The sequence below is a fragment of the Dermochelys coriacea genome, chromosome 15 (assembly GCF_009764565.3).
Source record: "Dermochelys coriacea isolate rDerCor1 chromosome 15, rDerCor1.pri.v4, whole genome shotgun sequence".
Taxonomy (NCBI): domain Eukaryota; kingdom Metazoa; phylum Chordata; order Testudines; family Dermochelyidae; genus Dermochelys; species Dermochelys coriacea.
In genome coordinates, this window is record NC_050082.1 from 12,295,246 (window position 1) to 12,511,140 (window position 215,895).

Here is a 215,895-nt window from a genome sequence, read left to right on the forward strand (position 1 = left end):
TTTTCCAACAACTGTCTCAACATGGAATGGGTTGTGGGGAAGCTCACAGCTACTCCTGTCCAAACCTCTCCCAAAAGAAGACACTACAGGGAATGGTGCAGGAGCAACTGGCTAGGAAGGAGCTTACAGACTATAGGGAATTGTGTAAGAATGCTGAATATGGGGAGCTCACACACCATGCACAGTGGTAGCTGTTCCAATCCCAACCTCTAGGAGGCACTATAGAGAAGGTGCAGGTTCTGGGGGGAGCCAACATTAACTCATTCTAGTCACAAAGGCAGCTGGTCTGAGCGTTGGAAATACTTTCCTTGCTCATTCCAGCAGCAGTACTTTGGACTAAGAACTCTGGCAAGCTCAGTGTAATTTTAACTGAGATACAAACATATTCCTGACATGCTAATCTAGTCTCCATGAAAGTTCTTTCTCCCTTAATGAGTCTCTTTTCAAATGGCAGCTTTTCAATTTGCCTCTCTCAGAAACCATCTGTTTTATGAGAAAGGCAACCCTGCTGTGGTGATCCAGGGGGTGGGGAAGAAGTGAGAAGGACTCCAGAAGGCAATAGGTAATATTCTTTAGTTATACAAATCCTGTAGCATACACATCTTTCATTCAGTAAAGGGAATGAACAGAATCTTAAGGGCCTGACCTTGTGGGGTGCTGAGTACCCTGCACTCTCATTAACTACAGTGGAATTCTGAACAGGAGTAAAGGACTCCATGTGAAGATTCTTTTGCCACATCAGGACCTGGGTTAAGTGTGGTCTATGAATGGAATAAAGAACAGTGAGGACCTGCACTTTCCTCCATAACCCTACATAACTTTCCATGGACATACAGAGGCACCGCTGTGGTAGCAGTTGCAAATAACAAGCCTCTAAAACATCTTAAAAAATTGCAAGATAGTGATACAGTTTGCAAGGAAAATTACAAGGCCCCAGTACATCCCTATCAAGAACAAATCCACAGGATGGGGGAGACAGGAGGGAAATATCCAAAAGCAGATCCCCTCACATTTGTCCTGTCAAGTAGTTGTTGCTATGCAGAAAAGGTCTGCCCCAAATCTTGCCATTCACAGGGTATCTTAAGGAGGCCCATACCCTTGTACAGTGGCTCTGGTCCCCAGTGTCCCCCTTTCCACTCAGAAAGGGGGAGGATCCAACTGAGGAGGGTCCTCTCCATATGCTGATCTAGGGGAAACAACATATGGCTAAGATTTTAAACATCAACGTTTTAATTGTACAACCTACCAAAATGTGTCAGGCACCTGAACATTTTGCAAATGATCCTGTATAGGTCTGGAGTTAATATGCTGCAGGGCCTCACTTGTAGCCGAGGTGTGAAAAGGGGAATACAGGTTAGCAAAAGGAGATAAATGTGAAGTGGAAAAAATGGTGGATTTTCACTGTATATTTGCACTATTTGCATGGGCTAAGAAGGATAATACAATACCTGCAAAGAGAAGGGCTGCGGAATATGGTTTCTCCCTAAGTATGGGCAAAGACCTTCATAGGCTGGAAATAAAATGTAACAAAACAATCTCCTGTTATAATACTTCACATTCATGTGGCTCCTTTAAGGTAAGAATTGCAAAGTGCTTTACCTTCATTATTTAAGCCTCACAGTGCCCCTATCCAAGACTGCAGCAGAGCCAATATTAAAATCCACAAGTCATGACTCCCAACCTCCTGACGTAATCCCTATGCAAATTCCCCTATTAACTAATATCTTCTCCTGTTAGAGACTTGAACTCAGCAACTTAGGGACTCATTTGTCTGATCAGATGCTAAATCTTTACTAATGGAAACTTGTTTCAAAGTATAACAGCCTCAAGGCCCTCAGTTCAATCCCCATCACTGCACTGCATGTCTGACCTCCGGTGTACTGTCTACACTGGCGCTTTACAGCGCTGAAACTTGCTGCACTCAGGGGTGTGTTTTTTCACACCCCTGAGCGAGAAAGTTGCAACGTTGTAAAGTGCCAGTGTAGATAAGCACTAAGTGGCTTGGCAGTGTGTACACCTCAGGAATTACAGGGCAGAAAGCTGCTTTACTGCGCAGAAACTTGCCACTGCAGACAGGGCCTAACTGTAGCCTCTCAGGGCATATCTTCACTGGCTTGTTGCTATGCCCCTCGTGGAGGTGGTTTTTTTAGAGCACAGTATCTCCATGAGACTTTCTACACTACACAAGCCACATTGAAGCGCTGGAGCTGAATCATACACTCGCAAAATAAACTTTCAGGATTACCAAACTCCACCCAGGTAAGATTGGGTCACTAAAGATACAATTTGGATTCAATTCAGTGAGCTCAGGACTCATGTGACAGAACTGCCATGAATACACATCATCATTCTCCATGGGAAACATGAGTTAGGTAAGACCATCCTGCAAGTCTAAGCCTAATTCATTAAAAAACTGATTACAGGTAATATCTCACCCTCAGAGATATTTCAATAAACTTCTTTCACAGACTAGACTCCTTCCTAGTCTAGGCCCAATCCTTTCCCCTGGTTCAGTCCTTGTTAGTTCCAGCAGACATCTTAGGTGGAAACTAGGGGTTTTCTCATGGCTAGCTCCTCTTTGTTCTGTTCCACCCCCATTTAGAGCTTTGGCACAAGGCAGGAATCTTTTGTCTCTCTGGGTCCCCACCTCCGCTTCTAAATAGAAAAGTACCAGATTTAAGATGGATTCCAGTATCATATGACATGGTCACATGTCCTGTGAGACCTCATTCTTCATTACCCACAGGCTGGCCCACACATACACAGGAAGGCTTGCAGGTAAATAAACCCATTCACAACTAATTGTCCTAGTCAATGGGAGCCATCAAGATTCTAAGCCACCATTAATGGCCCACATTTTGCATAGTTACATAGGACCTCAGAGTTATACTTCATATTTCTAGTGTCAGATACAAGGATGATACATGCATACAAATAGGATGAACACACTCAGTAGATCAGTGGTCTCCAAAGTTTTTGGATCACGCACCCCCATGGTGCCGCCGAAGAAAGGAGAGGGGAAGATTTACCGCAGGTGTGCCACCGAAGAAAGGAGGAGGGAAGACCTGCTGCAGGCATGCAGAGCTGCCGCCGAAGAAAGAAAATGGTGGAGTGCCATCCGGCGGCGCTCCTCCCACTGCGCACCCCCTGGGATCCTCTGGCGCACCCCACTTTGGAGACCACTGCAGTAGATTATTAGTTTTGTAATTATATCTTACAAGAGACCTTTTTAGGGTGACCAGACAGCAAGCGTGAAAAATCAGGACAGGGGGTGGGGGGTAATAGGACCCTATATAAGAAAAAGCCCCAAATATCGAGACTATCCCTACAAAATCGGGACATCTGATCATCCTAGACCTTTTGCATTAAGTATATTCCAGTTACATGCAGCGCGGGGCCATATGAATCAAGGATGCTCGGGAGTGCAGTGCTTGCAATGCTAGGAGGTGATTGTGATTGGTGCAGATGATGCAATATGAAGGTTTAACAGAATTGTCTGTTGCTTTGCAGGGCTCTGTTTGCTTTCAATTACTAGAATAAAGATTGCTTTCAAACCAACACCATTCTTTTATTAAAAAACAACAACCGGAGGAAAAAGTCAAACAAAAAAACCCATCAGCAGTGAGGGGGATGGGAAGGTCCCAGGAGGAGGTGGGGTCCCGGCGCTGATGCACTGTCTACATTGGTGCTTTACAGCACTGAAACTTGCTGTGCTCAGGGGGGTGTCCATTCATTCTTTTACGTAGAGACTATCCAGTTTGGCCAATATACATGGCAGAGGGGCATTGCTGGCACATGATGGCATATATCACATTGGTAGATGCGCAGGTGAACGAGCCTCTGATACTGTGGCTGATGGGATTAGGCCCTATGATGGTATCCCCTGAATAGATATGTGGACAGAGTTGGCAACGGGCTTTGTTGCAAGGATAGGTTCCTGGGTTAGTGGTTCTGTTGTGTGGTGTGTGGTTGCTGGTGAGTATTTGCTTCAGATTGGGGGGGTGTCTGTAAGCTGGCCTGTCTCCCAAGATCTGTGAGAGTGATGGGTCGTCCTTCAGGATAGGTTGTAGATCCTTGATGATGCGTTGGAGAGGTTTTAGTTGGGGGCTGAAGGTGATGGCTAGTGGCGTTCTGTTGTTTTCTTTGTTGGGCCTGTCCTGTAGTAGGTGACTTCTGGGTACTCTTCTGGCTCTGTTAATCTGTTTCTTCACTTCAGCAGGTGGGTATTGTAGTTGTAGGAATGCATGATAGAGATCTTGTAGGTGTTTGTCTCTGTCTGAGGGGTTGGAGCAAATGAGGTTATATCGTAGAGCTTGGCTGTAGACAATGGATCGAGTGATATGATCTGGATGAAAGCTAGAGGCATGTAGGTAGGAATAGCGGTCAGTAGGTTTCTGATATAGGGTGGTGTTTATGTGACCATCGCTTATTAGCACCGTAGTGTCCAGGAAGTGGATCTCTTGTGTTGACTGGTCCAGGCTGAGGTTGATGGTGGGATGGAAATTGTTGAAATCATGGTGGAATTCCTCAAGAGCTTCTTTTCCATGGGTCCAGATGATGAAGATGTCATCAATGTAGCGCAAGTAGAGTAGGGGCATTAGGGGATGAGAGCTGAGGAAGCGTTGTTCTAAGTCAGCCATAAAAATGTTGGCATACTGTGGGGCCATGCAGGTACCCATCGCAGTGCCGCTGATTTGAAGGTATACATTGTCACCAAATGTGAAATAGTTATGGGTCAGGACAAAGTCACAAAGTTCAGCCACCAGGTTAGCCGTGACAGTATCGGGGATACAGTTCCTGACGGCTTGTAGTCCATCTTTGTGTGGAATGTTGGTGTAGAGGGCTTCTACATCCATAGTGGCTAGGATGGTGTTTTTAGGAAGATCACCAATGGACTATAGTTTCCTCAGGAAGTCAGTGGTGTCTCGAAGATAGCTGGGAGTGCTGGTAACGTAGGGCCTGAGGAGGGAGTCTACATAGCCAGACAATCCTGCTGTCAGGGTGCCAATGCCTGAGATGATGGGGCGTCCAGGATTTCCAGGTTTATGGATCTTGGGTAGCAGATAGAATACCCCAGGTCGGGGTTCTAGTGGTGTGTCTGTGCGGATTTGTTCTTGTGCTTTTTCAGGGAGTTTCTTGAGCAAATGCTGTAGTTTCTTTTGGTAACTCTCAGTGGGATCAGAGGGTAATGGCTTGTAGAAAGTGGTGTTGGAGAGCTGCCTAGTAGCCTCTTGTTCATACTCCGACCTATTCATGATGACGACAGCACCTCCTTTGTCAGTCTTTTTGATTATGATGTCAGAGTTGTTTCTGAGGCTGTGGATGGCACTGTGTTCTGCATGGCTGAGGTTATGGGGTAAGCGATGCTGCTTTTCCACAATTTCAGCTCGTGCACGTCGGCGGAAGCACTCTATGTAGAAATCCAGGCTGCTGTTTCGACCTTCAGGAGGAGTCCACCCAGAATCCTTCTTTTTGTAGTGTTGGTAGGAAGGTCTCTGTGGGTTAATATGTTGGTCAGAGGTGTGTTGGAAATATTCCTTGAGACGGAGACGTCGAAAATAGGATTCTAGGTCACGACAGAACTGTATCATGTTCGTGGGGGTGGAGGGGCAAAAGGAGAGGCCCCAAGTTGGACAGATTCTTCTGCTGGACTAAGAGTATAGTTGGATAGATTAACAATATTGCTGGGTGGGTTACAGGAACCATTGTTGTGGCGCCTTGTGGCATATAGTAGTTTAGATAGCTTAGTGTCCTTTTTCTTTTGTAGAGAAGCAAAGTGTGTGTTGTAAATGGCTTGTCTAGTTTTTGTAAAGTCCAGCCACGAGGAAGTTTGTGTGGAAGGTTGGTTCTTTATGAGAGTATCCAGTTTTGAGAGCTCATTCTTAATCTTTCCCTGTTTGCTGTAGAGGATGTTGATCAGGTGGTTCCGCAGTTTCCTCAGCTCTCGTCCCCTAATGCCCCTACTCTACTTGCGCTACATTGATGACATCTTCATCATCTGGACCCATGGAAAAGAAGCTCTTGAGGAATTCCACCATGATTTCAACAATTTCCATCCCACCATCAACCTCAGCCTGGACCAGTCAACACAAGAGATCCACTTCCTGGACACTACGGTGCTAATAAGCGATGGTCACATAAACACCACCCTATATCGGAAACCTACTGACCGCTATTCCTACCTACATGCCTCTAGCTTTCATCCAGATCATACCACTCGATCCATTGTCTACAGCCAAGCTCTACGATACAACCACATTTGCTCCAACCTCTCAGACAGAGACAAACACCTACAAGATCTCTATCATGCATTCCTACAACTACAATACCCACCTGCTGAAGTGAAGAAACAGATTGACAGAGCCAGAAGAGTACCCAGAAGTCACCTACTACAGGACAGGCCCAACAAAGAAAATAACAGAACGCCACTAGCCATCACCTTCAGCCCCCAACTAAAACCTCTCCAACGCATCATCAAGGATCTACAACCCATCCTGAAGGACGACCCATCACTCTCACAGATCTTGGGAGACAGGCCAGTCCTTGCTTACAGACACCCCCCAATCTGAAGCAAATACTCACCAGCAACCACACACCACACAACAGAACCACTAACCCAGGAACCTATCCTTGCAACAAAGCCCGTTGCCAACTCTGTCCACATATCTATTCAGGGGATATCATCATAGGGCCTAATCACATCAGCCACACTATCAGAGGCTCCTTCACCTGCGCATCTACCAATGTGATATATGCCATCATGTGCCAGCAATGCCCCTCTGCCATGGACATTGGCCAAACTGGACAGTCTCTACGTAAAAGAATGAATGGACACAAATCAGACATCAAGAATTATAACATTCAAAAACCAGTTGGAGAACACTTCAATCTCTCTAGTCACTCGATTACAGACCTAAGAGTGGCTATCCTTCAACAAAAAAGCTTCAAAAACAGACTCCAACGAGAGACTGCTGAATTGGAATTAATTTGCAAACTGGATACAATTAACTTAGGCTTGAATAGAGACTGGGAGTGGATGAGTCATTACACAAAGTAAAACTATTTCCCCATGGTATTTCTCCCCCCCACCCCACCCCCCACTGTTCCTCTGATATTCTTGTTAACTGCTGGAATTAGCCTACCTTGCTTGTCACCATGAAAGGTTTTCCTCATTCCCCCCCCTGCTGCTGGTGATGGCTTATCTTAAGTGATCACTCTCCTTACAGTGTGTATGATAAACCCATTGTTTCATGAAAAAAGAAAAGGAGTACTTGTGGCACCTTAGAGACTAACAAATTTATTAGAGCATAAGCTTTCGTGAGCTACAGCTCACTTCATCGAAAGCTTATGCTCTAATAAATTTGTTAGTCTCTAAGGTGCCACAAGTACTCCTTTTCTTTTTGCGAATACAGACTAACATGGCTGCTACTCTGAAACCATTGTTTCATGTTCTCTGTGTGTGTATATAAATCTCTCCTCTGTTTTTTCCACCAAATGTATCCGATGAAGTGAGCTGTAGCTCACGAAAGCTTATGCTCTAATAAATTTGTTAGTCTCTAAGGTGCCACAAGTACTCCTTTTCTTCTTTCTATGAGGATACTAAGACATGTATGCCCGTGACAATGGACACAGCTCAGTGTATGGCAGTACTTTCCATTCCCCCCTTGACTGGACAAAGATACTCCCTCTGAGATACATCTTTATACCCTGATACAAACAAGTTCCATACTGCCTCAGACATAGTTAATCATTGCCTCCTGACGTGGCTAGTTATTACCCATCGCCTTGTACATGTTGGTTTGATCAAAATATTTTTATTACATACTGTTATCCTGACCTTATCTTTCAGGAGGAGTCATTGTGTTCCTGTTATCCTTGGGGAATGTTTTTATACCATCCTTGATATCGGGACGTTTCGGTACCCCTTGATATCGGGATGCATACTCTTGTGTAAGTATTCTGTTCTTAGCATTTCTTAGGAATGTGTATTTCTGCAACATCAGCCCTGTTCTTGCCAGATTCTGTGAGCCTGCAAGCAGGCAGAGCCTGATGTTTGCTTACAGCCTGACTTTTGCTAACTTTGCTTTATATTAGTAAAGCTTGCCCACTACTTTAGCTGAGGCCTCATAACTGGCCTCTGACACAAGGGCTTATATCTCAGTCTCTCTTCCTACTACAGGCTGCTTTCCAGTTTGGGACTATGTAGCCAACTGATCTACATTTTATTATTTTTACTCCCTAGAGGCCCAAATATATTCCAACCGTGTTGTGCTAGGCACCATACAACCATACAGACCATTACATATTTCACTGTTAAAAAAAAAAAGGAGACCAAGAGTAAAAGAATGAGCAAATGAAGTAGGGCATTAACTTGGAAGCATCAAAACACAGTTGTTCTGGAACTTCTCCTGGGGCTGACTCCAAGCTAATTTATGGCCAGGGTCTGTAAGAGGAGTCCCAACGAAAAACTCTGGTGAGACAGCCAAACTATTGATCCTTTGTTCTCATTTGGATGAAATTCTCTCTTTTGCAGAGGATCAGTGTAAATCCTCAAAATAAGGCTTAAATGGGATTTAGCAGTGCATAGGCCCTGAGCTGCCCCACTGCACAGGGATGAGGTTCATTCATTTATTTTAAAATTATTGTATTTGTTGAAGATAACCAGGTGGTTTCTGGAATAACACCAACACTTTCCCTCTAATCTCAACAGCGCAGCCATACTCCAGATTAGATTAGTGGAACCTTGTAATTTCACCGTTAACTCTTTAATTGGATTTTGGAACGAATCCAGCAGGACATGTTTTCTTAAAGACAAAAACTCATTAGAACAATTATGGCAATGACTGAAAATTATGAAACCATAGAACAAAGAAGGGGCTTGTCTCCCACCCAGAAGTACCTACAGTGAACTTTATCTGAACTTTGCATTGGCTAAATTAGGTTCAAGAAGTACAGTAGTGAGCAAAACTATTGTACTTGGACTTTCAGAAAACCTTTGACAAGGTCTCTCACCAAAGGCTGTTAAGCAAAGTAGGCAGTCATGGGATAAGAGGGAAGGTCCTCTGATGGATCAATAACTGGTTAAAAGAGAGGAAACAAAGGGTAGGTATAAATGGTCAGTTTTCAGAATGGAGAGAGGTAAATAGGGGTGTCCCCCAGGGGTCTGTACTAGGACCAGTGCTGTTCAACATATTCATAAATGATCTGGAAAAAGGCGTAAACAGTGAGGTGGCAAAATTTGCAGATGATACAAAACTACTCAAGATAGTTAAGTCCAAAGCTGACTGCAAAGAGTTACAAAAGGGATCTCACAAAACTAGGTGACTGGGCAACAAAATGGCTGATGAAATTCAATGTTGATAAATGCAAAGTTATGCACATTGGAAAACATCCCAACTATACATATAAAATGATGGGGGTCTAAATTAGTCCATCAAGGGGACTCACTTTAGGCTTCCGGATCCCAGCCATCATGTCTCCTGGACAGAGAGACATGTTTCACTCCCTCCTGACCAGGGATTTTAAGGCTGCATAGTTCTCTGATTTACACTGATAATCCCAGCAACCCAGATTGCCTAAAAAGGCCAGCACCTGCATTTTGCCTTTTTGCAAGGGCTATGACTAGTGTATTGCCTGCAGTTATAAGTTATTACACAGCTCTTTCTAAGCAAGAACATTTGTTCTGAAAGTAAAAACCATTACAGAGAGAAAACAATAAAAGAACCTGCACACATGCTAAAAACCTTAGCAGAGATCATTGCCAACTCCAGTTTAGGGCTCTGGTAGGTATCAGTCCTTCAAAACCTACAACTGGGTTTTCCTCATAGTTACAAGTTCCTACCAGTCTTTAGATCAGGAACCAGAAAGAAGGCAGGGTAGATCAGCTGTTTCTTTATGCAACTCAGGCTTTAGAACTTGGTTCTGTAACAGTTAATCAGCAGGCAATCACCCCCTCCTCAGGGCGTAGCTTCAAAAGGCTAGTTTTTTTCATAACCAGAGTTGGGGAATTTGCATTAACTCCACCCTCACCCCCGGAAAGCCATTCTACAATAAGAGAACTTACTGTATGCACTACAGGAGTTCATCAGCCCCTCTCCCTGCACAGAGGCCTTTGACCCCTCTGTTTCCCAGCAGTATTTCCTTATTTACTTTGTCAAACAGGCACTGAGGAATGACTGGCTCAAATTCTGTCCTATTATCAACATCAAAGCATGTATCACAACATGTCCAAAGAACAATACAGTGGAAAACTGCATAGGAAATTACTTGTAATCACACTAAGTGCAATGATTATCACAGAAAATTAAGCTCTGGAATCTTTCTGGCCATGATTTTGGATGTTGTATTAATGTTCAGTTATTTACTCCTGAGGGCATTCTGCGCCAAAAAAAATATAAAAATTCTGTGCATAATACTTTAAAGTTATGCAAATTTCTGCAAATTTTATTTGTCCAATAAACGTGGACGCTCCAGCATGGCATTGGGACAGGTCATTGGCTGAAAAGAGGTGGGAGATCACCCTGCAGCTTCCCCCAGGACACGGACTCAACGGTGAGGCTGCACCCAACCCTGACACGGTGCAAGGACCACGCCTGCCCCAGAAACACCCCAGGGCCCTGCTCCTCCATGCCAGGTGCACCAGGCTCAGCAAGGTAGGATCCAAATGTGGAGAGGCTTAGTGTGGGAGGAATCCAGGTGTCGATTGAGAAGGTTCTGTTTGGGGCAGTCTGGGTGCGGGTGGCTCAGTGGGGATCCAGGTGTGGGGGGGATCTAGATGCACAGGGGCTTGTTGGGAGGTTCTGGGTTCAACAGTAATGGGACTCTGCAGAGGGGTCCAAGTGAAGGTGGTTGGGGCTCAGTGGTGGGGTCCAGATGCTAGAGGAGTGGGGTAGGATCCAGGTGCAACTGGTTGGGGCTCAGTACCATGGAGATCCAGGTGTGTGCAGCTCGTTGGGGTGGTCCAGATGCAGGAGGAATGGGGCTCATTGGGGGGGTTCTGGGTGCAGGGGGTGGGTGATACTTGGTGGGAGGGTCGGGGTTTGAGGAGGTCTGTCTGCATGGGGGTTAGGCGGATGGGGGGACCAGCTCCCTGTACAGTGATCCCTCCCCCGTAGCTGAGGAGCAACGGGTGCAGGAAGCACAGGGAGGATGGGGGGTGGAGTTTGCAGAGCTTCCTACAGCTGGGGAGGAATCTGGGGGTGGGTCTAACACGGTCCTGGATGCTGTGCAGGGGAAGAAGAAGTCCTGTCCTCCCCAGCCCAGTTAGGATTAGCAGCTGAGCCTGGCGCAGGGTAGAAGCCACCAGCTGGGTCTTCCCCACAGTGATTTACCTCTCTGCCGGCTGCCCTGCGCACCTGAAACATACTGCTGGGGAGAGTCGCATGATCGCTCTTGTGGCTTCCCTTTGCTTCCCTGTCAGAAAAGCATTTTTCTGCAGGGAAACAAAGAAATCTCCAGGGGACATAAATTCTGCAGATGTGCAGTGGGGCAGAATTCCCCCAAGAGTATCATTTACATGTTTTTCCCAATCAGACTGCTTTATTCATTATTAGTATCTGTAAAGTGCTGACACTGTGTTCAGCCCAGTACAAGGCATAGAAATAAAGACTGACCCTGCTCCAAACTGCTTAGCAATGGGAAGACAGCTTTATAATTTAGCAATCTTTCAGGGATTTACATGTGGCTTCAGTAATGGATAGACCTTATGTTGGCTTCCAGCAGAGGGATGGTGTCATGGGGTATATGTACCTCACGCTGCTGATTGACAGTCTCTTGAAAGATGGGAGGATAAAAAGGGTGGGAAGCAGAAGGGAAAGATGGCTAACAGAGGAGTACTTGTGGCACCTTAGAGACCAACAAATGTATTTGAGCATAAGCTTTCGTGAGCTACAGCTCACTTCATCGGATGCCTTTAAATTTCATGAAGTTGACAGATTTCCACTCTATACGGCTAAATTCAGTGCCTTGCATAATGACAGGTTTCAGAGTAGCAGCCGTGTTAGTCTGTATTCGCAAAAAGAAAAGGAGTACTTGTGGCACCTTAGAGACTAACAAATTTATTTGAGCATAAGCTTTTGTGAGCTACAGAGGAGTGAGCAGGCTGGAGAAAGGAGCTCCTGCCAGCACAGGACTGAATAGCCACAGCAGAGTCAATAGCCCAGACGGGGACTGACTGATTGACAGGCTGAAGAGCCTACCGAGATCCAGAGGAAGATAGAAGGGAGCTCAAGGCACTGTCAGAGTCAAAGAACCCTGATCCTACTTATCCAGCTTGAGGGGCCCTGAGCTGGAACCCAGTGGAGTGGGCGGCCCTGGGTTCCCTCCCAACCTCCTGATGGACTTGGGAGTGAAAAAAAAGGGTTTTCAGACTCCTCAGCACCAGGAATAGACTTGGTTTGTGTCTTTTCCAGGCCCAGGAATTAGCCAGATGTTCACTCAGAAAGCAACAGGGCCAGCGTTCCCTCTAATTTTTCCCATGTACGTGAGGAATGAATTTTGTTATGTGCACCAATATGGAGATGATGTGTGACACATTACCTTCATATTGGTGCACATAACAAAATTCATGTGGTGGGGGTGGGGCCGAGGGTGGGAGGGGGCTCAGGGCTGGGGTGCGGGGGGGAAGGGGGCAGAGAATGAGGGCTCTGGGATGGGGCTGGGGATGAGGAGCTCAGGGGTGGGCAGCAGGTTGGTGTGTGGGAGTGTGAGGGCTCTGACTGAAGGTGTGGGCTCTGGGGTGGGGCTGGGGATGAGGGGTTTGGTTGCAGGAGGGTGCTCCAGTGGGGAGAGAGAACTCTACCCAGCTCTCTCTCCCTGCAGCAGTACCTGGGCTGGGGGGAGAGGTGCCTCTTCTTGCAGTGGCATCTTTGGGGCTGGGGCCATGGGAAAGGCGTTCCTCCCCTAGCTGCGACAGGTCCAGGCTGGGGCTGGGTTTGGGTTTGGGCTGCCCCTCTCCAAACCCCAACTCAGCCCCAGACCTGCTGCGGCATGTTGTGGGCTGGGCTAGGTTGGGGCCGGGGAGGGACTCCTCTCCACTGGCCATGGCAGGTCCAGGGCTGGGGAGGGGCCAGAAGAAGGGTGCCCCTCCCACAACAGGTCTTGGCTGGGCAGGTTCCCTGAACGCCTGCGTGGCGCTAAATAGAGTGCTGCACGGCCATGTGGCCATGGAGCTTATAGGGAACTTAGAACAGGGCCTTCCCATATGGAATAAAGGGGCACTCACAGGAGCAAGAGCGGGTTTCAGGATGTAGAGCCTTCAGGAAACCCCTCTCTTTCTGTCACACTTGGAAAGCCAGACTGAAAAACTTGTGTATAGGCTTTGTGAAGTTTAGCTCACTGTGCTGTTCAGGGCTGATAATGATTTGCATGAAGGGACCAGCTGTATCTGCAAAAATTACACACTTTTGGTGTAATTCTAAAAACTCCCTAATGAGAGTTACTAGAATATAGAAGCAAAAGAGACATTTCTCCTTACATTCCATTTGATGGCAAGCTCAGCCTCACTCTGGTAACCCTGGTGAGTCTGATTGTTCTGGATAATGGAGCAAGGAGGGAATTTTTGAGATATTCCCCCAAAAGAGGATTTTCAAATGAGTAAATTCTTCCAGGAATTCACAGGTAAACGTGCTGCTGACTCACAGTGAGCTTAGGCCCAAAGTGCTTAGTCAGATTATCCTTCTAGCGAAGACAATGAGTCAGGACTAAGGCATGGGTCCAGCATTTGTTTCAAAATCTATTGTAGAGAAGATTTTATTGGGCACGAGCAACAGGTTCCAGGGAGAGGAGAAGGAGCCTTCAGAGATGCAAAGCCTACCCTTCCCTGCAGCCCATGCTGGGGCTTTGCAGCCTGGGCCTACACATGTAGGTCTGTACTGCAGCTGGGAGTGTGCCATGTGGACATACGTGCTAGCTTCACTGGAACCAGTGTGCTCAAAATAGCACTGTGTATGTTCTGGAAGCATGGACTACGACCATTGCTCAGAGCCAGGGGGTCAAGTGGTCTTGTGCTTGGATGGCTAGTCTGTGCCACTGCCCGCGTACAACATCCATGCTGCTATTTTTAGCATGCTAGCTTAAATGGAGCTAGCATGTGTCCAAATACCCAGGCTGGAGGCAAGCTCCCAGGTGCAGGGTGGACATACCCTAAGACTTTTCTTCCTGGTGTGGTTCATTCTGAGAAAGGGAAACTGGCAAAATCTACAATAGCAAAATGGAACCAGAATACCATTCCATTCAGGATTCCCAGCCCATTTCCTGATTGATACATTGGAGAGCCAAGTGACATCCATCCACCCTCTGGTTGAGGTGCGCACAACTAGAGGGTTTGTTCTCTTTTAAGAAAACAGTGTTATGGGTGTGAGGCAAGGTGGTTGGATCAATGGTTCTGGTTTTAGCCCACCTCTGCTTACAACTTCTTTGTTCATGGTACACCCGGATTCTCCACCCATGAGGTGCAGCTCAAACATAAACCAAGCAATCAGCACTACTGAGTTTAGAATAAAGCCATGCTGTGCAAATTGCCTTCCTTCCAAATATGAACTTCCACCTCTTCTCTCCCATCACTTTCTCCTTCCTCAATTCTCCCCCTTTACTTGTTAGGATGATCTTCTCTTTAAATGCTGAGCCAGATTCTTGAATGATGTAAATCAACAAGTTCCATTGAGAAAATCCACACAACCACCCAAATAGAGTGCAAACAGTATCTCCTCTGCTAGGGAAGAAAGATTAATTAAGTCTGCTAGGGACTTCACCATACAGGCCTAATTTGCCTGGAAATTATGATAGCTAGCCATCATCATTTAACTAGCTAGCTAGATCCTGTGTTTCTCAGAACTTTGGCGAACAGCTATCTGCACATCTCAGTACAAATAAGAGCAGAATAAGCTAATAATGGAAAGCTTGCTTCTTTCTTTCCAGCTATCAGGGAGTAATCACATTGCTGTTACTCTGTGTATTGGCCTACTATACGGGCCCTGGCAGAAAGCATGAAATAGCCTCAATCTTATCCAAGAATACAAGAAAACATTGCTTCCTTGACCAGATGGTCAAGGAAAATTAGGTCAGTTTTGGGTTTTGTTTTCTTGGCTTTTTCTCTTTCACTTGTGTTTTACTTTGAAAATCCCTACTGGTGCCGGATCTTCAAGAGAGTGGTTTATGCTTTCAATTTCTTGCACAATCTGCCTTTGGAATTTTGCCTTAACTACATGGTTAGTCATTTTCCCATAACAGCTCACTACTTAAAGAGTACGTCCTCTATCAGCTATTTCATAGACTTTGCTTTAAAGAGAAACTGATCTTGTGCCAGCATGCTTTCTGTCAAAGTTCCTTCCTCACTCTGAACTCTAGGGTATAAATGTGGGGGCCTGCATGAAAACCCCCTAAGCTTATTTTTACCAGCTTAGGTTAAAAGTTCCCCAAGGTACAAACTATTTTAATTTTTGCCCTTGGACTTTATTGCTGCCACCATTAAGCGTCTAACAAACATATAACAGGGAAAGAGCCCGCTTGGAAACGTCTTTCCCCCCAAAATCCTCCCAAACCCTACACCCCCTTTCCTGGGCAAGGCTTGATAAAAATCTTCACCAATTTGCATAGGTGAACACAGACCCAAACCCTTCGATCGTAAGAACAATGAAAAAGCAATCAGGTTCTTAAAAGAAGAATTTTAATTGAAGAAAAAAGTAAAAGAATCACCTCCGTAAAATCAGGATGGTAAATACCTTACAGGGTAATCAGATTCAAAACAGAGAATCCCTCTAGGCAAAACCTTAAGTTACAAAAAGACACAAAAACAGGAATATACATTCCATTCAGCACAGCTTATTTTATCAGCCATTTAAACAAAACAGAATCTAACGCATATCTAGCTAGATTACTTACTATGTTCTAAGACTCCATTCCTTTTCTGTTCCCGGCAAAAGCATCACACAGACAGAGAAAACCTTTGTTTCTCCCCCTCTCCAGCTTTGAAAGTATCTTGTCTCCTCATTGGTCATTTTGGTCAGGTGCCAGCGAGGTTATCCTAGCTTCTTAACTCTTTACAGGTGAAAGGGTTTTTCCTCTGGCCAGGAGGGATTTTAAAGGTGTTCAACCTTCCCTTTAGATTTATGACACCCCCCCAAATCACAGATAGGTTGAAACGCTGGCTGTGATTTCTTCCTGGAGCTCTAGGAGAAAACAGAGTTAATAAGACACATGCACCTCTAAATATACTACCAAGTATATAAAGACTAACAATATTTTCCACATCTCAAGGACGATTTTAACCAGTTGATTCTGGGAAACTTTTACAGGAGAGTGCATCAGCCACTTTGTTAGAAGCTCCTGAGATGTGTTGGATGTCGAAATTAAAATCTTGGAGAGCTAAACTCCACCAAATAAGTTTTTTGTTATTTCCCATGACGGTATGAAGCCACTGTAGCGCAGCATGGTTGGTTTGCAGGTGGAAACGCCGTCCCCAAACATATGGGTGTATCTTTTCCAGAGCATAGACAATGGCATAACATTCTTTTTCACTGATGGACCAGTTGCTTTCCCTTTCAGACAGCTTCTTGCTGAGAAACACTACAGGGTGGAATTCTTGCAGAAGTCCTTCCTGCATTAAAACTGCTCCCACACCACGCTTGGATGCATCTGTCGTTACTAGGAACGGTTTGTCAAAGTCTGGGGCCCTTAGTACAGGGTCAGACATGAGTATCGCTTTAAGCTGGTTAAAGGCCTTCTGACACTTTTCGGTCCACTGAACAGCATTTGGCAGTTTCTTTTTGGTTAGGTCTGTCAGTGGGGCAGTGATTTGGCTGTATTGCAGTACAAATTGCCTGTAATATCCAGCCAAGCCTAAGAAGGATTGGACCTGTTTCTTTGACTTTGGGACAGGCCACTTTTGGATAGCATCCACTTTGGCCTGTAGGTTCCTTGACCCACCTGGTTTCCAAGGTAAATCACTCTGTTTAGGCCTATTTGACACTTCTTAGCCTTAATAGTTAGTCCTGCCTCCCTTATGAGCTCGAAGACTTTTTGTAGATGTTCCAGGTGTTCTGCCCAGGAATCCAAAAATATGGCTACATCGTCAAGGTAGGCGATGGCATATTCTAATCCCGCTATGAGACCATCTACAAGTCTTTGGAAGGTGGTGGGTGCATTCCGCAGCCCGAAAGGGAGTACGTTAAATTCATACAGCCCGACCTGTGTGGTGAAGGCTGACTTTTCCTTGGCGGATTCATCTAGCGGTACCTGCCAGTACCCCTTGGTTAAGTCCAAGGTCGAGATGAACTGGGCCCATCCCAGTTTCTCTAATAGTTCATCTGTCTGTGGCATTGGATAATTGTCTGGGCGAGTTACAGCATTTAGCTTATGGTAGTCCATGCAAAAACGTATCTCCCCATCTGGTTTGGGAATTAGAACCACTGGAGATGCCCATGCATGGCCAGAGGGGCGGATTACCCCCATCTGTAGCATATCCTGGATCTCCTGTTCTATAGCAGTTTTAGCTTGAGGAGACACCCGGTAAGGTTGGACTTTAATTGGGTGAACATTATCTGTGTGAATGGAGTGGTATGCCCGTTCAGTTAGTTCTGGAGCGGCTGAGAACATCGGCGTGTAGCTAGTGCACAGCTCCTTGATCTGCTGTTGCTGCATACGCCCAAGGATCATGGAGAGGTTCACCTTTTCCACACCACCAGCACTTTTCCCTTCATAGTAGACACCTTCAGGCCACTCAGCGTCATCTCCTCCCTGGGCTGTAAACTGACAAACCTTTAATTCTCTGGAATAAAAGGGCTTTAGAGAATTAATATGGTACACCTTAGGCTTTTGGTTGGAGGTGGGGAATGCTATGAGATAATTAACAGCTCCCAGGCGCTCCTGGACCGTGAATGGCCCTTCCCACGACACTTCCATTTTATGGGCCTGGAGCGCCTTTAAGACCATGACCTGGTCTCCTTCTTGGAAGGAACGCTCTCTGGCACGTTTATCATACCAGGCTTTTTGCTCTTTTTGAGCATTCTGTAGGTTCTCTTTAGCAAGGGCTAAAGAGATTCGGAGGGTGTTTTGTAGGTTGGTTACAAAGTCCAGAATGTTAGCTCCTGGGGAAGGTGTAAACCCCTCCCATTGCTGCTTCACCAACTGTAATGGCCCCTTAATCTCGTGGCCATATACAAGTTCAAATGGTGAAAACCCTAAACTGGGATGTGGTACATCTCTGTAGGCAAAAAGCAATTGCTGCAACACTAGGTCCCAATCATTGGAGTGCTCATTTACAAATTTACGTATCATGGCCCCCAAAGTCCCATTAAATTTCTCCACCAGGCCATTTGTTTGATGATGGTAAGGGGTGGCAACCAAGTGATTTACCCCATGAGCTTCCCAAAGGCTTTCCATAGTTCCTGCCAGGAAATTAGTTCCTGCATCTGTGAGGATGTCGGAGGGCCAACCTACCCTGGCAAAAATGTCTACTAGTGCCTGGCACACACTTTTAGCCCTGGTGTTGCTTAGAGCTACTGCTTCCGGCCATTGGGTGGCAAAATCCATGAAAGTCAGTATGTACTGCTTTCCTCTGGGTGTCTTTTTCAGAAAAGGACCCAGAATATCCACAGCTACTCACTGAAATGGAACTTCAATGATGGGGAGTGGCTGGAGAGGGGCTTTGACTTGGTTTTGGGTTTTCCCACTCTTTGGCATACCTCACAAGACCGGACATAGGTAGAAACATCGTTGCCTATTCCCTCCCAGTGGAATGACCGCCCCAAACGGTCTTTGGTGCTGTTCACCCCAGCATGGCCACTAGGATGATTGTGGGCTAAGCTCAAGAGCTTGGCCCGGTACTTAGTTGGAACTACCAACTGTCTCTGAGGATGGCAGTCTTCCTGGTATCCACCAGAAAGAGTTTCCTTGTATAAAAGTTCTCTTTCTACAACAAACCTGGATCGATTAGAAGAGCTGAGAGGCGGTGGGTTGCTCCGTGCCACCATCCAAGCTCTCTGGAGGCTTTCATCTGCTTCCTCTTCGGTCTCGAACTGTTCCCTTGCTGCTGGAGACATCAGTTCCTCATTGGATTGTGGACCTAGACTTGGTCCCTCTGGAAGCAATGTAGGGGATGGGGCTGTTTCCGTTGACTTGAACCTTTCTCCGCTGGAGCACTATGTTGGTGTTCAGGCTCCAGCTAAGCCTCTGGTGTAGGGTTATCGGCTGCTGCTGGTTCAGGTTTGGTGGGGCCCTCTGGTGTTGGGGTTGCAAGTACTGGATTCAGTGCTGGCAATGGGTCTGGTGCTGGTTGTTCCGCCGGTTCCGGTTCTGGGACTGGCTCTGTCTGGGTCTCTGGGACTGGATCCACTACTGCTGTTGCAGACATTGGCCTGGGGTCCGGGTCCATCACCTCTGACCTGGTCCTGGTAGAAGTTTCCTCAGCAGAGCTAGGCGTAACGGCTTGTTTAGCCTGGCTGCTGGTGACCATTCCCATCCTCTTGCCTAGCTTCACGTGACTGGCCAACTCTTCCCCTAACAGCCTGGGGATGGGATAATCATCATAGACTGCAAAAGTCCACATTCCTGACCAGCCCTTGTACTGGACAGGCAACTTGACTGTAGGCAAATTGAAAGAGTTGGACTTGAAGGGTTGAATTGTCACTTGGATCTCTGCGTCGACTAAATTTGGGTCCACTAAGGAAGCATGGATAGCAGACACTTGTGCTCCGGTGTCCCTCCACACGGTGACCTTCCTCCCGCCCACACTCACAGTTTCCCTCTGCTCCGAGGGTATCTGGGAGGCATCTGGGCCTGAGGACCTCTGTGGTGATTCTGGTGCAATGAACTGTAATCTGTTGGGGTTCTTGGGGCAGTTGGCCTTTACACGCCCCGGCATGTTATATTTAAAGCATCGTCCAGCTGATGGGTCACTGCGGGGAGGTGGGTTGCTGGAGAACGTTATGGCAGGACAATAAGTTGTCTGGAGGGTTCCTTGGGGGGTAGTTGGAGCCTTGGGCTGCCCCTGGTAGTAGGGTGTGGTCTGAGGTTGTCCCTTCTGGTATCTGCTCCAACTGCGACCAGTTTTTTTCTTTTCTGCCACCTCCACCCATTTGGCTCCAATCTCCCCCACCTCAATTACAGTTTTTGGCTTCCCATCTAGGATGTATCTTTCTATTTCCTTAGGAACACCCTCTAAGAACTGCTCCATTGGCATTAGGAAGGGCAAATCTTCTGGAGATTTTACACTTGTTCCTGATATCCAGGCATCCCAGTGTTTCACAGTGTGGTAGACATGTCGGGTAAATGACACGTCTGGTTTCCACCTTAGGGCTCTGAACTGCCGACTGGAATGCTCGGGTGTTAGCCCCATTCTGACTCTCGCCTTGGTTTTAAACAGTTCATACTTGTTCATGTGTTCCTTAGGCATTTCAGCTGCCACCTCAGCTAAGGGTCCACTGAGCTGCGGCCTCTGCTCCACCATGTATTGGTCTGTAGAGATGCTGTACCCAAGGCAGGCCCTTTCGAAGTTCTCTAAGAAGGCCTCAGTATCGTCGCCTGCCTTGTAGGTGAGGAACTTCCTGGGATGTGAAGCGGTACCTGGAGAAGGATTGCTATTCTGCTGAGCCTTTGCCTTCTCCATCTCCATCTCCAGTGTATGCTTCATTTCTTTTTCCCTTGCCTCTATAGCTCTCCTGTGGGCAGCCTCCCTTTCCTCCTCAGCACGCTTCCATTCTTTTTCCTTTGTCTCCATAGCTCGCCTGTGGGCAGCCTCTTTGGCCATTTGTGCTTTGGGCTCTGTCATGTTTGCCTCTCTGTTTTTAACTAAACTTTACACCCAAGAGTTAGAAATAAAACAAACAAAAAAAACTTGGCTTGTAAAATTTTGCTGTGCTGTAACCGGATACCTATGTTCTCTGATAGTGATTGTCAGCCTATAGAAAAATCCTTAAAAAAAAAAATCCTAACATCTTTGTCTCCAGGCAAATAGGTAAAAAAAAAAACAAAACAAAACAAAAACTTCTTCAGGTCTGTGAAGACTTGTGAATTTCCCTGAAGGAGGTTAACTACCCTGCCTTTAGGTAGAGAAAACTCCAGCTCACAAAAGACAATTCCCTATTGTCTCTGCTCTGGCCCCTAAGCAGAAACAAAAAAAACCTCTAACTGCTTTCAGCTGAAAACCTGCTTTCCAGCAGTCCAAAGGAAAAAATATTTCCTTTTTAAAATCTGTGCTTCTTGTTAAAAAAAATCTCAAATTGATCTCAAAATTATTTCAAGTTAATCCCACCGCTCTACCACCATGTCAAGGTTTCTTCCCCACTCTGAACTCTATGGTACAGATGTGGGGACCTGCATGAAAACCTCCTAAGCTTACTTTTACCAGCTTAGGTTAAAACTTCCCCAAGGTACAAACTATTTTACCTTTTGCCCTTGGACTTTATTGCTGCCACCACCAAGCATCTAACAGATAAATAACAGGGAAAGAGCCCGCTTGGAAATGTCTTTCCCCCAAAAATCCTCCCAAACCCTACACCCCTTTTCCTGGGGAAGGCTTGATAAAAATCTTCACCAATTTGCATAGGTGAACACAGACCCAAACCCTTCGATCTTAAGAACAATGAAAAAGCAATCAGGTTCTTAAAAGAAGAATTTTAATTGAAGAAAAAAGTAAAAGAATCACCTCTGTAAAATCAGGATGGTAAATACCTTACAGAGTAATCAGATTCAAAACATAGAGAATCCCTCTAGGCAAAACCTTAAGTTACAAAAAAGACACAAAACAGAAATATACATTCCATTCAGCACAGCTTATTTTATCAGCCATTTAAACAAAACAGAATATAACACATATCTAGCTAGGTTACTTACTAAATTCTAAGACTCCATTCCTTTTCTGTTCTTGGCAAAAATAACACACAGAGAGAACCTTTGTTTCTCCCCCCCCTCCAGCTTTGAAAGTATCTTGTCTCCTCATTGGTCATTTTGGTCAGGTGCCAGCGAGGTTATCCTAGCTTCTTAACCCTTTACAGGTGAAAGGGTTTTTCCTCTGGCCAGGAGGGATTTTAAAGGTGTTTACCCTTCCCTTTATCTTTATGACACTCTCCTAGTCTGAATATGGGATGGGGGATAGGAACTCCTGAGTTAAATCTCAGCCCTGCTACTCACTCACTATATGGCCTTGACCAAGTCACTGACTTTTGCTCTGCCTCAGTTTTCCCATCTGTAAAATGGGAGTAGTAATAGTTGTCTGTCTTGAAGGAGTGTTGTGGGGAATCAATCAATTAATGTCTAAGGGTAGGTCTATCCTGGCAGAGTTACAGCACCGGAAGTTACAACACTGCTCAGAGAGCGCTAAAGTGAAACTGCTGTTGTGTGTTCACACTGTCAGCCGCCTGAGCAATAGTATGTTCACACTTGTGGCACTTGCAGCGGTATTTAGAGCGGTGCACTCTGGGCAGCTATGCCACAGAACATCTCTTCCTCTTCTGCTGCTAAGAGTTGTGAGAAGGTGGAGGGGGTTGTGAGGCATCCTGGGTCCTGCCCAATGCCCCGTGATTCATTGCTTCACATCCCAGGAATCCCTGTGCTTCCATCAGCATTTGGTGCTATTTTTCAACTGTTTGTGTATTGCACGCTCTGCCTCTTCGGTCTGTAGGAATGGATCCTGAATTGTTGACCAGTATGCTGCTCACTCTAACACATCACAAGTGGCAATGGAGTTATTCCTTAAACTACAAAGGCAAGAGGAGTGCGACATTGATCTCACCATGCGTACTAGCTATGACACGAGATTGCTTGTGGCATTCATGGAGGTGCTGACGACAGTGGAACGCCGCTTTTGGGCTCAAGAAACAAACACTGAATGGTGGGATCACATCTTTGTGCACATCTGGGATGATGAGCAGTGGCTGCAGAACTTTTGGATGAGGAAAGCCACGTTCATGGGACTGGGTGATGAGCTTGCCCCAGCCCTGCAGTGCAAGGACACGAGAATGAGAGCTGCCCTGCCATTGGAGAAGCATGTGGTGGTTGCACTGTGGAAGCTGGCTACTTCAGACTGCTACCGATCGTTCGCTAACCAGTTCGGACTATTGGGAAAGTCGACATTTTCCACAGACTATCTTCATTATGGAAGATATCTCACTGCTGAGGGTGAATAGGGAATCAAGGGAGGGCCTTCTCCAAGACTGTGGCTTCCGCCCTGGGCCCTATGTGGCTTGCCTGTGTGCAGCAATGGTCTCCCCTCCCCCAGTAATGGCAGAGTGGTGCGGGGAAGTTACTGTTAATGGGGCAAGAAACAAAGCAGCTCTACCAAAGAACCTGTGGCAGTGGATTGCCCAGTATCTCGATGAGAGTTTCCTGGAGATCTCTGAAGGAGATTCCCATGAAGTGAGGGAGTCAATCAACACCTGTTCCGCCGCTCAGACGAGGTATGTGGTGGTACACACATCATCCAGACACAAGCCTGCATTCTGCAACCCTCCTGCTCCCAACAACTCGCTTCAGCGATTCCCAGAATCAAAGCCGCTTACCAGAGGCCTCCTCTCCTGTTTGCGCTTTGCCAACATCTGACAGCTTTGACTGGCTAGCCTCCTCCAGGGTAGAGAAGAGCTCCTGGCTGCATGCATCTCTGACCTACACGTTGTCCTCTGCCTCTGGGTCCCCCTCCCGATCCTCGTCTAAGATTTCCTCCTCCTGGCTCGGTCCACTCTTGACTGGCACACGAGACACCAAAGTATCCACAGGGGCCTTTGCAGTGGAGGTGGGGTCACAGTCAAGTATCGTATCCAGCTCTTTGTAGAACCAGCAGCTCACGGGAGCAGCACTGGAGTGGCAGTTTGCCTCCCACGTCCTGTGGTAGGCATTCTGCAGCTCCTTCACTTTGACCCTGCACTGCAGTGTGTCCCAGTCGTGGCCCCTTTCTGTCATGCATTGTGAAATCTGTCCGTAGGTATCATAATTCCTACAGCTGGAGCGCAGCTGGGACTGGCAGCCTCCTCTCCCCAAATGCTGATGAGGTCCAGCAGCTCAGCATTTCTCCATGCAGGGGATCGCCTGGTGCGTGGAGCAGGCACCTGGCCACCTGGAAAGATGCGCTGAGATCACTGCATACATCACTGAGCAAACAGGAAGAGGACTTTCAAAATTCCCAAGGAATTCAAGGGGAGGGGCTCACGGTTGGTCACCTGCGGGCAGGGCAGTAAAGTTCAAACCGATGACCAAAAAGGCAAAAACAGGCATTGTGGGACACCTTCCGGAGGCCAATCGCAGTGCTGTAATCGACCAGGGTGTCTACACTGGCATCGCAGTGCTGTACCCCCGGCGCAGAAAGCTGCATGCCTCTCGTTGGGGTGGGTTTTTTACAGTGCTGTAACTAAGCAGTTTCTGTGCACTCAGTAGCTTGGCAGCGTGTACACCTTGGGAGTTAAAATGCAGAAAGCTGCTTTACTGCGCAGAAACTTGCCAGTGTAGACAAGGCCTAAGAAGTGCTAGATGCACGGTGAGCATTTTTCTAAGAGTGGCCAGGGTGAGATTTTGTGTGTTAATGAAGAATTATTCTTGCCCCGTTTTCTATACTGTAAGTTCTGTTTAAAGATTCAGGAATGTGCCTGCTTTCCCCACTATTCCCTGGGATGGCAGCTGCTGAATTTCTCTACAATGCTTTGGTGAAGCTCATAATGCACCAGTCACTTTCAATTTGAAGGAGAAGAAAATGCAGATGTGTCAATGTTAGCAGCAGACTCACTGGCTGCCACAAGTTTCAAATGTGAATAAACTGAATGCCCAGATCTTGCATTCGGATACTCAGATAAGTACTTAGGCAGGTGAACTGTGCTAATGGAATACAGAACTGCATTATTGCAAGATGATTATTAAAATACACACAGCCAACGACACTCAAGCAAGAACAATGTGCTCAGCATTACGTTAGAGACATAAAGGAGAAAGATTCTAATTACAGAGAGGATAAGGAAAACGGAAATGTTTTTGATAATCTTAAACAATACTGAATGCATCCAATGAAGTGAGGTGTAGCTCACGAAAGCTTATGCTCAGATAAATTTGTTAGTCTCTAAGGTGCCACAAGTACTCCTTTTCTTTAAACAATACAGTTCACTTACTGCCATTTCCCACAGATCTGAATTGTGACATGCCAGCTTGATAGGAAAACACAATACTGAGCATTGCTTCTGGTGGGCCATACCCACAGAACCCAATATTGGCCTTTCTTCAAGCTATTTAACAGCAGTTCTATCAGAAATAGGAGCTATACTTTATCCTTCAGTTTACTAACCAATCATTCACCACAACATGCCCTGGCTGGATTAGAACCAAGTAGGCAGCAAAATGCTCTAGAGCCAACTCCCTGAGCCATTCAGCCAGCCAAGGGGAAAGTTTGAAACCTGAATCCCTCCCTACTACTGGGAAAATAGCGGAAGAGTTCCATTAGCTCAGCCAGTACAGAAGAGATCAATCACACATGAGCGGGACCGCCATATCCCAAAAGCAACGTAGTGTACATATAGGTAAATTCATCACAGTGGGAGACCGGCCACTTGGGTTATTTGTACGAAGCTGGCATGATTAACTCACAGGTCTATATAGATTTTTGAAGGAGAGGAAACAGCAAGTTCTAGACTTCTGTTCTCCTTCACTCTTCAAAGTCAGATCCCTTGGGAGGATGGGCGGAGGGAACTATGTCAGTGCCTTTCCACCTCGGCACCCCATAAGGCTAAATATTACACTGGCTTGCTCCTTAAGTCATCACATTCGTTGTCAAGGAATAGGACATCCAGGCCCACTTTTCTTCCAGCACCAGCGTAAATCAGAAGTAACTCACCTGAAGTCACTGGAAGCACACTGTCGTACCACTGGTGCAAAAGTGAGATGAGAATCAGGCTTTGGGTCTGACACTCAGGAAAAATGAAATCAAAGGAAAGTCAGTGTAGAACCTCCTCCTAACTGTATGTGCCACTCAAAGCTGCTAAACTAATGCTATAGCATGGTCACCTTCAAGTTTCAAGCAGAAGCAGCTATTTAACTGCCCCAGGGTATCAGCTTGGGATAGTAGAACAGTGGTCACACCTGTGTCTATCCCAGTTGGGGCTCCCAATTAGAACCCTGTGTGGGCCTATTTTTTTAATCCCGCTCCCAGAATATCCACTCCCACCTGGTCCATGCAGTTTCACCCCTGCCCCCCAAGCCTACCCTTCCCCCCCCAAGGAGGCCTGGGAACGCCCCCCTCCCTCTTCAGAGGCCTGGGGCCAGCCCGCCCCTTGCCCGCGGGGGGGGCTGCATAGGACACCAAAATGTCTAGAGACAGCCCTGTAAACAATGCATGGAAATAATTAAAAAAATTTACCTCACAGCTGATCTACACTGCTTCAACTGGAGAATATTTGTCTTTTTTTCTCATGATCCTCTTTCAGTCTCCTCTACATAATAGATCCAACTATGTCAATATTTATTGTTCTTCTGAAGATGTTTACAATTTTCATTCCAGAATGCTGAGAAAAGCTTTCTGTTTTTTCAAAAGGACATGACATTGGATTGTTTTAAATCTTTTTTTTTTTTTAGGTATTGTTTAAAATCATAAAACAGCAAAATGACAATAAGAGCTTGTCTACATGAACATTAGTTTGCAGAAGCCTGCCCCTTGTCTGAGTAAACTCTGCTGGTGTACATTAACCATTCCTTAGGGTGCTTTGATCAAGTCCTCTTTGATTAGATCGGGATGGCCAACCTGTGGCTCTGGGGCCACATGCGGTTCTTCAGAAGTTAAGATGTGGCTCCTTATTTAGGTACCGACTCCGGGGCTGGAGCTACAGGCGCCAACTTTCCAATGTACAGGGGGGTGCTCACTGCACAATCCCTGGCTCTGCCACAGGCCCTGCCCCCACTCCACTCCTTCCTGCCCCCTCCCGAGCCTGGCCTCGCTCCTCCCCCTCCGCCCAAAAGCCTCCTGCACGCATGAAACAGCTGATCGGGAGATGCGGGGAGGGAGGGGGAGGTGCTGATTGGTGGGGCTGCCGGTAGGCAGGAGGCGCTTGGAGTGGGGCGTGGGGAGGAGTTGATCAGGGGCTGCTGACATATTACTGTGGCTCTTTGGCAATGTACATTGGTAAATTCTGGCTCCTTCTCAGCTCAGGTTGGCCACCCCTGGATTAAACCAAAGTGCTCTAATGAACTCTTGACATGGCTCAGCAGGATCCACACGGACAGAGGTGGCAGGCTAGTGCAGGACAGATTGACAACCCATTTTAAAACCAACTAAATGTTCACACAGGCAAGCCCTAACACACTTAAATAATTCACTTCTATCAATAGTTTATTATTGTTAATATTTCACCCTGAAAAGCGCTTTACCAGAGGCTACTCTGACTTGCTCCAGAGGATCAGCCACTGGATCTGGTGTGGGGGAAGGGAGTAAAACTGGCTTAAATCTACCCACCACTGGGACCTCGTCAGCTCCAAGCACTCCTTTCCTGGAGCGGAGCTGAAGATCTGGCCCTTGGTTGGTCATTTGCTCCGAGTTTCTTCTGCACTGGGTCACCTCAGACCTCCTTTAATCCAGTTCCGGGACATTTGAAGAGGCTCAGCTATGACTGGCTGGAGGGGGCAGCAGATCAATAGTGAGAAAAAAGGGGTGAGCCTCCACTTGAGAACTCCAGGACTAGCCACATTTACTGCCTCAGAGGACCTGAACCAAACACAGCACCTTCCCAATCTGAGTGGACTCAATGTGCTGTCAGCCTGTCATCCAGCCTGCTGCACCCCCTGCACTGTGCATAGTGAGTCCAGGGCAATAACCTCATCCCTGACAGAGGTCCTGTCAGCTCGCAACAACACAGGTCTCCACTAAAATCCTATAACCTTCTCCCTTCCAACACACCTCTCTGCAGCATGCCAATCCCTTGCTTCTCAGGGGGATGAACTGTGAGAAATCTGAATAAAAGTTCTAAAGGCACATATGGAACTAAGGGGACTGCTGTGAGAGCAGAGGTACTGTCTGTGCTATGAAGGGCCCTTTGCCCAGATAAACTGCAGAAGGGAACTTGCATTTTTTCTCAACTCTTTGTGGCTGCTCTCCAGAGCAACTCTTAGCAAAGACTAAGCCCCAGAGGAATTTAGGAATGCGGGAGGGGAGATTGGGAAAGGAAGCCTAAAAGAAAGACCACATTTTGATGAACTACTGACTGCTAAAAAAAATCCCCAAACTAGGTTTTATTTGAGTTTAATTATGATGACCAAGCACTTCAGCTGGTGTTTATTATGCAAAATTACTAACAAAACTGAAAGGATGCACATCAGGAGAAAACAAATCTAATTGCTAAGCAGTCTATGTACTTGGTCCTAAATCACTCATAGAGAAGGATGCTAAAGAAGAGAATTTTATGAATTGATTTAATAACCGCAGATGCCTTAGGCTGTGGATTGTCTTGGCCAGTAAATCCGTGTCAGACAGGTGATGTGAGCACACTGTGTTAGAAGAGCTGAGAACATTTATATACTGAATCATATCAAATCACAGTTTACAAATGGATTGATGAGTTCCATTTCCTATGACCTACCAGCATGTTGAAGGCAGATTCTGATCTCTTTAATACTGATGTAAATCCCAATTAACTCTGCTGAAGTCAAGACAGTTAATTCTCTGATGAAATGGGAATCAGAATCATGCCACTGTGTATGCATCTGTCTCATTAAAAGCACTCATTAAAAAGTGTTGGGGAATGTGATAGAGCATACTATCATTTGGCCTAGGCTGTACTAAGCAGCTACTGCACATGCAATGCAGCTTCCATTGATGTATCTTAAATGGAAGCAGACACTAAGGCCTTGTCTACACTGTCAAGAATTTTCACCAAAAGGCAGCTTTTAGTGATGAAACCGCAGAGGTGTACACACTGCAAAGTCACTTTTTGAGACAAAACTCCTCAGTTGCAGCACTGTAATAAAACCACCTTGAGGTAGGGTGACCAAATGTCCCGATTTTATAGGGACAGTCCCAATATTTGGGGTGCTGTCTTATATAGGTGCCAATTATCCCCCAGCCCCCGTCCTGATTTTTCACCCTTGCTATCTGGTCACCCTACCTTGATGAGAGTGAAAAGGCTTTTTGCGCAAAAGTTTTATCGCCATGGTGCCAGTGTATTGCTTGCTTTTCTCGCTGTAAGTGGCCTCCGGAGGTGTCCCACAAGGCCTGCTGTGACCACTCTGCTTATTGTTTTGAATTCAGCAGCCCTGCAGGATGCACCTCTCCCCTTTCAAAGCTCCGTTCTGACAGCCGGTGTGCTGTGCAGTGCTGCTCTGCTCCGGGAAACAGAGAGCCAATCATTACCTTGGAACACTCCTGCTGTCTCCCACACTATGAACACAGAGGCAGGCAGGCAGGGGTGGATATAAGTGTGTGTGTGTGTGTGTGTGTACTATCTGTCCCCGCCATACACACATGCTCCCTGTCACACACTCTCCCTCCCCCCGACTTCAGTCAAAAAGCAGCTGGCAATCTAGTAGGATGCCCATGGAACAATGGAATTGAGAAACCTTCATCATGTGATGCTCTACCTGCCCCATGAGGCATTGCAAACCCTTCCCAAAGCACCCTGCGGCCAGTTGCACAGTGGGATAGCTACCCACAGAGTGCTGTTCTCTTTGTCGTTGCAAGAGCTGCTAATGTGGATGTGCTCCAGCAACAAAAGGAGCACAGTGTGGACATGCAGCAGGGGTTTAATTAAAGCACTTTAATAAATGTGGTATAACTTTTGGCAAAAAAAACTTGGTCTAAACTTGTTTTGCATGTTGTTTAGCTCCCTGCAGCTTTCTTAGATTTATGGGTGTTCGACAGTATGCTATATAAAATGACTGAAGAGCTCAATAAATCTTCTACCAGGCAGGGGTCCATACAATTAACACTAGTGTCTCAGTTGGCTTGGCAGCAATAGGCCCCTTTGTTGGCATTCTCACCTTAGAGACCAAGGGCTGACTGGGCCATTGAGATGACACTCTATCTCTTCCTCTCTAGAAAGCTGTGCACATCAGGTCAAGGTTGGAGTATTTACATTAGCAGGACATTATGGGGAAGCTAGAGTTGTCACTTCCTGAGACACACCCATTACATGAATGAACAGGTTTTCACTTTGTAGGGTTATTACTCTGACATCTATGACCAGCACTAATATAACTTTAATATTTAAATACAAAAATCAAAAGAAATGGCAATGGACAAGTGGTGACCTGTGGGATGAACACGATGCTAGCTAGAATATCAGAAAGGGACACTCAGTGCAATCCTGTATCAGAAAGGGCACTGGGGTTAGATGGACAATTTGCAATTCTCCACTGCCTACCAAACTGAAGATCTCAAAGCACTTTACAAGGTACTTTCGAGGTGGTCTCCAATTTTGTGCCTTGGTTTGATTATGGAAGCAATTGTGTAGGCCTCTAGGATTGGGATTTTAAAGAGTGCTCAGCATTGGTCTAACTTGGCTCCCATAGAAAACAACGGCAAAACTGCTTTTGACTCCACTGGGAGCCGAGTTAGACCAATCCTGATGGCTTCTGAAAACCCCACCACTAAGGGCACGTCTTCACTGGCTTGTGTAGTCGTGACATAAAAAAAACACTTCCATGAGGGGCGCAGCTTTCAGCGCTGGTGCACTGTCTATACTGATACGTTACAGCACTGAAACTTGCAGCGCTTAGGGGGGTGTTTTTTCAAACCCCTGAGCAAGAAATTTGCAGCGCTGTAAAGTGCCAGTGTAGACAAGCCCTAAGTATCTACATCTGACTACACCCAAAAAACAATCAATCAGTCTACTAGGACCCGTCATTTGTCTCTGGAATCTAATAGCAGGTGTAAAATTGGAAGATGGTATGAGAGACGTTTGTAACCCTAGCGAATCAAGTATCACACCCTCTCTGTGGGTTAGGGATTGTACAGTTCTCTTCACCTACTACTGAAATGCATCCACCACTGGAGAATATCTGTTTAAAAGAACATAGCAACACTACACAATACAGGTCAGGAAACGAAGAAAAATACTGTGAGTAAATTTAGGTAGGAGATTTGAATTCACAATGGTAACTACCTGGGGAATTTTAGCTAGTCAGAAGGCACCCAACAGAACTGGAATCTGATCAGGACACTTGTTTATTAGCCCTACTCTTACAAAAAGTTGCCAGGAGCTCTTAAATGACCATATGTGGACAGGACCTGGAATGTATGCCTTATATAAAAGGCAGCACCTCCAGCTATACAGAACTTTCCATAATCATGCTGCAGTACTGGCTTCATACTGACAGTGAAAGAAGAGTGATCTCTGATGAGTTGAGTCAGCAGTCATTTTCTTACTAGAAATAAAGGAAATGTAATATAATATCCTGGGAATGGGCTAGAAGTGGGCAAGAAATTGCAAAGCTACAAATGGCTGAGTGGGGTGAAGCAATGCAAATGATTATGGTTAAGCAGTTGAGTAAAAGTCCGAAGAACTGAAGAAATAAGAGTATGAGTAAAATAAGCAGGTTAGCGATGTGAAACATATTACAAAGGCTACAAAGTGCAACAGATTTCTGGGAATTAGGGAGTAGTTGTCAAAAACAGGAAAGATTAGGGGTTTCAAAAACAATGAAGTTCAGTGGGGAAATTCTAAACCCCACAGGAACTCTGTGCAATATTGATTACAATTTAATGGCAGGGTCCAATATGAGGATGGAATTAACTTAATCTCTGTCTAGATATGATGGCAACATTGTGGGATTTGTGTTCTATCACCCTGCAGATTATTAACTTGTGCAGTACTAAGGGGAAAATTATCTATTCCTACCCAAATTTGGCCATGCTTTATCCTCTCTGCTAATGGGATTTGAGGGATACTCTATGACCTGGTCTGGACTGTGTTAGGAGCAACAGTAATGTGTCATCTGTAGCTTGGGTTGCCAACATTATATTTCAAAAATAAGGCGCTGTTTTCTTAGCACCCCTTTCCCCCAATATTATCATCATTATTAGGATTAATAATAATTTATAAGCAGTAATCACCTACATTCGCCAGGGCTATTTCTCGCTGCTTTTTTCAGCACTCAACAACTCCCGAACTTGTTGTACAGAGATGAAAAAATAAGAGACATCCCTTGTAAAAAGGGAGTGTTGGCAGCTCTATCTGTAGCAGAGCATTTTAATTCATAAGCCCCGGGGGTTAGTTGAGAAATCTTCCCTATGGCTATGGAGCTGAGAGCTCAAATAACCTCAGCAGAGTTGGTATCATCCTCCCGACCCATGTCTTCCCAAAAAATGTTCGGGGCAATAGCTGGTGGATCTGTGCAGAGGAAGATTCACAGGCTTCACCACGAACATAGCACTGCAGGCACTTGCCAGTGTTCAGGGGCCAGGGACATACCTTCTCTGGAGCGCAGCAGGCAGGGATCACTGTCCTCCCCACATTGTGCTGCCCAGTGCTTTGTAGCTAGAGTATGGTTGTCCCCTGCAGGGGAGACTTCAACAAGGGAGAAGGGGCTCCCGAAGCCTGGCCCTACATTTCTTGGCCTAGTCAAACTCATATTAATACTCTGCATTTCTCAAGCACCTTTTGTTCAAAGACCTCACATCACTCTACAACCATTAACTGGTCATCCAGACATGTCTCTGAGTGACTGTTGGCAGAACCCCATGTATTCCACAATTCTGTGGTCATGGAATTCACCTCTTTACACAGAAACATGCTCCAGAACACAGCTTTCACTGTAACAAAATTATGCTCCCAGCCTTCATGGCTGTGAAGAAAATCTTGAAAACATGAGTATGCAGTGTTATCTTCCTGAGTCTGCAGATAGCCTGAAATCATAACTCTGAGAGCTGCCCCATTTATCTTAATCGGTAGTTCAGTCTAAAACCTAAAGGTAACCCTCTGGGGCATACTGAAAACCAAATATATGGAGGCAGTGTAAAGAAACTGAACATCAAAATAAATGATATAGGGTATGCCGTGCTGATGATAGTGTGATCAGGTACCTGAAAACGCCACACGGCAGACTGCAAGAAATTGCACAGACAATTCCTAAAGCTGGTGGTTTATTCTATAATTAGATTCACCAATCCAATAACAAAAGAACTTCTGTGGTACTACACTGGTTAACTAGAAGCCAAACACATAATTTAGCATAGTTTAGTCCCCTTTAGGAATTCCAGCCCTTGGCTCCCACCCAATCTAATACAGTGAGAGGTTATTGAAAACCCATTTCACCATGTGTGAGGTTCTTTCTAATCGTAAAGGATCAGACACACATCCCAAGGGCAATATGAATCTCAGATTTTCCCAAATATCACACTGTCAGACAATCTTTAGTAAATTAACTAAAGAGTTAATAATAAAAGAAGACAGTTATAAATGGTCAATAGATCATATGTATACAAATGATTGCAAAGTCCTTATATCAGGTTTGTAGCAGTGATGGAATAGATGGCTAGCTTGTAAAGTCTCTCTGGTAACTTCTAAAAGACTGGAAGGTCTTCAGTCCATAGTTCAAGATGCTCCTTTTAGTTGTAAATCCACAGTCCAGAGAATTATAGCAGGAAAGAGGCAAAATGGAGGTGTTTCAGGTGTCTTTGTACATCCTCTGCCACATGCATGGAAACGTACTGTCCCAAATAAAGATCACAGCCCCTGTCTGTGGAAAGTTACCAGCCAAGATGGAGTCCAGGGTCACATGAGTATATTACATGCCTCTACTTGTTTTGCTGATTCACAGTGAGTGGTCAACGGCTCCTGGCATCCTCAGGAAGAGCTATCTGGCTAGGATGAGTTTCTTCAATGGCCCATTTTAGAGCTGGGCGTCCTTGATGGGCCATCAATACATAGCTGCCTAGCCCTAATGTAAATTCTATCCAGTGGGCGTCACTCAGGAACAAAACACAGGTTGAAGATACAAATGTACTATATAGCCAATACTCATAACTTTAGATCCAAAGATGATACATGGATAGATTGTAGCTTTTTCATTGACACCTTACAAGATACATTTTGTGAAAGATTTGTTGCAATGTGTAACAGTGATAATATCAATGATATAAAATGATCATCTTTAATCATAAAATGGTCAGCTTTACAGATAGTGTCCATTTTCAAATTCCATTCCATTCTCCATTTCCAAAATTGATCTGAAGTTGCTGAAGAATTTCCACCAAAAGCCGCAGATTCCATGGCCTTGCCACAGATTTTAGGTGCAGCTTACCACAGAGTACATAGGGCTTTGGACTGCAGAGAAATCTTATTATCCATATTAACAAAGCAGAGGCATAGCAAGATCTGAGTGACTTGCCCATGGTTGCATGGCAAGTCAATGGCAGACTCAAGAATAGAACCAAGGAGTCCAGACAGAACTGTTTGGGATAATACATTGATGTGAGTTTCCTAGGAGGTACTTGGGAGGAAACCCATTATCTAATGATTATCTGCTCCTGGAAACGCCAGATCAAAGACGCCTGAATGGTAAAGAAGGGACTAAATTTTCATGAGTAGGCTAGTTCTGAGCTGAGGGTGCTATGAATTTGTGACCACAGACAAGGCCCTTTTCTGGGATTTTGAAGGACTGCTCCAGTCAGAGCCCATGTTAAAGTTGGGGTGATCTCTGGTTAGCTTCATTTGCATGTGTGTAGGTTCTTTTATTGTTTTTAATATGTTTTCTCTGTAATGCTTTTACCTTAAGAATAAAATATGCTTGCTTTTAAAGAACTGTGTGGTAACTGTAGGCAGTTACACTGTTATTAGTCTCCAAAGAGACAAAAAAACAGGGTTACTTAGACACTCTTTTGCTGGGAATAACACAATGAAGCAGGGAACTGTTCAGTCTGGCAATACCCTGCTCAGAAAGGAGAAAGAAGCTTGTCTCCAACCAAGAAAGGCAACATCTAGGGAGCAAGAAGCTTGAGAGTGGATGACCTTGTTGTACCACTAAGGCCTTGTCTACGCTACAAAATTTTGTCACCAAAAGTTATGCGGCTTTAACTAAAGTGCTTTAATTAAACTACTGTTGCATGTCCACACTATGCTCCTTGTGTCAGCAGAGTGCATCCACACTAGCAGCTCTTGCATCGACAGAGAGCAGTGCACGGTGGGTAGCTATCTCACTGTGTAACTGGCTGCAGGGTTTGCAATGCCTCATGGGGCAAGTACAGCGGCACATGATGCAGGTTTCTCAATCCCATCGTTCCAGTATTCTAGTAAATTGTCAACCGCTTTTCAACTGAAGGGGGAGGAAGAGGGAAAGGAAAGTGGTGTGGGAACAGCAGGCTGACCGACCTATCCTGAGGCAGGGGAAGGGGACACCCCCTCCATCTCAGGCCCTGATTCTGCTCAGCACAGTAGTCTCTCCCAAAGCAACCCACTCTACCTATCTGCCTATGGTTCTGTGATTCCCTCCGAGTTCTCCCACAGCCTCCTCAGCTGCTGGGAGCGGCATCCTGAGGAGCTCTGTGAGCTCTCCCAGCGGAGAAATGTCAAAGTAGCACAGCAGTCCGTCCCTATCTGCTCCCTGCAGCAGCAGTCTGCCTGCTGCTGTGTTCCTAGTGCTGGGGAGAACAGCAGCATTCCACGCTAATGATTTGCTCTTTGTTCCCAGAACAGAGCAGCATGCTCAGCTGTCAAGATACTTCCAGGAGCTTTGAGAGGGTATGGCCTGGATGGTAGCAGAGATCAAAACAGTGAGCAGAACGGTCATGGTAGGCATTTTAGGATACTGGGGGAAGCCAGTTATGTCGAAGAACAAACAGCAGCTTTAAAAATTATATTAAGATGATGTTAAAATAAAAAGAAAATGGTACAGAGTTTAAGCATAGAAGTTTCTGCTTATCAGGGAATAACGTACAGATTATTAAAGGATGCGAAATTCAATTTAGGATTAGCTGGCGTAAGGAATACATAATCTGCAATATCCCCAATTCGGGGTTAAAGGTTAATGGGTCAAAGTTCAGACATTGAGATATGAGGGTATGTTGTTCATATAACGGTTATGTTCAGGTGTGGAGTATGAGTGGATACGATGATGAGGATGGATTTACCCTCATTTGGTGAGATTTAATGTTCAGTGAGTTTATGGTTCCAGTTCATATGGTCCAATGGAAAAAGTCTCTCTGTCCCTTTCTCGTAGTTGATGCACGATGTCTACACTGAGGCTTTGTCATAAAAAGCTTTATGCCTCTTGTCGAGGTGGTTTTGTTTTGCCACCAAAAGTAGCTTTGTCGTTTGTACACCTCCCCTGTTTTGTTGGCAAAAGCCAGCTTCTGCCAACAAAACTTTGTAATGTAGACAAGGCCTAAGACAGACAACTGGGCCAGATCCTCTGCTGACAGGCATGAGCAGAGTCAAGAAGAATGATACCCCCCAGGATATAAAACTGTACTTGTCACATTTTATATTATGTTAGGAAGATATACCTGTTAGTTATGTCAATTTTTGCCTTGCATAAAGTGTTTGGTTGGAGTCTTCAATTGTTAAAAGGCAAATGAGGAACAGGAGTTCAGTACCCCTCCTCATTGTAAAAGGATGTGAAGATATTCTAAGATATTGCAAAGAGAAGTGATGTGCAGGTACATCAGACAAACTAAGAGCCTCTTATTGTCCCTTGTGTCAGAATACACTCCTGTATTCATACCGTACACACTACTGTAATAATCTTTGTACAAAGTATGCCTTGTATCATTTAAAAACTAATAACTTGCTGACCAATAACATCATGGTGAAATATATGTAATATTATATGTAAAGTTATGAACATAACCTGAAATCATGACTGAAGTGTGTTTACCAGACAAGTCTGAAAGATGGGTAAACCTGTTTCTGAAAGACAAAAGACAAGTTGACACCTCTAGACAGGTGTCATCAAACATGATGGGCCATCACCTATCAAGTGGCCATTCTTTGACAAGGAAAGGGGTCAGGAATAAATAGCTCTGCATCTTAGCAAACAACAGCTAACACCTCTTCCCCATAAAACTTCATGTCTCCTTGCTTTCAGTTGTAAAGAACTTTATCTAGGGAGGGTCACACTCAGGAAAATGCATTTCAAAGATGATACTTTCTTTAATGACCATTTAAGTTTAAAGATTATCTTTAAGAATCATGTACATTTTAAAAAAACAGTATGATGCTATAACATTGGTATACCACAGATATCTCATCCATCCCCCACGGAAGCACTGTTATCTTACAATGCTAAGAAGTCTCACTGAAGGTGAGTTAAACGGCAGTGAAATTCATACTGAATGTTCACATACATAGTAATCAAGCACTGACTGTTCTGTGATACAGCCAAGAGCAATATTACTTCCAGATGTATTAGTTCTCACCCTTTGCCTTCAGCTTTGAAATTGTGTCTGCATTTCTGAACTGACCGAATTCACACAGGAAAGACCCCCCCAGGAGTCTCCAAAAAGCAATAGAAGAGAGGTGGCATGCAAGTGATCAGAAGTGTAATAGGGTCCAACACGTGGAATGCTATGTAAGTGTATATAATACTAAACCCTGTGGGCCAAATTCTCTGTTGTAAATGGCTGCACTAGTTTATTCCAGTGCAGAATTTTGTTCACTATGTGTGCCTGACTGGGAGTCACTGCAAGGAGTGAACTTACTGGCATGGGGGATAGTGCGACAAGCAGTGATGATATGCAGGTGCATTCAGAATCTGTAGGTGACACCCTATCAAAAGACTAGAGAACACAATAATGACTAGTGCATATGGGAAAGAGTACTGGTGTTTCTTTGAGAACTGACCTTCTTGAGTTTGCATTCACTCTGGAAACAAACTCACATACTCTCCAGGGAAAATAATCTCATAACAAAATTCAGTCTTTAGTAGCAATTGTTGCCAGAAGCTAGGAGTGGACAACGGGATGGTTCACTCGATGACTGCCTGTTCTGTTCATTCCCTCTGAAGCACTTGGCATTGGTTACTGTCGGAAGACAGGATACTGGGCTAGATGGACCATTGGTCTGGCCCAGTATGGCTGCTCTTATGTTCTTAAGGTACCCACCGTTAGTGGCATGCATCCACTGACTCTGGTGTGCATTTCTCTTGCAAACAGCTCTGCTCTTTTGTCTATGCTGCCACACAGTCTTATTAATTTAAACAAACAAACTATAATTTGGAGCCATCATGCTGTGCACATAGCTAACCTATGGAACATCAAGATCTCATCACGGTCATCCTCATGACGCCTCCCCTCATTTCCGCTATTGTTTTACAATCCCCGATTTGTACAATCCCTTCTTTCAATTCAGATTGTAGACTCTTCGAGACAGAGACCATGTCTCTTTTGAGATTCATACCTTTCAAGGCCACAAGGGACCATTATGATCATCTAGTTTGACTCTGCATAACACCGGCCAATAAGGCTCATCCAGAAACCTTTGCACCAAACCCACAGCTTCTGTTTGAGATACAGCATAATTTCTCAGAAAGATACCCAGTCTTGATTTAAAAAATGGAAAGTGATGGAGAATCCAACATGACCCCAAGTCCCTAGAAAAGTGAATGACAAAGATACTTAAAAATCATTTAATACAAGGAGTTTCAGGGATTTTGCCACAAATTCTCCAGAAAAATTCTACCCTGTTTGTCCAAAGTTTCAAACAATATGGCCATGATTCTCATTGAGGCCTTCGAGTTGTACTGCAACATAAAGTAATAATAATTGATAATAATAAAAATAAAAATAACTTGCCCCAATGAGTTAAAGATTGAGGGCAGGTCCTTAACTCTGTGATACCTGCTTTGCACTGGTCTCCTGGTACAAAACAGACTTAAATGTGGCAAATCTGACTGTAGAGAACTTCCCCTGTGTGGAGATTATCCCTGGGTGGTAATGAATTAGTGTAACTGGCTCTATGCCATCCTTTCCAGGCCACCAGCGAGTTCTTGGGAGAACGGGGATGTGGCATAGCATCCTTGCACTATGACGATCCTTTCTGCTGCAATGGCCCCATGGAACCATTGGCAGCTGGTTTAGTTTAAACCAGTAGAAGATTTTGCCCTGAGTAAGATCATCACTGTTCTAAAAAGGTTCCTTTGCTGGAGGAGTCTGAATACATTTCGAAACATGCTAGATTTGTAATCTCTCCGATTAGTAGATAGTTGGCTCCATGTCAAAAATGGACCCCCTAATTTCATTTTAACACAGTATGGATATCTAATATACAGTCTCATGCAGTCATAAAATGGACATGGATACAAGGTAAGTCTTGATTTTAGTTTTAAACTTTATATATAGGTTTGAGCATTTAAAAAACCCAAGAAACGAGGAAATAACAGATAATAATAAATATGATATATTCAAAACAGTGTAATGAAAACAGCATTAAGTACAAAGCTGCAAAATTCCTGCTGCTGTCATGGTGTAAGATACCAATTTTCTTGATCCATCCCCCATTATTTCTTAAGGGGGTGGGGGAAAAGGACACGCTTTCAAAAATAATTAAAATTAGAGATCAGATCAATCAGATGATAACTTTTAGGCCTCAGGTGATGCAACACATCTCCAGCCTATAACAGCAGATACTCTCATGCATGTTTTCTATCTCAAAGCTGAAGAAAAAAGAAAAGGAGTACTTGTGGCACCTTAGAGACTAACAAATTTAGTGCCACAAGTACTCCTTTTGGAGTTTGGTGCCACAAGTACTCCTATTCTTTTTTGCGAATACAGACTAACACGGCTGCTACTCTGAAAGCTGAAGCAGTGCAAGACTAAGACTCAAACCACAGTGATGCATGTTCAGGAGCGGCAGTTGACTTCAAAAGGCTATCAAAAAAGGGAGGCAGCATTAAATCAGCAGATTGTAGCTCACAAACATAAAACTCAAGGTGAGTGAGGCCTGACTACAATTTTCCAATTTGCGTCAAGTAAATTGCATCAAGTAATTTCCCTGTTGCTGATACTTGTTCCTAAAACACATATACTTACACCTGATATTTTACTCATAGCTTCATTGGAGACTGTATAGCTGTTTCCACAATATCCCTGGTAGAGGAAAGATTCTGGAGCCCTAAGAATCTGCTGTTTTTCCAAACACTCTCCTTTCCTCCCCCCACCCTTATGGATTCTTTCAGCTCATCATTACAGTGGTGCCAATTCTCATGATTTTATCATGAGTTCTGTGATATATAGTCTTTTTCTTAAAGTACCTGAAATCAGATGATTGTCAGAATCTCAGCTTTCATTTTAAAACAGGACATTTCTAGGCCTCATGGTGGCAGAGAAATGCCTGAAAATATGACCCGAGAGTACCCCCAAAGGCCCAGAAACCAAAAGACAAATAAAAAGCACCCAACATTTATTATTTTTGATAAATTTCATAATTTTGAAGCCAGTTTCATAATTTTTAAGTGTCTCATGATTTTATTAATCCCTAGGGTGGCAATACTGAATCAGGACTAGAGGGAGTATCTTCCTTTCAGCAAAAAGAAAAGGAGTACTTGTGGCACCTTAGAGACTAACAAATTTGAGATCAGCAGCAACTCTCCTACATCATCTAGTAGGGTGCCTACAGAGCAATGTAAGCCACTCCATGAAGCCAAGCGTGCTGTCCTTTTTTCCACTTTTAATAGACACAACAGGCTGATTCCGGTAACTGGAAGCCTGCTAGCCCCCTGCGTGAGGCTGTTTCCAGTTGCTGGAAGCCTGCCATCCCCCTACATGTGTGAACGCTGCCTCTCCCCACCATCCCCCGCACAGGGCTGGCATCTCTGCTTGCCTCCCCCCCCCACACGTGTTCCTCTGCACCGCAACCCGCTTTTTTGACAAAAATGGACATTTGTCAACAGATTAAGTCAGCAAGAGCAAACAGGACAAATGCCCTCTTTTAGAGGGGAAAACATCGTGACAGCCAGGACAGGGCTTAAAAAAGGGACTGTCCCAGCCAAAATGGTCACCCTACACCACAGTCAATGGGAATTTTGCCATTGACTTCAGTAAGCAAAGATCCCCATCCTATTCTACCCTGATGCTCATTAATTTATCTTTCATAGACTCTACAAATATGCTGGGATTAGAAGTTTCCCTTTCACACAGATTTTATGTGGTTTATAGAATGGATTCACAAGTGTTCAGGACTTTCCATCCTCCCCTCACAGGAAATGACCCAAGTATTTATTTTATTTTGAGTTGGCCCATCTTGGCAATCAGCATCTGAACACAGAATGATCTAAAAGCGAGTTTCTCTCATGAGTAATTGACCGAGAAGTCAGCAGCTGAGCTTCTAGAAGATGCAAGTGAGTTTGGCAGAGTGCCGTTAGTGGGAGAGGATGAACCCATTCTGCTTTACAGATAAGTGGTGTACACAGAAGGGATCTTTCCGAACAGACTTATTCGTGTTATCGGGCATCAGAAAATATAATCACAGCTCTTAAAAAACCCTTAACAACTGTCAGAGACAATTAAAAAGGTAAAAATAACATGAAATACCCTATTGGAGTCTACTCCCAGCTAAATGAATCCCACTTAGTCCATGTTAATGCTCTGATTTTATACCCTTCCTTTAGACATTTTTAAAAGTCTTTTGTTTTATTAAACAGCTGAGAGCTCTATTTACTCCATACTATTGGTGAAAGTAAGGTTATCAAAGCACCTGGAGGTTAAAACATCCCCAGGATGCACATGCCATAACGATGGATGTCTAGAATCACTGAAGAAAACCACACACTACAATGCTGTATGTTCAAAAGTTGCTTTTCAGATTCAGAGCGAGAACAATCTCAATCATAATTGCTGAATACGCTTCTGGCAAGGAATGATATGTTTATGGAACTGCCCCATCCATCATAGCGTGCCGTATTTTGCTGTCCATGAAACAAATTAAGTGAACCAAAAGCTCCACTGAACATGGGAACTGACTCTCTCTAACTGGTGATGTTGACTACAGACTCATTGGGCCTGATTCAGATTCCGCACTTTAAAGGCCTGAAACTGCCATGGGATCCATGCAGGCATAAGGATCTGCCCTGGCACTTTCATGGAACCCACTCAAGTCTGTTGGCAGAGGTGGATTATGGTTTCCTGGGGCCCTGGGCCAGAGCCAGTGGGGGGCTCCCTCCCCACCGTTTCTGTCTGCGGCCCTGCCCCCATTCCACACCTTCCGCCTGCAGCCTTGCCCACTGCCCCACCCCTTTCTGCCCCTTCCCTGCGGCCACTCCTGTTCCACCCAGGGTCCCACCATTCCACCTATCCACTGCAGCCGTGCAACCCCTCTTCTCCTTTCTCCCCTGCCCCCAACTTCAGTCCCAAGACCAGAGAAGCTGTGTCCCCATCTCTCGGCTTCTGCCAGGGATGGGGGTCACTGAGGGGGCTTCCCCCATTCCTTGGCTTCTGCCAGGGACAGAGTCGGGGGCTACCTGGCGGGAGGGAGTTCCCCAGTCCCTTGGCTTCTGCCAGGGATGTGGTCGGCGGCCATTTTGGGGGTGTTCCCTCGTCCCACGGCTTCTGTCAGGGATGGGGTCTAGAGCAGTGCTTCTCAAGCTAGCTGATGTGGGGGACCAGCAATTTTTTTTTCCAATGTGCGTGCAGACCGGCAGCTGATGGCTCGCAGACTGACACTAGTCCACGGACCACCACTTTGAGTAGCACTGGCCTAGAGGACCACTGGGATGGGGGCTTCCCCCATCCCTCAGCTTCTGGTGGGGATGGGGTCAGGGGCCGCTGGTGCTGGGGCGGGGGGAAGGGAGGGATTCCCCCGTTTCGCAGCTTCTGCCGGGGACGGGGGGCGCACTGGGGCTTCCCCTGCCTGGCACTGCTGCTGCAGAGTGGGGTTGGGGCACAAGGGCTTTCCCTGCCCAGGGCTCCAGGTTTCCATCTCCTGCAGTGGATTTTTTCCTGGGCCCCCCAATTGGCTGGGGGGCCCTGGGCATGGACTCCGTTGGCCCAGTGGCTAATCCGCCAGTGTCTGTGGGGCTCCATGTAGCCACAGGGTTCCCCTGAACAGATCCAATTAAAGGACTGCAGCCCAAATAAGGAAAAATGCCAGTTAAATTAACGGAGCTACCCTGAAAACTAGTCAACTGACATCAAAGTCAGGCCTATGAATGTCTGTCTGACAGAGTGCTGCACTGAGTCAATGCTTATCTTATTTAGGGCAACAGTCTCTTGTTTTGGAAATTTATACAATTCTGTGAGAAACCAGCAACCATCAGCTGGTGGTGTTATTTTCCCTTTTAGTTATCAGTCAATCAGGGAATGGAACAAGATGATTCTCTAGACTTGCTAAACTGGACAGCTAAAGTGAAGCTCTCCTGTCAATTATACCTGATAATGATGTATGAAATGCTCCTTTATATCGGTGAGGTTAAAAAAAACAAAAAACCTATATTTTAGTACAGCAAAAATCCGAGCAGGGCTTCAGGAACAAAATTCCATGTCAGAACCAGAGCCAAACTTGGATCCAGGCTTTGGGTTATCTCCTTGTCTGACATATTAAGGTCACTACATACAGTGCTGCCAATTCACACAATTTTATCATGACTGTTGCATAACTGGAATTTTTCTTAAAGCTTCAGGAGTCATGTGATTTATGTAAAAATCCCAGCTTTCCTTAAAATAGTCTTGGCCTCATGTTTCTGTACAAAAGCTTGAAAACAGGAATCCTAATGGCTCAAAGTCCAGAAAGCAAATAAAGGCCCAAAATATGTTATTTTCTAAGATCTCATTATTTTTAAGTCTGTTGTGATTTTGGGGAACACTTGTGTTTGGCAATACTGCAACCATGCTTTAACAACCAGTGTGTAGTTTAACATCCTAAGGCCATCTCTGTTGAAAGTTGACAAAAATATAATTTTTGTAAATTTGTTAGGAGAAATTAAGCATTTTAAAAAATGTTTTTAAAAAAATCCCAGCAGAAAAAAATAGTCTATTTCTTGCCCTTTTGTGTCTTCTTTAGGTTGCTTGGAACAGGGTTGCCATACTTAGAACAGTACCCATGCAGGGCTGTTCTGTTCATGTGTATACTCTGCTTTCTCACTACCCTCTGTGGCATAGGCATCTTAGCCCCTCCAAAAGACACGGTCTCAGATGCAGCACCACCTGATTGCTTTTAGATCATTTCATATTGCCTGTCACAAACCTGATGCGTTGAAGCAACTATTTTAGATCAGAGAATTTTTTTGTTTGTTTTATTAAAGGAGTTTCTAGCATTTGAAATGAGCTGGAATAATATTCCTTTAAAATGTTCCATTCTGCTGGAGAAGCTGACTGTGCGAATGGGGTCCAAGATGCAATTCTGCAGCTACTCCAGCAGATGCAGAATTGGGGTGCACAGACCCTGATTGTGAAGAACGGAATAGCCTCATATACTATAGAGCAGCGTTTCCCAAACTTGGGACGCCACTTGTTCAAGGAAATCTCCTGGCGGTCCGGTTTGTTTACCTGCTGCGTCCGCAGGTTCGGCCAATCACGGCTCCCACTGGCAGCAGTTTGCCGCTCCAGGCCAATGGGGGCTGCGGGAAGGGCGGCCGGCACATTCCTCAGCCTGCGCTGCTTCCTGCAGCCCCCACTGGCCGAGAACAGTGAACCGCGGCCAGTGGGAGCCACGATCAGCCAAACCTGCGGACGCAGCAGGTAAACAAACTGGCCCGGCCCGCCAAGGGCTTTCCCTGAACAAGCGGTGTCCAAATTTGGGAAACACTGCTATAGAGGAAGGCCTCTTGGAATATGAAGAATACCCTCATAAAACAGGCCCCACCCTGTGCAGAGGACTGGGCTCATTATCAACAACAATATTCTATAATGGAACATGAATTATATATCACCAACCATTCCCAAACACAGGATAAATACAATAGGCCAGATTCCGCCCTGTTATAATGTCACTGATGTCAGTGGAGTTACAACAGGGATGAATTTGACTGTCTTTAATTTTCAACATCAGTTAAAAAATAATCTTTCCAGTCCTTGATTTGTCCTCAACTGTGTCACCAGGACAAACCTGATGGGACTGATGAAGACACAAAGGTTTCTTCTAGCATAAAACAACTGCATTTATTCAGCCTGGATGGCAGCATCTGGGCCATTAATTCTGAGCCAAAACAGGAATCTCAGAGTTAGCTGCTTTTGGGACAGAGTCTGAATATAGCCCCCACTTACGTCAATAGCTGTTCGGCTACTGATTTTGATAGGAGCAGCATAGGGTCTAGTTACATTACCTAAATTCTTAAACCACTGCATTCCAGATATAATCCTAGAAACAGGCATTAATGAGTCTTATGCATGTTTTAAGATGAAGTGTGAGGAACTAACTGTTGTAAGTGCTACAGTGTTAACTAGCTCAGCACCTTAGAGAAATGGATAGAATGCTGGTGGGAAATAGTTGGCTACAGATCTAGGAAATCTGCAAATGAAACCTGGAAAACAGGGGTTTATCATGGAAATGCCTTCTCAACCTTAATTTTAATAATTTCTAGTGCTATACTTTCATATGGAGGTTCCCAAATTGCAGACTGTGTACCACAGATTGATGGATGGCACATGGAGCACATGCTGGTGGTCCAAGGAAAGATGACGGTCACTATCATGCTAGCTGCTACTCCTCATTTCCAGCTGCTAAACCCCATTCAAATACAGCAAGAAATACTTTCAATACTTTCCTAAATATTATTTTTCCATGTAAGCAATTGTCGTAGGTGCCACAGGAGCGTCATACAATTAGTTCTGGGAAGGGAAATGGTCCATGAGATTCATAGAATATCTGGGTTGGAAGGGACCTCAGGAGGTCATCTAGTCCAACCCCCTGCTCAAAGCAGGACCAATCCCCAGTTTTTGCCCCAGATCCCTAAATGGCCCCCTCAAGGATTGAACTCACAACCCTGGGTTTAGCAGGCGAATGCTCAAACCACTGAGCTATCCCTCCTCCCAAAGAACAGGGTGGATGCCCATCAGTCTACCTTTGTATTGAAAAATTGGTCCAGGCTAGGAAAAAGTTGGAGAAACCCATATCTAACAAACAATGGGCAGCTTAAAAGTGAATAGCAAGGAGCATGATGTATAGAACATAACATAACAATTTTTCCACAGTGCTGTCCTGGAAGAGATTTTAATCCCCCCCCCCCCCCCCAACATTTTAAATCTGTGTGAACCAGAGGGATAATATACTAACATTAGGGTACAGGACTAGGTAAATACATCCGTCTGCAATGGATTAACCCATATATTGGCTGTGGTTGGTGTGTTGTTCAGAAGAAAAACAGTTAAATACACTCTACATGCAAAACTTTCCTCTCAGATCCACATAGAAGATCCTCGTTCTGATTCTTTGCTTTCCTTTTCTATGTTAAACTTTGACTAACACACTTGGCAGATTGGTGAGTGTTAGGGAGAGTACAATACTGGATTCAGTATGAGCTGTCGAGCCCTATGGAGGAGACTTTTCGCTCTAAGCGAGAAATAGTTTCAATGAGCTAAGAATTCCCCTTTCTCCTGAGCTACTTTACTCTCGTTCCAGCAGTAATGCTCATTACATACCCATCGGGCCTCATTCCCATCAGTGACGAGCTGACTGAATATTCTCTGAACTCTTTCACCCGTCTTTGCTGTACTAACATCCAAACAATTCTCCAGCCAAAGAAATCTACTTGCCAGAGTTTGCCACTGTTTATGATATCCTCACCTTTACTTACCGGAACAGATGAAAATTTGATATCAGTTAAACTACCTTAACCTTCAGCTCCTTAAGCCATGCACAGCTTCTTTAAATGGGGAGTGTCACGACTATAGCACCAATCCTTGCATACCCAAAACTTCCAATTAGAAGTGGAAATGCAGAAGTAGACCGTAAGTGGTATCAAAGATTTTTTATAAAATATATTAACTAAAAAAAAAATCACTAAATATAATGCTGGAACGTGGCAGTGTGAGCTCCAGATTAAAGGAGGACAGTGATTCTCAAACCTATTTGATTGGGCTCCCTTTCTTTTTGTTCATAGTGGTTTACGCTCCTTCCCCGCCAAGTACATATACCACTATCCAGCAGCAGCACGGAAATGAGGGTGGCAATGTGAAAAGTGATATTCACCAATATCACTTCCCAGCAGACATAGCACCCCATTGCCACTCTTACCTCTGCACTGCTGCTGTCTCCATGGGGCTGACAGCCAGAGCTCTGCCATCTCCAGGTGAGGGACTGGGGGCAGAGGGGAATGAGAGCCCGAGTGGCAGGACTCCAGCTGTCCCTTTTATCCCTGCCTTCCAAGTGTGCACAGCATGGGTGGCGGGTATCTGAGGCTGTGCCTCCCCAAAAAGCCAGGTGGCCCTTGCCCATATTTTGCCCCCAGACCCTCTCCTGCTAGTTCTCCTGTCCCTGTGTTGTGGCCCCGGTTAGGGCTCAAGCTGGGGCCCTCCTGGAGCTCCAGGGCTGGGGCTATGCCGCCTGCCCTCCCAGCGCTTCAGGGCTCAGAAGGGGTGGGACTGGGGGCTAGCCTCCCCCAGATGGCAGTTCATGCGCCACCCATGGTGCACAGCCCTTCTGCTTGAGCTCCAGCCACCCAGGGCTGACAGCCAGAGCTCTTAAAAAATAAAAATAAAAACATAAAAAGGCACATACAACTCATGCCTCCCTTGACGCATTACCGTAGTTCCCTTGGGAGGCCCGCCCCATAGTTTGAGATCTGCTGAACTAGGACAATATGAATCTGCCTACATGATAAAATGTTGACTTGCCTTTGAAACTACGTCAGCATAGGGTTCATATCACTATCAGTTCATGTTGTGGATTTCTTTGCCTAATATGAGAGAGGGGTGAGGATTAAAACAGCAAACCAAGACAATCAAACAAAAATTCATCTTATCAAGATGGAATTCTAGCTGATAATGAACAGCTGAACCTCTACCTCAAACAGCCTGCCAGCTCAGGAGAATCCCTACCAAAAAAAATGCAGAGCTGTTTGTTGTTACCCTTGTTCAGAAAGAGCTGTAGTAGTGAATATGACAAAGGAATGGGAGTCAGGAGACCTAGCTCTGAGTGACATGGGGAAATTACTAACCTCTCAGTGCCTCAGTTTCCCCTTCTGTAAAAACTGAAATCATCCTTATCTTTGAGATTTCAAGAAAAAAAAAAACACTATATGGGCCTGATGCCAGTCCTATTGAAATCAATGGGAGTTTGGCCATTTACTTTAATGGGAGCAGGATCAGACCCTATAAATGCAAAGCCTCATTATAGATGCCTCTTTACTATTCCCTCCTCCACATATTTTATTAAAAACTGGTGATCTAACAAATTTCACACCATGAAGTTATATTACTAACTCAATTACAAAAGTGTTGACTGAGTCATTCCCAGAAGTCCCGTCAATTGTTGTTCTTTCACGTAGTCATCCAGACATGAATCATTTAGAACACAGCTTTCCTGCTTTTTTCTGTCTCCAATTAATCTTATAATCCACTGACAACAAAGCTAGACTAAGGTCATTTTCTTAATCTCCAGCATAGTACATCCATCACTGCCTAAACGCATTACAAAACTTGCAGCATAAACTAGCAAACATAGCAGAAATCAGTGTTTTCCCCAGGAACTGAAATTAGGGTGGGTGTTGGAATATTCGGGTGGGTGAGGGCCAACAAGAGTTGAGACTGTGAGGGCGAAGGTGGGCTGTATGGCACCATAGTAAAAACTGAAAAATGTTTCATGACCATTTTATTAAGATTTAACTCGTGTTTTAAAATCATCACAGAAATTAAAGTTGGCTACTCAAGCCTACTATGAAGCACTACATTGACATCCTTCTTGGTTTCCTGGTGTAATTTTAAACTCTTTGGTGTCTTCTTGCGTGTCTGGTACTGCCAGTCCTTCATGATATGTTCATGATCAGGCTGAAGGCGACTTCTTTCAGAACACAAAATTCTATTCAATGAGGAAAAAGAATGCTCAACTGTAGCTGTTGCGACTGGGAGCAGCAAGAGATGGATTCCTACTTCTTTCATCCCAGGAAACATAGTAAAAAGATTGGCTCGGACCACTAGTGATGATAAAGAAGTTGAAGTTAAATCTTCATTTGTTTGTCATATATTCCACTTTATGTTCAAAATTTTCTATTCTGTCCCGATCACATAGCAACCCCACTGCTGGTAGTGCCTCACTCCATTCAACTGTAGGTGTTTTATAAGACAAGCATCTGTAAAAGCTACGTGGATGTTGAGTAGAATCCAGAAATCGCTATTGCAGATTTGTAAGAATCAAGCCATTTTCAGCTGGCTTAACAAACGCTTCTTGTCCTCTTCACTTAAGGAGTCAATATAACCTTCATTAGTCAACTTCTGGACTGAAGTCTTTGCTTCTTCCAGTACATTTTCAATAGATATCTCTGATTGATCCAAGGGTAGCTTCTATTGCTGGACAAAGATCTACTACCGTTGTAGCAGATGCCTAGATGACATTGTTTAATGACCCAAGTGGTTTCAACAGTGGACTTACAAGAGAGAGAATGGTGATAGTCTTCTCTAAACTTAGTAAGAAAAGCTGTCCACCAGCCTCGCTACTTAGATCTGTCCTATCTTGGTGGATACTTTCCAAAGCCAGTAATAATGGTTGCAATAATTTTAAGACAACAGCCAAAAATCGCTCATGAGAAAGCCAGTGGGTTTTCCCAGGTTGGACTAATTTGAACTTCAATCCCAGTGTATCTTCTATTTATTTCCAAGACATTCAGTCCTTTTGGGCTCTTGCTGAAAAGAAGAGTATAAAAAGCCATTACATTTATGGCTTTTTAAAGTGTTTTGAAGATTCTGTATCTCCTACTAGCACTAGCTGGAGTAGATGGCCTCTGCAGTGTGTATAGGAGAGATTAGGGCTACATTTTTCTCTGAGGAAAGCTTGTACTCCACTATGTTTTTCAGATAAGTTTGTAGCTCCACCAAATGCACAAGCAGCCATCTGTCTGGGGTTCAGTTTACAAGCATTTAACTCTTCTAAGATGTCATAGATGCAGCTGATGTGTCTTCTATAACCTGAACATCTAGAATGCATCTACTGGCCTACCACGAACATCAAGATAACATACTTAATACTTGATGCCTATTTGTATTGGTCCATTCATCAGCCATTTATGCACATATTGTGAATATGGTGAGAGAGTTCTTCACTTTTTCAACTGCTAAGTCTTTCACTGTTGCACCACATGCTTCTAGAGAGTCAGCTGAGTTTTTTTCAGAAAGATAGCGAACATCTGCTGGTCTTGTTTGAAACCAGTGTCCAACTTCAGGATTAACAATGACAATGCACTTAACATTGGCCTCCACTTTATAGTGTGTGGTACCTCTTGCTTAAATAGAAAGTCTGATGCAACAGCCATGTTGGTTCACATAAACTGAGTTGTGCTTCCAGCATTTTTAACAGCCTCATTAAGTTCTTCTAAAATTGGCTTTGACAGTGACTGGATAATAAGTCTTTCTGCATGTTGATGCAGTCCAGAGACATGGTATTTTGCAGCCTTTTCATATAGGTTGTCAGTATTGGATAGCTGATCAGTCTGGCAAACCAAGCTCCCCCACTTTTACCATATAAATCCATGGTAAGCCCACATCTTGAATACTGCGTGCAGTTCTGGTCACCACATCTCAAAAAAGATATATTGGAATTGGAAAAGGTACAGAAAAGGGCAACAAAAATTATTAGGGGTATGGAACAGATTCCATATGAGGAGAGATTAAAAAGACTGGGACTTTTCAGCTTGGAAAAGAGACAACTAAGAGGGGATATGATAGAGGCTTATAAAATCTTGACTGATGTGGAGAAAATGAATAAGGAAGCGTCATTTACCCCTTCACTTAACACAAGAACTAGGAGTGACCCAATGAAATTCATAGGCAGCAAGTTTAAAAAAAACAAAAGGAAGTATTTCTTCACACAACGCACAGTCACCTGTGGAACTTTTTGCCAGGGATGTTGTGAAGGCCAAAATTATAACAGGGTTCAAAAAAGAACTAGATAAGTTCATGGAGGTTAGGTCCATCAATAGCTATTAGCCAGGATGGGCAGGGATGCAGCACCATGCTGCGAGTATCCCTGGCCTCTGTTTGCCAGAAGCTGGGAGTGAATAACGGGGTGGATCATTTAATGATTACCCGTTCTGTTCATTCCCTCTGAAGTAGCTGGAATAGTCACTGTCAGAAGACAGGAGGCTGGGCTAGATGGACCATTGGTCTGACCCAATATGGCATTCTTACATAAAAAATTATAATAATAAAAAAGTTTAGTACAGAAACTCCCCAAGACAATGACCTCTTGAGATAGCAATGATGTGAGATAACGACCTGGGCAAATAATGCATTTTAAAAATCTTGGCCTACTAGGAAACATATATTTATATAAGTTTCCCAGTCACAAATCTAGTATTCTGGAGCAAAGTCACTAAAACATATACTCTGGGAGCTTTCAGAGTAGCAGCCGTGTTAGTCTGTATTCGCAAAAAGAAAAGGAGTACTTGTGGCACCTTAGAGACTAACAAATTTATTTGAGCATAAGCTTTCGTGAGCTACAGCTCACTTCATCGGATGCATTTGGTGGAAAATACAGAGGGGAGATTGATATACACACAGAGAACATGAAACAATGGGTTTTATCATACACACTGTAAGGAGAGTGATCACTTAAGATGAGCCATCACCAGCAGCAGGGGGGGAGGGAGGAAAACCTTTCATGGTGACAAGCAAGGTAGGCTATTTCCAGCAGTTAACAAGAACATCTGAGGAGCAGTGGGGGGTGGGATGGGGGGGAGAAATACCATGGGGAAATAGTTTTACTTTGTGTAATGACTCATCCATTCCCAGTCTCTATTCAAGCCTAAATTAATTGTATCCAGTTTGCAAATTAATTCCAATTCAACAGTCTCTCGTTGGAGTCTGTTTTTGAAGTTTTTTTTGTTAAAGAATAGCCACCCTCAGGTCTGTAATCGAGTGACCGGAGAGATTGAAGTGTTCTCCAACTGGTTTTTTAAATGTTATAATTCTTGACGTCTGATTTGTGTCCATTTATTCTTTTACGTAGAGACTGTCCGGTTTGACCAATGTCCATGGCAGAGGGGCATTGCTGGCACATGATGGCATATATCACATTGGTAGATGCGCAGGTGAACGAGCCTCTGATAGTGTGGCTGATGTGATTAGGCCCTATGATGGTGTCCCCTGAATAGATATGTGGGCAGAGTTGGCAATGGGCTTTGTTGCAAGGATAGGTTCCTGGGTTAGTGGTTCTGTTGTGTGGTGTGTGGTTGCTGGTGAGTATTTGCTTCAGATTGGGGGGCTGTCTGTAAGCAAGGACTGGCCTGTCTCCCAAGATCTGTGAGAGTGATGGGTCGTCCTTCAGGATGGGTTGTAGATCCTTGATGATGCGTTGGAGGGGTTTTAGTTGGGGGCTGAAGGTGATGGCTAGTGGCGTTCTGTTATTTTCTTTGTTGGGTCTGTCCTGTAGTAGGTGACTTCTGGGTATTCTTCTGGCTCTGTCAATCTGTTTCTTCACTTCAGCAGGTGGGTATTGTAGTTGTAGGAATGCATGATAGAGATCTTGTAGGTGTTTGTCTCTGTCTGAGGGGTTGGAGCAAATGCGGTTATATCGTAGAGCTTGGCTGTAGACAATGGATCGTGTGGTATGATCTGGATGAAAGCTAAAGGCATGTAGGTAGGAATAGCGGTCAGTAGGTTTCCGATATAGGGTGGTGTTTATGTGACCATCGCTTATTAGCACTGTAGTGTCCAGGAAGTGGATCTCTTGTGTGGACTGGTCCAGGCTGAGGTTGATGGTGGGATGGAAATGGTTGAAATCCTGGTGGAATTCCTCAAGGGCTTCTTTTCCATGGGTCCAGATGATGAAGATGTCATCAATGTAGCGCAAGTAGAGTAGGGGCAATAGGGGACGAGAGCTGAGGAAGCGTTGTTCTAAGTCAGCCATAAAAATGTTGGCATACTGTGGGGCCATGCAGGTACCCATCGCAGTGCCGCTGATTTGAAGGTATACATTGTCACCAAATGTGAAATAGTTATGGGTCAGGACAAAGTCACAAAGTTCAGCCACCAGGTTAGCCGTGACATTATCGGGGATACTGTTCCTGACGGCTTGTAGTCCATCTTTGTGTGGAATGTTGATGTAGAGGGCTTCTACATCCATAGTGGCTAGGATGGTGTTTTTAGGAAGACTACCAATGGATTGTAGTTTCCTCAGGAAGTCAGTGGTGTCTCGAAGATAGCTGGGAGTGCTGCCAACGTAGGGCCTGAGGAGGGAGTCTACATAGTCAGACAATCCTGCTGTCAGGGTGCCAATGCCTGAGATGATGGGGCATCCAGGATTTCCAGGTTTATGGATCTTGGGTAGCAGATAGAATACCCCAGGTCTGAATTCTAGTGGTGTGTCTGTGCGGATTTGTTCTTGTGCTTTTTCAGGGAGTTTCTTGAGCAAATGCTGTAATTTCTTTTGGTAACTCTCAGTGGGATCAGAGGGTAATGGCTTGTAGAAAGTGTTGTTGGAGAGCTGCCTAGTAGCCTCTTGTTCATACTCCGACCTATTCATGATGACAACAGCACCTCCTTTGTCAGCCTTTTTGATTATGATGTCAGAGTTGTTTCTGAGGCTGTGGATGGCATTGTGTTCTGCATGGCTGAGGTTATGGGGCAAGTGATGCTGCTTTTCCACAATTTCAGCTCGTGCATGTCGGCGGAAGCACTCTATGTAGAAGTCCAGTCTGTTGTTTCGACCTTCAGGAGGAGTCCACCCAGAATCCTTCTTTTTGTAGTGTTGGTAGGAAGGTCTCTGTGGGTTAATATGTTGGTCAGAGGTGTGTTGGAAATATTCCTTGAGTCGGAGACGTCGAAAATAGGATTCTAGGTCTCCACAGAACTGTATCATGTTCGTGGGGGTGGAGGGGCAAAAGGAGAGGCCCCGAGATAGGACAGATTCTTCTGCTGGGTTAAGAGTATAGTTGGATAGATTAACAATATTGCTGGGTGGGTTACGGGAACCACTGTTGTGGCCCCTTGTGGCATGTAGTAGTTTAGATAGCTTAGTGTCCTTTTTCTTTTGTAGAGAAGCAAAGTGTGTGTTGTAAATGACTTGTCTAGTTTTTGTAAAGTCCAGCCACGAGGAAGTTTGTGTGGAAGGTTGGTTCTTTATGAGAGTATCCAGTTTTGAGAGCTCATTCTTAATTTTTCCCTGTTTGCTGTAGAGGATGTTGATCAGGTGGTTCCGCAGTTTCTTTGAGAGCATGTGGCACAAGCTGTCAGCATAGTCTGTGTGGTATGTAGATTGTAATGGATTTTTTTCCTTCAGTCCTTTTGGTATGATGTCCATCTGTTTGCATTTGGAGAGGAAGATGATGTCTGTCTGTATCTGTGTGAGTTTTTTCATGAAGTTGACAGATTTCCACTCTATACGGCTAAATTCAGTGCCTTGCATAATGACAGGTTTCAGAGTAGCAGCCGTGTTAGTCTGTATTCGCAAAAAGAAAAGGTGTACTTGCGGCACCTTAGAGACTAACAAATTTATTCGAGCATAAGTTTTCGTGAGCTACAGCTCACTTCATCGGATGCATTTGGTGGAAAATACAGAGGGGAGATTGATATACACGCACAGAGAACATGAAATAATGGGTTTTATCATACACACTGTAAGGAGAGTGATCACTTAAGATGAGCCATCCTTGCAACAAAGCCCGTTGCCAACTCTGCCCACCTATCTATTCAGGGGACACCATCATAGGGCCTAATCACATCAGCCACACTATCAGAGGCTCGTTCACCTGCGCATCTACCAATGTGATATATGCCATCATGTGCCAGCAATGCCCCTCTGCCATGGACATGGTCAAACTGGACAGTCTCTACGTAAAAGAATAAATGGACACAAATCAGACGTCAAGAATTATAACATTCAAAAACCAATTGGAGAACACTTCAATCTCTCCGGTCACTCGATTACAGACCTGAGGGTGGCTATTCTTCAACAAAAAAATTTCAAAAACAGACTCCAACGAGAGACTGTTGAATTGGAATTAATTTGCAAACTGGATACAATTAATTTAGGCTTGAATAGAGACTGGGAATGGATGAGTCATTACACAAAGTAAAACTATTTCCCTATGTTATTTCTCCCCCCCACCCCACCCCCCACTGTTCCTCAGATGTTCTTTTTAACTGCTGGAAATAAGTCTACCTTGCTTGTCACCATGAAAGGTTTTCCTCCCTCCCCCCCTGCTGCTGGTGATGGCTCATCTTAAGTCATCACTCTCCTTACAGTATGTATGATAAAACCCATTGTTTCATGTTCTCTGTGTGTGTATATCAATCTCCCCTCTGTATTTTCCACCAAATGAATCCGATGAAGTGAGCTGTAGCTCACGAAAGCTTATGCTCAAATAAATGTTAGTCTCTAAGGTGCCACAAGTACTCCTTCACTCTGGGAGCTGTTGTTTTTCATGCCACCGTTCACTCTACCGCTCCATCCCAATGGCCCTGAACTGCCACCTTCTGCTGCCACCTGCCACTGTGACCTCTGTGAGTCAATCTCTCAAGGTTCCACCGGCTCTCAGTGATTTCAGCTCTCAGTGGGGGAACCTCGCTGTTAGTACAGGCTGGACAGTCCCTTCCACAGAAACACTGTCCCACAGCAGGTCTAAGCATTTAGACCTGATTATCAGTGATTTCAGCTCCAGTGGCCACTTAACAAACCGAAAGACTCTCTATGGAGCCTAATCAGCTCTCTATCTCTAAACAGGAGAGAGGAGCAGGTCAAATAGTGCCTGTGACTCTTAGGCAGAGCCCACACCACCAAGCAAAACATCTGTATCCCACCCTCTCTCTCTTCACTAGGATCTGGCATCCAAACCTCCTGCTTAGCGAGTGCAGTTCAGTTGAGGATGACCAGGGCTTAATTTGCAATGAAACTGGTGCTGGGGCTCAAACAAGTTTGTTACTTTCATAACTGATGTGACAAGCCCAGAGGTCCCAGGGCTATGAACTGACAAGCCTAGAGGTGCTGGGGCTCGGCCCTGGCAAGCCCTAGTACAAATTAAGTACTGAGGAAGACCCCCTCATTCAGGCAGGCTAAGTACAGTTCTGCTGCCCTTTACTCATACAATAAGGATAACAACATTTCATGACCCCCGCAGTGATTTGTAACCCAACATCAGCCAAAATTGAACACTGGGGCAGCACAGCTCATCTGCTGGATACCTAGGCAGAGTAGGTGAGTTCATGTAAATACAGTCTGGTCCTGAAGCCTTTCCACCCACCACTGAGTCATCACTAGCTGTCAGGGGAGAGCTCAGTCAGACCTTGCTTACAAATCATAATTTGAAATTATCAGGTAGGCCAATATAGCCGAACCAAATATACTGACATTGTCATAAATAACATCTGTATGAGGAAGCTAGTCTTTGTTCATACTTTTCAAACCCATTATGCTTTCTCAGGTACAAGTATTTTCTCATACACTGTATATGCTTTTAAAGTGTGTATTAATGTTTCAATTTAAATTGGCAACACTGCATGCAACTGGCGGGGTGTTAGGGAAATTTGGGGGGAGCCCTAGGGAAATCCCCACTCCTCCAGATGAAACTATGAAGATACAGTAGAACCTCAGAGTTACGAACACCTTGGGAATAGAGGTTGTCCATAACACCGAGATGTTCATAACTCTGAACAAAACATTATGGTTGTTCTTTCAAAAGATTACAACTGAACATTGACTTAACACAGCTTTGAAACTTTACTATGCAGAAGAGAAATGCTGCTTTTAACCACCGTAATTTAAATGAAACAAGCACAGAAATAGTTTCCTCACCTTGGCAAAAAATGTTTAAACTTTTCCTTTTTTAAAGCAGTATACATTTAACACAATACTGTACTTGCTTTTATTTCATCCTTCCCTCCCTCCCCATCTCTTCTGCTGCCTGATTGTATACTTCTGGTTCCAAATGAGGTGTGCGATTGACTAGTCAGTTCATATCTCTGGTGTTCATAACTCCGGTGAAGTGAGCTGTAGCTCACGAAAGCTTATGCTCAAATAAATTTGTGAGTCTCTAAGATGCCACAAGTACTCCTTTCTTTTTGAGATTCTATTGTAGCTCTTTATCACCACCAAGAGAAAATACACCTTAAAGAAAGCTTCACACTCAACCACTAGTAATCTCCACTTTCAAATGCATTACTATGAAATGAAAAATATCCTTCTATCAATCTAGGAATTTTTATTTTTATATAATTGATTAGAAAATTCCATTTATTTGAAATGTGGCATGAACAATATATTCAATCACATGCTTGTCTATACCAAAGCAGCCTCTTATCATCCCAGACAGTTTGAGTGCTGTAGCTCACGAAAACTATGCCCTAATACATTTGTTAGTCTCTAAGGTGACACAAGTACTCCTTTACTTTTTTATGAAAATAACTGATGTTTCTGAATGAAATGTACAATGGAAACATAAGACGTAAAAAAGAAAGGAATAAGAAACCAACAGATTCACAGGTCTGCGTCAGACATGTGAAACTGTCCACAGAACATTGAAGATAAAAAAGAGTTCTACCTGGGGCTGTCAGAGGTTGGGAAACAGCCAGTACTTTACAGCTGCTACTTTCTTCAGTTATTCTATTTTGCTGCCTTTTCATTAGCTGTTGTTTTAGATGTGATTGGCCTTAGCCTCCAAGTATTTGAGAAAAATCTCCTGCTTAGATTAAAATTTTTACTAATCTATGATTTCAGCTACTACTGTTTTTTCTCACATTCACTTCCAGTTTTTGTACCCACCTTTAGTTTTTTCTCTGATGTATACCAATGTGGCTCTTGACTTCCACTAATGAGAGCAACTGTTTCCACACCATCAAATTAGAAACAATTTCTGCATTTATAAACATACCGGTGTAAGCAGCCTCTCCCTCATTCTGATTTTGTTTTCAGAGTCTCAGTGCACTGAAATAAGCTCAACTCTCAGGTTCATTTAGAATGAGTAGTTGAACTGCAGGGCTGGGGGAGAAGGGATGGATGGTTTTCACCTCCTGTTTTTAAAATGGTAGCAGTGGCAAATGGAAATCTGGCATAGTCACCTATACTACCATCTTTCCCCATGCCCAATTTGGTCACTGACAGCATTAGGCCATATTCAGGAGGATATGTTTCCTCCCCATTAAAAGAAGGGGTTTGCCCTGGTGTTGCTGACCAAAATATAACCTCTTCCCACACTGCTGTGGAGCGTGTTGTTTACCAGCTGGTGCCCTGCCTTCAGAGGTGACTACATTTCAGTGACCTTTGTGGCTAAAAAAGTCACAGAATGGAAAGGGCTAGAGAGACATCAAATGGTGTGATAATTATGGCCCTACTCCTGCAAACATTTATGCACGTATTAAGTAATTTTACACATGTGAGTAGTCCCATTAAACTCACTGGGACTACTCACTTGTGTAAAATTGCTTATAGGCATGAGTATTAGCAGGATCAGGGCCCATGTTACAATTACGTTTCATCTATACCTGTTTCTAAATTAGACTAATGAGATTTTAAATAAATATTGCATCAATTTTAATTTTAATCATAGATTCATAGAGTTTAAGGTCAGAAGGGACCATTAGATCATCTAGCCTGATCTCCTGTGTAACACAGGCCAGAGAATCTCTCCCAGTTATCCTTGCACTGAGCCAAGTGTTTTGTGTTTGATTAAAAGGGTATCTTCCAGAAAAGCACCTGCTACTTAGCCAGTTTTTAATTCATTTAACATGTTCTTTATTGCTATTATATTTTGCTAATTTTTAAATCAGAATATCATGTGGTACTTAGACACCTTACATAAGTCTTAAAAACTAACTACATAAATGTAATCTACTTATCAATCAAACTTGAGATCTCATCAAAGAATGAAATCAGGTTTGACTGACAAGACCTATCCTTCATAAAACTATGTTGATTAGCATTAATTACATTCTTATCCTTAAATCTGTATCAGTTGAATCCCATATTAACTTTTACATTATTTTGCCCAGAGTTTGTTAGGCTAACCTTACCTGTCATCCCAGTGCAGACCCAAGTCATCCCACTTGTCCTTTTTGAATACTGGCACAACATTAGCACTCTTCTAGTCTTCCAGAATTTTCCCAGTACTCCATAAAAAATTAACATAAGCAGGCCAAAGACCTCCTAAGCCAATTCTTTTAGGACTCTTGGATACAAATTAGGCAGGCTTGCTGACTCAAAAATGTTAATCCCTTTAAGGTGTTGCTTAACATCCTCCTGAGTTTCTAATGCACTGGGATGTACTCTATCATCCTCATGTGATATGAATGCACCATCTTGTTTCTTTCCAAATACAAAACAGAACTATTTATTGTGCACTTCTGTCTTTTCTTATCATTGTTAACAATCTTACCATCTCCATCTAATTATGGGCCTATATCATTGCTAGGATTAATTCTGTTCCTAATATACATTCAAAGCTCCTTTGTCTTTAGCCCTACCAGTCATATATTTTTTCCTGATACATTTAGCTTCCCTTATCAATTTTCTACACTTCATAACTTCTAATTTATATTGATTGGTACCTGTTTCTCCTTTTTTCCATATGTTAGATATTGCTGCCTTCACTTCACCACTGAACCAGGATGGGCTTTTAGCCAAATGGAACTTTGTCTTTTTAAGTCATCTCATATAAACCCTTCCTAAAGAACCCCCACTTTTCATTCACATTTTTCAGTTTTAATTTTTATATCAATTTCACTCATAATTTTCATCAAATTTGGAAAATTATCCCTTTTGAAGTGTGTGTGTGTGTGTGTATACATAAAAAACTGGTTGGGACTGTTCTCTGCTTGCCCATATTGAATATAATCAGGTCATGATCATTGATCCCTTTGCAATCATCAACTTTCGGTTCAGTGATTAATTCATCTTTATCCATCACAAGGAGTTCCACAATATAGTTACGTTAGGTTTGGGGCAATCTCTTTTGTGTTAGGAAACTTATCAATAATTTTTAGAACCTCTAATGATGTTTTACTACTGTCTCCATGAGTCCCTCCTGCAGATATCTTCCTGAAGTTACCCATAACAACAGTTTTTCTTTCCACACATTACAGATAGATGCTTAAGATGAAACTCATAGTTTCCTCTGGTGTGATTTGTAACAGACACCCCACCAATACCCCCTCTTGGGCTTTGTTAGTTAGCACATGAATGCACAGGCATCCAAGATCCAGTTGTTCTGAGTTATCAATAACTCTCTAAAACAGGTAATGGTGTCTTTCATGTAGCATACCTCCCACCTCTTTACCCTCTCTATCCTTCCTGACAGTTTACCACCAGTGATTTAACAGTCCAATCATGCAAATCATCTCACCAAGTTTCAAAAATGCATTATATCAAAATTTCTTCCATCAATGGGAATTCCCAATTTCTTTTGTTTAATACACAGAGTCCCAGCTTTGGTATATCAGCAATTTAAAAATGTCTTCTCTTCTCATTCATTGTCACATTGATTCAATTTGTTAATTATATGCTGAGTTTGAACCAAATCTGCTCCTTAGCCCCCTCCAGGCCCTGCTCCCTCCTCATCCCTGATGAGATTCCAGGGAGCCAGAGGAAAGGAAACGTCCTTAGAGTAGAAGCTATACAGACCAGATCTGATGGGAAAAACTCTACAAGTTCTGACCCCCATGGAGCCATCATACAGGTTTGCTGCAAGGCAGAATCTGCCCCTCCCGAATCCAGCACGGTCCCTGTGAAGTTCTTACTCTCCCGTCTGTTTGACCTTCCCCTCTCCTCATCCCAGAGGCAGGGTGTGTGCGGGGTACTCACTGGTAGCCAAATGGGAAAGAGGTGCCTCTCAATAGGGCCCATCAGCATCCCCAGGCTGTTGATCTTGATGGAGTCATCATCATGTTGATGGCATTAGATTCAAGGACAACCATGAATTTCTCCTCAAAGAGGATGCCCTCAAAGTTGATGTTGACTGCGCAGGAGATCAAACCTGTCTTCTTTGAAGATCTCTGCCTCAGCCAGCAATTAAATGCAAACTCTTCATTATGTGATAAAAAATTGGTGCTAATGCTAATTATGTCTCTGTAGAAGTGGTTTTATCAAAGTGCATTTGATTTCACACATTTAGCATCCCCCAGGTATTTAGGTTTGCTTGTTTTCATGAAAAATGAGCAGTTTTACAGACTGAAGGAGGAGAGATCTGGTGGCTGCCATTACAGTATGCCCACTCTTGTGATTTCATTGAGTCCTGAAGATAGATCAGAAATGGGAAAACTTTTTGGTCGGAGGGGCCACATCTGGGGAAGAGAAATGTATGGCGGGCCATGACTGCTCACAAAATTGGGGTTGGCGTGTGGGAGGGGGTGTGGGCCTCTGGGGTGGGGCCAGAAATGAGGAGTTCAGGGTGCAGGAGGGGGGCTCCGGCTGGGGGTGTGGGCTCTGGGGAATGAGGGGTTTTGGGTGCAGGAGGGTGCTCCAGGCTAGGACCGAGAGGTTCGGAGGGGGATCAGAGCTGGGGCAGGGGGTTAGGGCAAGGGCTCTGGCTGGGGTGTAGACTTTTGGGGTGGGGCTGGGGGTTTGGGGTGCAGGAGGGTGCTCTAGGATGGGATTGAGGGGGTCTGGAGGGCAGGAGGGGGATCAGGGCTGGGCACAAGGAGGAGGCTCAGGGGTGCAGGCTCCGGGCAGTGCTTACCTCAACCAGCTCCCGGAAGTAGCCGCACGTACCCTCTCCAGCTTCTATGCAGAGGCGCAACCAGGTGGTTCTGCACCCTGCCCAACTGCAGGCACAGCCCCTGCAGCTCCCATTGGCTTGGTTCCCAGCCAACGGAAGCTACAGGGTCAGAGGCAGTGTGCAGAGCGGAGCCCCCTGGCGGCCCCTACGCATAAGAGCTGGAGGAGCCCATGTCACTGTTTCTGGGAGCGGCATGGAGCAGACCCTGACCCTGCCCCCAGCTGGAAGCGCCGGAGCGGGCAAGTCCCAGACTTGGTCCCCAGCAGGAGCTCAAGGGCCAGATAAAAGCAGCCCAATGGGCGCTAGTTTGCCCACCCCCAAGATAGATAGTAATTTTTCTTAAAGCCTCCGTTCTGGAGTGAAGTGATTATGGAAGAATCTCAGCTTCCATTAAACAAACAAACATTGCTCCTAGTTCTCACCAGTATGAAGAGAAGAAGTTTAAACACATGATCCGAGTGTAACTAAAGGCCCCAAACACCAATAGCAAATAAAAACCTCCCAAGTCAGTTTTTAAACCCTCTTTAGATTTTGCAGCCTGGCTCCTGATTGTTGAGCACTAGTCTATCTCTGCAGGGAAGAGCGGCCCCCCAGTGCTGCGGGTGGGAGGCAGCACAGCCAGGGGGACCACAAGGGCCCTGCAGCTCTGTGGGGTTGCACAGGGCCCCCTCTGGGATGTGCCGTTCAGGGCCTGGTACCATGGGGCCCTAGGCTGCAGGCCCTACCCTGAGACAAATAACAACCATGGCTCCCTCCCGCGGGGAAGCCCTGGCCCGCTGGCTGCTCCGCTGCCTCCGCCTTCCCCGCTGGGGGCGCTCGGAGGCGCGGCCGGGGGCCCCGGCTCACACCCAGGGCGGCGCGGCAGGCCCTGAGGGCAGGGGAGCCCCCCGACGCAGGCTGCAGCCTCGCGCAGGGCGAGGCCAGGCCCGGGCATTTGCGCTGCCGGCGGCTTTCCCGCCAGCCGGGCGGGATGCGTCACTGCAACGCGCCGAGAGGGGATGACGTCTAACGACAGCGCCGGCCCGAGGGGAGGAGGAAGCGGCAGCGGATTGAAAATGGTCTGGGGCGCTAGAGCGCGGGACGGGGCAGCGGGGCGAGGTGAGGGGCCTCCCCTAGGCTGCAGGGCAGGAAGCTGGAGGTGGGGGAGGGTTCGTGCTCCCGCTCCCTGCTGATAGACGCCCCCTCTCTCTCGCCGGGGTCCGGCTCCCGGGAGAACGGGCTGGAGATTGGGGGCGGGGTTGGAGGGGGTCTGAGCCCCAAGGGGGAGGCTGTGAGCAGCGCCCCCAGTATCCAGCTCCCTGGAGGGGTCTCAGCCCTAGGGGGAGGCTGTAATCTGGGCCCCCAATATCCAGCTCCCTGGAGGGGTCTCAGCCCTAGGGGGAGGCTGTTATCTGGGCCCCCAATATCCAGCCCCCTGGAGGGGTCTCAGCCCTAGGGGGAGGCTGTTATCTGGGCCCCCAATATCCTGCTCCCGCAGGGGTCTCAGCCCTAGGGGGAGGCTGTAATCTGGGCCCCCAATATCCAGCCCCCTGGAGGGGTCTCAGTCTAGGGGGAGGCTGTAATCTGGGCCTCCAATATCCAGCCCCCTGGAGGGGTCTCAGTCTAGGGGGAGGCTGTAATCTGGGCCCCCAATATCCAGCCCCCTGGAGGGGTTTGAGCCCCAAGGGGGAGGCTGTAAGCAGGGCCCCCAATATCCAAGCCCCTGGATGGGGTCTCAGTCCTGGGGGGGAGGCTGTAAGCAGGCCCCCAATATGCATCACCCCTCTGAGACGGGGGGTCTCAGGCCCACCGCTCCCCGACAAACATAAAACCTTCCAAGATCCTGTCTGTCTTGGTCCCTTCAGCTGCTGGTGGTAATGTGCTTGTGTTCCCTGTGTCAGTAGCCACCATTTTAGGGGGAGCTATAGCATGAGCTATTTGCAGACAGTCTCACACTGGATAGTGTCTTCTTTCTCTTGCTGGACTGGTTGCTTCCATAAACACTCATGCAGTCCATGCATACAGGTTGTGTCCCCATAGATGGTTTTGTGCCCACTGCATTGGCTGCAGTCTAATTAAACAAGGCTCTTTTTTTGCGTCCTTCCCCCATCCCCCAAGTTATGTTTATTTGGAAAGAACTGTATTATTTCTATGCGAATGTGCAGTGTTATCAACTTTGGGGGAATACAGCGTAGTCACCTTTGTCAGGGATCTGCCTTGGTTTACTCCAGCTCACATAGCATAATAAACAAACATGTTGCCTGTTTTCATGCATAAACATGAAACATATCAGAAAGTGAGTTGTAGCAGTGTTATAACATGAGAATTTTAATATTCACTTAGATGTTTCTATCTCTTCTTTGCAGTGGTTTCCTGAGATCACACTTCCTTTGGGGTATTGTAGAGAGACAGTTAGGCTGTCCCTCACTTACAACAGCCTAGCTTCCTATTGGTAAGTGCCAGTACAGATAGCTATAGGCATTAGGAAAGTCTTGTGGGTGATACTGCTTTTGACTAATGAATTGCCAAATAATCATTTGAAAATTTAATCCTCCACATATTAATTCCTGACAATTTATCTATAAGCAGAAATGCATAGCATAAAATCTGAAAGCATTCTGTGGAAATGCACTGAGAAAGTTCCAGCTCCTCTTCTCAAATTCTCTAGTCTGTGTTGACCATTCTAAATGTCATGTTGTCTTATTTTCATAGAACTCAAATGGTCACAAATTGAGTACTTGCTCTTTAATTTAAAACTTGTAATGTAGATCCAAGTAGGTAAAAAAACCTGTATCTGAGATTTGTCTGAGTTAAAAAATACTTATGTTTAGAGTAAATCTTATGATGGAAACAATGACAGTACATTGCTTTTTACAAGAGCAATATTTAACACCGTAATTAGAGAATTCGCTGCCAAGATCTTTACAAGTGTTGCCCTTTTTACTTTCTCTTAAAGAAGTGATCTGATTTCAGTTTCTGTCCATACAGGCCAGTTTGAAGGCAGATTGTCATGAACAAAGCCTTTGCTCAGAGGTGCCATGATCTGGAGATAGTCATTGAAGATTTTCCTGCCAAGGTATAGCTACTTTTTCATGATGTAGTCTGAGCTATGCCTCAGGGGAGTTATAAAAATATTATTTAAAAATATATCTCTTTATTCCGGCTTTGTAAAGAGTTTTAAGATTCTTATGTGAAGTTTTATGAGTCAGTAGTTTCCCAAAAGTTCCTAACTTTTCCAGTAGTTACAAAACTCCAAATTTTTAATTGATCACATTCCTAATCATACTTTTTCATTCTCTACTGAAATGCCAAATATAAGAACACTAATATTTTAAGATGTGACCACATGACTGATTACTAACCACCTGAGTTGGAACATAGTAGTCTCGGGATAAAGAATGAGGTTTTCTACTACCGTAATTGCTCGAGATTGAAAGCTTTTATGGTAACAATATGGTGTGCAGATTGGCTTACCCCATCTCAAAAAGATACACTGGAATTGGAAAAGGTACAGAAATGGGCAACAAAAATTATTAGGGGTATGGAACAGCTTCCATATGAGGAGAGATTAATAAGACTGGGACTTTTCAGCTTGGAAAAGGGACCGACTTGGGGGGATATGTTAAAGATCTATAAAACTATGCTTGATGTGGAGAAAGTAAATAAGGAACTGTTATCTAGGGGTCACCAAATGAAATTAATAGTAGCAGGTTTAAAACAAATAAAAGGAAGTATTTCTTCACACAATGCACAGTCAATGTGTGGAATTCTTTGCCAGAGTGATATTGTGAAGGCCAAGACTGTAACAGGATTCATTAAAGAATTAGAGAAGTTCATGGAGGATACGTCTATCAGTGGCTATTAGCCAGGATGAGCAAGGATGCAAAACCATGCTCTGAAGTTTCCCTAGCCATCTGTTTGCCAGAAGCTGGGAATAGGCGACATGGGATGGATCACTTGATGATTACCTGTTCTGTTCATTCCCTCTGAAGCACCTGGCATTGACCACTATGGAAGACAGGATACTAGGCTAGATGGACCTTTGGTCTGAACCCATTATGGCCGTTCTTATGTTCTTATGTCCAGTCTGTAAAATGATGGGAATTAAGGAATTAGAAACAGGCAGGAGTCTAACTTCACATGGGGGGGGTGGGGAGGGGGATATATGTTTGCATTTAAATTTCTTTAAATTATTTCCACTGAATGTTCTGCACATGGAAGTATGTCTTGGAAATAACAAAAATTATGCATATATTGACTGTAGTTGGTGGGAAAATATTTCTTGCATTCAGATGTCTGAAATTAAGACTCTTCAGACAAAGAATCTACACCTGAACAGCAATCTTTCTTTTTAAAAATTGTATTACTCTATTATGACTCCCACTCCTTTTTCTGGTTGTTTTCCTGTAGGAACTGCATGCCAGCTTCCCATGGCTAGTGGAAAATATTTTTGGTAGTCTGGATGGCATTTCATGGGTTGGAATCTTCGCTGTTTGCATGGAAAGAGCGAATCCTACAGAGTATGCTATTGCCCTGGATTTCCTGGATCCCAGGTAAATGTGCTAACTTAGAGCAGTGGAAAATTCATGATGAAACTAATAAACTAGTATGATGTGTTTCCTCGTATGTAAACATTCATCTACAAAAGGGGCCCCCAAAAAAAAAGATGCTCACTGTTTTTCCTCATCATTGCTTACAGTGGCCCGATGATGAAGCTGGTTTACAGACTCCAAGCTGAGGAGTACAGATATGAATTCCCAGTCTCCTATCTTCCAGTAAGTAACTGTTAAAGGTTATGTAAGAGAAAATTATTCTGGTGTTGCACCTGTTGGAATGTCACTTACTCAGATACTCTGGGTTCAGGATAAGACCTGCCACTGTAGTATTTGAATTACTGTTTCATAGCATAGCAGGCTCTGGAGATGGGATTTCTAGATTGTTGATTGTTTCAGAGGGCTGTTAGAGACAGAGCATTCATTGTCTTGATGGATTTTATAAGAAGTTGTGCTGTTAGCTTGTGTTACTATCAGCAACTTTTGTGCTGTTCAACTAAGAAATTTCACTTCTCTTTTTTATTATTTGGCTGCCAAAATAGGCACTAGGCTATTTTTATCTTGATTACCAATAGATGGAGTTTAAAACTTCTCTTTCAAACTTGTTGGAAGGCATCCCCACCTCTAACAACATCTCATATCTCACAGACACTTCATTCCTGTAAGTTTAATGAAGATTAACTGTCCTGGTTATGGAACATAACACTTTATGGTTGTAGGAAAACAGGTTTTTCATGGAAGCTTCGTGAAATAACTTTTCCATTGCAACCAGATAGCCACAGTCTAGAACAAAGAACCAGTCATCTTTTTACAGTCCATACAAGAATACATCCTCAAAAACTCATTCACATATTCTTAGGGTTGTCTACACTACGAAATTAGGTCGAATTTATAGAAGTCGTTTTTGTAGAAAGCGTTTTTATTAACAGTCGAGTCTGTGTGTCTCCACACAAATGCTCTAAGTGCATGTAGTCCGGACTGTGTACACAAGTACCGAGGCACACAGTCGACTTCCGGAGCTTTGCACTGTGGGTAGCTATCCCCACAGTTTCCGCTGTCTCCACCAACCATTTGAATTCTGGGTAGAAATCCCAGGGCCTGATGGGCTAAACATTGTCCGCGGGTGGTTCTGGGTTACATATCGTCAGGCCCCCGTTCCCTCCCTACATAAAAGCAGGGCAGACAATCGTTTTGCGCCTTTTTCTTGAGTTATCTGTGCAGACGCCATACCACGGCAAGCATGGAGCCCGCTTAGCTAACCGTCACCGTATGCGGACATGGTACTCGCATTGCTACACAACAGCAGTTTATTGCCTTTTGCAGCAGACAATGCAGTATGACTGTAGCCGTTGTCGATGTAGTCCTGGTGCTCTTTTAAACGGGCGGCCTGGGCAAACAGGGAGTGACTCAGCCAGGGTCGTTTCCCTTGTTTCGTCTCATGGTGATTGAGTCCTACCGGCAGTGCAGTGTCTTTTAAATCTGCAGCTAGCAGAAGACGATGGCCAGTAGTCATACTGCACTGTCTTCTGCTGAGCACCCAGGAGGTGACGATGGCTAGCGGTCCTACTGCAGTCTGCTGCCAGCATGATGTATAAAGATAGATGAAGTGGCTCAAAACAAGAAATAGACCAGATTTGTTTTGTATTCATTTTCTCCTCCCTCCCTCTGTGAAATCAACGGCATGCTAAACCCAGTTTTGAGTTCTATCTTTGGAGGCGACCATTCAGTTTCTCGCAAGCACCCCCCTTTGTTGATTTTAATTCCCTGTAAGCCAACCCTGTAAGCCATGTCGTCAGTTGCCCCTCACTCCGTCGGGGCAACAGCAGACAATCGTTCCACGCCTTTTTTCTGTGCAGACACCATACCACAGCAGCATGGAGCCCGCTCAGATCACTTTGGCAATTAGGAGCACATTAACACCACAACGCATTATCCAGCAGTATTGCAGCACCAGAACCTGGCAAAGCGAAACTGGGTGAGTAGGCGACATCAGCATGGTGACGAGAGTGATGAGGACATGGACACAGACTTCTCTCAAAGCACGGGGTCCTGCCAATGTGGGCATCATGGTGCTAAGGGGCAGGGTTCATGCTGTGGAAAGCGATTCTGGACCTCGGGAAACAGCACAGACTGGTGGGACCGCATAGTGTAGGTCTGGGACGAATCCCAGTGGCTGCGAAACTTTCGCATGCGTAATGGCACTTTCATGGAACTTTGTGACTTGTTTTCCCCTGCCCTGATGCGCAAGAATACCAAGATGAGAGCAGCCCTCACAGTTGAGAAGCGAGTGGCAATAGCCCTGTGGAAGCTTACAACGCCAGACAGCTACCGGTCAGTCAGGAATCAATTTGGAGTGGGCAAATCTACTGTGGGGGCTGCTGTGATGTAAGTAGCCAACGCAATCAAAGATCTGCTGATATCAAGGGTAGTGACCCTGGGAAATTTGCAGGTCATAGTGGATGGCTTTGCTGCAATGGGATTCCCTAACTGGTGGAGCCATAGAGGGAACCCATATCCCTATCTTGGCACCGGAGCACCAAGCCAGCGAGTACATAAATCGCAGGGGGTACTTTTCAATAGTGCTGCAGCACTGGTGGATCACAAGGGACGTTTCACCAACATCAACGTGAGATGGCTGGAAACATACATGATGCTCGCATCTTCAGGAACTCTGTCTGTTTCAAAAGCTGCAGGAAGGGACTTTCTTCCCAGACCATAAAATAACCGTTGGGGATGTTGAAATGCCTATAGTTCTCCTTGGGGACCCAGCCTACCCCTTAATGCCATGGCTCATGAGCCATACATAGGCAGCCTGGAGAGTAGTCAGGAGCTGTTCAACTACAGGCTGAGCAAGTGCAGAATGGCAGTAGAATGTGCATTTGGACGTTTAAAAGCGCGCTGGGCGCAGTTTACTGACTCGGTTAGACATCAGCGAAACCAATATTCCCATTGTTATTACTGCTTGCTGTGCGTTCCACAATATCTGTGAGAGTAAGGGGGAGACATTTATGGCGGGGTGGGAGGTTGAGGCAAATCGCCTGGCTGCTGGTTACACACAGCCAGACACCAGGGCGGTTAGAAGAGCACAGGAAGGTGCGGTGCACATCAGAGAAGCTCTGAAAACCAGTTTCATGACTGGCCAGGCTACGGTGTGAAAGTTCTGTTTGTTTCTCCTTGATGAAACCCCCCCACCCCTTGGTTCACTCTACTTCCCTGTAAGCTAACCACCCTCCCCACCTGCCTTCGATTACCGCTTGCAGAGGCAATAAAGTCATTGTTGCTTCACATTCATGCATTCTTTATTAATTCATAACACAGATAGGGGGATAATTACCAAAGTAGCCCAGGAGGGGTGGTGGAGGAGAGAAGGACAAGGCCACACAGCACTTTAAGAGTTTAAAACTTATTGAATGCCAGCCTTCTGTTGCTTGGGCAATCCTCTGGGGTGGAGTGGCCGGAGGCCCCTCCACCGCATTCTTGGGAGTCTGGGTGAGGAGGCTATGGAACTTGGGGAGGAAGGCGGTTGATTACACAGGGGCTGTAGCGGTGGTCTGTGCTCCTGCTGCCTTTCCTGCAGCTTAACCATACGCTGGAGCATATTAGTTTGATCCTCCAGCAGCCTCAGCATTGAATCCTGCCTCCTCTCATCACGCTGCCACCACCTTTCAGCTTCAGCCCTCTCTTCAGCCCGCCACTTACTCTCTTCAGCCCGCCACCTCTCCTCCCGGTCATTTTGTGCTTTCCTGCACTCTGACATTGTGTGCCTCTATGCATTCGTCCGTGCTCTGTCAGTGTGGGAGGACAGCATGAGCTCAGAGAACATTTCATCGCGAGTGCGTTTTTTTCGCCTTCTAATCTTCGCTAGCCTCTGGGAAGGAAAAGATCCTGTGATCCTTGAAACACATGCAGCTGGTGGAGGAAAAAAAAGGGACAGTGGTATTTGAAAAGACACATTTTATAGAACAATGGGTACACTCTTTCACGGTAAACCTTGCTGTTAACATTACATACATAGCACATGTGCTTTCGTTACAAGGTCACATTTTGCCTCCCCCCACCGCGTGGCTAACAGCAGGGAACATTTCTGTTTAGCCATAGGCAAACAGCCCAGCAGGAACGGGCACCTCTGAATGTCCCCTTAAGAAAAGCACCCTATTTCAGCCAGGTGACCATGAATGATCTCACTCTCTTGATGATAATACAGAGAGATAAAGAACAGATGTTGTTTGAACTCCAGCAAACATACACTGCAATGCTTTGTTCTACAATGATTCCCGAGTACGTGCTACTGGCCTGGAGTGGTAAAGTGTCCTACCATGGTGGATGGAATATGGCTGCCCTCCCCAGAAACCTTTTGCAAAGGCTTTGGGAGTATATCCAGGAGAGCCACGAATGCCAGGGCAAATTAATCATTAAACATGCTTGCTTTTAAACCTTGTATAGTATTTTAAAAGGTACACTCACCAGAGGTCCCCTCTCCGCCTGGTGGGTCCGGGAGGAAGCCTTGGGTGGGTTCGGGGGGTACTGGCTTCAGGTCCAGGTTGAGAAACAGTTCCTGGCTGTCGGGAAAACCGGTTTCTCTGCTTGTTTGCTGTGAGCTATCTACAACCTCCTCATCATTATCTTCCTTATCCCCAAAACCTGCTTCCGTGTTGCCTCCATCTCCATTGAAGGAGTGAAACATCACTGCTGGGGTAGTGATGGCTGAACCCCCTAAAATGAAATGCAGCCCATCATCAAAGCGGCATGTTTGGGGCTCTGACCCAGAGCGGCCGTTCGCCTCTCTGGTTTTCTGGTAGGCTTGCCTCAGCTCCTTGAGTTTCACGCGGCACTGCTTCGGGTCCCTGTTATGGCCTCTGTCCTTCATGCCCTGGGAGATTTTGACAAAAGTTTTGGCATTTCGAAAACTGGAACTTAGTTCTGATAGCACGTATTCCTCTCCCCATACAGCGATCAGATCCCGTACCTCCTGTTCAGTCCATGCTGGAGCTCTTTTGCGATTCTGGGACTCCATCATGGTCACCTCTGCTGATGAGCTCTGCGTGGTCACCTGCAGCTTGCCACACTGGCCAAACAGGAAATTGAAATTCAAAAGTTTGCGGGTCTTTTCCTGTCTACCTGGTCAGTGCATCTGAGTTGAGAGTGCTGTCCAAAGCAGTCACAATGGAGCACTCTGGGATAGCTCCCGGAGGCCAATACCATCTAATTGCGTCCACAGTACCCCAAATTCGACCCAGAAAAACTGATTTCAGCGCTAATCCCCTTGTCAGGAGTGGAGTAAGGAAATCAATTTTAAGAGCCCTTTAAGTCAAAAAAAAGGGCTTCGTCATGTGGACGGGTGCAGGGTTACATCGATTTAACGCTGCTAAATTCGACCTCAACGCCTAGTGTAGACCAGGGCTTAGTAGTCTGGTAGGTATCTCATTACTCCCTCTCTTTTCAGGGCCCTGTGAAGGCTTCAATGCAAGAACGAGTCCTACCAGAATGCTCACTATACCACAACAAAGTCCAGTTCCCTCCATCTGGAGGTCTAGGTTCGAACTTGGCCCTCAGTATCCTTTTGACAATTGAAGGGTTTACATTTTTTAATTCCTTTTAATATTTTAAGTGACTAAAACTGAGAAATCAAGATCCATTTCTGCTGTTTGCTTACTGTACTTAGCTGTACAGTGATGTGCCTTAGTCCAATGCTGCTATGTTCAGATTGCAAACATGGTAGAGGAATGTTTAGACTTAAACTTGTAATCCATTGAAATCTTGAATGTTTGAAAACTTCTAGGATGATATTTTGGCCTCATTGAAGTTGATGGCAAAACTCCCATTGACTTCCTTGGGCCCAGGATTTCAGCCCTTATGTTTCATAAATATTTCTGGTTTGTTTGTCTGGCATGGAAAAAAAACCTAAACTACCTGACGGAATGTAATAAACACCTGGGAAGAGAGCAAGAGATCAAACCTGAACTTGCTGTTGAGCTCTAGAAAGTCTTCTAAAACTAGCACTGAAATACTGAAGATTTAAAAGGCCAATAAGTTCATATCATGTTTCCAATAAGCTGTACTTATTGTATCCTTGACTCTGTCTCTCCAGATCCTTTTGAATATTACATGTTTTACTTTGCAATAAGCCTTATCACACAGAGGGTAAGTAAATTTATCCTTTTTTCCCTTTAAAGTAGCATCATTCTGGCAAACCATTTCTTCACTGCACTTTGAAAGCTTCCATCTTCTCTAAATGCAAGAACCTAGTTAAACTGAATCTTGCACCTGTTGCCTTGTAAATACCATTTGATATGATGAAAACAGGCAGTGATTATACACATGTGTATATAATGGTACACATCTTCCTCTTCTCAGTGCTGCATTCCATTGTTGGTGGCTGAGGATGAATGAGGTATAGAAACTTCAGCTTTCTGTGCACTCTTACTTTATACCTGCTGAGCATGTTGATCATCTTTCGTACTTTGTTGTATAAACAATACATATGGCAGTCTTATATTATATTGCGCACCAAACTTCCCTTGTTTTTAGCAGTATCTAATGTTGCTGTCAGATGTGAAGTGTGATTCAATACACTGAATCATTGCAGAAGAGCTCATGAAAACGCAGATCTTTAAAGCTAGAATAGAATGCTATGAACATCCAGTTTGATTTCTTGCATAACACAGGCCATAGAATTTCATCCAGTAATTCCTGCATCAGACCCAGAATGAGATTTTTAAGGTCCTGAAATCCCTGTTCCCAGTGACTTATTGTAACAGCGTGTGTATTTGCTTATTGTATCTATATGCTGTGTGTATATATTCCAGAACTCTCCCACCACCCATCATGTCAGCCCTTCAAACAGCGCTTACTTCAGTCTGGTGGATACATACCTGAAATGGTTCCTTCCCACTGAAGGAAGCGTTCTTCCTCCACCTTCTTCCAATCCTGGCGGGGGCATCCCTTCACCTGCTCCTAGGTAATGACTTGGTAAATTTGCATTATCAGTGCTAGACTGCATGGGCAGTGCTCACAAAAACTGGCTTGCTTCAATGATGAGTTCTCGCCACAGATAATGTAAGAAAATGCCATCATTTTTATTTTGTGTGTATATGCATACATAAAATAAACATGATTGTTCCTGTATAGTAGTCTTACAATGGAGGATATAATACAGGGGTCACAAAAGCTGAGAAACTTTTCTCCTGAAAGTTTGCTGGCCTATAGTAGTGGAGCCAGAGATGAGTTATAAATGTGGTTTGTAGCTGTTGGATTTTTTTCATTCAATACCATTAATTATGGCTCCTGCTGTGACTAGTGTGGGACACACTCACCATCCACCCAGGAATGGCTTGTACCATTTAATGCATATGCGTGCAGTCAGGGAGAAATTGAATTGGTCTTGGCTGTAGCTGAAGGAACCTCTCACATTCTAACAATTTTGCTGACTCCAGACAATTTTGGCAAACAGTATCTTCTGTTTTAACTTTTTGATGTTGCCAGCTTCAGTCTCTGATGCTATAAACTTCCATGAAGTGAGCTGTAGCTCACGAAAGCTTATGCTCAAATAAATTTTAGTCTCTAAGGTGCCACAAGTACTCCTTTTCTTTCTAGTTAAGAATGTGTCAGTGTTTCCTTGCAAGCTATCAATTGTTGTGGGTTTCTTACTCGATCTGGTATACAAAGTCTGGTTAGAATTTTTTATTTTACTATCCAGTGTACAAAAGGGTTATCAAAGTTTAGGTGGCAGACTATGCATAACTATATATGTTGATTTTATTGAGCCACAAACTGAGAAGGACCCGAGGAAAGAGTTTCAACCTCTTACTAAAGTTTTTTGAACCTGTGTGTAGTTTTAACTTATGCTCTTCAATTAGCCTTGCAAAATGGACATGAAAATTTACCAGCACATGCACAAAATCTACAATGATTAATAGGGATAAAGCTGATATCTTACTCATCTGGGATGAGTGGGAATGTACAATTTTTGTAAGGCTAATTCTGAATTTGGTATTTTCATGTATTATTTTTATCAAAAATGTTTATTTACTCAAATATATATATTGTTGTGGCTTTTTTTAACAATGGCATTTTGAGTGACTCCCAAAAGCGCGCTCTCAGGCTTTCTTCAACCTTAAACTGGATTAATAAAGTCTGTTAAAGATTTAGCTGCCTAATGAAGGCCTAACCTCACAGTAAAATTGAATAGGAGACAGGCTAAATTAAATAGTGTACTGCAGAATGTAGTGTGCGGTTTGCATAGTGACATTTAAAATAATAAATGAAAATAGGCACGGGACATTTACTAATGCTGTGGCTTGTAATTGCAACCTCTTGCTTAATTTTTAAAATTCTAATTACTCAGCTTTATTTAGCACAAATTCTTATTCAGTTTCTTTGTCCTTGTGGTTACAATCTATGACCTCTGTCCCTGTACAGATGCCCATTGACTTCAGTATTTATATAAACTTCTCTTTAAAGATCCCCAGCAGTGCCTTTCACTTCTTATGGCATACATCACACTAGTCTACTGAAACGGCACATTGCCCATCAACCTTCAGTGAATGCTGATCCTGCTTCCCAAGAGATCTGGAGATCAGAAACAGTGCTTAAAGTGAGTCTGATTTATTTTCTTATATTTTTAAAGTTAGAATGGCTGAAAAAGATTATTTGCAGGTAAATCTCTTTTTTTTTCCTAACTAAAGATCAGCTTTCTTTTCCATTCCTCTCTACCTTGCAGTCTGTTAATGGAACTGAGCAGTGCAGCTGTTGTTTTCTATTAACATAATATAAAGGAACATAAGATAAAAAGGCACTGCTAAGTTGTTAAGCAACAGTTGTCACTCTTTGGATTTCAGGGGCCTGAGTCTCATCCAACTTACACCAGAATAAGTCACTCCTTATTTAGGGAGAGAAATATGAGGAACTAAGAATTTATTCAAAACCTGATATCTTGCCCCAGTGCTAAACTGAAATATTGATTGTACAGTGTAAGCTACCATAGTGTGTACGCAGGATGTTTATGGGAAAGGATGATCTTGTGGTTAAAACACAGGACTGGGAGTTGGGAGTTTGTAGGTTTATGCCTGGCTCTGCCAGAAATTTGCTGTGTGATTCTGGGCAAGACACTTAATCTCTGCACCTCGGTTTGGGGGATAATACCTATCTTACAGGTGGTTATGAGTATTAATTTACTAAGGTTCTGAGTTATTTGCATTTCTGTAATGAATTCTATCCAAAGTATTAACAACATTATAGGGAATTCATGCTAAATTAGACCTAAGTTTAGACAACAAGCAAACAAGAATCAATTTTTTAAAATAATTCCTAGAATTCAGAAGATAAGGATCTCATCTCTTCTCAAAAAATAAAATAAAAAAAGCTTTCAGTGTAGCTTTATTTTGTGGTATAGTGATCACAATAATGTCTCTCTTTCAAATACAGCTGCTCTTTGGTTGAGTGTAAGTGACGCGGTTCTTGTTCATTTCCTCCCCCTTGCTCCAGTCACCAGACAGGTAGTAGGAAAAAAAATTAAAATGCTTCCTTCCATTTCCACACCAAGGTCTTGTGTAGACTGTAAGTTCTTCCAACCAGGGACAATGTCTTTTTCTATATGGGGAAATTGCCTAACACATTTTGGGTGCTTTTGCAATCTAAATAATAAAGCAGCAGTGTTGGGGAGTCATCCACTGAAATCTGTGCCTGCATCTCACCCACATGCTTTGCTCACCACTCTCTCTCTCAATTAACAAATAATTGAATATTTCACTGGAATTGATGTATCTTGGCCTAAAGAAACTTAGCCTTATGTTAGGTTTTGCTTCAAGGCTCTTAGACTCTAAAGGATTAAACTGATCATTGGGGCTTTTATTCTTAAAGCAAGTTGGAAGGGAAATGAAAACAGATGGAAGAGTCAAAAAGGATAGGTTATTCTGCTAAGGTATTTGAATTCAGGGATGGATAAGTAATACTTACAGGAAATGTGTTGTGTGCCTGTAAGGTAGTTCACCTGCAGCCTTTTCCCATCTCCCTTGAGAGAGAGAGACACACACTTTCTTATTAAACAGACACGCCAGTTAATAAATTAAAGCCACTAAATTTGGATCACTGGTATTCCCAGAAAAAAGAACAGGAGTACTTGTGGCACCTTAGAGACTAACAAATTTATTTGAGCACATCTACCAATGTGATGTATGCCATCATGTGCCAGCAATGCACCTCTGCCATGTACATTGGCCAAACCGGACAGTCTCTACGTAAAAGAATAAATGGACACAAATCAGACGTCAAGAATTATAACATTCAAAAACCAGTCGGAGAACACTTCAGTCTCTCTGGTCACTTGATTACAGACCTAAAAGTCGCAATATTACAACAAAAAAACTTCAAAAACAGACTCCAATGAGAGACTGCTGAATTGGAATTAATTTGCAAACTGGACACCATTAAATTAGGCTTGAATAAAGACTGGGAGTGGATGTGTCATTACACAAAGTAAAACTATTTCCCCATATTTATTTTTCCCCCCTACTGTTCCTCACATGTTCTTGTCAACTGCTGGAAATGGCCCATCTTGATTATCACTACAAAAGGTTTTTTTTCTCTCCTGCTGGTAATAGCTCACCTTACCTGATCACTCTTATAACAGTGTGTATGGTAACACCCATTGTTTCATGTTCTCTGTGTATATAAAATCGTCCTACTGTATTTTCCACTGCATGCATCTGATGAAATGGGCTGTAGCCCATGAAAGCTTATGCTCAAATAAATTTGTTAGTCTCTAAGGTGCCACAAGTCCTCCTGTTCTTTTTGCGGATACAGGCTAACACTCAGGTGAGTGTTCTGCTGGGTGAGCTAAAGGAAGAACTCTTCTTTCAATGTTTCAGAACTGTTTACAATTCCTCTGACTTTATGATCTATATGGTAGCTGTAGCTTGTCTTACTACTTTTCTTGTATTTATACAATGTGTTTTGACTTGTATTGTATAATAGTCTCCTAAGAACAAATAGAGAGAGAGAGTGTTCAGTGATAATGCAAGTAATGGCAGAAACATAATGGGCCTTAAAAATATTGAGAAAAGAAAACATACACCTTGGTGGGGTGAAAAGTGCTCTTGCACCTGTGGAACCACATTGAAATACAGTAGATGGGTTTGCAGGTGTGTAACTGGGAGAAGTTTAGGCCTCATAACCACAACATGCAGTGTAACTATATAGACATGTGTGATTGCAGATATTGTGAAATAATTCTTAGGGATAGTATTATACTATGTGGATCACACTTATCTCACTAAATGTAATAATTTAGTAAAGGTGAACTTGGAAAAAATGAAGTCTGTAAAAACTGAAATGCCTCTAAGTACATGCTTTACATTATTTTACAAGTATAACTTGGTCTTTTGTTGAGTGATGTACAACAGGCTTCAATTTGGCCAGTCAGAGGCAGATTGTGGCTGGCTATTCCTGGATCTTCCCTCTTTTCCTCTAGCTGAGAAAACATTTGTTGTTTTGCAGGTTTTTGTTGAAATGTGGCTTCACCATTACTCACTGGAAATGTATCAGAAAATGCAGTCCCCTCATGTCAAGGTAATAGCCTGTGCTTCATTTGTGGGTTCTCTTGCTTGTTGGCTTCTTATCTTGGGGTGAACTGTTGTCACTTCCCATCTTATGGAGGACTTTTAAGTGGATGGTTACAAAGGAGTGTTCTTAAAAGCATACATCAGAGCTACTAAGCTGCAGTGATGAAAAGATGTGGTGAAGATACCTGTGTCATCCAGATTTGCCTTAGTTGCAATATCTAAATATATATAAAGTTGACATTGTAGAATGGTCATCATAATCAATGCTATTCATAGTAATTGGATCAGTAACTATTGGTAAGACTTCAGTACAAAATGCCCTGTTAAAATCCCACACAAAAATGTCAACATGGCCACACAAGAGACCTAAATTTGGTTTCTGCAACTGATAGCGTTACTGAGGAGTTAGTCATTTGAAGATTCAGTGGCATGCTTTTCAAGAGCAAAGATTTTAGCCTAAATCCAATTTCAATAGGTTTTCATAAACTGTCTTTATAGTTTTAATTGGTTAAGGAGTCTATATTTCCTGTCCCAGAAACTGGCATTGTTAAATGTGCGCTGCATTTCAGTGGTGGCTGAAGTGCTTTCTGTGTATATGTAACTTTGGGATCTCTTATAGGATCTTACTTAAATAAGATTATTACATTGATTACAAGCCATTTGTTCTAGCTGTTCAAGAATATAACTGATGTGTTTAAAGGGGAACCTGGTATCAGAAGAGTTGGAAGTGCTGAGATTTGAGGGAATTTGGAAAAATGCCCAGGGACTGATGATTTTTAGGATTCCCAATGGGGGAAGAAATGCAAAAGTTACAAAAGGCTTGTTAATGTGTGAAGGAGTAAGATGAGAGTTGCTTGACTGGGAAATTCTGATCCTTCATTTCATCAGGTTATAAAATAAATATTTTGTTAGGGAAGAATGTTGAAGATCTAATTATGGTGAGTTTGTCTGTTTTTATTCCAAAAAAATGATTTGAGCTCAAACTGCAAACTCTTAATAAAGATGGTAGGTCTCCACTCGGGAACCCCAGCAGCATGGCTATGCACTGATGATGGAAAGGCTTTGCTTTTAAGTACCTTTGTTCTCTGTCTGCATAGTCTTTGTGCATGCGGTTTTATGTTTAGGTAAAAAAAAAAATGCACCGCTTTAAACTTCTCTCCTCTGTTCACCCTCTGTAGCTGAGACACTATCTTCTAATATCATAGCAGTATCCAGGCCGATGACGACAACGACGATTTCTTAGTGCTCATCAAACAGTGTGACTTACGCTGTGGAAGTGCATGGGTAGCGCCTAAAGGAGTTTTGCCACCATAGACTCCCACCCAGATGCACTGATCAGGGGAGGATTGAGGCTGTGGCTGCCTGATGGTTTTCTACTTCTGTCCCTGATTATTTCCCAAGAAGTACGAGTCATGAGCCTGTAGACAAATGAAATCCTCCTGCTTTTGGGTAGGTTGCAGGATAGAAAATAAGGGCAGGGAAGTGGCATCTCAATCCAAAAAGGTACCCTCCTCCAGAACTCTGAGATGTAAGACTTTGGAAGGTGTGGAGACAGCACTATCTCTCAAGCAGTGAGTACTTAACTGACTAGAGTATTATCTGGATGAGTTTGAAAAAAACTAGTGAAGCTTATCAGTCATTCAGATGTGAGCAAGAAACTAGAACTTGCAAAAGTAAAGTGAATAATGACCACGTATCTTCCCCTGTTTCCATTTACCTTTCTGCCTGTGTGGAGCAGAGGGATGGTCAGTGCCATAGACGGTCTCAGAACTTGGGCCCATTCATGATTTTAAACGTGCTATTTTAAGTCTCTAGCTACAAACTCTCCTGTAAAGAGTGGGGATGGGATGGCGTTCCATAGAACTTGGTGCGTCTTCCCCCAGCAGAAAAACATGGGTTGTCTGGGAGTGCTATGCTGGGTCCCAGCTGTGTCATTTCCCATTGCCCCTCTGAATTGTCGGAAGAAACAGGCAGATCTTAAAAATGATTCATGTCACTAAGAAAACCTTTTACTTCAATAATAAAGGGGTGGGGCTGAGGTATGGGGAGGAGCCATTAGAGAGTTTGCTTCAAGAAGAATTACTTTCCTTTGTGATTACTCTGCTTGAAATTGCTCCCAAATGTGGAGTGAGCCTGAGGTTGACCCTGTTATCATGGTGGGTTTAATGATTCCCCACCATTAATTCAACTTGATTCAATTTCATATTTCTTCCTTTATGTTGTACTCTCCTTTCCTCTGTCTGTTTTGCAGCTGCTCACTGGGGGCCAGGTGTGCAGTATCTGTTTCCTTTTAGCTTCTGCTTTTGTCATGATTTGATTTATTTTAAGGGGCCAGTATCTAATAGGGTTCTGTGTAAAGCCTGTTGTACTTACATTGCCAGGGATTGCAGATCCCAGTAACAATTGCATGTGTGGCACTCTTCAGGTGTCTAGATCTTGCTGCAGCAAATGGGAGGGGAGTTAATTACCATAGCAGAAGATGGGCTCTGCTGTTGGGGAGCTTGCAGTGGCATTGCTACCACTCTCTTAACAGTGTCAAAGCAAAGCAGAATAAAATTGAATTGAAAATAGAGGAGAAAGGAACAGATAAACTTAGAGGAGGTGTGAGACGGAGAGTTAGTTTAGATGTCTGATATTGTTGATTTGGGTCTCTGTTTAGGTGTACATTTTGTTTTGATTTTTTTAATTTATTCCATTCATGTCAATGTGGCTTCAGTATCCTCTTCACCACTATATTGTTTAGTTTTAAAAAATGTTTCCTGTCCAAGGAGTGTGGTTGAGACTTGGGAAGATCTCGGCACTTGCCTAGAACTTTAATGGCCGTGTTTTTAGTTCAGCATGCCATCTCTACAACAAGCTTGTCTTTTTGTTTGGTTGGGCGTTCCCGTGCCCCCCCGCCCCCCAATAGTAGAGGACGTTCAGTCTTTGAGACCTATTAACTTTCCACAAATTTGAATTCCCATCAATAGTATTTGGCCTTTAACTAGAAAAACAAAGCATGGAGCATGCAGGCTCCTATCTGGTGATTGTCAATACTGTAGTTAATTGGAGAGGCTCACAGTGATGAAATCAACCCTTTCCCTTTTCCCCCCTCCATGTCCCTGGGGCAAGATATGTCCCCATACTGGCTCCTCTGATTCTCACTGGCACACCAGCAAGAATCCCAAACCTTGGTCTGCCAGTGCACTGCAAGCTAGGGGATAGCTTTACAGTAGCTTTCATAATATTAGTTTGGAAGTAAGTGTTTCCAGAAAAATTATTGGTTTTGCCCCACATCAAAGCATCCCATGTGTTAATCGTTATATTCAGCTATTCTGTCCTGCAGTTTAGCTTGTTTCAAGTGGAGAAGTTGGACTTAGTTTCATGAGCCTTAGATTTCCTCAACGTGTTTGGCGGAAGCTGTGTCTCTCTATGCTTGTCAGGTCATGAATACAAGCCTGCTGCTTCTGTAGCAGAGACAGAGACAACTTACTCAGAGCTTCCCCCCCGACCCACTAATGTTAACTGTGAACCCAACAACAATGTCCTGTCAATTACTTTCCCAACTTAATGAGGGTCAAGGTACCTGTGCAATCAAGCAACTGATTATCAAAAGGAGAAGAGGATACTGTGCCTGCAGCTGCTGTAATATGTTGTCATTGACTGTATTTGTGACTTCCATTTTTTCCCCCCACAACCCTTTCTCTGGATCATTCTCACTGTTTCTTGTTTTTGTTTTTTTTTTTCTCTTGCTCTTTTCTCTCCCTTTTTCCTTCCTTTTTGTTTCTGTTGTCTCTCAGCTGGAGGTTCTCCACTACCGACTCAGTATCTCCAGTACACACCACAGTAATCCTGCCCAATCCGGCTACCAGGCCCTCCACGCATACCAAGTATTGCCATCTTTTCATTTTGTTTCTTTTTCAAAAACCTTGTTTCATCATATAATCTGCAAAGTGTATTAATTGGCACTAGCAGAAAAGGCATCTGTACAGCAGGTTTGCAAGATGATTCAGAGATTAGTTCCACTGAAACAATATTTTGTAAAGCTAGGTGCAGCAGATACTGAGAGATGCTGATGAACACCTTGGAAAAGGATGTTAGATGAATAGCACATATTAGAAGGACCAATTGGGATCCCCATTTTAAGAGATGCATCTCTTTTAATGGATTTAAAGAGAGAAATTTGACACTGTGCTAATATCTCCTTGGCCCAACAACTTGCTTTGCTAATGACAGAATTCTGTCTGTCATGTACTGCTCCTTTAAATGAATCTCGCAGGGAAGAGGAGATCAGAGATTGTATGGCTGTACCCCTAATGAGAGAGGTAGGTAACATGTAAACAATCGTTCTACACTTCCAGTGAGAAACAGCTGACAGGATTAAATTAATATTGGCAGCCTGAGCTTGATTACCTAACTTCACAAAGGGATATGTGGGTTGCACATTTGCAGATTATTCAGGACATGTCTGCAAAGCCATTCCTGTTGGAACAGATTCCTGGGTTCATCCTCCATATTTCAGCCCTTTACTTACTTGGTGAGGCACAGAGTCCATAAAGCCAAGTTAATGTTGGAATGAATTCTCCATGCCTTAACCACTTAGTCCTCTGCTTTTGCATTGGCGGCATGAACACTTTTACTATTACTCAACATACAGCTTAAGAAGGAAAATAAGAATCTACTACCCGGTTCATTGTTTTATAGCCTTAAATCATCATGCCAATCCATAGTAGTGTTCTTAAACTTATGTGAAATATGTATTTTCTCCACCTTTGTGGGTGAGGGGAGGAATGATCGGGCGAACATTCCTGCAGATTAGGGCTGGAGGTCAAAAGCTTTTGGAAAGTGTGGGGAGAATAGAAGCTGCCTTTTAGCTTTAAAGAACAAAGCTTGTGGTGGTGCTAGTGATCCAGGTTATGAGGAAATTAGCTAGTCAAATAGCTTTTAAGTGACAGAGGATTTGTTAGTGTAAAAATGAACAATGGAGTTAAATGCAACCACACAAACAGTTGAAGACTCATATAAACAACATATGCTGTTTATGCATAATTATTATATGCATAATGCTTTCTTGGAGGTAGTCAATGGCCAAGATTTTCAAAAGTGACTAGTGATTTTGGGTGCCCAGTTTGAGGTTCCTTAAAGGGGCCTGAATGTTCAAAAAGTGGGTGCTCAGCAATTTGTGAAAATCAGACTATAAGGGTCTCAAGGTGGGCACTCAAAATCACTAGCCACTTTTGAAAATCTTGGTCTAAGTTCATAGCAACAGAAAGAGCCTACCCAAGAGGTCTTTGTTAGGTATTTTCTCCTTCAGACTTTATATAGACTAACTGACTCGCAGCCACCTCTCAACTGGTGTGACCCCTTTTGTAGCCTCACGTCCATGGTGATAGACACTGGCAGGAATACAAATGGAGTCTTCATTAATCCTAGTAATAGGGCCTTCCCTCCCTTGGGCCTGGTCTACACTGGGGTGGGGGGGGGGAATAGCGTAGCTGAAGTCGACGCATCTTAGATTGACTTAGAATCTCTTACTTCGCGTCATCGACGGCCACCGCTCCGCCGTCAACTCCGCTTCCGCCTCTCGCCCTGGTGGAGTTCCGGAGTCGACAGCAGAGCGATCGGGGATCGATTTATCGCGTCTACACTAGATCCGGCGGGTAGTGCAGACATGGCCTTAGAGAAGGCATAAATCCATTCAACTGCACTGCTGCAGTCAGAGGCCCTTCATCGCCTGCCAGCAGTCAGGAGTTGAGCCTTTTCCCAGAGGGAACCTAGCTATGTAAAAGTATTAAGAAAATTTTCAGAACTGTTTAAGCACATGAAAACTGTTAGCTGCTTCCCCACAGCCCTTACAAGTAGGAAGGGCTTTAAAGTGTCATCGCAGCACCGAGAATTGTTCTGAATTGCTCACACACAGTTAAACACAATTAAAAAATAAGTAGTTTCCTAAAAAACCAAAACAACCTGTCCCAAATAGTCAAACTATACAGCCCCAAAGTTTCACCTGAACACAGCTTCATTATAGCATCCAAGAATCTCCTTTCACAGCTGCTGATAACACATGCAGCTCAGTATAACCCTCCATCACACTTGTTTTTATTGCTGTGGTACTTGTGTTTGGCTATCCTTGATCTCCCACAAACAGCCCTCAGTGGTGGATTGAGATTAGTTTACTGTTTCTAAGGCAGGTTAGAACACCAGTAGAGCTGGTGTGTGCTCCTGGGCTCTGCAGAAGTGGGGAAGGGGTGCACTGAGACCTGACTCCCTTTTTCTCTCCCTATAGCATCTCCCCATTCCTCCATATGCTCACTCTTCTGGTATCAATACCAAACTGGCCCACTCTCACCCCTCCATGTTCTTTGCATGAAAACGATCTTCCCATCTCCCACACTTCCAGTAAAAAGACTGAATGACCACCCCTTCCAAAAAAAACCCAAAACCAACTTACACTGTTGTTAAGTGCAACAGGATCATTCAGGACATGAGCAACAGAAGCAAATATTACTCTTGCCATAACTTTTTTAGAATTTTTCTTTTTTAGGAGGCAGAAGAACACCCGCATAAGAAGGAAGGCTTAGTAGAGAGTGAGCTGAGAGCATAATAATGGTTCTGTTGTGTCACCAACAGCAGACACTTAATAATTAATAATTAATAAAATAATGGATATTCTTATTTTTTCCTTAGAGGAGGTAAGATACAGTAAAACTAAGTTCTGTTATTACTCTCTAGAGGGTTACTATACCTTGAAACAAAAAGATAGACTGTAAACCCCTTTCTCCTGTAATCACAGTGACTAAAAGAAGCCTTACAGGTATTAGATAAAACAACAAGGAGTCCTTGTTAGAGACTAACACATTTATTTGGGCATAAGCTTTCGTGGGCTAGAACCCACTCCATCAGATGCATGGAGTGGAAAATTTGTTAGTGATCTGTTGAAGGCAGAGCTGTGATGCAACTTGTTCTCTTGGGGAGATAATTTGTTCAAATTGGGTGGCACAAAACTAAACAGGTAGGGACACTCCTGTTCTGTTTAAATGTCTGATGTGAAAATATCTTTGTGCTGAGCTCCCTCATAGCGTGTTAACAAGCAAAACTTATCTTTCTGCCTATTGCTTTAAATCCAGGAGTCATTTAAACCCACAGAAGAGCATGTGTTAGTGATAAGACTGCTCGTGAAGCATCTACATGCTTTTGCCAACAGCCTGAAACCAGAGCCACTCTCGCCCTCAGCCCATTCCCATACAGCCAGCCCACTGGAGGAATTCAAGAGGTAGGTATACTGTCAAACTGCCTTTCAAGCATACAAAGCACTAATTAATACATACCTTGGCAGTTTTGCTTTTGTTGAGAGCTTGAAATTGCATTATTAGGAGGATGAGAGAGCCCACTTTTATACTCCTCATGCACTTCGGGCTGGAGTCCAGATCAGAATAAGGAAGAAGGAAGTAGTTGCTCCCAATCCACAATGTATCCACAATGGAAAATGCTTTGGCTTTTTTAGAAAAGGGGGAGGGGATCAGACTGCTTTAGAGGTGCTAGTATTTATTCTGAGAATAGAGGGAAGTTGAAGCAAGTTTAGAAGAGCAGTCAGACTGATGCAGAAATAATTTCTCTACATATCTCTGCAAAGGACATGTGCAGATCAGTAGAGGAAAAGTTGTGTTACTGAAACTGCACCAGAAAGAAATTTCAGCTGAGAACACTGGGCAGCTTTCTTAGAGGCACTTGGGTTGCATTTGGCCCTGGAATAGCAGGTTGTGTGCAGCACTATTAGAACTTTTCAGATATATTCAAATCATTGGCTCCTCCTTCAGCTGAGAAAGAAGCTATCAAAACTTATGTCTGTATTAAATGTTTGAGATATTACTTTATCATCTATTATTTGTTTATACATGTGTCTTTGTGTCTGAATCTCATTGCAGAGCTGTGATTCCTCGGTTTGTCCAGCAGAAGCTCTATATCTTCCTGCAGCATTGTTTTGGCCACTGGCCTCTGGATGCGTCTTTCAGAGCTGTATGTACCAGCCTTTATTTCTGCTGAGTCCATAAAAAATCAGAGTTAGTTAATAAAACACTGGGCCAGCTGCAGTGATAAAACTACTGTTTTTGTAGAACTGTTCCCTGTTCATGATTTTTTTCCTCAGGGGGAGGGAAATAAACATTTATTAAGACTAGAGTTAGAAATTAAGTATAGTCAAGGTATGGGAAGGGGAATTCTTAGATACTGGTGAAACTATGTGGTGGTGGTTCGTTTCTCTTTCCCTTTATGGATATGACCACTGGTTGAGAACAAGCTATTCTTACCACAGAGAATCTGCATGTTTATGGATAAATTTGTCCTATCTAATAATACACTATAATCTTGTTGTAACTAACCAGACTGGGAGAAGAAATATGACTTTAATTTCTTATATCAAGATGTTTTAAATATACATTCCTCCTCCTTGGGGGAAGTGACATGGCTGGGTCAGTTATGTTGTCATGTTTGGCAGATAGGACAGAATACACTGGGAAGCCTCTAGGGTGAAATCTTAACTCAACTGAAGTCAAGGTTGTCACGGACTTCAGTGGGGCCAAGATTTCCACCCCGTTGCCTAGTAGTTTCTTGTGAGAGTGCCCAATGACTATTGGAGAAGAAGGACTGTAAAAGCATTAACACAAAACACTATTCAGCCCATCCTCCATGTGTCTCACTAAACTATATGGTGCTTCAGTGAATGATATTAAATGTCAGAATAATAGCACAGTCCTCAACCATGATGACTACATTAACGTGGCCAACCAACAACGCTCCGACACCACCTGTTATAAAGAACTCAAAGAAGACCCCGCACCACAGTTTACCCAGGAATTTAAGGATACCATCAAATCCTTCCCCAACAACTCCCAAAAGAAACTCTACAAACTCATCACCCAAAAAACCACCCCAGGGACCTTCTGTGTGCTTCCCAAGATACACGAACAAGGGAGCCCAGGCAGACCCATCATATCTAGCCACAGCACTCTCATGGAAGGAATATTGGGACTTATAGAAACTATCCTCAAACCACTCACCAAGCAAAGGGCCAGATTCCTCCAAGACGAAACTGACCTCTTCCACAAACTCTGCAATATTAACAACCTCCCTCAGAACACCATCCTTGCCAGCAGGGATGTCACTTCACTATACACCAACATTCCTCACAATGACGGCATTGCTGCCTGCTTCAAATATTTACAAAACAATGGACAACCTGCAGATATCCAAACTAAACACATAGCTGAACTCATCCATTTCATCCTCGCCCATAATAATTTTACACTTCGTTCAAACCCAGAACAGCCAGGGGTACTAGGATGCTCCCCAATATGCCATCCTCTTCATGAGCCACCTTGAAGAATTTCTGGACAAATGCACCATGAAACCAGTGTATCTGAGATACATCGATAATATTTTCATCCTTCAGACATTCACTCCCTTATAGATTTTTCACCACAACTTCCCACGGATCACCATGCCTACCTTTATAGATGCAGCAACCATCTCAAACACACCAAGAAATCTATTATCTGCAGTCAGGCACTCACAGAATATGCTCTGAGGAGAAAGTCCAGGATATACACCTTAACACGCTCAAAACTGCCATACTAAATAACCACACTTCACCAGAGAAGTAGATCCCATCATAGAACAGACCACCCAAATACCTCGAGAGAACCTGTTTCAATACAGAAATAAACCCCCCTCCAACCGCATACCCATAGTTGTTTCCTACCATCCCACCCTGGAACCCATACGGGATATCATCAAACTACAACCCACGCTTGATGAGGACCTAATCCTGAAATAAATCTTTCCTGAACCCCCTCTCCTGGTCTTCAAACAACCCTCCCAACCTCTTGAAGCTCATCATTAGAAGCAAGCACCCCACAGACCAGGACACACCAACTCAAAGCAGCACCAGACTCTGCCACTGGTCGGTATAGTGGAGGACTTACATCGGCAGGAGCAATGCTGTAAATTTGCAGATACTTACAGTTAGGTCAACATAAATTGCCTTATGCTGACCTAACTCTGTAATGTAGACCTGGCCTAAGTACGTTTCCTGGACCTGAAGAAGAGCACTGTGTAAGCTTTAAAGCTTGTCTCTCTCACCAACAGAGGTTGGTCAGTAAAAGATAGTATCTCACCCACCTTGTCTCTAATATCCTGGGCCCAACACTGCATACTCCAATACTAGTACGTCAGCTTGATTGGTGGATGCATCTTCAATTCCATGGCAGCCACTTAAGCACTCCTTCATCTGACTGTTATTGTAGAGGGTGAGCTGCTTGTTCAGTAAAACCAGGCATTTCCTAAAATGTTTTGTTAATGGATTTTTACTAAGCATTTAGTTCTCTTCAGCTCTGATGCAAAGGCACATGATCTTTTTCTTCAGGGCTGAGACTTTTGCAAGATATTTTCATTCCTTAAGCCTTTTGTTGGCATTAAGAAAGTGGGTGTCGTTGTCCAAGGGACTTAGCAAAACGAACAAGCAAAATCTTCCTCCTTCAATTGAATTGATTTTTATGTTGTTGTGGTTTTGCTTCAGGTCCTGGAGATGTGGTTAAGCTACGTGCAGCCCTGGAGATATGCTCCTGAGAAACCACTTCAGAGTTCAGAGCCTCAGCCTCGCAGTGTATCAGAGAAATGGTAAACGTAGGGTTATTCCTGAGCAGAATCTGCAGGTCACTCCAATCCTGACTTCAGCAGATGGCATCTATTAACCGTTAGAATTTTGCATATGAAAATCTTGAAGGCAGAGTTTTAAATGTTGTTCCTTGTAAGCATCTAGGTCATGGATACTGAACTGTGGAATTGTGACCAAGCACCCTTTTCTTTATTGTGAGGTGGGGTCACAGAATGGAAAAGGTTGAGATCTACTTTCCTAGTTTACCCCATTCGGTTCCTCCTGACATGTTACTCTAAGTAGCTTGCTTCGTACAGCAGGTGCCAGACTGGCCTTCCTGCTGAGGAAGAACAAAGATGGCATATCTGTCACCCTGACATGGGTAAAAGTATTTCTTTGGCTTAAAGCTATATTGACAAGTCCCCCCACGTGGCTCCAATATTACAAACTACACTGCTCATTGCATTGTGCTATGTCCAAAATCCTGGGTCATAAGAACAGACATGCTGGGTCAGATCATGGTCCATCTAGCCCAGTATCCTGTCTTCTGACAGTGGCCAATGACAGGTACCCCAGAGGGAATGAACAGAACAGGCAGTCGTTGAGTGATCCTGTCGTCCACTCCCAGCTTCTGGCAATCAGTGGCTAGGGACATCCAGAGCATGGTTTTGCATCCCTGACCATCTTGGTTTATAGATTATCCTCCATGAATTTATCTAGTTCTTCTTTTTTTACCCGTTATAGTTTTGGCCTTTACAACATCCCCTGTCAACGAGTTCCACAAGCTGACTGTGTGTTTACTTCACCAACTGTTCTGAGGCACCTCCTCCTTCCCTAAGACCTGTAGTGGCACAATCCATTCAGCCGTGAGGGTGGGTTTCATGAAGAGGCAGCATCAGTTTCTCTGGTCCCTGGATACTTGTGCAGGAGGCAGTGAAGTCAGTGCTTTTGATAGAAACCACACTTCAGGCTTCAGCTTGCCTCTGAAGTCCTCCCATTGCACATCTATGCAACTAGATATCTGCCAGCACAAAGTCATAGATTGTTACTGGTACCTAAAAACGCTTGAGTAAAGAGGAACATTTTTTTGTCTGTGTGTGAAATGGAAAGGATGAGATCATTCCAGTTGATGGTCTAAAATATATTCTATGGGATTATTTATTTGGGAGAAGACTGAATATACTTACTCCTTATTTTAATAGCTGCATTCACAAATCCATTGTTACTTTGACAGGGCTCCCTTCATTCAAGAGAACTTACTGATGTATACCAAGCTATTTGTAGGCTTTCTGAACCGAGCTCTCCGCACCGATTTGGTCAGCGTTAAAAATGCCCTGATGGTGTTCCGAGTAGCCAAGGTCTTTGCTCAGCCCAACCTAGCTGAAATGATCCAGAAAGGTAACTGAATGCCATGTTGCCTCCTTGCAGTGTTCTGCCCTGGTCTGTCCCATAGCAACTTTTTTGCCTCAGAAGCATGCAGAAATATGAATTGGAGGATTCGGGTCTGCCTCATGTGACATTGAAGTTCAGAGACCTGATGTCTTTGCTTCTATTTACAGTATTGGTTTCATATATATGTTTTTCTTTTCTTTTCTTTTTTTTTTTCTAATTTCCATTTATCAGTCTCACTGATTCCTATTTGTTCTAACTAACATAAAAAGAACACGATGCTGGGTATTTTTAGTAAACAGAAACTCCTTGTGTTTTACAACCTCCTTATTGTTTATGGCGTTCGGTTATTAGTTAACTCAGAATTAAAACTTTGTAATGCCCTACAGAAATTTATATTTACTCAGACTTCAGCAAGATGGCTAGTCAGCAAGAACTTGCACTCCAAGTTCTAGATATCAATTCAAAGTGTCCTGAAAGCTGCCTGTTGAATGTACTGGGGTGCAGTGGGGGTGGGGATGGAGGCGCACAAGAGGGTTTAGGCAAGTAACAAAAATTTCAGGTGCTGGAACATGCTCAGCTGGGCAGGTATGGGGACCATAATATCCTTTCCAACAAGCAATCATGGCCTAGAAGTACTATATCTATATAGATTTAGATGCACCATTGTAATTGTGAAAGCTCTTTCTGCTGTATGAGTGAAGATTCAGTGAGAAACTTGAACTAATAACTAGGGCCCTGCCCTTTCTCTCCTCCCCCCAAATAACCTCACAGCCTTGTTATGAGTGATTAAAAAATTTTATTGCTAGATCCCCAAATCAGAAGGAAGGTGTAATCTAGTCTTCTCCACCCCACATCATCTTATACCAAATTCTAGGGGAGCAGTTATTCCTGGAGCCAGAACTTGTTATCCCTCACCGTCAACACCGAATTTTCATGACCCCCACTCTTGGTGGGAGCTTCTTGTCATCATGGCCTCCAGCAATCACGGATGCCTCATTTAAGGTGAAGAGTCATGTTTACTGCTTGGAAGGACAGGACTCCCAGTACAAGCAGATGTTTGGTCCAGAAGTCAGGAATTTGGTAAGCAATGACCTTGCTTACTTGCTGTGTAAGCCCCTTTATTGCTGTTGTGAGGGGTATGTCTCCATACTGAATATCTGCTCCATCACATACGGGGGGGAGAAATTTTAGCTCTTTAAAAGTAGGGGGTGAATCAGGAGTTGGTGATGGTTATAGAATCTGTTTGGAGGGTCCATAACAAGTATGAAAATAGAAATGCACAGACTGCTTTCCAGTCTTGAAGGGTGGGATGGACTGGGCTTGCAGCTTTGGAGCAGTCTGCTATGGGCATATACTTGTTTCATCTCTCAACAATGACTGTATGTGTATTTCTGATTCATAGTGTTAATAATCAATACCCAGCAGCAAGCCAGTTAAAAACGGTGTAGCAAAGGGAGAGGGTCTCTCCCTAAGCAGCAGGCTAGTGAACTGAAGGAAGATGCATCTCAAAGGAAATTGAGGGGCACTCGCATTCCTCTGAATGCCCCAGCTGCAGTGACTTCCTTTACTCTATTGGAGTTGGAGCACATAACTACTACCAGCACAAGTCCATGTCAGCTAAGGGAGTGAATGCGCTGATTCTGTTCTGACTGACACGTCACCAGGCAGACTTGTCTTCACATGCTGGTGCTTACTACTGACTTGTGTCCTTTATTCTATTCTTTATTTAGTCATCCTCCTGTCTTCTATTTTTCAGGTATTAAGATTGGCCCAGTTAATAGGCCAGGCCAAGCAAACAGCAAAATCCATATCAGACCACTCTGCAGAGACCATGGCTAGTCAGTCCTTCCTATCCTGGTTTAGGTTCAGCCCTTCTGACATGAATGGTTCCTATACAGGCAATGACCTAGATGAAATTGGGCAAGACAGCATCAAGAAAACAGATGAATATTTGGAGAAGGCACAGGAATACCTATGCCAGATCTTTCGGGTAGGTAACTTCCTTCCAAGTGCTGTCACTGGAAAGTAGCATGAATGGGAGTCAGGATTCCTGCAGTCTACTTCCAGCTTTCTCACGTACTTGCAGTGTGATCATTGGCAAGTCATGTAGGCCAAAATTTTCAAAAGTGGACACTCAGTTTGAGTACCTCAATTTTTGGTGCCCATCTTGAGACATTTTAGGATTTTTTTTTTTTTTTTCCAGGTGTGCTGAGTGTCTGTAAACCTCTTGACTATTGCTAAAGTTGCCGGTGCTGTTCACTTGAAAATATCAATCCCAGGCTAAGGTCCCTCTAAGCCGCATGGCTACGCAGCTGTGTATTAAGCCCCGCGCAGGGGCTCAGGGCTGCGGTGGGGAGAGGTCTCTCTCCCTCAGTGCAGACCTGCCTGGCCAAGGCCCACCAGAGCTGCCGGGGAAAGGAGCTCTTCCATCGGCCCGGCCCGGCCCAGCCCAGCTCAGCTCAGCTGCACCAGAGCTGCCGTGGCTGGGGAGAGGCACCTCTCCCCTGGCCCCAAGCTGCTGCGGTGAGAGAGGGCTGGGGGCAGCCTGCACGCCAAACCCCTCATCCCCGGCCCCATCCCAGAGCCTGCACCCCTTGCCAGAGCCCTCATCCCCCTACACCCCAACCCTCTGCCCTAGCCCTGAGACCCCTCCCACACCCCAAACCCCTCATCCCCGGCCCCACCCAAAGCCCTCCCACCCCCCCGCACCTCAGCCCCAAGCCCCCTGCCACACTCGGAACCCTTCAGCCCCACCCCCACCACATGAATTTTGTTATGTGCACCAATATGAGACACATCACCTTCATATTGGTGCACATAACAAAATTCATTCTGCACATGGACATAAAAAATTAAAGATAACACTGATCCCAAGCCATGTTAAACTAGGTACCAACAATAAGTAGCCACTTAGAATAAACCCATATTTTTCCTACTTACCAAGGGGCATTTTATGGCTTAATGTTTTTAAAGCACTTTGAGATTTTCTAATGTAAAATGTTGTAGAAATTCAAAAGTGATAAAGCTAATAGAAGATACTAGAAGATGGCTGCTCCTTTCATTAAGATGAAAGGAAGCAAAGAGATTTTACACAAGTTTGCTTGCACATGGCTGGGAGAAGACAGAGCTAAGCAACAGCTATGGGAAGACTAGGATGTACTGAGTGAATAATACTTCTGTCTGCCAGGGCTTGCCACCTTCTGAAAACAATTAAGAATTTAGTTGCCTTTTTTTTGTTTTTTTTTTTTTTAAAAGTTCTGTTGTAGACTGGTAAATGGATTGTTTTCAGTACCTGTTCTGTTGTCAGTCATTGGCTATGTGGTTCTCAGGGGCTGCACAGGAGCTGGTGAATGGGGAAATAGGTGGAACAGAAAAAGGTGGTAAAACTGAATAATTATGACGAAATTATGCTTTTTGACTAGTTGAATGAAGCCCAGCTGACCCAAATGATGATGAATTATGGAGCAGCTCAGGATGAGAATGGAAAGAAGCAATTTCCAGACTGCATTGAGAGTGAGGATGGATTAATTCTTACGCCTCTTGGCAGGTATCAGGTAAGAGAGAAAAGCTTCCAGCCCAATACTTCTAGAAAGCAGAGTGTATGCCTCTACAGCTAAAGAAATAGTTAGCTTGTCAGGGATGGGAGGAGAGATACCAGTTCAAATACAATTCAAATTTGAGCTATAAAGAATGTGATTTCCTTTCCTTTCCTAGATCATAAATGGCTTACGGCGGTTTGAGATAGAGTACCAAGGAGATACTGATCTTCAGCCCATTAGAAGTTATGAAAATGCCACTCTAGTGCGACTGTTGTTCCAGTTATCCTCAGCAATTAATCAAAGGGTAAGTGCAATGAGAAGTCTTCTTTCTTTTTTCCAGTTGCATATTCCTATTCTCCCTCTGACCTGTGTCAATGTACAACTTACACACTTGCTTTGTACTCTCACCATTAATCTGACTTTGGCATGAGTTTGCAAATATTCCATAGGGCTCTTCTTCCAGCCTAGAATCATGTTTTTTCCCTATTGCTCAAGAGTTGTAAATGTCACAACAGTCTCCCCAAATCAGAAACAGTACACTGAAATATATTGTTCATGGTAGATGAGGTAGAAGGAATATCCTTCACAGGATCATATTAGCATAATGAAAGAACACTCTGTTTCCCTAGTTGTCAAAATAAGCTGGAAAAGGGTTAATCCAACCAAGCCCTTTTATTCCTTCCTCCTTGCCTCTCACTCCTTTACGCTCTGTCTTGCAACCTGATGGTTAGTCCTTTCTCCACTATATCCTGACATAACATGTCATGCCATTCATATGTACTCAGAAGTGTGTACCACTATTGTTCCAGATTTCCTTCTGTTGGTTTAGCGCTTTGTACCACTAATAGTAAATGAGCAGAATTACTACAGTACAGATGTAAATTTGTGTCGGAACAATTCTAACTTTTGAAAGACATATGAATTTTGAGTTATAATTGCTATATCCGCTTTCTGGTCCCCTTAATGCAAACCAAAACGTAAAAGCAACAATTTTTCAGTGTGAACTTAAAATCCACATTTTAATTTTTGTTTACATTTTTCTTGTTCTGTTACTGACTTTGTTTTTCATACCTTAGTTTGCTGATCAAATGGAGATTCTCTGCTCCAGGGAAGACTTTATTGGCAGCTTGTGTCGCTATCGTCTTACCAACCCATTCCTTGCAGAGAAGGGCAGGCACAGCCCAGCACTGAAGCAAAGATCAGGATGTTCTCGGGGACCAAGGATCAGTCTGAGATTTCTGGCTAGCTACAGGACTCTTCTTTCTTTGTTCATGATATACTTCGTTGCATCTTGGTTCTGCATTGGACCACTGGCCTGCACATTCATTATTCTCCTTGGGTATCTTCTTTATGCAGTAGTAATGACTTTCTTCACTGAAAGGTGGAAACCTCATCAACACTAATTTTTCCCTTCAGTGTACACTGTAAAACAAACTTTTTAAGGATAAAAGTACAGTGGTTCGTGATTAAAGGGTTTCGGCAAAGGATCACTTCAAAACTTTTAAGTGTGTTTTTTGTATTAAAGTTGAGCCAGAGGGATGGGTTTGTGGTTGGAGAAGCCGCTGTAATCTGTGTAAATGCTCTTTTGATAAACTGTCTTTTCTATACAGTTTACTGAATGTGCGGGATGAGAGACACTGCTTGTGGTTTGGGGAACAACCTCCAATAGCTGTGAAGCTGAAATGAACAGCCTAAAGTAGCTATGGGAAACTACACACAAAATCAGCTCTAGATTTGGCAATCTATCCATATTGCAGCTTTTTACTTTTTCCACTTCATGTGGGAATTGGCCATTTGAGCTGCTTTCTGCAGGTTTTATATCATGTTGTTGGGGAGGGGGTTTTCAGTGTGACAAAGGCAATAGTAGCCACAAATCACGAGTTCTGGACACAAAGCTGAATCCCAAAAAATCAGTAGGACAAAAATGACATGATTAGCATAAACAAGTTTTTGGCTTAAATTACCAGAAAACTGGGGGAAATTGGTAATAATGGTTTGGCTCAGAAACAGGAGAGGGGAGTTGCATCTTGTTGCCAGTTACATATGATTGCTTTGATTTGCAAAAAATTGCATTATAAATATTTCAAAGTACCAGGAAAGGTAGAGGAGCTAGCAGTTGAAATCCCATAGCCTAGCACAGGGGCTAACTCTGCATTCCCTTTTCTGAACCAATACTTACTTGTTGTCTTCACTGGTCCCTGTCTTTTCAAAATGAGGAACTTTCCATGTTTCCTGATAACTGCATTTCCAACTTATGTTTACCAAATCCAGTGAACCTTTCACTCATCTTGTTCAATCAAATTTCTCTTTGTGGTACAAGGTTCTTCTTTTGAAATCGCATATGTAAATTAAAGTGCTTGCTTGATTTATTTTTAAAGCAAAGTCTCCTAGTGTGTTTTGTGTTAAACCTTCTTTTTGAGCAGGACTGCGTTGCAGTGTGCATAAGTGACATAGTGAGTACTGTATTATGCATCTATTTTTAGTAAGATTTTGTCAGTTTCTTTCTAGTACTGCCATTTGTTCTGGTAGATGGCATAAAGGAAGTATGTTCAGGCCTCTGATTTGTAGCCCTGGGTTCAATAATCTCTCAAGTTTCATTTTTTAACAAATGTGCTACCTTCCCAGCAACAAACTACTTTAGAAAACAGTCACCAACTAAACCAAAGTAAATTGAGCTTTGTTTAAACAGAAAATCTATTTAAACCGCTCTCCCCTGAAATATACTGCTGTCAGGTGCCGTTGTGGCACTTGTGGGGTAAAGGATTAAATACACCTTGCAGTAGTGAGATGTAAGATACCACATAATATCCTCTGGGCAGAGATTTGTCACTTTTCATTTCATTTGTAAAGGATTTTGCCCACCTACGAGCCTGTATAAATAACACTTGTCCATTGTCACATCCAAATCACAATGTCACATGATTGCTGGCTTCTGCACCATGTGACTTGGACTAATACAGTACTGGTGCAGATAGCTTTGTGTAGTAAGCACTGCGCTTTTACTGCTGAGCATGAAATTCACCAACACATCTTTAAAAAGGGTACGGAAGAGGCGAAGCTGTAGGGCAAAAGCAGAATAAGAAATGTAAACTTTCTTGCACCATAAGCTGACGTGGAAAAGCCTTTGGGAGGTCTGGTCCTTTTCCCTGTCAAGGCAGCATTGATCCCTATGCTGTCAAATACTGCCATTCTTAGCCAGGGAGGGCAGGGCAGTGATTCAATGGGCAGACAATAGTGAAGATTGGTTTCTAACCATCAGAGGAGTGAAGTCCCAGTGCCCCCCTCCCCCACCCAGTTGGAAGGCAGTCCTAGAACTAACTTGTTTTAAGACTGAGCTTGATAAGTTTATAAAGGAGATTGCCTCTAATGGCATAAGGCCATCCGCAACTGCTATTAGCAGATATCTCCTATGGCCATAGATGGGGGAGGACTCTGAGTTACTACAGAGAATTATTTCCTGGGTGTCTGGCTGGTGGCTCTTGTCCATATCATCAGATTCTAACTGATCATCATGCTTGAGGTTGGGAAGGAATTTCCCCCCAAGTCAGATTGGCAGAGAGCCTGGGGTTGTTTTTTTTTTTTTTTTAACCTTCCTTGGCAGGGTGGAGCGTGGGTCACATGCTGGTTTGAACTGGAGTCTCTATAACTTGGAAGTCATTAAATCAAGATTTGAGGACTTCAGTATCTCAGCCAGAGGTTATGGGACTGCTACAGGAATGGAGGATGGGTGAGGTTCTGTGGCTTGCAATGTGCAGGAGGTCAGACCAGCTGATCTTGCTGGTCCCCTGGGGCCTTCAGTCTATGCCTACAGGATGTTATATGAGTTATGGAGCATCAGTTCCCAAGCGCTGCGAGGACCTTCCCCTACCACTGCTACGGGGGGGGGGGGGGTCGCAGGGCCAGGTGCTGAGGATGGGTCTCCCTTCCTCTGCTAACGCAGGGCTCCTGCTCGCAGCCCCTGGCCTCCCTGCTCTGCAAGCCCCAGGCCCCGCTTGTCAGATAAGAGGCTCAGTCCGTCTAGACGCCTCGGGACGGGACCCGCGCCCAGCTGACGTCCCTGCCCATCCCCTCCCCCAACGGGCCGAGCCGGGGCTAGGCAGGAGGAGCCCAGCGCCGGCCTTGTCCCAGGTGGGCGATACCACCCTGCCACGGGGGCAGGGGGAGAGCCCCTCCACCCGCACCCCCCCTCGGACGAGACCATTCGGAGAGGGGCGGCGCCCGGTCCGGCGTTGTGGTGTGCTCCTGTCTCCATGGGAACGGTGACAGCGGGAGCCGGGCCTGAGGAGAGCGGAGCGGAAAGAGCCTCCCAGGCCGCGCGGAGAGGGTGGGGGGGGGGCTACGTCCACCAGCGGGCTTTGGGGGGAGGAGCTGGTGGGTTCGAACCTGGGGCTACGGGGGCAGGGCTGGCTGAGGTCGGGGGGGGGTCTGCGCCTTAGCGTGGGGGGAGAGAACGGGGGTGGCTGGGCCCAGGGTGTCTGTGGGGGGCTGAGAGGGGAGGGGGCTGAGCTGGGTGTGTGTGGTGCAAAGGGGCGGGGTCCAAGTTCCAGCCTGCTGGCTCTGTGCTGACTAAGCTCACATTTTTGTTCTCTCCCCCCCCCCGCCCCATTCTAGGTTGGCAGCTGTAAATTTGAGGGCCATGCGCAGAAACGGCTGGTGAGCGTGAGGAGGCTTTGGGTAGTGATACCTGCCCCATCCCCATTCCCCTGTGAGGGCAAGTTTAGAGCAGAGGCACACAGAGCCATAGTCCACTTCCTCCATCAGAGACAGTGAACACAAGCCCCAGTGTCAGAGCCAAGTCCAGAGGAGACACCCCCCAAACCCATGATGCCAGGGTCATAGTAAAGGTGCATTTGCATGGCAGGGGTACAAGGTACATACAGGGCCTGACCTCATAGAGACTGGAAACCTGACATTAAACATGGTCACTGACCCTTGTTCAATTTCAGTGGCATTTCCTCAGCTACTTTACTGAGAAGCTGTAGGCTGCCCACATAACCCTAGTCTGAAAACAACTTTTGTATCAGGACCTTTGGGGATGTACAATACCAGTTTGCCTCCGCTGGGGAACCTACCACAGTGGTCAAGAGTAGGAGTGGATAAATCAAGCCATCTTCAACTTGGCATCCAGAATAACCAGGGCCCCCAGCCTCACTCTCAGTCCCAGTCTGTTGAAGTCTGGAACAAAGACTCACATAAACTAGTCATGGACTTGGAGAGAAGCCTGAAGTTCCTGCAGCAGCAGCATGCTGAGACCCTAATGAAGCTTCATGAGGAAATTGAGTATCTCAAAAGGGAAAACAAAGGTGAGGTGACCTTTCCGTATACAACTTTGTGTAGATTCTAGAGGCACTAGCTGAGAGATTGGAGAGTTGTCATTGCAAGTCGAGAAATCTTTGATCTCTTTTTCCTCAACATGCTAAGTTGTGAATTAATTACAATGAATGTAGGTTTTGCTTCTGCATCCCCACATTTCTTCTTCTGTGTCATCTCTTTAAAGAGGTCCCTGATGCCCCTTGCTTAGGCCTACCATTCCTTGTGCTTTTCACAAGAGTTTTGTTTTGAAACTGTTAGATAATATTTCCCAACACTTAAACTATAATAGGGGATATAAGAAGGGAATTCTAATGATTTTGACTGTGAGGCTAACAAAAGCTCAAAGACAAATCTGGTCAGTTACTGACTCCAAAGGCTGAAAATGCATAGGGGACTGGATAACTTGGGGAAAGGTAATTAAATTAATCTTTCACACCTAGTAGGCCACCACTTCAGTTTACCGGGGGATGGATATATAGTAGTACATCTGAAATCAGCTGGTGTGATCTCAAGTTTAGTTTCTACTGGACAAGTGTTCACATTACAAAAATACCATTTAAATTAGCCTTCTTGTCATCCTTGAAAGAAGCTATTCACTGAATCTTTGTAGAGAGAATGTGCCCTCTGTCTTGATTGTTTCTCCAGGGTTGGGGTATATTGTCAATAAGAGATGTAGGCAAAAAGTGTTGGTATGACAGACTGGTTAATTTTGAGCACAGCTGGTTTACAAGAAATCCAAACATGAGAAAATTGACAAAACAGTTCAAAGCTTGTACCTGGACAACAAAAAATTACTTTACATTCATGGTAACATCAGTAAATTCTTTAGAGGTCAAAGTAGCTGGATCAGGGGTAGGCAAACTATGGCCCACAGGCCGCATCCAGCCCACCAGCTGTTTTAATCCGTCCCTCCAACTCCCGCTGGGGAATGGCATCTGAGACTTGCCCGCTCCGGTGGCTCCTGGGAGCAGTAGCATGTCCCCCCCTTTGGCTCTTACGCATAGGGCCAGCCAGGGGGCTCTGCTCTGCACACTGCCCCAGTCGCTGACCCTGCAGCTCCCATTGGCCGTGGTTTCCGGCCAATGGGAGCTATGGGGGTGGTGCCTATGGATGTGGCAGTGTGCTGCAGAGCTGCCTGGCTGCGCCTCCGCATTGGGGGACATGCTGCTGCTTCCAGGAGCTGCTTGAGGTAAGCAGCACGTGGAGCCTGCATCCCTGTGCCATCCCCAGTCCCCCCCAGCCCGAAGCACCCTCCTACATCCCAAGCCCTGCATCCCCAGCCAAGAGCCCCCTCCTGAACTCATTTCTGGCCCCACCCCAGAGCCCTTACCCCAACCCCAATTTCATGAGCATTCATGGCCTTCCATACAATTTCTATACTCAGATGTGGCCCTTGGGCCAAAAAGTTTGCCCATCCTTGAGCTAGATGTTTGGGCTAGTAATAAACCCTTGTTCATAGTGCAGAATACACAAACTAGTTTCATTCAGTGTGCCCTGAGTTATGCTATACTTCTGTCTGCATACTTGTCTTAAAACTACTGAAAAAATTTGTCATCTTTAACTCTACTTCCAATCTCTACCCCTTCCGAATATTATTTAAATAATATCCACTCTTAGGTTTCATATTACAGTTACTCCCTCATCTTTTGAGCCCATGTTTATTGTACATTTTTAATGAAAAAAATTTGTCTATCAGAAATGTTGAAAGCTGATGTGTGTGACATTCTCTAGGAGCAAGCTTAGCTTTACTCTACAATGAGAAAAGGGAAGTTAAGGGGGTATGGAGAGAGCTCAAACTAAAAATTGTGTTCTCGTTGGATTACAGAGCTTCATTATAAACTCATAATGAATCAGTCGCTGCAGCTAAAAGGTAGGCTATGCTTTTTACTGTTCTAGAAGTAGGATGATCTAGTAAGTGTCAGCCCCTGGAAGTCCCTTTTTCTCCCTTCATTAATTTTATTATTAATAAACATTTTGCCTTGGTGCTTTGTCCATTTTCCAATCCTGAGAGAGAATCGTGGAAGTGTCGCCTCCTCTCTGCAATGCAGAAATATTCTAGCTCTCTGGTGACTGAAGACTGTACCGTGAACACAATCTCGCTGCTTTCATGTCAGAATTCAGTTTTCATGGGTTTGTAGGGGAAAATGGAATAGCTAAGTGTGGCCTGAGTTTCATTATTCTGATTGAGATGCGAGTTGTCTGCCCTAAGCCAACACATAGGTTGGCATGATTGACAGGTTACAATCTGAGTGGGTTAGGTCAATGAGGAAGCATATTGGCGATGCCATGAGAATCTTAGACAATACTTGCCTGCACTATAATACTCCTCCATTCACACTATTCTACAGTTAAGGCCCTAAGAACCCCTCTGTATTAGATACTTTTGCCAGTATAGCAAGAGCAGTTGAATGTGATGGGGGGAGGGGGGCAATACCTTTATATAACAAAAGCCCTTCTATGGTTGCAGTGAAACTGGCAAACATTTTTTGGCAGCATAATTTATTTTGCTTGCCAAACATTTATAAGCTGTACTAGCTAAAGCACTGCGTGGCAGGCATAAGTTGCATCTGTACCAGGAGAGTTTGGACAGTATTGCTACATTGGCAAAGCTTTCACAAGTACAAACATTCATTGAATGTATCTTGAATAGTTTTTTCCCTTAAAGCTTTGGCTTCTGGAATGGTAACGATACATGATAATGTTGGTTTCATTAAAAAATGTTCTATGCTTGATAGCTCTAGAGAACAGCTTGTAAACACGATCCCTACAGGCTCAAAAACCAGAAGAGAAATAAAAAGCCCCAATTTATTATTTTGCAAAGTCTCATGATGTGTTAGGACTTGACTTACAACTTTAGAACGTTTGGAGGTTGGCAATACTGAATCTTTCACTGCAAATCTATATGCAGTCCATTAACTTTACTTATATTCGTCGAAGTTCAGATCCCTGTGGAGAGTTAAATATATTACTTTTATGCATCCATCATGCCAGACAACTGAAGGGATCTGTATCTCCACAACCTAGTATAAGAAAAGCCTCACCAGAGATGATGCATAATCAAATGTTCAACCTAAAATACACTATGCACTTGCACTATGGTCTGAAGGTTAATACTCACTCGGCAGATTGCTAGAGAAAGCAAGTTCTGCAGTGAGGAACCCTGCCCATAAAAATACCCTATCACACGTCCTCAACACTGCATATCTAGGATGTCAACGAATGTACCTTAGCTTACCTCAGTTACTGTGGTGGTTTGTAGAATGAAAGAAGCACTTGTGGAAATAGCTGGGTCCCAACGCATGTTGCACTTTATAGATTATTATTTATTTGATGTATGCAATCTGGTCAAGCCAAGCCACAGCATTCTTAACAATGTTCAAGGCACAAAGACCTCCAGGAAGTTGAGTAATTTTGCAGTCCTCAACAATGTGTGTCATGGTTTGTGGCTGCCCATATTGACATAGTGGACTCTCTCTAAAATGCCATAGGAAATTCTGCTGCAGCACAAATTCCATGTCTGGTACGAAACTGGTTGAGAAGGCTCCATTGCCTTCATGATAAATCAAACCCGGACTGGACATTGCTTGGGGTCTGAGACAAGATAATTATTTGTCACTTTCTCTGTGGATTACGAAACTTACCTCACATCCTCTACCTTAATCCTTCACCCAGTAAATGTATCCACAATGGGTGCAATGAGGGCAGACGACCATGTGGTGGATTAAACAAGTCTTTAGTTAATGGTAGATATGGTATATTACACAATTTCATCATGAGCTTTGCAACACTTTCCTCTCTGCAAAAACTGGGTGGAGCAATATTGCAGAGAACAGGTAATCATGGTAGAGGAGAAGATTTAAGTGTGCCTGAAATAATATGCATAGTAGAATTAAGTTGTACGTTGATCATCCTTGTATGAGACAAGTGAGCCCGTACTGGAGTGAAGTACTCCGCCGCTAAGTAACAGAGTACCAAGGCTGATGTGCATAATGTTTGGGCCTGGGCACCTCATGTTGTTCTGGCCAATTTTCCAAGCAGGTTGATGCACATTTTGACCTTAGTCACTGTCTTTGCAAGATCTTGATATACGAGAGTTCTATCCAATATGACACCTAGATAAATCAGGTGTGAATCATGCTTCATTTGCTGGCCATTGAGAACTATATTCAGCTGTCTGCCTGCTTGTGCATGATGTAAGTGGAAGAAACTTAACACAGTCTTACTTCTACTTGGTATCAGGTGCCACCAATGACAATAATTGGCCATAGCCGCCATATTTGCATTCAAAACACTTTCAAGTATGTCAAAGGAGTGTGACTGAGTGCCGAGGCATATGTTGTCTGCATAAACAAACTTACAAGATCTGGTATATGGTAGGTCATTCGAATGTAAGTTGAATAATGTTGGAGATAATACTGATCCTTGCGGGAAGCCATTCTTCTGGTGCCTCCAAGTACTTGTTCTATTACCAATATGCACATGGAAATGGTGATTTCTCAAAAACAGAGCCATTGCACATACAAACCAACTTGGCATAGTTTTGGACAATTTCACCAAAAGGCCAATGTGCAAACCGTATCATATGCCGTGGTCAGTTCAAGAAAAATTGAACAGTCTTCAGCTGATGTTGGAAGCCATTTTCAATTAACGTTGTAAGTGCCAGCACTTGATCACATATACTAGTACCACAGCAAAAAACAGCCTGCTCTGGTCCCAGCATGCCTTCCACTTATGCCTTCTTTGTGAAATCAGACACTCAAGCACCTTAAAACAGATGCTCAGAAGTGAAATTGGTCTGTGGCTTGAAGGCAAATGTGGATCTTTCCCAGGTTTCAGCAAGGCATGACCTTCACTTGGCACCAGATTCTAGGCAGTCTGGATTCTTGCAGAAGTCGGTTGAAAAACTGAACAAGCCATTCCTGAGCATGAGGACCCAGATGTTTTCATGAATTCAGGTGCGATCTATCATATGCAGGAGCTGAACCAGTTTTTAAATCTTTCAGCACTTTATCCAATTCCAGACTAGTGAATGGCTCCATCCTACTATCGGCAGGATAACTTCTTAGGAAATGTTGCCATTTGTCATGTATCTGGCATTTGACAACTGTCACTAGTAGCTTTGGCAACCTTCAACAGATGACTGGCAATCTGATTTGGAGTAACTGCTGGCCTGCTTTGTGTACATGGGCATTTGAGCCGCACCTAGTTAACAAATTAAACTCCAGCTCTTCTGGCTTGACCACGTAAAGTCAAGCACCACTGTCGCTTCCTCTCTGAGTCCAGTGAGCGGCATCCAATGATTCTGTAAGATGGTCTGCAATCTCCGGATCACCTGACTGCTCAAACTGCATCAGCAAGTCTGCACAATCCTCATTCTAACATGCAACGTACGCTGGTTAGAAGCCACGTGGAATTGTTGCACTTGCAGCTTTAAAAAGGACAACAGAAACAACAGTTTGCTTCTTCCTTGGAGATGGTTAATGGGATGGCTACGACGATCCATTCTAAGTACTCTGTAAAGGAGCCCCAATGTGCCTTCCGGAAGTTCCATCTAGGCTTTGATACACTCCTTATAGTTGGCAGATGGAGGACTCATTCCCATCTGAATCAAAGGAGGACAGAGTTGGCTATGTGCAAAATCATTAAGTACAGTACAAAGCCGCTGGCTAACGTGATTGGCAAACAATATGATCCAGCACAGATCTGGGCAGTAGTCTCTATTCCAGCATGTTGAATGGAAGGTACCATACTGCTTAGGGTCATGGACCAGTGCAAGATCATTATTTGTTGCCCACTCCAACAATTGTTCACCGTTTGGGTCTGCAGTTGCATAACCCCACTTGCTGCAATGAATATTAAAGTCGCCAACATACGCGGCCACAAGCTTAAGCCTTGGGAGAACATGTGGAGTCCATGTTTCATCCAGTGGCTTATACATTTGTAATTTGAAACCCACCAACTTTGTGTCACGAAAAGGTGAATATTCAACATGGACAATATCTGATATATCACTATGGGTGTACATGGCTCGACCATGTTTTGCATGAAGATGGTGACAACATTGAAACCAATTATCTTAAACCAATGTGCTTCATTCAGCATGATAGATTTTCTTGTAAACAAATAATGTCAGCTAGAACTTCCTTTGCCAGAACACCAATAAGTTCCTGCTTGGCAGCAGACAACCCTTCAACATTCATCTGGAGGACTTTAAATGCTGGACCTATGACTAGAAAATCATCATCCGGAACCTTTATAGATTAAAACATATTGAACTTCATTCAGAAGCAGATGGGGACTGGTGTATTTCACTGCACGTTAATATGCTTCTGCTGATTCATACGTAAGCAGATATGAAATCTCACATTCTGCCTTAGCCGAAGCTTCCAAGGTATGCCAAAGTAGTAGATAGAAGTTGTCCAGATGAGAGGGGACAAGAGACATGGATGATCATAGTGAGATCAGTTTTAGTAAAGAAAGGCTGCAGTCTCTAAGTTAACTGCAGAGAACTGAATGAGCCACCACTGCTACCTGGGAGTATAAGTGCAGTCAGGATCCCAGGAGTACCTTGCAATAGCCAACTACTGTGACCATGGGTGGACAAACTCCACCAATAAGCAGCAGTCAGTCTTCAGTGTTCCTAGTTGCTTAACCTTGCCCCTGAGCATCCCTCCCTTTTACAGATCAACCTTCAGTGATTTTATCCAGGTCTTTGTTATCACATTGTGTTTCATGTTGAGTGCAGAAAACACTCCCACTGGTTAAACCAAGCAGCTATTCTGGTGCTATGGGAAACAGATACATTGCAGGTTGCTCTCAGCAATCCTGCATGTAGAGAGCCTTGGCTCTGCAGACTATAAATAAATAGTTTACCTGTGTTTCCTGTTATAAACTGAGGATAATATAGCTTCTTCGCTGGTCAGTTCTATGATCATAACGTCCAATTCATCACTTATTCTTCTTTGCAGGTGATAATTTAACTCCCACCTTGTTTGACAAGTTGCATTCAAGGCAAGGTTCAGCAGGTAAAATAGCTTAAAACTGCAAGATTTAACTTTCGGGGTAGCAGGACTAGTAACTGCATATATTAGAGGAAGGGAAGATAAATTATTAAATGAAAATATCTAGGCCTAGATATAGAAACAGGCAACAATGTAAAAGTCTGAATACCTCTCAGATTTGTTTTAAATCTCTCTTCTTACAGCTCTTGATGATCAGGAGTCCTAGTATAACTGTTTTCCACTCATTTGGATCATGTGTGCTTGCACACACATTTATAATTTCTTTTACATTACGACTGAGTTGCTAAGGAATTGGGAGAGCAAAGCCTACGTTTGGGCTGCTTCTAATTTATGGCTGTTAGTGCTAACATAGTAAAATAGGATTTCTTGACACTGTGTTAAAAGATTAAAATAAGATAAACTACAATGAAGCTGTTCAATTGCTCACAAAATAAAGCCTAAGAGCATGGAATACTCTGAACTGCTGTGGAGATGAGGGTACTTAAAGCTTGTATTGCAAACTGTTAGGTCTCTGGCCTGGCCTTTGATGCATGCACACCCCTCCCCCTTCCCTCTCCCCTTCTATTTTGTCTAACAGCTGCTGTTGCAGTTTCTAGGTATTCACTGACAAACAGGCAGCAGATGGACCAGCCCAAAAAGCAAAAACTGAATACAGAAGAACAGGTGATCAGCATGGTACAAGGGGAATCAGAGCCTCCCTGTCCAAAGGTGGAGAAGCCACAAGAGGAGGTTTTTTCTAGGTATGAGCAAGCTATCAGAATACAGCAATTGTAGGCAGCTCATTTGAGAAGGTTTCTGGGTTGTAAGTGTGTGTTCTTTTTTGAGTCTTTGACCATGTGGATCCCACTGATGGTGCACATGCACCTCGCATATCTTAGAAATATAAGTAATGTAAAATACAAATTTGAGGTTTAAAAATAAATTACAGTGAGCAACTGATTCTAGCTGGGGTACTTAGGAATCTCTTTGGGGATAAAGTTTTCAATTGAGTTGTCATTGTGTATTGTAGTGTGCGTAGACAGAAGTGCTAATTAATTCAAAGGAAAAACTGGCGTAAAGTGTACTGCCCTGCACCATTCTAGACAGAGGACACAGAAAGTAGTTTAGCTATAGAGAAGGATGTGATCTTGTAGAGTTAAGACTCCTGGACCTGCCATGTTTCCTTCATTTCCCACTTATGAAATAAGTAGAATACCTGTCTTAATCAATGTTTGACAAATGTTTTGGCAAGGTAAATGCAATAAATATTTAGACATTTAATCCATTTCCCTTGTGATTCTTTTATTCCTTGTGATCTAGAGAGGACAGAGAAGTCTCTGATAAAATTACATCTCCAGTACTTTCACTGCCAAGCCAGGTTAGATCTGGGCACGCTCAGGTACCACCAGCCTCCTCCAACCCTTTCCTGGTAAATGTTCTCCCCTCCCACATCCGGAAACCACCTACACTAGAAGAGTGTGAGATTGTCATTCACCAGCTATGGAACATCAACCACATGCAGGCACAAGAGGTGAGGCTGTTGACCCCAGCTCAGTCTACTTTATTCACAGCTTTTAAGATACATTAAGTTTGTGGTGACAAAATAGGAAATAGATTTTCAGAGGTAAGCAGAAAGGTTATTTTCTCCTCTCTGTCCATCAGCTGATGTATTTGAAATCTTATCTGGAGGACATCCACAAGAACAAAAGGATTCCTGAAGACTATCTGCTAGCCAGCCAGATTGGGTAAGCTAAGCTGTTCTGAGTTATGGTTCAAGGCTAGGGTATTAGACAGATTGTAGTCAAGTTTGTTTGTTCCCTTTCTGCTTTGTATTGGGAGTGAATTTGCAGAATAGAGGCCATATGCAAGGTGCCTAGATAGAGGTCATTAGCGAACTTTGACTTTGTACGGCTTCCTTCCTCAACTTTCCCTTGTGATTTATCTTTGAGCCACCTCTACCCCTCTCAAACTTTCCAGAATGCAATCTGTTAATGTGAATTGAGAAGATTTAAAATGATATATGCCTTAATATACCTCTACACACAAGCGGCAAAATCCTGTATTATAACAAGACTACTGCACACAGTTGTTAACAGCACTAACCTAACAGGAGATAAGTGTCCATAAACTTAGGGTGCAGGTAGACAAGGTTGTCAGTTTGTTCTTTCAGAGCACTTACAATCATTTAAGATATCAGCCTAGGGGGAGTTGAGACACCTGGTTAACAGACTCTACTCAATCCAACTGAAAGTCAGACCCTTCCACGTATGGGCATTTCTGAAAGATTCAGAGAGACTATATGGTTTGAAGCCTTGTTTATTTTAAGGAATATGATTTTATTTATATTGTGATACTGTTTACAGACCCCATTTGGGTTTAGGGCTGTATTGTAGTAGGTGGTATATAAATACATTGTAAGCTCTTCAGGGCAAGAACTGTTGCTGTCTAGACAATGAACAAGAGAGCAAGGGGCAAGAGATTACAAGGGCAACAACAAAAAGTCATGGGTTACACAGATTTCCCTTACCTTTTACCCATCCCCCGTACTATTGCCACAACAGTTCTCCAGTTAAAACTCTAGAAGGAAAGTAGGTCTGTTGGAGTAGCATTTGGAGCAGCCAACTAACAAGGGGTGCAGAAGGTACTAAAAGATCATCTAGCCTATTCTGAATACCAGAGGCCATTAAACTTCACCATATTACCCCTATATTGAATCCAATAACCTTTTTGACTAAAACATGTCTTCCAGAAGGGCATCAACATATGGAGAATCTACCACTTCCCTTGGTAGTTGGTTCCAATGGTTAATCATCCTCACTGTTACAAAATTTGTCTGACTTCAGATTCCAGCCCTTGGTTCTTGTTATGCCTTTCTCTGCTAAATTGAAGAGCCCTTTAGTATCTGGTATTTTTTCTGTGTGAAGGTATTTATACACTGGCTCCTTCCTGCACTCCATCCTATTTCACGGACACCAGAACTATACATACTATGCCAGTATGTCTCATCAATGCCATCTACTCCCATTTATACATCCAAAGATTGCACTGTAACCATCTTCCACAGCATTGCACTAGGACCCCATGTTGAATTGCATGACCCCTAACTCCTTTTCAGAGTAATTGCTTTCTAGGATACAATCCCCATAGGTATGGCTTACATTCTTTGTTCCTAGGTGTATAACTATGCACTTGGCTGTGTTAAGATGCATTTTGATTGAATTATCACATAAGCTAGATCATTCTGTATGACTGCCTGTTCTCTAGGTTCAACATTCACATGCAGCAAGATTTATTACGTTGTTTTCAAATCCAAGTTACACAAGGCCAGCACAATCAATCAATGCTCTGCTACTATGCTACAGAGTGAAGTAGCCAAGGTATCATATCTGCAAATATTTTTTGATTTAGGAATCAAGAAGTTTCACGATTACCCAAAATGCTAAAAGGTACATCTAAGAAATGGTAAGTACTTCTACTTTCTTTAGAGATTAAGACACTTAATGAAAAAGCCATGCTAGTTACACCTGTAATGTAATCAGCTGTTGAGTCAAGCATGTGATACCTTTAGCAATTAAGTATTAATCATGAAGTTAAAAACAAGCCTATTACTGGTTTCCCCCCTCTCCCCATCTCTCACCTTCAACTTTATCATCAGCCCCAAGCCTCTCCCCACTTCTTAAGGTCATGATTGCCTAAAGATCAATCCATACGCCCTGCTCAGGAGATAGTCAGATTTCAGATGAGATCACTGCAGCTATCTAGGTTATTTTCAGTGCCCTACTATAGCCACAGAGGAAGCTGCACGAAGTGTTTTAATCACTAATTCTTTGAGGGTTGCTTTTGCATGTTCACACTACCAGCCTCTTTTCCACAGAGTTCTACACACAGGACCCAGGTAATAGGGACTGTATTACCTCCTGTGGCTTCTCTGTCAAACATCTGATGCTGATGTAGTCCCTTGGGACACTCACTTTTCTCCAAGGATCACAGAGCTCAGCAACATCCTATATATATGCTAAGTCGGAGGCAACAAAAACCTCTCTCAAGGAGGCAGGACATTGAAGTGTGGTTCCACTGTGAAAAATAGCCAGTCATCTTTACTCAGACCTTCCTTTTGTATTTTCAGAGTCAAGTCTGCTAATAACATTTTACTGCCATTAGCTGTGGTGGCTCTGCAGTGCTGAAGGAAGAATGGATTAAGATTTTCTGGCTCCCACCTCAGAATTATTTGCTAAGATCCAAATGCAAGGCCAAGTTCTATCCATAATGAAATTACACACATGTAACTTTTCCATTGCCACCGAGGAATCAGTCACACAGCAATGTGAATTTGATTGCAATGGGATTTAAAAGCAGTACTCTATTTTGTGAGGACTGCATAAAAGGAAAATAGGAAAGCAATACTCTGATCTTACCCAGTCATTTGAACAAGAAAAGACAAATCATTGGGTTAGACTATGATTATTGCCATCTTCAAAGGACAAACAAGTCATACAAGCCCTTTTAAGAAGACAAAAGCTCAGCCCAGGACTCATCCTGTGGATGGGCTTTCTCCATTCCTCTATGCCAAGATGCTGTCAAGATAACAGAGCCAATTAACAAAGTTCCCCACCTATGACCTAATAGGAGGAATAAAGATTCTAAACTCTCCCCCTTAATACATCTTTTCATGCAGATGCTGCAAACACAACACAAACACTATTTAAAAAACACAGGTGACAGATACAGCTATGTTTCTTTAAAAGTTGAAGTGAAATGTTTATTAAGTTTTTCTGCAAGTTAAACTGTAGGATCTCACTTCTTTCATGAAACAGGGAAGTTTGGTTTTTTGTACTAAAAAACCAGGTCCCTCCTTTAGCTGCTTATTAGCCCCCAAAAACAGGACTAGACTCTCCTATAACATGTGATGTCAGCTAGTCAAAGCAAAGGAAGAAACCCAGCTTCATGCACTCAGTGTTGCAGGAAAACAGAATCCTGGGTTTGGACAGGTAACAAGCCATTCACACTTAAAATAATAGCGCTTTTCATCTGTTGATCTCAAAGCATTTTACAAAAGTCAATATCAATACCTTCATTTTACAGATGGGGAAATATCTATCTGAAGGACTGTTATCAAAAAAGCTGCTATGCCTCCTAATGGTGACAGGGGTACTCACTAGCAGAAGGGCCCCACACACACTTCCATCCCATGAAACTGTACTGAAAGTCATCTCTTTTGTCACTACTAGAAAAATAATTTGTTAAGCACTCTGAAGGCTAGGGAGAGTTCTTACTACAGAAATTTAAATCAGTGGGACAGAGCACTGCATAGGTTAGTCCATCCATCATGTAGAATCACTGGGCTGACTAATGTGAAAGGTGACCCTAATCCGGTAGACCTTGGTAAAGAGAGTGATTTAAAATCATCACATTGCCAATCATTCCTCTCTCCAACTCTTATCTCCAGTTTGATTATAACTCCACTGCCAGCTGCTGAAAGGGCAGTTCTGCCAGCACTGAAGCAAACGCTGGGAAACAGTTTTGCCGAGAGACAGAAGAGAACTCAAGCTATTCAAAGAAGCCGTCTTCATCGGACTGTGCTTTAGTCTCGTTGTTCAGCAACTGCATTCCTGATCTCTTCTCCTTAAAAGTGTTCCAGTAGCTACAGCACTCCCAGTATATGTTTGAGTTTACATTGTAGTTTCAGCATAGATTGGTTTGCTGCTATTATCTCCACACTTCAAGTAAAAACTAATTATGAAATCACCGTGTCTTCTATTCCATTCCTTCAGTGGTTTCCCTTATTCTTTCAGGATGTATATTTGGTGAGTTAACTTATTGATGAAAGCCTGTAAGAGATTACTGTTTGGGAAATTGGATGCTTATCACTTTTAAGCATGTCAATGCAGTATCCCAAACACTTCTCTAGTCCGGCAGAGATTATTTGAAAGCCACATACATTTATTTTTATGCAGGTATGGGCTGAACAGGTTTACAGATAAAACTAGATCACTGCTAATCCATCAGTGGAAAGGCTGGAAGCCACATACTATATCATGTTACCTGGCAGGACAAGATTTCACAGCCCTGCACAGCTGCTAGATGGGAACTGAGCTGAATTTACAGTAGTCGTATCAGAATTACTTTTCTGATGCGGATACAGGGCCCACTGATCAGCAGCAGAAGGGCAGTTGAAACTATGGGGGGCTCAGATATTACTCTGTTCTAGGCTGCACACTTTTTACTCAGAATCTATAACATTCCATTGTTTCCTCTTTGCTATGGGCTAGTTTCCATTCAACTCACTGCAACATAATGGGTTGACTGCTGTGAAAACGAATGTTGCATGTACAGCAAGTATGCAAGATTCCCTATACCAGGCTGCTGATCTGCATCACAACCTTATCTGCACAGGAGCAGACCTACAATTGTCAACACCACAGTGATAGGCTCCTTAAAAATATCTAAAAAGGTGGGTGGGTGTGTGTGTGTGTTCGTTCAATTCTTGTCTTCTCACCTGACTGTGCAACAGGGAAACAAACTGAGATGTTGGCTTTTATGATATGAACATCTGTCCACTAGCTTATTTTACAAAAGCACCCGGACACCCATCTGATGGTATTAAGTTAGTAATGATCTGGGCTAGATCTAAATTAAAAAAAAAAACCTTTCACCTCTTTATAACATTTCCCTTAGCAATCTTTTGAACCTCTCCTCCAGCTGATAATGAACTTGGCTGCTATTCTGCAGCATGGGACAACTAATGCCATATGTGATTCTTCCTCCCTCACTTCTGGGTGCAGTGATTTCAGCTCCTGATAGGACATATGAAGCAAGCATCAGCCTTTGGTCACTGCAGAGCTGTTGCCCAAGGACTAACATTGGATTGATAGTAGGTTAGTTTCAAACACAGGAATAATAATAAATTTATTACGATAAAACAAACAGATAATGCATTAGTTCATGTACAAAATATTGATACCACTCGGCTGCCTCAATCAGTGCTTACTAAGTACCCACATTTTAAAACATCCTAAAACCGATGACACCACACAGATTTACAGAGGTCACAGCAATTTCTTGACACCACTGTAAGAGTCCAGCTACTTGTCAGGGACTGTTACACAATACTGGGGGATGGAGCAGGGTGTGATGGAAATACTTGAGACACTGAAATTCCCTTACACCCAGGAATTAAGAGTGAATGAACTACAAAGATAGGGCAGATTGAAATGTAATCACATTGTGCATGGAACCAGTTACTTATGGCAAGTGGCTTCATTTGCATTGCCTCACAACACAGCAGCTGATATCAGTCTTCTGATCCTAATTGAGATGACCAGTAATACTTTTACAGGTGGGTGTCCCTCAGGGCCTGAGGCACGCACGGTCAATTGTCAGTCTTAGACCTGAGCTGTGTTCAGTTTTTTTAAACAAACAGATGCAAGTGGGATATGCAAACGCTTCCCATGAGTTGCATCACTCCCCGAAGAAGCCAGAACCAAGAGAAATGCCAGGTAAGATGCAATTCCCCTGGTAAATATAAATGCAGATAAGTAGCTGCAGCCTGCTGGATTCATTTACAGTGCTGCTATGATTCAATCAATTGATTTTCCCTGCACAGACACTTGGAGCTCACAGGGAAATCAGTCAGCATGCACACTGAATACCCCTCCTTCAGATCATCCGACTTTCTAAGAGTGAGAAATGCATGGTCCGTGCTAACCAAAAACCGTTTATACAAAGTAGTGTTTAAAATAAGCTATAAAAATTTTCCTATGGTTGGTTTTCCTCCTAAACATAATTATTCAGATTAATTTGACGCATTAGGGATGCCCTAAAAAGGCCCCGATTTCTCCCCTTTCTCCAAATTAAATTACCAGACTCCTGCAACCATAGGGAAGTTTGTGAGCACATTCTAGCTGCAGCTAATTTATTCTTGGGGCAATATCAAGTCACACAACATACAGAGTGTGAGGAATACTGGCATCAGGCAAAGTCTGAAGCAAATTAGGACATTCTCCCCTCTCCTTTCTATACCATTCAGACTCCCTGATGGAAGTCTACAAATAATTTCTTCTCTAAGAAGACAATAAAAGCCCCTCCTAATACATCAGTCTCAAGAACCATATATACATGTTCTGTATATGTGAAAATGCTGGCAAAGTCCACAAAGGCAGAAGATAAAAGCATGAAATCTAAATCTAACACCAGGTTCCCTATTGAACCTGGCACCTAGAAACAAAACAGTATAAGGCTTTTTCTTCTGAAGTTCCCTCCCAAAATGCCTGTGATTCTTCCAGTGGCCATGGGAGAGGCCAGCAGTCGAGACCCAACTTCTTTGCTTCATGATTTCACAAGGGGAGGAAGTTATGCAGCAGAGAGGCAGGCCTGACGGATACTTTGTGCCCAGGTGTTTAAGAGTGCTGTGACTGAATGCTTGTCTGGAAGTTGCAGCAATTTTGATGTCATGTACTGATACACTGACTGCAAGAAGGGATTGGCTGCTGGAAAAGAAAAAGGAGACATCCCAGATAAACACGTGCACAACTGAATATCACGTATTGATCCCTCACTTTTTAAAGTGATGCCATCCTACTGTCCCCATACCATATTGTCGAGAGTTGTCTATCCACAGAGGACTCTGATCTGGATAGTCAGCTGGAACACTGAGTTGTAGTGGCGGGACATTTGGAAGGTTCTTGTCATCTAGAATTCAAACACATTTACTTTAACAAAAGATATTTTCCATCAGGACATCAAAGTAAGTTTTGTGTGGTGTTTTCCCTACGTCTATACATCACATACTGGAATGGACTGGGAGGGACTAGATCTAATCTTTGAAAGGAACCAAGACTATGAGTCTTCATTTCTGAAAAGCTCACTTTAAAAATGGCCTCTGCTTCCTGGAAGCTCAATCTGGAACTCGCAGCTCCACAACACACCCCACGCATCTCACCAGTCTCCATCTTTCATGAGGTGTATTTCATTTGAGTTTGGTTTCCTAAATATGAAATGTCTAGGCACTGTTCATACTACACATGTAAACCAGGACCAGAGCATTCCCATGTTTTGTCTGGTACACACTAAAATGAACCCACTTTACCTTTTCTTGTCCAAGGGCAAAACAAGTTCCCATGAAAATATACTCCATTCTTGCTTGGTTGAGAGAGAAGGGCAAAGACTTACACACACTTCCCCACTCACACCACCAGCTGTGACAACTGCTGGTGCAGCTGGGAAAACATTTTCAATACAATTAGACAGGTCCCATTCCTCAATGTCCCAATATCACATTTTAGGATGCTGAAAACTTTTGTCCTGACTACACTAGGCATTAAACCATTTTCTAACATCAGCAGAGCTTGAGCTAAGGGTGAAGAATTATCATCAGCAAGCTGCACCCATCAGTGCAAGAGGCAGAATTTTTCATCTGTGGAGCGGAAATCTAACAAGATCCAGTTGTACAATTAAATACTGTACTGTTTCACTCTTGGGATTCTTCCACAGTGGCAACAATTACCGACAAGTCCTATTTCTCACATCTCAAACAGCAAGTTTCTTGAAATACAAGGAAAGAGAAATGTAGTTATGTTTATAAATAGGCCACGTCATACTATCAGGAATTCAGATTACCTGGAGAGTTTGCTTGGATCCCAATTTAGGGAACCAATTAAATGCATACATGTAGCAACAAAAACCGCTAATATTTCAACTTAAAAAAGAGGCATTTTATTCAGAGACCAGCCTATAATGCTGCCTTCTTTTAGTATCAACATCATGATACTGGGGATGACACTTTCTAAAAAAAGCTGTAAATGGGTTAGCTATCTAGCTACTTGATCTGGGGGTACATCCTGAGGCTGCTCCTGAACCAAGCTCTGCAGGATAGCACATTATGCATTGCCACAACTGTGGCAAGCTAAAGAAAAACCATGATGAAATTATAGGCTGGCAAGATTTACAGCTGTACATATTCACAAGAAAATAAATCAACACCTCTTGAAAACACTCTTCATTTCTTCTTAGCTTACCTAGCTTGCATATGAGGTGGACTGTGCCATTATTACTGCAATGGGAGGGATCCAGATTCACCAGGAATTTAGGATTTAATCTTGCAACTTCCCCTTGTAATACATTTGGTATGGTCTGCCTTTCATCCTCTTCGTATTTACGCTTTCGAGGGGAAGCCATCTGGGCCCTGCATAAAATACATCCACAAAGGGACTCAGAGTGGGCATCATGTTATGCCAAGTCCACGTTTTTCAAACAAAGTTGATTTCTCAAGTACTTTACAGATGACAAGGAAGCACACACATATCCATCACTCCAGCCCATCCTTCCAACGTTTCAACCAAACAATTTCTCTTAAGACAACAGACAGCAGGGCAATGATACATACGTGATTGGAGGGCCATGTATCGCAGTCATAGCTGGCACAAAGGTACGGTAGAGGGAATGGTTGAAGACTGGTGAACGAATGTTTGCCAAGACAGCATCCAAAAGTGGCTGGCACAAGTACTGCTGTTTGGTAGGGGGCACTGGTGGAGGTGGTGGCGTGGGCTAAAGCACAAAGAAGCACATCTTATTTTATGTGCTGTCAGTCACAAATAGTCTGTACGAGAAACCTTGATTCATTATGCAAACTTGCACTACAGTATTTCCAATACATTTAAAAATCCCTTGCATTCCTCTAACCTCTGTTTTGTGCTACTCTAGAAACACTTCCTCAGTATCCCCGCGTATACTCTCAGTAAAGTAAATTCAAATTAACTAACTGAATTTGAAATGGATTGGTTAAATTGTATTAAACAGCTACATGGATACACTCATTCATAATTAAACTTTGAAAGTGAATTACGCTAAATGAAATTAAGACCACTTTAATTCTGAATGAGTGTCCATACAGGGGTTTAATGCAGTTTAACTAATCTATTTTGCATTCACACCTTTAAATAATTGGGATTAATTTTCCTGACTGTCCCCATGTAGACAAGCCCATAGTAAACAAAATTGACACTGTCAGTATCTTTCATGTAGAAATCCTGTCTTGGTGACATCTGCTAAAGACAAGAACAAGGATCCATTCCTAGGTGCTTGTACAAAGCATGAATACCTGAAAGTTCAGTAAGCAGAATAATTTTTAAGAGGTGTACACGAGGACATTCCTGCTGAATGGCCCAGTGTTTAACCAGTTTTCTGTTTACTTGCTCAGTCTAGCACTGTGAACACAAAGAGATGGGAAAATTCTGCCAAACTGGTGCCCTCTGTGGAATTCACTGCCAGCCTAACTCTCCAGTAAGATGAAAAGTAAACCCCATTGCTTACCACAGCCATGTCATTCTTGAGCTTCTCCAGAGCAATTTCACATTTCTGTAGAGTCTTCAGAGGGCATCTGAAAAGGAAGAGGAAAGAATTAGTTCAATTTGCTCTGCTGTCCAAGATGAGGACTTTGTGATATCTGAGCCTCCTGTCCACATTATTTCAGTGCTGATATGCTTGGATGCTGTTCAAAACAGGAACTGTAGCTCTGCCTCAGGGAACTTAAATTCTAAGTTGGATCACATGGTTCAAACCTAACATTCTGGCAAATAAAGGTCCAATCACACAGTGCTTAGATTTTTAAATAACTTACTTGGATCCTTGAATGGCTTTGCTGAAGGGCACATTAAGGAGGGACTTTAATGGAGAAAGAAAGGATGAATACCACAATGTTTAAATGAAATAGAGCTGATTGTTTTCAGCAAAATGAAGTTAACCCAGGTGGATTTCTCCAATCATTTCAATTAGCTCAAATAGACTGTATTACAGCAAAAGAAAACACATCTGACTTATCAGTTTACTGAATAGCTTTCTATGAAACTGTGTGCACAAAAGATCCCATACTGCGTCTTAGGGGACATCACATTGTAAAATCTTTTGGCAGGATTTTGCACAACTTCCTACGTAGAAGTTGCAACACAGAATGAATCAGCAAAAAAAGGGTTCTGAAATTTAAACTCCTTGCCCACCATGATTTCTCAACATAAAAAAGTTAGTGATACAACAACATTGAGGGTCTGCAAAAACAAGTAAATTCAGATTAGAGTTAAGAACTGTCTAGATACTACACGTTGCTGCAGGATGATAGACTAATGTCTGGGACACCACTACCCATTTGGGACTCCATGGTAGCCCCTATGTATTCTCTCATATTTCTGACAGTGGGTTTGGGAGGAAGAGAGTTCATTGGGGAGATGCTCGCACAAGCTAAACAGAAAAGGATGTTACCGTTTTGAAGGATCAGTCAGGATATCCAAGAGGCTCTTCATCTTACTCAGGTCCTTCTTCCTATCTGAAATAAAATAAGAAGGACTAGTGAGAAATGCATTCACTGCAGGCAGAGCTTCCAGCTCTGCAGTCATTACCACAAAAAACAGACTGGGAAAACTGAAAACTTGACCCATCTAAGGAGAAAGTAGTAAAGACCTGTGATTCTCCATCTTTTCATGAGGAAGAGTCTGTATCCAAAAAAGTTTAGATATAGTAAAGAAAAAGAGAGGTCCTGAAAGAAAGGGATTTGGAGATGAAAATGTTGTCATGCTTCAGAGTTAAGTCTTTGCAACCATGAGCAAGGAAAACAATAGACATAGGCTTAGTCTGCCAGAACCCCTAAAAGGGCAGTACACAGCCATCTCCACCAAAGGCTGACAGGGAGAACTGTACAGTAAAATACGAGGGGCCACACCTTCATTTTTATCAATCTTATTGATCATCCTCCGAAGTGGCTCGATGTACTTTGACAGCTGCTTGAGTTTCTCCAGGTACTGCTGCTCTTCAGACTGGCTGGAGCTCGCTGGACTCATGACCGAGTTTGGATTTCCTGCACCAGGCAAAAAGGTGAAGATTATATATCACATGTCAGAAGGGGTCAGGCAAAGCAGGACATTGGCTTATGAACTGTTGCTAGCGATTTCCAGCTGCATGAAACCCCAGAGTCAACAGACCTTTACATCCCCTTCTGGTTACCATTCCGGTTTTGTGAGAAAATTATGAAAACCCTCATGTAATTCAATGACAAAAAAAAGATGAGATCAGACAATTCCAAAACTCGAATATTCTCCTTGCCACACATGTAGCGCAGATAGCAAGTCCACCACTGAAATACTACTCACTGGTAGAGCTCCGTAGAGCCATAACTATGCAGCCTCAGATTTATCTCTGTATGTTTTGGTTACTAAGATGCATCACTGGATCATGCTCCACAGTATAGTTCTTACTGATGACCATATGAGTTACCTGGAGTGTTTAAAGGACCTGGAGATGGGACACTAAAGTTCTGTGGTGTTCGTGCAGCTGCTGGGCTCTGGGATGGTTGAGGAGATGGACTGGGGAGGAAGCTGCTGGGAGATGGGGCTGGGCCGGAGCTGAAGAATGGAAATGAAAGTCAATTCAATGCTAATATGAAGACAAAGTGGCCTGTAAGAAGCTAGCAGAAGAAATGGTTAGTCTGAGCAGGTATGTTTTACTGAGTGCTGCTGCAGCATTCTGAAAACTCCACTGATGGCTACTGTCTTTGAGTGTGTATTCCACCCAGCTGCACTGGAGTGGGATTTACAAAAGTGCTCGACATTGACCTAGCTCTGCTCCCAGTGAAGTTCGTGGTAAAAAACACCACTCTTGCAAGGTAAAAATTCAGAATCCCTGCCAGAAAGGTTTGATTACAGCATTCAGTAAAGATTCCAAAGCTAACACCACTGAATTTTGACTTAGTGGGAGAGACTCACTCTAGCAAGACTGAAGTTTGTTAGTAGGTCTTTAACTCCAGAGGTCTCTGAATAACTCCTCCATCAACCCAGAAGCATGATGGGGCCTTTCTCTGGAGACCAAGCAGAAGCCTTGGATTTAGGGGCCATGGCCTTCTGCTTCTGACATCCCATTCAATCCTTTAACTCACCTTCCATTAAGCCACAATAGTTAGGGGCGTATCTGTATGTGGCTAAACACAGAGTAGCCTCAGAGAAGGTGAATGGGGAGGGGATAGCAACATGAGCATGACTCCTCCAGGTTCCTATGACATGACAGCCCAAGAGCTGTGCTACTGAAGGTCCCAATCCATGCAATGTCAACCTCAGGGCATCACAAGGGTTGGACTCCCACTTGAAAGTGCACCGGATAGGCACCTACGACAACTTTGTTTTAACTTCCATTCATGTTCATCACCATCTGGTGAGAGCATCTGTGGCTGCCACTCACCTCAGGTGGTCACATTCTGGCTCACCTGACATTCGAGTTTGGCTGAGAAGTTGGCTGCCCTGGTTGAGGTGATGGCTGTGGCTGAGGAGGTGGTGGCATTGACTGGGGTGTCTGTGCTTGCTGGACAGGTGAGGGAGATGACATCATGGTAATGCTGCTCTGGCTGACCTGAAATGGGAAAGAATACATTAAACAAAGAAGAGAGCTGATAATGGGAACCTATGTAAAAAGGCTTTGGCTATGGTGAGAAGAGCATCCTCTGGACTCTATAAGAAACAGAAAATGTTAGTTTCCTAAACTCCTCCATAAAGAGAGCACTGCCAGTACCTCGCATTTCTTTCTTGAGGTACTCAGGGGAAATGTTTCACACCAAGATTTAACTAACAGTTAAAACTCAAAAAATGAGCATTATTTTGGAGTCAGTTATTGAGTTCCTCCTTCTTAGATTACAATAGCAAGTGTTTCATCTGAACTATCATTTCCTTTATTATAACTACAGTAAACAAAGTCATGGAGGACTGGCGTGAGAATTTATGACCACGGTGAAAAAACCCTTCCTTATTTTTGCTTTCAATTTATATTCTCCAAACCCTTTTCTTATTTTTTGGCTACTGCATCCAAATCACTTTTCTTTAGGAGGAGGGGGAAGGAAAGGACAATGTATGGCGAGTGAAATATAAGACTCTTGATATTCAAATTGGAAAGCCTGGGGGAGCCAGAAAAGTTTTCAAGTGGTTGGGATGGGGTGAGGAAAGGGGAGGTTATTTTGGTTTTAGAGATGGGATGGGGTTGCATAAACCCAAAGGACAGAAAGCTCAAGCTGGGGAGAGTCTTCTAAGAAGCCACAATGAAAAATTAAAATCTACAACCCTTGGCAGGAGAAATTCTGTGCACAATAAAGTTTATTCTTCAACTTGCGATCAAAGAGAAAATTAAGGGATGCGGATTGAAATAAAAAAATGTATTCCTATAATTTTGTGGTGTTAACTCAGATAAACAAAGGTGATTTGAGCTAATCTACAAGACAGCACATCATGACATCACAGTATCCCATGAATTTACCATGAGTCTTCTAATGGGATCTTGGTAATAAGCCAACTCAATTTCTACCATGTGGAAAGCAAAGAGCACAAAAATTCCTTTCCAAACACTCCAGGTGCTTTATAGATTTGCTCCTTTCCCTCACTAATTCAGAGCCAGCCCACTATTGTCACAGGCTATAATGAACGCAGCAAACATAGGAAGCATGGCATGATCTACCGTATGCACATAGAGGGTCACAAGGTATCCTTGGCCTGGAACAACACATCTTAAGGGTACAGGAAGAATTAAACTGGCTATCCTCTACATTCTCTTCTACCTCTTATGCTGCTTACAATGAGCCATAACGTGCAGGTTACTATAATCCTATATGTGGTGTTCCAGTGAGTTGGATTTTAGTAGAATGCCCCCCTCAGCCAGCAGACAGGGCACAGCAAGGGAAAAAACAAAAGCAAAACTGAAGGGACCGAGATTCTAGGCAAGAAAAAGAAATGAACCCAAATGATCTAGCTAGATGGAAATCCAGGGCCTCTTTGAACCAACAGACACTCTAGTTCAGGGGTTCTCAAACAGGGTTGGGACCCCTCAGGGGGTTGTGACCCCGCTTTGCTTCCAGCATTTATAATGGTGTTAAATATATTTAAAAGTTTTTTTTAATTGATGGGGGGGGGGGAATACTCAGAGGCTTGCTATGTGAAAGGGGTCACCAATACAAAAGTTTGAGAATCACTGCTCTAGTTGATCATCCACTATGGCACAGCTTAAGGATCATGGCAATGTAACATGTTATGGTCTCATTTCTACTTTTAGTAACATCATTCCTTTCCCACCCATTCCCCCATGACTTTAATACATGGTTTAAAGACTTCTCTTTCCAGATGCTTTTCTCCATAATAAGCTGTGCTTGCTGGTTTTCATGGGAGGGGAATATTTGCCAGTCACTCTCTTCCCAGCAGCTGAAGAACGATGCTTGGAATTAAATGGCGTAATTCTGCCTCCCATGGAGCTTTTGTGCCCTGAGAACTCAAGTGGAGGAAGAACAAAAACATTTCAGAGAGTTCCCCCTGCTTTAACTCCTACTCTGCCCCAATGCACAGGTCCTCTCTTCTTGGCAAGTATCCCTTCAGAGCACATCAAATAGCGTGAGCTGCTGAAGAGCAAAGGACTGCATCTGCAGTGCTCCTAGCTCAGGACCAGACCCTCATCTCCAATGTATGGGATCCTTCTCTTTAAAAGATTGAATACGCACTGTACAGTGCCCCTACTACACAACGGCAAACTAAATTAATGCTTATATCCTGTTTCCTTTCACAGCACTACCCATTCCCACAAGGTATGAGCAGTGATGAGTTACCAGAAGCTGAAGAACCAGTTCCTTCAGTCGCTCCGGGTCTTTGGCGGTACTGAGCCACTGAAGTGCCGCCGAAGGCCCGGTGCAAGTGAAGGACCCGCCGCCGAAGGCTCGGAGTGCTGCCGGGTGAGTAAAAATTCACAAGGGAGCCTCCACAGCCGAGAGCTCAGGCGGGATGTGAGCTGGAGTTTGCCCACCCCTTTAACAACCGGTTCTAAACCGGCTTCAAAATTTAACAACCGGTTTGTGTGCACCGGTGTGACCCGGCTCCAGCTCACCACGGGGTATGAGCATCCACAGAGCACGTTCCCTCTTTTAAAACCAGCTTGCACCCCCTGCTGGAGTCAAGTGGGACACTGCAGTCAGCTGCTTGACACTCAGTGTGGTTATGACAGTTTCATATATTCCAAGGCCGTCTTCTAGTCTGACCTCCTGTATAACAAGCTCCTGCCTCCTCTTTGGCAGCAACCCCTCTGCTGAGAGTAGAGTACTAGGAGATGCAGATCAGGCTTGTGCTGAGCACTGACCTCTTCAGTCCATTCCCACCAAAGTTTTAGTTATTGCACTACTTCCTTTCCCAAGGCTGCTTTGGTGCTTCAGGAATCCTCCCCTAAAAGAGGCCATCTTATATATTTGTACTCTTCTGACTCCTACGCGGCACTATTCCCAGGGAGTAGAATTAGATTACACAATAAACAAAACCTCAGTTTCCAGGATATGATCTTTACAACTAACTCAGACTAGCTCTGTGAAGTCCAGCTCAATTGGACTTTAGGTTTTGACAGTTTGCACCCAGCAAGATTCCAGCAAATCCAAGCTACCCGTTGTTGCACATAATCCTGCCATGTTCTTTATGGGAATCTCACCAAGTAGTAAAAACACTTTTGGCCTAAAGGAAAACTCTAGCAATCAGTTACCTAACAATACTTATATTTTTTTAATGCTTAAGTCAGTGAACAAAACCCTGTGTACCCTGTAGCAAGCTGGATTCAAGTTTGTCACCAAGCGCCCCTGCTTTGGTGGCAAGACTGAAAATTCTGCAGAAACAATAAGCTTAACAAACAGGTTTTCATATTTGCAGTTGGATCTGTATCCATTCTATTAATTTGATATTACATTCAGTTTTACTTTATTCCTAGATTTCCAGTGTACTCAAAACTTTTGTACCAACATTTCATAAGGGCATTGTAGCAGTCAAGGCTACTGGAGATTGTAGCAGATCAGAAGGGGAAGCTGGAGATTTTGACACCAAAGAATATGTAGCAGACAATCTGGGATTAGTACACTGGCTCTTATTTTAGCAGAAACACTTGGCTAAACATTATTAAAATAGAAAAGAACTATTTAAGCTGACATTTAAATTACCATCAGTAGGCTTCAGAGTCAACATATGAGGTAAATAGGGAAGCTCACATCTCTTGGTTATTGTTTTAGACTTCACGAGACCCCACTGACATTCAGTTCGTGCTTCATGGCACTTCAGTCACAAGGGCTAGAAGCCTAACTTTTTTTAGATTAAAGTTTAAAAAAAACTGAGCTCAGTTCTGAATTTGGTGACAAGTTCAATAGCCATGAAATTGTTGAGTCCTAAGCCCTATCAGCAATTAACAGTGCAGCTGCATTCTGAGCAAGATCCAGAAGCTACTCTGCAAAGAGACAATCAAGTCTTGTGGTGACAGGGAAACATGCTGCTCTTCTGTCATGCAGGATAAATCGAAAGCACAGCCTGGACAACCAATATTTTTATACCAAGTCCACATTTGGTCCTTTCTTGGAAAAGGTGTTTCAAATATGACACCAAGTTTCTTAACTTTAGCACTATCTCCAAATTAGTCTTTCAATTATTGAGATCAAGTAGATAGACTTACGCAGACTACCAATAACCAGCTACAGCCCTAAGTAGGGCTGTCAAGCGATTAAAAAAATTAATCACGATTAATCGTGCTATTAAACAATAGAATACTATATTTAAATATTTTGGGATGTTTTCTACATTTTCAAATATATTGATTTCAATTACAACACAGAATACAAAGTGTACAGTGCTCACTTTATTTTTTATTACAAATATTTGCACTGTAAAAAACAAAAATAGCATTTTTCAATTCACCTAATACAAGTACTTAGTGCAATCTCTCTGTCATGAAAGTTCAACTTACAAATGTAGAACTATGTACAAACAACTAACTGCATTCAAAAATAAAACAATGTAAAACTTTAGCGCCTACAAGTCCACCAGTCTTATTTCAGCCAATTGCTCAGACAAACAAAGTTTGGTTACAATTTGCAGGAGATAATGCTGCCCGCTTCTTATTTACAATATCACCTGAAAGTGAGAACAGGCATTCTCAGGGCACTATTGTAGCTGATGTTGCAAGATATTTACATGCCAGATGAGCTAAAGATTCGTATGTCCCTTAATGCTTCAACCACCATTCCAGAGGATATGCATTGATGATGGTTTCTGCTCAGTAACGATCCAAAGCAGAATGGACTGAAGCATGTTCATTTTCATCATCTGAGTCAGAGGCCACCAGCAGAAGGCTGATTTTCTTTTTTTGTGGTTCGGGTTCTGTAGTTTCCGCATCTGAGTGTTGCTCTTTTAAGACTTCTGAAAGCATGCGACATACCTTATGCCTCTCAGATTTTGGACGGCACTTCAGATTCTTGAACCTTGGGTCGAGTGCTGTAGCTATCTTTAGAAATCTCACATTGGTACCTTCTTTGCATTTGTCAAATCTGCTGTCAGAATGTTCTTAAAACAAACAAGTGTTGGGTCATCATCCAAGACTGCTATAACATGAACTATATGGCAGAATGCGGGTAAAACAGAACAGGAGACATAAAATTCTCCCCCCAAGGAGTTCAGTCACAAATTTAATTAACACTTTTTTTTTTTAATTTTAAACAAGTATCAGCATTAGTGGACTTGTAGGCTCTGAAATTTTAGATTGTTTTGTTTTTGAGTGCAGTTATTTAACAAAAAAAATCTACATTTATAAGTTACACTTTCACAATAAAGAGATTGTACTAAAGTTCTTGTTTGAGATGAACTGAAAAATACTATTTTTTGTTTATCATTGTTTATCACAGTGCAAATATTTGTAATCAAAATTATATAAAGTAAGCAGTGTACACTTTGTATTCTGTGTTGTAATCAAAATCAATATATTTGAAAATGCAGAAAAACAGCCAAAAATATTTAACACATTTCAATTGGTATTCTATTGTTTAAAAGTGTGATTATTTGCCATTAATTTTTTAAATCGTGATTAATTTTTTGAGTTAATCGCATGCGTTAACTGCGATGAATCAACAGCCCTAGCCATAAGCTATTTTCTACTGCTGCTCTACCCAGCAGGAACAGGTCTGAAGACAGGATAATGGCGACATATCCAACAAACAACATTATTCAAACATTTCTCTAGGGTACAGACCAAAACCACAGCCTCCACGGGTCAAGCAGAACTATATATTTCTCTGCAATCTGAATTGAATTTTGGGGGATTGGTTTTTACTCAAAAATCCACACTGTGGGTCTTGAGCTACCCAAACACCTGCCCAAGTCAATTTAGTTTTTAAAACATTCTTCTCATCCCCTGCTAACTGATGGTCCATTCATCCCAATACATTTTCCAGGAGCTATTTTCATTCCAACTGGTGCCACATGTGCACATTCCCCTCTTTCACTGGCCTACAATTCCCCAGTTGTCCAATACTACAGGACATAATTTTAATGAAATTGACTCTTACAATCTGCACCTAATTCATTTGATGTCAAGAGTTCAGGCTTCCCAGCAACCACTGGTACAATAGTAGTAAGAGGTCAATATACAGAACAGGCAGCTGGACTGACAGACTACGGCTCTCTCTCTCTCTCTCACTGTGGTGGCCTCACTTTAATGGATGGATGAGAGACTCAGGGCTAGCAGTGTAGCGTCGCCTACGGAAATTCTTCTTTGTCTCAAGTAATTCCAACGACAGAACAATTAACAGGATTAAAAGAATTTTCCAGTTCCAACCAGAAAAATGTAATTGAATAAATATGCCAGAGCCTGTGGTGTATTTCTGGCCACTGCCTCTTTCTGTTGCACATGCCACCTTAGCCAACACCTTACTTTAACACTAAGTGTATCTACTAAGTGTGACCCTTCAGCAGCAATAAATAAACGATGCAAAGGACTCAGGATTTATGATCTCAGATACTTCCAGAGCTCCAAGGCCTGCTAGCAAAGGAAACTCAAAATATAATACTGGGAGGATGGCAGAAGTCTTTTGTCATCTACTAACAGGAGAAAGCAATATGGAAACTGGAGCTGCTGGGCAGGTATGAGCTGTGAAGGTGACAGCGTGAACATATGAGACATGCAGCTCACGAGGCCCAGGGAGTCCCTCATTATACATGCAAAGCCAATCAAGCACTGGGATGAGCAGCAGGAAGAGTTGATCTCCACTTCAGTGTCTCTGCATGAGAGAGTTTTAAATCAAGAGATTCACCCAGAGCTGAGCATTACAGAACAGTAGTGCATGAGGATTTCATAACCAATTCATAGAGCTGAGGAGGGACTTTGTTACTGTGGCAATGCTAATAAGTAGATGAGCACCAAACTCCTTTCCTGCTTCCTTCTAGTTTTCCCTGTTCATTCCTGAGATGGCAAATACTGCGCAAGTGAAATACAAATGCAAGAAAAGCTAGTGCTGGGCCTGTACTGTTATGGCAGGTATAATAGACTGACACTTAGAGATCAGAAGGGACCAAAGAACCTCACCCACCCACTCCTGTAATAGACCCAGAACCTGCGGCATATTCTGATCCAACACATTTCCAAATGTGGAATAGGGCCCTGTCAACCTTTTCACTGAGGCAGGTCCACAGTGAAAGTGCATCTATGCTGACTCCTGCTTCAAATTTTTGAAAGGACAGGCAGAACATGGACTATTTCCTGAGTGAAAGAGGGGTAGGAAGTGCATCAGAAATCCAGAACTGTAATTTGGGTGCATAATCATGTGCTGTTTTATTTTATTCAAAGATTGTTTGTAATTTGCAGCTTTACTAGGAGCTTAAAGTAGTAACATTTTTTTCTTCAGTTCAGGGACATTTTAATTAGCTCCATATCTCCTGCACCACGTCCTAATCATCAACTGAAACAGAAATTAGCCAAGTTTATTGCTCATGAAAGAAGGACTAACACTAGCTAGAGCAATGCATAGCATGGGGAGGTGTCAGGCAAGCTTCCCAACACAACTCAGCCAATGCCTTGCACTCCTGGCCCATGACACTTCATATATGAGTCCTGGGGCCTCTCCTGAGCAAAGACAAGCCATGCAGTGGTTTTGTGATATGTGCAAAGACTAAGCAGAGACCAGAAAATTCAATTCATTTGAAACCTGAACCAGATATGAACATGGAATTTTTAAACATTCAAATATTGTGAACTGTGTTACTTTTTCAAAGCTTTATTCAATATCTCAAGCTCTCAAAAGCTTCCATTTAAGGGAGAAGGGTACACTTTGGACAGTCCTGCTAAAAAAAAAGCCCAACACTATGACTGGCTAAGAGCAATTATCTGAACGTAGTATTTTGATGAAGATAAAAGTGAACTTCTTTTAATTTGATGAGAACTAAATATAACCCAAGTACTGAATGCCTTGTACAATTCCTGACACAATGCACTTCGACTCAGTAAATACCTGTGGCATTTGCTGTCCGCCCAAAGGAATGGAGCTTGGAGGCGTGGCAGATACAGCGGTGGTAGGCGGGAACCGTGGTCTTATTTGCATCCCACCTCTGGCCATAGTTGCGGTGATCATCTTTGAGGACAGAGGGACAACAGACAAAAGTAATCGCAAAACAAGAAATGCAGTGCACTGGCAGGATGAGAAGCACATGCAACCTCCGGGATGAGACTCAAGTGAACTTTTTTCCAGATAAGCCTAATAAGCTAGTTTATGGATCCAACCCCTTGCTTCATATACTCTATATCTCCATTTGTAGAGGGCATCTAGTGAACTCTAAATATTGTGTGGGGTAATATCTAGATTCAAGTATATGGGAAAAGGCCAATTATATAGAAGTATAATTTGGTTGAAAGGGTTTCCCAAATTTTGCCTGACATCTTGAATTTCTAATTTAATATTGGAATTAATGGCTCTAAGACTTATCAAGAATGCTTTATACAAGCTTCTTCAATCATATATTGTCACAAGTTTTGGTTTCTGATGTCCTCTACCATGCTATGGATTCATCTGAGGATTTGAAACCTACAGCAATATTTGTACATTGTATCTTTCCACATTAATGGAATTGACAGACATTTCAACAGTAACTGCTGATAAGAATCCTCCAATGAAGCCAGTGATTTAGTGAACAAGACTTCAGAACCAACCAATCTATGGCAGTATGACTCCAAAAAAGAGACTTCCAACAGAAAGGACTTCTAGGGTTTAGATAAAATACTCCCTCCTTCCTCCTGCAATCCCCAGAATAGGTGAAACGTATGGTCAAAACGAAAGCTTGAGTTCCCTTTGGGTGAACACCCATCCCTTCTGTTAAATAAATAGCCCTCAGGGCCACTAACTTCAATTAAGTACTAACTTCAATAAAGTAGCCTTCCCTCAGGAATGTTCATCTCTTTATTTGGTTTCAGTTACAAGGACTCAGAAGAATCAGCTGGAATATAAACACTGCTTAGGACAGATTTCAGAGGTCAGTGGTAGAATGGATTTATTTTTAGAAGTAGTCTTAGGGGTGAGCTACTCCTGGTCCCAGAACATTCAAATCTCCTTGCAGGCTGCTGGGTCTAGAAACCAGTTTTTTTTTTTTTTTTTTTTTTTTTTTACAGTTTTTTTTTATATATATAATTGCTTTAAATGCTGTAATTACACAGAATGTGCTATCAATCAGAAGTCTGATACAACAAGTGAAAAATTAGCATATTGTGGCACATTCTGCTACTGGGATTCAGGGAATTTTGGCACATTTGTGCATATCAATGAGGAAGAGCTCTTTTTCATTGCTTTTCACTTCTATGACAGATAGAGAGCTCCAAGTCCCCTTTCTCTAATCAGCACACTACTAATTGCTGCTAGAAGGACCTAACTAATCCAGGTGAAAGAAGTCTCCTTTTATTTGAATGACTGTGGGCATTCTTGCTTAGTGTTCTGGGTCAATGGGTTGAAGCAGCCAGCAACATGTCTCTAGAGAGTCAGAGAATGCATGTGCTTACAATTGTTAAAATAAATAAAATTAAATTACAACACAGCAAGACTGAGAAAGGAAAGCAATAACTGATAAAAAACCAGCATCAAATTCAGCACAGCTGTTAGTTCACAACATCAGAGCAATGAGGTCTCTTTCCATCCAGGGAGTGAGGGATGTCAGAGACAGGATTTCGGAAGGTAAACAAATGAGAGAACTTCAGACACCACACACACATGCACATGTACAAACACAGCATGCAACAGCCATCACAAGCAAACAACCGAGCACTGGCACAAAGCACAGGTGGATGCTACAGAGTGCAGTGAAGAGCTACAGTGTCAACAGAATAGCTGGTGGAGCAACACAACCCTAACAAAAAGGAAAGTGCTGGCAGAATACATATCCCTCAAAGCCTAGTCCACCCATCTCACGAACTCACATGTGCACACATGAGGGTCCAGTAATGTACGTGAAAACCCATGGATGCCATGCGGAACCACATGTACCATCTTGGTCCTGTTTCTCATGCCATACCACCAAAGTGAGTGTATTAGATATCTCTTCCAGAGTCAATGAAATTAGATGCAGATTCACTGTTAAGGAGTCTGGCTAACCATGAAGCAACAGAACAAACTCTGATTCAAAGGCTTACAGCTGTTTGGTGGTTTGTTTTGGTTTAGTTTGTTTTTTTAAGCATGTGCTGCTGGAGAAGAAGGGAATGTGCCGTTAGAATTATACCAATTCCATGACCTTCGAATAAGGAATTTGCCCTTTGCTACCTTTCCAGGTGTTCAAAAAGTTCATTACAATATTTCCAGTGAGTAGGGTCCCCTGCCCCTTTGGTATGTGAGGGAGGGAAAGAAGTTCGAGAGACTACTGTTGCTTTGTGCAAGCAATTACAGGACATCAGCACCACATTTGCAAGACTTATTATATAAAAATGGGAAGACATTGCTGCTCCAGTGACCCTGCTCTGGGGCTTCTGGAGAAAAACCGATACTGGAGGCAAAACAAATTATGTTTGAGATACCCTCACTGTGAAAATCAGGACAAATTAGTTTGGGAGAAGGGAGAGAATCCATCCTAAGAGAAGAGGGGAATAAAGAAAGGATTCTTCTCCTAAGATATAAATCTCATGATTTGATAGTATCAGTCAGTCAGGATATAAGAACTTGAGTCTTAAAAAAAAAAAAAAAAAAAACAGATTTGCTCCAGATGAAGTCTGATTCCTTGGTTTGAGGATTCAGAATTCCCAAAATATCCAAGTTAGCATCACGTTGGGATTGCCAGGCCAGTTCCTTGGCTTTCAAAGAGCAACAAGCAAATCTGCATTCTAAGCATCTGGAATAAGTCAAAGTAGAACAGAATGGCTTAAATTTTAAACACAAGTTCAGATCATCATTCATCTTTGTGTGGTTTCCAGAGTGATCTTATGTAGGCTCTGGTCATTAGGACACTGCTTACTTCATTCATCTGCTCAATCTGAGCATAGTTACAGTCTCATAAAAGGTTGGTACATAAGCAGCAGAATGCTCGTATGTGAACAAAATCACTATGACAACTTCAGAGAAAAGTCAAATTCTTGCTTCCACACTTCATCCATGTTAGGATTTAGGAATTATTTTAGTTGTACCCAAAAACGCTGAACAGAGACTTAAATGAAAAGGACACAAACATACTAGTGCTCCTAGGTGCTATGATAATACAAATAATAATAATAGCAGCATTGATCCAGACTCCCAGACCATTTGACAACCACAGGACATAAAACTCATATATAATGAGGCAAGTGTTATGATAGGATATGCTTATAATAAAACTTCCTCAGAATAGAATCTAGAATTCAAGGAAGCTCTACAGAAAATTTTAAGGAAGTGGTGTTAATGGAATAAAAGTAATAGGAGGTAACATTTACTCTCCAAAAGAAGCTGTTCTTTATAAACCCGAGGAAATCCAATCAATGCTCTGATGTCCAGAACTGTATTGACATCGTACACTTCCATATTCTCAAAACTAAACATTTTACTATATAAAACACTATTACACAAAGTACAAGAAACATGTTTAGTTATTGGACAGAAGAGAATTAATTGAATTTTAATTGATTTACCTTGTATAAGTATGGACCTACATGGAGTTTAGTGAAAAAACCTGCCAGTGGGGTTTAGAAAGCTTTCAGCAGCCCTAATTTGTGACAGACACTGAGTTATACCTTAGTTTATCCCATATGGTAATGTAGCTGTGATGCAAAACCAGCTGTCAACCACCATCACCAGAAGCTTTCCAGATGCACTGTGGTATTAAGCAACCTGTATGGGGACATTCACTTAAAAGGGCAAGAAGTAGGATGCCCCCATATAAACACAACCCACTTGCTGGACAGCAACACTAAATTAATGACATGACAGCTGTCCTACTAGCCACCCTAACTCCCTGTAGCTCCCACCTGGAGATTATTCACAAAACATAACAAAAAGAATAGTTTTAAAAGCACATGTTTAAACTGTAATGAATGGGTTCTTGTCACTGCCACTGTACTTACCATTGCTCATCTTTCATCTGGTGTGAACATAATGTAAGAAATATAAAAGGCCCAGTATAGAAACAGAACGTAATGGCCTAGCAGAACTTCAGCATCAATAAGGGAAGTGGCTTATCTTGGGTTATCTTAGGCCACTATTTCTAGTACAGATCCTCAGGGATACAGGTGAGAAGAACCACCAATTGTTACAATTCACACTGTACACAAACTTTAAACACTGAAGGGGTGCAGAATGTCTAGGCCATTACTTTTTCACTGGAGGCAGCATGACACAGTGCACAGGGAGTCAGGAGAACTGGATTCTATTCCCAGCTGTGCCACTGACTGATCCTGGACAAGTCACTTCACCTATGTACCTCAGTTTCCCCACCTGAAAAACGTCCATAATTATACTTACCCGTGTTAGCAAAAGACTACGAATGAAAAGCACCAAGCATTATATGAGACCCTTAGGGAGGATTGGAAGCATGGTTCAACTCAAGCCCAAGTCTTCCCCATCTAGCCTTGGTGCTGGGCACATACGGGAGCATAGTCTGACGCTAGAGTGTACTGCTAGTTAAAAAAAACTGAACTGTGCACCGGACAACAAGCCTTCATCCAGCACTTCGTATGCGACTCATTTACATGCGCCATTTATCTTGAGAGTTAACATTCAAAACGAGAGCTATTTATATCTACTGTCCATTTTACTCAATGAGAGGGGAGAGGAAACGATGGAACAGAGAAAAGTGGGGGAGGGGGACACGTCAGTACCTCCACTAATACTTTTGTGTTTGGGAGATGGAAGGGAGATCGCATCTGAGTATAGACCAGCAGTCACCAGTTCATAGTAGAGAGAAGTTCATATGACAAGGCAGTCTCCTAAGAAAGTGTTATGGAAATAGAAGTGAAACACTCCAGGAACAGTTAGACCTATCGCATGACCACAGTAGACAGTCTTAATGTGCACTGCTAGGTCACTCCAGGCAGCAGTATCTGACCTACTAGGGACAAGCATGCACAAAGAAGGTGTCAATGAAATCCTGCCTCTGACTCACAGAAAAAGGGAAACAGTGCATAATCACCCATACCACCTTCGTAAGGACAACTGATGTCAAATCCCTCCTCAGAAAGCTACCAAAAATCCATCTCCATGCTCAGTTTTAGCATGCGCTTGCTGCAGGCCTGCACTAGTGACACTGGCTCCAGGGGCCCTTACCTGCCCTGAAGCTCCCATCTGAGCAGCCTGGGCCTGAGCTGCTTGGACTGCTGCCACTGCCTGCTGCTGCTGCTGCACCAGTTGAGCTCTTACCTTGAGTATTTAAAGAAAGAAGGGGGTAAGCAGGAGTAACGGATTACGGTGGATGTCACCTTTCCACAGCAGTTAGATCAACCATCTTCCTAACTCCTTCAGTTATGAGCAAACAAGACTGTCAGCTACGCATTTACACTGGGCTAGTGTATGACTCACTTCATGAACACGAGCAGCTGGCTTAGAATAAGCCTCCCCAATGCTACACATCTGACACTGACTTTTCTTTGTGGCATCTTCTCTACACTGGCGTTCACTCAACTGCCACTTGGACTTTGCCATGACAAACAATTAGCTTTGCTAATTTCCCTCAAGTACACAATATTAGATGCCTGCATGCAACAGCTGGTTAGAACTGTGCATCACTCTGCAACTGTTGCATAAGTGCGACACATGTAAGTTACTCCTAGCTTAGCTGCCAAGTCCCAACCTTCAACAAGGCCAAGAGTGAAGCACAGTAGAGCTCACAATTAAAACTTAGATCTCCTGCTTAGTAATGCACAGCACTCTCACTAAGCCCTCACCACTAGGTCAGTTTCCATAGCACTGAACAGTAAGTCAACAGTAAGAAAATCTGCACCATTAACAGCATTAGCTGACTCAGACTGAAGCAATACTAGGAGATCCACCATGAAGTACAAAAATCAAAATCACCCTGTCCTCAACCTATGAACTGTTCTCTTAAGAGAAGTTGCATCAAGTGACAATCATCCCTGGCTAGTTCAACCATAACAATACAGTCAGGGGCAGATTTGGCTATCATTGTTGCACCTTCCCCAACCCCCTTCAATGTAGTAGCAGAAGCAATGCCAAAGGGGTCTCATGCTGCAGTAGCACGAGAGGGCTGACGTGTATGCACATGTATCCAGGGCATTTAATTAAGTTTGCTCATATTCTAGTGAAATCAGCATTCATCAGACTGTAATGTTGTATCTATATAAAACAAGATCTCACTCATCTCCTTGTCCCACCAATAGCAACAAAGGAACTGAATCTCAAACACTACCTTCTCTATCCAGCATACCAAACAATTTCATAGACTAGCTACAAAACCTTGGGATTTTAGCAAAGAACTATGCTGTGCTGGCAAGCAATAAAGCAACACAAGTTAGTGGTTAGCATCGTTATGCAAGCACTAGGTTAACAGCTAACCTCTTAACACGTGACACTATTTCACATCTCTGCTATTAGCACTAACAAGGCTTATTTATCAGTGAGGACTTTCTATTTCCCTAGAGGCTCATGGAGTACACAACCGTTTGTTTTGGGTCTTTAACACACTTACCTGCATGGCTTTTAACTGCTGCTGGGTAAAAGGTACAGACATGACCTGACTAGGGAGCTGTCCTGAGATTGCCTGTCCCTGAGAGACCAGGGGCTGGGGCTGTGACTGTGGTGGAAGCTGAGACTGTTGGGCCTGAGCAACCTGCTGCTGCTGCTGCTGCATCTGTTGCATCTGCTGTTGCATGACTTGCTGAGACGGCGGCTGCTGTATCTGTTGCTGTGGTATCTGCTGCTGCTGCTGCTGCTGCTGCACCTGCATAGCCTGAGCTGCCTGCTGCTGTAACTGCATTTGAGCAATTCGCTGTAGTTGCTGCTGCTGCATCTAAAAGAGGAAAAGCCGGGATGCTAAAGTTTCCAGCAATGCAACAGTGTCTTTAGTATTAGAAAGAAAGCCAAGGGCCTGCAGGCAGCATACGAACTCATCATACTAAGTGAACGCATTTAGCCCAAATGAAAAATCCTACCCGTTAAGCCAGCCTCAGGCTTCAAACAACTCACCTGCATGCAGTTTATATTCTAATTTCCCTCTCCAGATGGGCACAAAGTCATCTGCTACCACTAACAGACAGTTTCAAGGTGAAGGTACCCAGCCCTCTAGCTTCTCTGGCATAAAAGATCACAACACACTTCTCCAAACTGTCATCAAGCTAATGTCAGCATCACCATTTACCTACACAAGAACAGGACAGCATCAACCGCTTCTACTTGCATACATCATCTTTAGGCATGCCTCATATTTCTGTACTGCAATATTTGTTTAAGTGACAAATGAGTAATTCACAAAACTGAGACAAAACAGCTACTATTTCTAGAGGAAACTCGGGGGAGGGAGGGAGGAGAGTAGGGTGCCCACTCCAATCCTCTCCTGCATCCCTGACCTCCTCCCAAGCAGACAAACATCATCCCGACTCTTAGACTCAAACAAGAGGAGCACAAAATTCATAGCTTCTTTCTTGCTAGGAAAGATCAGTCTTTTCTAGAATAGAGCACATTGCTGCCAACGAACTCTACCAGTCCAAGATGATGCCTTGCCCAGAAGCAGCAGCATGTTAATACCTTAGTGTGGAGAGCCGACACCTAATATTGCTAGGTAAGCCAGAGCTCTGGAACGGTTCAGTTTGACCAGTGGCTGATAACAGATTACCAATAAAGCGACAGCTTCGCTGTTCATTACCTGTTGCTGATTTTGCTGCTGCTGCTGCTGCATCTGCAGTTTGAGCATATGCTGCTGCTGCTGCTGCTGGGCTGCTTGCAGCTGCTGCTGCTGCTGCTGTTGCTGCTGCTGCTGCTGCGCAGCTGCTGCCGCCGCCGCCGCCGCCGCCTGCTGTTGGACCTGGAACTGCTGTTGCATGGCTGACTGCTGCGCCTGGAACTGTTGCTGCTGCTGCTGCTGCAAAGCAGCTTGTTGCTGCTGAAATTGCTGCTGCTGCTGCTGCTGCTGCTGCGCCATCTGTTGCAGCTGGAGCTGGGCTGAAAGTCAGAGTGCGTTGGTACAACATGACTGAACTGCAGACAGCTGTCCAACAGATAAGACGGGTGAGCTCAAACTACTTTGACCAGAAACTTAAGATCCCTTGGTGTCTTTTATAGCACACATCTGTGCTAGGAGCAATTGCATAAAAGCCATTATAACCTCCCATTTCCAGATATATTGCATTAATTAATTGCATTAACCCATTATAACCTCCCATTTCCAGATATACATTATACACATTTAAACCACATTTGTTATTCGTATTAACATGGCATTTCTCATCACTATTATGTCTAAGCCTCAACTCTTTGGCTGACTCTGCAATTTAATTAAACAGCTTAAGAACTGCAGGGAGGAGGAGAGTGGGCTCATTCATGCCCTGAGGGGAACAAGAAGAAACGGTCTCACACATTGTTCCACAAAGAAATCTTTGGTCAAAGGAGGAGCTGTTCGAATGGGCTCTGAAAGGAGCTTCATCCAGTAGCTATCTGTCAGAACAATGGAGGCCACAATATGAGGTGATATAAGGCAGGTAGAACCAAAACACTAAGGATGTTCAAGAACTAAAATATTTTGAGAGGAAGGAGTCTACTAGTCAGAATAGTCTTGCTCAGAATACGCCAACTCAGTCTCAAATGCAGTTGCAAATGAGTCCAAAACCAAGTAGCAAGTGGAAAGCCACAAATTTTAAGTATAGACAAGAACACAAGGTGGGCGAGGTAATATCTTTTATTGGACCAACTTCTGTAGGTGAGAGACAAGCTTTCAAATAGCTGAAGAGTTGGTCCAATAAAAGATATCACCTCACCCTCCTTGTCTCTCTAATATTCTGCAACCAACACAGCTATAAAACTGCATACAAGTATAGCGAGGACATTTATGGTGGGGGTAGAGGTATTTGAAGGCAAACCCTCCCTTCCCCTCCCCCCCGATTCAAATCTGTGTTTCCCATATCAGTGAGAAAGGGCGAGATGCACCATAATCCCCAATCCTCCTGGCAGGAGCAATAAAAACAGACCTAGGGAGTATTCTGTAACTATTTCTTCCTTTCAGCCTAGAAAATGGCTCTGCACTGGAACCCTAAACTGACTTAATTTCAGTGGATGGGAGCACAGTGAATACTTACTCTGTTGAGTAGCTGCAGAGACGCCAGACATACCATGGGGGGCCATCCCAGAGGTTCCAGGAGGCTGTTGCCCTGGAAGGCTCATCTGCTGGCCCATTGGCCCAAGTCCACTTATCCCACCCATTGGTGCTCCTTGAGCTCGCGAAGCCATGCCCATTCCAGCTGCTCCTGCTGGAGGGCCGCCTGTTAGATTCTGCAGTGCATTCATAGGATCTGCGAATACAACATCATTACTAAGAGAACAAGATGAAGACTTGTCCGCTGAAACAGTTCTCCATGCTGTGGAGCCACAAGAAAGTTTTGGCCTAGTGGACTCAACATAGGATTAAAAGTCCACTCTGAGTTCTACAATCACAATTCTACCACTGACTCAGTGGCTTTACATAAGTCTCTCTCCATTTTTCCACCTGTAAACTGGGGACAGCAGCTTTTGAGGATTATTTAGAAGTTTGTGAAATGCTTTAAATTAGGGTGACCAGACAGCAAGTGTGAAATATCGGGACAGGGAGTGGGGGGTAATAGGAGCCTATATAAGAAAAAGATCCAAAAATCGGGACTGTCCCTATAAAATCGAGACAGCTGGTCATGCTACTTTAAATATGCAAAATACTAAATATTTATTAGCAAAAGGGAAATCATCAGTCACCTCTACTCTAAACAGATATCCAGGTACAAAGGCAAGACATGGCAGGCTCAGGATGCTTTCAGCAGAGCTTTGTGCTACAACGTGGGAATCCAGGAAATAAGAGCACACTGATGTGATGGATCCAAGCTAGGCCCCTTCCGTCCCAGGTTAAGGAGCAGGAGTGCTCAGGAGACCAGGTGTTCAGCCTGACGAAGTACCTTGGCAACATACTTCCTCTAGACTGCACATTGAAGCTTCTCCACACACTTCTCAAATACCCATGATCAGCACTCCTCAATCAGAGAGAGGGTGATAATCTAGGGTATGGGGCATGGGGAAAGGAACTGCAAACAGACTTCTGAAGGAGAGAGAATTACAAGCGTTTCAGGAACGTTATTATACTGGTGTTCATCAAGTATGTAATATGCGCCTTCCTCCTTAAGGGTAAAGATCAAAGAGGACATAACTTTAGAGCACTCCAGAGTACTGGCATTAACATATATTGTGCAGCACATCTTTAATCCATGCTGGGAAGAGGTGGCAACAGACAACTGCTGCCTCACCATATACTCTCTTACAGGGGGATTAATATAGTTATAGAAGAGATTCCTTCAGTCACATGCAGAGTCCACCAGGACATAGTTCCTGCTGACAGGACTACTCCATAGTCTTGTAATGCAGAACAGGTATCAAGCTCATACACCAGTGAGAACTGCAAGAAGGTGAGCAAGGAGGAATTCAGCTACTTCCTGCTGGACAGTCCAATTCACAACACTGGCATTTGTTGAACAGGTTTAATAATACTTAGCACCAACACACAGTGCAGAGGTGGAATCAAATGAGTGTTCCACACAACATCTGTATGTGAAGAGTCTAGAAGGCTCACTAGAACTTTCCTCCTCACCACAGTATGATTTATTAAGAATTTAAGTTGCCCTCCTTTGCTGCAGGTCGGCAGTTAAGCCCTCCCTCCCCACTTTATATGCCACCAAAAATACTGACAATTTTTCATTTAGTCTGAAAAAATGTTCTTACCACTGACCGAAGCCTGAGATTTCTTATTGTCTAGAAAATAAGAGTGAATACACATACGAGTTATACATTTTGTTGCAAAAAATTGCTTCCCATTAGTTACCCCCATGCCAAAGTGCCTCCAAACATTTTACCCACATTCCCTACCCTAGGCAGCAAGCCACAGAGCTAGAGAGCTCCTAGGTTACTTCCTGATCAGGAACTTAGCCAGCTGGCCATGGAGTGCTGCTGCAGACATGCTCTGTAATGTCAATCATTGCTACCAATATCCCACACGCTTCCGCCAGTGTAAGAGCTCTGCAAGTCAGATTTCACTCCCAGGTGTCAAGATTAATGCTTGCTTTGTGAAATTTTCTACAGAACGGGACAAGCGTCTGAGGCAGCTCCTCTATACACTTCCTGGTGCAGTGTATGACAGGTGGCTTCCTCCAGTAGTTCCACACCTAGGAAGACTCATAAGCACTTTGAGACTATTTGTTCCATTCCAGAGACTTATTTCTGGAGGAATAAAACTAAACAGAAGGGCAGATACCCTAATTCAGGATTCCATGCTGAGGATAAAATTTACTTTATTATTGCATAGCTGAATGCTTTTTAATTCATTTGCAAATCAAAGTACAACAAAGAAATTAAGCTCAGCCAATTTGTCTTCACAGCGTTCTGGTTGTGATGGAAATGGAGAGGGAGGATGACCTCAGAGAAAACATATGGTGAAATGAAAAGTGGAGATATCAAGAACTTTCTAGTGGGTTCTTCAGTTCTAGACAGATATTGTAAAGAATATTACACATTCAAGAGCTGGGCACAGATCCAGCAGCAGAAACTACTGAAGCAACTCTTGGAGAATGCCAGTCAGAACTAGCAGATTCAAGCCACCCAGAAAGCTAGCACTCCTATAACTCTAACAAATAAATAAAAGGATTACTTACGAATGTCTCGAAAATGGATAATAAGTCTGGCAACAAGAGAAAGATATTCCTCCTAAAGTTGAAAACAAGAAACAGCTTAGCACAGAATGGGGAAGCAACACACTCCATGACTCACTGTTTCCGTTCCTCACTCTGCCACTCCCACAGTGTAACAGAAGGGTCCCTCCTCCTTCAGGACTGGTATGCTTTTCATAAGTCCATGATCTGCTCAAGAACTGAAATGGGCAGGGTATGTTTCTAAAGAAAAGGTCATTGTGTTTAACTGTGCAGGACAGAAGGAGAAACAGCAAATGCTGGGTAGAGGAGGTAGACAACTGCCAATACAGCTACATACTAGTAGTACTGCATGTGTGTACTACTACATACTAGCAGTACTGCAGCTGTGCCACTGTTGCATTTTAAGCATAGACACTGACTACAGCAACAGGAGGGGTTCTCCCATTGCCATGAGTGGTGGGTGAACCACTGGCTCGGGGAGGCTAGCCCCTGGCCTGGCTCATCCCTTCCACCTGAGGCCCCTCTCCCCAACCCAGATCCCCCCGCCCCCGAACCTCAGAGCACCAGGCGGGTGGGATGCGCACAACCCCTTTCCCCCAGCCAACTGAGCACCGGGCGGGCAGCCAGCACGCAGCCGCCCACCCCCAAGCCCATTGGGTGGGTGGGCGGGAAAAAGGCAGCCCCCCCCACACACAGATTGGTAGGCGGTACGCGGACCCCTGTCCCCTCTAGCCATGGAGTGCTGGGTGGCGTGGCCCCAGTGCTGGGGCCCCCTCAGCACTGGGTAGCCCCAGCTACCTCAAATTCCAGCACCATAGTCTCAGCAGGCTTCCCTTCCTGGAAAAGGAGCAGCCTGCCTGGGCTGGGGCCAACTAGCAGCAGGAGGGGGCCTCTGTACGGAGCGTGGGCAGGGCCATGTGGGGCTGTTTGAGTAGGCACAGCCTTCCCCTGCCTATTAGACGCACTGCCCATGCCCATTGCTGTAATTAATTTACCTCCTCGAGAAATGCTAGTGCTGTCTACACCGGGGGTTAGGTTGGTATAGCTATGCCTCTCAGTGGGATGAATTTTTCACATCCGAGAGCTGTAGCTATGCAAATAGAAGTTTTCAGCATAGATCAACCTTTTCTGAAGTCAGATCAACACTCAAAAGTGAAGTCAATCCAGCTACATTGCTTGGGTGTGAAAAATCCACACTCCTGAGCCATGTAATTAAGCACAAGTCAAGCTACGCTGTAGATAAAGTGAGTTCCATGCAGTTAACTGCACGTGGGTCGATGAGACTTTATAAACCTCACTCCTGTGTTCTTCAGTCATTGGAGAGCCTGTTGTATCTTTTGTGATAATAGGAATTTACCATATTGTCTTTGCCAAACATTTCACTTCAAATTGTTTTTTGTGGAGTGTGCAAAGCACTTTGGCTCCCCCCTCAGCACTAAATGCTCCTGTATATATTCAACATAGTTTATGCAAGTGTCCTGGCCAGATGTTGCTAGACAACTAGATGCATTTGGGAACCTGGTGTATCTACTCACAACAGACCAAGACAGACACAATTGGAAATACATGGAAGTGCCTTACCCGAGTTTTAGCCTTCATAAAAACATGATTCTCCATATCTTTGCTGGATTTAGTGTGGGCTACACCAGCCTTCCTCATGGCCTCATCACTGCAAAACAAGACAAGGAACTCACAAAGGACATTAACTGAGGGCAGCAGAAACCCCCTTCCCTACCTAGGGAACAGATGGATGGCAACTTTTCACGAATGAATCACTGACAAATACATACATAAAACAAAGGAAACCAATTCCACTGATTTACATGCACAATCTGATTAACATCAATAGCAGATAGCCAGGTAGCCAGCACATCAATAGGAGTCTCCTCTAATTAGTCATTTACCTCCTTGCTAGAAAGGAAGAAATTAGGAAATACCTCCCATCAGGCAGAGATGGTATGAGATTCAGCTACTGATTCCATTTCAAGGTGCATAGGAGACCATCTTCTCCTGTCAGAGGGCCAAAATAATCATTCCCCATGCTATGGGTTGCCATGAGGCTTCCATGCTACTTTTAGCCCAGTGCCATTAAAGACATTAACTTGGGACATTGATTGTTCCCCTCTTTCCAACATCACCTGCCTCCTTTGATTACTAACCCTTTGAAGCAGGGACCATGTATTCACATGAGGTTTATACAACACCCGGTCAATAGCAGCCAATCCTGAGCATGCACTTTGAACATTACTGGAATATAAATATAGTATATACTTGAAGTTTTATAAATTCAGTACATTATTGATGGGTTGTGTGGTTAAGCTCTTTTGTAAAAAACAGAAGTGGTGCAAGCCTCGCTTGCTCTGGATTCATAACCACGGAAATGGAGGTAGCACGCTCTGGCAGTGAGCCCCAGAGTGGCAGGGGGCAACCCTCCTTTGACTGTAAGCCCCATGGTGGGGGGGGGCAATAGCCAAGAGGTGATGTGAGTAATCCAATATCTACACGAACACTGCGTTTTAAGTGCTACGCCTCTCATGGAGGTGGAGTTATTAAGTCAATGTACTGGACAGACTTAGATAGTGGGCAACATTTTAATGTAGACGCTTACAGAGTTAGGTCAAGGTAAGCTGCCTTAAGTCAACTTAACTCTGTAATGTAGACCAGGCCTGACTTTGTTTCTCTCCAACTTCTCTCAGGCTGGCCAGCATCTGTTTCTTGCCAGGTTCCTCTATAATTTTAAACAGCTCCAATTTCTCAGAGGATCCTATCAACCGATTGGTATGGAATTCTCATTTATTCCATTATTAAATGTAAGGGTTGTTTAGGATTGGGTCTTTTCAGCAAGTGAAAGCGGCTAGACCTGAGCACAATGCCAAACATGCTAAGGCCTGAACCTCTCCACAACCTCTCCATGCCTCTTCAGTAAGATAAGGCCTCAATTTATCATAGCACAGCACCAGCAATGATTAATCTATTAGCTTTGATTCACTCTAAGGAAGATCAAAGAGTAAGGATAATACAATCATGTTTCCTGAACAATGGACCTCAGTTTGCTTAAAGTCAGGGCGTTCCTCATACACAACACCCTAACATGAGCTCCTGAAAACAGTTTTAGATTCTAATTTTTTTTCATACACTTATGAGGAATATGGATGGTTGAAGCAGTGAGGGGAAATGTGAATGTGTGGGAGCAGTAAGGAAGATGTGGAGGTTGGGAAAGTGCAGGAAGTGGGAGGGAGGGATTGGGGGGCTTAAGAAAGGGAAGGGAGTTCTAGGGCAGGAGGGGTTGGGGGTGTGAGAAGGATTGGACTCTGGGAGGGAGGACCTGGGGATGAGTGGCAGAGGGAGTGGGGGCTCCCCCATCAACCCTGCATTCTCCTCTCCTTTGTGCGTGCTGGAATCTGGGGAGCCCCACACCACTGTCCCTGCCCCCCACTATCATGTGAAACAGGATCTGGTGTAGGGGAGTGTCTGAGACCCTCTCTTTATTCCCCATGTGAGCTGGGTTGGGAGGCTGCTCTTCTGGGAGACCTGAGCCCCTGTCTCCCATAAGCAGGATATGGGGGCCATGCCCCTTCCCCTTATCCCACTCCTTTGTGAGCCAGTATCTGAGGGCCCTTTTGAGTTGGGAGCTCAGAACAGGCATGCCACCTGCATATCATAGGTTCACAAGCACTGGCACTAGGGAGAAGGAAGAAAACACACACTGATAGGAATGGAGAAGTCCACACATCTCAGAGCTATATTTTCATATTGTATTCATCTCCTTGAGCTGTTCTCAGCTAACAAGAACATAGCATTGAGATGAATGAGCTAGTTTACACCATTTTGAACCTCCTAGTTGCACATAGAGCCCCTTCCCCATAATCTAAGCCTAGATCTTGGCCTTTTTTACACTCTGGAGACTGTAGCTATGCAAACATGGCCCTGTAGGATAGATACAGCCTATAGTGACCAGAGAGGTTCTTCTATTGCCGTAGGACAGCAGATGTCAAACTTCATTGCACTACAACCTTCTTCTGCCATCTAAAATTACTACATGACCCTGGGTGGGGGTGGCCAGGGCCAAAGCCCTAAGCAGCAGAGCTCAGGCTTCATCTTCAGCTCCAGACCCCAGCGACTCACTTTGGGGCCTTGACCCAGAGTCTGAGAACCATGGCTGTAAGAACTGCATGTCCCCAAGGGACAGTAGCTAGGTTGACGGAAACATTCTTTTAGCTGTATCTACACTGGGAGTTAGTTAGGCACAGCTAAATACAGCACTCCGAGTGGATTTTTCATACCCCTGAGCTCTGTCGCTGTTCATGTATATTTTAAGTGTAGACCACGCCCAGCATCTCCACTCTCCTGTCCCTTCTTCCCTCCAACTGGTACAGGACACTGCTCACAGCCCCACCACATTTCCACCTCCCCATGGTCCTTCCAAGCTTACCGGGGGCACGGAATCACTAAGAGGAGAATGGAGCTGGTATGGGAGGACTCAAAGGAAAGCATGGGGGCATTGATGCAATGGCCTGACAGAGAACATGTTGGTGGCACTGGAGCAACGATACAGAAGTCTGAACAGTGGAAGGGAGAATATGCAGGTTGCAGCAGTGACAGGTGTTGGGATTGCGCAGGGAAGAGTGGAGCTATTCAGTGGGTGCTGTTGGGGAACTTCAGTCTCTCCTCCCAAAACTTCCACATCCATCAATGATATATCTATAGCCCCTACCACTCTAGTAGCAGTGCACCTCATGATATTTAATATATTTATCCTCATAACACCCCTGTGAGATAGGGTGTGCTATATTATCCCCATTTTCGCAGATGGGGAATTAAGACAGAACGACAAAGTAACTTGCCCTAGGTCACACAGGAAGTCTGTCATAGAGCATGGAATTGAACCCAGGTCTCCCAAGATCCAGATGCTAGCTAGTGGACAATCCTTTCTCTTTTGCACTGCCTCAACTCTATCCCTCCCTTTCAAAAACATCCTCACTATTATGATCCCTGCACTGTTCCTGCATCCTCTCACTCAGCTGCTTAACCCGTGTCCCCGAAGCTGGTACTTTCCTCTCAGTGGGAAGGAAGAACCACGCTGTGATCAAGGTGGATAAACCTGTTTGGTTTTTTTTTGTTAATCGATTTTTAAATTTAATTTTAAAATTAAATTTGAAATGATGACAACCTATATTGAAGCTTAAATTTACTATACTATATTGAAATAATTTAAATTAAACGCAACACCTAAAAGCTTGACCAGCTCCCTCTAATTAGTCTTTGATTCTAACATGCATGTAATTGTAATTCAGCCCTCGTGTGTATACATTATGACACAGTCTAATTACATGATCACTGCCACAGTTCAGGGCATCTGCACCTATATTCCCTCTGTAATCCACCAATGGCACCCACTGGCTTCTGGCTCCCCAGCCATCACCTTGCTTGGACAGAGACATGTGCCTCACTCCCTTCTAATCCAGATATTTCCAAGCTACACAGTTCCCCAGTAAGTCAGACTGCCCAAGCAGGCCCGCTTTGTTTTTCTCCTCAGAGGCATAATTGTGTAACTGCTCACAATTTAAGGTCCAACACAGCTTTTCCTAAGCAAGCACATTTATTCTTAAGGTGAAAGCATTACAGAGAAAACATTAAAACAATAAAAGAGCCTACATGTAATGCTAATAAGCTTACCAGAGATCACCCCAACTCCAGCAAGGGCTCTGGCAGGAGTCAAAACCCACCAAGTATGTTTTCCTGTGGTTACAAGTTCACAACAGCCGTTAGCTCAGAACAAATACCCCCATGAATCTGTGAGTCACTCCTTTATACAGTTTGGGCCTCTGATCTTGTCCTCACATAACAGATGATCAGCAGACAAAAGTCTCCTCCTCAGGGCAAAGCTTCTAATGGCTACATTCTTACATAACTGGATGGGGTACATTTGCATATCCTCTCCCTAGAGATTTAGAAAACTCACTTAATTTTAAAAGTTCAGTCTTGTCTGGCACATTGTGTTAAACAGTCCTGGGAAGCTTCTAATACTTTCCCTGGTTTACCTTAGTCATGTCTTCCTCCAGAGACATTTCATACAAGATTACACAATAATACATTAATATTTGCATTTTTAATACAAGGAACTCCTAAGATACTTAAACTTGATTCAGTAAGATTTAACTCAATTTAATATTATTTTTCAGGGAAATTGCCATCTCTCACAATCACTATTTTTTCCATAGGACCCTGCTTCATTCAGTGCACAGGTGGAATGGTACTCAGGGATTAAATCAAGGTTGTGTAGAAAATGGGTTGTTTGTCTGTAGGACCCTTGACTCATTTGCTGAGAAAATGTAAAATATGTAGTGAATGAGACACTGGATTAGAGAAAGGATGATCTCATGGGTCAGGCAGCAACCCCGAAGAATTAGATTCTATCCCTGCCTCTGTCAGAGAGTTCATACATGATACTCTGCAAGTCACAAACCAAGGTGTTCACAGGTGGCCACAGTCTGTTCATTTTTTAGGTACTCTCTTGAGACACCAGGGATCTGATTTGCAAAAGTACTGAGGACTCACAACTACAACTGATGTCAATGAGAGCTCTGCTCTGAATATATAAAGTACTACTTTGAAAAATCAGGCTCTTGGCTCTCAAAGTTGACACCAAAAATTAGCTGACACTTTAAAATGGGAGAAAATACAAAGTCACCTCATATAGATGTTGTAAAGATAATTCTTTACAAACACTAATGAATTTAAGATACTACAATGACAGCACTAATTCTGTATTCAGAGCTGGGTTTGGATAGTGTGCATACATCATACACGGGCTGGATGAGGAAAAAAAAATATTGAACAGCCTACCTGTTCAATGACCACCATCTAACCAGTTCGCTGAATGACAGAGAATAAAGACTATCATAATGCACAAAGGGGCCAGATTAAGGTTGTATCTTACTTAGAGTCCATCCCATGCTTTGTTGCATATTGGGCTACCCACAACTGCCATCCTTGCCTGTCAACGGCCCTTCTCTCCAAATCTTCCCATTTCATGTTGAGGTGCTTGATGTCGTTCAGAACTGTTCGTTTCCATGTTATTCACTGTCTTTCTTCTTGCATTTTCTGGCTTTCATTCAAGGGCATTATTTGGTAAGCGATCTTTTTCCATTCTCAGCACATGTCCCAGCCACTGACGTCTTCTTTTATAGATCTGTGAGAGGGTGCCTTGTCTAGTAATTTTTCTGACTGCTTCATTCGTCTTCCTATCTCTATACGTTATTCCCAATATTCTTCTCAGACATTTGTGATGAAATGCATCCAGCTTTTGTGTATCTATCTTGATAAGTTGCCATGTCTCACCGCCATACGTTGTGATGGCAACAACAATTGCTTTGTACACATTCAGTTTTGTCTTGAGGGAGATGTTTTTGAGTTGCCAGATGTTTGCCTTCCCAATTCTTATTGCCTCAGAACAAGCTCTATCTTGGCTGATGGCACTTCCAAGATGCATGAAATTGTCCACCTTCTCCAGTTTCTCTTCTTCAATTTTGATTTCTGCCTCTGTAGTCCCCATTAACATGATTCTACATTTCTTTGCATTGTATCTTAAATCTTTCTTTTCCATTACTTTTTGTATTTTTGTAGTCTATTGACATCTTCATTAATAAGAGTTATGTCATCAGCAAAGTCTAGACCAAATAGCCTTGAATTGTTCCATTTTTGGCCATATGTATCACTGTCACATTGTTTTAATCCATAGTTTATGACTAGCATAAACAAAAAAGGAGATAGAACGCACCTCTGCCTTACACCTGTCTTGATGCCGAATGGCTTACTCAATCCATTTTCCATTTTAATGCAGCATTTTGAGTTGGCATAGAATGCCTTCATAATATTGATTAATTTTGTTGGAATTCCATATTGTTCCACAATTTTTCACATTGTTTCTCTGTTTACACTATCAAATGCCTTTTAAAAGTCCACAAAAGTGATGGCAAGACTGCCTTGCAATTCAATTGTGTTCTCAATAATCCATTTCAGGGTGAAAATAGCATCTGTACACAATCTCCCTTGTCTAAATCCAGACTGTTGCTCACGTTGGATGGTATCCATCCTTCCTTTCATTCTGTTTAGGAGGACTGCTGCTAATACTTTTCCTGTGACAGATACTCCCCTCCAATTTGAACAATTGTTTAGATCACCTTTCTTTGGTAACTTGATGATGATACCAAGGGTCCATTCTTCCAGCACATTCTCCTGCATCCATATTTTGTTGCACAGTGAACAGATGACTGATTCCACATCTTCGCCTCCATGTTTAAGCATCTCAGGATGAAGGCCGTGCAATCCAGGTACCTTGTTTTTCAGCTTCTTATTACTTCTTCGATTTTTACCTCAGATACATCTATATCTAGGTCTAATGGTTTATTTATCATTGTTAAATTCCAGTCTTGTAATTGGTTCTGGTTGATTTAGCACTTCTTTGAAGTGTTCCACCCATTTATTTTCTTGTTCCTCCTGTTTTTTCAAAATTTCTCCTGGTTTCCCTTTCACTGGGACACTTGTGAATTTTGATCCATATCCTGTTAACTGTTTCAGGATTGTGTAGACTGTTCTTGTACCGTTTCTTTCCCCTGCTTCTTCAGCTTCACTAGCTTTATTTTCTATCCAATTTCACTTATCTTTTTTGCATTGTTTCTTTACTGCTTTGTCAAGATTCCTGTAGATTTGTTTTGTTTCTTCAGTTGCGTGTTGTAGTACTAGAACCTTTTGTTTTCTTCTTTTGCTTATAATTTTCCATGTTTCTTCTTCCACTGATCTTTATTGCTTCCTCTCTTTCTACCAATTATCTTTTCAGCTGCTTCTAGCATAGCTATTTTGGAAAGATTCCAGTATTTTTCCACTTTGTTTTCTTCAAGAGCCTCAAACCTGTACTTGACCTCTATCTGGAACTCTTTTCGTATCCTGCTATCTTTCTGTGTATTGTAGTTTCTGTGTATTGAATAATCAGAGTCGTCTTTCTTTTTGAGCACTTTAAACTTCAATTTGATGTTTGCTTTCAGCAAGTAGTGATCACTCCCCATATGGGCTCCTCTGAATACTCTTGTGTCTAACACAGATATAGTCTATCTCATTTTGGTGTAAGGTCATCTAGTGAAATCCATGTCATTTTCTGTACATTTTTATGTTGGAAGAAAGAATTGCAGATGCTCAGATTGAATTTTGTGCCAAAAACAAAGAAGTCTTGTGCCATTGTCTGTCACTGTTCCAGTTGTATGTGGGCCGGTGACTGTTTCCCAACCTCTTTCATTTCTGATCTGGGCATTAAAATCTCCCATAACCAGGACAAGATTGTGGTTTGGTATTTCTTTCATTACATTGTTCAATTCTGCATAGACTCTCTCTTTGTCCTCTTCATCTGCATCATTTGTCGGAGCATATGCCTAGACTATGGTGCACTTAATGTGCCGAGAATAGAATCTAGCTGCCAGTTGTACAGTCACCCTTAATTCTGGCATTTCTTAACTTTGGAGTGTTTGATTTTGCAACCTTAATGTTTTCTTAACAGATATTTTAGATGTACTATAACATATAGAATATCAGAGTTGGAAGGGACCTCAGGAGGTCATCTAGTCCAACCCCCTGCTCAAAGCAGGGCCAATCCCAATTTTTGCCACAGATCCCTCAATGGCCCCCTCAAGGATTGAACTCACAACCCTGGGTTTAGCAGGCCAATGCTCAAACCATTGAGCTATCCCTCCCCCCAATATATATATATATATATATATATATTATACCCAAAGATACCTTTCGGTATGAGCATCTTGTAAGTTTAACTGTTAAAGCCCTTGTGAATTAACAGGCAAATATTACTGCTTTTTGTATCCTACTGACAATTTTACCTTTTTCAATTACCTGGCTCCCATTGATAAGTTTGTTTTTGCAACTGACAGTTTAAGTATCAGTACTTTTCCTTCACTCTGTACACAATTTAAGATTATTTTTGTATATCTGCACTTTTAAAAATATTATGTGATAATACTAAAATAAGCACCTTAAATCAATAAAACATATTTTCAACAACTCTTTACTAGCAACCACCATAGCATCACCTGCTCCTATTATTAATAATGGCCAATACAAAGTGAAAGCCAATAAGTTTTGTTAAGTACCCCGAGACTGGGGCAAACTGTTGAAGGGTACAGGGTCTAGTGATGCGAGTTCTCTATCGGGAACACCCTGTTGCTGACCATAGGAAGTCTGATAGGAATCTACAGTGAGAATGGACCCCACGAATTAGAACTCCTATGAGAAGATACAGAGCAAGAGGCAATCCATGAATACCAGGCATCTTTCTAATTAGGTATTTACAGTGTAGAAATAGTGAATATAATTAAACCAAACAGGGCACCTGTGCAGAGCCCTTATATATTCTGTTCACATTCATCCCATTCAATTCTGCCCTACGTGAAGCTTTGAAGGTTTCAAGGGTTGTCCCAAATTGAGCACACTGCAATAATCTTGTTACAAGAAACGCACCAGAGAAACTGTCTCAGCCTCCTAAGCAGCCATAGATGAAAAATGACACATCATGGTATTCTTGGCTGACGACCAGGAACAGCAATGGATCAAGAGTAACCCAAAGACTGAATCACACTGACAAGTGTGGGATATACACCTCAAACAGAAGACATTCTCAGCCCCCACTTGCTCCTCTAACATTTTCATGTACTTAAGAGCACAGCTTCCATCATATCAAGGATGAGCCTAAGCCATTCTCTACCATATACTTCCCCAGTTGTCTCAAACAGTTGGAGATCACAAGAACTGTAGTATCCAAGTTTAATAAAAAGAATCATAAGGTCTAAGCGTCATCCATCATTGACAACCCTACTGCCCCTACCAGTTGAAACATGCACATAAATAAGATGGAACCCTGCACAAGACAACCCCCTGCAGGGAAGAATAAGCATCTCTTACTACCCTTTGGAGCTCTCCAAAGAACAAACATACTGAAACATCTTCACATCCATTCCCAAAAGCTTTCGCAGAAAAGTCAACAAAGCCTAGTGGCCTCTAGTATCCAAGGCTATTTATAATTGAAAGAAGACTAGCATGGATGCATTGCTTGTACCCAATACCACCATTTCATGGCTATCTCCAGCAAATGTCTAAAATCAGACTGATAAGAGTGAATCCATGTTTGAATCGCAGTAACAGAAGCTGCCTCATTTACCACCTACGCAGCTATACCATATCCAAGAGACTCTCTCTAAAGATGGGTCACTTGAATACTTTCATACAAGTTTAATTTATTTTAAATGATTCTTAATAGTGTGAATATTTGTTAATGGCAAGTAACATTAATTTTCATCATCTTGTAAAGGTGAACGAGAAGATTTGTGCATGGACTAGTGAGTTTTCAGGACTATTTTGCAAGATCTTGTTAAACACTTTCTATGGTTACAGAACATTTTCCAAAGGAAATCTACATAGTAATTATTTTAATTATTTCCTTTACATGTCAGTTACTTATGAGTCACTGAAGGTGAAAACAGAAGCACAGGAAGAGGAACCAATACGTGATCAGACCTCAAAACATTCCTAGGCAACAGCTCCCAACCCTGCTGCTATATATTACACCAAGCATACCTCTGGCTATTATAACCCCTGGTTGGGGCAAGTCTTATTTTATTCTAACTGCAACAAGATGAAACTGCCAAACTGTAATTTCAGATGTGACACATGAACCCAATCTCAATAAAAGCACTATAATAATGATTCTCAATACCAGCAAAAGCATTTTTTTAAATTAAAATAATATGTATGGTTACTTTTATGTCCGAGATGTGTTATGTAGTTCAGGGGAAACACTATCACTTGCAGAACACAAAAGGTTTTGGACCTTAGGAAAACTGTCAGTGCTTACAATGATAACCCAAAACAGCCTATGAATTTAGAGGGTATTTTAATACTATCTACTTTCCAATTTCCAGAATTTTAAATGTTTAAGTTAAGAGGCATTCCTTGTTATACAACTATTTTATTTTTAATTAAGATTTTGTTTGCTAAGACTAATATATTTACTTAATCTGTTATTTTAAGTTTCTCTTGAACATACTCATCAGCATCCATTTTTTAAATACCACTGATAGAAGACTGCTATAGACTGACATGCCCGGACAGAAAAAAAGAGTTTGCGCATTAGCTCCAAGTTTCCTTGCCCCTGAGGATTGTCTTTGTGTAAGACAGGTGACTTCACAGAACAAACTAAAAGTATAACATATTAGCTCTGAGCACCCAAAAAGCATGCGAGGCACTTCACAGGCACAAGGAAAGCCACTCCGTGCCCTGAATAGTTTATAACCTAAATTCAGACATGAACCTCCATGAAGACCAAAACAAATAAAATAGGATCGGGAACAAGGGTTACAGGAATGAGGCCAGGTGATTAAACTGAGAAACATCTAAACATCTTGAGAGAAACGTTAAGCCCGTTTGGCATTATTTGCATCCCATAAGCAACAAAGCAGAGCAGAGCATAGGGCCCACACAGCCAGCGGTTTATTTAACATTGTTCTGAAACCGCAGAGGCTACCAAGTTGGTCAGGAAGCCGCAGGGGGTGATCAGCAGAGCCCGCAGAAGAGGCTGGAAGGGAGCTCAGGGGAGAAAGCAGCGTGACCAGCCTCCTCCGGTGTGGAGAACGGAAGGGGGGAACTACGCCCTCCCCGGACAGGCCGCTGGCAGGGGAGAGGAGCAGCGGCGCGGTCGGCTGGCTCAGGATAACTGAGCCGGGAGCAGGGAAGCCAGCCCCAGAGACACACCGGGTTGGCGGCGAGTGAGGGAGTGGTGGGGTAGCGGGGCGCGCCGCCCCTAGAGGCTGCCAGCGGGCAGCAAGAAGGCAGGCTGCCCCTGGGGCCACCCCCACAGGAAGCGGCTGCCGACCAGGACGGGGGCGGTGCAACACGGCAGGAGAGAGACAGACACATCGCGGCGGCCTGCCAGCCCCAGAGACAGGCGACTGCGGGGAGCGGGCCCCGCACCCTCCGGCTGCAGGGCGGGGAGCGTCCCGGGTGGCCAGCCAGTCTCCCCGCCCGGGCAGCCGAAGCAGGGCGCGTTTGCGGCCTAGGCTCCTCCGCCCCCGCGTCGCCACGGGGCCCCGTACTCACATCTGGCTGACCAGCTTCTGCCGGAAGTTCGTGCTGCGCCAATCGGTCTCCTGCCCAGACACGTCCATCCCCGCCGCTGCCGCCGCCGCCAACCCCAGCCGCCGCGGTTCCCTCCGCCGCTGACGACGATCCGCCACAGGCTAACCCGGAAGTGACATCAACTTCCGGCGCAGTGGGCGCGCGCGACTGCGCTGGAAAATGAAGTCTCCTTTGGCCTCGGTCTCGCCAGCAGTTCTTCCCCCGATGCATGTTGGGAAACGTAGTCCCGCTGCTTCCACATGCACATGGGGGGGCTCCCCGATGCGTGGTGGGAGATGTAGTTCTGTGGGTGGAACAGGCTCAGAGATAGCCGGGCACCGGACAGGACGGTCCCGGCTGCTCAGCAGCACTAGGCCGGAAGGGACGCTGCTTAGAGCCTGTGGCCCCAGGGCGGCCTTGGTCCCGCAGTGAGGCAGCCCCACCCGAGGCCCTGGGCAGCTGAGGGGTGTGCACAGTTTCCTAGGAAAAAAGAACAGGAGGACTTGTGGCATCATAGAGACGAACAAATTTATTTGAGCATGAGCTTTCGTGAGCTACAGCTCACCTCATCGGATGCATTCAGTTTCCTAGGAGAATTTTATTTTGTCTTCAATCCCTCAAGGGCGAATGAGAGGCTTGAGCCTTAGCCCTACAACCGGCTCCAGAAGCTCACATACTGCAGGTGTGCAGAGCTTCATTGACTTCAGCGGGGCGTCACACAAGTGTAAGGGTTTGCCCAGACAGAGCAACCTGCATGGATGAAGCCTTGGTTACTGCCAGCATTACCTCAAGTCCATCTATTAAATGCTTTCTCTCCCAAAAGCCAGAGTGAAGCCTTGCAGGGCATTATCATGTCCTGCCCCTTCGCTGCTGGCCTCCTAACTGGCTTCAGAATGTAATGCTTTAATTTACAAAAATAACAATGGGAGACTATTCTGTTTGACAGTTTTGTACCTACTATAGGCCACTGTGCTTAAGCACGAATAGTATCACTAAATTCACTAAAACTACACACATGCCTAAAGTTAAGCACAGGATGAGGTCCTTAGTTCCAAATAACATCACCTCTTACTCATCTCCACACATTTAGCATATGTGTAAGTGCTTGTAGAACCAGAGTTTATGATTCTTATAACTGCTAGATTAGAGGTGAACATATTTCTTTTTTTCTTTGTTTACTTTGTGCATTAGACAGCACTACATATTTGCCCCCTTGCTAAATAGATCAATGGGGCCACCCTGAAGAGGCACATCATCAAGAATGGGAACAGACAGAGGAATAAAGTAATAAATCTAGTAAAGGCATCAGGAGCAGGCAAACTGGAGCAGAGGTCTACTATATAGGGCAAGATTGTGGAGGACTTTATGTAGATGAGGGAAAAAAAATTAATAGGATGCTGTAAGAGACAGGTAGCTAATGAAAAGATTCAAGAAACACGGATGGAGTGATGGGATAGGAAGTTTACTTTGGGCAACCTCATTTTTTAACAGACTATAGGAGGAAGAGGTGAAAGACATGGAAGCCAGACAAGCCAGTTACAGAAATTAAGGCTAGATGGAGACAAACCAGGTGCCCTTCAGAAAGATTTAAAGAGAAGGAAATTCTTCAGGTTAATTGAAATTATTTTCTTCATATGACTTTTACATCTATAATTCATTTAAATTGAAAACTGAAAATGGAAGTATAAGGAAAGAACCAAAGGATGACCTAACCATTAAGAAACATTCCTACGGAGCAGCAATCAGTGGTATTTCTATAGTTCAGGTTCCACATACTTTTCATAGTAAAAATCTAGTTATGCAAGTTCCAGTTGATTCAAACAGAATCAGGATGAAATTTAGAACCAATTTAAAGTGTGGGGAGCAATCATCACAGTGTCAGTAGACCCACTATACTGACACCAAGGTACAATGACAAATGTTCTGAGACAAGCAGCCATGCATGTTGCACTTGTGATAATGTGGCAAGTATGGGCATCTGCATATTACAAAGGAAGCCATACAAAGTTTTCAGAGCTATAGCTGCAGGAAGAAGCTTGTTAATAGGTTTGTAATTATAATACACAGAAAGATGTGGAAAAGGAAATGAAAATACATTCCGTGGCAGGCATGTTAGAGGTACAGCAGTAGTGGGATTTCTCTGACTCAAATAAGATACTGTAGAATTAATCTGAGGCAGTAGAGTGGGACATGGCACACCTAGGAGCATATTTGGTAAGGGAAATGTCAACCAAATTGTTCTCACTTTTCTGGTCGTTCACTTAGCAACAGCAGCACATTTCGGAGTAAGACACGTGTGGATAGGACCAGTCACTGTAGTGTCTAGGGCTTGAGAAATTTCAGACAGTGAGACAAACATTAATACAAGTGATGAGGCAGTCAAAAAAACCACACAGGTGAAACTGGATAGCACACCTTTGTGAGACTGTGAGTTTTATTACACTCTCTGCTGAGTGCGGCACTGGAATGGCCCAATTCAGGCATGTAGGTGGGATGCTCTAGTCCAGCAACTGTGGTTTCTCAAGGGGAGAGAAGGGGCAGAGTAAGGCTGTGAGCTTATATGTTCCCAAGTGCCAGTTTCTTAGCACTATAAAGCCCTATACACAAGCTGCCATTTCCCTCATTTGGTAAGGAGTTTCTCTCATGTTGTACTGATGTTACTTTCTTAATAAGCTATTTTGTCTCTCAATTATGTGGCAATTACTTACATTCACACTAAGGGACTGATCCTGAAAAGTGTGATGTGAAAGTGTGAAAAGTGTGATGAGTATAGACGTTTTATGAGGAATTTAGAACCACAGAATAATAGGTAAGGGGTGAGGTTTTCACAGGAGACTAAGGGAGTTATGCCTAACTTGATATGTTGCTGTAAAAGGAAGGAAGATAATGAAGATGTTCAAAGGGCATAAGTAGCAGCGTTTTGAGCAGACTAGAAATGGGAGGCCAAACATGAGATTATTACAATAATTAAGACTAGACAAAGTCGATAGATCCTGGTGTCATGGAAAGCAGTGTGAGTAGGGGGCAGTGTTCCCTCTAAGCTCTGTGTGTGTGCGTGCTCACACAGATCCTAAACCCCAAGCACACAGTGAACACCACGCGCACATTAATCCCACGTCCCGACCACACATCGGTCGGGATGCCCTTTGTCCCGATATCAGGGACCACTCACCATCACTGCCAAAGTCCCGGGGCTGGCGTGGCAACACTTCCTGGGGCAGCTCCTGGCGGCGCGCCTGCCTGCCAGCAGGAGCCTGTAGTGCAGACGGACCCTAGGCACAGAGGTGGAGGGGGATCTCAGAGCCCTCCGCCCCCACACACCCGATCTGATCCTAGGAGCCAGAGGGACCTGCTGACTCTTAGGGTCTCTGCGCACTGCCGGCGCCTGCAAGCCCTGCTATGCGGCTCCGGCAGCTCCCATTGGCACTTTTCCTGGCCAATGGGAGCCACAGAGTTCACGCTTGTGGCAGGCGCAGCTTGTGGAGAGTCTGGAGACCACCCACCCCACCTCTCCGCTCTGACTCTAGGAGCCAGAGACCTCCCAGCAGAGCTGGTGAGTGTGGCCAAGGAAGGGGGCAGGGCATGATGGAGTGAGTGTCTGGAGGTCTGTGGTGAGGTGCTCGGCTGTGAGGGTCTGGAGGGCACTGGGCAGTGCAGGAGGTTTGTGTGTTTTGAGATGCTAGGCAGTAGGGGTCTGTTGGGGGGTGCTGGGCAGTGGGGGAGATCTGTGTGTGTCAGGGCACTGGGCAGTGGAGGTCTGTTTGGTGCATTGTTTAGTTGTGGTGGTGGGACTGTGGGGAAGGGCACTGGGAAGGAGGGAGGGAGGAAAAATCTGTGTGTAGTGGGAAACTAGCAAGTGGGGGGTTCTGTGTGGGGTGCTGGGCAGCTGTTGGTGGGGGGGTGCTGGCCAGGGAGGTGGTGTGCACAGCTCTGTGCATTTGTGGTGGAAATGTTGGAGGGGGGAGGTTGTGGGGAGGCTCTGGGCATAGTTGGTTCAGGGGGTGCAGGGCAGGGGTGCTGTGTGGCTCTCTTTCTCCCTCCTGGCTCCCCCACTCACCCAGTGTGTCCTGATATTTCACTCTTGCGATCTGGTCACCCTGTTTACAGGGACTTTTGATATTATTCACCCGCCATCTATCAACACAGCAAGATTCTACTAGCTGGCAAGGGGGGGAAAGGGAAAGGAGGGCAATGAATCGTACCCCTCCCCACCAGCATTTTGAATGTGGAACGCTGATCATGTCGGGACAGTCGGGACCCACACATCTCCTTGTAGTCTGTTCATTTGGCTGTGTACAAACTCAAGTACGTGCAAATAAGTCAAAATGCCTGGCTGTAGTTGCTAAGGAACTGCAAAGATTTCCCAGAAATTAACAAAGGTAATTGTTGTTTTCATGATTGAAATCTTTCAAAGGCATTGGACTTCATACATTTACTTGTGATGTTTTACCATTTTCCCGCGTTTTTTTGCCACAGATACATGGACGTGATCAGAGCTATGCACAAACTTCCAGTATCCTGATTGAAATGATCTCCCGTTTGCCCTTTTGTCGAGTCATGCTGTTAAGCACATTGAAATAGTAGCCATATAATAAAAGTATTAATTTTAAATAAACCAATCTGGTAAAAAATCAATCCCAAAATGTCACTGTCTAGAGGTCTAAAGCATAAAAGAACAGTGACTTCATTTAAATCTGGATGGCTGGATGAGACTTTAGAGACGGTTACACGGAAGTCACATAGTTAATGCTTGTTAAACTTTGTGAAATATTCACATATCATGAGGACAACAGAGTGGTTTGTGTATATTGTCAAGATGCTAGAGCTTCAGGAGAATTTTCAACAGGAAGAATGTGGAACGATGTATGGAAGTTGGATTTCTTAAAGCATCATCAGTCAAATCCCTATGTTCAAAATACAAAGACTTTCTTGCTGAAGAGATTGTGAAATGAAATGAAAAAGATTGCCGGGAAAAACAGTAAAAGGTTAGTTTAGCAGTCTTTGACCAATAAGGAAATTAAAATGCGTTTGTAATTACATATCTTATTCTTGGCTGATAATCATTTATTGATACTTTTTAGGAAAATTTTAAATTTAAAACACAAATTGTTTTTCTTTTTTTACTTATGATGTCTCTATCTGAAAAGCCATATAAATTGACACAAATTGCAAATTAAAACTTTTTAAACATATACACGTTTTAAAAAAAGAAAAGGAGTATTTGTGGCACCTTAGAGACTAACAAATTTATTTGAGCATAAGCTTTTGTGAGCTACAGCTCACTTCATCGGATGCATTCCAATTAAGTGAGCTGTAGCTCGCGAAAGCTTATGCTCAAATAAATTTGTTAGTCTCTAAGGTGCCACAAGTACTCCTTTTCTTATTGCAAATACAGACTAACACGGCTGCTACTCTGAAACCAATACACATTTTAGTCGCTTGAGTGCATTTGGCTCATGGTGCACAAATTTGAACTCTGCTTCAAAAATTTGCACAGAAGAAATTTTTTGTGCACACGGCCTGTCAAAAATTAGAGGGATTGGCAGTGGGATACAAGTTGGATGACTGCCAAACCAATGGTTCTCAACCAGGGGTATGTGTATCCTTGAGGGGACACAGCGGTCTTCCAGAGGGTATATCAACTCATCTAGATATTTGCCTAGTTTTACAACAGCCTACATAAAAAGCACTAGCAAAGTCAGTACAAACTAAAATTTCATACAGACAAAATGAGAAAGTAAATGATTTTTCAGTACTCGTGTGCTGTGACACTTTTGTATATTTATGTCTGATTTTGTAAGCAAGTAGTTTTTAAGTGAGGTGAAACGTGGGGGTACGCAAGACAGATCAGACTCCTGAAAGGGGTACAGTAGTCTGGAAAGATTGAGAACTACTGTGCCAAGCTAGCATGATGAAGCAATGTGTTCACACAAACAGTGCACACTAAATCAACATGCAATTAATTAACTTTCAAAGTAAATTATATGATATATATTAACTGACAAGTTAGTATGCTTTAAGAATTGCATTGTGTGTACCAAGGTCATTTTAATCAATGTGCACAAACTAAAATTAGTGTATAGTAAACCTCCTATATAGAGAAGCCCTTAGAGATGTAGATCACCTGAGTCTCAATAAATCCACTCTAATAATTGCACATCAATGCACAGTGGTGGATTTTCTGAAATAAGCAGCCACTTACATCATTCATCTGTGAAAATGTAGTGGACCTGGTCACCTGTAGATCACAGGGAGAAGCTATGAAAGCTGTGGATGGAGGACAACAGCATGCTAATATGTTTACAATGGAAATACACTGAAAAATATAGAGCAGGAAGATAAAATACATTACACAGCTGGCAAGTTATTGTTTGTCAGAGCCAAGGGACTGATAGTTTTGTAGTAGAAAGATTTCTGGGAGTCACTTCACCCTTTGCCTCCGTTTACAAATAAGTTAACGGTAATAAAAGCTCTTCTGGGGTAAAAGAAGTGGGTTATAGTGCATGTAGGTGGACTTACACTGCATCACGCTTGATTTCGGAGATATCATCCAAATTTCTCTCTTTTTCTGGCCATTGACCTATTAGCATTGGCAGCACTTTTAGGATGAAGTGTATTTTTGGATGGAACCGGGTCACTGCATTAACCAGGGCAAATGTGCCAGACGCTTATCCGAAAGACATGAGAGATGTCCAGATAGCTCTACATGCAGGCAGATCTGTACGCAGCCAGCCGGGGAGAGGAAATTGGTGAGGGCCCCTTTAAGAGGGGCTTGTGGGCGTAGCCCTTTGATCGATCACGTGGGAAGGGCGCTCTGGCCTGACTCTATGGTTGTGCGAAGATGAACCCGGAAGAAGGCGGGGGGCAGGCGCGAGGCTGGGGTTGCCGCTGCCGGTAGGTTACTGCAGGGCTGTGTCCAGGTGGGGCGCCCTCTGCCCCCCCCCCCGGATTTTCCAGACGGGATTCGTAGGGGGGGTGACCATTCGGGGGGGGGGCACCACTGACAACTAGCTCCCCCCCGACTGAGCTGCCGCCCTGCCCCCACCGATAGGGAGACACCCCTCCCCGAGGGCGGGCGCCCCTGCTCCTGGCCCCCGCCACGGGGTGCTGCCCCCCCCCGGCGCCGAGTAAAGCTTCGTGTGCGGCCCCCGGCGCTGTCCAGCAACGGAGTCACCGACTGACCAGCCTGCTGGCCGGTGCCGATGGCTACAGGGACGGCGCTGCCCAAGGCGCAAGGAATCCCCCCCCCACCCCGGATATTTTAGGCCCACTTCTTCTGGCGCGTCTCCCCCACCCCCACCCCTCATCCTTTGCTGGATAAGGGGCGGCCGCGGTCGGAGAGCCATTTGGTGGGTTTGTGGGGAGGGAGAGACGCACGAATAACAGGTGTGCAGCTGTCCTTGTGATACTTCCTTGACAGCCCCGTTCGGCTGGCGTGTAGCACGGCGGTTTATTTCGCTGGAGTTGGGACTCTAGGGAACGAGTAGTGCTCAAAGCGTTGGTGGGAGCCAATAGCAGGACTGGTTCGGTCTAGTCTTGCCTGTGGGAACAAGGATCAAAATAAATGAGCGCTTACAGCCATTTCTATTACTTACATTAGTGATTCTGAGAACCCTTTTAATGAACCGCTGGAAACATAAAGTCTTCTGCCGGGCTGTTCCCACAGCTTTAGAAGTACTGTGACAACCACAAATAGGATAAAGGCATAGAGGTTAAAGGTGAATGAGCAGTCAACTTTGTCCTTCAGGTGTCATGAAAAGCAAAATCACAGTATACAGCAGGGAATCTCATTGAAAAGTCCAATCTTAGTCCCACCTGTCGGGCTCTCTATTGGTAGAGCAGAGACTGGATTCCATTGGTCTAAATGTAAAGAAGATTCTTTAGTCAGACTGCTGACTGCACGCTGTTCTTATTTTGAGTGTCTAGCTCCAAAACTAACCTAGCCAGTGGTCCCAAGGGCCACTATAGTTTCATCACTGAGTCCTGACAAAGCAGTCATGGAATAGGGTTGCTAACTATGGTATCCTGCCTTATCTGGACCGTGTATCTTGAGATTGGGATGACTGTTGGGATGGTGTTTTCAGTTCCAGGTGAGCAATAATTTTAGCAACTAAAAGTAAACTTGGGAGTAAAACTGGAAGTTGACTTTATCTGTCTTTCTTGCCTGACCTGAGAATGGACATGAATTGATTAGTTTGGAACCCAAATAGATTTCTGGGAAACTTATCTTTCAGTCTTGTGTAACCTGGAATACGCTTTTCATAATTAGGAATCTGTAGGTTGACATTAGGAACTGGACATTGGGAGTGATATTAGGAACCTGGAATGCCCTGTTATTGGAAAAAATAGGCACTTTGTTGCAAGAAAGCTCCATTTTTTCTAACCCACAAAAGATAGTACAGAGCCTGTAATAGATCTTTGGGGCCTGGAATTACTTTGGGAAGGAAAGTAATGTTTTATAACAGATGCAATTGGTATCAGTGGTGCCAGTGAATCCACATATGGCAGTTAAACCATTAGATCATGGGTTCTCAAATTTTTTAAGGGTGGACCACAACTTAAATGTCTCCTGGACACCTTTCTCTCATTCACAATTATATGATATCTTTGTGGTAATTACTTAAATGGAAAAGGAATATTGAGAAAGCATTTATGTATTTTTACCTATCTTAATCTGATTTAACAGTTGGAAACACAGGGGAGAGCAAGCAATGTTTGACCAGATAGCTTCCTGCACACCAACAAAATATTCAGTGGACCAGAACTTGAAAGCCATTGCATTAAATTACCTACTGCTTAAAAACCTGCACAGCCTCACAGAACCTTTTAGAGTTCTTTCTAAATTCAACTTTTCTCTGTCATTCTTTCATCTTTTTTATGAAAGAGATTGTTAAAAAAAAAGTGCTTGTTTTTATACCAGAGTTCAGCTGCTGCCACTGTCTGTCAGAATCTTTTCCATGTGACATCCTAAGTAGATGCTGTGAAAATTATAATGTTAAAAACAGGCAAGCATGATCTGTAAGGAGGAATAAATAGCAGAAGCAGTTGAACTCTTAAAGATACACTGAGGCCTTATGAAAAAGCTTTGGAAAGACTTTTTTGCTTATTTAGCATTTTTTCTGTATTTATAATTACATTATTATGCATTAATGCCAGTGTGTGGCCTACAAGGTAGTGCTCAAGAACACAGTGCAAACTATCATATAGTAATTTTATAATTTTGGGAAAGGTCACATGACAGAGAAATATTGGGCAAGCATCTCAGTAAAACAGCCACTGTTAAGAAATTCATACTTTTAAGGTAACTCCATAATGGTGTGTTTCTGAGAAACATTTTGTGAAATATTGTATTACAATAATATATTGCTGTTCAGAGAGAGAGAGACACACACACACACAAAAAGGGAAAAGTCGCAAAGTTATGTAAACACTAGTAAATTCAGTGGAAGTTTTGCCATTAACTTAGTTGGAGCCAAGATTTTCTCCATGATCTCTAGCAGTGGTTCTCTAACTTTTTTTTTTCTGCGGACCACTTGAAAATTGCTGAGGGTCTCGGCAGACCACTTAATGATCTTTCCAAATTTTGTTTGTACCATTAGCTAACTGGATAAAAGCGCTATATAAAAAAAACCCTTAATAATAATTAACTTTTTTTGTTCTACAAGTAAAAGCACACAACTCGTATTTTAATATCAGTAGTCTTACCTTTCTAATGCGACGGATGTATCCTCTCTCTACCCCGCCACAGAGCTGAGGCTGGGAAGGAGGGCCGTCTCTCCCTGGCAGCTGCAGCCCTGGAGTGGGGAAAGTTGTCTCTTTCTCTGGATGCTGCAGCCCTGCACATCCCAAATTACCCCCTTCTCACCCCACTGTCCCCTCCCACCTGCCCCTTATTACCCCCAAGGCTACCACCTCTCTTTACATGTGCGTCTTCTCCAGGGTCCAGGCACCTAATTAGTGGAGCCATGCCTGTGCAGCTTCACTAATTAGGTGGGTGGCCCTTCATTCTCTCATGTGCAGCTGCCCAGCATGCACCTTAGAGGGAACTATCCGCAGACCACCTGAATTGAGCTTATGGACCACTATCCACGGACCACAGTTTGAGAACATCTGATATAGAAAACAGAACTTGTACTAAGAAAAATCTCTATAGCATACTTTATATGATGATGAGCATAATGTGGGTATGTGAGAATATGTATTGCAAGGTGCTGTTTATGCGTAGGAAGAACCTGCATTTGCATCTGAGAGTAGTCTGTGATTGGACAATGAATGTCTGTTGTATTGTACAAGACAGTTGAAGTTTGGCATTTCCTGACTCTTGATTGCCTAGCTATGCAATTTGCAACTTTAACATTTTCTCAGCATAATTTTGCAGAGAATACTATATAGTAAAATATAAAGCTGTGAGCGTAAATGTAGTTTAGACAATATTGTATCATGAAGATTTCTCCCTTTCAAATGTTCCAATGATTCTAGAGACTGGGAATTGTTTAGAAGTTCAGTTCTTCCTGAAAGTTGTCTTTATATTCCCACTTTAGCGCTGTTTTTCTAGAAGGTTACTAATTTTGACAGCAAAAGCATGCTCTCACAGCACTGAACATTCATAGTCAAGGTTGTAAAAGGCCAATACAGTCTCCAAATGCCTTAGTTCCCTCCTTTCCTTGATTAGCCGTGAGTGTAGGGACCCTAGCCCTGGGCCAAGAAGGGGCATTTGTGGAAATGTGCTCAGCCTATGTAAAAAGGCAAAGACAAGAAAAAATACAACAAAACAAGCCCTTTGATGTACTCTGGTAAGCTAAAGATGGAGACTCAATTTACAGCTTCTGTTACAGCAAAGGTATCTAAGAACACTGTGCAGCTGGGAATTTGGTAAATGAAAGCGACATTTTACACCAAACTCTGCTCTTGGTGTAAATCCAAAATAATCTCATTAGGGTAGAACCGTGTTTTAAGGTCTCTCCATTGTACTTAAGGGTTTGTGTGTGTTTGCAGATTGTGATAAGAGATAAAATGCTGTTAATAAGCAAACACAAACATTTGCTATTTTTGTTGTCTCACAGAATTCATCTTGCTATAACTAGTGAGGTACTGAGAATTTCTGCTTGTGATGGCAGAGGATCAGGAGCTGACTCGGCCATGCAAGACTCCCCTGGAGCCCTCCCTCCAGCAGTGCACCAGCAACACATACCGCAGTGTAGAGCACTCCCAGTCCTTACTCAGCGGCCTAGTAGCTCTCCGAGATAGTGGCATCCTTTTTGATGTAGTCCTGGTAGTGGAAGGGAAACCTATTGAAGCTCATCGGATACTTCTAGCTGCATCATGTGACTATTTCAGGTGAGTCCAGTGTCACTGTGAATCTGTAACCAGCATCTTTTTCAATATGACTCAAACCAGAAAAAAGAAGAAAAGAAATTGTGGCTGGACTTCCATCTTTCTTCCCCTGGGACTCCCCGTCCTTTTCCAAGTTGTACTATGTTGCATATGGCATACCATGCTTTATTCAGAATCCTTTAATGTCTGCCCTTTGCAGTCTAGAGGCCTACCCATGGAGGAATGAAAGAAATAGAAATTCAGCCATATCTTGGAGTATCCTTATCCTTGTGCATTTAAAAACAGACCCTTAAGATGAGTTGAATGCATTTAAAATATTTAACTTGTCTCTGTTCATTTTTCTTTTGTATGACTTTAAAAATAAAGCTAATCTCTCATTACTCCACATTGAGTTTTGCTTTCAGGTGCCTCCATTTCACTCAGAACCCACAGTAGCTGGAGGAACATAGCGTTCCATTTTATACGTGCCCCATTCGTTAGAAGCATGACACAGTGCATTCTACAGAGCTGTTAAAGTTCTATTGGCACCAACAAGATTTGGCCTATTACAGTAATTTCATAATACATAGCAAGTTATAAAACATGTTGTGGGAAGTAGTGGTCCTACATGCTGCTGTTATTTATGTAACTTGGGAGGGGCAATCCAACTCCTGATGTAGTCAATGGGAGTCTTTCTATTGATTTTAAGGGGAGTTGCTGCAGCCATTAGTTGCTAAAAATTAAAAATACTGAAAAGTCATGTCTTGCATCATAGATTTAATGTCCCGCAACTTTTCAGTTCCAAAACCACATTAGTTCTAGTGAGTGGCACCCAAAAGTGGGACAAGCCATTTTTTTTTTAACCAGTCTTATTTGGAGTAATACCACACTGCTCCAAAACACACACACCCAGATTTCAGTTCTGAGCACATTTAGAGCAAATTGGTTTCTTTGCATTCCTGATGGTGCACTTGAAGATTCTGTCTCCTTCAAACAACTCCTACTTCTTCAACCCACAAATCCTGATGTAACAGCCATCATTTTTCTAGACAAGGATTGCATGGGACTTCCTTAGATCCCATCGACACTGCTTTGGGGTAGGTTGCAGTTGAATGACGTGAAGCACTCCTTACCCTTAGCTGCTAGGAAGGGAATGTCTACACTGCATAGTGTACCTGTGTCCAGCCATCCATGCCTGCAAAGCTGTGCTTATTAAGCTTGCTTATGAGCGTGCACACTGCAGTGGTATGAATGCCCCATGCCTTGTTCACACAGTCACTGTATTGACAAATTTCTGATGTTCTGATTTCTGGAAGTTGGGGTTGCTTATGGTGCATGGGAGGTGAGTAGGAGCTTGGGAATTAGAAAGGTGAGAACACAGGCCCCAGGAATTGTGGGATAGCATTGATGGACTGTCTCAATCTGAACCTAGCCACATGAACCCTTAGCTGTGTCTTTGCCACAAAGTGGGAGGGCACAGATGTGTGGTACAGTGAGACAAGGGCTTATACCAGTATCCCTGGATGAGCCATCAAACGCATGTGCTGAGAACATATAGGCACATGTCTGAGGGCTTTGTGTGGATGGTAGGGGGAATTGGGCTTAAACATGTTTCAGAGTCTGTTAGACCTGTAATGTAGACATTTAATGGGCTTGTTCACCTTTGAACTGAGTGCACTCACTTCTCTATCACCCCACCCCTTTTTGGAAGAGAACACAATGGCATCTGAATCCCTGGGTCCTTTGTAGCAATAAAGCACTGTTACTAGGCTAGCACATTTCAATGGCTATTTTAAACTTCTTTAAAAACAAGGGCTTATAACATGAACTCTAAAACCTTTGACAGGTTTCAGAGTAGCAGCCGTGTTAGTCTGTATTCACAAGAAGAAAAGGAGTACTTGTGGCACCTTAGAGACTAACACATTTATTTGAGCATAAGCTTTCATGAGCTATAGCTTCATCGGATGCATTCAGTGGAAAATACAGTGGGGAGATTTATATACATAGAGAACATGAAACAATGGGTGTTACCATACACACTGTAACAAGAGTGATCACTTAAGGTGAGCTATTACCAGCAGGAGAGCGGGGGGGGGGGGGTAGGGGAGAAACCTTTTGTAGTGATAATCAAGGTGGGCCATTTCCAGTAGTTGATAAGAACATCTGAGGAACAGTGTGGGGTGGGGAGGGGGAATAAACATGGGGAAATAGTTTTACTTTGTGTTATGACCCATCCACTACCAGTCTTTATTCAAGGCTAAGTTAATTGTATCCAGTTTGCAAATTAATTCCAATTCAGCAGTCTCTCGTTGGAGTCTGTTTTTGAAGTTTTTTTGTTGAAGAATTGCCACTTTTAGATCTGGAATCGAGTGACCAAAGAGATTGAAGTGTTCTTCAACTGGTTTTTGAATGTTACAATTCTTGACGTCTGATTTGTGTCCATTTATTCTTTTACGTGAGACTGTCCAGTTTGACCAATGTACATGGCAGAGGGGCATTGCTAGCACATGATGGCATATATCACATTGGTAGATGTGCAGGTGAATGAGCCTCTGATAGTGTGGCTGATGTGATTAGGCCCTGTGAGGGTGTCCCCTGAATAGATACGTGGACACAGTTGGCAACGGGCTTTGTTGCAAGGATAGGTTCCTGGGTTAGTGGTTCTGTTGTGTGGTTGCTGGTGAGTATTTTCTTCAGCAGCACTGCGATGGGTACCCGCATGGCCCCACAGTATACCAACATTTTTATGGCTGACTTAGAACAACGCTTCCTCAGCTCTCGTCCCCTAATGCCCCTACTCTACTTGCGCTACATTGATGACATCTTCATCATCTGGACCCATGGAAAAGAAGCCCTTGAGGAATTCCACCAGGATTTCAACAATTTCCATCCCACCATCAACCTCAGCCTGGACCAGTCCACACAAGAGATCCCCTTCCTGGACACTACGGTGCTAATAAGCGATGATCACATAAACATCATCCTATACTGGAAACCTACTGACCGCTATTCCTACCTACATGCCTCCAGCTTTAATCCAGATCACACCACACGATCCATTGTCTACAGCCAAGCTCTACGATACAACCACATTTGCTCCAACCCCTCAGACAGAGACAAACACCTACAAGATCTCTATCAAGCATTCTTACAACTACAATACCCACCGGCTGAAGTGAAGAAACAGATTGACAGAGCCAGAAGAGTACCCAGAAGTCACCTACTACAGGACAGGCCCAACAAAGAAAATAACAGAACGCCACTAGCCATCACCTTCAGCCCCCAACTAAAACCTCTCCAATGCATCATCAAGGATCTACAACCCATCCTGAAGGACGACCCATCACTCTCACAGATCTTGGGAGACAGGCCAGTCCTTGTTACAGACAGCCTCTCAACCTGAAGCAAATACTCACCAGCAACCACACAACAGAACCACTAACCCAGGAACTTATCCTTGCAACAAAGCCCGTTGCCAACTCTGTCCACATATCTATTCAGGGGACACTATCATAGGGCCTAATCACATCAGCCACACTATCGAGGCTCGTTCACCTGCACATCTACCAATGTGATATATGCCATCATGTGCCAGTAATGCCCCTCTGCCATGTACATTGGTCAAACTGGACAGTCTCTGCGTAAAAGAATAAATGGACACAAATCGGACGTCAAGAATTGTAACATTCAAAAACCAGTTGAAGAACACTTCAATCTCTTTGGTCACTCGACTACAGACCTAAAAGTTGCAATTCTTCAACAAAAAAACTTCAAAAACAGACTGCTGAATTGGAATTAATTTGCAAACTGGATACAATTAACTTAGGCTAGAATAGAGATTGGTAGTGGATGGGTCATTACACAAAGTAAAACTATTTCCCCATGTTTATTCCCCCTCCCCACCCCACACTGTTCCTCAGACGTTCTTGTCAACTGCTAGAAATGGCGCATCTTGGTTATCACTACAAAAGTCCCCCCCGCTCCCCCCCACTCCGCTCTCCTGCTGGTAATAGCTCACCTTAAGTGATCACGCTTGTTACAGTGTGTATGGTAACACCCATTGTTTCATGTTCTCTATGTATATAAATCTCCCCACTGTATTTTCCACTGAATTCATCTGATGAATTGAGCAGTAGCTCACGAAAGCTTATGCTCAAATAAATTTGTTAGTCTCTAAGGTGCCACAACTACTCCTTTTCTTTTTTCTAAAACCTTTAAAGACAATGATCCCAGTGGGGGATGCAGCAGTCTGTATGCCTTCTTGATTGCTCTTTCTGTCTTTTTTTCAATGAGGGAGGATTTTATGTTTTACAGGGCTCCCAGTGCTTAATGGGGAAGCTATTTATAGGTTAAACTAATGCAAGGATGCACAGGGAGAATGTGTACAGATAAGCGCTGGTTACCCAAAGCTGAACTATTCCTTCTGGATTTTCAGAACCAGCTAGCTGGTATATCTTCACTGTATTCTGAAAAGGCTGTGCTCTGGGTTTCCAGTTCCAAAACTGTGTAGCCCAGCATGTTTCCTGGAGTATGGGATTTGGGAACAGGCATGGAGGCTTTGCAAAGCTATCTGTCCAGTTATCCATCTGACCGAGTGTTTTGGATGTCCCCAGAACAATATGGCTAAGCTGGGTTGAACTGTACATAGCTTTGGTACATCTCCAGTGTAGCGTGTACCTTTTTTCTTTCTGCAGGGGGATGTTTGCTGGTGGTCTAAGAGAGATGGAACAGGAAGAGATTCGTATTCATGGAGTCTCCTACAATGCTATGTGTAAAATCCTGAACTTCATATACACCTCTGAACTAGAACTCAGCCTGAACAACGTGCAAGAAACGCTAACTGCTGCCTGCCAACTTCAGGTGAGGGATTGGGAGATGGAGCAAGAAGACCCAGGGAAGAATGGGACAAATAAGGAATGGGGACACTCTGGGGAATAAATGGGAGAGGTTGAAGAGGTGAACAAATACAGTAGAGGAGGAGTAAAGGGGCAGGGGCTTTTCTGTCTACATATATGGATTTGACTAGAACTTTTTTCTGAATGCTCTAAACTGTGGAGTAAGGGCTTATCTACACTTGCAATGGTGCAGCTGCAGCACTTAGTGAAAAGGCTACTCCACCTTCCCTCCTGTTGACATAGCACCATCTACACTGAGGGTTAGGCATGTTGCTCAGGCATGTGGATTTTCCATGCTCCTGAGTGACGTAGTTATACCAGCATAAGTTTGTAGTGTAGACCAGGACTTTGTAAGTAGCTAGAGATGTGTATAAACTGGGTTTGGATGGATGGATGTGTTGATTATATATGAAGTTTTATGTTTTTATTTATAATTTTTTATCATTTTATCCAGAGTGTGACACTCTCTTTTTTTTTTTATAGTGGTTGACTTCCCCAATGTGCTCAGTAACCCCTTTCCTGCTTAGTGACTCCTCAAGGGAGATTCTGTTAAGAGTTCCTACATTATGATCTACATTAAAGGACCTAACTTCCTTCTTCTGAAATTGTTTTGGTGCTGCAGCCTCTCAGGCTCTCATCTACAGTATAGAGGCTGATTCACAGACCCACTATGGGTGGAACTATGATCCCAGTTGATACAACTACAGTGGCTCTTGTTTTGCCATGAAGACAGTTTTTTTGCTTCTTTTATTTCCCACACTGTACATGCTGTGGTATTAGATTACATACTCACTAGATATGTACTCTCAAAAAGAAAAGGAGTACTTGTGGCACCTTAGAGACTAACAAATTTATTAGAGCATAAGCTTTCGTGAGCTACAGCTCACTTCATCGGATGCATTCGATGAAGTGAGCTGTAGCTCACGAAAGCTTATGCTCTAATAAATTTGTTAGTTGCTAAGGTGCCACAAGTACTCCTTTTTCTTTTTGCGAATACAGACTAACACGGCTGCTACTCTGAAACCTGTAGATATGTACTCTGTTAACCTTTGTGGAGTCAACAGAAGTTTGTCATGTATAGCAAAAAACTTTCCTGCTATCTCCTGGTATCCAGAAGCAATGTCATATTGTACTCAGTAAACTACATAAAATATTAGCTTTCCTTGCAAAAGGTTTCCTCTACATTTGAATGATACAGCCCAATTTGCTATTCTGTTGTGCCTTTTTGTGCATCTGCCTTTTGCACACTGGTTAATCTGTCTGGAAACAGAAGAACTATATTCTGTTCATCTATAAACTCACATTGGATCATATTCACGACATCTTTGGTGAAAGCCATGGTCAACAGTACTCCATTAATCTATCAGTTTTTATTTCCACCCAGTCCTGATAACAGCCAGAGACCACTGTCAGCCTTCTTGGTGACAGGTATTCCCTGCAATTTATTACAACTTCCTCAGCTTGAATCTTCCATACTCTTATAAATCTGGTCTCTCCAGTGTAAGACAAGAATTTTTTTTACTGAAATAAACAATCTGCTTTGTCTCTTGTAGATTCCAGAAGTCATTAAGTTCTGTTGTGATTTTCTCATGTCCTGGGTGGATGAGGAGAACATCCTGGATGTATACAAATTAGCTGACCTCTTTGACTTGAATCAGTTGAGCGAGCAGCTGGACTCCTATATTCTCAAGAACTTTGTAGCTTTCTCAAAGACAGAGATATACCGCCAGCTACCCCTGGAGAAGGTCTACTCCCTACTGAGCAGCAACCTCTTGGAGGTCAACTGTGAGAATGAGGTTTATGAAGGGGTGCTTCTGTATCATTACACCCTAGAACAGGTAGAGACAGATCAGGTCTCACTGATGGAGCCTCCTAAGCTACTGGAAACAGTCCGCTTCCCCCTGATGGAGCTCCAGATCCTGCAAAGGCTCCATGACAAATTAAGCCCATGTCCATTAAGAGAGACTGTAGCCGATGCACTAATGTACCACAAGAATGAATGTCTTCAGCCCATGCTTCAAACCTCCCAGACACAGGTGAGGTCAGAGTTCCACTGTGTAGTGGGCTTTGGAGGGATGCACTCCACTCCATCCACAGCCCTCAGTGACCAAGCCAAGTACTTGAGCCCCATATTGGGAGAGTGGAGGCACTTTACTGCTGCATTAGCACCCAGAATGTCCAACCAAGGAATCGCTGTTTTCAACAACTTTGTATACTTGATTGGGGGAGATAACAACGTACGAGGTTTTCGAGCAGAGTCCAGGTGTTGGAGGTAAGAGGAGACTACTTCTGCCATCATTATTTTTTACCAGCCAATTACCATTCCGTGAGTCGGGCAGTCACTTTCGCAGTGCACATGATAACTGGCCAGAAAAGTTGTGAATTGTACTGAGATCTCATTGAAAGAAACTTCAAGGACTAAGGAAGACCAACCTGATTGTAAAGGAGGAAGCTTTCTGTATGTGCATGCTTCATTTGCTAATCAACCACAAGGGGGAAAGCAAATGTAGCAACGTTACACAACAGCTCTGTTGAGTTGTGGTAAAATATTCTTGAGTTCTGAGCATGGGACTGTGAGCCAGGAACTCCTGTTTGCTGATCTTGGCTCTGACACAAACTCCCTCTGTTACCTCGATTGATTTTCTTAATTTCTCTCATCTGTAAAATTGGGGATAATATTTACCACCCTGTAGGTTCGTTGAGGCTTTATTAGGTTAATGTTTGTAGAGCATTTTGAAATCAGACATGCTACTGTACGTAAGTATGAAGTCTTGTGTGTTTGCCTGAATAGGGCAGGAATGGAAGCTTGTTAGCTGTTTCTGAAGAGATAATTCTTCATCCCTTCTTAGACAGAGGGGAAGTGTCAGAATGATGGTCTGCAGCAATGAATTAGGATGATCAAAAATTCAAAGTTGTAGTATATGTGAATCTGATATAATAGGCAAGTGATTTAAAGAGCACAGCTGTGAAACACTTTAAACACAATTGTAACATCAGTTGATTATTTTGAATTGGTGTGTATAATGCCATTAATGAGCATCCTGCTACTTCCCAAGATTGAAGCACAACTAAATAATGTGTTTATATAAAAAAAAAAAAAAAAAAAAGTAGAAAATTACAGTTGAGCCTGGTAACAGTTTTGGGTTTTTGTTTTTTTTTAAGTTCCATTGAGATCAGGTGTTCTTTCTAGATTTTAATGCCCATTATGTGGCTAAACAGGTGTATTACAAGTCCTGTGTCTGACAACATCCTTTTTCTGCAAACTAGTGATCTTTATAGGTTTTAGTCCAGTTCTTATGTTTGTCACGTGCAAGATGAATTTAAGTTCCTGCCATTGCATTCAGGCTGCTCCTGTAATTAAGATTTCAGTATTTTATCTGGAATTGATATTTGGGTGTGAAAGCTAAAGTTGAAAAGGTTGAAGTACCTGTGATGGGTGGTCACCCCTTGGGGTGCAGTCTGGGAGCTGTTGGAACAACTGTGCCCTCTAACAATTCAACTAGATTGGCCTTTCTCACATTGCTCTGGTGATACACAGCCAGCCTTTCCAGCAACTGTTATCACCCAACACAACAGCAGGTGGTGCCACACACCTAACAAAATAAATTTGTTAGTCTCTAAGGTGCCACAAGTACTCCTTCTTTTCTTTTTACACCCAACTGAGTTACCTGAGTGCTTTACCTAAGCTACTCAAGAATTTAATATATAAGCACCAGCCAATTTCCCAGCTCCACAGCCTTGCACCCCTACTGGAGTATAAACCCAGAATTATATTGTCTTGCACTGCACAGGGATCTGTATAGTGCAAGCTCATTAATAGAGTTCACTCCACCCTTGCTGTGAGAAAGATGTGCAACAAGCCTGTGTTAACCAAGCTGAGATTTTTCCCAAACACTTCACTCAGAAACCCAGTGATTATGATAAAACTTAAAACACATTTATTAACTACAGAAAGAGAGATTTTAAGTGATAACTGATTAAAGCTGGTTACCTAGGAAATTAAACAAAAACACAAACTAAGCCTAATATATTAGATAGGATTTGAATCGGCAATATCTCACCGTCACTGATGATGCAAGTAGTCCACCAAGTTGCCAAACATAGGCTAGAAATCCCTTTAACCTGGGACCAGTACCTCTCACAGTTCAGTCTTTGTTAATCAGGTGTGCTCTTGTGTGGAGAGTGAGGCCCAGAAGTGATGTCACTCCCCATCTGTTTATAGCCTTTCCATATGGTAGGAATTCTTTGTTCCAAGCTAAGTTCCCAGCTCAGTTTGTGGAAAAATACAGGTACCAAAACGGAGTTCATTATCACATGGTCTGGTCATATGCCCTTGCATGCCTTGCTGAGTCATAGCAGCCCTTATCCGTAGGCTGTCTGCAGCATCCTCAGGAAGGCTCACCAGGTGGGGGATAAGCTTCTCCCAAAGCCTATTCATTTCCTTAATGACCCATTACCTTGAATAGGCCCTTCACAATCAGCAGTCTAGACTGGCAAAGAGTCCTGTGGCACCTCATAGACTAACAGATGTATTGGAGCATAAGCTTTCATGGGTGAATACCCAGTTCTTCGTCCAACAAAGTGGATATTCACCCATGAAAGCTTATGCTCCAAAACGTCTGTTAGTCTATAAGGTGCCACTGGACTCTTTGCTGCTTTTACAGATCCAGACTAACACGGCCCCTCTGATACTGTCGAGACTGGAAGCATCTTGCCTAGTGGGTGTCAACCAGGTGTAACCACATTTGAAGTACAGATACATAGTCAATATTCATAACTCCAGATACAAAAATGATACATGCATACAAATAGGATAATCCTATTCAGTAAATCATAACTTTTCCAGTGAGACTTCACATGACACATTCTGTACAAAGTGCATCATAATTTTGTCATAATTACATTATATTCATACCACTATGAGGAATATAGGCTGCAGAGTGTCACAGTACCCTCTTACCAGCAGATATCTGAACAAATCAAAGAAGCTTCAAATTTTCATGCCCTTCCTAGCCTGTCGAATTCCTAGGTACAAACTTTGTGCTATTTTTAGCCAATTTTTACATTGTGGAATGATTGCAAACTAACAAGGTTGATGGTATGTAGACTGGCAGTGGTGCAAAGGATACTGGAAACAGTAGATGTGTACAACATGATAATAACTGCTTATGCAGTCTCCTTCAAAATAAAATAAAAACTTAGCTGATAAATGTATTTTGATATGAATGGGCAAATTTCACTCTAGTGAATTGCACCTCCTTACAGTGAAGCTGAATTTGGGCCAAAGAGAATGCACTGGTCTCAATCTATGTATGTGATGCTGACCCATGTTCCAGCAATGATAGTGTCCACGTCTCAGTACTCTGTGGTAGATTTGTGTTGGTAACCAAGTTTGATCATATTCCCTTGCAAGGTATGACCCACGACACAACAAATGGTTCCAGATCCAGTCCCTGCAGCAAGAGCATGCTGACCTCTGTGTCTGTGTTGTGGACAAATATATATATGCTGTCGCAGGGCGAGATTATCATGAAGACCTAAGGGAAGTAGAGAGGTATGATCCAAAAACCAACACGTGGGAATACATGGCACCGCTGAGGAAGGAGGTAAGGAATGCACATGCCAGCAAACGCTAATAAGCTCCCTTAATATTTGCCTTCATCTTTCCTAAATGCTTTTTGCTACTTTTCTCAAGCATACCTCTCAATCTGCAAAAATTCTGGCAGCTGTCAGTGGCCTCTGTATATAGGACAAAAAATAGTAAGAAGGATGCTTAAAATATCACTGGATCTGCTTCTTTGTCTGTGTATGTTCTCTCTAGCTGATACAAAATGTTAGGCCTTAAAAATTAAATCATATTGAGAAATTTTGCATTTGCACAAATCAAGGTAAACATCCTATGTGCATGACAGAGGTTAGTTTGGATGTAATATTCAGCCATTATACCTCTTTGTGAGAATGTTTGAGAGGTATGTTCTCAAGTGGCAGCTCCATAAAAGTTGGAAGTTTGTATTATACTTTCCAAAGAAAAGTAGTTCCTAAATAATGTAGGGTCTGATCCAGAGAGGTACTGAGCACCTGCAAGTCCCATCAGTTTTAGTCAGAGTTGCTCAATATGTCTCAGGATCAAGCCCAAAACTGGTATGGGCAGAGAGGGGAAAAAAATTCCTAAGTGTATGAGTACCAGGGACAATGTACGTATGACCTCCCATTGAAATTAGATACTTGTCTTCCTCTTTTCTTACTAGTTTTCCCCCGTAAATGTTAACTTTACTATTGTTTTTTTAAAAAAAAAAAAATTAATTTCATGCTGGTGAAAGGTGCCTGCTTCATAGCCTTGGAGAATGAAGGCCTCTGTTTATTCCCAGAATGGATACAGCATGGGCAGCAGTAGTGCAAGCTTCCCCCGTCACGGCCCTGATCTGAAGGGACCACCTCTAGGGTGATAGGGTAAGTCAGTCTCTATGGCCCATTCAGTCCTTGGCCACTGTTGTGAGACTGCACGCAAGGGTGCCAGTGGTGGAGGTTTATGTGATATGACCATCAAACAAGGTGCTGGTGGTGGAGGTTTATGTGATGTGACCATCAGCTCTTGGTGAACTAAATTGAGAGCACTGTGCTCTTTTGAGATAAGTCACTGAACAGCCACTTACATAGTATTTATCCTTCTAAGTTTTCTACTTAACCAGCCAAGAAGTGTTGTTTTTCAATCTCTGAGACTGTCACAAAACAAGGAGGATGTAATTAAAAACTACGTGCAAAAGTTCTTGATGACAATTTTGGCTAGGAAAGAGAAGTAAAATTCTAATTCATCTTTTTAAGAAATTATGCTGAATCCTATTATAACAAGTTTTGTAGCAGGTTAACAATACAAAATAAAACCACTTCACAATGCTTCTTACCTGAAAACCTCAAGTCGCTTTACAAACACGTAAGTATTATTCCCATTTTACAGATGGGGAATGGAGGTACAGAGAAGTGAAATGATTTGCCTGAAGTCACTAATAACAAATCAGTGCTGGGGATAGAACCCAGGTCTTATGACTTGCTCAAGTTCTATCCACTAGGCTATTCTGCCTTTCTGATAACCTTGCTAAAACTTCTGTAAGACTTAATTTTCACGCAGGGCTTCAAAAAAGGCAAGGGAGGAAAGCACTGGTATTGAAGAGGTGCTAATTCAGGAGCAATAAGAAACATGAAGGCACTGCAGTTGTGGAGGAGTCAGAGAAATTCTATTTCATTTCAGTTCAAGGACTGATCCTCACACCTATGGAATAACAGCGTACACAGAATCCTTCCAAATGTTGGCATCTAAGTAATCAGAGGAAGACATCATCTCTGATGTCATGTATTGCCAGGAAATTTATATTCCATACTTAATGACAGGTTTCAGAGTAGCTGCCGTGTTAGTCTGTATTCGCAAAAAAAAAAAAAAAAGGAGTACTTGTGGCACCTTAGAGACTAACAAATTTATTTGAGCATAAGCTTTCATGAGATACAGCTCACTTGATTGGATGCAATAAATTTGTTAGTCTCTAAGGTGTCACAAGTACTCCTTTTCTTATTCCATACTTACTTACTGTGCTTGATGCTGGAGGAAACATAAAAATGAAAACTGTCATTCTCCTCTGTGCCTTTTTTTTGTGATGGTGTAGGTGTATGCACATGCTGGAGCCACACTGGATGGAAAGATGTATATTACATGTGGGAGGAGAGGAGATGATTATTTGAAGGAACTACACTGTTATGATCCAGGGGCTGACCGCTGGGACAGCTTAGCTGATGGTCCAGTCAGACGTGCCTGGCATGGGATGGCTGCACTTCTGGGAAAGCTGTATGTGATTGGAGGTAGCAACAATGACTCTGGCTATAGGAGAGATGTTCACCAGGTGAGACAATGTCATGGCTATTTCTTTCCTGCCCGGACACATGACATTCACATTGTGTCATCATACCTTCCTCCCATTGAGCATAAACGCACAACTACCCAGCCACACACTAATTATTGAACTGCCTCTCCTCCATCTAACTGACAAACATTGCAGTGCTTTACTTACTTCTCCCACCCCTGCATGCATTCTCTCTGACTTCACCAACATTAAAACTCTTAATCCTTTTGGCTGCTTGTAATTTAGAAAAAATCCGTGGTGGGTGGTGAACATCCAACTGGGCAGTGCCTTGGCGATAGCAACTAAGTGCTCTGAGTATTTTCCAGCAAGGCAAATCTAAATTCTGTAGCACTCTGGTGTGGCGGACTAGAAACTCTGCAGCAGCTTCATTAAAACTAAAAAAGTTGTATTTTTAAATGAATAATATGAAATTAAGTCAATTATCATCCAATAGTTTTGATTTTAATTCAATTTATTTTACACTATCCCCACACTTTTCATTTTTTTGATATGTCAAGTGCTTTGGTATTAGCAATGCATAACTAGACAGTGTCTTGAGGAAGGTGTTGGCACTTGATTGGGAGCAATTGAGTTTTAGCATTTGTAATGGCATAGAATTGTGAGAAACACATTTGTTAGATATTTCTACTAAAATAGGTGAAACAGTTAGCAATGTTGGGCTTTATCTTTGAGATTTACACATAATACCTATTGTGTCATCATATTGTACAACTATGTAATACTAATATTGTACACTATGGCAGACACCCATTACGTGTAGACATTTTAAATATTTTTTAAAGGAATAAGTTGCCTTGCATCTTTTATTTCTTTATATTCTTTCAGGTTGCCTGCTATAGCACAAATACTGATCAGTGGACAAATGTATGCCCTCTACCTGCAGGGCATGGAGAGCCAGGTATTGCTGTCTCAGCCAATAGAATCTATGTCTTGGGGGGCAGATCCCACAATCGAGGGATCCGGATGGACTATGTCCATATTTATGAAGCTGAGAGAGACTGCTGGGAGGAAGGTCCCCAGTTGGAGGATGATATTTCTGGGATGGCTGCCTGTGTCCTCACTCTGCCTAGGGCTATTCTAATGGACACAGAGAGGTGGACTCCAGAATGGAACCCAGAGCGACTACAGCATCACCCAGACTTTGCCTCTGAGGTTATGAGTGTGTCAGACTGGGAGGAATTTGACAATTCAAGTGAAGATTAAGGACCCGAGGATTTTTTTTCAGGGAGGGAAGGAAATTAAGGCTTGGGAAATTGTTTAGACACTTTTTAATGTCTTTGGTATAACATACATTGAATCAATATTTAAACATTTGGAAACTAAACGTTCTGTACAAAAGGCCTTCTGCATTCTCTCTATTTGTCACAAAGCAGCAGTGTGAAAGCAACCAAAGAACTCCCCCTCCCCCCCCCAATAAAAAGGCAGAGGTTTTTGTCCTTTTGAAGGGGCCTGTTTTCAACCCACAACATGGACAGAAGAAGCACAAAAGACCTAGCTTGGCTAGCTCCTTTGCTTCAAACTTTCAGCATGAAATCACTTCCTTGTTCCTCTATAATGACCCTGTCAGCATAAAATCTAATGGCCAGGAAGATACAACCAAGTGTCTGCCCGTGTCAGTTGTCAGTCCGCTGTATAGGTCATGCAGTGAGAACGAGTGCTGTAGCAGTGACCACAGCAAGAAAGTTGGTTCAAACCCTCCTCCTATCTGGGCATGCAGCCATCCTCGTAACAGGCTTAGAAACTGTGATCTGACTCCCGCTTCTGAATTACTATACTGCAGGCTTTGTCAACAAGGTGGAAGACTACCATAACCAGTACAAAGATCATTTTTCTAGAAATCTCTTTAATCAGATGAACTTTTATAGATACCATTTGTTCACAAATGAAATAATAAATCCTTGTGGGAACTTTTTATTATTTTTTTTGGTCATTGTTTTTTTTCCCCCCCCACCAGAATGTGGCAATCTAAAACTTGGGGGGCCAAATTCATTGCTTCATTAAGGTCAGTGAAGTTACACCAGTAACTAATTTGGCCCAGTTATGTTGTTGTTTTATCTTCACTTATATGCTTAGAAAGTGAAAAAGAGATGAGATGCCTTTGCAATGGCATAAGGGGAAGAAGGAAAAAAACCTCAATCAGTGGTTACTTTGGCTGTGTCTACACTGCCACTTTCGGTGCTAAAGCTTTAGTCGTTCAGGGGTGTGAAAAAACACCCCCCTGAGCAACAAAAGTTTTAACACTGAAAAGCGCCAGTATAGACAGCGCTTTACACAGCTCCCCGCGATAAAGTTATCACCCCTCATTCAGGGCGGTTATTTTTTTATCCGGGAGAGCTCTCCACCGGCGATAAAGCGTGCTTACACTGCCCACGTCACAGCGTTGCCTGAAATGATTTTACAAACTGCCAATTAATAAAAGGAATGCTCTGTTATGCAATATGTGTTTCTTGCTCTGGTGGTCTACCATTGCTTTCCTGGCACTAATCTAGCAAGTCCGGGTCCTTGGACCAGGGTCATTTTTTCCATCCCTTTCGGGTATGTCTATACTGCCCACGTTACAGCGCAGGCAGCGTTGTGACGTGGGCAGTATAGACATACCCGAAAGGGATGAAAAATGACCCTGGTCCAAGGACCCGGACTTGCTAGATTAGTGCCTGGAAAGCAATGGTAGACCACCAGAGCAAGAAACACATATTGCATAACAGAGCATTCCTTTTATTAATTGGCAGTTTGTAAAATCATTTACTTCTGATTTTAACAGCTTTCTTGATGTTAAATTAATAATTTAGCAGCTGCCATAGAAACCAATGCTTTATGACCTCCAAAAACTTTGTAATCCCTGCTTTCAAATAGGCACAGGGTAACCAATTCTATCAGTTCATTAGGTAACAGGTGTTAAAATAATACCCTAGTTAAAGTGGAGGGAGGGGAAGGGGCAGAATCAAAGTGACAATTGGAATGATGTGATCTTAGTCAATTATGCCATCACATAGAGGCTTTGGAGATTGAACCTAGAACTGGCACTATAAAGAACTGGAGGAAGCCAGTGGAAATTTAACTTTAAAGTAGGGAATCTTTGTAAAGGAAACGGATGACTTGTAAAATAGTTCTAGAAGATTCCACATTGGTAAACAGGATTTCTAGAAAAGATTAAAGAGGCCCCCATGCAATTCTTTCAATACACTAATCAACTTTCTGGGTCAGAGCAGAATTTTCAGCTCTACTCATTTTAAACTGAGTGTCTTTGATCTCCTGGACCTAAGCCAGGTCAGTGGCCCTGTCTGCAACCTGAAATGAGTGCTTTATACAGCTAAGCACGTGAAGCAAGAGGGCTATGCAGGAAGACCCAGGAAAATCATACAGATGAGCCCCTTCAGAAAAGGCCCTTTCAGGAGATAATGAACCTAACACCTACACATACTCTTAAAATATAGGCAAACTTCAATATTGAAGGTGAATGGCTCTTTATTCTGTGTCTAGAAAGCTGCTTTGAATAAATGAGGGGACTAAGTTAAATGTGGATCTTTTGTTTGTTGTATTGCCTGCTGTGCACCAATAAGTGCTGTATTTTAATTGGTTTGCTACAGTATCTTCTTATAGAATTCTACTTTTTAAGTTCAGACCTAATGTAAAGTAAGGTGATAAGTTTTGAAAAACTCTCTGTTCAATGGAGAAGCATTATTACCAGTGGCATTCTAATTACATGTATTTTTAAGTGATATTATTGTCCTCTTTTGTGATAGAAAGGGGTTAATGATTCTTTGTGCTGCTTGTGGAGGCATGTTTTCTTTTCCTGTATGTATCAGTAGAGGGCATTGCATACAATTGCAAATAAGCAGGTCTTCAGGCTAATTCTTGGATTTCACAGAAGAGGTCAAGGTGAGACAATAATATACTAGGTTCCAAATGAATGTTCCTCAGATGAGCTAAAGAAGCAGCTGGTAAAAAGTTCTGATTTTAGATGTTGCCAGGTGACTTAAGCTTTCATGTGCATAAGTAAACGTATTAGATATTGTGATGGTATTATTTCTTTAATGTTGAGGACTGACAACATGCTTGTCAGTGTCCATGATGATTCCTTTTTTAGCTGTGCATAGTGTGTCTGATCCAAAGTAATACTGTGTGACCCATCTTATCTGTGTATGTTTTGTGTTAGTAGGTAATAGAATTTTAGTGTACTTTCACCCAAGCTAGTCATTCAGCAGTGGTTTACTTTAGTTATAAGTGCATCTTTCCACATGAATGTGTTCATAATGAAATCTGTTTCAAAGTCAGAGGGCTATCTAATAGAGAACATGGAAAGTCCTTTGTAGCTTTGGTTTACTGGATAATGCATCTTTCACAGAAAAACTGCAGGAGAGGACAGATTGATATTCTCAGTCATTATTGATGTTTCTTATCAAGAACAAAAAGAAAAGGAGTACTTGTGGCACCTTAGAGACTAACAAATTTATTAGAGCATAAGCTTTTGTGAGCTACAGCTCACTTCATCGGATGCATTTCCAGTTTCCCAGGAACTGCATAAGAACCCTGCCTTTAAAATTGCCTCTTCCTATGGGAAGGCATGCACTAGTAAGGATTCTGTTGTTTAGGTTGACCCTATTTTCAGTGATTAAATTTGATTCCTCTGATTTCCTGAATATGCCGGCCTTGTATCTTGGAGCAAAAAGGAGGTGCATTCATAATTACACTGAGTTCTGTTGGAGAATGGTATAGCACAATAAATATCCAGAAATGGGGAAATTATAAAAATGGTTCTGACTAATAAAAGTATAATGCAATACTTCTATCAGCATCAAGTGATTAAAAACACAAAAGCTCATCTCATTGATACATTACAAGGCTTACTAGAATAATAATTGGGTTACATGATTGGTTGTCTATTTTGTATCTGGCCCAGTAATGAAGTTCCGTAGATAGAACTTCCATTTGGAATCCCAGTGTCATTTTCCGCGTATTTTTAAGGATGTCTCAAAATATCAGGAAATCCATCATTGCCACAGTAATCGTAATAGCAACTAGAGCAGTGTGTCATGTCACAAGCTACATGAGCTAAGGACAGAGCTTTGCTTATGCCTATCTCTACAGCATGTTGAAAATACAGAATTGGAAGTGGTTGTTCAAGTACTTATGATCCATCACAGAAGACTCTTCTCGGTACCTTTCAATCCTAGAAAATGTATGGGCCCAATCCCACAATGTGGAAAAGCATGGGCTCCTCCAATTGGTTGCAATGGATCTTGCACAGGGAGAAGCGAAGGGTAATTCTAGAGTAGGCAGATGTGTGAGGGAGGATTCCTACAAGAGGAATTTGAAGGAAGCAGAAGAGGATACTTGGTGGAGGAGGAAAAAAGGAAGTCTGGTTCAGTTATAGGAAGTAGCATGACAGAAGGCACCAACCGCAGAATGGTCTAGAGATGCACAGGCAGCAGTAAGGTGAGTGTAGGAAGGAAGGAAGAGCACGGATGTGGGCAGAATCAAGATTATATCTGGGCTTGAAGGTGATGGCAAGCTCATTGGTGCAATAAGAGGGAGCTAATGGTAGGATCCAGGAAAGCGAAGAGGTGACTTGGTGAGAGTAGAGTTTTTCTTTGAAAGATTGAGGAAAGGATGGTGAATAGTTTGGATCTTTTGTTACAGAAGCTGAATTGCCTTTATAACTTTTTTTGCTGCTGATTTAATCTTCCTGTTGTTCGCATTCCTATAAGGCAGCGACTTGATGGTTTTTAAAAGATGATTTTGAAATCAAGGAGATGCTGAGCCTGGAGCCTATGGATGCATTTACTGTAAGTATTGTCATGCCGATCCGGCTGCTAAAGCCCAACAATAAGATTTCCTGTTATGTTAAAGTAGGTAACATAAATGTTATATGGTATTTTCATTGAAGTCCTAGTTATTTAACACAACCTATGGCCCTACAGTTTGCATTTCGGCTGGATTTGCAGTTAGTGGATTTGTTTACAGAGCTATTTTAGAAGATCATACTTGGAAGAGAAGTAGTTGTTGCTGTTGCTGTGTTTGTTTCAGAAGAACTGTTTCCCCTTTCTTTCCCCCCCAAAATCCAACTTTTAAAATTGAAATATCCCTTTTGAGTCTCTGAAAACCAAAACTTTAAAAGTTTTAAAAAAACCAAAACCAAAACCAACCACTCTCCTTTAAACCAAAGTGTTTTGAGTGTTTGCTGCCAAAATGGTGAATTTAATCTCTTTTCCCCTGCTGACAGGCCTAGACAACAAGAGTGGTAGGGCTATAATAGTGCCTAGAGTTAACGCCCAGCTCTATTAGCTGAACTTGGACAAGTCATCCCCTCTCTATCTCTGTTTAAATCCAGATTGGATCTTTTAGAAAAAGATATATGCTCTAGTTTAGCCACAGCTATTGGACTTGAAGCAGGAGTTATTTTACAGGAAAGCTCAATGGCCTGTGTTTATGCAGGAGCTCAGACCAGATGAACATAATTGCTTTAAAATCTGTTAGATTTTTAAATCCTCCTTTGTATAGGAAGTTGTGTTCTCTGGAACTCATCCAAAGAAGCAAGTTAGAAGTTAGTTCAGTTATATGCAGTATTAAAATTGCAGCATAGTTCCTGTCCCAGTCATTCAGCATTTGTACGAAGTAAAGATGTTACTACCTAGACTAAAAATTGTTATAATAAAATTTACTGTTGACAGCTTTGTTTCAGTTCCTTTTTTAACGTGGTGGTATCCAAAGAAAACAGGAGCAGTCTCTATATAATTGGCTTGCTAAATTTACTTTCTAGTAAATCAAACCATAACAAAGGGGAAAACATCCAGTAAAATTTTAATAGGAACTCTTCACTGCTGTCTTTTCTGTTCCAGGCTATACCACTGAATTGTTGTGGCCTTGGACAAGTCACTTAAATTCTCTATGGTTGTTTTCTCCATTTGTTTAAATGAGGCTACTAATACTTGCCTACCTTACAGTGATGAAGCTTAATTTATTAATGTTTGTAAAACAGCTTTCATTAATGGAATTCTTTTTCATCCCAAAGTATTGATATAGTAGTAGTATTTATAGTGTTTTAATCATAGAATATCAGGGTTGGAAGAGACCTCAGGAGGTCATCTAGTTCAACCCCCTGCTCAAAGCAACACCAATCCCCAATTTTTGCCCCAGATCCCTAAATGGCCCCCTCAAACATTGAACTCACAACCCTGAGTTTAGCAGGCCAATGCTCAAACCACTGAACTATCCCTTCCCCCTGCTCCCCAGTTACTTCTCCATCCCAGTTACTTCTCCATTTCAGCTGTATCACACTGAGAAGACTAAACCAATCTTCAAATGGTGTAAAGCAATTTTATGAGCTTCTCAGTCCAACCTAAACTATCCATACACGAATGAAACAAAGATTCTGAATAGACAAATGTGTTAAACCATTACGAGTTGAAGCATGACACATAGGTAACTTTTTTTTTTTTAGAAATGTAGGAAATGTTTTTGCATGTATAGGCAGCTTCAAAATGGCATCTTTCGCTTCCAGGCCTAATCATTTCTGTTAGTACTGCTGTATGCTGTTAAACAGCTGTTGTTTTCTGTCCTAGATATGGTTGTATTTCAGTGGTTGGTGAAGCGTTACCAATACACATACAGTTAGTGGTGTTCTTTGGGAAGCTTTCATATTAAAGGTGTTACGAGATTCAGTATTTGAAATAAGGTTTTAGATTTCACATACGATCCCCATGTTACACAAAACTGGCAATTCTATATGTATGAATAGTAAGCTTTGAATTCCTCCTGGACTATTGCAAGTTGACAGTTGAACCTTAGGTACCTAGAAACATTATGTCTAATTTGCAATAAAATCTCCGATTTTTACCTGTGACCTTGATATCACAATCTGGCCATTCCTTGTAAGTGTGTTTCTTGGACAATATTTTTTTAAAATAAGGCCTGATTGGAATCTTCCATAATAAAGCATGTGAACAATGTTAAGGGTCTAAAACTTAAATCCCATTTCCCATCCCAGACTTTTTAGATTTTGCACCATTTGTCAATGTAGGATATAAACACTTGGTGAAATTGCCAGATGTTGCAACCCAGTTCTCAGGAGCAGGGTTTAGAGAGTGAAAGAAGATACTAACGTTGGAGTGAGTCCTGCAGAAAGGGTCCAATGTAGGAACTACAAAATTATTGTCCCAAGTCCGTCTTTGTTCATTTTAAATGTTTCAGATTTAAAAGAATTACATTGTGTTTTTGGTTTCTTTTGGTTTTTTTAACTCCCTCTCCCGCCTCTCTGTGTGTGTGTGTGTGTGTGTGTGTGTGATTATTAGTGTTTCCAACTCCTAAATTTGAGTAGGGTAATTTTGGCTCCTGCTGCAGGAGCTCTATCTATCTGATGATACAGAGTTTCCAGCGTCTCCCCAGAATTCTAATTGTGGTCCCCATGTCTGCCTGTTTGTCCAGCCCCACCTTTTGTTTCAGCTCCAGATGTTCTTCACTCCCCTCTCCTTTTCCCAGCTCTGAGGATGTTGATTATAGGGAGGAACACAAGGGCCAACCCATTTTTCACAGGAAAGGAGTAAGCAAGGTCCTCGGTTGCCAGACTTTCTTTTCTCCTTCTTCCTTGCTTCTAGATGTTCGAGCAGCAGTTCTCAAACTATGGGTTGTGACCCCGTTTTAATGGGGTCACCAAGGCTGGCAATAGACTTGCTGGGGCTGAAGCCTGAGTCCCACCACTTGGGGCTGGGGTCGAAGCCCAAGAGCTTCAGCCTTGGGTGGCGGGACTAAGGTTACAGGTCCCCTGCCTGGGGCTGAAGCCCTTGGGTTTTGGCCCTCCTACACTGGGGCAGTGGGGCTCAGACTTTGGCCTTGGGTCCCCTGCCTGGGGCAGCTCAGGTCTCAGTCCTCCTCCTGAGGTTGTGTAGTAATTTTTGTTGTCGGAAGTGGGTCTCGGTGCAATGAAGTTTGAGAACCTCTGTGCTAGAGTAATGCAAATAATAATGGTGTCAACTGGTTTATCCCCTACCCAAAAAGTCCTCTTGACTTCTGAAGGGGAAGAGCTCTGTCTGCCTTCTGCAACAGCTGCTCTTCCCTAAGTGGTGGGCCGGGGGGAAGGCAGCTAATTAGAGTGTGGGTGTTTGGCCCTCTGGCAAAGCTGAAATTTACTGGAGGGCTGAACCTTCTGGCATGGCTTCAGCCCCAGCCAAAATAGCATAGACTTGTGAGCGTTGGCAGCACTTGTTTAAATTTTTGTTTATCTGTAACAGCTCATTTTTGGACCCTGTCAAGGATTCTCCAGGGCTGGCTTCTGTTTTGGTATCAGCGCCTTCCTGTCATTGTGCAGAATAAGAGGTTGTGCTGGGCCAGCATGCCCATCACAACTGTCTAGCTAATGTGAAGTGGCCAATACCATGGAGCTGGTGCACCTAGCAATAGGCTGGGACCATGGAAGTGGAGGGAAAAGGCTGCACTTGAAGCGGGAACATACTGGTTGGTTGTTAATCTCTTCTTGCTGCTATTCAAACCTCAGGCGAATGTCATGAGTCAGGCTGGTTTGCCCTGTCTTTTGTTAGAACCATCTTGATGTTGAAAGTTCTGTGGCTCATAGGAATGGCACTTTGAGTTGGGAACTGCTAAGAGGAGCTGTTTTCAAGGGGTGCCTGCCTCTTGGAGGAACACAGCAGATCTTGTTTTGCCTGTTTATATGACTTTTTTGTGATCCTTGCACTATTCAGTGTTTTTCTAAAATCCCCAGTTCATGGAGTCATGTTACTATGTTAGCCTCTCAGCCTTCATTTTTTTAAAAAAAAGTTTCTAAAGAAAATATTGCAAATGCTTTAAAGAGCTGAAGGCTAATAAACAAATCCAAAATTTGTTTTAAAATACTTAAGTCAGTCTTGATGTTTGGGGAGGCCTGACTCTTGGCTTTTGAAGGTTGGTAATATTGTGGGGGGTAGGGGGAGAAGGACTTTTATTTTATGAAAAGCTTCAGTTGAGAAGGGGAATAGGAAAGGGCAGGAAAATGGGCTATTTTAAGATCTGCTTGAAGTTCTTTGCCATGTGTTAGACAGATCAGACGAGATTATCCCAGTAGCCCCTTCTGGCTCTAAAATCTAGGGAAACTATTTTAACCACCGCCAAGCTGGCAGTGAGGCTGCCCTCAATAAAGATAGCCCCGGCTGCTTCTTGCTCTTAACAGGCCTGCAGCCAGGGTCTCCTGAGGAAACCTCTAGTCCCTAGACAAGGGGCGAGGAAGCTGGGAGGGGGGGTAGGTAGGGAAGCAGGATGGTGCTGGGGATTGAGGTGGGGACAGAGGCCTGGGAGGGAAGTGCCCGGGGGGGGGACACGGGATGGGGACTGAGGAGGAAGGGAGGCAATATAGCGACGGAGGGGGAGGACTAGCCTAGCTTAGGAGCAGGTGCGGGGGGGCTCCCTAGCAGCCCCGCTATGTTTCTACATGTGCCGTTAATTTGAACCCAGCGAGCCCGTCGCCCGGGAAGCTCCTGGAACACCAGGCGCGCAGGAAGCGCCGACGGGCCGGGGCGGCGGGAGGGGCGCGGTGTGATTGGATGAAAGTCCCTTGAGGACGCGGCGCGGCGGCTGGCGCGCGCTCGGCTCCGGGCTGCGGAGGGGAGAGCTCGAGCTCGAGCTCGAGCTCGGAGGGACTCTGGGAGCTCGCGCGGCAGAGACGTGAACTCTTCCCCTTCTGTCGCTGCAGGCGCAGAGCCCGGGGGAGCCGGCCCCTCCTCGCCGCCAGGCAGACTGGGCGGCTGCTCCGCGTCAGACGCCGCATCTCCCAACCGGCTCTCGCGGCCCCGAGATGCCTCCTCGGGGGGAGAGCAGCAGGCTGTACCCGGCCCCTATGGGCGCGAGCCAAGGCGCGGAGAGCGCCTGCGCGGGGCGGTTCTCCGGAATCCTCCCTCAGCCGGCGCAGGCGGCCATTTTGGCTCTGGCTCTGGGGACAGGAGCCCGCAGGATAAAGCGCGAGCCGAGCGATTTTCGCTTCCTCACTGCGGAGTTGGCCCAGCAGCCGCCCCTCGCCAGCGCCCTGGGCCTGGCTGCGTCCGCCGCCGCTCTGCGCGCCCCCGGGCCCCGCTGCCGGCCGGAGAGCGAGGCGGGAAGGATGCCCCGCCGCTGAGAGAGGAGCAGCGGCCCGACTGCCCTTCCCGCCCCATCCGGCTGCACGTTGGGCCTCCGCCTGCCCGGCCGCAGGGATTCCTTTCCCGGCCGTGCCCTCAGGTCCCCCGCCCGGGCTTCCCGTCGCCTGGCTTTCTCCGGCCGGGCGTTTCTCTCTTCGGGTCTCTCCGGCCGGGCCTTCGGGCTCCCCCGCCCGTTGCCATGTCCTCGGCCGCTCGCTTCGACTCGTCGGACCGCTCCAGCTGGTACGTGGGCCCGCTCTCGCGGGCGGAGGCGCAGACGCGGCTGCAGGGGCAGCGGCACGGCATGTTCCTGGTGCGGGACTCGTCGACCTGCCCGGGGGACTACGTGCTGTCGGTGTCCGAGAACTCGCGGGTCTCCCACTACATCATCAACTCGCTGCCCAGCCGCCGCTTCAAGATCGGCGACCAGGAGTTCGAGCACTTGCCGGCGCTGCTGGAGTTCTACAAGATCCACTACCTGGACACCACCACCCTCATCGAGCCCGCGCCCAGGTACGTGCCACCTTCGGCCAGCCCGCGCCCGGGGCACTGCGTCTGTGTAGTGCTCGTGGGCCGCCCTAGTGCTCGTATAGCCGCATCGTCCTGGGAGCTCTCCTGCAATCCCTTCACCTTCGTGATTGCAGTTGCCTTAAGTGAGGGAGTGGTCGTCATGTTGTATCCAGCCTCTTCTGTGAGTGACTGTACTTGCCTGCCTCCGATCCAGCAGAGGTGGTACTCTCTGTGCTTGGGTCCATATTCCTCCCTACCCCTGTGCCTCGTGCTGATGTGAATTAAGAGAGACTTGTATAACTGCTTAGATCCCATGCACAGACTCAGTTGGACTATGGTGTACTCATTCATTTTAACAGGTTTCAGAGTAGCAGCCGTGTTAGTCTGTATTCGCAAAAAGAAAAGGAGTACTTGTGGCACCTTAGAGACAAATTTATTAGAGCATAAGCTTTTGTGAGCTACAGCTCACTTCATCAGATGCATCAGTGAGCTGTAGCTCACGAAAGCTTATGCTCTAATAAATTTGTTAGTCTCTAAGGTGCCACAAGTACTCCTTTTCTTCATTCATTTTAGTGTTCATTAGCATCTAGGACAGCATTTCCTAAACTCTTACAAGCTGAGAACCCCCCCCCCCTCCAATAAAATAAAATATGCATTCCCACTTAGTTCTACTATCTGATGTTAAAGGCCTACCCATCTTAATGTATGTATCTTACATGCCCCACACTTTGGGAAATGCTGTTCTAGAATATGAACTAAAGAAATTAATCACTTACTCTGCAGCCAGCTAATGCTTTGTCCTGTATCCATCACAGGACGGTACTTGCCTGTGTCACTAAACTACATTAGAAAATGATTGAGGAACTTGTTCTTTATCCTTAATTTATACAGTCTCTCAGCACCCTGCTTGGAGGTCTTTGGAATCCTGCACAAACAGCTACTATTGAGATGTTATATGAAAATAAAATACTAAAAAGCTAAACAAAATGGTATTTTTAAAATCCCGATTTAGCTCACTTGATTTATTTAGGCAGTTTAAAGTCCTACCTATTAGAGACACCAGTTTTTTAAAGAACCTTTTTCAGCTAGACTGATACTTATTTAAATTTAGCTCCAAATTTAGTCATCAAATGCAAAGCTAAGGGTCAGATAGGCTTGTCAAAAAATTCTACTGAGTAGAAAAACTTGCTGTCATGAAAAGCTTTCCAGATAGATTATTAAGCAGTGGAATAGTTTGCTTGGGACCTGGTGGAAACAGCATCACTTGGTATTTTTAAAACTAAATGCTAGAAAATGTTCAGTTAGTAATGATCATGCTTTAGCAGAAAGACAGCTGCTTAGTAATTAACAGGTGCTCTTATCCATTTGCAGGAGCAGTTGAGCAGGACTGCCTGGTATCTCAGATTGTCAATCAATGGAGGGTTGTGGCTCATTGCAGATATTTCTTCTGAGTCCTTTTGCTTATCTTAATTCTTCTCCACTTGGATACTGCATTGCTTTCCTAGAAGTTAAGCTTCTATTCTCAGTCGTGCTTTAGTGATTTTAATTTGGTTTCTTTACCCGTTTGAGGCCTTGTGGCCAATCTACTTGATCCCAGGCAAATCTGCTCATTTGCATCTCTTTATTGGCCTGAGCATATAGGGATGATTTAGTTCAGTGAACAAACTCAGTATGCAGGCAAAACTATAGAAATCAATTGGAATTCTGCCTGCATAAAGAATGCAGAATTGGGCCCTAAATTAACTCAAACTGACAGGGTTTTTAGCAGTAGTTGTAATACTACAAATGGGATTGATGAGGAAGAAGTTTTGCTTATAGCATATTTCCATCTAAATTGTTACCCTAATTCAGCCTTCATGTTAAAAAATTTACAGCTGTAGAAATTCAGTGACATGATGGTAGGGTCTAAAAGTTCTGTTCTCTTTTTAAAGAGATGATGGGATGGGGTGGGAACCAATTTTTTTTCAGCTGCAGCATTTCTCAAATTATGTGTTCTTGTAGTATAGGACTCGGATAGGATTGTGACTAGCTAGTTGCATGGTCTTGGAAGTAGGTGATAGTATTAATTTTTTTCCCTCCTTGTAAAATCATTGGTGCAATATTTTTTAGTGGAATATCTTATTCCAGGGTTCTCGTGTTTTGAAGATGCTATTCATCCTTTATTAATCTTAAAAAAAACAATGTAAAAAACTGCTTGTTGCATACTTAGTGATCAGCTCAACCCTCAGCTTAAAAATACTTGATGTAGAGGAGCATTTTTGCATTTAAGAATTAACAATTGGAACACTTAAGTGAACAGATTATTCTGAGCTGTTTATTGGTTACTTTTGCTTTGAATCAGATGCAAGTTTTGACTGTAATTGCAAGTGTACCTGGGCTCTTGCTCTTGACTATATGAGAGTATTGTATTTTTTTCTTTTTGTCCTTTCTGATTTCAGTAGAAGTTCATTTTAAACAAGTATTGTTCCATATGGCTTTTTCCTGAATAGCTTGTTAAATTGATGGGTAGTCTTGTTACTTTTTTTTTTTTCCTCAGAATGTTATGGGTTAAACTTTGACAAGTTTAACAGTAAACTTGTCTTTATTCTGTGTGTGGTATTTTACAGCACTTTTCCCACTGTTGGTATAGCAGCAATGCAGCTGCATAAGTGGAAGCATTAATATGGACTAGTCATAGAAGTTCTTATCGTTGTGGAAAAAGAACAGGAGTACTTGTGGCACCTTAGAGACTAACAAATGTATTGGAGCACAAGCTTTCGTGAGCTACAGCTCGCTTCATTGGATGCATTCAGTGGAAAATCATGGTAAATCTATTTCTGGCCTACATTAGTGCTTCCTCTGTTAATACCACAGTTGGTGTTGCACCTGTACTACATCAATGATGGGCAAAAGAAACACTAGCATTGTTGGCTGTAGTGAGGTGTGATTGTGAAGTGTTTTCAAACTGTAAAGGTATAGTAATGAAATGAGGAATAGTAAATAAAATGAAAATTACCTAAATGGGGTACCTTTATGTTCTCAATTTTAGTATACTTTTCTTTTCCGTTGTTTTTAAGGAATGGGGCAACTGCTGAGCACCAAAAGAAAGTGTGTGTTTTGTACAGATTATTTTTGCTGTAAAGTAATCACTGTTCTAGGCTTCTGAGAGATTATTTTTAAATACAGTTTTCTTGCTGTTTCTGAAGTACTAAGGAGTGAAGCTAGGTCAGTTGAAGCAGCAATTATGCCTTGGGTTATCTTCGGTTGCAACCCCTATAGCCCACAAGGGTTTTCAGGCTGCAAGGGGACTGGAGGCACTCCGCTACTTTTCTTTGTATTTTGAGTCCTCCTTCCCTCCTGAATAACTCCACTGCCTGATTCTGCTCATCTTTCCCATGCAGTAACTACAAAACTGACATGATTCTTGACTGTTTCAGTGCTGCATACAGAATTCTGCATAATAGCAATAATCTGAACAGGCTTTTTAATTTCACGCTGTTAAGAAAAGTTCTAAAGCAGCAGTCAGAAAGGCAAGATTGGAGTCTGCAACCATATGTGCTAGAAACTTTTTCATATTAAATAACTTGCATTCTGTAGAAACTGACACTGGATCACCATACTTGCCTAGGGAAGCTGCCACCTTGTCATGGAGGAGTGGATTTTTCAAACCTTGCACTATAGGATTATTGTATATGTAAAAAGAGGAATGCATGCTTAAGTCTTAAATTTGCTTTTTTGTAAGGACAGTTTATCTAGCGTTACCCAGCAAATTGAGACTATTTTACAGTGGGATTTAATTCTACACCATTTTATCTCTGGGTAATCTCCCAAAACACAAGTTCAACTACAGTCTTTATACTGATGACTGACAGATCTACCTCCCTACTCCAGACCTGTCACCTTCTGTCCAAACTAAAATCTTGTCCTGTCTTTCTGATACCTCCTCATGGATGTCCAGCTGCCAGCACAAGCTAAACATGGTTAAAACAGAGTTCTTAATCTTTTCTCCCAAACTCTTCCTGTTATCTCTCTTTTTTTGAGCACTGTGGATAATACAGTCTGTCTGCCTGTTGCTTAGGCCTGTAATCCCTGGGTGTCATCTTCCACTCTGACTTCTGTGGGTCCTCGCATCCTAACTATATCTAAATCTTGCATATGCTTTCTACATAACATCTCTAAGATACAACCTTTCTATCTATCCACATAACTAAAACTCTCTTCCAAGTTCTCATCATCTTGCTTCTCGAATACTGCAATATCCTTTTCTCTGGCCCTGATAAATGCAATCTTGCTCTGCTTGCTGCCATTCAGAATGCTGCCATAAATTAATTTTTCAAGTCTGTCTCGGACCATGTCACCCTCTTTTTTTGTATTACTCCACTGGCTTCCCATTCTCTCTTACGACAAAAATATAAGCTGCTTGTATTCACTTTCAAGGCCCTTCACAGTCAATCTCTACCCTACCTGTCCTCTCTCATTCAATATCAAGTTGTGGATGACTGCCTCTGTCCTGTGACGCAAGCCTCTGCTACCTACTTTTTAAATTTTCAAACAAATGCCTTTGTGCTTTCTCCCATGCTGCCACGCACACTTCTGTGAAACTACCTCATTATTCACCTTCAAAATCTCCTTTGCTGTGATGCCTATGAAAAACTTGACAATATCCATCTGTTGTCTCTTCTCTTATACTTAGATTGTAAGCCTTTGGAGCAGGGAATGTCTTTTTGTGCTGTGTTTGTACAGTGTGTAGCACGATGTCTAGGACTTCAGGTGCTAAGTTAATTAAAATAATAAAGTACCTTGCTGTATTGAATCAGCAAGATTAAAATATGCATCCTTCATCCATTTTTCTCCAGCCTCCATGAACAAATTTGACTTTTTAAAATGAGTTCTTGAGAGACTACGCAGTATATAGCCTTTAGCTCATTGTTTAGTTGAGACTTCAAGTAAGCACCAGTTGTACTAAATGCTTCAAAGTGCTATCAAACTGGTAATCTAGTGACAGCTGAATTTCTTAGTATCTCTTTAATGTTAATGAATATTCTATTTGTTAAAAAATGATAGAGTAAATTTTGTTACCCAGTATACAAAGTAAGGTAAATATCTACTATTAAAAGTATTATTTATTATTTAAATACTCAGGTATCCAAGTCCACCAATGGGATCTGGATCAGCCCCTACCATTCCCACTGCAGAAGAAAATCTGGAATATGTTCGGACTCTCTATGACTTTCTTGGGAATGATGCTGAAGATCTGCCATTTAAAAAGGGTGAGATACTGGTAATTGTAGAGAAGCCTGAAGACCAGTGGTGGAGTGCCAGAAACAAAGGGTGTTGGGATGATCCCTGTTCCTTATGTAGAGAAGCTGGTGAGGTCATCCCCTCATGGGAAACATGGGAACAGGAATTCCAACAGCTATGGTATTCCAGAACCTGCCCATGCTTATGCTCAGCCTCAGACCACGAGTCCCCTTCCCTCTGTATCCAGTACACCTGGAGCAGTGATCAACCCTCTGCCATCAACACAGAATGGACCGGTCTATGCCAAAGCTATTCAAAAAAGAGTACCATGTGCATATGACAAGACTGCCTTGGCATTAGAGGTAAGATTTTTCTCAAGTTCTATGTTTCTAACATTTTCAGTAGTTAATTTAATAAAATAAGAGCACAATTTAGTTGAAATTTTGGCAACCTGATTATGTAATTAATTTGAGTCATTCATTTGTGTGGTTGTCTTGAGTAGATTGGGCTTCGCCTGACTCTCTAACTCAAGTAACTGAGAGAACAAGGTCTTTCTTCATACCATAACAGCTCTACAAAAAGAATTGCTTCATCCATACCACTTCCCTTTAAAAAGAGACTAGAGTACATATAAAAGATGTACCTAATTCAGACTTTTCTTTTTTCTATAATATGAATTGTTTACTAGGTTGTGTTTGTAAGAATAATGGGTTGGGCACACCATGCCCTGGAAGCATGTGGGTCCACCACCTCTGTCAGTGGCAAAGGACATAATAATCTGGTTGGCTTGGCTATTCTCCTGCACTTGAACTATGTGTGGTGTTCATTGAGCTTTGTTTTGCAGTAGGAATCCTGGAGGGCCACATTAGTGGTCCTGGTTGGGAGAACTAGTTGTAGCATCCTCCAGAGATAATTAGAACTAATATGTGGGGGATGGTGTGTTGAACAAATGATTTATGACTAGGCTTTGTAGCCCTTAAATAGTTTGGTGAGCCATGTTTAAGCGTGGTTATAGATAAACTAGTTTAAAACACTGAAAAGGGACAAACCATATTAATGTGTTTTTTAGATGTGGTAAATTTGGTGCCATCAATGCTGGCTGGCCACACCACATTATCTAAAGTTAAACATAAGTCCCGTTCTTGACATCTCTTGTGAAGCTGAAAAACCTATCCACTAAATGTTGCTGGAAGCAGTGGGTTGTAACAGAATGCAATGCTGAATGCAGTGTTGTTTAACTGTGACTCGCTGTCAGCAGGGAGTGGGGAGATAAGGGAGAAAATGCAGAAAGAGAGCAAGCAAAGATATTCTATGAATGACTTCTTAGGTATATAAACTTTTTATTCATAAATCATAGAATATCACGGTTGGAAGGGACCTCAGGAGATCATTATTAAGTATTGGTCTCCATAAGGAGACTCTTCTGAACCTTCATTGGTGCTCTGCTTTAAAAACATGGCAGAAGCTAAGGCTGTTAAAGCAGATGCCTCATGTCTACAGACCCATCAATTTTATATACCTTTTTAAAATGTTTAACAATTTTCCTAATTTTTATTCATTTAAATGTCCCTTCTGCATAAAGTGGCACTGTCAGGGTCAAAAATTGGACCTTAACTGGCAGGGAGGGGATTCTTGATGTGTCCTTGTGGGGGGACTAAAGATTAAAATGCACCAAAAGATTCTACTCTGGGAGTGGGGGGAAAGCCATTGGCCCATTATTTGCAAGAAGCCCTACACTAACGTATTTGTGCAAATAATATAGGCAACAGTTTTTCAATGCCATGTTCAGTATACAGTTGCATCCTGCTGAGCTACTCATGCTTCTGAAACCAAGGCATGAGGCTTAGTTTGGGGTGGGAAGAGCATGCCATGGAAACTCCAAAAGGAGGGGTGGGGAGAGCCTGCGATAACTTGCCGAAATATACTTTAAATTTTCTATTCCATAACTCTAGTTATGTGGTCACTTCAGACTCTCACCACTGCTCTTGTGGAATTAATTGCCTCAGACCAATATATGGGGTTGGATTGTTGAACCTCCAAATATCTGGAGTCTGATTAAAAGGTGGTCTTTTCTTCTTGTGCATGCTTTCGTTGCTTCTGCCTTGTCAGTTCTTTTGGGAGAGAGATGTCTTTCTGCCCAATCATCAGTTTTAGCTAAGAATTAATATTGGGGGTCACATGGTGTCTTCTCAGGGACCTCTGAAGTGAAGTTAGGAGGGGCTGCTCAACTTCTATTCATAGTCACAGTGGCTGCAGCCCTTCCATACATCTACATACAGAATCTCAGCAGCTTCTATACTATCTTTTCCAGTGGATATACTTACCAAGGAATTCCTTTGTGGTCTTCATTCTACTTCCCTAGGACCTAGGTGGACCTCTGAAGCACTGACCAAACATGTAGGGCCTTGAAGAGCCAGAGGTTTAATATCAATAAACTAAATAATAGTTCCTGTAAGGTCATAGTTTAATGCCAGAGTAGTCAATCGGCAACCTGCAGGCCAGGTCCAGACTGCCAGATGCTTTTAAACAGACCCAAGATATATAGGAATTCTGTAGAAGAACTGGGCATAGAGCCCAAATTTTATTATCCTCAATCTCTTTTATGTTTTAGCCAAAAGACTATTCCCGCCCCCCCACCCCCGGCCCACTCCCCTCCACACACACACTTTCAGAAGCTTTGGTAGAAGGAATTTGGGGGTAAGGGACATCCTACCTTAGGTTTCCCAATATTGGGGATTTCATGGCTTTGTACTGGTTGTCTTAAATTTACATGAGCTTATAATCAGGACTTGAAAAACTTACTTGACACCTGCTAGTCAAGGACGAAGCCCTGACTGTGCCAAAATACACCAATACCCAAAGCAGTGCTCTCTCCTGTTGGTTGGGTGCCTCCATTGCTTCATCTCTCCTGACTGAATTCTCTGCCACCAAGTTAATGGTGCCAAATACCCTTATTGGATCAATTAATGCTGGGTAACCCCTAGAATAAAATGTATGCTATCAGCCATACTCGGCGCCGATGTTCCCATGTCCTGAACTAGACTGACCTCAGCCCATCACAGAAATGGAGCTGCTGCCTAAGGAATCAAGAGGCCCTTACCTACTGTGTCAGAAGAGAGCTCTCGAGTTTGTGCTGGTCCTCCTGCAACCAAGGCAGAAGGCTCTTTTTGTGTATTGGGGTGAGGACCTACTAACCTGGCAGAGTCCCTTGGTAGTAGGGGGGTAGCCTAATACAGTGCTTTCTGTGAGTGACAGCCACCCTTGGGGTAGTACGTTCCTAACAAAAGCCCCCACCAAACAGGGTCGTCCAAAGCAGTAGTAGTCCCAATGTACCAGTAGCATCAGCCAGAACTCTTTGCTGTGGCAATATCATCTTAATTCTGAAGAGGCCTCATTGCATTGGCTAACACTGTTTACATTAGGAAGGTTATCTTTGCAATCATAAGAGTTAGTTCCCCATAAGTGTGTGTGGCTTTTTTTTTTTTTTTTTTTTTTGCATTGTTTAGTTTTTAATGAAAGCTTAAATTTTGCAGAACTTGACGGCATTTGCTTAGGAAAGATTCAAGTTCACTGTGGAGGGCAGTTTGTCAAGTCCTACTTTATAACCAGTTTAGAAGTGGCTTATTTCATTTTTCAGCTGGCATTTGACTGCAAATGTATAGCTGTGGAAAAGTTTTGAGTATGTCACTGAAGTATTTATTTCACCAAAATAGATATCTGTTGACCTTAATTATAACTGACTTCTAGACTCGCTCTCTTGGGCTTGTTACAATTAGGTTACAAAGAAAACAATTAATAGTAAAGGAAAATTGAGGCACAAGTAGGACAACATGTGCCAGTAGTTAGATTCCCCTGATGATGTACAAAACTGTGACTGGGAAAAATTAGGCTATTTTTTCATTAATGTTTCAGTGTTCATATAGCAATGATGCACTGTTTTCTTCCATAAAGAAAATTTAAGTAAAGATATTTAAAATGTTTAATATTTTAAACATCACATCTACAACATCTGTTTACATAATACTTGAAGCTACACACGTACACACAAGTTCCAAGTGTTTATTTTGAGACTTTACCACCAGGACAAGTCCCATAGACATCCTATATTAATCATAGGAATCCTGGCACCAATTTTTTTGTTCCAGTCTTATTAGATGAGGTGTACCAAATCCTCACTTCAGTGCCTTTGTCAAAGTTTTTGGCTTACTGCTAGAGCTTTTTCTCGGATGAGATTTTAATCTAGCTATATTGGGAGTCTTCTTTTCTCTTCCCCCCCAGATGTAGGTGTGCTGGAGATGCTGGTTGAAATTCTGTGCTGTGCCTTGGAAGAGCTAGGGAATCTAAGGGGTCTTTAAGCCACCTTCGCACCTACCACTTCAGGGCAGCCTTTCCCTAGCTGTTCATACACCACTGCAATTCCCTATACTGGGATTGCAAAGAGATCCTTGGAAGATAGCCTTATGGTGTCTTCCTCAGACCCTGCACTGAGGGAATTCTGTTCCTTTAGGATGTCATTTTTAGGCCCCATGTATGCCAATTTGGTGGTCTGTCTTGGTGTGAAGACTTTAATGGATGACAGTTTTGCCCCCTAGTCCAAGTGGCTAGATTCTTTGGCCTGGGCATCTCATTTCTCTGCCATCCTCTGCTGTCCCTTAGCTTTGGCACCCAATGTAACATGAAAATATTTGCATAATTTCCCTGCTGTTGACTCCTTTAATCTCCCAATGACACCCTTCCCTTCATCCCTCCTGCTGCCCCTAGTGACCTAGCATGACTGCCACCTCTACATAGTACCAGCTTCTTTCTTCCACATAGCTGGACTTTGCTGCACATTGTATCTCTTTTCACTGCAGCAGTTTAGCCTCAGCCACTATTTTCCTGGTTCAGTTGGACCTCAGATGCTCTTCTCAACCCCATATTGTGCCTGGTTTTGAATGAGTAGCCAAATCTTCATGGTCCATTCAGTATTGTACACCACCAGTGATTCTGTCAGCAAAAATACCGGTTGAGAGGCAGACACACCTGTCTGTCAGGAATTGTAATGAGATTACCAACTCCAGATAGATTCCAAACAGCCATTTGATTATTTCTGACAGCTATTGGCCTAGTCAGCTACCAGTGAACCATTGATTTATAGTTATGATTTGCATCTCCTGTGTTCCATGATCAATCCTGTCCCTAAATGCACATCACTTGTGTCTTCATGAAATTGTTAATGAGTAGCTGTAAAATTCACTTGGATGTAATCTTATATTTTTCTATAAATAAAATGATATTCACCAAACTTCTTCCCTTTTTATGATGCATGAATCAGTTCCAAATGGAAGACACAGGTATGAAAGAGTCTAGAGTACATAAGTAACACTTTGACTAGCATACTCCAAGAGCTATATTTCCTGGGGCTTTGAATTCAAGCTGTAACTGGAACGTAATTTAAAATACATTCCGATTTTATCATTGGGTGGGACTAAATGTCTGTACCTCTAAAAGAATTACTCATTTCAAGAGTCCAATATTTTACTCTTCCCTCCCAGAGATATTAACATGCTTTGCAAATGAAGTTGGCCTCAAAACATCTGAGATAACTAAGCATTGCCCTTTTTTATGAATTGGGGATAATGAGGTGTTGAAGCTGACTTGTCCAGGTCATAAAAGAAGTTTGAGGCAGAGCTGGGAAATGTACCCCGCAGGTTTTCTGACTGTCCTGTGGTTAAGCTGTATTCTGAACCTTGCTCATTCTCCTGACTGCCTCCACTCCCCCTCTGTCCCAGGCTGTAATTATGACCATCCTTAGTAGTGGCTTAAATTATTTTCTGATCAAATATTTTATTCTCTAGTGTTTTTTTTATTCAGAAGAGCATGGGAAGATCTGAAACACCTCTATAATTTGCCATTGTTGACCTTATTTTTCAACAAACGTTTTGTCTTAAATCATTTTCAGTATGCTGACTAATCAGATATAGGAAGTAGTTGATATGATAAATTCTCAAACAAAATAAAAAACTCCTCAACCTAAAATACATCCCATACTGACTTGACATTGACATTCATTAACATGTCTGCTCAATATCTTGTTTCAGCATCCTTTTCATAAAATCTTAATGAAACTTTTACTTTTGTAGATATAGTGTGACAGGATATTCAGAAGCTTCTACTAATTATAATTGTTAAACACCTTCTTTAGAAATATGTGGTGAGTTCTGATGCATCACTTCTACATCCACTCTCCTAAAGCATTTTCTCTTTCAGTGCTGCTCAGCAGAAATGTATTCAAGAAAAGGAAATGTTCATGTTTTGTTAGGAAACTTGTGGCCACTAGAACTTTCGTTAAACTCTAATTCTTGGAGTAAATCCGTGTTAAATTAACTTTGGTGTAGAGCATGTGTTTGGAAATCTGAAGGTGAACTGGCAGGATCATATTTTACACACTTAAGTACTCCTCTACTAAGCGGCCCTTTATTGCAAGATAGAAGAAATAACATTCTGAATCTCATTTAATATAATTTTTTTTGAAGTCAGACAAAGCGATAAAGGTGATGTGGCATTCTTCTATACTGTATACAGATAAATATTCTGGGAGATTGGTAAAATGGATTCGCCTTGCTGTCAGTGCTCAAATTTGGTTGACTATTTTCTTGTTGTGAGGAGTTTTACTACTTCATGGATAAAATTCACCTGATTCAGATTGAATTGGTTGGTTTTAGGGTGGAGGAGCAAAGGCACCATCTCAATGATTTTAACCACTGAAGCTTTGGAGACCTATGATGCAAGTTGGGTGCACAATCTGCATTTTAGAACTATGGTCTGACAGGTTATTTAAATCTAGCACCATGCCATTAGGTCCTTTTTTTGTATGTATGTAAATTGTTAACAGCTTCCTAAACATACATTTTAGGCCAGTACTTTAGTAGTCTCCTGGTGCTGAGTGTGACAGTTCTGTCTCTAATCTTCCTTTCGGGGAAAAGTCACTGGGCTGGAGGGAGAGGAAATCATTCTGAAATAGTTCGTTAGCTAGAGTGTTGTCACTGTTCAATGAGTGTATTTGTCACATCCAAAATTTGATTATGGTAGTGCCCTCTATTCGGGGCTAAAACCATCCAAACTCCAGCTGATGCAGATGCATACGCATACGAATATGCTTCTGCTAGGGAGGTAAAAGGTTAAATTGCTACGGTAAGCATTAGGCTTACCAGTTAACCAATGTTAACTATTAACCCCTGTGTCCCCGTGTCAGGAGGAAGCGGGGACCCTGCCCTGCTAGGCCCTCCCAGCTACCTTGGTTAATAGGTTAAAGTATATAATTGTGATCATTTAACCAGTTAACTTTTTTACCAATATTTACATTCCTAGCTTCTGCTGCGTATACCTTTTTGCTCCATAATTTGTACTGGCTTCCAGTTCAATTCTAAAAAGAAAAAAACGAGTACTTGTGGCACCTTGGAGACTAACAAATTTATTTGAGCATAAGCTTTTGTGAGCTACAGCTCACTTCATCAGATCCGATCAAATGGTCGTAAATAGTCCATTTAAACAACTGGCTTGAAAGCATCTGGTACTAATTCAACTTTGTGAAAAATACTTCATAATTTTCCTTATGTGAAACTTTTGTTGAAAAGATATAAAAATCTTATTTGACTAGAGAGCTGCAACAGCAATAAGCATGGACATAAACGTGGAGTATTTGTTTTTACAGGTTTGTATAATATCCTCACTGCAATTTAAAGATGCTGGCACAAATCGTTTTTTAAATTAGATGAACCAGTTTTAAACATTAAAACCATTTTAGGTGACTGGGGCTAAACTGTGGTATTAGAACAGGATTTTTTTTTTTTTTTCAAACTGAGGGCCAAATACAATTTACTTAGTGATTTTGCTGATACACTGGAATGCACAGGGTAAAGTATTATAAATGCCCCATTTAGTAAGTACTTGTTAAAAAATACTAAATACCAAGGGAAAGCTGTGCACCTGGTGACCACTCTTTCTATAATATCTAGCTGCTGTTTCTTCATTGGATGGGCAGGTGACACTTAACATCTGGACTCCTTTCTCCCCATAGCATGGCAGAGGGTGGTGTTCTCTGCCATTCCACACTAAACTTGTCAGAATCGTTTTGATTTACATTTTTGTTTTGTTTTAAACAGGTTTTCAACCAGCTATAGAGCTGGTCAGGTTTGGAGAGTTTTTTTAACTGTTAAAAACTTAAACCCTGTAAGTTACAAAATTTGAAATGTTTCACTGTTCTTTCAAGCAGCTCAATTTTGCACCTTGCTCATTCTATTGATTGCCTCTATTCCCTGCAACATTATTTTTGGTTTCCAATTGCTAATTAATATCCACCTGGTGTTTGCCTCTGCTAGCTGTTGCTTTCCCATGTAGCAGCAGAGTTAAATTAACTGCATTCTTGTCCATTTCATGGCTGCTAACTTTAGATAAGCAAAAAGGAAAACTGACAAAACTGTTTTTTGTAGTTTCGGAGAGCTATAAGCATCAGCAGAAGCAAACACTTAAGGTGGCTGCAGAATTATGAAGACAGCACCAGTTAAATTTTTGAAAAAATGTTCTTCAATTATAACAGCTAGAAGCTTTTCTTTAAAATGAAAGCTTTGATTCTGAAAAATTAATTGTAATTGGCCCCTATGTTCACTCAGGAAGGTGGTGAATTTTCCATAGGTGAGCAGATACATTTGTCTAAGACTGCATTCAGTATAGCTGGCACCATGTGTCACTACTGAATTGTATGAGCTGCTAAAATGTTACATTGAGAGAGGTTAAAGTAAGCATCTGCTGCAGTTCCCATATTGATACAATGTAATTATGAACAGAACAGGAAGGCAGGGGGTAAATTTTGAATGGGAGACTGTTCTGAAGTATTTAAAACATTTCAAAGAATATTAGCCAACTTACTTTGACGCTAGTTGGTAGTAGAGATGCTGGGTATTCTGCTTCATGCACTGCTCTTTCTAAGCTATAGGTAGTATCCATTTTTCAAAAAAGTCTACCTTGCCATCAGTGGGGCTGTACTAACTTCCAGCTTATTTAGCATTAAGTTCCTTAGTTCTTCATAATTTTCATTATGAAATGGGAAGGGAAGGAATTGTCTTGACATTGCTCCTGCTCTTTAACAAATAGCAGTGATAGAAATGGTGAAAAAAGCTAGAATCTTTATTCTAGCTCTTATAAACGATAAAAAAATTAGTTTCAACTGTATTTTTTTCTCTAATAGGAAATGTAGCATTGATTTAGAAAACTATAGCTTTCTATGACTATTGCATCCTCTCAAGCAATTAAAATAAATGTGACCATACAATGAATCAAGATTTTTCCTGTAACTCTGAAATTCAACCTTGTTTAACCTTAACCTTGATCTAGTTAGAATTTAATAGTGTGAATACTACATTCCTTTAAAATATAGACATCACATTTCATTAAAACTAACATAGTATTAATGAAATGTCTATTTCAAAGAGGTATCACTGTATGTGTAAGCTAAATATACTGTTGCACACCTAAAGTAAAGAATAAACTGCACACTCTCCCAGAGGAAAGGCTCAAAGGAATACATTGTTGTTCCTGTATAATTCAGTTAATTTGCCCCATGAGTAAATTTTCAAAAAGGAAGAGGGGCAAATGTGTACATAAATGTAAAACCTTACAAAAACTTGTAGTTATGAGAGTAACTTACTTTGAAATTAATCTCTAAGCTATTTTTCTCTGCTCTCTAAATGCAATATTCTTTCTCCCCAGTTTGATTGTATATCTTTATGCTAGCAACTGTAATCCTGTAATGTGGTAACACTTTTTTTTATTATTATTATTATTATTATTATTATGCAGGTTGGAGACATTGTGAAGGTTACAAGGATGAATATAAATGGTCAGTGGGAAGGTGAAGTCAATGGCAGAAAAGGGCTCTTCCCTTTCACGCATGTCAAAATAATTGACCCTCAAAACCCAGATGAAAATGAGTGATTCCTGTTGCCCAGCTTACACCGCTGCTTCATTTTTCTGGCTATGATGAGCATCATTTGAGGTGGGGATGATGACTATTAATGGCACATTGTTAGCATTGTCCATTTTTCTAGCTTGCTGCAGTTTGATGGTTCTTTTTATACACGTTTGGAATGCACACCACTGAAGCCATGTGCTGACCATACCATAGTTGCATCATCCAGACTGTAGTATCACTTCTAGAACTATTTTGGCCCTTAAGCTGGAGAGGACAAACCATACAGGCAGATAGTAAATCAGAGCAAGAAAATAATCTTTCCTGTTTGAGGCTTTCAGGAACATCATGTTCTGGCTTACTCATTAGGAGGAGAGTTCTAATCCTCGGATCAAATATGAAACTTTTGAATCGCTGTCCAAACAGAGCAACAACAAAAAAACTGCAGTTTTGTGGCTGAGGAAGGGAAAACCTGAATTTTAGAGAAAATCTGTCCTAAGATAATATAGTTAAAAAAAGTATCTTTATAGACAATAATTGGGACTCTTGTACATTTTGAGCAGCTACTTTAACAAGGCTGTTTTTGTGATACAACTCTAACCTTGCTGTTGACTTAGAAATAAAGTTTGTGTGATTTAAAGACATCTATAAGAAAACTTTAGTTGACATTGTAAATGATAGCCCAGTTTGTTATATACATAAAACCAATTCTGCAGACTATTGAATGCAAATATAAAAGTTCCTGGATGATTTGCAAGCAAAAACTGTAGAAACGAGCTTTAAAAGAGAAACACTTAAGCCCGGTCTACACAGACTTTTGTACTGGTATATAGCTCTTAACGAGAAGTGTAAGTTTTTTGTTTTTTTTTTTGTTTTTGTTTTTTTTTTAAAGTTTTACTAGTACAACCTGGTTTGTGGGAGGGGAAGAAATAAAGGTGCCTTATATTGACATAAATTATCAGTATAATTGCATCCACACCAGGGGCTTGTACCATTTTAAACTTTTATAGGTAAACACAGCAACTTGTGCAGATGAGCCCAACTCCATGACCTTCCGCCTGCCTCTTTTTAAATGAATTTAAAAATTTAAATAAATAAAATACATGTGTAAAATTTTTTGTTTGTTTTTTTAACCCCTGTGAGGCTCTGTTTATATCTTCCCTACAGAAGCTGACAACTCTAAATAGCAGGATGATGTACTTTTATCCACTTTAGGTATTAAGGATGCCTTCAAGCATAGAAAAAGATGCAGAAATCAAAACTTTGCTTTCAGTATTTAGAGGAACTTGCATGAAACATTAACTCTTAAGAATACATGTTCTGACATAAGATGAAAAAAATACTTTTAGGGCTGTTGAGCCCTAAGCACATGTTGCTCTGAACTCTGTATTGAAGTGCCTTGAAATTCTTGGAGGAGGCACTGAAGGGGGGGGGGGGGGGGGAATTTGCAGCTACTGTTCATTTTTAGAAAAGCATCTCAGCTTACCTGTTAATATTCTGTAGTGCTCATCAAATGGCTGACAGTCTGGAAAAACTCTTCTTAAAGCATTTTACTGCCAACCAAACTTACTGTGAAATAGAGTAGCATTGACTAAAAGTGTGTGGTGCTGTAGGCAATAACTGTCCTTTGCAATGGAAACAGTTATGCAGCTCTAGAAAGCGAGTGTCCCGGTTAATCCGTTTGCGTCTGGACCCTACTGTAAGGTATGAAGCTCATACTACTGAAAGTTATCTTGTACTTAAACTGCACTAAACTCAGTTTGCAATAAGGATATCTTATTTTGGCCCTGGCCTAGCTTTTGACAGCTGTCATCAGTGTAGAGTTTCATTTTTAAAAAAAAATCCTTAAACATGCTTATTTTTGATAAATTTCCAAATTAATCATTTCCTTCCACACTCCCTCAGTGGATATACTGTGTACCTGGACCACTGTAAGCACTGTCCTGGGTTGAACTAATCTGGTGCTCTCCCCAAAAGAAGCAAACAATCTGTTGGCAAAAATCTCAGCCAGTGTCAATACAAGAAAGCACAGAAGAATTCCTAAAGTGTGAAACTAGTTTTGGACCACTTAAATGGCTCCCTGTGTCTAACAGTAAACACCTCTTTACTAAAATTATTTCACATTGAACAGTCTGATTGTAAACTTGCATCAAAATATCTTCATTATTTTATATAGACTGCATTTGATCAGTTTGTGTTTCTCCTTCAAAGATTGGTTTCTTGAGATCACTTGTTGCTTGCAGTGCTGTCACTTTTGAAGTGACAGCTTCAATCTATGCATCATTAAGTGGATTATGTTCCACATTTAACTTTTATGTAGGTGTCTGGGTTTCAAACTAGCAATGTTGTCAAAACCATTAATCATGAAAGGTTTACTGTTTGACTTTTTCCTCTGGTGTACATGTGTATATACATTGAAGCCTCTGATTAAACAGTTTTCATTTTAACTTTTCATACTGGTCAGTGTCCATCACTGGATAAGCACTAACTCAATTTATAATTGTTTACAAATCAGGCAGGAATAAATAAAGGGACTATATCCTGTTTGGGTTGGGGCTCTGATTATATTTGTAAAGGGAAAAAAATGCACTCTTTGTGCCATTTCATGTGCCTGTAATTAACTTTTTATATTGTATTAACATCCTGGGAATGAGTGGGCTTTTTGTTTATAGTCAAGTTTTCAAGCATTTCCAACTATCTGCATTTGAAAAAGTGAGACGACAGCCTCTTGGGACCAGTAGAAGTGTTCCTGTATAGTTGTCATTTTCAGTTTACTTGTATTAAATGAAAATACATTCTGGGAAAAGGAAATTTTTGCAGTGGGAAAGGTGGCCTTCTATTTGAGACAGTCTTCACTGTGTAAACATTAAAACAGTATGTAATTTAAAGACCATGAACTTCAGGCAATAATAAGCAAGCTTTTAAAGTTTATTTTGGGGATCATAGCTTGTTTTATTTTTTGTGCTGTAAAATTAACAGTATTAAATGAATTATATTCTTAGAATACATGGAGTGTCTCTTTTTAAGATTAGTGCCTTTTTATTTTTACTCCACTTATTTCATAGTACTGGTCCCAATATCAAGCCAGTGTTGTTAGTGCCCTGTTTGTACAGTCTAAATAAAAACAAACTTGTAACATTATCTGTGGTCTGTACAGCTTTCTCCAATATTATTAGAGCCTTTAATCTGCCATCACTTAGGGCATGTAAGTTACACCAGTGATCTTGGAAAACTTCAGCAAGGGAAAGACCAAGTCTATTTTTTTTTTTTTTAAACTATTGCCCCTGCCAGATGTGAGAAACAGCATTCACTGTTTTATAATCTACCCCCTGCCCATAGTCTGTTGTAAGGGAGAGAGTTAAGGAATAAGTATTCTGGGCCCATCTAACAAGAAGCTAGAGATGGTTCTACCTCAATAGAGAGCATAAAAGAAAATAAGCACATTTAACATCACTAACCATAGCCTTTTCTCCTTTTTCATTGGCTCTCTGCTCTTATGACTACCAACATCTTGATCCCTGAAGGGCCAGTCCAAATTTTTTTTCCATCAGTGAGTATTCCCTGTATAAGCAGCCTTCCTTAAACCTAGTAAAGGATGTACTGAAAACTGTTTTATGTTGTGTACATCAATTAACCATCTTGTACCTAGTTACTTCTTTAAAACATGGTGGCAACAGTTGCCCTTGACTGCTGAAGATGCTCCCATAAGCAAGTGTAGTATTTGAACAGACCAGCCATGAGATACACGGGTGGAGGCTTTCCTCAGTTTTTGATTAACGTCCAGGTTTTAGTTACCTGATGCTGGGAATAGGTTCCCCTTTGTCCTCCTCCAGCTGCAGTAGAAGTACAGTGAATATCTTAACTTTGGATCCTTTATGCTTTAACAAAATTCCATGGATGTCTACATAAAAACATAGCTTGTCCAGTAGAAAGATGAGACCAACATATTTCACAGGTTTTGGTAGTAAAAACAAGTCTAAAATAGAATATAAGCAGTTTATTCAAACCTGAACTGTACCATGACATAGGGGGAAGATGGAGTAGCAGCTCTGAGAGCTCTTGTTTCACAGGTGCATTTAACTATCTGCTGGGTGGCACAAGGGAGGCAGGGGGAAATGATGTAGTCCTGTCATATGATAATGCAAATGGTTAATGACTTCACACAAGGCATTTGGACTTGGTAACATGCAACATTTAAGAAACTAGACTGATACAAAACTAATACACCACACATTTACTCCATGGATTAAATTGGCTGAGCGATTTCATAATGTAATCAAGTAGGTGTGTTTCTAGTAAAGTCCCATAGGTATTGGTTCTTGGCTCTATGCTATTAAATATTTTTATCCATGACATGGATAAAAATAAAATCCATCCCTCAACATTTTCACATAACAAAAAGATTGGGAGATCATGGTAAATAATGAAGAGAACAGGTCATGGATACCAAGTGATCCAGATCATGCTCTAAACTGGGCACAAGCAAATAGTATGTTTTAATATGGCCAAATAGAAAAGAAGAAAATTCAGCCATGTTTACAAAATGGAGGACTCTATCCAAGGAAGCTGTGACTCTGAAAAACAACATAAGCTCCCAGTGCAATGCTATGGTTTTAAAGGGCTAATACAATCCTTGAATGCATAAATGTCACTCTCAAGGAGGTATATTTCCTCTGTTTGGCATTAGTGCCACCATTACTCGAATCTGTCCAGTTCTGGTGTCTCAAGTCAAAGAGGATATTGAAAAACTAGAGGGGATTATAGTACTACTCCAGTAGCTTCACAAAGAGAAGTTTAAGGGTTGACTTACAGCCTAGAAGTACCTACATGGGGAACAAATATTTGATAATGAGTTCTTCAAACTAGCAGACAAAGGCATAAGATCCAAAAGCTTCAGGTTGAAGCTAGACAAATTCAGATGGGAAATAAGTTGTAAATATGTAACAATTAGAGTAATTACATATTACATCAATTTACCAAGGGTTGTGATGGATTCTTCAACACTGGCAATTTTTAAATCAAGATAGAGCTTTTTTTTGTTTTAGTAAAACCTCCTACATTCAAACAGGAATTATTTCATCAAAATTACATGGCTTGTTATACAGGAGGTCAGACTAGATGATCTCAGTCCTTTCTGACCTTAGAATTATGAAATATGATCAAAGAGAGCTCATGAGAAACTGTAGCAATGAATATTATTAAATAGTTCTCACTTTCATGATCAATAAATGTACAAAACAAACATTGCATCACTGGCTAGAGCCAAGCAGCATGTAGGCAAACAATCAATCTGAGGTTTCCTGCACCTGAATTCTTACTTGCAACGTAACTCCTGTGCCAGTCATGAACCTCATACAGGTCAACAAATGTGAACTTGGTATCTTACTATTTCAGCACCAAACAACCTGGTGGACCTGCAATCATGCTACCTACCTCTTTTCCCAATGTTCAGATGAAAATAATTTGTTCCTCTTTCCCTGTGAGGTGTTTCCTGCCCCTGTACTTCTGTTTCTCAACTCTCCCCACCCTGTGAAAATTCCACAAATATCTGTGCCAGGCAAGGTGCACTGAGACACCCCCTAGGAGCTAAAAAGCTGTCCAACAGGGGAACTATATCACTGCAACAAAATTCTTGCAGGGGCTGTGGCAGTGGCAACACAATAAATTCTCATGATAGTCAGGTGAAGTGTGATTTTCATCATTCACATAATAAAATCAGTCAAAGAAAGATGCTAATCAAGAGTAAAGGCCATGTGTCAATACATCCAGAGCTTCAAACACCCATCAATTTACTACTAATAATAATCAATAAATAGCTGATGGAGATACAAAGTTTTCTCTTCCTGCTGCCTGATCTTCCATGTCCAATAGTGCTCACAATGGGTTGCTCCCAAGTGACTGGAACTGATATGTGCTGAGGGATTCTAATTTACATAAAAGGGTATGAAAACAAGTTGCTGACAAAAAGACATGGTATATGTGGGAAAGGGGGCCCTAGAGCTATATAGTGTTAACAGCCAAGGTGTGCTAATGCATTTCAAGTTCCTCAGTCTGAAGTCTCTGTCTAGGCAATTAATCTGGGCTGAAAACATGTCAGCAACAAGTCTACTCAGACTGATAAGGTAAGTGGTGTAACTGATGGGGTAGACAGGACAAAACTTTTCAGCACCATTACAGAAAGTATACTTGTGTGTAACTTGTCCATAATGGTGCTGAGAACAGTTTTTCCCTCTGTACATCAAGAGTTAAACTATCTGCAGAACTGATTCAAAGAAATCCATTGCTGACAGCCATTAGCAATGGGTCTATTTCCTGGCATGACCTGGGCCTAAGTATACAGCTATTGCCAGCAATTGTCTTCCTCTGTTATTTATCTAAGTGGAGGAATATGGCTTATGATGCAAAAATGGGATTTATCAAATCAAACAAGTGTAAGATGCATCTCTTTGCGTATCTGCAGCCAGCACAACTGAATCTAACTGACTGCATCCTTTCCAGCAGAAAGCAGAGTTGTTTATTTTGTTAGTGATTACATAGATGTAAGACAATCCGGTGACTAGCTTCTACTAGAACTCCTTTCTTGAGAGCAAGGTAATAGATTAGGCATGTAGGAAACTGTCTTCCTGGACTCATCTCTCTATAGTGCCATGAGATTCTATATCCTATTGCCCTAACCCCCAACAGACATCCTCCCTGCTCTCCCATTACCAGGGACACCTTTGCTTTCTGTTCAGCTGAGCCCCCAGCCAAACTCATGCTGTGAGGATTTCAGGGGTGGACATGTGTTTATAAGTACATGCTTATTGGTATCAAACAGGAAAACATCTTATGCATATTTAAGGCAAGACTGCTTCAAACCCCAAGTCAAAATTATTGCTGGTAAGGTTTGCAGGCAACACAACAGTTGGGGGAAGTGGTAAATCAGACAGATCAGTTCTACAGCGTGACTGGGAAGGTGGGTTTACTAGAACAAATTGTGTACTAAATACAGCCGAATGCATTTCTAGAAACAAAGAATGGGTCACACTTACACTGGAGAGAGTATGCGGGACAGCAGCAACTCTAAAAGGGACTTAGCTGGATAACCAATGCATTGTAAGCTTCTAGTGGTTAGCAACAACAAAGAGAATTACCACCACCCTTAAATGTGTAAGCAGGAGCAGGGAGGTAGTATTACCACACTGTGTTCTCCATTAGTAAGTTTCAGAGTAGCAGCCGTGTTAGTCTGTATTCTCAAAAACGAAAAGGAGTACTTGTGGCACCTTAAAGACTAAAATTTATTTGAGCATAAGCTTTCGTGAGCTACAGCTCACTTCATTGGATGCATTCGGTGAAAAATATAGAGGGGAGATTTATATACACACACACAGAACATGAAACAATGGGTTTTATCATACACACTGTAAGGAGAGTGATCACTTAAGATGAGCTATTATAGTGAGCTCATCTTAAGTGATCACTCTCCTTACAGTGTGTATGATAAAACCCATTGTTTCATGTTCTCGTGTGTGTATATATATATATAAATCTTCCCACTGTATTTTCCACCGAATGCATCCGATGAAGTGAGCTGTAGCTCACGAAAGCTTATGCTCAAATAAATTTGTTAGTCTCTAAGGTGCCATAAATACTCCTCTCCATTAGCAAGACTACTTCTAGTACAGTGTCTAGTTCTCACACTTCATCAAAGATGTTGACAAAAAGGGTTCAGAAAGAAGTTATATAATTAGAGGTTTGGAAATCATGCTAAAGAGAGGCTAAAAAAAAAAGCTCAATCTATTTAGTTTGAAGGTTAAGAGGTGACTTGATAATGGTCTATAAATAACTATGTAGGGAGAAGATTTCTGATAACAGAGGGCTCTTTAATCTAATAAAGGCATAACAAAATCAGGTATCTGAAAGCTGAATTCAGACTAGAAATGAGGGGCACATTATTAACTTTAAGGGTAATTAACCACAGAAATAATTTACCAAGGAATGTGGTGAGTACTCCATCACTTGAATCTAACCCAGATGTCTTCCTAAAAATACATGTTATAGCACCAACAAAAGTTATGGGCTTGACATAGGAACTGCTGGGCAGAATGCTATGGCCTGTTCTATGCAGAACTACAGACTAGAAGTTCATAATGGTCCTTTCTGGCCTTAAAGTCTATCAATCTATTCCTTCAGAAATAATGTAGCAAGACTTTTCTCTCCTGTTCTGCAGAGGTAACACCCACAAAAGCCTGTCTTATCATTTCCCCCTGTAGATTAAGTTAAAACATGAAACAGGACTGACCACCACCATCAATACCTAGAATAGCTCCACGGACAGTGGAAGTGTGAGCATCCTCATCTTGTTTTGTCAATATACTTCATCCTTGTCCTGAATCAAAGATTCCTCTCATCTACCCACCTTGATTTTTGTACTATCCTCCATCCTATTTAAATCTCAATCTGTAAAGATAACAATGCCAATTGGGTTAGTGACATGGATGTTGGTCTCTTGGATGGAGCAACAAACTCATTTTCCACAAATCTGAGCAAGTGAATTAGTAACTAGAAAGACTCCACATCTCATAATTACCACTCCCCTAAGATATCCAGGCCTTCACATCTATGCTTTATTATACGGTTATCTTTACTGCTCCCAGATAAAGAAATGCCCTTTCCTCCAGAGTTACTGCTTGAATTATGCTATCACTGCCACACATACAGCTGTTTTCTGTACTGCTGCTGCTCTGAAAACTGGTAATTGCATATCAGCCATTCCCTCCCAGATAAATCCACATGGGCTGCCTATTTCTCCAGCATTTCTATAACAGCCATCTTGTATTTTCCTGCTCCTGAAAATGTTTTGATGATAAATGTCTCTGCTGAATTCCTTCCTTGTAATGACACTGAAAAGTGCCCCGATTTTCTACTCAGTCTGCCTTGCAAATTATAAATATTTCACTAAAACGCAGCAGCTGGGAACATCTGTCAGTTTAAGGTGGCTGGGAACAGCCTGTGTCCAGGTGGACAAGTGAAGACATTCACCAGACTCTTGTGAGGCCACAAATCCCAGGTTATCCCCATTTAGTGTCCCTCATATCCTAGAAACGCACCATCCACCAGCTGCACCAGGAGTTAGTTATTTTGACTGGTAGTATTAAGGTGAAATTATTTATCTACTCTCAAAGCTCTTCCAGGAGAATTGGGAACGGTATCCGAGTTGGGAGCTTGGATGAGAGTGAGCAGAACTGTGCCAAGACTGGGTGCAAGGGACCACAACTTATCTCTGTCTGTTGGAGTGGCAAGCTGTCTGCCTGCCTGCCTGCTGTAGAAAGGATCCTAAGAAATGTATGCTTTCTACTAGCCTTGGTTAGTGGTTACCCCGGAGTTTGCCTGTCTCTCTCTATGCACATGCTGACCCAAGACAACTTCCTGTTAGGGCAGAGGAGGGCAAACTACGGCCCGTGGGACCGTCCTGCCTGGCCCCTGAGCTCCCCGCCAGGGAGGCTGTCCCCCCTCCCCCTGCACAGGCAGCGCTGCTTGCACCCGCCCACCTCCCAGGCTTTCTAATAAGCCTGTCCTGCCGCTCTGAGTGGCATGGTAAGGGGGCAAGGGGAGTGGGGGTTGGATAAGGGGCAGGAGGTCTCGGGGGACAGCTGGGGGGCAGTCAAGGGACAGTTGGATGGGGCAGAGGTTCAGAGTGGGGTGCTCAGGAGACAGGGAGCAGGGGGGGTTGGATACAGCATAGAGTCCTGGGGGGGCAGTTAGGGACGGGGGTCCCAGGAGGGGGCGGTCAGGGGACAAGGGGTGGGGGGGATGGATTGGTTGGGGGTCCCGGGGAGGCCTGTCAGGGGGCGGGAGTGTGGATGGGGTCAGGGCAGTCAGGGGACGGGGGGGTTGAATGGGGTGGGGTCCCGGGGGGTCCCAGGAGAGGGCAGTCAGGGGACGAGGAGCAGGGGGGATTGGATGGGTCGGAGGTTCTGAGGGGGGCAGTCAGGGGGCAGGAAGTGGGAGGGGGAAAATAGGGGGCAGGGACCAGGTTGTTTGGGGAGGCACAGCCTTCCCTACCCGGCCCTCCATACTGTTTCGCAACCCCGATGTGGCCCTTGGGCCAAAAAGTTTGCCCACCCCTGTGCTAGGGGAAGGAGCAGTAAGAGCAGCACTGCCCTATTGCTCTATTCCTGCACTGATTCAGCCTGTGGATTCAGAGTTTTTGCCAGCAGCAGCTATCCCTTCTTGACGATCACCACATCCAACAAAAGCAGAAGTTTATTTGGCAGAAGGCGCAAGAGAGACGGAGAGAGAGAGAGCAAATAAACCAATGATATGCAGAATATAAACCCAGCTGGACTTACCGCCAAATTCAGAGCAAGAGCCTCTAAATTCAGGACCTGTCTATACACAAAGTTGTACCAGTTAAATTAAACCAGTTTAAAAACCATTGTAGTTACACTGATCCAAATCCCTATTGTGGAGAGTTTAAACCTGTCTCATAGCAGTTTAGCTTGCACCTGCACATTTGGGTTTATCTGCAGGATTAAGTTGCCCCACTTTAATAATGGTGTGATTTTAAACTGATTTAGTGCAAACCCCTCATGTGGGCACACATCAGTTTATACCAGACAAATCAATTTAACTTAATTTGGTAAGCTGGCCACCACAGGCCCAAACCAAAACCCTGGACATGAACAGCTCCAAACTTTAGGTTAAGTTCAGATTCAACCATTACAATTCAGGTCCAACTTTACTTTTCACCAGGATTCATATCCAGACCAGCTGCACAAGTCAGAAGCTGATGATTAATTCAAAGCTGATCTTCCCCCTTTCAGCAAGGCAGAGGGAATCCCCTCAGGAAGCCGTATGTGGGTGTGCGAAGGAGAACAATTACAGCCATCTGCTCAGTTAACCTTCTTAGCATCTGCTTACTCTGTTGCGCACAGAACGGGAACATTCTGTAACCAGAACCCCCCCAGCACAAGTTATTAACCTAACCAACAAGTTGCAATGAGTTATACCTGGGGTATCCTTAGAGAACAAATTCCTGGTCTGAACCTCATCAGCCATTGCACATCCTGTCTGGTCTGCACAAGGACTATTAAAAGTAAATTCCTCTGCTCTGAAAAATCCTCCACTTTTAATCTTGCATTTGGTCTAGTAATTAAGCACTACGGCATGGCACAGGGCATTCTGCTCAGTGATTTTTGGCATGCTTCCGGTGGTGCTGTAATACCAACACTTCATACCTGCAGCTTCACAGCACATTATCAGTATCGGCTCCAATGCACTCTCCCTACACCCCGGCAAAGTCAGTAACTGTCCATGCATTTCACAGATGGGACGGTTGAGACAGAAAGGTTACATAGGGCTGGATTTTCACAGGTATGAACACTGAATTACCCATGCAGTTCTGCAACCCCCTGACTTTCATGCAGACCCAGATTGCTCCAGCCTCCATGCAGCAGCCCTGACTGGTACAAAGTACCTGCATGTACAAGAGAACCAGGATCTGTGCACACACAAGTCAGAGGGTGGGGGGGGAGCAAAAGGGGAGCGCACATGGTTTTAAAAGTTTGGCCCTAAGGAATAGTTAATAATAGTGAGTCAGTGGCAGAAGCAGATTTAAAACTTGGCTGCCCTGTTCAACCCAGCAAATCATGCTCTCCCTTCCTCGTAAGGCAATCACACCAAAGGCCGGGGGACAGTGGCCACTAGAGATGTGAGAATCCCACAGAATTCGCCTAGAGTGCAGTGTTACTGTTAAATAGATCTTGTAATAAAAGAAGGAAATGTCTGACTTGTGCATTTATTTGCTATTACTCAAGTAGACACGGATCACTTACAGCCAGTAAAGGAGGGTGTGTGTGTGTGTCCAGAGTTCTACAGTTGTTGAGTCCCAGCTGTTTTTCATAACTGATGTTCATTCACAGGGTACAGCTGTTTGGTTACAATGGACTTTAGGAGACTCTTGTTTTGTGTCTTAGGTGCTTTATCCATTCACAAAACCATTATTTCCATCTCGCTCACCTCCTGAGCAATGACATCTTTGATCCGCTGACATTGAAGAGAATTTCTCCTTTTAACTAGGGTAAATCATCTGATGAAAGACCCACTGTCATATC

At 43.1% G+C, this 215,895-nt stretch overlaps 5 protein-coding genes and 1 long non-coding RNA gene across 30 annotated transcripts; 5 read left to right on the forward strand and 1 right to left on the reverse strand.

The window, feature by feature from the left end:
- Nucleotides 1-13,530: 13,530 nt before the first annotated feature.
- LOC122456827 lies at nt 13,531-60,240 on the forward strand. Of its 2 annotated transcripts, none has more exons than XR_006275914.1 (3): nt 13,531-13,617; nt 39,681-39,813; nt 59,528-60,240. It is a non-coding gene; the product is annotated as an uncharacterized LOC122456827 (long non-coding RNA). The 2 variants fall into 2 exon arrangements; XR_006275915.1 differs by lacking the exon at nt 59,528-60,240 and adding an exon at nt 43,878-44,289.
- Nucleotides 60,241-62,663: 2,423 nt separating this feature from the next.
- SMPD4 (sphingomyelin phosphodiesterase 4) lies at nt 62,664-95,693 on the forward strand. The gene is given in 23 exon segments (XM_038373407.2): nt 62,664-62,723; nt 64,061-64,096; nt 64,633-64,653; nt 64,655-64,720; nt 66,055-66,109; nt 66,112-66,143; nt 66,145-66,197; nt 66,344-66,419; nt 71,641-71,749; nt 72,286-72,338; nt 73,004-73,155; nt 74,658-74,790; nt 77,691-77,762; nt 81,535-81,624; nt 84,862-85,007; nt 85,660-85,750; nt 88,308-88,408; nt 89,620-89,783; nt 90,652-90,857; nt 91,534-91,767; nt 93,200-93,331; nt 93,492-93,620; nt 94,393-95,693. Coding segments are annotated over 23 exon segments (2,538 nt in total). The 3' UTR covers nt 94,720-95,693.
- A 1,305-nt stretch (nt 95,694-96,998) lies between these two features.
- Nucleotides 96,999-111,384, forward strand: CCDC74B (coiled-coil domain containing 74B). 7 transcript variants are annotated; one of them, XM_043498152.1, is made up of 10 exons: nt 97,551-97,640; nt 97,928-97,969; nt 98,341-98,619; nt 100,455-100,499; nt 105,598-105,654; nt 106,241-106,391; nt 106,951-107,161; nt 107,293-107,375; nt 109,039-109,092; nt 111,077-111,384. In XM_043498152.1, exons 3-10 carry the CDS (start codon nt 98,352-98,354, stop codon nt 111,213-111,215), a joined length of 1,008 nt encoding a protein of 335 aa, XP_043354087.1. In that variant the 5' UTR covers nt 97,551-97,640; nt 97,928-97,969; nt 98,341-98,351; the 3' UTR covers nt 111,216-111,384. The 7 variants fall into 7 exon arrangements, with proteins under 7 accessions (XP_043354086.1, XP_043354085.1, XP_043354089.1 ...); XM_043498151.1 differs by lacking the exon at nt 97,551-97,640 and adding an exon at nt 96,999-97,043 and having other exon boundaries at nt 97,928-98,619; XM_043498150.1 differs by lacking the exon at nt 97,551-97,640 and adding an exon at nt 97,242-97,444 and having other exon boundaries at nt 97,928-98,619.
- A 1,126-nt stretch (nt 111,385-112,510) lies between these two features.
- On the reverse strand, nt 112,511-153,136 carry MED15 (mediator complex subunit 15). Of its 13 annotated transcripts, XR_006275882.1 has the most exons (19): nt 152,890-153,068; nt 141,319-141,406; nt 139,741-139,792; nt 138,815-138,844; nt 137,155-137,367; nt 135,729-136,024; nt 134,556-134,876; nt 133,178-133,270; nt 127,928-128,047; nt 119,870-120,012; nt 118,888-119,015; nt 118,337-118,471; nt 117,880-117,943; nt 116,938-117,004; nt 116,012-116,172; nt 115,644-115,810; nt 115,093-115,170; nt 114,220-114,318; nt 114,049-114,116 (listed from the first exon to the last, which is right to left on the reverse strand). XR_006275882.1 is itself a non-coding variant. In XM_038373750.2 (18 exons), the coding sequence occupies exons 1-18, from the start codon at nt 152,955-152,957 to the stop codon at nt 113,980-113,982; spliced, it is 2,382 nt and encodes a 793-aa protein (XP_038229678.1). In that variant the 5' UTR covers nt 152,958-153,136; the 3' UTR covers nt 112,511-113,979. The 13 variants fall into 13 exon arrangements, 10 of the variants coding, with proteins under 10 accessions (XP_038229678.1, XP_038229679.1, XP_038229681.1 ...); XM_038373750.2 differs by lacking the exon at nt 115,093-115,170 and having other exon boundaries at nt 112,511-114,116; nt 152,890-153,136; XM_038373751.2 differs by lacking the exon at nt 115,093-115,170 and having other exon boundaries at nt 112,511-114,113.
- A 96-nt stretch (nt 153,137-153,232) lies between these two features.
- KLHL22 (kelch like family member 22) lies at nt 153,233-183,807 on the forward strand. 6 transcript variants are annotated; one of them, XM_043498148.1, is made up of 8 exons: nt 159,708-159,801; nt 163,971-164,244; nt 168,915-169,080; nt 170,669-171,387; nt 174,529-174,721; nt 176,771-177,004; nt 177,851-177,923; nt 182,666-183,807. In XM_043498148.1, exons 2-8 carry the CDS (start codon nt 164,018-164,020, stop codon nt 182,683-182,685), a joined length of 1,632 nt encoding a protein of 543 aa, XP_043354083.1. In that variant the 5' UTR covers nt 159,708-159,801; nt 163,971-164,017; the 3' UTR covers nt 182,686-183,807. The 6 variants fall into 6 exon arrangements, with proteins under 6 accessions (XP_043354081.1, XP_043354083.1, XP_038229069.1 ...); XM_043498146.1 differs by lacking the exons at nt 159,708-159,801; nt 182,666-183,807 and adding an exon at nt 153,233-153,589 and having other exon boundaries at nt 177,851-178,944; XM_038373141.2 differs by lacking the exon at nt 182,666-183,807 and having other exon boundaries at nt 159,709-159,801; nt 177,851-178,944.
- Nucleotides 183,808-187,561: 3,754 nt separating this feature from the next.
- On the forward strand, nt 187,562-206,803 carry CRKL (CRK like proto-oncogene, adaptor protein). The gene is given in 4 exon segments (XM_038373144.2): nt 187,562-188,637; nt 193,756-193,932; nt 193,934-194,216; nt 203,692-206,803. Coding segments are annotated over 4 exon segments (909 nt in total). The 5' UTR covers nt 187,562-188,323; the 3' UTR covers nt 203,827-206,803.
- Nucleotides 206,804-215,895: the final 9,092 nt, after the last annotated feature.

Excerpts from the sequence above, each read along its gene's own strand:
- CCDC74B (XM_043498151.1), top strand. The coding sequence starts at position 98,352 with ATGTACAATACCAGTTTGCCTCCGCTGGGGAACCTACCACAGTGGTCA. Across the intron at positions 100,500-105,597 it reads TCAGTCGCTGCAGCTAAAAG|GTGATAATTTAACTCCCACC; the intron begins GTAGGCTATGCT and ends TCTTCTTTGCAG. Across the intron at positions 106,392-106,950 it reads CAAGAGGAGGTTTTTTCTAG|AGAGGACAGAGAAGTCTCTG; the intron begins GTATGAGCAAGC and ends CTTGTGATCTAG.
- MED15 (XM_038373750.2), bottom strand. The coding sequence starts at position 152,957 with ATGGACGTGTCTGGGCAGGAGACCGATTGGCGCAGCACGAACTTCCGG. Across the intron at positions 137,368-138,814 it reads ATCTCAGGCTTCGGTCAGTG|ATCCTATGAATGCACTGCAG; the intron begins GTAAGAACATTT and ends TTGTATTCGCAG. Across the intron at positions 134,877-135,728 it reads AGCAGCAAAATCAGCAACAG|ATGCAGCAGCAGCAACTACA; the intron begins GTAATGAACAGC and ends TTCCTCTTTTAG.
- KLHL22 (XM_043498146.1), top strand. The coding sequence starts at position 164,018 with ATGGCAGAGGATCAGGAGCTGACTCGGCCATGCAAGACTCCCCTGGAG. Across the intron at positions 164,245-168,914 it reads GCATCATGTGACTATTTCAG|GGGGATGTTTGCTGGTGGTC; the intron begins GTGAGTCCAGTG and ends TTCTTTCTGCAG. Across the intron at positions 169,081-170,668 it reads CTGCTGCCTGCCAACTTCAG|ATTCCAGAAGTCATTAAGTT; the intron begins GTGAGGGATTGG and ends TGTCTCTTGTAG.